At 39.6% G+C, this 256042-nt stretch overlaps 1 protein-coding gene, 1 non-coding gene and 1 pseudogene across 2 annotated transcripts; 1 reads left to right on the top strand and 2 right to left on the bottom strand.

Annotated features, from left to right (window-relative positions):
- Nucleotides 1-28125: 28125 nt before the first annotated feature.
- USP32 (ubiquitin specific peptidase 32) lies at nt 28126-234973 on the top strand. Its single transcript, XM_006065464.4, has 34 exons — nt 28126-28426; nt 92291-92418; nt 137858-137963; nt 141400-141518; nt 145521-145680; nt 174138-174269; nt 176146-176253; nt 178161-178276; nt 178810-178872; nt 180161-180244; nt 185626-185687; nt 188850-188952; nt 192574-192769; nt 194947-195122; nt 195892-196032; nt 200080-200197; nt 203406-203560; nt 204647-204728; nt 205752-205826; nt 206316-206454; nt 206963-207068; nt 208747-208920; nt 209706-209880; nt 210385-210536; nt 211424-211535; nt 212877-213088; nt 217686-217870; nt 219056-219142; nt 220227-220347; nt 226035-226226; nt 228877-229165; nt 230585-231009; nt 231454-231546; nt 232796-234973. Exons 1-34 carry the CDS (start codon nt 28369-28371, stop codon nt 232967-232969), a joined length of 4818 nt encoding a protein of 1605 aa, XP_006065526.2. The 5' UTR covers nt 28126-28368; the 3' UTR covers nt 232970-234973.
- On the bottom strand, nt 97943-100470 carry LOC102394067 (annotated as a pseudogene).
- Nucleotides 131402-131508, bottom strand: LOC112584072. Its single transcript, XR_003108427.1, has one exon. It is a non-coding gene; the product is annotated as a U6 spliceosomal RNA (small nuclear RNA).
- Nucleotides 234974-256042: the final 21069 nt, after the last annotated feature.

Raw genomic sequence — 256042 nt, 5'->3', positions numbered from 1 at the left:
GGGGACAACAGAGGATGAGATGGCTGGATGGCATCACCGACTCGATGGACATGGGTTTGAATAAACTCCGGGAGTTGGTGATGGACAAGGAGGCCTGGCATGCTACGGTTCATGGGGTCACGAAGAATTGAACACAACTGAACTGATGTATAATGGTTTGCATCTGCTAATTCCAAACTCCCAATCTTTCCTTCCTTGGCAAGCACCGATTTGTTCTTTATCTATGCTCGTTTGTCTCATAACTCAGTTCATTTGTGTCATAGTTTAGATTCCACATACAAATAGTATCGTATGGTATTTGTCTTTCTGACTTACTTTGCTTAGTATGATAATCTCTAAGTCCATCCATGTTCCTGCAAATGCCATTATTTTATAAGGAATAAAATTCTTATACTTGCTACAGTGTGAATCTTGAAAGCATTATGCTAAATGAAATGTCAGACACAAAAGAACAAATATTGTATGATTCTACTTATATTTAAAAAAAAAAACAGAAAGTAAAATAAAAGTTACCAGCATCTGAGAGAAAGAAGGAATAGTTAGAATTTCTGTTTGGGCTGATGGAAAAGTTTATTTCAGGCAGTAGATGGTGATAGCTATACAACATTGTGAATATACTTAATGCCACTGAATTGTATACTTGAAATGGTTCAAGTGGTAAGTTTTGTGTAATATATGTCTTACCACAATAAAAAAGTTAATTCTGTAAACATAAAAGTATTAACTTACAATTAAATAAGTTATATTGGAAACAATAATACTCAAAACTCAGCACTTCTTGATTATCTTTACTACATTTTACAACGATCTTTACCCGGGAGGTTTTTATGTCTGGTTGTTTCTATTTGGTTGTTGTTGTGGTTCAGTTGCTAAGTTGCATCTGACTCTTTGCAACCCCATGGACTGCAGCATGCCAGGCTCCCCCGTCCTTCACTGTCTCCTGGAGTTTGCTCAGATTCATGTCCATTGAGTCGATGACGCCATCCAACCAACTCATGCTCTGCTGCCCTCTTCTTTTGCCTTCAATCTCTCCAAGCATCAGGGTCTTTTCAAATGAATCAGCTCTTCCCATCAGGTGGCCAGAGGTGTTGGAGCTTCAACTCCAGCATCAGTCTTTCCAATGAATATTCAGGATTGATTTCCGTTACGATGGACTGGTTGGATTTTAAATAGCTCAACTGGAATTCCATCACCTCCATTAGCTTTGTTCGTAGTGATGCTTCCTTGACTTCCCAATCCAGGATCTCTGGCTTTAGGTGAGTGGTCATACCGTCGTGGTTATCTGGGTCGTAATGTAACTTTTTTGTATAGTTCTTCCATGTATTCTTGCCACCTCTTCTTAATATCTTCTGCTTCTGTTAGGTCCATACCATTTCTGTCCTTTATTGTGCCATCTTTGCATGAAATGTTCCCTTGGTATCTCTAATTTTCTTGAAGAAAGCTCTATTCCTTCCCATTCTATTGTTTTCCTCTATTTCATTGCATTGATCACTGAGGAAGGCTTTCTTAATCTTTCCTTGCTATTCTTTGAAACTCTTCATTCAGATGGGTATATCTTTCCTTTTCTCCTTTGCCTTTAGCTTCTCTTCTTTTCTCAGCTATTTTTAAGGCCTCCTCAGACAACCGTTTTGTCTTTTTGCATTTCTGTTTCTTGGGGATGGTTTTGATCACCTCCTCCTGTACAACATTATGAACCTCCGTCCATAGTTCTTCAGGCACTCTATCAGATCTAATCCCTTGAATCTATCTGTCACGTCTACTGTATAATCACAAGGGATTTGATATAGGTCATACCTGAATGGTTTTCCCTACTTTCTTCAATTTAGGTCTGAATTTTGCAATGAGTTCATGATCTGAGCCACAGTCAGCTCCTGGTCTTATTTTTGCTGACTGTATAGAGTTTCTCCATCTTCAGCTGCAAAGAATATAATCAATCTGATTTCTAGAAAAGAATACCTGGGGAATTTCCTGGAAGTCCAGTGGTTAAGACTCTACACTTCCACTGCCGGTGTTCAATCCCTGGTCAGGAAACTAAGATCCCAAAAGCCTCATGGTGTGGCCAAAAATAAACTGATGAATAAATAGAATAAAATAAAAGAATGCCAGAAGGGAGAGGAAGAAAACAAGGGACACTGCAGAGAGAGAAGCCAGCAAAACAGAAGATGAGAAGCTGGGTCCATGTGGGGTGATTTGGAAGCTGGGGATGAATGGAGATTACACTTCCAGTGGGAAAGGGTGGCCAAAAGGATTGATATGGATTGTATTCGTCGGCTGTAAGTTATGAGCTACAACCCTTCACTAAAACCCTTCATATCTACACTACTCAACAGCCTCAGATGTTTCTTTGAATGAAGGAATCAAAAAGAAGCTAGGCTGTCTTATTTGTATTTATTTGTTTATCTTTTGGCCTTGCTGCATAGCATGTGAGATCTTAGTTCCCTGACCAGGGACAATCTTATGGCTCCTGCATTGGCATGGTGCAGTGTTAACCACTGGAGCTCCAGGGAAGTCCCTAAGCCCCTTATTTTGGGCCCTGCTGACAGTGAGAGATAAAGGGATAGCTCCAAGATAAGGCAAGAAGAGGCAGAGGAACCAGAGATCAAATTGCCAACATTCGTTGGATTGTAGAGAAAGCAAAGGAGTTGCAAAAAAAAAAACCTACTTGTGCTTCATTGACTATGCAAAAGTCTCTAACTGTGTGGATCGTGATAAACTGGAAAATTCTTAAAGAGATGGGAGTACCAGACCACCTTACCTGTCTCCTGAGAAACTTGTATGTGGGTCAAGAAGCCACAGTTAGAACCCTATGTGTATCAACTGACTTGTTCAAAATTGGGAAAGGAGTATGACTAGGCTGTATATTGTCATCCTGTTTATTTTACTTCTATGTAGAGTACAACATGCGAAATGCCTGGCTGGATGAATAACAAGCTGAAATCAACAACTTCAGATATGCAGATGATACCACTGTAATGGTAGAAAGTGAAGAGGAACTACAGAGCCTCTTGAGAGTGAGAGTGAAAAAGCTGACTTGAAACTCAACATTCAAAAAACTAAGATCATGGCATCCAGTCCCATCACTTCATGGCAAATAGAAGGAGGAAAAGTGGAAGCAGTGACAGATTTTCTTTTCTTTGGCTCCCAAATCACTGCAGATGGTGACTGCAGCCATGAAATTAAAAGACGCTTGCTACTTGGAAGGAAAGATATCACAAACCTAGACAGCGTTTTGAAAAACAGAGACATCGCTTTGCCCACAAAGGTCTGTATAGTCAAAGCTATGGTTTTTCCAGTAGTCATGTACGGATGTGAGGCTGCTGCTGCTGCTAAGTTGCTTCAGTCGTGTCCAACTCTGTGCGACCCCATAGACGGCAGCCCACCAGGCTCCCCCGTCCCTGGGGTTCTCCAGGCAAGAATACTGGAGTGGATTGCCATTTCCTTCTCCAATGCATGAAAGTGAAAAGTGAAAGTGAAGTCGCTCAGTCGTGTCTGACTCTTCTCGACCCCATGGACTGCAGCCTACCAGGCTCCTCCACCCATTGGATTTTCGGCAAGAGTACTGGAGTGGGGTGCCATTGCCTTCTCCGACAGATGTGAGGGCTGGACCATAAAGAAGGCTGAGTGCTGAAGAATTGATGCTTTCAAACTGTGGTGCTGGATGAAACTGTTGAGAGTCCTTGGACAGCAAGGAGATCAAACCAGTCAATCCTAAAGGAAATCAACCCTGAATATTCTTTGGAAGGACTGATGTTGAAGCTGAAGCTCCAATACTCTAGCCATCTGATGGGAAGAGCCGACTCACTGGAAAAGACTCTGATGCTGGTAGAGATTACAGGCAAAAGGAGAAGGGAGAAGATGAGGTGGTTAGATAACATCAGTGACTCAATGGATATGAATTTGAGCAAACTGCTAGAGATAGTGGAGGACAAAAGAGCCCGGCATGCTGCAGTCCTTGGGGCTGCAAAGAGTCAGACATGACTTAGCAACTGAACAGCAACAACCAAGATAAGGCTCAAAGGAAATAAATCAATCAGAAGGTACCACCATAGTGACATAAATTCCTGGGAATTTGGAGAAACTTTGAGAAGTACTTTGGACTTCTGTTCTCTACAGATTGAAGATCAGTTTCCTCTAGATTTTAAGGAGCTGGAAGATCTCAGCTATCACTAGATTGCATTCAATTTTGTTAAAAAATTTCGTTATATTTCATTGCTTGACATGTGGACATTAATACATTTTGATTTTTTTCTATAGTTCAAAGGGTTAGACTTTGATTTGGAGTCCTGGGATTAGGAATATTTTGAGTAAATCCATAAAACGTAAGGTCATTATAGTGTTAAATAACCCTGCTCTTTATACAAAATGGATTTTGATACCCATCAAGATCCAAGCTATCCAAAGAGTAAAGTAGGAACAGGGAATGTTAGTAACTTACCAGGAAATGACTGGCAGCACTAAATCAACCCAGTGATGAGAGTTAGTATTGCCAATGATGTCATGTGCTTGGTTGATCAGTCGAGTCAGACTCTTTGTGACTATGGACTGTAGCCCACCAGGCTCCTTTGTCCATGGGATTTTCCAGGCAAGAATACTGGAGTGGGTTGCCATTTCCTCCTCAAGAGGATCTTTCCAACCCAGGGATCAAACCCGAGTCTCCTGCATCTTCTGCATTGCAGGCAGATTCTTTACCACTTGAGCCATCAGGGAAGCTCTCAGTGACGTCATGTGTGGCATCATATCCCAGGTGTGATGTATGATGAGAAGGGCACTTCAACTCCGCAGTATTTTTCAAAAAACCCACAATCCCAGTCTAAGCATGAGAAAAACATCAGACGAAACAAGATCGGGAGACATTCTACAAGGTATCTGGCCAGTCTTCCTCAAGACTGTCAAGGCTGTGAAAATCAAGAAAAGACCAAGAAACTGTCACAGGTTAGAAAGAACCAGGGAAGGGCTTCCCTGGTGGCTCTGTGGTAAAGAATCCTCCTGCCAATGCAGGGGACACAGATTTGAATCCTGATCCGGGAAGATGTCATGTGCTGCAGAGCAACTAAGCCCTTGTGCTGCAGCGACTGAGCCTGTGCTATGACCCGGGAGCCCATGTGCTGTGCCTAATGTGCTGTGCCTACCGAAGCCGGTGTGGCCAAGAGCCTGCGCTCTGCAACAAGAGAAGCCACTGCAACGAGAAGCCTGCAAGCTGTAACTAGAGAGTAGCTCCCACTCTCCAAAACCAGAGAAGGGCTACCTAGCAGTGAAGACCCAGCACAGCCAAAAATAAATAAATTAAAAAAAAGAAAGAACCAGGAGATATGATAACTAACCGTAACGTGGTACTCTTGAGTTAGATCCTAAAACAAAAATTGAGCATTAATGGAAAAACTGGTGAAATCCAAATAATGCCTTGAGTTTAGATAATTATATAACAATGTCTGTTTCCTAGCTTTCACAAATGTATCATGATAATATAAGATATTAACAATGGTGGATTTTGAGTAAGGAGTGTATAGAGGAACCTAGTGGGCTGCTGTCTATGGGGTTGCACAGAGTCGGACACGAATGAAGCGACTTAGCAGCAGCAGCAGCAGCATATAAAGCTACTCTTTATAAAACCGTTGCAACTTCTCTGTAAATCTTAAAGTATTTCCAAATAAAAATTATTTTAAAAAATTTATTGAAGTATTGTTGATTTACAATGTGTTTATTTCTGCTGGACAGTGAAGTGATGCATATTATATATATATATATACACACATTCATTTTTTATATTCTTTTCCATTATGATTTATAACAGGATACTGAATATAGTTCCCAGTGCTGTACAGTAGGCTCTTCTTGTTGAAAGTTTATTTTTAAAAAATCCGAGACCTCTCTGGCAGTCCAATGGCTAAGACTCTGTACTTCCAATGAAGGGAGTAAGAATGGCAAAGAATCATCCCCTGGTCAGGGAACTAAGATCCCATAAGTCGTGTGGCAAGGCCAAAAATAAATAAATAAAAATAGTACTTCCCTGGTGGTTCAGGGGCCAAGATTGTGCTCACAATAAAAGAGGTTCATGTTTGGTCCCTGGTAAGGGAACTAGATCCCACATGCCACAACTAAGACCTGGCTCAGCCTAATAAATAAATATTTAAAAAATAAAATAAGGAAGGGATTTAAGTGACCAGTTCCCCATTTAAAAGAGCATAAAAAATCTGAATTACATAGCCTTGGTCTGACCCAGGGAATCTTATATCCTTAAGTTCAGAGTTTTTCTATTTAAGGAAATAAAATTATATGGTTTATTTGTGCTACCTACCAGAGTATGTTTCAAGGAATCTTTATTTATCTCCATTGACAAAAAATGGGATTCTCCTAGGCCACAGAAAAGAGATGCATTTGGGAACCCGAACTCAGAAAAGACATTCTCACTTAAGCTGTTTCAGTTGGATCAAACCTGGCTTCCTTTCCATGCCTGCACTTGGGATGAATTACCCACGGATGGGTGTTTCATTTGCTCAACTGTAATATATTGAGATGGAGTGCAACTCTGTGCAGAACTCTGTCCTGAGTAGTTGCATAAGAAAGGAAAACAGGGACTTCCCTGGTGGTCTTAAAAAAGATTCTCAAAACAATAACAATTTTTTTTAAGTAAAATTAAAATATTGGAGGAAAAAAAAAAACGGAGGAGCTTTCCTGGTGGCTCGGTGGTAAATAATCCGTCTGCCAATGGAGGAGACGTGGGTTCCTGCTCTGATCCAGGAAGATCCCACGTGGGTGGAGCAACTAAGCCCATGTGCCACAACAACTGAGCCCATGCTCTAGAGCCTGGGAGCAAAGACGAGAGAAGTCACTGCAATGAGAAGCCCACGCACCACAACTAGAGAGCTGTCCCCACTCGCCGCAACTAGAGAAAAGCATGCGCAGCAACGAAGACCCAGCACAGCCAAAAGTAAATACATAAATAACTAAAATTATTTTTTTTTTAAAGGAAAACAGATAACAAGGGAAAGAAGCAAGCACATGCCATTTGGAAGGCATTTATAGGTAGTGGAAAGTATCATAACTTCATACAAATCCATCATCATAGTACAAGTGGGTGACATTCCCATAAGTGCAACAAGTCCCTGTATTTCAGGCTGAATCCAAAGGGTTGGTGAGAAGCAGAGCACAGAGACTGAGAAGTGTTAGGTGGGAATAATTTCCTGAAATAAGTAATTTATAGGCCAAATCTGATGGACTGGCAAAGTGGGATTGGGATTTCTCAGCAGAAGGAATAGCGTGGGCAAAGTTATGAAGATGGTGAAAAAGGAAGAATTGTGCGTGACTGGAGTGGATAAGCCAGATTAGAGAGAAGAGACAAGAATGTTAAGGAGGACAGCCACCCAAACCAAGGGCAGCATCTCCAGTACCATCTACAAGTAGAGAAGTGAGCAAGTTGTAGAAGAGAGATAGGGGACTTCTCTGGTGGTCCAGCAGTGAAGACTCTGTGCTTCCCAAGAAGGAGGCACAGGTTCGATCCCTGCTCTAGGAACTAAGATCCTATATGGTGTGTGGCACAGCTGAAAAACTAAAATAAAAAAAAAGCAGAAGAAGAAGAGAGATGAGATAGGGAAGGGGAGTGGGAAGAGAAAGGGAAAGGAGAGGAAACACTCATAAAGGCCTTGGCAGAGGTATCTGAGTGCATAATTTCTCTACCTGTCGGATAAAAGGGTGAAAGAAAACAAGACGCTGTTTATAGGATTAGCGTATGTACCTTGAATGAAGTAGGGAGTTAATTTATCAGATACATATTGAGTACTTACACTGTGCCAGCCACTATGCTAGACTCTGGGAATGCAGAAGTGAGTTAAACACACCCAGTCTCCACCCTTGGGGAGCTTTACTGTCTAAGGGGAGAGAAAGACGTCAGTTCAGTACTCCCAGAAAGGTGTAATTGTAGTGATAATGAGACGAAGAACAAGGGGACCTGCTGATGAAAAAACCTTCAGATTATGAATTTAGTTTCCCAGGTTCCTTGATGCTGGAAGGGGAAATTTATTTTTTTGGCCACACCACACGGCTTGTGCGATCTTAGTTCCCCAACCAGCGGACTGAACCTGGGCCCTTGGCAGTGAAAGCACCAAGTCTTAACCACTGGACCGCCAGGGAAGTCCCTCAGGACATTTTTTTTAATTAATTAATTAATTTGGCTGTGCCAGGTCTTAGTTGCGGCATGTGGGATCTTTGATCTTTGTTGTGGTGTGCAAGATCTTTCAGTTATGGCACGCAAACTCTTAGCTGGGGATATGGGAACTAGTTCCCTGACCACAGATTAAACCTTGGGCCCCCTGCTTTGGAAGGGTAGAGTCTTAGCCACTGGACCACCAGGGAAGTCCCTCTTCCCAGGAAATTCTTAATAGAGACTAATATTATCATATATCCTGGAAGAAATTTATCCTATATAAAGGCACTACCCATTTAGGTATATATATTTTCTTCATGGGATTTTTTTTTTTTTTCAGTTTAAAATTCAACTTTATTGAAGTAAATTTTATATAAATTATAATCACATAACTGCAATTTATATAATGTGAACTCATTTCAAGTGTAGAGTTCAGTGAGTATCAACAAACACACCCTTATAACCTATAGAGCTACAATCCAGGTATAGAACTTTCCCATCACACCAAAATTGCCTTTTGTCTTTCCCAGCCAACCTTCACTCCCCCTCCTCCTTCAGCCCTCACCCCCAGCCCCAGGCAACTATTGGTCTGCTTTCCATCATCATCAATTTTCTTTACTGCAGTTTCACATGAATAAATCATACAGGATGTACTTTCCATGCCTGGCTTCTTTTGCTCAGCAGAACATTTTTGAGATTCTTCCATATTATCACGTGGATCAAGAGTCCATTCCATTTTATTGCTGAGTTGTATCCTGTTGTATGACTATATCAGTTTAGGGAGAGTTTTGTTTGTTTTCCATATGGCTATCCAGTTGTCCCAGTAATATTTGTTGAAGAGATTCTTGCTTTATCTACTGCTGGAAAACACATTGTCTTAAATTTTAATAGCTTAAAACAATCCTTATTATCTCACACAATTTCTGTGGGGGGAGAATCTAGCAGCTTAGCTTGGTAAGTCTGGCTTAATGTTTCTAATGAAGTTGCAGTCAAGATATCAGCCAGGGCTGTGTCGTCTGAAGACTTGACTGGGGCTGGAGGATTCACTTCCAAGGTGATTCACTTGCATGCTTGTCAACTTAGTCTGGTTGCTAGCAGGAGGCTTCAGTCTCTTACTATCTGCATAAGGCTTTTTGGGTCTCTTCAAGATGACAGTTATGTCAGACCTCTGGACTACAGAACTTTATAGGAATAAGTTTTGTGTTGTTTTAAGCCACCAACTTTGTGTTAATTTATTACCTCCCTGGTGGCTGAGTCAATAAACAATCCGCCTGCTAATGCAGGAGACATAAGAGATGCAGGTTTGAGCCCTGGGTTGGGAAGATCCCATGGAAGAAGAAATGGCAACCCACTTTAGTATTCTTGCCTGGAAAATCCCATGGACAGAGGAGCCTGGCAGACTATAGTTCATGGGATTGCAGAGTCAGACACAACTGAGCGACTAAACCAACACAGATCATATTACTGCAAATAGGAAAGGAATATACTAGGTCATAAAAATCATGTGCCTTCTTTTTGCTGCCATTTTTTTTCTCTCTGATAGCTTGCTTTGGGGGAAGCTAGCTGCCATGTTGAATTTTTCTTTTCAGATATTATATTTTTCACCTTTAGTAGTTTTATTTGATCCTTATATCTTCCATTTCTTTTCTCATTATGTCTGTTTTCCTTTAAATATCCCAATATAATTATCATAGTTTCTTTGACTGAGTTTTCTCCTGGTTCGGCTATACTTTTTCCTGCTTCTTGGTACATACGGTCATTTTTTATCAGATGCTAGGTTGTTACATTCTTGAGTGCCTGAATTTTGTAGTCTTCCCTTGAAGACCATAGGCATCTGTTTTACCAGATGGGTTAGGGTTACTTTCAAATTAGTTTGATGTTTTTGAAAGCTTGTTTTAAAGTTTTGTTAAAGCAAGTCTAGAGTATAGCTTAACCCAGGTCTCCCGCATTGCAGGAAGACGCTTTAACCTCTGAGCCACTAGGGAAGCCTCCCACTATAGAGTTAATACGGATCAATTGGTAATGTTTGACATTTCTGAGGTCTCCCCTGTCTTGAGTAGTCAATGAGGTCTTTCTTTTCTCACTGGTCAGAACATTTCCTAGCTGGGTATGAGCCCTGGGAATTGTTCACTTATATCTCTTTGATTATTCCATGCTCATTCTCCTGGAATTTAACTCTATCATTCTGGACCACATTCATATCCAGCAAAGACTCAAAGCCCTGTGCAGACTTTTGGAGTTCTTTTAATACATTCCTTCTTTCATTTTGCTATTCTGTCTAGCAACATCCATCTACCATAGGGACCATGAACGCCAATCTCTGTCTCCTCAACTCAGTGAGACTGCTGTGTTCTGCCACGTTCAGAATTTATGATCCAGAATGTGCCCTTAGGCATAAAGCCAGGGCAACTGTAGAACTCACTGCATTTGTTCATCTTCTCTCAATGATGTCAGTTCTGGACCGTCTGTTGTCCAATGCCTAAAAATAATTGTTTTCTATATTTTGTTTAGTTTCCTAATTGTTTATGGCAGAAGGGTGAATCCAGTCCCTTTTATGCCATCATGGTCAGAAACAAAGGTCTTCTGTTTCATGGTCATTTTATTAACATAAGCCAGTCTGTGAGAGACTGATCAACATGATAAAATGGAGTTTGTGAACTTAAAAGTTCCTCAACTGAGGTGACTGCACTAAGACTCGTGTCAACTTGGGAAGCCTTTCGTGGGCAGACAGCAAATCTGAGGCGGTGTCATCACACACCCTGATTTCTTATACAAAATGGTTATTTGACAAATGTGTGTCAAATAAATGAATTACTAAATGAAGATAATGACACTTAACCGTAGTCTTTCTAGAACCCAAAAGAATGGCCAGACTTACTTGCTCTATCCTATGAATTGACTAAGTCCTTGGTCTATGAGTCTAACAGTAAGATGTTATCTAAGCATACTCACCATGAGAAATAAGGCTAATTTATCAAAGCACAAATTGTTCAGCATATGTGAGGGGAAAGCTCACCAATGTTATCACAAAAAATAACTCACAAAGTAGCAACATGCTTAACTTCATACTTTATCTTATTTTATAATCCATAGTGTAACTGTAGGTTATGGGCAAGATTTCAGATGTAGGTTTCTGTTTGTTGTTGTTCAGTCACTAAGTCGTGTCCAACTTTGCAACCCCATGGACTGCAGCACTCTGGGATCCCCTGTTCTTCACTATCTCCCAGAGTTTGCTCAAATTCATGTCTGTTGAATCAGTGATGCTATCTAACCATCTCATCCTCTGCCATCCCCTTCTCCTTTTGCCTTAAATCTCTCCCAGCATCAGGGTCTCTTCCAGTGAGTCAGCTCTTCCCATCAGGTGGCCAAAGTATTGGAGCTTCAGCATCAGTCCTTCCAATGAATATTCAGGGATGTTTTCCTTAAGGATTGACTGATTTGATCTCCTTGCAGTCTGAGGGATTCTCAAGAGTCTTCTCTAGCACCACAATTCAAAAGCATCAATTCTTTGGTGCTCAGCCTTCTTTATGGCCCATCTCTCACATCCATATATGACTACTGGAAAAAACCATAGCTTTGACTATACAAACTTTTTGTCAAAGACATGGTTGTGGCTCAGATGGTAAAGAATCTGCAGGCAATGCAGGAGATCTGTGTTTGATCCCTGGGTGGGGAAGATCCCCTGGAGAAGGGAAGGGCAACCCACTTCAGTATTCTCGTTGGAGAATTCCATGAACAGAGGAGCCTGGTGGGCTATGGTTCAGGGGGTCACAAAAAGTCAGACACAACTGAGCAACTAGTTGTTTGGGCAAGTTATTTAAATTTGATTAACTTTTTTTTCTTCTGTAAAATGGAGATAATGATAACATATGCCTCATAGAGCTAGTGTGAAGATTAAATGATTTAACAATGTATATAAATGTTAATCCAGTATCTGACACATATTAGAGCTCAATACATGTTAGCAATCTCTCTATGTCTTTGCTATGATGATAAACATCTGATGTTGGTCCAAGGATTTCAGAATAATCAGTTCTTTTTTTTGGATGTGCCACATGGGTTTCACGATCTTAGTTCTCTGACCAGGGATTGAACCTCATGCAGTGGAAGCATGAAATCCTAACCACTGGACTTCCTGAGAATTCCCAGCTTTATTATTTTTTTTTTTTTTTTAGTTTTTAAATAGTTTTTTCTTTTCTTTTTTGTTTGGCCATGCCACAGAGGTTGCAGGATCTTAGTCCCCCAATTGAACTGGTACTCTCTGCACTTGAAGCATAGACTCTTAACCACTGGACAGCCAGAGAAGTCCCAGCTTTGAATGGTAAAATTGTATACATGGTGGCCATGAATAAATTCATTAAATGGCCTGCATGTGCTTCTTGGAGCTACTAACAGTTCCTAAACTGGGACTTTTCCTAGTGATTACTCTCTGCTTGTTTGGGGATTGTGACACTGGTGAAAAGCACCCAAGTTCTATTTCAGTGTCCTTTTCAAACTGGAAACGTGAGAAAGCTGTTTCTCGCCAGCCACTATTTTTAGAGCTTGTGCTCTGGGTGCACAATGATGGTTCTTCAAGAGAGTTAATCCCCGTATCTTTCTGTTACAAGGAGGCTGAGGTGCACCCTTCAATAATTTCTCTGAGCCACAACTTTCAGGTGCCTGTAGTATGTAGGTAATGCAAAGACCATGGAAAAGGTGAGTTTCAACAAGGCCAAATCTCCCCTCAGATAGGGATCTTTCCAAAAATAACTCTTTAAGGAAATGAGATTTGAGGCATATAGGTAAACGTGTAGTAGGTGATGATAGTAGTGATATGGTGATGATATCTTCTTATAGATACCTGGGCAAAGGGAGAATTAAAGGATCTTTTCTTAATGCCCCAAAATTAATAGGTCAAGTCAGAACTTGCCCCTGGAATGAAATACATCAATATATTAATGCTCAGAACCTATTCTATGTGCATGATATTTTAAAAAACTTTTTATTTGGAATTAATTTCGAGCTTATAGAGAAGTTACAAAAATAAGAATAGCACAAAGGATACTTGTATGATTCATCTATTGTAAACATTTTACTCAGCTCGCCTTATCATTTGCATTCCTCTTTCTCCCCTTCTCTTTACATATATAAATACTTATATACATATATATACACATGAAACATATATGTGCATACACTACATTTATGTGTGTGTGTGTGTGTGTGTGTATATTCCATCTTCAGATATAACACAGTGCCATTTCTGCTGCATTCCATTCATTGAAGCAATCAAATTTATGTTCGGGCTCAAGGAGTGGGGAAACTGTTTCCGAAATATTGTATGTATAAAAATACTTTTTTCCTGAACTTTTTTTTTAATTGCATGGAGTGTTCTTTGCTGCTCGTGGGCTTTCTCTAGTCAGAGAGAGTGGGGCTACTCGTCACTGTGGTGCGCTGGCTTCTCACTGCGCTGGCTTCTCTTGTTGAAGAGCATGGGCTCTAGAGCTTGGGCTTCAGTAGTTGTGCACGGGCTTAACTGCCCCACAGTAGGTAGAATCTTCCTGGACCAGGGTTCGAAACTGTGTCTCCAGAATTGGCAGGCAGACTTCTATCCACTGCGCCACCAGGGAAGTCCTTGAACCATTTAAAAGTAAGTTTCATGTATCATGGTCCCTTTTCCCTAAATAACTTCAGTGTATATTTACAAAGAACGGGTGATCAAGTCAGAAGATACTGCATTAGGGAAAACACATTAAGGAGCCTCATTCACACCTGGATCTGACCTATATGATGCGATTCCAGACTCCAAGCCTGACCCTGATGTCATAATGGCTCTTTTGGAGAAAGGGCTGAAGATATACTGCAATATAGGAGGGAGGTAAATTCGTTTGGCCAGAAGTCACATTGTGGCACAGCAATATTTCCAGAGACTATTTCCCCTCCCTTTAAACCTGGCCAAAACTTTGTGACTGCTTCAGTGATGTGAATGCCTTAGAAGTGACACTGTGCGACTTCCCGGATGGTCTAGTGGTTAAGAATCCGCCTGCCAATGCAGGGGACACTGGTTCAATTCCTGGTCTGGGAAGATCCCGCATGCTCTGCCGCAGCTAAGTCTGTGCACCCCAACTACTGAGCATGCACTCTAGAGCCCTTGAGCTGCAACTACTGAAGCCCTCATACCCTAGAGACCGAATTTTCGCAACAAGAGAAGCCACCGCAATGAGAAGACTGCACACGGCAGCGAAGAGTAACTCTCACTCACTATAACTACAGAAAACCCATACAAAGAAATGAAGACCTAGCATAGCCAAAAAAAAAAAAAAAAAAAAATTAACACTGTGTTATGTTTTAGGCTACATCATGAAAGGCGATATAGCTTAGGGTGATTCCCTTTTTGTCTCTCTCTCTCTGTGTCTCTGCTCACCTTTGGAACCTAGCCACAGCATTGTGAGAAAAGAGGAAACACATTACACGTGTAATCGTTCCAACTGACAGTTCCAGCTATGGTCTCAGCCAACAACCAGCATCAACTGCCAGCATGTGAGTGATCAAACCCTCAGAGGATTCCTACTTCCTAGCTTTCAAGCCACTGCAGCTGACACTAAATGGAACAGAGGTTAGTTATCCCCACTGAACCTTGCCCAAATTGCAGATTCATGAACAAAATAAATGTTGTCATTGTTTCATGCCAGTAAGTTTTGGGGGATAATTTCTTGTGCAGGAGTAATAACCAAAATCATATATAGTAGCACAGGGATACTCACTTGTATAAACAAAGACATATGTACCATAATGTAATTCCAATCAGCACTCTAGTGTTTCAGAAGAATGAAAATGTAAGTTTAAGATCAATGAGGGATGGAATATTGAGGATAGAAAAATTCCTTATATTAGTGTTTGTACAATGCTAAGTTGACCAGAGTTAATAAATGCACACAGAAGCCTACTAACTAGAATTTAACTCTACCTACCTCTGTTTTCATTACATATCCACAGAAACTAGAAGATTTGGGTTAATTTAGCACCCTTTCTCCCCACTCCAGTACTCTTGCCTGGAAAATCCCATGGATGGAGGAGCCTGGTAGGCTGCAGTCCATGGGGTTGCTAAGAGTCGGACACGACTGAGCAACTTCACTTTTACTTTTCACTTTCGTGCATTGGAGAAGGCAATGGCAACCCACTCCAGTGTTCTTGCCTGGAGAATCCCAGGGTCGGAGGAGCCTGGTGGGCTGCCGTCTATGGGGTCGCACAGAGTTGGACACGACTGAAGCGACTTAGCAGCAGCAGCAGCCTTTCTTGCAAGGTTGCCCTAGAGTGCAGAGCATGATCTGAGTACTAATTAAGAGAGTATGTCTGAGTATATTGCAATATGGGAGGGAAATTTGAACCATTTCCCTATGGATTTTCAGGGAACAATTTTTGTATTTATTAGCTACTCTCTTAGATTTTTGCATGAATTAATTGGCATATCAGTATTATTTACTAATGTACACAAAAGTATGGGCCTCAGCAATATCTTCTAAGTTATATCCAGGCTAATGTTCATACATTGGTAGAGATCTACTTTCAACCACTAATTATTATACTTTAGCCCAATTCATTCTTTTAGATCAAATTTTAAGGGTGCCTGTTGTCCCCAGAACCTCCTGTCCATTGCCCATTGACAGCTCAAAGAGATCACAGAAAAATAGATATGTAACAAAACCCAACTAAGCTCCTAAACATTTATAACATAAAATTTACTATTTAAACTATTTTTAAGTGTATATTTCAGTGGCAATAATTTCATTGACTATGTTGTGTGCAGTCATTACTACTATTTCTAAAGTATTTTTCATCACTCCCAAACTCTACTCATTAAGAAATAATTTCTGGAACTTTCCTGGTGGTCCAGTGGTTAGGACTCTGTGTTTCCACTGCAGGGGGCAGGGGTTTGATCCCTGGTCAGGGAACTAAGATCCCACATTCCACAAGCTGAGTGGCATGGCCAAAAAAAAAAAAAAAAAATCTACCTGAAAGCAGTCCTCAAACACTTATAGTTCTTACCAAATGTTAGAAGTGAGAATGTTATCTTGGTTAATAATGGATTTTGATTTTTCAGTCGTTTTAGTAGCTAGAGTTGATTTTGTTGGTACAAAAGGCATTTCTGATGAAGCAAAGCTTCTTTGGAGTTTCACTTTGGAGTTCTTGGCATGCCTCTCCCTTTATTTATTTTAAAATATTTATTTATTTGGCTGTGTCGGGTCTTAGTTGTGGCACTCGGAATCTTCGATCTTCATTTCAGCATGTGCTATCTTTCAGTTGTGGCATGTGAGATCTAGTTCCCTGATCAGGAATTGAACCCCAGCCCCCTGCATTGGGAAGGCAGAGTCCTAGCCATTGGACCACCAGGGAAGTCTCCTCTCCCTTTATTTGCTTCCCTACCTCCATGGCTTCACTTTCTCAGTCTTCTTGCTTGTTCTCCATCTCTGAACTTTTAATGCTGGAAGCCCTCTGGGAGGAGAACATATTCTTGGAGATTTCATCCAGTCTTGAGTCTTTACATGCTATCACTCTCTAATGACTCCTCAGTTTATATCTCCAGCCTGGACTCTTTCTAATGTCAGACAGATATTTAACTCTCTCTTCACTTGGGGTTCCAACAGGCAGCTCAAACATAACAGGTCCAAAGCTGAGCTCCTGATCTTGCCCCACAAACTTGTTCTCCTACTCTCTTTCTCATCTCAGTTCAGTTCAGTTCAGTTGCTCAGTCGTGTCCGACTCTTTGCAACCCCATGAATCGCAGCATGCCAGGCCTCCCCGTCCATCACCAACTCCCGGAGTTCACTCAGACTCACTTCCATCGAGTCAGTGATGCCATCGAGCCATCTCATCCTCTGTCATCCCCTTTTCCTCCTGCCCCCAATCCCTCCCAGCATCAGAGTCTTTTCCAATGAGTCAACTCTTCGCATGAGGTAGCCAAAGTACCGGAGTTTCAGCTTTAGCATCAGTCCTTCCAAAGAAATCCCAGGGCTGATCTCCTTCAGAATGGACTGGTTGGATCTCCTTGCAGTCCAAGGGACTCTCAAGAGTCTTCTGCAACACCACAGTTCAAAAGCATCAATTTTTCAGAGCTCAGCTTTCTTCAAAGTCCAACTCTCACATCCATACATGACAGTGAATGGCAATTCTATCCTTCCAGTTACTAAGGCCAACTTGGGAGTCACCCTTGAATATTCTCTCAGACATCCCAATCCCATCTATCAATAAATCCTGTTGGCTCTTCCTTCAAATTACTATCTTGGGCCCAACATCTCCCAAATTGCCTCTTAACTGGTCTCCTTGTGTTTACCCTTTCATCTCTTCTCTCACCCAAGCCATTTTCAACACAGCAGTCAAAGAGATCCTTTAAAAATGCATGCTTGGAATGTCCCTGGTGGTCCAGTGGGTGAGAATCTGCCTGCCAGCATAGGGGACACAGGTTCAGTCCCTAGTCCAGGAGGATTCCACGTGCTGTAGAGCAACTGAGCCTGTGTGCCCCAATTACTGAGCCCAAGTGCTGCAACTACTGAAGCCTGTGCACGTAGAGCCTGTGCTCTGCAACAGAAGCTACTGCATGAGAAGCCGGTGAATCACATGGAAGCCCCCATTTACTGCAAATAGAGAAAGCCCGTGAGCAGCAGTGAAGACCCAGAGCAATTAAAAAAAAAAAAGCATGCCTAGGACTTCCCTGGTGGTCCAGTAGTTATAACTGGGCACTTTTACTGCTGGGCCCAGGTTCAATCCCTAGTCAGGGAACTAAGATCCCACAAGATGTGCAACATGGACAAAAAAGGAAAAAGAAGAAGAAAATATGCCAAACCTCTTCTTCCTTGAAAAAGCAGCAATAGCATCTTTTTTTTTTTTTTTTGCCTCACCACACTGCATGTGGGATCTCAGTTCTCTGACCAGGCATTGAACCTGTGTGCCCTGTAGTAGAAGTTCAGAGTCTTCACCACTGCAGCACCAGGGAAGGCCCAGCATTCCATTTTGCAAAGAGTAAGAGCTGAAATCTTTAAGCAGGCCCCGCCTCTATCCATTTCCCTCACTGTCACAGTCACGCTTGCTCCTTGCTGGCCCTCACATCTGCCAGAGTGCTCTTGCCTTAGTGTATAGAACAATTTTCCCTTCGATATCCATGAGATTTACTCTGTCATCTCCTTCCGATTTTGGCTCAAATACCATCTTTTTGCTTCTCTCTGACCATTCTATTTTATTTATTTTTCTTTTCTTTTCTTTTTTTTGATGTAGACCATTTTTAAAGCCTTGTTGCATTTGTTACAATATTGCTTATGTTTTATGTTTTGTTTTTTTGGCTACAAGGTGGGATCTTAGCTACTGACCAGGGATGCACCCTCTGCATTCGAATGTCCACCCACTGGACTGCCAGGGAAGTCCCTGGCCATTCTATTTTATTTACTTATGATTGTGCTGGGTCTTTGTTGCTACTTGAGGGCTTTGTCTGGTTGTGGTTCGAGGGCTTTTCATTACCGTGTCGTCTCTTGTTGGGGAGCACTGGCTCTAGAGCGTGCGGCTTCAGGAGTTGCAGCACATGGGTGCAGTAGTTGAGGTTCACACGCTCTGGACCACCAGTTCAGTAGCTGGGCAAGGGCTTAGTTGCTCTGTGACATGTGGCATCTACCTGGACCAGAGATCCAACCATGTCCCCTGCAATAGCAGGTGGATTCTTAACCCCGGGACCACATGGAAGTCCCTCATTCTATTTTAAATTGCAACCTTCATTTCAAGACTTTCTGTCTCCCCTTTTGGCCATAGAGCTTGTTACCAACTGATTGTTATTTTGCTTATTTTGTTTATTGTCTTTTCACACTAAAATGTAAATTTCATAAGAGCTGGAACTTTAATTAAATGTCTTCAATGTGCAATTAAGTGTCTTCAATGCCTAGGACAGTGCCACAGAGCAGGCACTTTAAATTTGTTGAATGAGTGAATGAATGGCTGATTTCTTACTTATCCTTCAAGACTCCCACACCCCAAGACTTCCCTCCCTCTCCACTCTTTCAGTTTGGACTAACGCCGCTCCCTACTTTCAGTTCCCGTAACATACTATATTTATCCTGATCAAAGTGACTTTAAAATATTCAACTTTCGTTCCCTAAGATTTAGCACAGTCCCTTGCACAAGAAAAATGCTTAATGTGAAAATGAATTATTAGCAACATTCATATCAAATGATGGGGCGGTGGGAAAATGTTAGCTAGGCAACAGTGAGGGACTTGTCAACTTCCTGTTTTTCTATACGAATTTCCTTCCTCTTTCAAAGAAATCCAGATTTGATTCTGCCTCCTGCCATGGGGTGAGGGTGGGGGGGCAGTAATTAAACACAATTACCAAAAAAACTTTTGACCAAATACTATTGTATAGCTTTCCAACCCGTTTGGAAGAAAATATTGGGACTTGTTTTTAATGATATTAATTGTTGGATCAGTAACACCAAGCAAAGATTTTAACTAAACCTACAATCACAACTCATGTACTGGTTAGCTAGCTTCACCTCCTAATTCCTTTTAAGACTCCAGTGATTTACTTCATCCTCACTTCCACTGTGAATTCCTATGGAATTTTCAAATTAAACCACAATTGTATATGTGTGTGCTCAGTTGCTAAGTCATGTCCAACTCTTTACAACCCCATAGACTGTCGCCCACCAGGCCCCTCTGTCCATGGAAATTCCCAGGCAAGAATACTGGCGTGGACTGCCATCTTCTCCAGGGGAATCTTCCTGACCTAGGGATCAAACCTGCATCTCCTGCTTGGCAGGTGGATTCTTTACCACTGAGCCACCAGGGAAGCCCTATATCACAATTATTAGCCATTAAATATCTAAATGTAGGCAGGCAGATCCCTGTATCAGAATTTTTAAAGATATATATTTATTTATATATTTGGCTGTACCAGGTCTTAGTTGCAGCACTTGGAATCTTTACTCTTCATTACGGCATATGTAATCTTTAGTTGCAGCATGCAGGATCTTTAGTTCGGGTACGAAAACTCTTAGTTGTGGCATGTGGTATCAAGTACCCTGACCAGGGATTGAACCTGGGCCCCTTGCATTGGGAGTGTGGTGTCTTAGCCCCTGGACCACCAGGGAAGTCCCTCTATACCAGAATTTTTGATAACTAGATTTTATTTTTTTAAGCAGTTCTAGGTTCACAGCAAAATTGAGCAGAAGGTACAGAGACTTCCCACTTGCCCCTGTCCCAAAAATGCATAGCCTCCCCATCAAAATGATAGTTACCAATGGAAAGGAAGCCCCAAGAGATGTCAGACAATTAGACAAATAGCAGACTGGGAGTTCACTAAAAGGTGGGAAATAGAATAGAAGCATTGTGTTAATTGGCCAGGTGAGAAAAAAAAACAAAACTCAGCCTGAACTAAAAACAAAAACAGATTTGAGCTGGCAAGACATTGTATATTTCAAGAGATAATAAGATAATAGAATTTAAGATCTGAAAAAAAGCCTGTTTGAGTTTAAATCACTCATCTACTAGATGAAGAAATCAAAGGTCAGAGGTACCTTTGGTATTTCTCAGATATCTAAGAAAGCATATTAGACTGATAAGCTGGACTTTGGATGACTTGACAAAGCTATTTAGAACCTAGAAATTGAAGTAAGATATATCCTATCTGTTCAGAGCTGGATTCTGTATTATTCTGTTTTCATTGCTGAGTGGAATTCAATTAATGGCTTAATCTCAAACTTGTAGTTTCTATTATGCTGTAAAAGGCTGGCCTAAGAGTACAACGGAGTTGCCATAATATAAAGAATAAGAAGATCAGAAAGACTACAAAGAAGCTGTTTGATTTTTCAGTAGCTAACAAGAAAAAGCAGCCTTTTGGGTGACTGGTGGTCCTTGCATGAGACCTATTTCCTAACCGATATAAATTATTAATGAAAAAAAAAAACACACAAGTACAACTTCATTGCAGTTGGATTGGAGGAAAACAACAGAGGAGCACTATCAAGTGTAAACACTTACAGAGGCTCAGTGAGTAACATGAAATGTTTGCCCAGAGACTGAAAAGAGAACTTCTAGAGTGGGTCTAAGTTAAGGTCCTCACTGAACATTTTCTTTCCCATTCTTAGTTTCAGCTTAGGTATCTGAAGAGTTGGAAGCCCTTAGGGGAAGGCCCTGCAGAAATCTTGACAATTTTAGGCATCTTTTTAAGAATGGTAAGTAGGAAAGAGAAACATCTCTAACTGCTGAGCAGAGAATGATATCTCTTTAGTCATTCTTCAAATATTTTGTCCAGGTTTAAAATGAAAGTGAATTTCATGTCTACAAAAGCAGCGATTCAATTCTTTGTTCCTTGGCTTTGTAATAGGTAAATGATAATAACAAAAATCACCTTAAACTGATATTAATGTTAAAAGGATGAGGGGAAATTGACTTTCTCAGATAATCTTGATTAGAATATTTTTTTTTTAGTTTTTGTTTTTTAAATTAGAATGTAAATTGATCCAACTTTTTTTCATTTTAAGAATTTAAGTGAAATAATACACACACCACCTACCCTTCGGGGACTTCTCTTGTGGCTCAATTGGTAAAGAATCCACTTGCAATGTGGAAGACCTGGCTTTGATCTCTGGGTTGGAAAGATCCCCTGGAAAAGGGAAAAGCTACTGACTCTAGGATTCTGGCCTGGAGAATTCCGTGGACTGTATAGTCCATGGGGTTGCAAAGAGTTGGACATGACTGAGCAACTTTCACTTTCACTTACCCTTTACCATCATCACCAATTTAAGTGCATGTTTCTGAAGAATCAGATATATTCTCCTTCTCACAGAGCACCACCATCCCAAGTTTGTGTCTTGTAAGACCAAAATTCCACAACCATGAAAGTCTCACTCCCCATTCCCTCCCACAGCCCCTGACACTGATGTCCACTTTGGTCCATGAGTTGTCAACCCCAGGATCCCCACTGGAGTGGAATCCTACAGTGCTTGCTGATGGGTTGTTTTGGAGGAGTTGAGTTTCAGTTTGAATCTCTTCCTATTTGCATCTGAAGAATCTGCATTTAGGGAGAGAATGTATGAAGAAGTGGGTGTACAAGGGACTGGGTGTCTGGGGCACAGATGAGCTAGGACCTGACCAGCTGCCTCATGGGCCCTCCTGTCCCATTTCTTGGCTTGCCTCATCTGCTTGCTCTAACTTTTTAGGCAGGCAACCTGGTAACATCTATTAAAACTTAAAGAATAGCAAGGAGAGACAAGAAGGCCTTCTTCAATGAACAATGCATAAAAAATAGAGGAAAACAACAGAAGGGGAAAGACTAGAGCTCTCTTCAGGAAAATTGGAAATATCAAGGGAACATTTCGCCCAAAGATGGGCATAATAAAGGACATAAATGGTAGAGACCTAGTAGATGAAGAAGAAATCAAGAACAGATGGAAAGAATACACAGAGGAACTGTACCAAAAAGATCTTAATGAACTGGATAACTATGATGGTGTGGTCAGTCACCCAGAGCCAGACATTCTGGAGGGGGAAGTCAAGTGGGCAGGCCCACTGCTGTGAACAAAGTTTTTGGATGTAATGGAATTCCAGTAGAGCTATTCAAAACCCTAAAAGATAATGCTATCAAAGTGTTGCACTCATTATGTCAGCAAATCTGGAAGACCCAGCAGTGACCAAGGACTGGACAACATCAATCCTCATTCCAATTCCCAAGAAGGGTATTACTAAAGAATGTTCAAACCATTGGACAATTGCACTCATCTCCCATGATACTAAGGTCATGCTTAAAATCTTTCATGCTAGGTTTCAGCATTATGTGAACCAAGAACTTCCAGATGTCCAAGCTGGGTTTAGAAAAGGCAGAGGAACCAGAGATCTAAAGTCACTGGATGATAGAGAAAGCTAGGGAATTCCAGAAAACATCTACCTCTGTTTCATCAACTATGCTAAAGCCTTTGACTGCGTGGATCATAACAAACTGTGGAAACTCTTATAGCAAACTCTTAAAGAGATGGGAATACCAGACCATCTTACCTGTCTCCTGAGAAACTTGTATGCAGGTCAAGAAGCAACATTTAGAACCCTGTACGGAACAATTAATTGGTTCAGGATTGGGAAAGGAGTATGACAGGGCTGTCTGTTGTCACCCTGTTTATTTAACCAATACACTGAGCACATCATGAGAAATTCCTGGGTGGATGAGTTACAAGCTAGAATCAAGATAGGCAGGAGAAACATCAACAACCTCAGACATGTGGATGATATCACTCTAATGGCAGAAAGGGAAGAGGAACTAAAGAATCTCTTGATAAGGGTGAAAGAGGAGAGTGAGAAAGCTGGATTAAAACTATATATTAAAAAACTAAGATCATGGCATCTGGCCCCATTACTTCATGGCAAATAGAGGGGGAAAAGCTAGAAGTAGTGACAGATTTCCTCTTCTTGGACTCTAAAATCACTGCAGCTGGTGACTGTAGCCATGAAATCAGAAGATGATTCCTTCTTCGCAGGAAAACTATGACAAATCTAGACAGCATGTTGAAAAGCAGAGACGTTACTCTGCTGACAAAGGTCCATATAGTCAAGGCTATGGTCTTCCCAGTGGTCACGTATGGTTGTGAGAGCTGGACCATAAAGAAGGCAGAGCACCAAATAACTGATGCCTTTGAACTGTGGTGCTGGAGAAGACACCTGCGAGTCCCTTGGACAGCAAGGAGATCAAACCAGTCAATCTTAAAGGAAATAAACCCTGAACATTCATTGGAAGGACTGATGCTGAAGCTCCAGTATTTTGGTCACCTGATGCAAACAGCCAACTCATTGGAAAAGTCCCTGATGCTGGGAAAGATTAAGGGCAGAAAAGAGGAGAGGGCATCAGAGGATGAGATGGCTGGATGGGATCACTGATGCAGTGGACATGAACTTGGGAAAACTTTGGAAGATGGTGAGGGACAGGGCAGCCTGGCATGCTGCAGTCCATGGGATCACAAAGAGTCTGCCATGACTGGGTAACTGAACAACAACAACAATTAAAACTTAAAAGGTTCATATTCATTCTCTGCCATTGCATTTCTGGGAATTCCATCTACACATACACTGACACATGTAAAAAGGTATATATTTACTAGGGTGTTTATTGCAACAGTACTTGTAATATTGAAACACTCGAAACAATCTAATGTTCATCAATAGATAATTGGTTAATTATACATTAAATACACAAAATTGGCATCTTTAAAAAGATTAAGATAGAGCTGCATTCTGAGATAAAAAAAGTCTGGAATATTCAGTTGAGTGAAAAAAGAAACTTCAGATCAATATGTAGACTATGAATAATATGTGTAAAAATAAAGGGAGTGTAGATGCAAATGTTATATGCATGAAAAATATGGTGGGTGTAGTCCCAGAAAACTGGTAAGATTACACACTTCTCCTTTGAAACAGTGAGTGTGACCTTTTGCTTTAGATATACTTTTGTACTGATAGAAATTTTTTTTTTACAATGACTGATAGTACTTTCATTGAAAATAGCTTAGGGACTTCTCTGGCAGTCCAATAGTTAAGACTCGGTGCTCCTAATGCAGGGGTCGCAGGTTTGATCCCTGGTTGGTAGGGAAACGAAGATCCTCCAGGCCCGGAAGCATGTGGCCAGGAAAAAATTTTTTTTAAAGGTTAACTGCTTTAAATAGAAGTACAATACAAGTAGGGAATTCCCTGGCTGTCCAGTGGTTAGGATTTGGTGCTTTCACTGCTGTAACCCCAGAGAACTAAGATCTTGCAAGCTGTGAGGAGGAGCCCCCCAAAAATACACACACATACACACACACACACACACACACACACAATCACAATCTCCTACTGTGTTACCACAGGTGACAAGTCCCTAATTCTTTTAATTTTAAAACTTTTATTTGTCTGCACCAGGTTTTAGTTGCAGCATGTGGGATCAGGTTCCTTGACCAGGGATTCAACCCAGGGCCCTTGCATTGGACCACCAGGGAAGTCTAAGTCCCTAAATCTGGAAAATCAATTCTCTTATTGTGCAGTCATATTTCATACAGTGTGGGCCTCACTTTGTGGTAATCCAGTTAAACATAAGTCAGGTGCTGCTCTACCCTTTATTATATTGACCTCCTTGTCTGTGACTTATACTTCTTTGGAAATTACTAGAATGACTCTGCCCTATTTCTGTGCCAATTTTCTGGGAGTATAATCTGAGGAACACTGTCATTTAGATTCCCCAACTGGAAGAATAAATTACATACCAATCTCCCATGCATCTTCCTTTGGTTAACGCTTTCACAGACATATAATCATAGGTAAAGCAATGGTTCCTCAAGCGCCATCTAATGCTTAAAGTCAGGGGGCTGGCCAACTCTTCAGTGGATTAAGTGAAAGATAACGAAACAGAAGAAACTAAATGATTAATACAATTCTTTTCACCATGACAGGTAGACTTTAGATTTTCTACACCATCAAACTTAAGTGCTATATCAATTTTAAGTTATAATAGAGGTTATGTTTAACATCTGACTGCCTGAGACGGTGTAATACAAACCAAAGAAAGAAAAGAAAGTGAAGTCGCTCAGTCGTGTCCGACTCTTTGTGACTCCATAGACTGTAGCCTACCAGGCTCTTCCATCCATGGGATTTTCCAGGAGTGGGTTGCCATTTCCTTCTCCAGGAGATCTTCCCAACCCAGGGATTGAACCCAGGTCTCCCTCATTGTAGGCAGATGCTTTACCGTCTGAGCTACCAGGGAAGCCTAATACAAACCAAAAGGCAGGTTTTAATCCCAGTTTAACAGTCTATGGGGTTGCAGAGTCAGACACAACTGAAGCAACTTAGCAGTAACATTTAAAATTCCCATCAGACATAACTATCTGCTTCACTACCTTCAATAATGTTTAAATGACCTTAAACAACGGAGAAATAGTATTTCCTAGTTTTCTCTCTCAACCCATAATTTTGAGTACTACCTAATCCACCATAAACCCCGTAATGAAGTGAAAATTTTTATGACCCTAGGGGAAGCTGGGCCTAAACCCAAGGAAGAAATCTTAAAGGTTCCTGTGTATTAGTACTGCTCTAAATCTTTCATTATGTAGTTTACAGTCTATTCTTTCCTATTTTATAATAATTTACTATTTCATGAGATAGATTAATTCCAACCCAATCCCACCTTTCAAGTGGGGCAGGTACTAAAAAGAGATAAAACAATTTGCTTCCAGTTCTACTGTAAATCAAGTGGGTAGATAATCACCCAGGGCTGTCCTTTCTACAGCAAGGTCGCCTTTAGGTACTGATTATTTAGGACAGTAATAAAGCCAAGGTATGTTGTAATTAAACTCTTGAGGGTCTTTTCTCCCACAGTTGAGCCCTTTCTTAAGAGTCACTTCCCATTAATAATGATCATCTACTGCAGGCTGAAGATGACTGAGTTGTTTTGTCTGAAAACCTGCGTTTGAGCCGAACTAATCACCTGGAAATTAAAGGCTTTGAAGTACATTCCCAACCCCCTTATTCATGGCCTTTTAGTAGTGAAGCTAATCTGAGGCCTTAAAATTAACTACCTCACAGTGAACTGGAAAGGGCAGCACTGTGACTAATGCCAGGCTGCTGATCTGGTCTGCCAGGAAAGATGAGTAAAGAGTTATTACCTTCTCTCTCTAGCAGGGCATATTATAATGTTGACTTTAGGAACTAAAATCCTTTTGCTGTCCCTGAATTACTATCATCTTAAATCTAATCTAATTCAAATGATTATTTTTCAAACAAATGTGTGTTCGTATCCAGACAAACTGAATTAAAAAAAGTAAGGAACTGAATTTATTCCATTGTAGGCATACACTGTATTTACTTATTCATCTGTCCAGTTGATGCGACACTTGCATTGCTTCTACCTTTTGCTTATTTTGAACAATGTTCTATAAACACGGAGATGTAAGTATCTGTTCCTGTCCTGGTTTTCAATTCTTTTGGGTATATAATCACAACTGAAGTGCTGGATCACATGGTAAACCTGGGAAATTCTGCTACTGTGCTGCAACGTGGACAGATCTTGAGGACACTATGCTAAATGAAATAAACCAATCACAAAAAGGGAAATACTGTGTGATTCTGCTCTTGAGATATTTAAAAATGATTAGCATGGCAAATTTATATTTTAACACAATTTAAAAATAATAAAGAAAAGCGCAAGGAACTCTCTTATCAGTCTAGTAACGCTCACGTTTCTGGTGGGGAGCAACTCTAGCAGATAAGCTAAGCTTTTGCACAACAGCTTCCAAAGGCTATGTACTAGAGGCAGGCGCAGAGCAGGATGCGCCCAGGGGCAAATTGGCTCTGCGTAAGTGAAAGAAAATCCGGCGTCAAAGGCTCGGGGGATGGGATACAGCTAAAAGGAAGATGTTCTAAATTTTGTCACAAGATTCACTTTCCTTAAGAATCACTCCACTAGGATGGAAAATTCTCTAGTGAAACCCTTAAGTCTCCTTTCCTTTCACAACTTACTTCCTAATCAAAAATGTCCTTAACGTCTAGAATGCCTCTTCTGCCCGTTCCTCTCACGAACCGCACCCGTTCCTGTATCTCACAAACCGCACCCCTCGGACCCCGGCTCCCTAAGATTCCATTTCTCTTTCAAGACGGCTCTGGGCCACAGTCAGACCAACCGTCAAGGGTTACGACCCCGCCCAGCGAGTACCACAACTTGTGGGCGGGAGGACGGCCTCAAGCGCCCCGGAAGTCACCACCCCTCAGGCGGGCGGAGGCCCCTGGGCCTTGCGGCTTCGGATTGGCCGGAAGGTGGCGATGATGCGTTACGCGCAGGGTCTGACCCCGCCCCTACGCCCTGCGCGCGGCAAGCGTGAGGCGGGGCGGAGTGGGTGGCCCCTGGCGGCCATTACCCGGAACAATCCCCGGCCTCGGGTCAGGTGACCCTCGGCGGGGCAGGCGGGAGGGAGGGGGCGGGAAGAGGGCGTGAGGAGGGAAGGGAGGGGAGGGGAGGAGAGAGAAGGGCGGAGTAAGAGGGAGGGGAAGGGGGCGGGGTGGGAGCGGGTCACGTGATTCGGCATGGAGGCGGTGGCGGCGGCCGGGAGGAGCCGCCGGGGCAGGAGCCGCACTTGTTAGTGTTGGGGGAGGTGGGGACCGGGGGACGCAGACACCGTCAGCCAGGGACGCCGAGGAGAAGGCGGGAGGGGGGTGGGGGCGAGAGCGGGCTCCGACCCCCGGCCGAGGGGATGAAGGGAGCATGGGCGCCAAGGAGTCACGGATCGGATTCCTCAGCTACGAGGAGGCGCTGAGGAGAGGTGAGGGGGGGGAGGGGTCTGGGCGAGCTGCCGGGGAGGCCGGCGACGGGCCGCCCGGAGGGTGGGTGACCGGGAAGGGGAGGGGAGCTTGAGGGCGTGGGGCGCCTGAGGCGGAAGGGAAAGGAGGCCACGATGGGGATTTTTGCGGGGGAGCAGAGTCGGGTGGGAGCAGTGTTTGGGGATTGAGATCGTGTGGACGGGGGCGAAGCTTTCCCAGAGAGAGGGGTGTCAGGCGCTGGCAGGGCGCTGACGGTGCTCTCTGGTGGCGTTGTTCTGGATGTGTCCAGGGAAGTCCTCCTCCCCTTTTTCCTTGGGTGGCACCAGCCCTTTCCAGCCCCCCTTATCCTTTACTGCCATTTTCTCCTATCACTCGTTCATAAACCCTCCAGCGACATCCTAACCTCGTAACTAACAGCCCTGGCTGGAAGGCAGGGGGAAGGCGGCTGCAATGCTCTCTCTTCGCTAGCAGAAGCCCCTTCCAGTTGTGTGCCGTCTCTGCCGTTTCCAAGGGCTTTTTGCCAGTCTCTTGGGGGGGCTGTCACCATCCACTGCCTGCCACCCCCTCACCCTTTGAGCGGCTGACTTTGATGAGAACGACCTGAAATTGAGTTGTGTTTGAGGTGAGATGAGACTGGACAGCTGGTGTTGCCACAAGACCTTGTCTTCGGTTTCATCGCCTCAGACATTGGTCAGAACCTTTCATTACACTTGATCCCCTGTTCGCCTCCCCTCCCTCCCCATAAAATGGCATTCGGAAATCCAGCATTCTAATATTGTGTTATAGCTCCCTTTAGAGACGGGCCTTCTTGCTGCCGGTTCTAGCCTGCAGCTTATTGGCTCTGATGCACAGTATGTTGTTAGCAGCCCCAACCCCCTACCACTTAATCTGATACCACTGTCCATGATCACTAAAGCACACGCTAACTGGAAGTGTCTATTGCTCAGTTTATGGCCGGAATGTGACTTAATTTTTCATGACTGGGATTTGAGAGAAAGAGTGTGTGTGTGTGTGTGTGTGCGCGCGCGCGCACGCTTGCGCTTGTATTTCTTGGTAAAAAGTAAAAAAAAAAACATTAAGCAGCTTAGATGTTAGGCATTATTGTTAACAGGTTTCTAAGTCAAGAAACCAGCAATGCTCCAGGTGATGGTATTAGTAGCTGAAGAAAAAAACTAGATTTCAAGACAGGCATTCAATATGAGAATTTAGTAGCGAACTCTTGTTCGTATGTTGGAAGGAAAGGGTAAGTTCATTGGGCCATCACCTGAAATTACATACAGAATTTTGATATATTCTTGGGAAATGACCAGAATAACAAAAATACACCTTTTAGGTCTTTTTTCATCCTGTGAAACAGTATACTGATTGTTCTTATGGGCAATCTTGCTTGAACTTTTTTCCTTGCTTCAATATGAGAAATATTGCAAATTCTTGATGTGTTTCCAGCTCTAGTAGGCTAGTCATTTCCGGGATGCTGTTGAGCCTGACAGGTCTGGCCTCAATTAGGCAATGGCTTACATGGCATGAAAGAGGACTTCAGTCAAACTGATTTACAGCTTCAAGGTTTAGAGGTGTTTTAAGTTTGAGGGTGATTTAGCTGACATTAAGGAATTCTGAAATTAAACTTTTATCTAACTCTAGCCACATATAAAGTAAGATTCTACAGTTGTAAATATAAAGGAAATTAACAGTTGGTGTATTTTAAACTGATTTGACTGAAGGTCTTTGTTCAGTTTGTTAGACAGTGTCTGCTTGTTGAATTTTAAAACGTATCTTTGAAAAGGTAGCAAAATATTTGTTAAAATCTTATTAAACTTGTTTGAATTTATGTTTTATCATTTTTGCTGCAGAGGAAAATTAAGGCAAGAAAGAGAAGCAAGCTGTTGATTAAACAGCATTTCTAAATGTAAACCAGGAGCTTTTTTTTTAAAACAACTTTTTATTTTATATTATGGTATAGCCGGTTAACAGTGTTAATTGTGAAAGTGATAGCTTCAGGCGAACAGGGAAAAGACTCAGCCATACAGACGCCTATATCCATTCTCCCCCAAACTCCCCTCCCATCTAGGCTGCCACATAACATTGAGAAGAGATGAGCTTTTTAAATAAATAAAAATAAATAAAGTGGGTAATTCTTTTGATTATGATACTGTTTGTTAAATGTCAGACTTTGATATAGAATTTTTTTAGTAAGCTTGTAGAAGGAATTTATAAAGCTTTTGATAGAGCTAGAAAATAGTTTGAGAACTTTTTTGAGGCATGTGAATAATCTAAATAGGTACTAAAACTTACATTTGTTAGTCTTAGCTGCTTGCTTATATTGTATAAGGTGAATGGGGAGGGTGATAGGACAAATACACAATGTGTGTTATATGAATCATTGTACAAGTAAAAAGCTAACTTGACAAACTACTGAAATACCTACTTGCTTGGCTTTACTTAAAAGTAGTGAGCCCTAAATAATGCCGAACCATAATTAGGTGGTATTAAAAAAAAAAGTCAAGTATGTATTGCCACCTTCAAATATGGAGTTAAGGGCTGTTTATCTTGCAGAATGGGGCCTTGGAAATGCGGTGTTAACGACAGATAACACCTACTGGACCTGAGTGAAAGGGCAGTCTGGTGACTTCTTGTTTACGTTTCAGAAGCTCTCGAAATTAGAAGATTGCTTTTGGATACTATTTCAGCTACACTGTATATCAGCTTAATAAAAATTAATGGTTTCCTTAAAGTATACCTTAATCTTTCTTTTTTCAAAGGAGATGTATTAGTGGTAGCTTTTATTTTTGGCTTGTATCTCTATTTTTCTTAAATAGAACACAAGCTTTCCCTTGAAGGCTTGACTCTAGTTAAATTGCATATATTATCTAAAGTATAATATACTTACTATATTTTATGGATAGTGAAAATTTTAGCAGATAAGTTCTGCATCTCTTTACTTCAGTTCTTTATTGCATTAAGTTTTTGGCCGTGTATTCCTAAAAATGTATTCTAAATGCTTGGAGCATAGCATTAAAAAAAAAAAAAGGAGTTGCAGTTTAGAGCATTTCAGAACTCAGAATATCTTCTCCAGTTTTTTAATTCTTTTTTCATGCTCCTCCTTTCCTTGCATCATTCTGGAAACAGAATTATAAGGCTTTTTTTTTTTTTTTTTAAGTAAGAATTGGCTAAATTAAAATTGTCCTTAAGTGAAGTTGCTCAGTCGTGCCCGACTCTTTGCAACCCCATGGACTGTAGCCTACCAGGCTCCTCTGTCCATGGGATTTTCCAGGCAATAGTACTGGAGTGGATTGCCATTTCCTTCTCCAGGGGATCTTCGAAGCCGGGTCTCCCGCATTGTAGACAGACCCTTTACCATCTGAGCCACCTTAGCTTTTAAATTGTGGTAATACAATACAGTGGGTAAATTTCTTCCAATCCTTTTCTTTGAGTAGAATTTGGCAGTTATATTAGACTAAGCAGCTAGGTGATGTCAGAAAATTTTGTTGTGGATTCACGTTTTGAAGTGTCTCTTTGCTCATACATTCAGCAACTTTTTACTGAGCATTGGCTACTTAGACATTGAAGGAACAGAGATGACTGAGACCCCCTCACTTATAACCTGGGTCAGTGCTCACCACTGAAATATACAGTATATACTTCAAAGTGTATGTAGGACTATCCATGGGAGGTGGAAATAAAATATTAGGAATTCTATTTTAAGATTCTTTTTTTGTGTTTATTTGATAATGGGCATAATAACTTCTAAATGTTTTATGTATTAAATTTATAAATAATTAACACAATATATTAAGTGCTACAGTACTATAGAAGGGAGTGCTGTGGGAGTGCAAAGTGTGTGGGAGTATTTGGTGACCTGGAGGTGCCCTGCCACCATACTCATTTCATAGTGTGTGCTCAATAATTGTTTGTTAAAGAATTTAGCACTTAAAGGTCATTGTGTTTGCTAGTGAAATAATTAAGCATGGAATAGTTGAAGATTGCAAAGCTTCCCATTTTTCTTACCCACCAACCCTTATGTGCTCTAAGACATTGACTCTTCAACCAAAATTTTATCCTCCATGTTTTATAGTATTAATATTAAATTTTCATTAGTATTATACTAACCCTGATGTGATGTTAGCTGGTTTAGTGTAACATATCATTGTGCAAATGGAAATTGAATTTCACAGTTGGTACTTTCTGGGATGCACTGTTCTCTTTTATTAAGACACCAATTTGCCTTCATCGGTATTTGCTAAGTTTACCAGTGAACTCTCTAGCATTAGTGTGGAATGGTAGGTCTAGCCTTTTGCAAGTATGCCTCATCAACTGTTATTATATGTAAAGGAGAAAAACAGAGCAGTTTTTTTTTTTTAAAAATTATTTATTTGGCTGTACCAGGTCTTAGTTGCAGTGTGTGCACTCTAGATCAGTATGTGGGCTCTAGATCCCTGACCAGGAACTGAACCTACCCGCCTTCATTGGGGGCTTCCCTGGTGGCTCAGATGCTGAAGAATCTGCCTGCAAGGTTGGAGACCTGGGTTCAATCACTGGGTTGGGAAGATCCCCTGGAGGAGGGCGTGGCAACCTATTCTGGTATTCTTGCCTGGAGAATCCCCATGGACAGAGGAGCCTGGTGGGCTCCAGTCCATGGGGTCGCACCCCTGCATTGGGAGCATGGAGTCTTAGTCACTGGATTAGTTTGCTTATATGTAGTCACCTAAGTAGTTATAAAGATACTGTTCTTCATAATCTCCAGTTTGACACTCCATATGGAGTGTCAGTGACAAAGAGGAGATAAATACACCAGTGAACCCTGGATTTGGGGGGGATGAGCAGAATGAGGTGACATCACTTGACTGTTAACGGCCTCCCCATTTACCAAACTGGACAGCTGTTGTTTGTTTTTTCTTGTTCATTGTTTGCCTTTGTGCTTGGTTAGTGAGACTTCACAGTGACAGCATTCAGGGTTGCCTTCCAGAAAGATGTGTAAGTTCCTTAGAGTTGGGAATATTGTGACCAGCCTATAGCCAGGTGTTTTCTCAGGAGACAGGGAAGGTTTTTGGCCCTTGATTTTATGATAGGTCACTGGAAGAGTTCGGAATGTGAATATTTTTGTTGCTGTGGCTGTAGAAAATCTGTTTTTGGAGCACTGGAGTTTAATGATGAGAGTTTAAACTCCATTGTTAGCCAGCTGCAGAGGTGGAGAGATTTTTATTTGTGAATTAAAAGTTGGTGGTTTGATAGTGGTACTGAGAAGGCTAAGATGTTCTTTTTTTTTAAATTATATCGTACATTAAAAAAAGATTACATTGGAGTATAGTTGATTTATAATGTTGTGTTAGTTTCCAGTGAACAGCAAAGTGATTCAGTATTCATGTATACATATATCTATTCTTTTTCAGATTCCTATCCCATTTAGATTATTACAGGAAATTGAGTAGAGTTCTCTGTGCTATACAGTAGATCTTTGTTGATGACAGTTCTTTCCAAACCGTTTCCAGAAAGCGCGGCTTCTCTTTTCAGGGCTTGTTTATGCTTCCGTTTTTACCTTTTGGGCTTCATGATATTTGTGTTTAAACTGGGCCACCTACTCAGCCTCTTTCCTTTCTTTTAATAAGAAAGAGCTCTTGGAGGTCGGAGGTAGATAGTTGATTACTGACCCCCAAACCTGACAAAACCGGCTTTATGATATTTACTGTTACAGTCAGAGGCCTTCTGTTAGAAGATCCATCTATTGAAAGATGAAGGCCTTCCCTTGTCACCCATTTTTATTAGGAATTTAATATTAATATAAGGCTCTCTTTATTTTAGAGAAATCCCATGTTTATCACTATCATGTGAACAAGGTTCAGGAAAATTGATGGTGGTTGGAGTATTAGGAGCAAAACTGTGAGGTGTTACAGAGGAAGTTCTCCTTCTGTTTCATTTCTATAAAGTTAGATTGTGTTAACATCTTACCCCTTGCAGAAAAAAGCTTTTAAGGTCTGCTGTGGTGTCTTGCCTTTTCCTCATAACTTGTAAAAGAGTCTAGAGAGATTGCATTGTGAGAAGGACTCTTGTATCAAGCTAGGCCTCTCCTAGTCTTCCATGTGACAGTAAGTGGCACCACTATTCCAACACAGTTCCTAAAGCCAAAAATCGATAGACACCCTCCCTTCCTCTCTTTCACCATCTGACCTATCCTCTTATCCCCAGTTTGAGTCTGTCACCCAGTTTGTTGTCTAGTCCCGTCTGTTAGCGTCTGCTCATCTTCGCCGCCACTTCTCAGTTGCCTTCATCTCTTGCTAGTTCACGTGGTTTCCTAGTTTTACATAGCAGCCAGTGTAATCATAAAATTCAGACGGGATCCTGTCATCCCTTTCCTGTCAACCTGTTTTCCTCTCAGCTTGGAAAAACTGTTTACAAATTTTCCCATGTCTGACTCATTTTTCATACCTGAAGTCCCAGCTCTGATTGCCTCAGATGGGCCTTCTCGTATCCTCTTACCTGATACTTACACTTACATGATACTTACACTTCTGTCAGTGTTGCACTGTTCTGCATAGTTCACAACTTGTGATTGTTATATTTATTGTCAGTCATGATGCTGCATTCCCAGTACCAAGATAAGTTCAGTACCTGGTGTATTTTGTGCTCAGCAAATATTGCATGATTGGGTGAATATATAAATGATGGAGAGGAGATTTGGAGAACCACATAATGTTTGTGGAGGGTGAAGTGTGAAGTGCTGACAGGGATGAGTATGCTGAGCAATATATCCATCCCAGAATTTCTTTTCCTTTCATCAACTTTGAAAAAAATTGCTAAAGGTTTTGAATTGTAGTTAAAAACATGGGATCCTTAAAAGTAATACATAATTTTGTGTGTTTAGTTCAGGTATTTAATCTAATAATGTACATTCCTGAGTAGTCATTGAGAGACTAGAATGGCAGTCAGTATTGTGTTTATGAACACTTAAGAATGTCTTTTAGTAATACGTAGTATTTAGTAATTTTGTTAATGAAGTGATTTTTTGGGAAGAGATTTATTTTCAGTTTATTTTTATACATTGATATTCATATACTTTTCATCCATAATGACAAGTATCATTCTATTGCTGGATATGAGATTAGAGTTGGAAACTTATGCTTCAAGTGTTGTACAGAGTTACTTTGGAAGCCAAGAATAAAATTCACATCAACATATAGAGCATTCTCACTGGTTGTAAATAATCCAAATGATTTTAAACTAAATTTTATGAATAGCTTTTAAAAAAAAAATTAAGCTTGTTTTTCGTACACTCCACAGCTAATGCCTTTCTTTCTCTTAGTCTTTTAGTTCTAATCTTTATCACAATGATATATGCACATAATTTTAAATCAAATGATTTTACAGGGCTTGTTATGGAAACAATAGTACTGTTATTCTCTCTCCCAGCTTTCATCCAGCCATCAGCCAATACTTTGAACACTTTAAATTTATTAATTTGGTCCTTATGTCTTGAAATAAAATGATGAGGACTTGGCTTTTTTTTTTTAACACTGCTACCAGTCCCCAACACACACATATGTACTCCTGTCCTCCCATTTTCTCTTCTTAGTGTGTGTATATTTTAATTTTGTTTAGAGATAGTTGTTAACTGTTTATATATTAGGCCTTTGTAAGTGCTCTTCTCAGCTAAGCTATTTAATATACTATTAATATGATTACTTTCCCTTTCCTGTACACTTTATTTCCTCTTAAATATTTCCTTATTAATTGCTTTTATTTGGTAGGTTTCTGCTTACTGTAATTCAACCCCCAGAGTTGCCACCAAATGTTAAATCTATTCCATATGTTAATAGACCTCAGATGTTCACTCAGTTCACCATATTAGAAAAAAACATTTCCTGGAGCCTTCTGGCCTGCTCCAGTCTGTACGTTTTGCCCTTGCGCTTCCAGCCTAGCTGCTGTCCCGATATCTCCTCTGCTGTCCTGTGTTGGATCCTGTTGTCTGTATACCTCCTTCCCTCTTTCTTGATTTACTTTTCCATTTTGGTGAGGCCACACCACACAGAGTGTGGCATCTTGGTCTCTCAACCAGGGATTGAACCCGTGCCCCCCTGCAGTCAAGGCTTGGAGTCTTAACCACTGGACTGCCAGGGAAGGCCCTAAGCTGGTGCTTCCCTTAAAATTATTATTGTTCTCTAGTCTTTAGTATCCGAGAGGCCTTCTATGTTTTAATCAACTAATTATCTTGAATTTCCTATTGAATAATCCTAACACTTAATCTCCAGTCATATGGGTCTTAATTTAAGGTTCAGGGAAGATTCATTGTAGTAATCAGACTGGGGTGGAAGGAAGACATTGCCCTAGAATGCAGTTTTCATGATCATATATGGTTTAGTGGTAAAGAACCCACCTGCTAATACAGGAGACATAAGAGATGTGAGTTCAATCCCTGGGTCAGGAAGATTCCCCTCAAGAAGAAAATGGCAACTCACTCTAGTATTCTTGCCTGGGAGATCCCATGGACAGGGGAGCCTGACAGACCACAGTCCAAGCAATTGCAGAATCAGACACGACTTAGCAACTAAACGACAACATACCACTACTCAGTTCAGTTCAGTCGCTCAGTCGTGTCCGACTCTTTGTGACCGCATGAATCGCAGCACGCCAGGCCTTCCTGTCCATCACCAGCTCCCGGAGTTCACTCAGACTCAACATCCATCGAGTCAGTGATGCCATCCAGCCATCTCATCCTCTGTCATCCACTTCTCCTCCTGCCCCCAATCCCTCCCAGCATCAGAGTCTTTTCCAATGAGTCAACTCTTCACATGAGGTGGCCAAAGTACTGGAGTTTCAGCTTTAGCATCATTCCTTCCAAAGAACACCCAGGACTGATCTCCTTTAGAATGGACTGGTTGGATCTCCTTGCAGTCCAAGGGACTCTCAAGAGTCTTCTCCAACACCACAGTTCAAAAGCATCAATTCTTTGGCGCTCAGCCTTCTTCACAGTCCAACTCTCACATCCATACATGACCACAGGAAAAACCATAGCCTTGACTAGACGGATCTTTGTTGGCAAAGTAATGTCTCTGCTTTTGAATATGCTATCTAGGTTGGTCATAACTTTCCTGCCAAGGAGTAAGTGTTTTTTAATTTCATGGCTGCAGTCACCATCAGCAGTGATTTTGGAGCCCCAAAAAATAAAGTCTGATGCTGTTTCCACTGTTTCCCCATCTATTTCCCATGAAGTGATGGGACTGGATGCCATGATTTGTTTTCTGAATGTTGAGCTTTAAGCCAACTTTTTCACTCTCCTCTTTCATTTTCATCAAGAGGCTTTTTAGTTCCTCTTCACTTTCTGCCATAAGGGTGGTGTCATCTGCATATCTGAGGTTATTGATATTTCTCCCAGCAATCTTGATTCCAGCTTATGCTTCTTCCAGTCCAGCGTTTCTCAGGATGTACTCTGCATATAAGTTAAACAAGCAGGGTGACAATACACAGCCTTGACGTACTCCTTTTCCTACTTGGAACCAGTCTGTTGTTCCGTGTTCAGTTCTAATTGTTGCTTCCTGACCTGCACATAGGTTTCTCAAGAGGCAGGTCAGGTGGTCTGATATTCCCATCTCTTTCAGAATTTTCCACAGTTTATTGTGACCCACACAGTCAAAGGCTTTGGCATAGTCAATAAAGCAGAAATAGATGTTTTTCTGGAACTCTTGCTTTTTCCATGAGCCAGCAGACGTTGGCAATTTGATCTCTGGTTCCTCTGCCTTTTCTAAAACCAGCTTGAACATCAGGAAGTTCACGGTTCACGTATTGCTGAAGCCTGGCTTGGAGAATTTTGAGCATTACTTTACTAGCGTGTGAGATGAGTGCAATTGTGTGGTAGTTTGAGCATTCTATGACATTGCCTTTCTTTGGGATTGGAATGAAAACTGACCACTAGTACTAAGGTATAAAACTCCACGAGGGTGGGACATGTATGTTTTACTCACTGCTGTATCCCTAGCACTTACACAGGGCCTATCATATATTAGCTACTCAATATAGATTTGTTGTTTCTTTGTTTTTAAGAATTACTTATATATTTTTCATTGCACTGGGTCTTCGATGCTGTGCTGGGCTTTCTCTAGTTGTGACGAGCAGGAGCTACTCTTCATTGTGGTGCACGAGCTTCTCCTTGCAGTGGCTTCTCTTGGGGAGCACAGGCTCTAGGCGCACAGGCTTCGGTAGTTGTAGCACTTGGGCTCAGTAGTTGTGGCACATGGGCTTAGTTGCTCTGTGGCATGTGGAATCTTCCCAGAGGGGAATTGAACCCGTGTGCCCTGCATTGGCAGGCGGATTCTTACCCACTGTACTACCAGGGAAGTCCTCAATACATATTTGTTGAATGAGTGAATTGCATATCAAAGCATTCTTTTCTAAAAACTAGATTGAATTTTTAGAGGAAGATTGGTTTGAATATATGTGTGTGTGTGCCCAGAGGCCTAAAACTCATGTTTTCATATCTATAGTATATTTGTATTTAAATGCATCTTTTACTTTTAAAAAATGGTTAGTTGTATTAGGCATGTTATTATGTCATTTTGGCTCTGCTTTAAAGTTGGTTTTGAAATCTGTTGGTGAGCAGCTGTGGCGGGAAACTGTGATGGGTTTAGAACAGTTGTTGGATTAATAAATCTGGTTTAGAAATTCTTTAGTTTATGTAAGCATCTATAAATGAAGTCTTTCACTGTGTGGAATTTTATAGATCAGAAGTTATTCATTTTGTCAGATGTTGACTCGACCTCTTTAAAGCTGATTATGGAAGGACAAATTGCCTATTCTTTATAAGTTTGGAGGTGTAGTAAGGAGGAATTACCTAATGGTGGATCCATTTTATATTGTCATATCACTGGTACCATCTTAGAGATTCAAACAGAAGTTGATGGGTGATTACCAAGCAAATATATTTAAATTACAAAGAAATAAGACATCATCTGAATGAACACTTGGCAGTGAGTAACATCTCGTAGAAAAATGTTCCATTTTGATTGGAGCATATTTCTTGTTTCAGTAGAGTGTAAAATTAAATGCAACTTCTTTTTCTACAGATCTGCTTTTATAATGCATATGTCTGCGATTTACCCATGGGCCCAGGCCAGAAATCTAGTCATCAGTTGAGACTTTTCCTTTCTTTACTCTGTTCACATTTAATCAGTCACAATGTCCCTTTGATGCTGCCTTATTATCTTCTGTTCCTTTTCCACCTTTAAAGTTGTTGCCTTAGAAAAGACCTTCATCTGTCTCCTGGACTATTAATCTCATACCCTTCCAATCCATTATTTATTTTTCCACCAGTATAGTCTTTCTGAAATTCTCAAGTGCCTTTCAATGAAATGTACCTGTACCCTATGGTTTAAAGTCACTCTGGCATGGCAAGCACTTGTAGTTTCTGTGATTTGGTCCTTGCCTGAATACTCTTTACCTTTGAAAATGCTGCTTCCTAGATGTTGGAATGCTTTCTTATCACTTACATATAGTTAAGTGCACAAGTCTCACTGTACAGCTTGATGAAATTTTAGATGTGTACCCAAGTAACCACCATGTAAAATCTAGAAAAAGAACATTTCCCACACCCCACTAGGCTCCGTCCTGCCCTCTCCCAGTTAACACTACCCCTCAGAGGTAACTAGTGTTTTGACATCTGTCACTGTAGATTAGGTTTGCCTATTTTTGAGTCTCGTGTAAATAGGATCATGTAATATTTGCCTTTTTGTGCACAGTGAACTCATTTGTTAAAAAGTTGAGTGTAAACTCATTTTTAAGGCCAAATTTTAAGGCTTTTCTCTATGAAGTAAATTCTTGAGAAGATTACTAGTGTCTTGAAATTAGGGTCAATGTGTATTATTTTTATTTCTAGAAGCTGACATAGAGGCTGACATGAATTGATGTGCATCTTTCTTCCTGTACTAGCTCCCTCATCAGATCCTCATCCCTCAAAACTGAGCCCAGGTATCAGGTCCTCTCAGAAGCCTTCGCTGATGCTGCTCCTGCTTTCCCTCCTGCTATAATGCCCTTTTACTGTAGTAGTTACTCCACTGCATCACAGCTGCTGGTTTAATTGTCACCTCTACTTTATGTTGAGTTCTGAAATGCTTGAGAATGAGAACTCTGGGATCTAGAAGGTACCTGACAGGGCTTATATTAAAATGTTCACAGAATGAATGGGCCAGCTTAGTGCCTTTTGATTTATGAAGAAAGCTGACAGAATAAAGCTAATAGTAATAATCTGGTAAACTGTATTTTTACAGGATAAATTGTGGTTGTTGCATGACATTTATGCAAATATTTGAATGCTCCAGGAATATAAATATTTAAAATTGAGTTACAAACTGGCTCTGAACTAAAATTATCGGAATCCATGAAGCACTTCATAGAAAATATGAAGGAAAACAGAAACACAACCTTATGTGCAAGGACTAGTAGATTTCTAATTTGTGTTATAATTCGAACCTTTGATTAAGTTTGAGTGCCCACTTTTTACAGATGAGCAAAAAGTTTTAATGGTTCTGAGACACTCATACTTCTCATAAGCTGTAAATACTAGTATGAATAGATACAATGGAAAAGTCATGTCAGAAGTCCATGTAATTTTTAGGAATATTTTCCATATGATTTACACAATTTGATATTACTCCTACTTTAAAAATTTAAACTTCTCCATAATAAGCATTATCTGGGCTAATTGGTTGGTTCTCCTCATTTCAAATTTCTGTCATTTGCCTGGGTGACATTTTCTCTACTTTCATCTATTTTAATAATTTTATATTGTATGAAGTGTTGGACAAGCGTGATGAGGCTGGAGTATGAATGGTTCTCATTCTACTCATCTTTTTGGACTTCTAGACTTTGCCTCGCAGAAGGCGATGGCACCCCACTCCAGTACTGTTGCCTGGGAAATCCCATGGATGGAAGAGCCTGGTAGGCTGCAGTCCATGGGGTCTCGAAGAGTCAGTCAGACACGACTGAGCAACTTCACTTTCATGCATTGGAGAAGGAAATGGCAACCCACTCCAGTGTTCTTGCCTGGAGAATCCCAGGGACGGGGGAGCCTGGTGGGCTGCCATCTGTGGGGTCGCACAGAGTTGGACACGACTGAAGCGACTTAGCAGCAGCAGACTTTGCCTAAATCTTCCTGTCTTCTCTAGAACATTACTGAACTATCCAGAGCTTACTACCCTTGAATTCCTGTGACTCTTAATTTGTATACTTATTATTTCAGTATTTTTACGTATGTATGGTGGTGTTTTGTGTGTATTAATTCAATCTTCCTGCTAGAGTGCAAGTTTCTTGAGGAATATTTTTTCAAAAAAAGTCACTTTGCACAGGTAGATGTTCAGCATTTCTTGGGTTATCTAGTGGCTAAGACAGTAAAGAATCTGCCTGCAGTGTGGGAGACCTGGGTTCGATCCCTGGGTTGGGAAGATTCCCTGGAGGAGGGCATAGCAGCCCATTCCAGTGTTCTTGCCTGGATAATCCCCGCGGACAGAAGAGCCTGGTGGGGTCGCAGAGTCAGAGACGACTCAGTGACTGAGCACACAGCACAAGAGAACCAGATGGTTACAGTCATTGGTGTCTTTACATGATTATGATGTGTTGTACTTTATATAAAACCAATAGTTATTTCTTAGTTTTCTTGTAAGATACACACTTGGCCATCTGTGTTCTGTGGGTTTTGTGTCTACTGATAAGGAGGACTGACTGTATTCATTGTACTGCTCCATTTAATGTAAAGGACTTGAGCATCTGTGGATTTTGGTATTCTGGAACCAGTCCCCCACAGATACCAAGGGACCACTGTACCTTTTAAGTTTCATTTCCGTGTCTTCATCTGAATCTTGAAATAACATGTGGCTCATACCTCAAACTTTGTAGGAATGTAAGTGAAGGTTACAATTATAGGTCCAAGAGAACTATACTGCATAGCGGTTCAGTATGTATTAGAAGAATTTATTAGAAGATAGGCATTTGAAAACCCCACTCCAGTACTCTTGCCTGGAAAATCCCATGGATGGAGGAGCCTGGTAGGCTGCAGTCCATGGGGTCGCAAAGAGTCGGACACGACTGAGCGACTTCACTTTCACTTTTCACTTTCATGCATTGGAGAAGGAAATGGAAACCCACTCCAGTGTTCTTGCCTGAAGAATCCCAGGGACGGGGGGCCTCGTGGGCTGCCGTCTCTGGGGTCGCACAGAGTCGGATATGACTGAAGCGACTTAGCAGCAGCAGCAGCAGCAGGCACTTGAGGAGGTGGCAAGAATACTGTACAAAAAAAGATCTTCATGACCAAGAAGAACTGTACAAAAAAGATCTTCATGACCAAGATAATCACGATGGTGTGATCGCTCACCTAGAGCCAGACATCCTGGAATATGAAGTCAAGTGGGCCTTAGGAAGCATCACTATGAACAAAGCCAGTGGAGGTGATGGAATTCCAGTTGAGCTATTTCAAATCCTGAAAGATGATGCTGTGAAAGTGCTGCACTCAATATGCCAGCAAATTTGGAAAACTCAGCAGCAGCCACAGGACTGGAAAAGGTCAGTTTTCATTCCAGTCCCAAAGAAAGGCAATGCTGAAGAATGCTCAAACTACCACATAATTGTACTCATCTCACACGCTAGTAAAGTAATGCTCAAAATTCTCCAAGCCAGGCTTTAGCAGTTACATGAACCATGAACTTGGAGTTGTTCAAGCTGGTTTTAGAAAAGGCAGAGGAACCAGAGATCAAATTGCCAACATCCACTGGATCATCGAAAAAGCAAGAAAATTCCAGAAAAACATCTATTTCTGCTTTATTGACTATGCCAAACCCTTTGACTGTGTGGATCACAAGAAACTGGAAAATTCTGAAAGAGATGGGCATACCAGACCACCTGACCTGCCTCTTGAGAAACCTATATGCAGGACAGGAAGCAACGGTTAGAACTGCACATGGAACAACAGACTGGTTCCAAATAGGAAAAGGAGTACATCAAGACTGTATATTGTCACCCTGCTTATTTAACTGATATGCAGAGTACATCATGAGAAATGCTGGGCTGGAGGAAGCACAAGCCGGAATTAAGATTGCCGGGAGAAATATCAATAACCTCAGATATGCAGATGACACCACCCTTATGGCAGAAAGTGAAGAGGAACTAAAAAGCTTCTTGATGAAAGTGAAAGAGGAGTGTGAAAAAGTTGGCTTAAAGCTCAACATTCAGAAAATGAAGATCATGGCATCTGGTCCCATCACTTCATGGGAAAGAGATGGGGAAACAGTGGAAACAGTGTCAGACTTTATTTTTTTGGGCTCCAAAATCACTGTAGATGATGATTGCAGCCATGAAATTAAAAGATGCTTACTCCTTGGAAGGAAAGTTATGACCAACCTAGATAGCATATTCAAAAGCAGAGACATTACTTTGCCAGCAAAGGTAGGTCTAGTCAAGGCTATGGTTTTTCCTGTGGTCATGTATGCATGTGAGAGTTGGACTGTGAAGAAAGCTGAGCGCCAAAGAATTGATGCTTTTGAACTGTGGTGTTGGAGAAGACTCTTGAGAGTCCCTTGGACTGCAAGGAGATCCAACCAGTCCATTCTAAAGATCAGTCCTGGGTGTTCTTTGGAAGGAATGATGCTAAAGCTGAAACTCCAATACGTTGGCCACCTGACGCGAAGAGTTGACTCATTGGAAAAGACTCTGATGCTGGGAGGGGTTGGGGCCAGGAGAAGTGGATGACAGAGGATGAGATGGCTGGATGGCATCACTGACTCGATGGACATGAGTTTGAGTGAAGTCCGGGAGTTGGTGATGGACAGGGAGGCTGGCGTGCTGCGATTCATGGGGTCGGACACGACTGAGCGACTGAACTGACTGACTGATGCAAGTGAAAACACTGCAAGTGGATTTTTCAGCCTTTCAAAATTTTCACATTTATTAAGTCCTTCACAATTATTTCCTGATTTAAAAAAGAAAACTGATTTGATGTTTGCACTTCTGTAAAACCCTTTCTAAATGCTGTGTGTGTGTATTCCTAATATTAACAAATAAAATATACTTTTCTCATACATATGAGAGAAAGTGAAATTGTACTCAATTATGATTGCTGATTGTAATAGGAATATAGCTTTATGTCTAGTACTTTCAACTATGTCTTGACCTTATGGTAAGGAACTTCTGAAATGTTTTATGTGAATTTTTGTCTCATCTTCACAGACTTGGGTGTATATGTCATTTTTTTTCTGACTTCAGTGATTTATTATTACTATAGTAAACTACTATAGTACACTGTATATAGTATGAAGTTTACTCTTTGAACCATTTAAAAGTGCCTACTTCACTGCCATTAAGTACATTTCATATTGTGCAACCATCACCAGTATCTATTTCAAGAACTTGTTCATTAACAGAAACTCTATAATTGTTAAATAATAACTCCTCACTTCTGCCACCCCCCCCCAAGCCCCTGATAACCTTTATTCTACTTCTATCTCTGAATTTGTCTGTTCTAGGTACCTCAAGCAAAATCATGCAATATTTATTCTTTCATGTCTAATTTCACTTAGCATAATGTTTTCAAGGTTATGTAGCAGATTTCATTCCTTTTTATGGCTGGATAATATGTATATACTACATTTCATTTATCTATTCATCTGGACATTTGAATTGTTTTTACCTTTTGGTTATTGTAAATGATCCTTCTAGGAACATTGGTATACATATATCTGTCCAAGACCCTGCTTTCAGTTCTTTTGATATATACCTTGGAGTGTTGTTCAGTCGCTAAGTCATGTCCAACCCTTTGTGACCCCATGGAGTGCAGCACGCTAGTCTCCCCTGTCTTCACTGTCTCCTGGAGTTTGCTTAGATTCATATGCATTGAGTCAGTGATGCTATCTAGTCATTTCATCTTCTGCCACCCTCTTCTCCTGTCCTCAGTCTTTCCCTGCATCAGGGTCTTTTCCAGTGAGTCAGCTCTTTGCATCAGGTGGCCAGAGTATTGGAGCTTCAGCTTTAGCATTAGTCCTTCCAGTGAATAGTCAGGGTTGATTTCCTTTAGGGTTGATGAGTTTGATCTTCTTGCTGTCCAGTGGATTCTCAGGAGTCTTCTCCAGCACTGCAATTTGAAAGCATCAATTTTTTGGTGCTCCTCCTTCTTTATGGTCCAACTCTTACATCCGTACATGACTACTGAAAAAAACCATAGTTTTAACTATACGGACTTTGTAGGCAAAGTGATATCTCTGCTTTTTATTTTAATACGCTGTCTAGGTTTGTCATAGCTTTCCTTCCACGGAGCAAGCCTCTTTTAATTTCATGGCTGGAGTCACTGTCCACTCAACGTTTAACAGTTTGATGAACTGCCAAATTGTTTTCCTAAGTGGCTGCACTGTTCTACACTCCCACCAGCGGTGTATGAGATTGCAGTTTTTCCATCACCTTGTCTACACTTGTTATTTGTCTTTTTTCTTCTTCTTCTTTGTTTTTGCTGTTTATTTTTTATTTGGCTCTGTGGGGTTTTAGTTGCAGCACATGGGATCTTTGTTGTGGCCTGCGGGCTTTGTTTGTTGTGGAACGTGGAACTTAGTTCCCCAACCAGAGATCCGACCCGCATCCGCTGCATTGCAGGATGGATTCTCCAGGGAAGTCCCTATTTGCCTTTCTTATTTTAGCCACCCTAGTGGATAGCAGTTTTGATTTGTATTTCCTTAATGGCTAGTGATGGTTGATCATCTTCTTCTGTGCTCCGTCATTGGTGTATTTTCTTGTTTTTGAAATGAGTTGTTCGCTTTTTTGTTGTTGTACAAGTTCTTTATGCTTCCCTGGTGGCTCAGAGGTTAAAGCATCTGCCCGCAATGCGGGAGACCTGGGTTTGATCCCTGGGTCAGGAAGATCCCCTGGAGAAGGAAATGGCAACCCACTCCAGTATTCTTGCCTGGAGAATCCCATGGACAGAGGAGCCTGTGGACTGAAGTCCACGGGGTCACAAAGAGTCGGACATGACTGAGCGACAACAAGTTCTTTATATATTCTAGATATTAATCCCATGTTGGATATATGATTTTCAAATATTTTCTCCCTTTGTGGGGGATGTTTTTCATGCTCTTGATAGTGTCTTTGGTGGTCAAAATTTTGATGTCAGGTATTTAGTTTTGTTTTTAAATGTTATAGAGTGTGTAGAGGATAAAACCATAAAACCCCAAAAGATTGAACCCACAGCTGTAGAAATCCAGAGCAGAAAGAACCCTACTTCCTATATCCAAAAGACTTCCCCAAATAAGAGAATCCTTTGGACATAAATAATATGCACAGGCTGTGGGTAAATTGAAAGCAAACAATATTCATAAAGGCAGTGCTGTCTGAAATGAAAGTACTGGAGAGCCAACTTCATGATCAAATTTAGTCAGGTTGGAAAATTGGAATATTCACTGAGGAACAGTGTAAAGATCAACCTCTATCATTGCAAGTCAGTTCAGTCCCTCAGTCGTGTTTGACTCTCTGTGACCCCATGGACTGCAGCATCCTGGGCTTCCCTGTCCATCACCAACTACTGGAGCTTCCTCAAACTCATGTGCTTTGAGTCGGTAATGCCATCCAACCATCTCATTCTCTGTTATCCCCTTCTCCTCCTGCCTTCAATCTTTCCCAGCATCAGGGTCTTCTCCAATGAGTTAGTTCTTCTCATCAAGTGGCCAAAGTGTTGGAGCTTTAGCATCAGTCCTTCCAATGAATATTCAGGACTGATTTCCTTTAGGAAATTAGGATTGACTGGTTGGATCTCCTTGCAGTCCAAGGGACTCTCAAGAGTCTTCTCCAACACCACAGTTCAAAAGCATCAATTCTTTGGTGCTCAGCCTTCTTTATAGTCCAGCTCTCACATCCATACATGACTACTGGAAAAACCATAGCTTTGACTAGATGGACCTTTGTTGGTAAATGTGCACAAATGATAATTGATAGCCTCACAAGGAATGAGATGTGCCTTGTGTCTTTATCAATTCTAAGGAGGCCTAAAGCCTATGTGTTATATATGCTGCCAGAGTAGAGACCGTTTTATTGTTAAGATGGTACTTAGTGATGCAAATAATGTTTATATGTCTTAAAATCTTATGTTTTTGTAGGCATTCTTTTAAAGAAAGTTTTGCCTTTTTTTTTTTTTTTAACTTTCTACCTGGAAATAGATTGTCAAAAGTTATATCTTAATGGGCATATAGAGATTAATAGATGAGTAATACTGGGTGATAAATACTTGCTATAAGAGATTTATTTTTAGCTTTGTAACCTCACAGATGTAGTTCTTGCCATATCAAAATTTTACTATACCAGTGTTCTTTGTGTGATTTTATTAGAGGTTGTCAGCCACTCATCTAATGATTCTTACTTCACAAGATTTTATCTCTTGGCAGTGGCTTTTTAAAACTTAATATATTGGAGAAAACTTCTTTTCTAGACTTAAGGCTGATATTCTATGTTAGCCTGAATATTTTTCCCCCAGCTTTTGAATGTTGTTTAACTGAGTAACCGGCTTGAATCAATTATTAATACTTTAATGTTATATTTTGGTACAATTACAGTAGAATACTCCAAGGAAGAAGTTAAGTTTTCTTCATTTTAAAAAAGTTGAAAAGATCAGAATATAATTGGCAAAAAAATTGATAGGAAAAATGCAGTGCATATTCTGACCTATTGTTTTTTGATTACATATGTTGGAAGATATGGGTTATTCTTTATTTCCAAATTAATGTGGAAATTAGAAATTTGTTAGAAAAATTAAAAGAGATGAGTCAAAATTAGTATTTACTTTTTTCACCTTCTTCCTGCTGACATTTTGTGCTTAGAATTCACATCTCAATTCTGATTGGCATGTTAGACTTATCTCTGCAGCTTTCTGTCAGATTGCTTCTACCAGTGTTGATGGAATAAGGGTAATCATAACTCTGGCCTTATCCATGGAGTATACTCAGCTGTACTACATTTAAAATAGGAAAAGGAAAAACAGTATTAACCAGAGATAATTTAGTATATGTTATTTATACACTTCATGGGTGTGTGTATATATGTTTGATCCTAGAATGCAGATTCTGGCATTATGCTATATAATCTATGGTGCATTATAGATATTTCTTTAAATGATCAATAATACTGTTCATGTAGTACACTATAACTTAAATTATCAGAATTAGTGTTTTATTGTTTGTAATAAAAAAACTTATCATGAATGGTTTCAAGTTTCCTTCTTGTATAACTTAAAATATGGAGTGGGCCTCTTTTCTTTCGTGAATTGTCATATTCCTTTCTAAATATGGATTAACTTCCAGTACTTTCTCTTTTGTGCTTCCAGTGTTGTGAAAGTACCTCTGAGGTTTCCTTAAAGTTGGGGTTTTTTTTTGCACCTGTGCTGCTTCCTCTGGGACATCTTCATCATTTTCAACACAACCACTGTCCTTATTTGCCTTTCACTGAAAGGGAAAGTGAAGTTGCTCAGTTGTGTCAGACTCTTTGCGACCCCATAGACTGTAGTCTACCAGGCTTCTCCGTCCATGGGATTTTCCAGGTAAGAATACTGGAGTGGTTTGCCATTTCCTTCTCCAGAGGATCTTCCCGACCCAGGGATCAAACCTGGGTCTCCCGCATTGTAGGCAGATGCTTTACTGTCTGAGCCACCAGCTTTTCACTGAGCCTTTCACTAAGTTTCTCTAAATGCATATCTACAATGGCACCCCACTCCAGTACTCTTGCCTGGAAAATCCCATGGACAGAGGAGCCTGGTGGGCTGCAGTCCATGGGGTTGCTAAGAGTCGGACATGACTGAGCGACTTCACTTTCACTTTTCACTTTCATGCATTGGAGAAGGAAATGGAAACCTACTCCAGTGTTCTTGCCTTGAGAATCCCAGGGATGGGGGAGCCTGGTGGGCTGCCGTCTATGGGGTCGCACAGGGTCAGACACGACTGAAGCGACTTAGCACCAGCAGCAGTCTCTTAAAAGATGGTAATATCAATATTTCCGTGGTCAACTGTTTCTTCTAAATCTCCATTTATGTTCAATTTGAATTTAGCATTATTTCTTCATTTGTTTGCTACATTTTTTATCTTTGTTGATGAGTTCCCTCTTTTGATTATTCATTTTCATAAAATATCATGGATTTATTATGCAAGTACCTTTGCTTTCCATGTGAGAACTACATAACAGATGCTAAGTGACCAATTATAGACATATTTTTAGAGAAGTGACATGATTTATCACTGATGATCATGTGCCTGTTTGCATAGAGATTTGTGCACTGAAGAGATAGCAGTGAAGTTTGGACTTTATGCGTTTACAGTTAATATGAATATGATAACTGAAATTTAAGCTATGTTTTGGGGGGACTTGGGTTATTCAGCTAAACTGCAGTAACTGAAATTCTGCATTGTGTGGTAACCATACAAAGCAAGGACTGCCTTTGTATTAGGAAGAATAACTTTAGTTTCTCTACAGTTCATAAATGCTTTGGTGAGGATTTGATTTCTCAAGAAGGGAATAAATGTGTCTATGGTTTGTAGAATAAAAGGCACATGTGTGCTCAGGCACTCAGTTGTGTCCGACTCTTTGCGACCCAATGGACGTAGTCTGCCAGGCTCTTCTGTCATTGGGATTCTCCCTGCAAAAATAATGGAGTGGGTTGTCACTTCCTTCTGCAGCTGATTTCCTGACCCAGGGATGGAACCTGGGTGTCCTGCATTGCAGGTGGATTCTTTACCTACTGAGCCACTAGGGAAGCCAAAGGATATGAGGCTTAACCTATATAACCTCAGTTTTTTCTTACACTTAAAAATTCTACGAGCTTATTGCTTTTAACATAGACAATGTATGATGTGCTTACATTCTGTGGGTAGATTTTTAGATGCTTTTTGTTTCTTACCTACCTTGTGAAATTGATTAACAAAGATAGTGTTATTTCACCCCCAAAATTTATTAATGATTATTTGTTTTAAATTGTTTATAATTAAAATAATTAGGAACAGTTTGTGTCCACCAGTAGATTAGTAAAGTGAATTATATTTACACAATGAATATCATAGGCTCATTAAAACTGATACTGTAGAAGAATATTTAATAACATGGAATGCTGTTCAAAATATGGTTCAGTGAGAAAAGCAGTATAATGTGTGATCTCAGTTTTGTAAAAATGGTATACATGTAAAGGAAAACAAATTTGAAGAATATATTGTAAAATATTAACAGATTATCCCAGTGTTGTGAAGTTGATGGTATTTTTCTTGTCTCCTTGTATGTGTGATTTTCAGAATAGCTTAAGTTGTATTTTCTTATTACCAAAAAATGAGGCAGTATCACGTTTTATGCAACTTCATGAATGACGTGTGTTTCTTTCATATTTAGCTGTAATAAGGAGTTCCATGTCTTTTGATATTCCCGTGGAATTAAAGTCACATTGAAATTTTAAGTATTTATTTGTTTTTGGCTGTGTTGGATCTTAGTTGAGGCGTGTGGGATCTTCGTGGTCATGTGCAGGCTTCTGTCCAGTTGTGGCGTGTGGGCACCAGAGCACAAGTGCTCTTTAGTTGCAGCACGTCGGCTCCCTTGTGTGGCTCCTGGGCTCGGCTGCCCCAGTGCATGTGGGATCTTAGTTGCCCAACCAGAGATCAAACTTGCATCCCCTGAATTGGAAGGTGGATTCTCAGCCACTGGACCACTAGGGAAGTCCCCCATTGTAAATTTTCTGTGACTTTTTTTAAAATTAAATTTTCAGGTTAATGTATAAATACGTTTTGTGTGCTTTCTGGCCATTATGAACATGGAGTTGTGTTTTATGAAGCTTTCAACAGCTTTTATTAATTTATTCCCTTTACCATTTAACAACTTTTCAAAGTTTTTTGTGCTGCAGAAAAATAGAGGCTGTTTGCTGGTATCACAATTAAAAGTGTTTGTGTTGACAGAATATCAGGTTAAGAGCTCTAGGACTTACTGAAAAATATTCAGTTTTTTTCAATATAATTGAAGAAATTTTTCTAAAAATTGTAGTACATTTTCTTCAAAGTTTGGAGAATGATTTGATAGCTGCCTCTTTCATTAGCTTATAAAGAATTGAAGATGTTTTGAGTTTATCATTAAAGTAATCTAGATAAGTTCCTATTAAACATTTGAATACTACTTTGTTAATATGAGTTATATAGAGAAGTTAAAGGTAGATTATTTTTAAAGTGTTCAAGTAGAAAAAATAAAGTTAAATAGTAAGAAATTACATTTCTTTCACAAATCTCTTTTGTGTGTAACTTGTAAGTTCCTTTTGCCTTTCCCCCCTTTTAAAACCTTCATAGTTTGTTAGATTTGACAAAAGCACTTAGATTTCTTATTGAAATAAACAATTGGATGATTAATTCTTTTACTAAATGCCTATGTACTGTTCTAGGCTCTGTTGTGAGTGCTAGTTGTACCAAGATAAGACATGATATGACCTTCAGGGCCTTATGATTCATGTAAGATAAAACAGGATCATGAAGGAGAGTTTGGGGATGAAAGGAAAGAGGACTGAAAGATGATGAGGTGATCAGGTGGCATTGTAAAAAGTAGGGTGGTATCTATTGAGAAGGAGGGAGCATTGTAAAGATAGGCAAACAGGGATGTCATCTAACAACCAATAGCACTTTTGTCAAATGTGTTTGAAAATTAAAAAGCAATACAGTAGAATTACTGAAACCTGGAAAAGAGAGAGAATTTCACTGATGATCCTGTCACCTGGCACAGTCAGTCATTTGCTTTTACTTGTTTTTTTTTCCGATAAATGTTTTATATTATTTTAAGCATAGCTTAAAGCTCAACATTCAGAAAACTAAGATCATGGCATCTGGTCCCATCACTTCATGGCAAATAGATGGGGAAACAGTGGAAACAGTGTCAGACTTTATGTTTTTGGGGCTCCAAAATCACTGCAGATGGTGATTGCAGCCATGAAATTAAAAGACGCTTACTCCTTGGAAGGAAAGTTATGACCAACCTAGACAGCATATTCAAAAGCAGAGACATTACTTTGCCAACAAAGGTCCATCTAGTCAAGGCTATGGTTTTTCCAGTAGTCATGTATGGATGTGAGAGTTGGACTGTGAAGAAAGCTGAGCGCCAAAGAATTGATGCTTTTGAACTGTGGGGTTGGAGAAGACTCTTGAGAGTCCCTTGGACTGCAAGGAGATCCAACCAGTCCATTCTAAAGGAGATCAGCACTGGGTGTTCTTTGGATGGAATGATGCTAAAGCTGAAACTCTAGTACTTTGGCCACCTCATATGAAGAGTTGACTCATTGGAAAAGACTCTGATGCTGGGAGGGATTGGGGGCAGGAGGAGAAGGGGACGAGAGAGGATGAGATGGCTGGATGGCATCACTGACTCGATGGACGTGAGTCTGAGTGTACTCCGGGAGATGGTGATGGACAGGGAGGCCTGGTGTGCTGCGATTCATGGGGTCTCAAAGAGTCGGACACGACTGAGCGACTGAACTGAACTGAATCATAACATGTGCAGTTTTATATTGTCTAGTGTTTTCTGAGATGTCTATTTTTATTAGTGCCATACATGCATATAGCTCAAAGGGGTAAATAGTTTAAGATTTGTTGAATAATAAGCAGTTGCCTTATCTTCATATTTTCTCCTCACAAGAGACTATATTCTAGGCATTATCTGTTGACTTCCCGACTTCTTAGTATGTGAATTTAGCTTTCTTCTCCTCCCTCCCCCTTAACCACTTCCCCATTCACCTCTCCCTATTACTTCATCCTTCCACTACAGTAATATAGTAATTTTGATTAGATAGATATTCAGTGTGTACCTGAGGACCATGTACATAATAATTCACAGCCAACGTTATGTAGTGAGCTATGATTTTTCTATCACAATTTTTTTTCCCCCTTAGTGCTAATAAGGGTGGTTTTATTTGTGTTTGTTTAGTGTTCCTAAGTAAGAATCACTAATTCAACCCTATACTCACCTCTCAAGATTATCAGATGTTATCAGTTTCTTCTAATGTTTTCCTGTAGCCTTCGAACTCACCTCAAACTAGACTGGTTACTCTTTGAACCTAGTCCATAGTTAGGATCCTGGGAATTCCTTCTACCCTTATCCTGGGGCTTCTCCTGTTCTAGATCTTTGTTACTTCTATTCCATATCTTGTGCTTTCTAGATTTTTCCTTGATTTGATTTCCTTGAGGAACTTTTTAAGCATGAGTTTAAGGTAAATTATTAAAATTTGTAAGTCTGAAAATATATATATTTTAACAGTGTAAGACTTTTTATTTTCATAGCTGGCATTAACAAATAGCGTATTGATAAAAACAAAAAGACGCTATACTCCACAAATTCCTCACTGTTACTGTGCCCACATCATTTAAGCTGTGTGGACTCTACTTCCTACTTTTTATTTCATTGTGGATATATGTAAGTCTGAAAACATCTTAATTCTGTTCTCATGCTTAACTGAAAGTTTGTCTGAGTTAGAATTCTAAGTTAGAAATCAATTTTCTTCAGAATTTTGAAAAAGTGTTGCTTCATTTTTACCCTGGCTTCCCATTTGCTGTTGAGATATCCAGTGCCATTCTAATTCTCCAACCTTTGTATTTGTTTCTGTTTCTGGACGGTTACAGGATTTTTATCTAAAATGTTCTGAAATTTCACAATGATGTCCTTTAGTATGGCTCTGTTTTCACCTATTTACCACTAAAAACGGAATCCTTTAATCTGAACAGGAAGTGAAAAAAAATTATCTCATAGATCATTTCCTCTCTTAGATTTTCTTTCTTCTTGCAGCTCTTATTTGGATATTGAATCTCCTGGACTAATCCTCTAATTTTCTTAGCTTTTTCCATCTTTGTCTTTTTACCACTTTGGGGGAGATATCTTTAAATTTACCTTACAGGTTTTCAATTGATCTTTGTTTTTCTGCTCTCATTTTTTAAAATTTTTAAGAGCGCAATTTTTTCATATTGAAAATTTTCATGTGGTAAATTTACATGTGGTGAAATGCACACATCTCAAGTGTACACGTCAATGAGTTTAAAAACATGCATTCATGTTACCTACACTACTTTCAAAATAGATCTTAAATATTTAGTTCAGTGAATTCTGACAAATGCTTTACAATTATGTTATTACCCAATTCAAGATACAGAATATTTCCATCACCCCAGAAAGACCCTTCATGCTTCTTTCCAGTCAATTATTCCCAGCCACCAACTGCTGCTGCTGCTGCTGCTAAGTCGCTTCAGTCGTGTCTTGACTCTGTGCGACCCCATGGACAGCAGCCCACCAGGCTCCTCTGTCCACAGGCTTCTCCAGGCAAGAATACTGGAGTGGGTTGCCATTTCCTTCTCCCCCACCCACCAGAGGCATCCACTTTTCTGATTTCTGTCGCCATGTATTAGTTTTGTTCATTCTTACACTCAATATAAGTGGAATCATATAGTGTGTATCCTTTTGTGTCTGGCTTTTTTTGCTCAAAAAATGTCTGAGAGATGTGATATTCATCCATGTTATTGCTGAGTAGTATTCTCCTATGTGAATTTAGTATTCTTCAGTAGGACATTTGGGTTTCCTCGTTTTGGCTATTATGAATAAAACTGCTATAAACATTTTTGTACAAGACTTTCTGAACATATGCTTTCATATATACCTAGGAGTGGAGTGGAATGGTTGGGACATAGAATTGGTGTTTGTTTACCTTTATTAGAAACCATCAAATAGCTTTTCAAAGTGGTTGTATAATTTTTTCACTTTCACCAGTTTCAGTTGCTGTGCTTCCTTACCAATGCTTGGTATTGTGAGACTTTTAAATTTCAAACATTCAGATTAGTGGGAAGTGGGATGGGGGAGCCTGGTGGGCTGCCGTCTATGGGGTCGCACAGAGTCGGACACGACTGAAGAGACTTAGCAGCAGCAGTATCTCAGTGTTGTTTTAATTTGCATTTCCTTAAAGACTGCTGCTGCTGCTGCTGCTATGTCTCGTCAGTCGTGTGCGACTCTGTGCGACCCCATAGACGGCAGCCCACCAGGCTCCCCCGTCCCTGGGATTCTCCAGGCAAGAACACTGGAGTGGGTTGCCGTTTCCTTCTCCAATGCATGAAAGTAACAAAATTCACAGAACAAAAAAGGGCTCTTAAGGACATACAAATAGCCAACACACACACAAGTAAAAGTATTTAACATTATTAGCCTTTAAGGTCTATTTAACATTATTAGTCCTTAAAGACTAATAATGTTAAATACTTTTACTTGTGTGTGTGTTGGCTATTTGTATGTCTTTAAGAGCCCTTTTTTGTTCTGTGAATTGTGTTTAATAGTGTTGTTTTTTTTCCTTCATCTTTTTCATATTTTATCTTTGAGGATATTAATGATTTTTTTATTAACAGGTTTTTTCCCCTAACTCTATAGACTGTTTCCTTAATTTTTTTCCTGTTTTTCTTTTTTTTTTTTGCTTCTTTCGTATTAGAGGCATTTTGCAGATGCCTAATCATCTTGTTTCTCTTCTTATAATGCTGATTAGAAGTTCTGTATTAGGCTTGTTGCTGAGCATTTTTAATGTGCCAACCCCCAACTCAGTATATTTAGGTCTTTTCTCACTCTAAGTCCCCTCTAGTCTTTTGTCTGGAGGATAAATTTGTGACTGTTAGATTCTGGAAGCTCAGAGGAGGAAGAGGAGAGATGTCTGTACGTTCCCATTCATATATTTATTTAATACCCTTATTTTTAGAATGGCTTACCTAATCTCATTTATCTGATGTCCAGAGAAATGTTTCCTATCTTCTAGACAATCAAGTTTTAGTCTTTTGCCATGGCTGGGGAGGCTTAGTGGCCAGGCTGTGTGAAATGGAGTTGGAGGTCTCTGGAGTATCACAGTTTCTTAAAGAGCTTTGAGCCAATAGCACAGCTGCCTTCTTTATTCTCACCCTTCTATACCGTCTAGAGGTAACCTGGTCCGACTCATTCTGAGCCTTTATAGGATTCTGTCATATAAAAAGCTCACCTCCTATTGTCAGCTTAGGATTCAGCTTTATTACATCTACTAAGTCCTAATATTTTATATATGTCCATCCTTTATAACTTCCAGAATTTTCTTAGCTTTATCTCCTGTGCCGATTTCTTTTTTGGGGGCGTTTATGCATTTAAAGAAAACAGTCCCTTTACTGAGTTTCAGTGGACTCTTATGCAGGGAGTGAAATTAAATATTTCAGTCTAGTGTTCTTTTAATCAAACTCTGTTTTTTGTCACATAGTGTATTGTATGTTAGTTTTTCAAATTGTTACATTTTCATATTTGTAATTATTCTTGGTTGCTTTATATTTGCATTGCCTAAATTGCCTATAATTTACTGTTGCCTTAGTATTAGATATTTAAATTTATTCCAGTTTTTCATTTATTACATTATGGTGAAATGAATGTCTTCATTCATTGAAGCTTCTCCAAATTTAGGATTATTTCCTTAGGATAGAATTCAAGAAATAACATCTTTTGTCTGAATCATTTTCTTTTTTAAAAAATTAATTTTATTGGAGTATAGTTGATTTACAAAGTTGTGTTAATTTCTGCTGTATAGAAAAGTGATTCAATTATATCATACATGTATATATTCTTTTTCATGTTCATTATGTTTGTCATAGTATATTGAATATTGTTTCCTGTGGTATATATATAATAGGACTTTGTTGTTTTGATATCTTTTTCTGAAAGTGATATGAGTGTTGATTTTACTAAAGATTTTGTCAGAATTTGGTATTATAATTTGCGAAAAAATTATTTGCTAATTGAATAGTCTAAAATGGCAACTTATTTTATTTTGTATTTTTTTATTTAGTTGTCAGACTGGAAGCTTTCCTGTCATTTTTGGTAGCTGTATTTACTCATTGTCTTTTTGTCATTTTTCTTACCAACATTTTAAGTTTAAAGAAAATCACTTTGTAGAACCTCTTTATAATAAAGACTTTAAATGTAAATTGTCTGACATGTTTGCTGTATTTTCTCCAGTTGGTTTACCATTTTTTTGATTGCTTTTTGCTATTTTTTAATATGCATAAGTTTAAAATTTGTATATAGTTAAACCTGTGAACTGTATTTTGTACACTTTGGAAGTTTCACATTTTTACTCTTAATAGATGTAAAAAAAAATAATTTGAATTTATGACTTTATATTTTTAGTATTGAGCCTTAAAAAAATTTACCTGAAATTTATTTTAGAGTGAAAGTTATGTGTTTTTTTTTTTTAACTGCTAAGCAACTAATCCAGTATGAGCCAGGGAAACATTTCCGTTTTCTAAAAAGTCTTTAAAAAGAATTTGAATATGTGTGCTGTGTCACTTCAGTCGTGTCCGACTCTGTGTGACCCCAGAGATGGCAGCCCACCAGGCTCCCCCATCCCTGGGATTCTCCAGGCAAGAACACTGGAGTGGGTTGCCATTTCCTTCTCCTTGAATATGTGTAGTAACTCCTATTTTGCCTCATAAATTTCGTCCTGATTATTCCTCCACATAGTCTTGCCACAGAAACTTGCGTATTTTCTCAGAGAAACTTGAATTGCATCATATGTAATCTAGACTTCCTTATTTTAAATTATTTTGTTCTGCTTTGGTTGTTTGGGAAGTGTTTGTACACTTTTGGTTTTGTGTAATAACTTCAGAATGTTGCCATCTTGAGGTTGTTTATAAAGCCATGTATGGTTATCAGGAAATTGCTGACAATTATGAAGTGCTTATTGTGTGCAATAGAGAAAAGAAACTCCTGGGCTTGTTTTATGTTTATTTTTTGATGGCCAGATTCAATTCTTGGTTTTAATAGTTTGTTTTGTTTTATTTTTGTTTCTTTAGCTACGACCTTAGTTTAAAATATATTTTCCTGATAGCCTTTATCCCCTCTACTTATAATGGCCATATAACTGGTAGCCTGTTTCTTTTGGACCAGGGCCTTTTGGTGAAAAGATTTTCTTCTAATAGTAAAGCTCCTTTAGATCTTTATGTCAGGATTTCTTATTAACAATAGAACCTCTCTTTCCCTTGATTGCTAGAAAGAAAAACATAAAAACCCCACTTCATATTGAAATGAAATTTAGTGTTTATATAATTCTGTCAAGTTTAAAAAATTTTTACATTAAAATAAACAACAAGCAGAACTCTATCCAGTAGTGTTGTGCAGCGTGAAATACTTCATTATCTCTAAATACTGTGTTTTTCTAGCAGCAGAAAGGATGAAATTGCGTTTATGAAACAAGGTGAATTTGGTTATATGAAAGTTTTACTTACTGTCAACCCTTGCATTTTCTTTTTATTTGTTTATTGCCTATTAGCTTAATGGTTCTCTGAGATATATGGGTTTCTTTTATTTTTATTTAAAATTAAAAAAAAAAATTTTGGCTGTGTGGGGTCTTGGTTGCTGTGCAAGCTTTTCTCTAGTTTGGGCAAGGTGAGGGGCAGGGCACCTCTCTAGTTGCAATGCACATGGTTCTCATTGCGCTGGCTTCTCTTTTGGAGCAGCGGTTTTAGGGTGCAAAGGCTTCCATAGTTGCTACTCCGGACTCTAGAACACAGGCTCAATAATTGTGACGCGTGGGCTTAGTTGCTCTGCATGTGGGATCTTCCCAGATCGGGGATTGAACCCATGTATCCTGCCATGGCAGACAGATTCTTTAGCACTGAGGCACCAGGGGAGCCTATGGATTTCTTTTAAAACATGGGTTTAAGATGCTTATCCACTTTAATAATAGCAGCATGTTTCTGTTTCTGGGAAAAACATCAGCACCACAATTTTCAAAAATAGAGTCAAATTAGAATATTTTTAGAATTATAAAAATCATGAATCAATAGCAGGCTCTTACCAAATCTCAGTTATATTTTTCCTAAAAATGCAGTGAAATATTCATTTCAGTTTTAAATAAAACTATTACTATTAAAAATATGATCAAATTTCTTCAAAAGGCAGAACTCTTTTTGGTACCCCTGTTCTAATTTTTCCTCTTATATATTTATTCCATGGCATTATTTTGGGTATTTTAATAAATATATAAAATTTTATTTGTAAAAAATGCCTCTCTGAATGAATCCTTCTAGTAATTACTTTGCTTCCTGACGACTTAATAACCACTGCCATGAGGTCACAGTGTAGAGTTATGATAAAAGTAATAAAATTTTTGTACATAACTAGGACAGAAGTTCCTTGGGGAAATATTGAGTGAATGATTACAGGAAAGATAATTCTTTAGTTACAGATTAATTGTCTTGAAAGTTAAATTCAACTTTAAAACAGTCATTTTTAAAGAAAAAAATCATTTATGAAACTAAATTAACTGAATAATTAGAGCTTGGTTGACAAGGAAAGCTGGAAAGTAATACATATTTTCTTCATTTAAACAAAATTAACTTTCACTTGTTGAATTAACTTCCTTTTCATTTTCGTTCAGACCGTAAGTTGGTAATGCTGTTGTCGGTAACTCTACCTGAGTATTTAGTAGACTAGTAATGGCTTTTCCCTCCAGGGCTTGTTGATAACCATTGCTATTAGAAAATCTGAGATAAGAGAAATGGTAAGGGACAATATCTAAACTACTCAAGAAAATTAACTGTCTATGGTATATGAATCCTTCCTATAAAAATTTGAAGCTGTTAGATTTATTATAATTTTAATTAAAAAATTTTCAGATTAAAGCATTTGTTATTACCAGGTTGGTGTGCACCTTCTTATCATAAAGTATGAGTAAAGACTATTGAGAAAATATAAAGCAGAAACTCAGTTTGACAATGTAAATATGTGAATTTCTTTAAAGAATTAAAAATTGTCCCATTTAAATAATTCTTTTCAAAATTGCTTTTGGTATCTGAAGGAATAACATATGAAAGTTTGTCAGTTGTTATATGTTATTATCATTAGTAGTACTGAATATGACATTTTTTCCTGTCTTTTATTAGGCGTAGTAGTTGCCAAGGCATCGATTTATTTTCAACACTGTTTCTTCCTAAATGACAGCAGTGTTGAGAATAGAGGCACTGTATGTGTTCTTTTTCACTAGTTTTCCAGGATAGTTAAAAAGTTAGTTATTTCCACTGTGTATGGAAATTAAAAGAACAGTTCCAAATTTCATTAATTTGTTTTCTTCTAATACATTTTTTAATTTCCAAAGTTCATTAACTTGTTCTCTTCTGAAGTGGTTTTCTTTGTCATGCCTGTCATCAAGGATCTTAGTGAAACATAAAGATAGGTGAATTCTCATAGAATTGTGGGGAATTTTTTATGGTTTCTTAATTGAAAAGTATAAAAAATAACTTTAAACTTGAATATTATGGATTTAATTAGTACTGGTAGTAGACTATAGAATGTCAGGCTTTTAATTCTGTAATTAATTGCTAAAGATGTACCTGTGTTGTTATTTGTGACTTTCTTTACCAATGGGAGTCTAAAATATAAAATTTGACTTACTTGGAAGATGATGTCATTGGAGAACTGAGCTTTCATTTCTTTGCAGACATCTGAGTGAATAGTAAAATTTCTAAAAAGGGGAGATTTAGGATATGCAGTAAGTCCCTTACGTACGAGTCTCCGAGTTGTGAACTTTCAAAGATGCGAAGGTGCATTTGCATATCCAGTCACATTAGTTAGTTCACGTGCCTGGGATTCATCGTCGTGCCTGGGATACATCATCATGGGTGTGCGTCCTCTAGAAGTACTTGTGCTTTTATGTAGTTTACAGTACTGCATAGCCAACAATAGTACAGTATCTTTTTCAAACCCAGATGTCTAGAAGCAAGCATAAAAGCAGCAGTGAGGTAGCTGGTACTGCTAAGAAACACCAGGTGATGTAATGATGAAAGCAAAAATGAAAATGATGGAGAGAGTGGAGTGAGGCGAAAAGATGGAATTGGAGGCCTAGAGAAAGGGCAAAGAGAGACAAGAAGAAGAAATAACTGAAGAACCAAAGGGATTCACAGTGCAGGAGATGCCAAGGGGATTTTCTTTGTTTGAGGAGGCACTGTTAGTTTTGGAGGCACAGGACCTGAACATAGGACAGTATACAAAGATTGCAGCAGCCATTCTGAATGCAATCCCTTGCTACTGTGTCATCTAGATGAGCAAAGAGCTACTACCCAGGTATCACTGGATCATCTTTTCAAGATTGTTTTCAAGGGTCAGTAGAATTGAAATCAGCAAGGATCCAGAACCTGTGCTATTAACTTCAGGTGTGAGTGAAATCGAAGCTTGCCATCTGTCTCCTATTACTGATGATCCTTCAGCTGTGCCATCTCTGATCTCCCCTCCCTCCTCCAGTTCACTGGATGCCAGCCCCTGTATGCCAGCTGTTGTACTTCCCACTGTACTTTTCAAGGTACTGTACTGTGAAATTAAAAATATTTTCTTTAATTTTTGTGTTTGTTTTGTTAATGTACTATTTGTGTGAAATGGGGCTATTATTGGGCCTTCCCAGGTCGGGCAGTGGTAAAGAATCTGCCTGCCAGCGCAGGAGATGCAAGAGACGGTTTTGATCCCTGGGTGGGGAAGATCCCCTGGAGGAGGAAATGACAACCCACTCCAGTATTCTTGCCTGGAAAATTCCATGGACAGAGGATCCTGGCGGGCTATGGTCCAGGGTCTTGGCAAAGGGTCAGGCATGACTGAGTGAATGCACACACACACACATAGGTACAGTACTGTACTATAATATATAGCCTATTGTGTTAGTTGAGTTACTTTGTCAGATTTATGACCAAATTGGACTTGCAGATGTGTAGTCAAAACAAAACTTGTTTGTATGTCGGGAACTTACTGTATTATGTTATAAAAAAAACTTTTCTTAAAGGGAAAGAGAATGAAAGTAGTAAATTTTTTTAATTTTAAATTCATGGATATTAAATGTGACTGGCTTAGCAGGTTTTAGGGGATGGTGATGAAAGAAACATCATTGGTTCCCTTCAGTTCAGTCACTCAGTCATGTCCAGCTCTTTGTGACCCCATGAATTGCAGCATGCCAGGCCTCCCTGTCCATCACCAACTCCCGGAGTTCACCCAAACTCATGTCCATCGAGTCGGTGATGCCATCCAGCCATCTCATCCTCCGTCATCCCCTTCTCCTCCTGCCCCCAATCCCTCCCAGCATCAGAGTCTTTTCCAGTGAGTCAACTCTTTGCATGAGGTGGCCAAAGTATTGGAGTTTCAGCTTTAGCATCAGTCCTTCCAATGAACACCCAGGACTGATCTCCTTTAGAATGGACTGGTTGGATCTCCTTGCAGTCCAAGGGACTCTCAAGAGTCTTCTTCAACACCACAGTTCAAAAGCATCAACTCTTCGGCGCTCAGCTTTCTTCACAGTCCAACTTTCACATCCGTACATGACCACTGGAAAAACCATAGCCTTGACTAGACGGACCTTTGTTGGCAAAGTAATGCTTTGCCATAGCTTTCCTTCCAAGGAGTAAGAATCTTTTAATTTCATGGCTGCAGTCGCCATCTTGGCCCCCCAAAATAAAGTCTGACACTGTTTCTACCGTTTCCCCATCTGTTTGCCATGAAGTGATGGGACCAAATTCCATGATCTTCGTTTTCTGAATGTTGAGCTTTAAGCCAACTTTTTCACTCTCCTCTTTCACTTTCATCAAGAGGCTTTTTAGTTCCTCTTCACATTCTGCCATAAGGGTGGTGTCATCTGCATATCTGAGGTTACTGGTATTTCTCCCAGCCATCTTGATTCCAGCTTGTGCTTCTTCCGGCCCAGCGTTTCTCATATTTCTCTTAGGAAACCTGAAACCAGTGTGTGGGCTGGCCTTCTCTTCCTCCATCCCTCCCTCCTTCCCATTTATCTTTCCTCCCCACCCCCCCTTCTTTCCTTCCTTCCCTTTTTCTTGCCTTTCTGCTTCCTCCTTCCCCTCCCTCCTTGCTTTCAGTCTTTTTCTCTCTCCTCAAAAGAATCAGTACAGAGATATATGTTAGCCTTATCTGACTCAGTTCAGTTCAGTCGCTCAGTCAGGTCCGACTCTTCGCAACCCTATGAACCGCATCACGCCAGGCCTCCCTGTCTATCACCAACTCCCGGAGTTTACCCAAACTCATGTCCATTGAGTCGGTGTCCTTCATTCTTTCTGGAGTTTTTCTTCACTGATCTCTAGTAGCATATTGGGCATCTACTGACCTGGGAGTTCATCTTTCAGTGTCCTATTTTTTTGCCTTTTCATACTGTTAATGGAGTTCTCAAGGCAAGAATACTGAAGTGGTTTGCCATTCCCTTCTCCAGTGGACCACATTCTGTCAGACCTCTCCACCATGACCCATCCGTCTTGGGTGGCCCCACATGGCATGGCTTAGTTTCATTGAGTTAAACAAGCTGTGGTCCGTGCTTATCTGACTAAACTATTGCAAAAATCCTTTTTTTTTTTTTGCCATCCCCAGCAGTTTGTGGAGTCTTAGTTCCTGGACAAGTGATTGAACCCTTGGACCTTGGCAGTGAAAGCTCAGAGTCCTAACCACTGGACTGCTAGGGAATTCCGCCCGCCGGCCACTTATTTGGGAAGAATCTTATGAGATAGTGTCTGTGAAAATGCCTTTAAAGCATAAAATGCTAGGTTAGATACAACGTATATTCTTTTTTTTTTTTTTTTTTTTAAGAGATTAAAGGCACTGATGACAACTTGTCATTACATTTGGTTAGATTTGCAGAGAAATTTGGGCTACTGATTGTCTTTTGACTAAGTTTTTTCATCTCTTGGGGGAAAGGAGAGTACTTGGAATCATATATTTTAGAGTAGTTGAACTGATCAGTGCAGTGTTGCTGATAGCTCAAAAGTTTATGAACCAGGAGAATGATAAATTGTGTGTTTAATTTGAAAAACTGCTGGAAGCAAGTGAATGAACTAGAAAACTTGTCATCAACATATGTTAAATAGTCATTTTATATTATGGAGAATAAAAAAAGCCAAGTGAATACTTAAAGGCATTCTTTCCATGACGTTTTTAAGACTCTCCTGCAGCATTTTAAGTATACAACAGATTTCCTGTGATCAAAAACTAAGTGGTGTCTTTTCTGATTTATGTTCTTATGGGCAGTTTTCAAAGGCACATTCATCCTTAGAAATTATTTGAGATTGTTAAGTGACATATTTGGCATGTTTCAGAATGTGAGCTGCCATTCTTAGTAGAAGAAAACCTGTACAACTTGCCTGTTTCTCCATTTGTGCTCTAAGCTGATGAGTTGTTATTGGTGCATTCATTGATAAAGTAGCTCAGCTGTCCAGCACACATATTCCATTCTGTATTTTTTTTTTCACATTTTTATGCTTGTTAATAGAAACTAATAGCAAGACACAGAATTTTCTCTTCGACTACTGCAATTTTTTATGCAATGCAGCAAAGCTCAGGGATGCTGGGGAAGCAGAAGTAGTGGCAGATGGTTCAACCTGATGGTCTGCAAAGACAGAGTGGTTCCTTTTGATTACAGACACTGGCAGTCTGTGAAGTGAAGATACCGAGCCACAGTCTACTCTACAGCATGCACTAACCGTGTGCGTGGTGGTAAAGCCAAGAACAACTTTGTATGGGCATCGTAGAAGTGCTGCATTCACTTTTCCACACACCCACACGTAGCAACACTGCCTGCATTGTATCTGTGAGTGCTAAGGCTAAATGGCATTGACGTTGCCACTCTGTTTTCTGTGAATTACAGATGATTTAAAACTAGTACATAAAAGCAGGGAACTAGATTTATACCTTCTCAATAACAAGAGAAATGGAGATTTATTTTCTCCATTATTTGAATAGCTAACTGTACAGGATAGATTCTTTTAGAAATTTTTGTTTGAATTATAGAGACTATATAAACAACAGTGAATAAAAGGCTCGGAAAAGTACAATTGTAGGCATGTAATTTGGTAGAGCCATTTGGAAGGAAGTTTGATATTTATTAAATGAAAGAAATGTGAATGACCTAGTTAGCACTTTCTAAAGAAGCATAATATATGTGTATATGTATATATTTTATTAGGAGGCATGATTTTTCATGGCAAATGTTGTATGAAGGAAAAAATGAGAAACAAGATAAATGTCCAACAATAAGTAAATATCTAGACTATCTGTAGCATTGTTGCATAACGGAATACTGTGCAGCACATAAAGGAATGAGCTACATTTCTATGAGTAGTACTTATAAAGGCATGAAAAAAGATCTGAAAGGAGGTGGACCAAACACTGAAGAAGGGGGTGGGATCGAAACTAGTGGGAGGAAGTGACAAGGATTTGGTAGTGGTGAGGCCTTTAGCCTTATCTGTGTGCAGTTTGAATTTAAAAGAAGACTGCTTTTACTTATTACTTGTGTAAAAAAAAGTTAATCAAAAAGCTATCCCAAAGTACTGTCCAATACAACAACCACTTTGTTTTTGTAGAATATCATTCATTGTGTATATATTTTGTATGCTTTTAATAATCTTTGGTCAGTTTATCTTATAAGCATGTTTTCAAGGTTCTATGAAAGGTTTTTTTTTTTTTGCCATCTTTAATGATATTCTTAAATTATTTCTTTAAATGAAACTCTCAGGAATGAACCATATGATCAAAGGATATGAACATTTCCTGCTCTTAAGTATTTCCATATTAATTTACAAAAGGATTTTTACCAGTATATGATGCTACCAGCAAAGGTGAAGTGCACTAACTTCATAACCTCAGCATTCAAATTTCTTCCTAAAAGCATAACATAGAGATTAATAGTATGGACCCTGGAAACTGAGTCCTTGGGTGCAAATCACATTTCTGCCACTCAGCTGCCTGACCTTGGGCAAGTGACTTACCTTTTGTTCTTCAACTTCCTCATCTGTAAAATGGGAATAATAAGTGTGTACTCTGTAGGCAAATTACAAGGATTATATGAAATAATATTTGTAAAACACCTGGAATAGTGTCTCCCATAGAGCACATGTTAGATAAAATTTTTTTAAAAAATAATTTGGAGGCCCCTTGGAGCAAGACTGTGTCATATCCAATTTGTATCTTACCTGACTTGTTTGATATTGTGTGATTCTCTTTCTTCTAAAACTTGTCACTTTTTATCTTGAAGCAAAAAACATACCATGAAAATATATAAATACATAATTTTTAAATACATGGTATCTGTTTTAATGATAAGGAAAAAGGTACATTTATCAGAGTTAAGAGATTGTGAGTCATCATTTGATTTTCTGCCTTTGCACAAGTAAATGTCTAAATTATACCTATTCCACAGCACTTTTAAGAATTCAGTTCAGTTCAGTCGCTCAGTCGTGTCCAACTCTTGGCGACCCCATGAATCGTAGCACGCCAGGCCTCCCTGTCCATCACCAACTCCCGGAGTTCACCCAAACTCATGTCCATCGAGTCCGTGATGCCATCCAGCCATCTCATCCTCTGTCGTCCCCTTCTCTTCCTGCCCCCAATCCCTCCCAGCATCAGAGTCTTTTCCAATGAGTCAGCTTTTTGCATGAGGTGGCCAAAGTACTGGAGTTTCAGCTTTAGCATCAGTCCTTCCAATGAACACCCAGGACTGATCTCCTTTAGAATGGACTGGTTGGACCTCCTTGAAGTCCAAGGGACTCCCAAGAGTCTTCTCCAACACCACAGTTCAAAAGCATCAATTCTTTGGCGCTCAGCTTTCTTCACAGTCCAACTCTCACATCCATACATGACCACTGGAAAAACCGTAGCCTTGACTAGACAGACCTTTGTTGGCAAAGTAATGTCTCTGCTTTTTAATATGGTGTCTGCTGCTGGTGCTGCTAAGTTGCTTCAGTTGTGTCTGACTCTGTGTGACCCCACAGATGGCAGCCCACCAGGCTCTCCCGTCCCTGGGATTCTCTAGGCAAGAACACTGGAGTGGGTTGCCATTTTCTTCTGCGATGCATGAAAGTGAAAAGTGAAAGTGAAGTCACTCAGTCATGTCCGACTCAGCGACCCCACAGACTGCAGCCTAGCAGGCCCCTGCATCCATGGGATTTTCCATGCAAGAGTACTGGAGTGGGTTACCATTGCCTTCTCCGAATATGCTATCTAGGTTGGTCATAACTCCTTCCAAGGAGTAAGCGTCTTTTAATTTTATGGCTGCAGTCACCATCTGCAGTGATTTTGGAGCCTCCAAAAATAAAGTCTGACACTGTTTCCACTGTTTCCCCATCTATTTGCCATGAAGTGATGGGACCAGATGCCATGATCTTAGTTTTCTGAATGTTGAGCTTTAAGCCAACTTTTTCACTCTCCTCTTTCACCTTCATCAAGAGGCTTTTTAGTTCCTCTTCATTTTCTGCCATAAGGGTGGTGTCATATGCATATCTGAGGTTATTGATATTTCTCCCGGCAATCTTGATTCCAGCTTGTGCTTCTTCCAGCCCAGCGTTTCTCATGATGTACTCTGCATATAAATTAAACAAACAGGGTGACAATATACAGCCTTGATGTACTCCTTTTCCTATTTGTAACCAGTCTGTTGTTCCGTGTCCAGTTCTGACTGTTACTTCCTGACCTGCATATAGGTTTCTCAAGAGGCAGGTCAGGTGGTCTGGTATTCCCATCTCTTTCAGAATTTTCCACAGTTTATTGTGATCCACACAGTCAAAGGGTTTGGCATAGTCAATAAAGCAGAAATAGATGTTTTCCTGGAACTCTGTTGCTTTTTCGATGATCCAGCGGATGTTGGCAATTTGATCTCTGGTTCCTCTGCCTTTTCTAACATACTGTATTTCCCACCTGGGTTTCATTTAGTAGGATACTAAATGAAAGAAGAGGAGATACTTCTAGTGATGACAAACATTAGGTGTAAGATAATAAGAAAACGGTTTTATTGAGCCCCATTGTGAGTCAGTATTGTTTTAGATGCTGTGATTCAGTAATAAGTGTAAGGTTATGAATAGAAGAATAGATAGGACATTCATTTGATCATTAAAAGAAATCTGAATCTTTATCCAAAAATTTATTGAACATCGTAGTATTTAAGATTCTTTGATTGGTGTTGGGGTACAGATTAATAAAGTCGTTTCTTTGTTCTCACGAGCAGAGGGGCGATACACAATTAAATCAATGAATACAGTGTAAGTTGTGTTATTTAAAGGGTGAAGCATTGAAAAGTTGATGCTAAGTAAATGGTGATGAGGAATGTCATTCTGTGGGAGGAACACCTAACTTTTTAGGTAGTGGGGCATGGAAGCTTTTAGAATATGCTTCTAGGAAAAGCACAAGAGAGACATTCAGCCCTGTCTTGAAGGCACTGTCTCTAATAGGCAGTGCAAGAATGACAGTGAGTATAATATTGTTAGGGAATGGTAAATACAGTTAACTCTTAATCAACTCAGGTTTGAACTGCACAAGTCCATCTGTACTCAGATTTTTTCTCAGTAGTAAATACATATGTATGATCATGATTGGATGAATCTGAGAATGTGGGACTGAAGATACAGAGGAACCATGTATTCAGAAAAACTGCACATACAGAGAACCGACTATAAGTTTTATACATGAATTTTTCAATTGCATGGAGGGTTGGTACCCCAGCCTCCCCCCAACTTCCACCCCTTTCATTCATTATTCGAGTCAACTGTAATGGAATAGTTGGAGCCGTTGTGTAGCTACTTCTCATTCTAAGTTCTACAGTTAAATTTTTCCAAAAAAAAAAAAAAAAAAGGACTTCCCTGACAGTCCGGTGGTTAGGACTCCGTGCTTCCTCTGCAAGGGGCCCAGGTTTGATCCCTGGTTGGGGAACTAGGATCTCATATGCCAAGCGGCCAAAAAAAAAGATAAAAAATATCTTCTATTTATTGCATGCTAAAACATCTTAGATCCTTTTCGTCTAAGACAAGGATTCTCATCATCAGTATTCTAGTCTTGGCTAGTTTATCCAAATTCAATATAGAATAAACTCTTTCTGTAAAAATTAGTTTCATTTAAAATCTAATTTTTAGATGTAAAAACTCTTGCTTGGGGTTTGTATTCTTGATGTACAGAGTAACTTTACTTTTATTAACCCTTTACTGGTTTTCTGATTCTTTGAATTCTGCATTATCTGCATTTTTCTAGTACTGTTTCTCAGTTGTGAGGTTCTGACCTATAACTGATTTTTTTCTGATTGCTCCCTATATATTTTATATATTCAAGTAACCATTAAATTACAAGCTACCCTGGTGGCTTAGACACTAAAAAATCTGCCTGCAATGCAGGAGACCTGGGTTCGATCCCTGGGTCGGGAAGATCCCTTGGAGAATGACATGGCAACCCACTCCAGTATTGTTGCCTAGAGAGTATCCATGGATAGAGGAGCGTGGTGGGCTCCATGCAGTCCTTGGGGTCACAAAGAGTTCGGCATGACTGAACAACTAAGCACAGCATAGCACAACCATTAAATTATCTTTTATATGCTCTCCTGATTATATTAGATATCCAGATTTAGTTCAGAAGTTTTACTTTTATGCTAGGTTAATGTATCTTGTACTTACCTTTGCAATGTGTTCATGCCAGACATAATTTATTTACCACTCGTTTGCTTTTTACCATTTTCGTGTGTCATGTTTGTAGAGATTTCTTTGTTTCTGTTGCGGGATTTCTGCTTTATTACTTGTGCTTTTATGTTTAGTTAACTGTTTATATTTTACCATTCTTTTCCTCTCTGTTAGATACTTTGAGAACTTTGAAAGAACGGTTATTTTGACTTTTCCTTAAAAATGCAGTATTTCTGTGTTTTAGAGTCAAACAAAATACTGTGAATGCTTAGAGGGATTTGTGAAAATTTATCTTGGTAGACATGTTCACTATAAGAAATTAGATTTGTACTATTGAATGATTTAAATGAGGTTAAGAGAAACATACTGGATTAACTGAGCAATTGAAATGTGTTTTTTAAAAAATTATTTTTTTAGTTAAACTTTTTTTTGTCTGTGCTGCGTCTTCATTGCTGCTCCTGGGTTTTCTCTAGTTGCAGTGCGCAGGCTTCTCATTGCTGTGACTTCTGTTGCAGAGCAGGGCTCCTGGGTGCAGGCTCAGTAATTGCGGCACGTGGGCTTAGTGGCCCTGTGGCATGTGGACTCTTTCCTTACCAGGGATTGAACCTGTGTCCCCTGCATCAGCAGGCAGATTCTTAACCACTGGACCACCAGGAAAGCCCGAAATGTATTTTGTATATGTGTATATGTACATATATATATACACACACACATAAAAGAGAGGGTGAGCTAGTTTTAAAGTACTCTACACTTTGAGTTCTGTAAGTTTATTTGGAATTTAAAATTTATTTCTCCATAGAAACAGTGTTAGAAATGATGATTAGATTCATAGGGTGGTGATTTACAGAAATTTAAGTCCCTGTGTATCTGAGATATTGTATATTTGCAATAAAAAAGTAATAGAAACAATTCTGTGGGGATACTAGATGAACTACAGTAACAATAAAGTTGAAAAAGTTATTTTAAAATATATCTAAATGCTAATATTTGAATATGTGGAATACTGGTCTCTGCTAAGTCAGTGAGTGCTTTTCAGATGCAGCCTCAGAGTGTTTATCAGCTGCATTAGTCACAAAGAAGGTTAAGAGTATTCTTAGGGAACTTTTGTCTATTTGTAAATAGCTGGGGAGTTGTCAGTAAGTCAGGTGTTTGTATTTGTAGGAATGTTCCTATGCATTTGTGTTAGATTTTTCACATGGGTAGAATCTATTCTTTTTTTAAGTCAGCCTTCTTTTGCTCAATATAACAACAACTTCATCCATGTTGTTAACTTGGTTCAGTAGCTTTTGCCTCTTATGTGCTGAATAGTATTCTGTAATCTTAATGTATAATGATTTTTTGTTAACCTGTTCAGTGAACATTTGGGTCATTTCCAGTTTTTTGCTGTTACCAGTGAAGTTACTATGAACGTTTTGTACAAGTCCTTTGGGATCGTATAGTTTTATTTCTCTTAGGTAAATACTTAGGAGTGAAATTGCTGGGTCATAGGATAGGTATGTGTTAGTAAGAAACAGCTAAACTTTTTCCTAAGCAAGGTATGCCGTTTTATTATATTCCACTGCTGCTGCTGCAGCTAAGTCACTTCAGTCGTGTCCAATTCTGTGTGACCCCATAGACGGCAGCCCACCAGGCTCCTCCATCCCTGGGCTTTTCCAGGCAAGAACACTGGAGTGGGTTGCCATTTCCTTCTCCAAACTAGCAGTGAGTAAAAGTTTCACTTCCTCTGTATCCTTGTCAACATTTGGTGTTCTTAGCCTTTGAAGTTTTAGCCATTTTAATAGTTGTGTAATAGTGTCTCATCAATGGTTTTTTTCTTGAGGAAGTTTTTTTGTTTTTTTTTTTTAAGGTGGACCATTTCAACAGTCTTTATGGAGTTCGTTACAATATTGTTTCTGATTTATGTTTTGTTTTTTTTGCCCCGAAGCATGTGGGATCTTAGCACCCTGGCTAGGGATGGAACCCGCACCTCCTGACTCCTGGAAGGGGAGTCTTAACTGCTGGGCTGCCAGGGAAGCCCCTCATCAATGGTTCTAATTTACATTTCTATCTTCTTTTATGAAATGCTCATTTAAGTGTTTTTTCCTGTCTTTCAGTTGGGCTCTCTGTCTTTCTAATGTTTGCGTTAATGGAAGGTAATAGAAGGAGTCTGATACTTAGAGATGAAGTTGTAGATGTTCAGAAGCAATGTAGTTAATAACTCTTAAACCAGGCAGTGATTTTTCTGTATTGATGAGAGGGCTAGGGATTGGACCTTCAATGATCTCATTTGCTTTTTGTGTTTTGATGGGTAGAATTCAGAGTAAGTAGAAAGCTTATTAATTTAGATTGTAATAATAGAATTTAAACTATGGGTTCCCAGGTAGAGCCATAGCCATATCTGCCACAGCAACAGTTTGTGTGAGCGTTGTTACGACTCCTACGAGCCATTAGTTTTTTTGAGGGTAATATTTCTTAGAGATCAAAGTCAGTACTTAACAATACTAACATTGTCCTTGATTACCCAAATCAGTCTTTTTTTGGCCTCCTGTCTTTTTAGAAGAATAAATACATAATCATTAAAATTATTATTTTTACTTTATTTAGAGTTAATTTCCTGTGTCAAAATGAATGTCTGCTTAAAAGGAATTGATGCTTTATATTAGAAACTCTAGTTTATGGAACAAATGTTAGGCAAGATTCAGAATTTCTAACTTTGTGCCACTTGATTAAAGATTATGAATATGATGAATATGAATATGGATTGTGATTTTAATCCTTCAACTTAGCTTTTCCCCTTCTTATCAGAGGAGAAACTCTTATGTACCATTTGACCCTAGATATATTCTGAAACTTTTTAATTAAAAAAAATTTTTTTTAATTTTAATGTATTATTTTCATCTGTGCTGGGTCTTCATTGCTGCGTGGGGTTTTCTCTAGTTGTGGCGAGTGGGGGGTACTCTCCAGCTGCAGTGCGAGGGCTTCTTGTTGCAGTGGCTTCTCTTGTTTCAGAGCACGGGCGCTAAGGTACCTGGACTTCGTAGTTGTGGTGCACAGACTTAGTTGCCGCGTGGCAGGTGGAATCTTCCTGGATCAGGGTTCAAACCCATGTTTCCTGCATTGGCAGGCAGAATCTTAACCACTGGACCACAAGGGAAGTCCATGTTCTGAAACTCTTGTTTTCTGAAGTCACTAGTGGCAAAAAAAAAAAATGCTGTTCGTAGGCTGTCTCTTAAATCTGAGACATTCAGGTTGGCCTTTATTATCTACTTGAAGTGACTTTGCAGTAGTTTTTGTTTTAAGTAGTCTGCCAGAGGCTTTTGGTAGGTAAATTCACTTTTAGATCAACCACACTAAGCATATTAAAAAAAAAAATGTATTGGGATGTAGCCGATTAACAATGTTGTGATAGTTTAGGTGAACCATGCAAAGGGGACTCAGCCATACATATATACATGTATCAAGGACATTTATAAATTAATATCGGTTGTGATTTTCTTTCTACTTTGGGCATTTTCCTTCTGTATTTGGATATTCTTATTCTAGTTTGGCAGAGAAAAGCATATTTCCTAGTGTTTGTTTACTTCTGTGGTTATCTTCTGGTTCAGATGTTGTTAAATTTTCATCCATGCCTTTGGAACCAAATTGTTAAATAGCAACTCCTATCTTTTAGCAAAAATCTGAATGCATGATAGGCTTTGGCTGTATAAGAAAGATGAAGAAATAGATTGCTTGGTCCCTGCTTTAAAGAGACTTAAAATCTACTTGGAGAGATAAGACTTAACCATAACCTTTGAAAAAAAATTGTGATTTAAGGCAGTGTATAATAGGAGTATAGAGTACCAATATTGTGAAATATTTTATAAGCATGTAATGAGTAGTAGTGAAGTACTGAACTTTTAAAAAAAGCTTACCTTTACAAAAGTGGATTAAATTTCATATGCTTTACATATATGTATATGATTTAAATGGAAGTTAAAAAGAGTGTAGTTTCAGCTAGAGTTCAGAGAATGCACATGGAAATGAAAATATCCATCTTGGGTCATTGCAGAAAAAGGTTGATGACTGCTGGTATAGACAAAAGAATTATAAAAGTTTAGAGATAAGCAATGTTCTGTTTTTTTATACTGATTTTTAAGGGGAGGGCAATCACAAATATAGACATTTATTTTCCTTTCAAAGACTGTGTTCTAATCCCTTCATCTGATCCTGTAGAAGCATTTAAGTAGTTTTTCTATCTAAACTAGAAAGGAGGATTTGGCCTGTTTATTATTGGTGATATGACTATTGTATTGGTCTGCTTGGGGTGGCATTCCAGGGGATCTTCTTGATCCAGGGATTGGCAGGTGGATTCTTTACCACTGAGCCACCTGGGAAGCCTATCTCCTGCTATATTCCCATCTTTATTCCTGGCTTCTGCTGAAGTAGTTGCTGAAGTTTGGGGCTCGTGGACATAACTAAATTCCTTATCAAATAGATATTAGCGTTCTCTTCAGATCAAGCCTTTATCATTTTTTTGCAGTATGGATAGGCTGAGAATTTTCCAAACCTTAAAGTTCTGGGTCCTTTTTGTTCAACAATTCCTTCCATTTATCTCTTTCCTTACATTTTACTAAAAACAAGTAAGAGGAAAACAAGTCTTCAACATTTTGCTTAGAAATCTCCTCACCCAAATAACCAGTTTCATCACTTCAAAGTTCTGTATTCTGTAGAACACTAGAACATGACCACAAGTTCAGGCAAGTTTTTTGTCACATTTTAATAAGAATCAGAGGCTTCCCTGGTGGCTCAGTGGTAAAGAATCCGCCTGCTAATGCAGAAGTGGGTTTGATCCCCTAGGTCAGATCAGGAAGATCCCCTGGAGAGGGAAATGGCAACCCACTCCAGTATCCTTGCTTAGAAAATCCCATGGTCAGAGGAGCCTGGTGGGCTATAGTCCATGGGGTCGCAAAGGAGTTGGACATGACTTAGCGACTAAACAACAACAATAAGGGTCACCTCTCCTCCGGTTTCTTTTTCCTCATTTCTATCTGATACCTTTTTACCCAACTGAACTTGGGTTCATTTGCCCACCACTCAGCAAAGCAGTCTCCTGACGCCAGGTAGTGGTGAAAAAATGCATGGCCTTTCTTTGCAGAGCACCATGCAAGGAGAGTGCACAGCTAATGCTCAAAAGACCTGAACTCCCCCTGTGGCTTTCAGGCAAGGGTTTTAAAAGGCAACAATTAGGGATTGGGGTCATGGAGTGCATGAATCAGCTAGTGGACATCCTTCTGATTGGTTGGTGGTGATATTCAGGAATCTTAATCATCAATTTTCTGGTTTCAGTCAGTTTGGGGTCTTTGTGCTTGTGGTCAGCTTGTAGTTACCACCCTCCACTGGGTAGTCATCTTAGTTTCTGTAGAACAGCTCAATGATACATGTCAGACTGTTCTCTGTATCCCTCCAGTGACTTAGTTTTGTGACTCCGTTCAAGCTATTACTTTTCTTGCTTGACTGCTTTTCCTTTTCCTTTTCCTTTTCCTGTCAGCATTTTCCACTTCTTTAATTGTTAACTACTTGAGTCTCCTCTTTGGCCAAAACAGAGAGGGACACAGAGGGGCTAGTACCCAGGAAGATTCTGTGAGGTCCCACTTGGTGTCAGTCTCCTTCTTTTCTTTGATGCTCCTTGGTCACAAGGGGCAGGGGTGGTACAAGAAAGGAAATAAAGTTTTTTTTAATTAATTTATTTATTTTAATTGGAGGCTAATTAATTTATAATATTATAGTGGTTTTTGCCATACATTGACATGAATCAGCCACGGGTGTACATGTGTTCCCCATCCTGAACCCCCCTCCCACTTCACTCCCACCCATCCCATTCCTCAGGGTCATCCCACTGCAGCAGCCCTGAGTGCCCTGTCTCATGCATTGAACCTGGACTGGCAGTCTATTCCACATATGATAATATACAATGCTATTCTTTCAAATCATCCCACCCTCGCCTTCTCCCACAGAGTCCAAAAGTCTGTTCTTTACATCTGTGTCTCTTTTGCTGTCTCGTATATAGGGCCATCTTTACCATCTTTCTAAATTCCATAGATACATATTAATATACTGTATTGGTGTTTTTCTTTCTGACTTACTTCACTCTGTATAATAGGCTCCATCCAGTTTCATCCACTTCATCAGAACTGATTCAAATGCATTCTTTTTAATAGCTGAATATTCCATTGTGTATATGTACCATAGCTTTCTTATCCATTCTTCTGCTGATGGACATCTAGGTTGCTTCCATGTCCTAGCTATAGTAAACAGTGCTGCGATGAACATTGGGGTGTATCTCTTTCGTTTCTGGTTTCCTCGGTGTGTATCCCCAGCAGTGGGATTGCTGGGTTGTATGGCAGTTCTGTTTCCTGTTTTTTAAGGAATCTCCACACTGTTCTCCATAGTGGCTGTACTAGTTTGCATTCCCACCAACAGTATAAGATGGTTTCCTTTTCTCCACACCCTCTCCTGCATTTATTGTTTGTAGACTTTTTGGATAGCAGCCAGGAATGAAGTTTTGGGTAGAGAGGTTAATCATAAACTCTGCAAGGGGAACTTGGTTTCAGTGGGACTTGGTTTCAGTCTCACCAGAATGGCATTAAGCATTCATATTCCTAACCAACATTCTGTTAATAATGCATTCTTTAAGATGTTGGAGACTTTCTCTGTAGCCCTCTTCTTTCTGAGCTTGCCCTAGAATTGCCTTTGATGTCCATACTTTTGCCAACAGTTCCTTAACAGCAGTCTAAGCCTTTTCTATCAAGTATCTCAAAACTCCTCCAGCCTCTACCCATTGTTGTTGTTCAGTCGCTAAGTCGTGCCCAACTCTTTGAGACTCCATGGACTGCAGCACACCAGACTCCTCTGTCCTTCACTGTTTCCTGGAGTTTGCTCAAATTCATATCTGTTGAATGGGTGATGCTGTCTAACCATCTCATCCTCTGCTGCCCCCTTCTCCTTTTGCCTTCAGTCTTTCCCAGCATCAGGGTCCTTACCAGTGAGTCAGCTCTTTGCATCAGGTGGCAAAGTATTGGAGCTTCAGTTTCAGCATCAGTCTTTCCAGTGAATATTCAGGGTTGATTTCTTTTAGGATCTGCTTCTGCATTTGTATACATTTGTTACAGTAGCAGCTCACTTCTCAGTACCAAATTCTGTACCTATTAAACAGCTTGGGCTGCCATAACACAGGGCTTCCCTGGTGCCACAGCAGTAGTGAACCTGCCTCCCAATGTAGGAGATGTAGGCTCAATCCCTGGGTCAGAAAAATCCCCTGGCATAGGAAATGGCAACCCACTCTGGTATTCTTGCCTGGGGAACTCCAAGGACAGAGGAGACTGGCATCTCAAAAGACTCAGACTCGACTGAGTGACTAAACAATACCACCACCATAACAAATACCATAGACTGGTTGGCTTAAAAAACAAATTTATTTTGTCTCAGTTCTGGAGATTGAAAGTCTACAAAAGTTTAGATTCTAGGAGAGTTTGGTTTCTGGTAAGGACTATTCTTGGCTTGCAGATGGCTGCCTTCTTTCTGAGCTCCTCACATGGCCTACTATGTATGTGGGAAGGTCCTAGAGACACTGTGAGTCATGTTTCTTCTTATGTGGACATTAATCTGATTGGCCCCACCCTTATAATCTCATTTAACAGGAATTACTTCTTAACTTAAATAGCAGAGACATTACTTTACCAACAAAGGTCCGTCTAGTCAAAGCTATGATTTTTCCAGTAGTCATGTATGGATGTGAGGGTTGGACTGTAAAGAAAGCTGAGTGCCAAAGAATTGATGCTTTTGAACTGTGGTGTTGGAGAAGACTCTTGAGAGTCTCTTGGACTGCAAGGAGATCAACCAGTCCATCCTAAAGGAGATCAGTCCAGAATATTCATTGGAAGAACTGATGCTGAAGCTGAAACACCAATCGTTTGGCCACCTCATTCGAAGAACTGACTCATTTGAAAAGACCCTAATGCTGGGGAAGATTGAAGGCAGGAGGAGAAGGGGATGACAGAGGATGAGATGGCTGGATGGCATCACCAACTCAACGGACATGAGTTTGAGTGAACTCCGGGAGTTGGGGATGGACAGGGAGGCCTGGAGTGCAGCAGTCTGTGGGATCTCAGAGTCAGACACAGCTGAACGACTGAACTGAACTGACTTCTTAACTCCAAATGCAGTCACGCTGGGGGTTAGAGCTTCAGCATATGAATGTGTAGTGACACATACATTTGATCCATAACAGAAATGTAATTATGGTTGACCTTTGATTAACTTTAGGGGTTCAGGGTGCTGACCCACCACCCTAGTTAAATTTGGGTATAGTTAAATATGGGTTACCAATGAAATGTATGTTGATTTTCGATGCCTCTTTGTCTAATATTTTCTCTTTAACCTTTCTATTTTCACTTAATTAACTTTCTTATTTCATTTGCCTTCATTTCTTCAGTCTTGTTCTACTTCTACTTCCTGCATCATTTCTTTCTTAGGCCAGCAAACTGATGGTGGGAATTTTGGTAAATATTTTTCCATAACGCTGGAGATCTCAAATCAGGGCCCAGTGGCCTTTCTTCTCTGTTATCAGAAGATGACATAAAATGAGGAGGGATGGATTTGTATGAGGGCTAATGTATATCTCTTTGCCTTTCTTTTTCAGATTTTTCAGATGTTTAGAGCATGGGTCCCCAAACCTCCAGCATCTAAGGCCTTGTGATCTGATTTGGGGTCCATACGTGGAATGTGTTGCGTTCATATGAACAGTGAACACTTAGTATAGAAGTCTTAAATCAGATTTAATTTTTCATTAGCCTCCGGGTGTGCATTCCAAATTTTAAAAGTTTACACTTTATTATACTTCTTTCACAGTCTTACCAGAATAACTCCTGAAAACATAAAACTCATTAGCATATTTATCACCCTAGATATTCCTTCCACTTCTTTTCCCATACTTTTCTTTCACATTTCCCACAATTTGCATTCCAGCCTCTCAAACTGTTCTGCAAATCAGTCATCTTCAACCTTTCTGGAACCAGGGACCTGTTTCGTGGAAGACCGGGGGTGGGGGTGGAGATGGTTTGGGGATGATTCAGGTGACTTACTCTGCACTTTATGTCTATTGTTATTACATCCGCTCCACCTCAGATCACCAGGCCTTAGATCCTGGAGACTGGGGACCCCCGCTCTAAACATTCCTAACATCCTCTGACCTCTGTGCTCACTCCCTTCCTGATACTTGACTGTTCTTCCTGTTTCTCTGTCTTGGGCTCATTCTTAATTTTCTAGCGTGAGAATGGCCCCCTTTTATGAAACTTCCTAGATTCCTCTGTAACCTTCTGTACTGCCATATCACTTGCTTATACCATTTAGGCTATTTATTATATTCTACTTTGTGTTATTAGAATGTTACTTATGTATTCATTTATTTAGCAAACATTTGAATCCCTGGGTTCTACTTACAGACTTCAGTTTATTGTTTTGGGTTGGAGCCTGGGCATCAGAATTCTTTCAATGCACCTCAGGTGATTCCAGGAATAAGAATTTATGGAATAAAGATAAAACACAGTGCCCACAGACAGAGTTCAGAGCTGTGGTGGCTTGATGGTGAGATGCTGGTGGAGTGCCTAGGGAAGGCGCGTGGCAGTGCCCCTCTCAGTGCTTGCGGTGCATGATGCCTCTCTAATAGTCCTTTGCAAAACAAATGCTGAAAGCTGTTTTCTCTTGTCACCTTTTTTTCATAAAAACAAACATCCTCAGATTTCTTTTGGTTAACGAAAAGAGGTGCTAATGCAGGTTTCTCATTAAAAGTGAAGTGGTATAAAGTGAACTTTTGGAAACTGGGGGATACCTGTGTATGTGTGTATGCATGCATGCAAAGTTGCTTCACTTGTGTCCGACTGTTTGCTACCCTGTGGACTGTAGCCTGCTTGGACCCAATGGCTTCTCTGTCCATGGGATTCTCCAGGCAAGAGTACTGGAGTCAGTTATTACCATGCCTTCCTTCAGGGGATCTTCCCGACCCAGGGATCAAACCCATGTCTCTTATGTCTCCTGCATTAGCAGGCGAGTTCTTTACCACTAGCTCTTCCTGGGAAGCCCTGCCTGTATATAATTAGTTGAAATACATAGTTTTGTTTAGCTGTCCTGATATTTTATGTAGCTGTATGGGCCATTCAGAATATGCTTGGATTACTATGTAACTGGAAACAGCTAGACAAACAACAGTGAAATGTTTTTTCTGCTTTTGTTTATATTCTTGTTGTTGTTATTCAGTCGTTCAGTCATGTCCGACTCTTTGTGACCCCATGGACTGCAGCACGCCAGCCTTCCCTGTCCTTCACCATCTCCTGGAGTTTGCCCAAATTCATGACAACTGAGTCTGTGATGCCATCCAACCATCTCATCATCTGTTGTCCTCTTCTCCTCTTGACTTCAGTCTTTCCCAGGATCATGGTCTTTTCCAGTAAGTCGGCTCTTAGCAAGTGGCCAAGGTATTGGAGCTTCAGCTTCAACATTAGTCTTTCCAGTGAATATTCAGGATTTATTTCCTTTAGGATTGACTGGTTTGATCTCCAAGGGACTCTCAAGAGTCTCCTCCAACACCACAGTTCAAAAGCGTCAATTCTTTGGCACTCAGCTTTCTTTATGATCCAACTCTGACATCCATACATGACCACTGGAAAAACCATAGCTTTGACTAGATGGACCTTTGTTGGCAAAGTAATGTCTCTGCTTTTTGATACGCTGTGTAGGTTTGTCATAGCTTTTCTTCCAAGGAGCAAGTATCTTTTAATTTCATGGCTGCAGTCATCATCTGCAGTGATTTTGGAGCCCCCAAAAATAAAGTCTATTGTTGTTTCCATTGTTTCCCCATCTGTTTGCCATGAAGTGATGGGACCGGATGCATGTTCTTAGTTTTTTGAATGTTGAGTTTTAGCCAGCTTTTTCACTTGCCTCTTTCACCTTCATCAAGAGGCTCTTTAGTTCCTCTTTGCTCTCTACCGTAAGGATGGTGTCATCTGCATATCTGAAGTTACTGATATTTCTCTCGGCAATCTCGATTCCAGCTTGTGCTTCATCCAACCCAGCAGTTCTCATGATGTACTCTGCATATAAATAAATAAGGTGACAGTATACAGCCTTGACGCACACCTTTCCCAATTTTGAACCTGTCTGCTGTTCCATGTCTGGTTCTAACTGTTGCTTCTTGACCTGCCTGCAGGTTTGTCAGGCAGCAGGTAAGGTGGTCTGGTATTCCCATCTCTTTGAGAATTTTACACAATATGTTGTGATCTACACAGTCAAAGGCCTTATATTTTAAAAATCTATTTAAAAACACCCTCTGCTACTGCTGCTAAGTCATTTCAGTCGTGTCCGACTCTGTGTGACCCCATAGACGGCAGCCCACCAGGCTCCTCCGTCCCTGGGATTCTCCAGGCAAGAACACTGGAGTGGGTTGCCATTTCCTTTTCCAATGCATGAAAGTGAAAAGTGAAAGTGAAGAAGGGTATTTGGGAGGGGGAAATTCCAGAAAGTTCCAAAAAACCACAAAACTTCAATTTACCAGCCCTGTTACATGCAGACAACTATTTATATATTGATAGCATCTAACCCTAACCCCGGTTGGATCCAGGGATTCCCTCGGGAGGACGGCATTGGCGATTAAAAGGATAGATAAAAGGAGAAAGACACAGAGGCTTGACCTGACTGGTTTACGTGGGAAACTAATAAAGTTCGTGACACTGAACTTCTTCTGACTAAGGAGGCCGCAGGCGCTCTCTCGAATCGCGGAAGGTGCCCCACCTTAGGCACCTTCTCAAGTGGGTCTTAGAAGCCCAGGCAAATAAGTAGTCTCAGAGAGCCCCCACGCTCCAATCATTCATCCTGAAGGAAGAACATAGAAGAAAAGGAGAGAAAAGGAAACAAGAAAGAACGACACAGGGAGACCAAGTCTGATGAGCGAGGCCCACAACTTTATTTTCCAAAGTAGCTTTTATACCTTAAATTGTGCATAGAGGATAATAGGGGGTGTAGAGTCATGCAAGGTCAGCAGTCTTTGACTCTTATCGAAGCCAGGCTTTCTTTCTGCAAACTTATCATATGCAAAGGCTTTAGGTGATTTACATCATCTTCTGGCCAGGAGGCCTGTTAACATTTTATGACCCTTTCTTCAGAAAAACTTATTTTTCTTTAAAGGAGATTATTCTAAAGTCAGGTGCCACCCTCCGAAAGCATTAGATAAAATTGCATTCCTATAGGGCAAAAGTGTGGTGGGCTATAACAAGGAAAGACTTAACTCAAGGGTCCAAGGTTACAAACATTAAAGCTACTACTTACATTTCTATATAGCAACTATATTAATCAATACACTCCCAGGGACACAGTAGGTAAGGGATATGGAAACTTGGCAGCAAGCATTAGCTCAACAAAGAAATCCTCTACTAGTTCTATTCTTACAATTTTAACTCTCTGAGAAGCTCTGCATTATTAGAATATCTTGAGCTTCCCGTGCCTCTTGTGGTTGGGAGGCTGTGAACAATCACATGGGTAGCTGCAGGAGTCCGAACAAACCTGTCAGGCAAGCTAGAAAGTCACCAGAGGGGTTTGAATTGAAACACTCCTATTAAGCCCAGGAGACTTATTAACTAGAGCTCTAAGTTGATTTTTTTTCAGAGAAAGGTGGTTGGGGATAGCCCCCGTTAATGTCAGAATTCTGAGTTGGTGAAAGTCATGAAATAGTAAAACAGACAGATTCTGGTTTGGGGTAGACGCTCAGGCAGATCCAGGGGGGCCCTTGAGCCCTGACTCGCCTTGCCCGTCAGGGCTCTCCCGCATGACCTTGTCATGGGTGGGAACTCCCGTGCTGGCTCCCAGCAGCAGTTTACCTCACATTTACATTGTATTAGGTATTATGAGGAATTGTTTAGTTGCTAAGTCGTGTCCAACTCTTTGCAACCCCATGGACTGTAACCAGCCAGGCTCTTCTGTCTATGGGATTTCCCAGGCAAGAATACTGGAGTGATTTGCCATTTCCTTCTCTAGGGGATATTTCAGTTTCCTGTGTTGATAGGCAGATTCTTTACCACTGAGCCACCAGGGCAGCCCATTAGAAAGGATATGGAGATGATTTAAAAATACAGAGTATAAAAAAAAATCTAAAGGAGGACTTCTTTAGATCATATGCAAATACTACATCATTTTATATAAGAGATTTTGTTCCTCCCTGGATTTTGGTGAGTGGAGTGGCAGTGCTTGTCCTGGAACTGATTCCCTGAGGATACTAAGAGGTGACTTGGGTGCCTTCTTTACAATTAATGAATGACAATAACTTTCTCTATGCTTGTCTGTCATACCTGCAGAAATTGCCTCCTTTTTCTTGGTATTTCTCCTCCTTGCTTTTTCTTTTCCTTCCGTTCCTTTGTTCCAGGGTTAGGTGGGTCTGCTGGGGTACTAATATTAGTCTGCAGGTAAGGAGGAAAAAGGAGAGGGGCAGAAAAAAATTGTTCTTTTTTGAACTTTTACCTCCTCCCTCTGGACCTCATTTGTCACAACTTTCTTCCAGAGTTAGGAGTGGAAAGGGAACAGGGCTGCTCTCATTGCTGCTGGAAATCTCCTCGTCTCCTCCTAGACTGGCATTATTGGACATCCATTCTTTTCCTGCATTTAAGTCTTTATTATACACACACACACACACACACACACACACACACGTAAGTGACAGTGTTAGATTCAAATATATGTATGTTTTGTTTGTGCTCATAACCAGTTGACCAGAGGTTTCCAAACTTGGCAGCTGGTGGGCCATATTAAGACTGCATATTGGTTAATTTTTTTTTAATTAACTGCTAACACTTTTAAAGTAGAGAGATGTCACAAAAATTTTACATTCTTGGGTTCCTCATTGTTACATTGCAGCCTATGCCTGGAACTTAGTAGCAGCTTCATGCTGGGGAAGGAATATGTGTTTTCTAGGGTTCCACAGGCCCTACCTGCCCCACTTCATCATTTATATTACCAGTATTTCTGTTTTTGAACTTTGCATCATTAGTCTTTACTACCACCAGTAATTCCTTTTATTCTTGAACTTGTGTTCCAGAGCAGAGGAGCTACAGAATATTTTATTCATACAACTTTTTTTCCCAGTGTCGAATCTGAGAATAGTCAGGTACAAAGGAGATGGCTCATGTTTCTGGCCTTTTGCGTTGGAATTACACATGTATGTTCATTTATTTGGACAGTATTTATTGATAGTGATGGGAGAGAATCAAATGAAATTCGGTTCAGAAATAGTGGAGAGTATTAAAGAAGCACAAGTTTCTTGTTAGTGCCCACCACCCTGACTATGTAGTCTGTCACTGGGATATAGACTGCCTGGATGACTTCAGCGTCCTCCCCTTAGCTCACACAGTATACTGTTGCTTTCATCCTGTGCTGAAAACCAAGTAATGAGAGAGAGTGGGAAAGTCTTAGATGAGAATGTGTTCAGGAAACACAGATTTGTGGTTACGTTTAAACCAGATCCAGCCACATCAGTCACTGTTACACCAGTTGATACAAGCTGTAAATCTTACTTCTCTATTCCCAAGTGGCACAGTGGTAAAGAATCCACCTGCCAATGCAGGAGATGCAAGAGACGCAGGTTTGATCCCTAGGTGGAAAAGATTTCCTGGAGTAGGAAATGGCAACCCATTCCAGTATTGTTGCCTGGAAAATTCCATGAGCAAAGGAACCTGGTGGGTTAAAGTCCATGGTGTCGCAAAGAGTCGGACACGACTGAGTGACTGAGCATGCATGCATATAAATCCTACTTAGCTCAGAAGACAAGTATTTTCTCTTATAAACATAACTGGTGATTCACGTCAGTTCATTCACTCAGTCGTGTCAGACTCTTTGCGACCCCATGAATCGCAGCATGCCAGGCCTCCCTGTCCATCACCAACTCCCGGAGTTCACTGAGACTCACGTCCATCGAGTCAGTGATGCCATCCAGCCATCTCATCCTCTGTCGTCCCCTTCTTCTCCTGCCCCCAATCCCTCCCAGCATCAGGGTCTTTTCCAGTGAGTCAACTCTTCACATGAGGTGGCCAAAGTATTGGAGTTTCAGCTTAGGTTGTTTATATTGATAAGTTGCTATATTAGGTTTATTATAGGTCCTCTAGGTCTTGAGGATGTCATGCTATGGATGCCCAAATGTGAGAAGAAATCACAATAAGGAGATCTTGATATGAAATATATATATATATGCACATAGTCACTAGAATCACAACTAGCTATCTGCTTTGTTCTTAGTTGTACTTAGTAATGTAGTTTGGGAGCACTCTTTCCCGTTTTTAGGTGTTCTTCCTTGTGCACAACTATGTCTTTTATGTTTACTGTATTTCATTGCTTATTCATGAGTCTGTCTCTTGGCTGAGTTCCTCGAAGGCAAAGTTGGCTTATTAGTTTTGTGTTCCTCATGGCCTAGCACAGTTTTTGGGCATGTGATCAGTAAGGGCCCAGTAACCTTTAATTAATGATTGGTTGACTGATTGCATTTCAGAGGGTCTTACTGGAGGGATTCTGTTTCTGAGATAAACACCATAATCTTTATTTTATTTCTACTTCAGTATTTGCCTTTTCTGTGTAATTGCTTTTATCAATACTTTCGTGCTCTAATCATTAAGTGACTATCAAGTACTTTATTTTTCTTACCATATCTTGTGTTTGAGTGTGAGTTGCTAATTCTCACTAATTGAGTATTTTGAAAACTGAGATGTCTTGAAATCAAGGCTTTTTGTTGAATGAGGTTTGTGTTCAATTCTCTTGAAATTTTGTTTTGATATGAGAAGAGCAAACTTTCTCCCTTATTCCCTTGTCTTTTATTCATACTTGCTGTTTGAGCGACTTTCACTTTCACTTTTCCTGTTTGAGAAAGAATTTTAGTTTTGTTCCTATAGTTTTCAATAAGATTCTAGTTGGTTTCTTAACTCTCATGAGTGTTATAGGTGTAGTTGAAATGTTTCTACAGTTTCTTAGATTAAGCAAAACCTAAAGTAAAACCAGTCCTTGAGATTTATTTATTTGGCTGAGCTGGTTCTTCAGTAGCAGCATGTGGAATCCAGTTCCCTGATCAGGGATTGAACCCCGAGCCCCCTGCATTGGGAGCAAAGAGTCCTAGCCACTGGACCACCATGGAAGTCCCAAGATTTATTTTTTTGAAGGTGAAATACCCCTTTAAGATATTATCATTGTGGTCAGATGCATTAGTTTACTGTCAGACTTTCCACTTTTGGAGTGGAAATGGAGTCCTTTCTTCATTTCTAATCTGGTCTTGTTCTCTGTGCTTACTGCATAGCTGTCCTCCTCAGATACCTTAATCATCCTGGAAATTTCCTTTACCTCTCTCCTGTTGCAGTCCGTCCAGCTCTCACATCCATACGTGACTACTGGAAAAACAGCTTTGACTAGATGGACTTTTGTTGGCAAAGTAATGTCTCTGCTTTTTAATATGCTGTCTAGGTTGGTCATAGCTTTTCTTCCAAGGAGCAAGCATCTTTTAATTTTGTGGCTGCAGTCACCATCTGCCTTGATTTTGGAGCCCCCAAAAATAAAGTCTCACTTTTTCCATTGTTTCCCCATCTATTTGCCATGAAGTGCTGGGACCAAATGCCATGACCTTAGTTTTCTGAATGTTGAGTTTTAAGCCAACTTTTCCACTCTCCTCTTTTACTTTCATCTAGAGGCTCTTTAGTTCTTTGCTTTCTGCCATAAGGGTGGTGTCATCTGCATATCTGAGGTTATTGATATTTCTCCTGGCAATCTTGATTCCAGTTTGTGCTTCATCCAGCCTGGTATTTCGTATGATATATTCTGCATATAAATTAAATAAGCAGAGTGACAATATACAGCTTTGATGTACTCCTATAAAGAAAGCTGAGTGCCAAAGAATTGATGCTTTTGAACTGTGGTGTTAGAGAAGACTCTTAAGAGTCCCTTGGGCAGCATGGAGATCCAACCAGTCCATTCTAAAGGAAATCAGTCCTGAATAGTCATTGGAAGGACTGATGCCGAAGCTGAAACTGCAATACTTTGGCCACCTGATGTGAAGAACTAACTCATTGGAAAAGACCCTGATGCTGGGAACAATTGAAGGTCGGGGGAGAAGGGGCTGACAGAGGATGAGATGGTTGGATGGCATCACCAACTCGATAGACATGAGTTTGAGTAAGCTCTGGGAGTTGGTGGTGGACAGAGAAGCCTGGTGTGCGGCAGTCCATGGGGTCACAAAGAGTCGGACACAACTAGTGACTGAACTGAAGTGCTACAGTCAGTGTTTCCTGGATCTGTCTTCTTTTCTTTGTTTACCCCCTCATTTTGTTGTAGGACAGTCTCCTGTAACTTTCTGGAAAAGGTACAAGAGAGCATCGTACTTTTTCCTTGTTAAATTTTTATAGTACCCTATTGTTATTTGGATGTAATTTTCTTATTCTCCTTTTCTGAAAATATTTGAAGGTTTTCACTTTTTTTCATCCTTCATTATTATTTCTACTTACCCCTCTTTTCCCCTGTTTGTCTTGGTAATTTTCTTATTGAAATCTTCCTCAATATTTGGTGTTCTTTGACTGTTCATTTTTTTTTTCAGTCTATGCTATTGATACATAATTTATATACAATAAAATGCATAGATTTTAAGAATTCAGTAAGTGAACAGTTGTTCACTTTTGTAGCCACCACCCCAATCAAATATATAAAACATTTCCACACCTCAGAATAGTTCCCTCCTGTCTCTCTGCAGGTGTCTGTTTCCTACAACTCCAGTCACATTCTCCCTACTTCACTACCTGTCAACCACTGTCTTGGACACCATAACTGGTTTTGTGACTTTTATATATAATGTAGTCATATGGTATATGCTCTTCTGTGTCTGGCTTATTTTGCTCAGTGTAGTTTTTGAGATTCATTTATGTTGATGCATGGATCAGTAGTTTCTTCATGTTTACTGCAGAATACTATTCCATTGTATGACTATACTGCATTTACTTCATCACCTGTTCCTTTATCAAGGGGTTATTGTTTCTAGTTTTTTTTTCCTATTGTTAATAAAGCTCCTATGTACATTTCTGAGCAGTATTTTCTTGTGTAATTAACAAGGAGTGGAATTAATTGGGTTATAAGGTTAAGTATATGCTTAACTGTATCGTGTCGTGAAGTCGCTCAGTCGTGTCCGACTCTTTGTGACCAGGCTCCTCCCTCCATGGGATTCTCCAGGCAAGAGTACTGGAATGGGTTGCCATTTCCTTCTCTAGGGAATCTTCCCATCCCAGGGATGGAACCCGGGTCTCCTGCATTCCATGCAGATGCTTTAACCTCTGAGCCACCAGGGAAGCAACTGTATAATGACTATCAAACTGACTTTTTATTTTAAATAGTTTATGCATTAAAAGATTGATTGGAAGACATATGTTTGAGTATATCCCTTGTTGTGGTTGCTAGATGGCATCCAGTGTTGCTGGATGGCATCACTGACTCGATGGATGTGAGTCTGAGTGAACTCCTGGAGTTGGTGATGGACAGGGAGGCCTGGCGTGCTGCGATTCATGGGGTCGCAAAGAGTCGGACACGACTGAGCGACTGAACTGAACTGAACTGATATCCCTTGTTGACTTGTGGATTTTCCTTTTGGGAACCCAGCCATTTTTAAAAGGGGAATGGCGGCATCCCCCTCACTCCATGTCAGTAACAATAGGTCTTTGTTCTAAGATCATTTACTCTCTTCAGAGAAGAATGCTCATTGATTCTGCCCAGGGAGAGAACAGGGGGAGGGAGGGCAGCACGATGCAGATGCTCACTTAATCTTCACCTTTTTTCATACCTCATTGTCCTTCCTGTAGCTGTCAGCTAAACCTGTTGTGGTCGAGTATGGAGCCTTTCTGTCTCAGTGTCTCAGAGAATGTGTCTTTGGTTTCTTGATATATATCTACATCTGAAAGTGGTATGCGGTGGCTAGATGGTAGATTGGTGCCTGACTCTTGTGTTTTAAAGGACCTGAGATTAGTCTAAGCACTTCTCTTGTAACTTTCAACCAATTTCTCTTCCATCCCGCTTTTTACCGCTACCCTCCCTTTTTTGTGTGTGGTAACTAGTACAGTGAATTCCGGAGCCTTTTTTGGGTGCTCTAGACAGGTTAAGTTAGTTTACTTTCTTGTCCACATTTCTCAGTTGGTTTCGATTGCTTAGGTTTCAATTTTCATGGGTCTGCTTAAGTGAGTCACCACTCGTCCAGACACTAATGTTCCCCAGAAAAAGATTGACTCTCATAGTTCCTCAGTTCTTCTTTCTCCTGTTTTCTTTGTCCTTGTGAGTTTGTGTCCTTTTTTTATTCTTGCTGCAATTTTAGTGAAGTCTGTAGAGAGAAAGGAGGTAAAGAAAAATCCCACGTGTTGAACTTACTAGTTTTTCCAGAAATTGCCTCTTCTTTCTAAATTAATATTATGTTTTCCTACCTTAAATTTTCTAGGCTTGATTCTCTTTTGTTTTCCATCCTGCCTAAATTTTTATTTTGAACGTTTTCAAGGTTTCACTTGTATAGTGAACACTTTTAGGTATTCCTTGTCTGCAGGTTGGAGACAAGGAATTGTCAGATTTTATTTTTTAATAAAAATACTGTTTATTTTCAGTAAGTATGGATCTCTGGCAGTATTTTAGTGTCTGATAGTCTGTTTTGTGCCTATACAATAGCTTATTCAGTCTGTCTGCTTTTGTTGTTGTTTAGTCACTCTGTCGTGTCTGACTCTTTTGGCTATCATAGACTGTAGCCCACCAAGTTTCCCTGTCCATGAGATTTCCCAGGCAAGAATACTGGAATGGGTTGCCATTTCCTTGTCCAGCGGATCTTCCTAACCCAGGGATTGAACCTGCGTCTCTTGCTTTGGCAGGCGGATTCTTTACCACTGAGCCACCAGGGAAGCCCTGTTTGCTTTTACAAATGCTTTAAAAAGTTTATGTGTATGTCTTCTCATGTTATAAGTGAATAGATTCATGAGTCATCAGTCATCATTGCTTTTTTTAAACATATCACCAAGCATTCCTTCAAATATCTGTAACCAACAGTGTATAGATTCTCACAGTGATTGATTTTTCTTGTCTCCTCCTCTGGACTACGAGCATCCTAATTTGTTAGTAAAGCCATTAATGAAAAGTAGGCATACTGAAGAAATAAGTATTCCAGTAGCTGAAGGAATTTCTCCTCCATAACTGTAATTTATAAAATTATCTTTGTTTTGTTTTTTCACTTTTGCATTCTAAAAAGGGGGAAAAAATCAGTAAATTGGGATGTTAATATTATGAATTCATTTTTTTTTAATGAATTAAGCATTTAGTAGTTATACTTTTCTGTAGCTGCTTATTTGTGTATTAGTTCTTATTGTTTTATCATTGACCTACAGGTTGTAGAATTTGTGAACTTTCCCTCCCTACCACAGACTTCTTGACTATGTGCCAGGCACTCTTCAGTCTTTATCTTGCTGGCCCTTTCTGCCTTCCTTGAGTGTGTAGACCAGCCCCTTCTTCTTGACCTTTGGAAACTGCTTTTGTTTTTCCCAAGTATTCCTTGTCAGTCTTGTTTGAATATTTTTTTCTTTCTCAGCAGGTACTGGAAGCATTGCTTTCATCCAGTTTTGTCTCTATGTCATTTGTGCTCTTTATTCATGACTTTAATTGCCAGCTACATGCTCATGACTTTCATCAAACCTTGCCTAAACTTTACACTCATAATTGTAAAAACTCAGTGGGTTTCCTGAAGGTTGCTCATTTTCAGTATGTCCTTATCATTTCAGTTCAGTTCAGTCGCTTAGTCGTGTCTGACTCTTTGCGACCCCATGAATCCCAGCATGCCAGGCCTCCCTGTCCATCACCAGCTCCCGGAGTCCACCCAAACTCATGTCCATTGAGTCGGTGATGCCATCCAACCACCTCATCTTCTGTCATCCCCTTCTCCTCCTGCCCTCAATCTTTCCCAGCATCAGGGTCTTTTCCAATGAGTCAGTTCTTCACATCAGGTGGCCAAAGTATTGGAGTTTCAGCTTCAGCTTCAGTCCTTCCAGTGGACACCCAGGACTGATCTCCTTTAGGATGGACTGGTTGGATCTCCTTGCAGTCCAGGGGACTCTCAAGAGTCTTCTCCAACACCACAGTTCAAAAGCACAAATTCTTCAGCACTCAGCTTTCTTTACAGTTCAACTCTCACATCCATACATGACTAATCATTTAATTTATTATTTATCATTTTTCCTTCCTCACTTTTTTTTCTTACATTCCCTTTCTATATGCTAAGACCATCCTTCAAAGTTTCTCAGGGTAGAATCCTGAATGTTATTCTACATTGCTTCTACTCTTCAGTTAAGTTTCAAATTCTGTTGACTTTTCTTCTAAATAGTTCCCAATAGCTCCTCCTTTTTCTTCTCATAGTAGCAGTCCACCTTTTGCTTCCACATTTTGCTTACCACAGAACTGGTAAACTACCTGAATTTTATCTGACTGTGTTCTGTTTCCTATCTGCCTGGAGTTCATACCTGAATTGTGTCTGACTGAATCCCTTCCTTACTGTGTCAGAACAGAATTGCTATGACTTGGTCAATGACTGCCTTAGGTTTATCTTTTACTACTCCCAGCCTTGTTCATTTTGTTCTGGTAACTTTATACATCCTGCTCTGTATACTTTGAAACAAACTATCATATCTGCCTGGCATGCCCTTGTCCATTTCTCTTGGGTTAGCCTTTAAATTTCCATCCAGCCTTCCATCCAGAAGTCTTATCTTTCTTCTCTAGCACGGGCTAGAGGCACCATTTGTGTACCTTCACTGACCGCATAGTACTAAAGAATAGTTTTCTCTCCTTGTAGCCAGAGATTGTTCTATTCAGTGAAAGGCTTCAATGCCTAAAATAAAGTAATGGCTCAGTAATTTTTTTGTTAGTGGATGTCTAAAAATTATAGTTTATTAGAATCATCTATTTATAGGTTACTTTCTTTGTTGAGGATGATACAGTTTAAGCTAAACTTGGGAGCATGGATAAATAGGTGCTCAAAGAGTACAAATAATATAATTTTTATTCCAGAGGAGTACATTGCTGCTGAAAAGGTATTAATGTCAGAGCCTAATGCCATTCAGCTTACCTGCTAATTGTTACCTCTTCTTTACCCCTGCCTAGAATTTGTATGCATAATTTAATGTTCTGCCAATTGAAGATAGTGGGTCAAGAATTTTCATATTTATTTTTAAGATTAAATTTGAAAATATTAGAATTATAAAAAATATCTTTGGATTTATTTTACTTATTTGGGAAGAGAAGTAGTATTTGCTAGTTTTTGTTAGGAAATGGGTTGAAAAAAAAGTAAAGATTTTGAGAGACATCTTTTCTCCTCAGGTTTCTTACCTGTCTTCTGTTTCTGAATTGCAGTTACAGATGTCGAGCTGAAACGACTGAAAGATGCCTTCAAGAGGACTTGTGGACTCTCGTATTACATGGGCCAGCACTGCTTCATCAGGGAAGTGCTTGGAGATGGAGTGCCTCCAAAAGTTGCCGAGGTAATCTTCATGCTCTAAGTTTTCCTTTGAGATAGTTATCCACCAGTCTGAATTCTTGAGGGTTCTCCTGGTCTTGACCAATTTAATCTTCCCTACAGTTATTTTTCTTGCTGAGTAGGTAAATAGGTGTTGTTTTAGATATCAATATGGCTGTGTTGTTAGAGGCCAAATGGGAGAACTGCAGGCGTGCAGCTCTGCTTCTGTGTACTTCCAATCTTTAAGAGCCGCAGATCATAATCATGGGACCATTTATATGACTGGCTTCTTATTCTTATGAACTTTGTCACTCTGACATGTCCTTTTTATGTTGGGAGTGTTTTTATAAACTTTGAGTTTTAAACCTTTCCATATAGTAAGACCTAATTAAATTAATTCTGTAAAATTATTTTGTATATGAAACTTGTAAAGTCTTATTTAGATTCCGTGAAAAATTTTTAGGTAGAGATACAGTGAGCTAAGTTGGTATAAATATTCCCTTTCTAACATTAAATTCACTGCCTTATACAGTGAATAAAGTATATATACAGTTATGTAATATGTCATTTGAAAGGTGAAATGAGAATACAATTAATAAAACTGAAAATTATAGGAAGAATTTTAAGCTTAGTGTATTTCACAAACCTTAATTCACTGTCCCAATTAGTGACAGTTGCAATTTCTAACCTGTGCTATGTGCTTTTGAGTTTATGGTTTATAATATAGAAAGTACACTTACTGCTTTTTTATGTGTGTTTTACTTTTTTTCTTGGTGGGGATATATGGTGTATTAATTTTATCATGTATTCTTGTGTAGAATTATTATGTACTTTCTTGCTGTCTTTATTTTGGATTTATGACAATTTTTTCCTAATACTGTTTATTGGGACCTTTTTTTCAGTATGAATTCTGTTCATACTGAACAAAATCCTCCTGTTTTGTCTTAAATGCTAATATAAAAATTTGGAATTTAGAATTTCTCATTTTAGGATATAATTAGCAATTTAACACGGAGAGGGCAATGGCACCCCACTCCAGTACTCTTGCCTGGAAAATCCCATGGATGGAGGAGCCTGGTAGGCTGCAGTCCATGGGGTCGCTAAGAGTCAGACACGACTGAGTGACTTCACTTTCACTTTTCACTTTCCTGCATTGGAGAAGGAAATGGCAACCCACTCCAGTGCTCTTGCCTGGAGAATCCCAGGGATGTGGGAGCCTGGTGGGCTGCCGTCTGTGGGGTCGCACAGAGTCGGACATGATTGAAGCGACTTAGCAGCAGCAGCAATTTAACAAATTAATATAAGTTGCCAATTAGAGGAAGGGATTTAAACTGAATCCATAGTAATTAAAACAACATTCTTCCAAATTCAAATATATACTAACTTAAGCCTTTCTTTTTCTTCAGCTTCTTCCTTAGGTCGAAATTGTCAGACTGTAAATTCGTGGTGCCAAGGAAAGTTAGAATATCTGATTTATTTCTTTGGATCATGTATAAAGATTTACATGTGTCCATCTACATATTTATAAATAGATGTCCATTCAGGTCCTTGTCCAGTTTTTAATTGGGTTATTTGTCTTTTTAATACTTGAGTTGTAAGAGTTCTTTATGTATTCTAGATCCTGGTCCCTTATAAGATACATGGTTTGCAAAAATATTCACTCGTCACGTAATTCACTCTCTTGATGGGCTTACCCATTCTTCCTTTCATTCCTTGTTTCGTCTGGGATACTAAGGTCACAAAGATTTACTCTTCTGTTTCCCTGTAACAATTTTAGCTTTTACTTTTAGGTCTCGTCTGTTTTGTGCTAATTTTTGTGGATGGTGCGACGAGTCCAACTTCGTTCTTTTGCAAATAGCTTTTTAGTTGTCCTGTTACCCAGTCCAAGCTCCTATTGCTCATTGCATTACAGGTCAGTAAATGAAGAGATGTGTTTGTTGTTGGTGCCAGAAATAGCGACTTTTTCGAAAAGCCAGCAGATCAGGAAGATAGATGGTCAACTAGTGTCCCAGAGAGCCGCCTTATACCTGAATTAGAAGTTAGGCTTTTATACTAAAAGGGGAGAGAGGGTGTGGCAGGTTGTTGCAAACTTTTCGGTACCTTTGTTCTTACAGCTGTCCAGGCAGGTCTGATCACAATGTTCCTAGACCTCCTATGAGATAACAATTATTCTCCATTCTACTTTTTATCTCTATATGAGTGAGCCTTGAGAATGGGCTCTCCTGTATGTTTCAGGCTATAACATTCTTTTAGAAAAGGTGCAGAGCCTGCATGACTAAGCAGAGGCAGCAGAGCACAAGGGTGAGAGTTAAAGGAATGGATTCAGTATGGAGTCAAAGTTTCTTCCCGTCAGTTACAGTTGTAGCACTGTTTGTTGAAAAGATTATTCTTTCCCATTGAATTTTCTTATCACTGTTGTTGAAAATCAGTTGACCATAAGCATACGGTTTTATTTCTGAATTCTCAGTTCTATTCCATTGATTTCTGTCTGTCCTTGCATCAATATTGCATTATCTCGATTACGCTAGCTTTGTAGCAAGTTTTTAAATCAGAAAGTGTCATCTCCTCAGCTTTATTCTTTTTCAAGTTGTATCTGTTCTGGGTCCCTTGCATTTACATATGAATTTTAGTATCAGCTTTTCAATTTCTGCAAAAGAGGCTGCTGAGATTTTGATAAGGGTTGCATTGACTCGAGTACAGCCATTTTAACAATATGTTAAATCTTCTGATTCATGAAATTAGAATGCCTTTCTATTGATTTAGGTTTTTAATTTATTTCAGTGATGTTTTATAGTTTTCAATGTACAAGTCAAATGTCCATCAATAGAACAAAATGTGGTATATCTGTAGAAAGGAATATTGTTAATAAAAAAGGAGTGAAGTTTTCTGTTACATTCATGGATAAACCTTTAAAACATTCCAAGTCAAAGATGCCAAACACAAAGACCACATAATTTTTTGTTCCATTTGCATGAAATGGCCAGGATAGCCAACTCTATAGAAATAGGAAATTAATGGCACTTTCGTTAAAATTTTAGCCTATTTTTTGTCTTACTTTCTTGCATAGTAGTTGCCTCTTCCCCCTGTTGTTGTGGAGGAATCTGTCCTTCTTGAAATGTCAAATACAGGTTTCCCTGTTAGCTCAGCTCTCTGATATGCTCAAGAAATATAAGATGATAGTTAAACGGTTTTTTCTTGTTTTTTGGTTAGGAGTGACACTCTTTCAGGCTTTCTACAGCTAATGTGAAAATGGAACTCCCTGGAGCGTTGTTTATATGTGAATATTTTGTAAATTTCATTTTACCCAAAACTATTTCAGGAGTCTCTGTCCTTTGGACTATGTGTTAAAAATTATCACTGGCTAGAAAAACTAAAGTAATTGTTTTACAAGAACGATCTTAATTTTAAATTGTAAAATCTACAGTGATAGTTTCAAATTTCAATTTCTTTGCAGCTTACACATTCTTGTGTGTACATTCTACCACAGTATTAAACACAAAAAGAATTTTATAAATGCTTTTAGTGATGATGGTGGTGAGCTTCATTTATTCTATTATTTACTGACCTAGGCTTATTTTAAGTGAGAAGTACTTTAGCACGTGAGTATTGATTAGTACATATAACATAGTGTAAGTTTTAAAGTACTATAAGGAATTAAGTACTTCTGTCTTTGATCTCTGGTGTTTTTTCATGGAACGGTGTCTGTGTAGTGTCTCATACAGTAATCTCAAAGAATGAGTGACCCCCATTAAGCTTAGTTCTGGAACAGTTTCAGCATTTGTATAAAATGAGCCTTTTGCTTATTTCAGGCGTCTCTCCAAGGCAGGCAGGTTAATAGATAGATGTCATCAACTTTTGTGTGTATTTGGGAAAAGGAATGAATTCATGAGTATGTTTCATCTTTGCAGAGTACATAGTTATTTGCTAAAGAGGAAATAGTACATTTGAAGTAGAATGGAAGTATAAATCTGGGCAGATAGTTTTGAAATTTGAATTTAGATAATAGTGGGTAGGCAGACTCATAGAATGGAAGATCTGTATTCTCTAGTTGCAGGGAAATGAGGGGATTTCTAAACAAAGTGATTAGTTGCAAAGCTAAGGAAATAATCATTCCACTGTATATAGTCATTGTGAGATCTTTCTTAAAATCCTCTGGAGAGTTTGGGCCTTGAATCTAGGTGAAGAGGGTCACCTACTCCTGGTGAGATTGTGAAAATAATGATTTGAGGCAATAGTCGTGTTTTAACACCAGTATCAGATCCCAGCGATTGAACCTGGGTCTCCCACATTGCAGGCAGATGCTTTACTGTCTGAGCCACCAGGGAAGCCCCCCTTTATAAGAAAAGCCACAGAACCCCTGTAAGCTGCCAATTGTGGATGGAGAAAGAACTTTATTCCCTAGTTAATCAGAGCTTTTCTTTACAGTAGTAGTAATAACATAATATCAAGAGCAAGGAAAGATAGTTTTGGAATCTTCATGCAGAAGGATGCTGAAACCATACTCTTGTTTGAACATTAAATCTTTTCCAAATTAGAGGAAAATGCACATTTTAAGCAAAAACAATCACAGACCCTGGAGTGTTTTTAGCATAGTGATCAACATGTGCAGACAAGCAACTGATTAGTAGTATATTTTTCCATTAGTATTGATAAATTTATGCTGAAGTATTTGTATTGCATTTAGATGGCCCTTGGGATTCGAGACATGCATTTACTAGACAGTCTAGGTTTAGGGGGACTACCCATAGAATACAGGTTTGTGATTTTTTTTTTGTTTGTTTTGATGTTTGTTGATCAGTATTATTGATTGCATTCCTTTATGTTGGATTTACAAGCATCATGGGTAACAACTTTCTTGACAACTCCAGTCATTGACTGTTATCTCTTGATGCTATTGATCATTGACTATTATAAAAGACTAAAGTAATATATCAACCAGAGAAAAGCAGCTAATGTTTTCATTTGTTACATTAAATCCTAATCTTGACCTTATGGCTAACAGGAGAAAACTAAGCCGGCTACTGATTTAAAATCTTTCCTTGGAACTAGAATCTATAAAATATCCACTGGTCTTTATCTTAACTGCATCACTTAAAAAAATTTATTAATTTGGTTGTGTTGGTTGTGGCATGTGGAATCTTCGATCTTTGTTGTGGCACACAGACTCTTAGTTGTGACATGTGGGATCTAGTTCCTCTCCCAGGGATTGAACTTGGTCGCTCGCACTGGGAGGTGGAGTCTTAGCCACTGGACCACCAAGGAAGTCCAACGGAATCACTTTTGTTCATAGTGTAATATTCATGCTAGTTCTTAAATTTTATTTTATTTTTAAAAAATATTTCTCTTTATATGACTGGTCAAAAAAGATTCCAAAGGGTCTGTTAGATGAAGATAGTGAGAGAATATATCACTCCCTTCTTGTAAAATTATATATAGACTTTTTTAAAAAGTACATTATTGTCTTGATGGTTCTTAACTGCCAAGTTTTATCCTAGAACAATTTTTTCCTTTGTCTGTAGATACCACTTACTGAACAATGGGGTACACATTTAGTTGGCAGTTCTATAGTTCAGATGGATTTCTGGTTTCACATCAGGCAGTGCGTAAAAGCTCATTGATTACACTTACACTTCCCATGGACTTGATGTAGCTTGCATTCAGTTCTTTTATCTTCTTCAGTGTTTCCACTTGTGTTTCTCCTGAGATGTTACTTCTGACAGCCCATTATTTTAGCGTGTTTCTGTCGAAACTGCCGATTTTGCATTCTGTACTGGTCAATAGCTGCCATCTCTTCTTACTTGGCTTGGTGCAATCATTTTGGTTTTTCTCTTCTTGGCTTCCTTGAGTTTGTCCTTGTCCCTTTTCTCTGCCTGGAGGAGCTGGTGGATTCCCTGTGACTGGCTGGTCCTGGTGGCAGCTTCCAGTCAGGCAGCTTCTGTGACTCTAGGAAGTGATGGATCTGTTCATCCTTTGAGGAATCACTGCACAGCTCACACTGTTGTGTCAACAGTGAGTTCTAAGCACAGCTGCCTGTTACAAATGGCTTGACGGAGTGAGCTATCCTAGAGCAGTTTTTCAACAGTTTCATAAACTGTTGGAAAACAAAGTTTATAGTAGAAGAGCTGACATGTTATTAAGCATAATGGGACTAGGGAACTCCTTGTATAAAACATTGTGTCAAATACATTATATAAATTATGAATATCTAAGTGGTATGCCAGATGTCAAAGAAGTTACTCACTTACATTGGTACTAAAAATTACTCTTACAGAAAATAACTTATGCATAATCACTTGTTTTGAATCCAGGGTATATTAAGTGAGCTATTGACATGACTAGTGAAGTAGATTATGAAAATAATTGGTATCTTTTTCAAGTCAGTCTTGATAAGACACATCTATCCAATAACATATTCCTTAATTGGTATTATAAGATAAAATAAGGTTGATTTAATGGATAGTTGAGAGTGTTAAAAACCTCTGCCTAAATTTAGCTGATAAAATTCAGCCAAGTTTGACTATAGAAGCTGGAAATTTTATATAAAATGAATTCTAAATGATGGGAAAAATAACAACCCAAGTTTTCTAAACTTGGGTGAACGTAGAAGGAAAGCATATTCATTGTTATCCTTTTCCCCCTTTCTGCTTGCCTATGGAATAAATACAGCTGTGTTTTATTGAGTGCCTCCTAATAAATTTCTGTTTGTAACAGAAATGGAATGGTTTTATGTTTGCCTTGTATATGGTAGTTACTATCTTTTAGACTATCATCTTTGAGTAGTGAGTTATTATATTCTGTATTTATATTAAAATGTAAGAAGGGTTATAAAATACAGTTGAACTTTCTATATTTCCATATTTTTGTCATTAAGTGGTAAATATGAGTATCTTTTCTTAATGTACTTCTAAATGTAATTTCTTGATGCTTTATATTTTATGAGTAGCTGCCTGAAAATATGAAGAGAAAAGAATTTGTGTTCAGAGTCGTTTATGCTTATAGCTTTAAGGTATACTTTTTTGTCCCTGGGTCTCTCTCAAGTCATAGGAACATCCTGAAGCACCTTTCTGAGAATCTGAGGTGTTGTCCCAAATACTCGATTATAAAAAATGATGGACATAATTGTTAACTGTGTAATGGTTAACTTTTTCATACTATATATATGTTGTGGTTTTGAATACAAATATATACAGTTCATATGTTGTAGTTTCAAAAATATATAACATTTTATAGTTATCTAAAATTGTGATTTTTAGGGTTAACTTTGCAATTAAGGAACATTTCACTCAATTTTGAGACTTTCACAGGTGTATTCTCAGGAAATAAATGGCCTGAAGAAACAACAGTATATCCTCCTATATTCACACAAACTAATACAGGATAGCAAGTTACTTATTGGAAAATGTTTATGTATGATGGCTTAAAAGAAAGTCCTTGTATAGTCTATCCTTTTTTTTACAGTATTGTTTTTAGTAAGAGTCTCATTTATTCCCATTATTTAAAATAGTTATTTGTTGTAAAATGATTTTTTGTGAATATATAAAAGGTTTTTGAAATGAATTCAAAATCATAGTGTGTAATAAATGGGTTATAATATGCACACTAGCATGTTACCACTGTATTTTCTCCCATGTTAATTACCTTTTCTCAGCAATGTACATTTAATAACTAATTCATGGGAATATATTTTAAATAAGTCTTGTCCTATATTTTTAGCTGTTAGAGCTAAATTATTGAAGTCTTTAATTTATTCTTACTTTTCCTGAGAGTTTGATACTAGTAAAATGTATTTCTTCATTAGGCAGTCTTTGACATTCTTCCTTTTAAAACAGAAGTATATTGAAAATGCTCATTCTGCTCATTATAAATGTATGTTGTTTTTTCCGAGAGTATTCTTTTTTTTTAGACTATTGATTCCTTTTTTAAAAAAAATATTTATTTATTTTTGATTGCACCGAGTCTTTTTTGCTGGGTGTGGACTTTGCCTCGTTGTGGCAGACTGGCGCTGCTCTCGGTTGTGGTGCACGGGCTTCTCACTGTGGTGGCTTTTCTTGTTACAGAGCGCGGGCTGCAGGGGCATGGGCTTTGGTAGTGGTGCAGGCAGGCTCAGTGGTTGTGGCTTGCGGCTCTGGGGCATGTGGGCTTCAGTAGTTGTGGCACAGGGGCTTAGTTACTCAGCGGCATGTGGAATCTTCCTGGACCAGGGATCAAATCTGTGTCCCCTTGCATTGGCAGGCAGATTATTATCCACTGCACCTCCAGGGAAGTCCACAAGGAATTTTTTTTTAACTACTTTGTAAAATTATATTCAATGACTTAACAGTAAAAAGGAAAATTATTGTACACTCAACAGTATGAGTGAATCTCACAATAATTATGCTAAATAAAAACATAATTGGTAAAAACAGAGCACATGCTATGATTCCATTCATATAAAATTCTTTAAAATACAGAGTCTGTCATGAAATGAAGCTTACCTAGAGACTGGGTACTGATGCTGGTACAGGAGGAAAGAGAGGGAAGGATAATTCCTCAGGGATAAGAAACTTCTGAGGTGATAGGAATGTTTGAAACTTTTCTTGATTATGGTGATGATTTCATTGATATGGCATGACATATGACAAAACGGATAAATTGTAAACATAAAATATGTGAGGGTAATTGTACCTCAGTTATTCCTCAAAAACTTTGTAAAACATTTGATTGGATGTACTTTTTGAGCTTTTCAGGAAGAATATTTAATCTACTTGGAAAAGTGAGCCAGAAATATAAAAATTGATTATTGACAGATGTATGATTTCCTTTTCAGTCTTTGTTAGGATATTTGGGTTTTAGTTCTAACTTTATTATGTACTTCATGATCTTTTACTAGTCACTTAAGTTCTGAGGCAAAAGAACCTCTAAACCTTTCATCAGAATCATTGTAGGAATATATAGGTTTATGACCAGCATGACTATAATTATAAGAGTTTGAAGTGCAGTTAAATTGTGATGTTCTTCTGTTGACTTTGAGATCTGCCTGAATTGGAGGAGAGAAGGTTGTGGGCTAGGTTAGTCTGGGAAAGTTGGAGCAGTGAAAGGAAGGAATTCTCAATGATAAATTTGGAGTTCTACCTTTTTCTCCTGATTTAAAATCATGGGTTAAATTAAACTTTTAGAAAACAAAAGTTACAGCAAGGCAATTCTAGAATGAGATCATTGATCATAAAAGGTCTAGGATAATTAGCTTCTAAGAAAAGTATGGATAATAAAGTAGATAAGGACAGACATGGGGAGCCAGTGTGAAGACAGGGATCCAGTCTTACCATCATGGATCAAGATGTGGAACAGCAAAGAAGAAAGCTAGGCAAGAAGTCTCCCTAGACAGAATTCAGGAATACTTAACTCCAGGGAGAACAATTTTCACTTGAAACTTAGTAGTTGAATTTGTAGCATATTAACAGGTTTCTTTCTTCAACCATCAGTGGGTTTACGGAAAATTCCATTTCTTCCTTCAGATGGGAATAGATAAGTTATAAAGGACAAATATTTGCTTTAAAGGAAGCTAGTGAGTAGAAGGGGAGTTACAACCCAGAACTTCAAAGACAATATTTAATTATATTAAGTCAGGGCCAAGCTAATTGAGAGGGTACACCAATAATTTACCTCACTGATGTCTAGTGACAGTGTAGTTTATACTGAGTTTCTTTTCTAGTTGTGTATTTGAATAGACTTCAGTAGGCAAGATACCTTCAGAGATGAGAAAGGAGGGTATAAACTGAATCTCAGGACTTACCATCCAGTGTGGTGGCAGCAGGAATTTACTTAAGACAGAGGTAATAGTCTGGTTTGTTTAGTCATTCCTGGGAGTAGTTTATTGGTCTGACAGTCTATGAGATATAAAATAAGTAATGTACAGAGGTATTCTGAATGTTTTGTTTAGGCAAGGCTCCTTTGCTTTTGGACTTGAGGAAAAGAGAGAAGACAATGAATGTTCTATTCTCTATATTTGAAAAGAATATTTATTAGTAACTTACTTCCTGACTCTTACATAAACATTTAATGGCATGGATTCATGACTAGCATATAACAGTTTCGTGGGATATATATTTGACACAGGTCTGGGATAATTCTTAACGTGAAAAATAGTGAATTGTAGGACAAATATTAATGAAATAAATATACCAAGAATATGGAGCAACTAACATGTTTTAATTTTTTCTGAAAATAATACTTAATGTTTTCTCTTTAATAATAAATTTCAAAATGTATTCTTTAACAATAAAGTAAGTTGACAGGATAGTAATCTATATAAAGAAAATTAATATCTGTATCTTAGGATATCCTGTGAAAATAACCAGACTTGTGTCACAATACTTGGCTGCATATGTTTGGGGAGATAGGACTTACAAAGTATTCTATATTCTGTGCATGAACTTTTCATCTTTAGGATAATTTCAAGGAGAGAGGCATCTTACAGAATATCTCATACTGAGATCCAAGAATACCATGTGACTTACCACAAGTATTAAGTCTCAGCAGAATGAGAAAATAAACCATGATTTCAAATATGGATCTTAAATCAAGTTATAAGGGTAGATGGGCTGACATACAGGCTTTATTATTGATAATAAACCGCCTTCTCCCACCTAAAATCCACAGTGACTAAATATATTGATTTTTTCTTTTATGTAAAAGAATTTCAAAGGTAGGTATTCTAGGGCTTGACTGGCAGCTGCCCTTTATCGTTAGGGTTGTTGTTGTTGATTAGTTGCTAAGTTAATTTGGAAATCAACCCTGAGTATTCATTGGAAGGGCTGATGCTGAAGCTGAAGCTCTAATACTTTGGCTACCCAATGCAAAGAGCCAACTCATTGGAAAAGACCCTGATGCTGGGAAAGATTGAAGGCAGAAGGAGAAGACTCTTTGCCACCACATGGACTTTAGCCTGTCAGGCTCCTCTGTCCTTGGGATTTCCCAGGCAAGAATACTGGAGTGGGTTGCTATTTCCTTCTCTGGGGGAATCTTCCTGACCCACCTCAATCTCCTGCTTGGCAGGCAGGTTTTTTACTGCTGAGCCACCAGAGAAAACTATATTATTAGCGACCCAGCCATATTTGATCAGTCTTTTTGGAAGTCCATCTGTTGACTTTCAGTTTTATCTCATTGGTTCTCCCAAGTTGCAAGAGATGCTAGAAAATGTAAAAATTGTAAGTTTGAACAAGTATGATAGTATCTTAGAAAAAATTAGGGTTCTATTACAAGAAAGAAAAGAAAATAGAATTATGTAGATAACTAATGGTTTCTGCGATGTGCTGTATCGTACGGGGTGTATTATGATCCAGGATAAACAGCAACAGGAATATACTTAAATACATTGGACAGTTGAATATTTTATTTAATAAAACTGCCTTTAAAAAATGTATGCAATAAATGTTTTAGTTATACTATTTATATTGAATTATAGTGCTCTTCTGTTAATTGCTCTATACTTCATGTTTTATAATCCTATGAACTCTTATTTATGATCTAAATTATTATTTTTATCATAGTGATATATACATATAGTTAAAGTAGAATCAGAGGTTTAAAAACAGGAATCCTTGTCCCCACCTATTTAAATCTCATCATGGTTCCAGAAGCAACCACTTTCCAGTAATAGTTTCTTCTATACATACCTCCATTTTCTAAATACTGTTCTTTACTCCTCACTCTTAATTTTAGATTTTATCCTTTGCTTTCCAATGATGGTGGTGGTTGTTCAGTTGCTCAGTCGTGTCTGACTCTTTGTGACCCCATGGACTGCAGCATGTCAGGCTTCCCTGTCCTTCACCATCTCCTGGAGTTTGCTCCAACTCATGTCCATTGAGTTGGTGATGCCATACAATTATCTCATCCTCTGTCTTCCCCTTCTCCTTCTGCCTTCAGTCTTTCCCAGCATCAGGGTCTTTTCCAATGAGTTGGCTCTTCGCATCAGGTAGCCAAAGTATTGGAGCTTCAGCTACAGCATCAGTCCTTCCAGTGAATATTCAGTGTTGATTTCCTTTAGAATTGACTGGTTTGATCTCCTTGCAGTCCAGGGAACTCTCAAGAGTCTTCTTCAACACCATAGTTCAAAGGCATCAATTCTTTGACACTCAGCCTTTTTTATTGCCCTGCTCTCACATCTGTACATGAGTACTGGAAAAACCATAGCTTTGACTAGATGGACCTTTGTCAGCAAAGTAATGTCTCTGCTTTTTAATACGCTATCTAGGTTTGTCATAGCTTTTCTTCCAAGGAGCAAATGTCTTTTAATTTCATGGCTGCAGACACCATCTGCAGTGATTTTGGAACCCAAGAAAATAAAGTCTGTCACTGTTTCGGTTGTTTCCCCATCTATTTGCCACAAAGTGATGGGACCAAGTGCCATGATCTTCGTTTTTTGGATGTTGAGTTTTAAGCCAGCTTTTTTTACTCTCTTCTTTCACCTTCATCAAGAGGCTCTTTAATTCCTCTTCGCTTTCTGCCCTAGGGGTGGTGTCATCTGCATATGTGGGGTTATTGATATTTCTCCCCACTCTGCCGGGTCTTAGTTGCAGCATGTGGGATCTAACTCCCAGATCAAACCTGGGCCCCCTGCATTGGGAGTGCACAGTCTTAGCTATTGGACCACCAGGAAAGTTCCTTTCCAATGGCAGAAGATATTTAACATCCTTGCACACTCCATACCATGTCATCCCAATGCTATTGTATCATAACCTTTGATTAAATTGCTATTTGTTACTTATAGCATTATGACTGTGTAAATATTCTCTGCAACATGTTGTAGTATTATTTAATTTTTTATTAATTTTTTTGTTTTTTTCCTGGAATTGTAACCATTTCCTTCTTTTTTAAAAAAATTGAGGTATAGTTTATTTACCATGTTTTATAATGTTCAACAGAGCAATTCACAATTTTTAAAGATTATGCTCCATTTATAGCTGCTATAAAATATTGCCTATATTTTTATTTGCTTAGTTTTCATACCCGTGGCTAAATTGTTCTACACCTTCCAACAAACAGCTTTTTAGTTTAATTTTCTGTGAGACAGTAGTTAACTTTGTACACTGATCTTCTAAATGTATTTTTAGCTTAAGTATTTTAGTTGTGGTAGATTCATATATACATGTCATATCCATCTATTTATACCGGGCTTCTTTGTTTCCTCTAATATTCCATGGATTTTTGTGCTTTTTAGAATTCCTTGTCCTAACCATGAATGAAAAAAAAATTTGATGCAAGATTTAATTAGTGACGTTACCTTACTGGCTATTGAAGTAATGTGGGACATTGCGATAAAATATAGGAGGTGAATTGAGGGTGAATTTTAATCACATCATTTGCATGTTGTTAAATTACCATTAATGACAACAGTGGGAATATACTAGATATAAAATTCCATCTGTACAAAGCAGCTGACCTCAGAGGAAGGAGAAATCAGGCTTAGGAATTGTTTAATTTTATTTTTTCCCCTCATGAAAGAAGCTGAAATAGCCTTTAAAATCAGGTTAGCAGCATCTCTGAAAATGTTTTTGTTTTTTTCTAGATTCTGGCTAGAGTTTAGCTCTTCAAATAGTTTATTAATCTAAAAATCAGTTTATAATTTGTGCTGTTCATAGAAATTAGTAGTAGGCAAAATAGTTTTATGTATGGGTGGCAAATTTAATAGTATTCTATCTTTGAAGAATAATTTTTTCATAAGTTTCTGAATGACAGAAGCAGTAAAGGCATTTTGACAGTTGTACAGAAAACTATACTGGCATATCATACCTCATGTTAAGACTCATCCTGAACTATTTTTCCCATCTTTGCTTTTTCTTGTAGTTACATTTTATTTTCAGAAACTTTAGGAATCAAAAGACTTACAGGAGCAGTCTTCAGAAAAGTGTATTAAACCAACTTTGCTATGTATGCCCCTTCTTTGCTTTAAATGAAATAGTAGTTTTCTTTTCCTGGCAGCTTTTTCCTTAACAGTTTCCTAATTATTGAGATACAATATATGCTCTTTAATTCACCCATTTAAAGAATATAGTCAGTGGTTTTTAGTTGGTTCTCAGAGTTGTGCAACCATCACCACAGTCAGTTTTATCACCCTAAAAGAAACCTTTTTTCCTCCATCCCCTCCTGTGCCAGCCCTCAACTAACGAATATGCTAGCTACCTTCCATCTCTATAGACTTAGCTATTTTGGACATTTCATATAAGTAGAATCACATCATATATGGTCTTTAGTGACTGGCTTCTTTGACTTAGCATCTATCTTGCAGCATGTATCACTTCTTCATTCCCTTTTATAGAATAATATTCTATTATGTGGCTATATCACATTTTGCTTACTGTTTATGGATAGATATTCGAGTTATTTTCACTTTGGGGCTATTATAAATAATGATGCTATGAACATTCATGTGCATTTGTGTGGACATGTGTTTTCATTACTCTTGAGTATATACATTGGATGAAATATCTGTATCTTTATGATAACTCTGTGTTTAACCTTTTGAAGAACTGCCAGATTGTTCTGCAAAGTCGCTGCACCATTTTACATTACCATCGACAGTGTGTGAGGGTCCAGTATTTCTCTACATCCTTGCCAACCTTGTTATTTGTTGTTTTAGTTGGTAAGTGTGTCCAGATCTTTTTGCAACCCATTGGACTGTAGCCTGCCAGGCTTCTCTGTCCATGGGATTTCCCAGGCAAGAATATTGGAGTGGGTTGCCATTTCCTTCTCCAGGGAATCTTTCCAACCAAAGATGGAACCTGTGTCTCTTGTGTCTCCTGCATTAGCAGGTAGATTCTTTACCATTGAGCCACCTGGGAAGCCCAACCTTGTTATTAACTGTATTTGATTATAGTCATCCCAGTGTGTGTGAAGTAGTATGTCATTGTGGTTTTGATTTGCATTTTGTTAAATAGTGGTATCCTGAAATAAAGTTTTTATTTTCTTAAAGAAGAGTGTTTGAAAAGAGTAACTGTTCAGGTATCCTGACTAAATATATTAGTGGATGTAAAATGTATAGTAAAGGTTTTTACATTCTGTGGTATACATATATGTGACAGTTTGTATTTGGCTTAATTGGCTCAAGCCATTTCAAAACACTGAAGAATTTGAGGTTTTCTGTATTTCAGCAATAGATACTTTTGAAAATTTAAGTCATTCATCAAATTAAAATTTGAAAATTTTAATAGTCATTCATCAAATTTAATGTTGATATAAAGGACTTAATCTATATTTTATATGGTAGCTTTATAAATTCTAGGTCTAGAAATCAGGGACTGTCTCCTCTTTTTTGAACCCCAAGTCAGTTCATTTTTGATGTTTTCCAGTCTTGATCCCTTTTCTGAATGTCTCCTTTTTAAAATCCATTTTTTATAATATTTATCTGTTAATTTTGTATAAATTTTCTGAAAATTTATAGAGAACCAAGATAAAGTGCTTTTAAATCACTTATATATTTTCTTGGTTTGTAGTATAATACTTACTAAATTCATTTCTCCAAGGACAATTTTTTAGATACACAAACAAATGTTATTTAGTTCTACAGAGCTACTGGAGAATTCCATGGACTGTATAGTTCATGGGGTCGCAAAGAGTCAGACACAACTGAGTGACTTTCACTTTCACAGAGCTGCCTACTCATCTCACTTTAAAGAAACAGCATGTTGAATCTCAAGATGTTAATATATTAAACACATCTTGTACAACAGTGGACTTTTCTTGTACCTAGTAGTCACATTTTACTTTTTTTTTCTTCTCATAAGGACTTATATTTTGATATTATTTATTTTTGTTCATTAACTAATGGTGCCAGCTATAGGCCCTTTATCAAAAAGGGGTGGAGAAGACTCTTGAGAGTCCCTTGGATTGCAAGGAGGTCCAGCCAGTCCATTCTAAAGGAGATCAGTCCTGGGTGTTCATTGGAAGGACTGATGCTAAAGCTGAAACTCCAATCCTTTAGCCACCTCATGTGAAGAATTGACTCAATGGAAAAGACCCTGATGCTGGGAGGGATTGAGGGCAGGAGGAAAAGGGAACAACAGAGGATGAGATGGCGGGATAGCATCACCGACTCGATGGACATGAGTTTGAGTGAACTCTGGGAGTTGGTGATGGACAGGGAGGCCTGGCATGCTGCGATTCATGGGTTGCAGAGAGTCGGACATGACTGAGCGACTGAATGAACTGAACTGAAAGTTGTGACAAAGTTGAATACAGTGTCTCAGAGTTGTGAAGAAAGTCATCTCATTAAAATAACACTGAGGTGTTAATGAATAATATAGTTGGTCTTCAAGGAGTTGTTACTGTTAAAAGATGAACTTGTTTTCCCAGATTTCTAATCAGTAGATCTAGGTAAATGAATTCTTTTTTTTTATTTTTTTGGTTGTTGTATTCTTCAATTCTAAAATTTCCATTTGGTTTCTATGTTGAGACTTTTCATCTTTTCGTTCAAAAGTGTTCTCATTTCTTTGGGAGAAATGGCTCCTCCAAAATCTTTGGTAAGTCTGATATCTGTCTCGTGTAATTGTTGATGCCTACTGATTGTAGTTTCCTAATTGAATTGAAACTTTACTGGTTCTTAATATAATGAGTAATTTTGGGTTATATTCTAGATGTTTTAAAAATATATATTATTAAAATTTTTGGCTGTGCCATGAAGCTTGTGGGATCTCAGTTCCCCTTCCAGAGATCAAATCCGGGCTACAGTAATGATCATGCCAACTCATAACCACTAGAACCACCAGGGAACTCCCTCTAGACATTTTTAGTATTATGAAATGCTGAATCTCTTCAAATACTATGGAGATGTTGCTACAGTCGGCCCTCCAGATCTCCTAGGTCTCTCAAGTGAGGATTCAACCAACTATGGATAAAAAAAAAAACTTGGAAAAAAATTCTAGAAGGTTCTGAGAAAGCAAAACTTGAATTTGCCACAGGCTAGCAACTATTTTATATAGCACTTACATTGTATTTGCAACTATTTTTACACAGAATTTACACTGTACTAGGTATTATAAGTGGAGGAGCCTGGTAGGCTGCAGTCCATGGGGTCGCGAAGAGTCGGACACGACTGAGCGACTTCACTTTTACTTTTCTCTTTCATGCATTGGAGAAGGAAATGGCAACCCACTCCAGTGTTCTTGCCTGGAGAATCCCAGGGACAGCAGAGCCTGGTGGGCTGCCGTCTATGGGGTCGCACAGAGTCGGACACGACTGAAGCGACTTAGCAGCAGCAGCAGGTATTATAAGTAATCTAGAGATGATTTTAAAGTATAGAGAGAATTTCATAGGTTATAGGCAAATACTCCTCCTTACTTATTTATTTATTTGGCTATGTTGGGTCTTGGTTGTGGTGCACAGACTCTTTAGTTATGTTGCATGAGCTCAGTAGTTGCGGCAGTTAGGCTTAGTTGCTCCATGGCACGTGGGATCTTAGTTCCCTGACCAGAGATTGAACCCACAGACTCTTAACCACTGGACCACCAGGGAAGTCCCACTGCTCCATTATAAATAAGGGACTTGAGCATCCATGGATTTGGGCATCTGCCAGGAGCTTGAAACCAGTCCTCCGTGGACACCAAGGGACAACTGTATGTTTGTTTTTATCATGCTGTGGGTATTGATGGGTTCAGGCTGTAAGTTCCAACCAGTCTTCTTTTGGTTGTGTCAGTGAAGGTTTCACAGCCTTTGCAGTGCTGTTTGGATCTGTACTGCATGTGCAGGCCACCCAGTGGACAGTCTGGAACCTGGGTGTTGATCTGTCTTCAATTTGTAGTTCTGTTTAGGGTCAGATCCATGCTGGTTAGGGCCACATCCATGCATGTGCAGTTTGGAGACCCAGGAGTTCAAAACATCTTTCAAACCCAGGAGTTCAAAAACATCTTTCCTGAGCTGCTTCCTCCTCTCAATATCCATAATACTTTTCCTTTCCCTGAGCTCCCATTTCTAGTCCTCCTATCAGAGCCAAGCCAGAGAGGACAAGAGAGAGGAAAAAACCAATAATGAGAGTTTGTCTCACCTGCTTGGGACTGGAGCTCCTCTAATTGGAGAGTACGATAGGCTGAATCATGGACCCCCAAATCTCCAGGTGCTAGTTCCTGGAGTCTGCATGTGGCATGTCTGTGGAATTGTGGTAATAAATGGGCATGTTCTAAAATGCCAGGTTTATTACCTTATCTGAAAATATTTTTATTTATTTAATTGAATAAATCTTCCTTGACTACTGGAAATAAGTTTACATAATTATTCTTGGTTGTTTCTCAGTTAGAGATTTTCAACAGTGATTATTCTCTGAAAATTTATTGTGTGGGTGGCATTGTGCTAATGATGATATTGAAGGTATTTATAACCTGTCCTCTTTGGTTTTGTAATAAGTATTCTAGTTGCCCTTGTGATTTAATTACATAAAATTGGCTGTTTACACAGTGTTTACCACATCCTCATATAAATTGTTGACTTGAGTCTTGATTTTCCCATTTCTCATAGAGTTATGTAGTATTTACCTATACCTACTAGTTACGTGGCGTGGTGTTTAGGTCAGTATAAGCTACCAAAGGCGTAAGTTTCAGAAGATCGTGATCTGAGCATTCCTGGCTCTTAGGTGGAGGGACAGGTCAAGCTAATAACAGTATAATACTGAAGTTTGCTCATTTTTTGTTCAGTGAGAGATACTGACTATGAAGGTAGTTCTCAGAAGAGCTGTCCTTACTGCAAATTTTACATTTAAGAAATAAGATTGATAGGAACTGCCTGCTGATCCAGTGGCTAAGACTCCATGCCCCCCATGCAGGGGACCTGGGTGTGATCTCTGGTCTGGGAACTAGCTGCAACCAAGAGTTCTAATGCCGCAACCAGAGCCTGCATGCCACAATGGAAGACCTGGCACAGCACCTCCCCAAAAAAATTCTCTAAAAAAAATAAATAGAAAAAATAAATAAATAAATAAATAGGGATGATACAGATCAGATCAGATCAGTCGCTCAGTCGTGTCCGACTCTTTGTGACCCCATGAATTGCAGCACGCCAGGCCTCCCTAACCATCACCAGCTCCCGGAGTTCACTCAGACTCACGTCCATCGAGTCGGTGATGCCATCCAGCCATCTCATCCTCTGTCGTCCCCTTCTCCTCCTGCCCTCAATCCCTCCCAGCATCAGAGTCTTTTCCAATGAGTCAACTCTTCACATGAGGTGGCCAAAGTACTGGAGTTTCAGCTTTAGCATCATTCCTTCCAAAGAAATCCCAGGGCTGATCTCCTTTAGAATGGACTGGTTGGATCTCCTTGCAGTCCAAGGGACTCTCAAGAGTCTTCTCCAACACCACAGTTCAAAAGCATCAATTCTTCGGTGCTCAGACTTCTTCACAGTCCAACTCTCACATCCATACATGACCACAGGAAAAACCATAGCCTTGACTAGACGAACCTTTGTTGGCAAAGGAATGTCTCTGCTTTTGAATATGCTATCTAGGTTGGTCATAACTTTCCTTCCAAGGAGTAAGCGTCTTTTAATTTCATGGCTGCAGTCACCATCTGCAATGATTTTGGAGCCCAGAAAAATAAAGTCTGACACTATTTCCACTGTTTCCCCATCTATTTCCCATGAAGTGGTGGGACCGGATGCCATGATCTTCATATTCTGAATGTTGAGCTTTAAGCCAACTTTTTCATTCTTCACTTTCACTTTCATCAAGAGGCTTTTTAGTTCCTCTTCACTTTCTGCCATAAGGGTGGTGTCATCTGCATATCTGAGGTTATTGATATTTCTCCCGGCAATCTTGATTCCAGCTTGTGTATCTTCCAGTCCAGTGTTTCTCATGATGTACTCTGCATATAAGTTAAATAAACAGGGTGACAATATACAGCCTTGACATACTCCTTTTCCTATTTGGAACCAGTCTGTTGTTCCATGTCCAGTTCTAACTGTTGCTTCCTGACCTGCATACAAATTTCTCAAGAGGCAGTTCAAGTGGTCTGGTATTCCCATCTCTTTCAGAATTTTCCACGGTTTATTGTGATCCACAGAGTCAAAGGCTTTGGCATAGTCAATAAAACAGAAATAGATGTTTTTCTGGAACTCTCTTGCTTTTTCCATGATCCAGCAATTTGATCTCTGGTTCCTCTGCCTTTTCTAAAACCAGCTTGAATATCAGGAAGTTCACGATTCACATATTGCTGAAGCCTGGCTTGGAGAATTTTAAGCATTACTTTACTAGCGTGTGAGATGAGTGCAGTTGTGTGGTAGTTTGAGCATTCTTTGGCATTGCCTTTCTTTGGGATTGGAATGAAAACTGACCTTTTCCAGTCCTGTGGCCACTGCTGAGTTTTCCAAATTTGCTGGCATATTGAGTGCAGTACTTTCACAGCATCATCTTTCAGGATTTGGAATAGCTCAACTGGAATTCCATCACCTCCACTAGCTTTGTTCGTAGTGATGCTTTCTAAGGCCCACTTGACTTCACATTCCAGGATGTCTGGCTCTAGGTCAGTGATCACATCATCGTGATCATCTGGGTCGTGAACATCTTTTTTGTACAGTTCTTCAGTGTATTCTTGCCATCTCTTCTTAATATCTTCTGCTTTTGTTATGTCCATACCATTTCTGTCCTTTATCTAGCTCATCTTTGCATGAAATGTTCCTTTGGTATCTCTGATTTTCTGGAAGAGATCCCTAGTCTTTCTCATTCTGATGTTTTCCTCTATTTCTTTGCATTGATCGCTGAAGAAGGCTTTCTTATCTCTTATTGCTATTCTTTGGAACTCTGCATTCAGATGTTTATATCTTTCCTTTTCTTCTTTGCTTTTCACTTCTCTTCTTTTCACAGCTATTTGTAAGGCCTCCACAGACAGCCATTTTGGTTTTTTGCATTTCTTTTCCATGGGGATGGTCTTGATCCCTGTCTCCTGTACATTGTCACGAACCTCATTCCATAGCTCATCAGGCACTCTATCTATCAGATCTAGGCCCTTAAATCTATTTCTCACTTCCATTGTATAATCATAAAGGATTTGATTTAGGTCATACCTGAATGGTCTAGTGGTTTTCCCTACTTTCTTCAATTTAAGTCTGAATTTGGCAATAAGGAGTTCATGGTCTGAGCAGTCAGCTCCTGGTCTTGTTTTTGCTGACTGTATAGAGTTTCTCCATCTTTGGCTGCAAAGAATATAATCAATCCGATTTCGGTGTTGACCATCTGGTGATGTCCATGTATACAGCACTGGATCAAATAATTTTGCCATTTCAAAGGACTTTTAAAAAATCTACAAGAGTAAGTTCCAAGACAAAATGAAGATGTAGACTGAGGAAGCAAAAGGCACATGGAACAGAAGAGGTATATGTCAGTTTCTGATTAAAGTTCAACAAAATGTTGGTGCCAAGAAAGATCAGTTAAGTTGTTCCTTCTTTACTGTCTCTCCATTTGATACCTGGCACATAGATAATATTTGTTATGTGGGGTATAATTTTATTACTTTTTTGGCTTTATAAATAATTTCTTTCTTTCTTTCTTTTTGGCTGTGCTGTGCAGCATGTGGGATCTTAGTTCCTAACCAGGGATCGAACCCATGCCCCTTGTGTAGGGGGCACAGAATTTGAACCACTGGACAGTGAGGGAAGTCTCAGTTTGCTTCTTCTTTTTAATTGGGAAAGTGTTATATTATTTTTTGTTTTCAAATACATTCATGTTGTAAATGTGTCGATCTATGCGGAATTTTTTTCTGTGGTCACTTGCCCTTTAGGAGAAAAACTAGCCATTATAGCTAATAGTAGAGAGAAAATATTATGTAGAATACATTTAACAGAAAATTTTTCTTAAAAATTCTTTCTGTGATACATTTACTCACATATTAAGATCTGTTCATCCTAAACTTTTTAACTGAAATTTTTAATAAGATAAATACCAATTCACATGCACTTAATAACAAAGAAAAGAGCACTTAATAACAACAATAAAAATATATTTTGCCAGTTTTTCACGAAGATAACATTTTCCAGATGCAAAAAAACCACAACCAGGTATTGTCACTGGTATTATCCACTGATCTCATTTCACTTTCCGTGTGTGTGTGTGTGTGTGTGTTTAATTCTGTATAGTTTTATAACTGTGTGGGTGCATGTATCTACCACCACAATCAAGATACTAGATAGTTGGTGAAGTCATCAAAGCTTCATAGCTTGATAACCTGTGGGTTTTCTGTTGGTAGAAGTCGCAGCATGGAACCACATGCAGTATGATTTACCACAGTCCATTTATCAGTCTTCCAGCAAAGTTCCTTTGGTTTCTGGTTCTGATTGGTTGGGGGCACTTCTCATGATACCCTTTAGTTCCTAAGAGTTGAAGTCCCTCATTCAAGTATGTTTGGGGTCCTTTCATTTGTCCAAGAGAGCCCTGAAAAAGGGTCAGCAGCTTAATTGTACTGGTACTTTGAAAGCACTGTATTGAATGTTTTTGGACTGAAAAATAGTCCCCATTACTGATTTTCATTGTCTCTTTTTTCCCCTTACTAGGATCAGCAATATTTTTTTCAGTCACCCATAGGAACCACATTAAGCCCTCACCAGCCTGTTTATTTGGAGGATAATAGGGCATTTATTTCATGTCCTTGAATCCCAAAGAGATATGACTTGGGCTTACCATTAGCCTTTTCTCTACTAGGTCACTTAGAGCATCATGCTATAATGACCAAGGTGGTTCATTTTATCCTTCTATGGATAATTTCAGCTGAATCCCAAACTGGCAATATCAGAGTTATATATGATAACGTGGTTTGCAAACATTACAGGAGGTACAAATAAAAGTAATTTGTTTATTTGAAACCAAACCTTTCCCTCAGAGATACTATATGACTGTGAGAGACTTTGGTGGTGGTTTATTAATATTATATGCTGCTTTGCAAATATATCTTTTAGTATTATACTTTGAACAACCACATAATTCTGTTAATGGGGATATTAACTTTGAATACTTGGTAAAAATTGTGTTTGCCTAGTAAATTTACAATTTTTCATTTAACTTACACATTTGTATATATTATGTTTTTCATGATGCAAGTACTGATGTTACTACCATTTTATGAATGAGAAAAAGATACCGAGTCTTAAGGATGTTGGGTTAGTTGCCCCAGTATTAAACCTAATGAGGAGATCCAGGATTCAGGTCCAGGTATCCAAATCCTTATTAGCTACTGTTCTGTGTTGCCTCCCATAATGATGATAATAACTAAAATTCATGGAGTTACTTACTATGTACCTGGCTTAGAATAATTATTTTATGTAAATTATCTCATTTAATTTTCACCATACCATGTGGCTGGTGTTATTATTAATAGCACCATGGAGGTAGTTAGTCCCATTATCTAGACTAGCAAATTGAAGTTACATAATTTATTTGACCATACAACTCCTAATTAGAAGAGCTAGGATTTGACCCCAGATCTTTTTGGTTCCAGAGTTGGTAACAATTATGTTTCACTGAAAACTTACCTGCAGTTGCAAGAACCTACGTTTGTCATGTTAATTCTTTTACCCTCATAAGATGCACGACACTGCCTTCTGTTGAAAAACCGTCTTCTCTGGTGACCATGGCTTCATTTTTTACGTGATTTATATCCCTGTCAGTGTGATATGGCCAGAGAGGACAATTAGAAAATATATCTTTTTTTTCTTGTTCTCTTTCTGTACTTTTAAACAAATGATACATTCTCATGGTTCAAAATTTATAAAAGAACAGACGATGAAAAAAATCTCCTTTCCACCTGGTCCCCTAAGGCACCTCATCTCCCTTCCCAGAAGGAAGAATATTTCTTACCAGGACTTTTTTCCCTTGGCCTTAGTGTGCAGCTTGTGGAATCTTAGCTACCTGACCCAGCCCCTGGCAGTGAACCGAGGCCCCTGACAGTGGAAGCGTGGAGTCCTAACCACTGGACCAACCGCCAGCGAATTCCCTCTTACTAATTTTTGATGTATCCTTTTAAGAGTTAAGATATATCTTAAAAGTATGAGTTGGGATATTTACTCTATTTTTAAAAAATTGCCATCACAGCAGTTTCTTTAAATTTCCCAAACAGTTTGTTATCCTGGAATTTACAGAATCTAACTCTTGGTATTTTTTGTTTGTTTTGGTAAGAACACTTAAGTTCTCTTAATGAATTTGAATTAGTAGCATATAATGTATTAATAGTATTATCAACTATATTCATGTTGTACATTAGGTTCTCAGACATCCTCCTTCATCTTACAGCTGAGAAGTTTGTGCCTTTCTCCCTTCCTGTCCTTGTTTCCCCCAAGCCTTGGTAACTACTTTTCCACTCAGTTTCTAAGAGCTTGACCTTTTTTTTACCCCTTGAAAGATTCCACATGTCAGTGACACCAAAAGTTTTCTTTCCCTTTGTGGTTTATTACTTGTAGTATAGTGCCCTCAAGCTTTATTCATGTTGCTGCAAATGGCAGGATTTTCTTCTTTCTTGTAGCTGAATAATGCTGCTGCTGCTGCTAAGTCGCTTCAGTCGTGTCCGAATCTGTGTGACCCCATTGTAAATGTATGTGTGCTTGGTCGCATCTGACTCTGTGACCCCATGGACTGTAGTCTGCCAGACTCTTCTGTCCATGGGATTTTTCAGATAATCATACTGGAGTGGGTTGCCATTTTCTTCTTAAGGGGAAACCACATCTTTATTCATTTATCCATTGATGGATACTTAAGTTGTTTCCATATCTTGGCTATTGTGAATAATATTTGCTGCATTGAAAGTGGGAGTACATATATGTCTTTGACATCCTGTTTTTGTTTCCTTGGATATATTCCCAGAAATGGGATTGCGGATTATATGGTAATCCTATTTTTAATTTTTTGAGGAACCACCATATTGTTTTCCATAATGACTGCACCAATTTACATTCCTGCCAATAGTACCCTGGGGCTCCATTTTCTCTACAGCCTCACCACTTTATTTTTTTTCCCAGTTTTATCAAGATACAAATTGACATACAGCATTGAAGTTTAAGGTGTACAGCATAATGATTTGACTTACATATTTCCTGAAATGTTGCCACAGTAAATTTAAACATCTGTCATTCTATATAGATATAAAAAAGAAAAGAATTTTTTACTCATGAGAAGACCTCTTTTAATTTGCTCTCTTGATAACTGTCATGTACACCATGCAACAGTGTCTCATCTTTTTAATGATAGCTATTCCAACAGATGTGAGGTGATATTTTCTTGTGATTTGATTTGTATTTTCCTAATGACTAGTGATGTACCTAATGTACCTGTTGGTCATTTGTATGTCTTTGGAAAAATGTCTATATTCAGTTCCTCTGTCCTTATCCAAACCCAGTTTCTTTTTTGTTTTGTTTCTTTTGGCTATTGAGTTCTTTATATATTTTGGATATTAACCCCTTATCGTACACATGACTTGCAAATATTTTTCCCATTGCTTCATTGCCTTTTCATTTTGTTGTTGATCTCCTTTGCTGTGCATAAACTTTGTAGTTTGATGTAGTTATTTATTTTTGTCTTTGTTGCCTGGAATGAATGTGTGTTTGGGTTTGTGTGGTGTTTCTCAAATTTGCCTGATGATAAGATATCCCAGAATGTTATTTATTTGTTGAATGCATATTTTTGGCTACTGAGGGAAATAGGAATATAAGAATATCTTGGCACAAAGACATGTCAGTTCTTAAAACTGGCATTTTAGAGCCCACATATTCTTAAATGTAGCTACAAGGGAGCAGTTGCATATGACAGCGCCTTGCTGGTTCTCTTAGTTTGGCTGTTGACTTCCCTCCAGGTTTATTTTTACCAGTAACCAGTGTACGTATGGGCAGAAAGAGTGCTGTATGCTCAATTACTTCTCTTTTTAAAAATTTATTTGATTAACGTATAGTTGCTTTATATCGCTGTTATTAGTTTCTAGTATACAGTAAAGTGATTCAGTTCAGTTCAGTCGCTCAGTTGTGTCCTGCTCTTTGCGACCCCATCATCGCAGCACGCCAGGCCTCCCTGTCCATCACCAACTCCCAGAGTTCACTCAAACTCACGTCCATCGAGTCAGTGATGCCATCCAGCCAATCTCATCCTCTGTCGTTCCCTTCTCCTCCTGCCCCCAGTCCCTCCCAGCATCAGAGTCTTTTCCAATGAGTCTACTCTTCACATGAGGTGGCCAAAGTACTGGAGTTTCAGCTTTAGCATCATTAAGTTACACTTATATTAGGTTGGTGCAAAAGTAATTGCGGTTTTGCATTAACTTTGCCATTTGATATTGAAATACATTCTTAAATAGATGTGGTTTCATGATACATTACTTTAATGCACATTTTTTGCTTTATGTTTTTTGCTAATGAATTATTACTTGCTGTTTATTTTACGTTTATTTGGGGCTAGGGATTTGTTGATCTCCTTTGCTGTGCATAAACTTTGTAGTTTGATGTAGTTATTTATTTTTGTCTTTGTTGCCTGGAATGAATGTATGTTTGGGTTTGTGTGGTGTTTCTCAAATTTGCCTGATGATAAGATATCCCAGAATGTTATTTATTTGTTGAATGCATATTTTTGATGTTAGACAACAAGCAAATTCGAGCGATTTTGTTACTCAAGTTCAAAATGGGTCGTAAAGCAGCAGAGACACCTTTCATCAACAAAGTGTTTGGCCCAGGAGCTGCTAATGAATGTACAGTGCAGCGATGGTTCAAGAAGTTTTGCAAAGAAGATGAGAGCCTTAAAGATGAGAAGTATAGTGGCTGGCCATCAGAATCGACAACAACCAACTGAGAGCATAACATCAATAAGCTGATGATCTTAAAACTTACATGAGAAGTTGCTCAAGAACTCAACATTGATCATTCTAAGATCAACTTGCATTTGAAGCTAATTGGAAAGGTGAAAAAGCTCGATAAGTGGGTGCCTCATGAGCTGACCACAAATCAAAAAAAAATTGTTTTGAAGTGTCATCCTCTCTTATTCTACACAACAAGGAACCATTTCGTGATCAGATTGTGATGTGCGATAAAAAGTGGATTTTATGCAGCTACCAGTGATGACTGACTCAGCGCTTAGACTGAGAAGAAGCTCCAGAGCACTTCCCAGAGTCAAACTTGCTCCCAAAAAAAGGCTCATGGTCACTGTTTGGTGGTCTGCTGGCTGTTGGCTGTCTGATCCACTACGGCTTTCTGAATCCCAGCGAAACCATTACATCTGTGAAGTATGCTCAGCACATCGATGAGATACACCAAAAACTGCAGCGTCTGCCGCTGGCATTCTTCTCCACGACAATGCCTGACTGCATGTTACAATGCTTCAAAAGCTGAACGAATTGGGCTATGAAGATTTGCCTCATCCTCCATATTTACCTGACATCTCACTAACTGATTACTATTTCTTCAAGCATCTCAACAACTTTTTGCAGGAAAAATGCTTCCACAACTAACAGTACGCAGAAAATGCTTTCCAATAGTTTGTCAAATTCCAAAACAAGGATTTTTATGCTACAAGAATAAACAAACTTATTTCTCCTTGACAGAAATGTGTTGACTGTAATGGTTCCTATTTTGATTAATGAAGACGTGTTTGAGCCTAGTTATAATGATTTCAGATTCAGGGTCCGAAACTGCCATTACTTTTCACCAATCTTAGTTTCATGCACATTACTTCTTGACTTGAACTGATTCCTGGATGAGAATAAGACATGGAAAGGGATAACCAAACATGTTAGTATCTTGCTTGATTGATCAATCTTCAGAGGAATGGTAGTCTAGGTTCTGGAAATGTGATTTTAGATAGATGTATTATCAAGGACATTTCTGGCATGGAGGGACTTGATTATTTCCTCTGTGGCTACTCCAGCTGCTCATTTTTTCTTTAGCTTTCTTTTGTCTGATTAATAATCTCAGCAGTGGGACTTCCTTGGTGGTCCAGTGGTTAAAAATTCACCTTGCATGAAAAGACAGCCTTCAGAATGGGAGAAAATAATAGCAAATAAAGCAACAGACAAACAACTAATCTCAAAAATACACAAGCAACTCCTACAGCTCAATTCCAGAAAAATAAATGACCCAATCAAAAAATGGGCCAAAGAACTAAATAGACATTTCTCCAAAGAAGACATACAGATGGCTAACAAACACATGAAAAGATGATCAACATCACTCATTATCAGAGAAATGCAAATCAAAACCCAATGAGGTACCATTTCACGCCAGTCAGAATGGCTGCGATCCAAAAGTCTACAAGCAATAAATGCTGGAGAGGGTGTGGAGAAAAGGGAACCCACTTACACTGTTGGTGGGAATGCAAACTAGTACAGCCACTATGGAGAACAGTGTGGAGATTCCTTAAAAAACTGGAAATAGAACTGCCTTATGATCCAGCAGTCCCACTGCTGGGCATACACACTGAGGAAACCAGAAGGGAAAGAGACACGTGTACCCCAATGTTCATCGCAGCACTGTTTATAATAGCCAGGACATGGAAGCAACCTAGATGTCCATCAGCAGATGAATGGATAAGAGAGCTGTGGTACATATACACAATGGAGTATTACTCAGCCATTAAAAAGAATACATTTGAATCAGTTCTAATGAGGTGGATGAAACTGGAGCCTATTATACAGAGTGAAGTAAGCCAGAAAGAAAAACACCAATACAGTGTACTAATGTGTGTATATGGAATTTAGAAAGATGGTAACGATAACCCTGTATACAAGACAGCAAAAGAGATGCTGATGTATAGAACAGTCTTTTGGACTCTGTGGGAGAGTGAGAGGGTGGGATGATTTGGGAGAATGGCATTGAAATATGTATAATATCATATATGAAACGAGTTACCAGTCCAGATTCGATGCACGATACTAGATGCTTGGGGCTGATGCACTGGGACGACCCAGCGGGATGGTATGAGGAGGGAGGAAGGAGGAGGGTTCAGGATGGGGAACACATGTATGCCCGTGGCAGATTCATTTCGATATATGGCAGAACCAATACAATATTGTAAAGTTTAAAAATAAAATAAAATTTTTAAAAAAGAAGAAAAAAAAAGAAATTATTGTGGAATCTGGAAAACCAAAACAAAAAAAAAAAAAAAAAAAAAAAATGGGCCAAAGAACTAAATAGACATTTCTCCAAAGAAGACATACAGATGGCTAACAAACACATGAAAAGATGATCAACATCACTCATTATCAGAGAAATGCAAATCAAAACCCAATGAGGTACCATTTCACGCCAGTCAGAATGGCTGCGATCCAAAAGTCTACAAGCAATAAATGCTGGAGAGGGTGTGGAGAAAAGGGAACCCACTTACACTGTTGGTGGGAATGCAAACTAGTACAGCCACTATGGAGAACAGTGTGGAGATTCCTTAAAAAACTGGAAATAGAACTGCCTTATGATCCAGCAGTCCCACTGCTGGGCATACACACTGAGGAAACCAGAAGGGAAAGAGACACGTGTACCCCAATGTTCATCGCAGCACTGTTTATAATAGCCAGGACATGGAAGCAACCTAGGTGTCCATCAGCAGATGAATGGATAAGAAAGCTGTGGTACATATACACAATGGAGTTATTACTCAGCCATTAAAAAGAAGAGATTTGAATCAGTTCTAATGAGGTGGATGAAACTGGAGCCTGTTATACAGAGCGAAGTAGGCCAGAAAGAAAAACACGAATACAGTATACTAACGCATATATATGGAATTTAGAAAGATGGTAACAGTAACCCTGTATATGAGACAGCAAAAGAGACACTGATGTATAGAACAGTCTTTTGGACTCTGTGGGAGAGTGAGAGGGTGGGATGATTTGGGAGAATGGCATTGAAATATGTATAATATAATGTATGAAACGAGTCGCCAGTCCAGGTTCGATGCACGATACTGGATGCTTGGGGCTGGTGCACTGGGACGACCCATAGGGATGGTATGGGGAGGGAGGAGGGTTCAGGATGGGAAACACATGTATACCTGTGGCAGATTCATTTTGATATATGGCAAAACCAATACAATATTGTAAAGTTAAATAAAATAAAATTAAAAAAAAACTCACCTTGCAATGCCAAGGACACTGGTTCAATCCCTGGTCCAGGAAGACCCCACATGCTGTGGGGCAACTAAGCCTGTGCACCACAGCTACTGAGCCCAGGGGCTGCAACTACCGAAGCCTGCACACCCTGGAGCCGGTGCTCTGCAACAAGAGAAGCCACTGCAGTGAGAAGCCCATGTACCTACAGAGTAGCACTCCACTCCCAGCAACTAGAGAAAGCCCACGACAGCAGCAAAGAACAAATGCAGCCAAAAATAAATAAAAACTAAAAGAAAATAAAATCTGAGCAGTGGGGACTGCATAGGGCCAGGATAAAGAGGAGAAATGGACTGAGACATTCATATTGTCTTTTTATTTCCTTTTCACCACATAGTGTATGATATGTGTAAATAATGACTGCATTCTTATACTTAGCCCCTAAGCTTATTTAGTTCATAATACAGATGAAATGAATACATTCACAGTTGTATACTTTTAAAGTGTTCTTTAAATTATTGTTACTTACTCAGTATTTTAACCACATTATAATTTATGTAGAATTCATGGGGTTAACCAGGGAAATCTGATCATTGGTTGGTTGTAAAGGAAAATGCATTCTGAATTCTAAGCAGTTCTTTCTATAAGGTGTAGTCTGTGAGTGGGGAATGATTTCCTTGTTTCTTAATAATTAAATAACTTAATAACTAATTGCTTGAGTTATTTTAAGGGCTGCTTATATGTGAAATGATACACATGGCTTTTTGTGTGTGGCTTATTTCCTTTGTGTAATGTTTTCAGCATTCATCCACGTTGTAGTATGTGTTAGAACATCATTTCTTTTGATGGCTGGATAATATTCCATTGTAACTGATAACTTATTTATTTTTTAATTAGTTCTTGGCTGTGCTGGGTCTTCATTGCAATGCATTAGCTTTCTCTGGTTGCAGTGAGCAGGAGCTACTCTCTAGACACAGTGCTCGGGCTTCTCATTTTGGTGACTTCTCTTGTTGCGGAGCCTGGGCTGTAGGCACTCAGGCTCAGTAGTTGTGGTACACAGCCTTAGTTGCCCCGTGGCATGTGTGATCTTCCCGGACCAGGGATTGATCACATGTCCCCTGCATTGGCAGGTAGATGTCAACCACTAGACCACCAGGGAAGTGCGATAACTTAGTAATAGTCAGTTTTATCTCAAACATCCTTCTCTGTTTAACATTTCTCTTATGTTGTTAAAGTTTTTGTGTCTTGCTAAGTGTTAGATGTTGTAAACTGATGTGACACATCACCTTGAAAATGTAAAATATCATGAATTGAGTGAAATTTTTGATTTTCATTTACCCCCTTTAAATTTGGGGGCATTGAAACAGATCTGTATATTCACCTGACCTAGTCCCAGCCTCATTTTCTGGTTCTAGAGATAGGGACAGAGGTAGAAGTCACTGGGGATTTTGGCATGTTATCATGAGTCCGTAGTTTTTGCTGTCACCATTAGAACCCCCATTGGAAATCTACTGCTACTCAGAGATGGAATTCAACTATTTGAATTGCAAAGTGGGAACCTGAGCAAGTCCTTTTCCACTACTACTCCTTAACCATAGTTGATATGCATAGTGGTTAATCCCATGCTGTTTGTTCTCTAGATGGAATTAGATTAGTGAACAGTAGGAGAATATTTAATTCTTTAATCACTACCATGTAGCATCGGAGAAGGCGATGGCACCCCACTCCAGTACTCTAGCCTGGAAAATCCCATGGACGGAGGAGTCTGGTAGGCTGCAGTCCATGGGGTTGCTAAGAGTCGGACATGACTGAGCAACTTCACTTTGACTTTTCACTTTCATGCATTGGAGAAGGAAATGGCAACCCACTCCAGTGTTCTTGCCTCGAGAATCCCAGGGACAGGGACGGGGGAGCCTGGTGGGCTGCCATCTATGGGGTCACACAGAGTCGGACACGACTGAAGCGACTTAGCAGCAGCAGCAGCACGTAGCATAAAATTGTATTAGCTTAAGCAAAAAGGTCATAGCTTTGTTGGCTAAAATTTCCAAGCTTGATTTTGTTCTTCTATCCTCACATATAATTCTGACTTTTTAAAAAATTCTGAACACATTACATTTAATCTTGCTGCATTTAGCCTTGTGTTCCTGCCTAAGATGATGTTAATTCTATATTCTATTGCCTGTTTTATTAGTCATTCCTCCCAGCTTTTGTCTTTAATGAAATTAATACACATGCCTTCTATGTCATAATCCAAATCACTGATTTGTTGTTGTTCAGTCGCTAAGTCATGTCCAGCTCTTTGCGATCCCAAGGACTACAGCTCACCAGGCTCCCCTGTCCTTCACCGTCTCCCAGAGTTTGCTCAAATTCATGTCTGTTGAGTCAGTATTGCTATCTAACCATCTCATCCTCTGCTGCCCACTTCTCGTTTTGCCTTCAGGCTTTTCCAGCATCAGGGTCTTTTCCAGTGAATCGGCTCTTCGCATCAGGTGGCCACAATATTGGAGCTTCAGCTTTATCATCAGTCCTTCCAGTGAATATTCAGGCTTGATTTCCTTTAATATTGACTGGTTTGATCACCTTGCAGTTCAAGGGACTCTCAAGAGTCATCTCCCAACAAAAAGTGTTTAATAGTTGGCAGGTTGGCACTTCTTTAGACCTATTTTTTCCAAAAAAGATGTAGAATTTTTAATCACTCTTTTATATTTGAGTTTCAATGAGATTTGCGTGACCCTAACTAATTATTCAGTCCACAATTTATTATCTAAAATATGTTGTTATTGATATGAGACCTTGTCATAAAGTTTCCTAAATAAAGTCAGCATGTTCATCTTAATTATTATTAGTTAATTTAATCACTGTACCATTTTAATTTTCTGGAACATGATCTTTGTCATAACGTGGACTGTAATTAACTTTTTGTAACTTCTAGGCTAGCTTTATAGCTGGGCATATGAAGAAATTGGTCTACTTCTTATGTGATCTCTTAAAGGGAAAGGTATATTTTTTAAAATTATACTTTACAGCTTTTTTTCTTCTCTCTTTCTTTTTCTTTTTGTCTGCACTCAGTCTTCATTGTATGTCCTCTGGAGGGAACGACAGAGGATGATGGTTGGATGGCGTCACCAACTCGATGGACATGAGTTTGAGCAAGCTTAAAAAGTGAAGCAGTTTTTTTTGGTCACACAGTGCTGCTTGCTGGATCTTAGTTCCCCACCACAGATCAAACCCGGGCCCCCTCCAGTGGAATCTTGGAGTCCTAACCACTGGACCTTAAGGGAATTCTCATAAAAATTCACTTTTATAGAGATTTGAATTGAATCCTTTTTCAAAATAAGTGTAGAAAAATATGAGAATTGATATATTCAGTTATTATTAGAAGATTGTTTCATTCACTTGAAAATAGTTGCTTCTTATATTATTGGTAAAACAAAGAATATGTCAAGTTGACCTTTTGCCAGTGCTATAGACTGTTTATTTTTCCAAATTAAACATTCATCTCATCATTGCAGGAGAATCTGAAGCATAAGATTAATTCAAGTCTAAAATTGATTTTTCTAAGATTTCTGTATAAGATTCAAAATCATTTGAAGTAAAAACAAGTGGTATCTGTATAAATTTGATCTAAAAGGACCTACTTAAGGAGAAAAAAAATGATCCATTATCATTATCTTTGAAAATGTGTTTTTCTAATATCATTTATATAAAGAGGAATGCTGCTGCTGCTAAGTCACTTCAGTGGTGTCCAACTCTGTGTGACCCCATAGACGGCAACCCACCAGGCTCCCCTGTCCCAGGGATTCTTCAGGCAAGAACACTGGAGTGGGTTGCCGTTTGCTTCTCCAATAAAGAGGAATATTCAGCACTCACTAGTGCTGAATAGCAGTAACTAGTCACAAAGAATCCCTGCCTCTTGTATAACTTACATTTTTCTCAGGAGAGACAGATCATAAGCAAAACATACAAAGTGAAAAATTGCCAGTCTTTTAAAACTTTGTGTAATTTCAGCTTTCCTTTAAGACAGTATAAACAGAAGGATATATGTCATTAGTTCTTTTGAGCCTAAGCAGCCAGAGAATCACTTAAGTTTCCTGAAATAATGGGTTATAAGTAATACAAGGCTTCCCCGATGGCTCAGGTGGTAAAAAATCCACCTGCAGTGTAGGAGATGCAGGAGATGTGGGTTTGAGCCTTGGGTTGGGAAGATCCTCTGAAGGTAATGCAACTGACTCCAACATTCTTACCTGGAAAATCCTATGGATAGAAGAGCCTGGTGGGCTACAGTCCATAGGGTTCAAAGGAGTCCAACATAACTGAGCATACAAGAAGATAGAAATCTTAGACTACAGCTATGTCTGGTTTCAACACTGAAATGAGTTCACATTCAGAAGAAGGGAATGGACTTTAGGAACTTCAAAATTGTCTAGGATCTTATGTATTTTAATTATTAGTATGTCCCATGAATCTACTCCTAATTTCTTATAGCTGTAGTGTTTTAATGGAAAGTAGGTTGGCACAATGGGACTCTAGCTGCCAACAAACCTGGATAGTGGGGTGAAATGTCTATTTTCTTAAGTGCACTCAATAATTCAAAAAATATTTGTTGTCTGTAATGTATGAAGCACTAAAAGATTTATTGCAATCTTTAAGATCTAGCAGAAGCATAAAGAAATAAAGCAGACTGAAGCATTTTGTTTTTTGAATATGCAACTGCGTTTTGTTTTTGTTTTTGTTTTTTTTTAATAGCTGCTTTGGGTCTTCGTTGCTGTACAGGCTTTTCTCTGGTTGCCTGAGAGCAGATGCTACTCTTTGTTGCGGTGCTTGGTTTTCTCATTGCCCTGGCTTCTCCTGTTGCAGAGCACGGGCGTGCAGGCCTCAGTAATTTTGACACATGGGCTCACTGGCAGTGGCTCTTGGACTCCAGAGCACCGTCTCAGTGGTTGTGGCACTGGGTTTAGTTGCCCTGTGGCATGTGAGATCTTCCTGGCATGCATTCATGGTTAGTCACTCATTCATGTCCATCCATGTTGTAGCAGATTGCAAAATTTCATTCTATTTTATGGCTGAGTAGCATTCCATTGTATATATGTAGGTATATACACACACCCCACATCTTTATCCATTCATCTGTTAATGCATACTTAGGTTGCTTCCATATCTTGGCTATTGTAAATAATGCTATGAACATTATTAGGATACGTGTATCTTTTTGAATTAGTGGCTTTGCTTGGCAATGTCAAATCTTTGGCACTTAACATATCAGAAAGAGCTCTGTAAATCAGTACTGGAGTAATGGAGGGCATGCTCGGTTACTCATGCAATTAGGTACTTGGCTCAAAAGTGGTGTCATTTCTCTATATAACCTTTTAGCCAGAAGTTGATATATAGCCCTGTTCATCTGCAGGGAGCATGGGGGAAATGTCTCCATGCCTTATGTCCCCAAGGAAAGGGAAACTGTGTTTGTGAGAGCATCAGAATTCTCTTTTACAAATATCTAGGTCCAGTATTCTCATGCTTTATGTTCTCAGAGCATAAAAAAGAAAGTTTTTATTTATTTGGCTGTGCCAGATTTTAGTTGCGGCACACGGGCTCTTCCATCTTCGTTGCAGCATTTGTTTTCTTTTAATTGCAGCATGCGGGATCTTTATTTGTGGCATGCGAACCCTTAGTTGTGGCATATGGGATCTAGTTCCCTAACCAGGGATCGACTCGGGCCGCCTGCATTGGGAGCACCCGAGTCTTAGCCACTGGCTGCTGCTGCTGCTAAGTCGCTTCAGCCGTGTCTGACTCTGTGCAGCCCTGTAGACGGCAGCCCACCAGGCTCCCCCGTCCCTGGGATTCTCCAGGCAAGAACACTGGAGTGGGTTACCATTTCCTTCTCCAGTGCATGAGAGTGAAAAGTGAAAGTGAAGTCGCTCAGTCGTGTCCGACTCTTCACGACCCCATGGACTGTAGCCCACCAGGCTCCTCTGTCCATGGGATTTTCCAGGTAAGAGTACTGGAGTGGGGTGCCATTGCCTTCTCCACTTAGCCACTGGACCACCAGGGAAATCCCTAGATTTCCTTTGGAAGTTATCATTTAGAATTATCTTCTTGTTATCCTATTTCTCTGTTACCTTAGTTCAATAATGTCCTCTAGAAAGGAACATTGAAACATTGTTAATATGAAACATTTAATCTGTATCAAATGCAGTGATTAACTTAGTTGGAGATGAAATGGAAAAAAGATTGTATATATGTGGGACTATTAGTATACATTCTTCTGGGTTTTACTTTCCTAGATCTGTCCACTGAAAAGTTTTTTTTTTTTTTTTGAAAAGTTTGAGAGACAGTCAATAATACCCAAGCAGCAAGCACCCTTAGTATCGTGATTGTGATCTCTAAATAGAACTTCCCACTTTAAAGAACCAGGCTGCTTGGGAAAATATCTGATTCTAGGTTTGGGTCAGGAAATTTATAAAGTGAGCTTAGAATATCTTGTTGTACCAGAAAGGAAGGAAAGTGTCAGACAGTACTTAGAGTCATAAAAAATGGCTTCAGGAGCCAATTTGAAGAACAGTCTGCCTCTACAAAGGGATAGGGAAATTGATCATGGCTAAACTAAGGTGTGAGTGTAAGGAGATTGAAACATATCAAATATATTTTAAAAACTACCCCTTTTAAGGGGATTGAGGGAGAATGGAGATGTGTATATGTGTGGCTGAGTTCCTTTGCTGTTCATCTGAAATTGTCACAACATTGTTAATCAGCTATACCCCAACAAAATAAAAAGTGCAAAAGAAAAAAAATATACCCCTTTTGGATACAGGTTTCGAAGACCACTCCCAGATTCATGATTCACAGGAAGGGCTCCTACGACTGAGCATAGTCATACTCAACTATTCTGATTCAGTATCACAAAAGGATAGAAAGCAAAATTAGCAAAGAGAAAAGGAATATGGGACAAAATCTGGAGGAGACCAGGTGTAAGCTTCACCCATTCCTCTTCCGGAGGGGATATACTTAGTTTCTCTAGCAGTAAGTTGTGACAACAGGTGTGAAATGTTATCATCAGGGACGCTCTTTAGAGAGACACGCATTGCTTAGGGCTTTTATTGAAGCTGGTCACCTGGACACCTTCTAACTTATCACAGGCCAAAATTCCAAACTTCCAAAAGAAAGCAGATGTTGAGCATAAACCACATTGTTTTCATAAACAGTTTAAGCAGTTAACCGCATTTAACATTTAGGGAACAGTTAGATTCAGGAAGTCTCCCCAAAATCCAAGTTCACAGATACCAGTCAAGGACCAAACTTGAAAGCGGATTTAAGGATAACAGTCTCAAGTAGTCTATATTTTCTTTTTTCTGCACAGATACCTCTGAAAGATGCTGGGAAACCAACTCATATTTTAAAAACTGGTTAATGAAGGAAAAGAAGTGCATCTCAGGGTAACCAAAAAGAGAGATAAGCAGTCATTATGTGCCTCCTGATGAAAATGCAATAGCACCAACTGGGAGATGGTTCTTGCCAAAAAATATAATTTAAACGTGATCAGTTTTCTGGGTCTAACTACCTATTTACAGGAAATACAGAGGACAGACAATAAAGGTCTGTCCCAAGACCTGTTCCCAAGGTCTACATTGTCAAAATGTAGACCTTGGGAAACTCCCTAGGACAAATGTCTTTGTTTCTTCAGCAAATAAATTGTGTTGAAAAAGAGAGGGAGAGAGAAAGAAAACCTACAGATCCAGAGAGTTAAGAGACTAGCAATCAATTATATATTTTAGATCTTAAGTTGAAAAAAAAAAATGAGATAGTTGGAGAAATTTGAATACTAACTAGATATTTGATGCTACTGAGGAATTTTTGTAGTATTTGTCTCAGTCCATTTTTAGGCTGCTATAACGATACCATGTTCTGGGTAGCTTATAAACAGAATTTTATTTCCCATATAGTTCTGGAGGCTGAGAATTTCAGGATTATGGTGCCTGCAGATTTGGTATCTGGTGAGGGCCCACTTCCTGGTCATAGATGGCCATCTTTTTGCTGTGTCCTCCTGTGGCTAAAGAGGTAAAGGAGCTTTCCTAGGTCTCCCATTTATAAGAGTACTGACCCCCTGAGTACCGCAGCTACTGAGCCCACATGCTACAACTACCGAAGCTCGTGCATACCAGAGCCCATGCTCTGCTACAGGAGAGGCCGCCGCAACGAGAAGCCGTGCACTGCAACTGGAGAGTAGCCTCTGTTTGCTGAAACAAGAGAAAGCCTGCTCATCAACGAAGACCCGGGGCAACCAAAAATAAACAAATTTTCAAAAAAAGACCACCTGTCCCATTTATAAGTGCTTCGCCCTCATTACCTCATCACCTCCTGAAAGTCCCATTACTGGGTTTCAACATAGGAATTTGGGAAGAGAGGGATTTTTTTTAGTTTTGATAATGATATTATGTGTTATATTTTAAAAATATCTTGTGGAGAGAGACAATATTTTCATATCAAATTAAGAATAAACTATAATAAGTTTTTAAATTTTATTTAGCTACTTATTTAAAAAAATTTTTTTGTAATGGAAATATAGTTGATTTACAATGTTGTGTTAATTTTTGGTATATAGCTCAGTGATTCTATACACACACACTATTTTATATTCTTTTATAGGACATTGAATATAGTTCCCTGTGCTCTACAGTAAGACTTTGTTGTTTATCCATTCTATGTATATAATAGCTTGCATCTGCTAATTCAGAACTGCCAATCCATCCCTTCTCCCTTCCCACCATTGACAACCGCAAGTCTGTTTCCTGTTTCTGTGAGTCTGTTTGTTTCATAAATAAGTCCATTTGTGTCGTATTTTTTATTTTTTAAAATCTGTTCTTTGGCCACACTGTGCAGCTTGTGGGATCTTAGTTCCTCAACCAAGGACTGAACTTGGGTCCTCAGCATTCAAAGCACAGAGTCCTAATCACTGGGCTGTCAGGGAATTTCTTGTGTCATATTTTAAATTCCACTTATAAGTGATACCATAGTATGAAACCCATCATGAATTTGCATGTCATCCTTGCTAAGGGGCCATTCTAATCTCCTCTATATCATTCCAGTTTTAGTATGTGTGCTGCTGAAGTGAGCACTGCAGGTTGTTTTTGTTTTTATTCAAGCACACAGTTAAGAATTTGTTGTTGTTTAGACATTTCTAGAAAAATCAATTTTTCATTAACAAATTTAGATCAGCTAAATTTGATGTAAGAAGACTAGATTTGATAGTTCAGAAACTTTTGATATGAACAAAAACCAGCTGACAATCAAATATCTATTAAAAATTTTAATGGAAAAGTTTGATTCTCTTGAAAATTATATAAAATGAATGAAAATTTGAAGATATTAATTTGGTTCTTTTGACTGAATCAAAATCGTTTAAAAAATGTAATAGTGTCTACTCAGGAAAAGTTGTATTCAAGGGCAAAACCATGAGCTCATCAATGCTGAATTAATTCTTACTGATAAACAGAATGGAGTCAGGCTGCAGTCTGCCTTCTGCCCTAAGAGTAGCCTTTCTCACACAGGGGCTGCTCTTCCACCTGAGTTCTAGAATGAGAAGACATGTGACACCAAGCCTCAGAGGACTGAAACTAAGGCTCAGGTAGTTAAGTGATTTGCCCAAGATTACATAGCTGGTAAATTAGTAAAGCCTGGTTTCAGCTCAGGAATCCCTGACCCCAAAAGCAGTGCTCTGAAACAATATGCATCCCTTAGAAACAATATGCATCCCTTACTGCTGTCCCCTAGGAACAGTGGCGTATCCTTGTACTTCATGTCCAAAAGATGCTAAAAGGAGAAGGATGAGGATCGTAGAACGTCAGTTGAAACGTGACACAGTCTTTCCTTTACACTGGACACCTACGTACGTCTGCCTTTTAACCTTCTAACTATATGGAGAGGGTTAGGTTCTTTGTATATTATAAGTCTTTCTCTTTTAAAATGCAGACTAATTCCCCAGTCTTCTCAACTAATCATATTATTTACCGGATGATATCACTGTCTGAAAAGAGGCTAGTGAGATCATTACCGTAAGCATCAATTTTACACATTAGTGTAACAGTATGCCAAAGTCTCAATCCAGATGTTAATGGCTACGAAATGTTTAAGAAAATATGTTTTTTATTCTTCTTCATTTCTAATAGCTACAGAAAATTATTAGAGGGATTTTAAAATAAAGTTTTTATAACAGATTATAGTAATAAGTTAACACTCACGTGCCTTTTAAAAAGTAGCAACAAAATATCCTTGTTTATCCTGTACAGCCTCTTTCAGTGGATCCTAAGAACAGTGTAATGAGCATGGCACTTAACATTTCATTAATGTTAAAGTATTGTCAGTTATAAGGTGACTGTTGATATAAAAATAACTTCTGCAGAGTGAAAGAAAGATAATTACACATTTAATGTTAGATGCATAATGATTTCTGGAACATTAATAAAAGGTGGAAAATACATTCATCTTAAATCAGGGGATGTGGTAATTTTCTTGGGCCTGCTTTCATCATCTGTTAGATGAACTTTTGAACTTTGTGGTTTTAGAAAGTTATTGCTGTTCTTATATTTTGGGCATGAGGGACCACTATATTCATTCCAGCATTCCAACCAGATGTATTCAAAACAAAATCTACAATTTACAGATACTTGCAAAACTGAAAAATCATATCTTACTCAGACTTTCTTGGTTAAGTTTACTTTTATGACTTTGCTCTCTTTGTATAAAAGCCAGTGAAGTGACCACATTATCAAGTTAAAGTGGAAAGAAAGGGATGCCAAAAAGTGGAAAGAAAGGGATGCCAAAAACATAGTGTCTGTAGATTGGGTTTGTGAATACTTTGAAATTTCTTTTGTTTAGTCTTCAGTATATTTGATCAAAATGGTATACATCTTGCTGGTGATGTTTTTCATTTTATATGCTAAAGAATGTGTATAATTGTGCTGTGGAACAGTGAAAGGGTTAAGAGTTCAGTGTTAGGAACCTTGGTTTCAATCTTGATCCTGCTGCTTCATTGGTGTATGACTTGGGAAAGGTTATTTCAGTCTACTTGGGCTCTAGTTTTTCTCAGCCATAAAATAGGGACACCAGTAATATCTTCCCCATGGAATTATCTTGAGGTTTAATACTGGTGAAGCAAAGCACTTGGATTAATACTAGACTTCCCTGGTGGCTCAAGTGGTAAGGAATCTGCCTACAGTGGGGGAGACCGGGTTCGATCCCTGGGTCAGGAAGATCCCTTGGAGAAAGGAACGGCAACCCACTCCAGTATTATTGCCTGGAGAATCCCATGGACAGGAGAGCCTTGCGGGCTACAGTCCATGGGGTCACAGAGAGTCAGACACGACTGAGCAACTAACACAATAATATATAATTTAAAATTATTAGCTATTGTTTTTATAAATTTATTAATGGAGTTGATGTTGGGTTAAACACTATGTGCTGTGATTAATTTCTCACTGGCATTGTGAAGACTGAGCTACAACATGGAATAACATTTTAGAATACAGTAGTAAACTTCCAATTCCTCTGTCCCATGTTCTGTTGTCAAGTGTTTTACATATGCTATAAACACATTAGGATTTTACTGTTATTCCTTCCCTAGTAGCTCAGCTGATAAGGAATCCACCTGTGATGCAGGAGACTCAGATTCGATTCCTGGGTCAGGAAGATCCGCTGGAGAAGGGATAGGCTACCCACCAGAGTATTCTTGGGCTTCCCTGGTGGCCCAGATGGTAAAGAATCCGTCTGCAATGAGGGAGACCTGGGTTCGATCCCTGGGTTGGAAAGATGCCCTGGAGAAGGGAACAGCTACCCACTCCAGTGTTCTGGCCTGGAGAATTCCATAGACTTTATAGTCCATGGGGTGGCAAAGTGTCGGATACGACTGAGCAACTTTCACTTTCTTTATTCCATTAGCCAGCCAATTATCTTTTAGACCAGTGAAAAATAAGGAAATTTCATATTTGATTTATTCTATTTCCTACTCTTTTTTTTCTTTGTGTTGATAGAGTTATTTTGTTTGATATCTTATTTCCTTCAGCCTGAAGTGCTTTCTTTTACCCTTTTATGTAGTATACGTTTGCTTCTCTGTTTTTATTTTCCTGAAAAACTCTACTTTTTCTTTTTAAAAGGTATTTTCATTGGGAATAGGATTCTCAGGTTGTTTTTTTTTTTTTTTTTTCTTTTCTTTAATTGCTTTAAAATTGTCATTCCACTGTTGTCTGGTTTATGTAGTTTTTGATGAGAAATGTTTTTCTCAATGTAATGCATTTTTTTTCCTCTGGCTGCCTTAAAGGTTTTCTTTTTACCTTTTGCTTTGAATAGTTTGGATACGATTTGTCTAGCTGGTTTTGGGGAGTTAAAAGTGATTGTCCTACCTGTTCTCTGAACAACTTATATCTGTGGTTTTGTGTCGATTAGTTTTGGAAAATTCTCAACCTTTTATCTTTTCAGCTATTCTGTTCCATTCTCTTTTACTTCTCAGATTTCAGTTGCATGTGTGTTAAATCATTTTGTATTTTCTCACAGCCTTTGGATTTCCTGTTTTGTCCCCTCCCATCCCCACATATTTTCCCCTCTGTGTTTCGTTTGGATAATCTCTAACTTGAGCCTATTGAGTTTGCTGTTGAGCCATTCCAGAGCTTTATAAAACTCTATTTCTATGTTTTTCCTTTGTCAGTCTGTGAGGTTTTGGGTTTTTCTCTGCTTCCTTGTGTGACTTATAATTTGTGGTGGGAAGATAGATGCTTTATATAGGACAGTAGAGACTGAGCTAAACAGTGTTTGTGCCTGGCTGAGTCTTAGCACAAGTAGTTGAGTCAGTCTAGACTTGAGTTGAGCTGGGTTTTTAGTGTGTTGTTATGACTACCCGCAGTGGACACTACAGGCTTCAAATTCCACACTAAGGTTACCTCTTTTAGATTAGAGGCCCGTTTGCCAGGGGAGATTTGTAATGTCTGCTCTACCTTTAACTTTTGATCTTATTTTCTCCTTGGTACTGTACCTCGGAGAAGCTCTCTCCACATTCTTCCCTCTCCTTCAGTGGTAGACTGCTGTAATTGATTGCTCAGCACTTGCTAACACAGTGGTGGAGGTGGCGAGGGGCACCAGGTGGGGGACTTTCTGTTGTCCTATTGCTGTCTCAGTTTTAGGCGGTCCTTACGTCTCTGCAACTTGGAGGGTGAGACTTTCTCACTGATTCTGCCTCTTGCCAAATGGTAGGGGACCTTTAAAGGTCTGTGGCTATGATGTTTTCCTGACCCTCCCTTAGAGATAGAGGATACCTTCTTCTTGGGCTTCCCTGGTGACTCAGACAGTAAACAATTTGCCTGCAATGCTGGAGATCCAGGTTTGATCCCTGGGGTGTGAAACTCCCCTGGAGAAGGAAATGGAAACCCACTCCGGTATTCTGGCCTGGGAAATCTCATGGACCGAGGAGCCTGGTGGGCTACAGTTCATGGGGTCACAAAAGAGTTGGACACGAATTATGCAGGGGCCTGCATGACCCCTGGTTATGCAGGGGCCAACTTGAAATAGTTACTCTACAAAGTAGATGTGTTATATTCTTTTTATGTTTTGTGTATTCTGATTTGGAAACATGTCCCTGTGCTAGTTTCTGCTGAGCATGCTATCAGTGGCACTGTAGGCACACAGTTTCTAGCATCAGCTGTCATAGTGTTATTAAATATATTTATAAATATCATTTAATGAATATGTATTTTCATATGTTGACTCTTTAATTTGAATTATCTTTAATCATGTATTTTAATGACAAATTCTTCTTGGCAGATACTAGGTCATGTTTTTTTCTTTTTTAAACCACATAGCACTTCTAACCCCAAATGTGTGGAGTTTTTTCCCCACATCAATCAGTTCTCTAACTCTCTGGGCACCAGCTGGGTATCCTATAAATCAATTCATTTCTGATACTAACTACCCAGAGTTAGTGCAGACATCCAGGTCTGCCCCCCGCTTCAGAAGATGCCAGTTTCAGGTCCCCAACTTCTTCTACTTCTCACCAATCAGATGTAAGTCAGGGGTTCCCATGTATCCCTCCTGGGATTCAGTAATTTGCTAGAAAGGGCCCGCAGAACTCAGGAAAGCATTTTATTTACTGTTACCAGTTTACTATAAAGGATACAACTCACAAACAGCCAGATGGAAAGAGATGCATGGGATGGCGGATAGCGTGGGGGCGGGGGAACAGTTCGGAAGGAGATGGTGCACAGTACTTCCATGTCCTGGTGTTCCACCCTTCTTGTACCATGATATGTTCACCAACATACCCATAGTTTAGGGCTGCTTCTGGAAGTTCCATTACATAGGCGTGTTGGTGGTTAGCTCCATTTTCAGCCCTTTGCTCCTTCCCTGACTCTGGAAAGTGGGGCTGAAAGTTCTAACCCTCTAATCACGTCATTAGTTCCTCTGACTGCCAGCTCCCATTCTAAAGTTTTGTAAGCTAACCCTAACCTGCCAAGGGTTACCCTATTAGCATAAATTCAGGTGTGGCTTAAAGAGGCTTATTATCAGTAACAAAAGATGCTCCTTTCATCTGTGGTGGTGGGGGTAGTGGTTTAGTTGCTAAGTCAAGTCCAGCTGTTGTGACCCCATGCCAGGCTCCTCTGTCCATGGGATTCTCCAGGCAAGAATACTGGTGTGGGTTGCCATTTCCTTCTCCACCTTTCATCTGTATCACTCTGGGAATTCCAAAGATTTTAGAATCTCTTGCGTTGTTTTTTTTTGGAACCTGGCAGAAGACCAAAATACATTTGTTATATGACAGTATCACACTAGGCTCTCAACACAGAACTGTTGAGTGAATGAATTTATGTGACTGCTGTTACTGTCACTTTCTTATGAATAGCTTTTCTTCTTTATTTCTGATTGTTATAATATTCAATTTTAAGAGTATAAAAATGTCTTTTTTTTCTTTTTTTTTACTTAAAAGTTGAATATATTTAATGTACAGCATTGTATAAATTTAAGGTGTACAGCATGTTAATTAGGTGCATTTATATATTGTAGTATAATCACCATCGTATTTTTGAACACCCACTTACAGAATGTTGATTTTTCAAATCAAAATGATATGTAGACATTTAACAGAAGTTTAAGGAGGTTCTCTGGTCAAAATTCTGATCACATGGGACTATTGAAGGGGAAGAGCTTATCTCTTTGGACTTTGATGAGGACTCCCAAGAGAAAGAAAATTCAGTGAGTCAGCCAGTGATACATATACTTTAGGATGGATACAGTATATTCTTGATTGAGTGTGATAACAAGGTATAAAGGAGGAAGAAGAGGGAGAAATTTAACATCATTGTGCTGAAGTTTACCAGGACCTTGTTTGGAGATGGAGATAAGATTTATTAAAGGTGAGGTTACCAGCCTCAAATTCCTCAACAACTGAAATGTCTAAGGTTGGCTTTACCATTTATTTTCTCCTAGGTGATTTACTGTTCTTTTGGTGGAACATCCAAAGGACTGCACTTCAATAACTTAATAGTTGGACTTGTCCTTCTTACAAGAGGCAGAGATGAAGAGAAAGCAAAATGTAAGTACTTTTATTATCTCAAAAAGTTAAAACACCACATTTATGTACAGAATTATCTACCTCAAAATTTTGATGACTGTCAAAGGATTTGAATTGATGTTTCTTCAAAGAAGATATACAAATAGCCAATAAGCACTTGAAAAAATGTTAAACATAAGTAGTTATTTGGGAAATGTAAATTAAAATTACAATGAGATACCACTTAAGTGTAAGATAGATAATGCAGCCACTTTGGAAAACTAACTGGCAGTTTCTCAAATTGTTAAACATTGAGTTTTCAATTTCATTCCTAGATATATACCCAAGGAAACTGAAACCATATATTCATTTAAAAAAAAGTTCATAACAGCACATTCGTAATGGTTACAAAATGGAAACAATCCTAATGCCCATCAACTGATGCATTTATCATAAAGTGTAATATAACCAGCAATAGAATATTGCTTGACAGTAAGAAGGAATAAAGTACTCTGAAAGAGCAGAAAAAACTTCCTTTCTAGGTTCTTTGGCTGATTTAATAATTAAGTTGATGTTAGACAGATTAAGAGGAGAAAACCAAACACTTTTCACACGTACGTATTTGTTGCAGTCGTTCGTCGTGGCTTTTCTCCCAAAGTGCAAGTGTCTTTTCCTTTTGTGACTGCAGTCACCGTCCACAGTGATTTTGGAGCCCAAGAAAATAAAGTCGTCCCTGTTTCCACTGTTTCCACATCTATTTACCATGAAGCTATGCAACCAGATGCTATGATCTTAGTTTTTTGAATGTTGAGTTTTAAAAATCAGCTTTTTCACTCTCCTTTGTCACTCTCATCAAGAGGCTCTTTAGTTCCTCTTCACTTTCTGTGCCGTTAGAGTGATATCATCTACATATCTGAGGTGGTTGATATTTTTCCTGGCAATCCTTAGTTCCAGCTTGTGATTCATCCAGCCTGGCATTTCGCATGATATACTCTGCATATAATTTAAATAAACAGGGTGACAACATACAGCCTTGACATACTCCTTTCCCAGTTTTGAACCAATCCATTGTTCCATGTCTGGTTCTAACTGTTGCTTCTTGATCTGCATACAGATTTCTCAGGAGACAGGTAAGGTGGTCTGGTATTCCCATCTCTTTTAAGAATTTTCCACAGTTTGTTTTGATGCACACAGACAGTCAAGGGCTTTGGCATAGTCAGTGAAGCAGAAGTAGATGTTTTTCTGGAATTCTCTTGCTTTTTCTATGATCCAGTGGATGTTGGCAATTTGAACTCTGGTTCCTCTGTCTTTTCTAAATCTGACTTGTACATCTCGGAGTTCTCAGTTCATATATTGTTGAAGCCTAGCTTGAAGGATTTTGAGCATTACCTTGCTATCAAGTGAAATGAGTGCAATTGTCCACGACAAACCTAGACAGTGTATTAAAAAGCAGAGACATCACTTTGCCAACAACAATCCTTATAGTCAAAGCTCTGGTTTTTCCAGTAGTCATGCACATATGTCATAGTTGGACCATAAAGAAGGCTGAGCGCCAAAGAATTGATGCTTTCGAACTGTGGTGCTGGAGAAGACTCTTGAGAGTCCCTTAGACTGCAAGGAGATCAAACCAGTCAATCCTAAAGGAAATCAGCCCTGATTGTTCATCGTAAGGACTGATGCTAAAGTTGCAGCTCCAATACTTTGTCTACCTGATGTGAAGAACCAACTCATTGGAAGAGATCCTGCAGCTGGGGAAGATTGAGGGCAAGAGGAGAAGGGGGCGGCAGATGAGATGGTTAGATAACATCACTGACTCAATGAACCTAAGTTTGAGCAAACTCCAGGAGATAGTAAAGGACAGGGAAGCCTGGCTTGCTACAGTCCATGGTGTCACAAAGAGTTGGACTCAACAATGAACAACAAATTTGTGTTGTTTTTTAGTTGCTGAGTTGTGATCCACATAGTCAAAGGCTTTAGTGTAGTCATTGAAGCAGAAGTACATATTTTTCTGGAATTCCCTTGCTTTCTCCATGATCCAGCAAATGTTGGCAATTTGATCTCTGATTGCTCTGCCTTTTCTAAACCTAGCGTGTACATCTGGAAATTCTTGGTTCACGTACTGCTGAAGCCCAACTTGAAGGATTTGAGCATTACCTTGCTAGAGTGTGATATGAGCACAATTGTACAGGAGAAGTCCAAAATTAAGATATTAGCAGAGTTTTGTTCCCTCTGAAATCTACAGGGAAGAATCCTTCCTTTTTCCTAACTTCTGGTGGTAGCCCTCAATGCTTGGTGTTCCTTGACTTGCCAGTTGCTTCCCTCCAATCTCTCACTATCTCATCTCATGGTTTCTTTCCAGTGTTTCTGTCTTTTGTTCTTATAATCAGTCATATTGAGTTAGGACCCAACCTAATAACCTCATCTTAATTTGATTTATCTGCAGAGACCCTTTTTCAAATAAAGTCACATTCATGAGTACTGGGGTTAAGACTTCCAACTTTTTTTTTGAGGGGGGAGATATAATTTAATCCATAACAGATGGTCAGAGCCTTCCAGCAAATATTCCCCCCCTAACAGAATCAGCCATGGCATGTGGGTGGGCAGGCAAGGAACCCAGTGGGCCTTCAGAGGAATAGAATGTCTCTTCTTTTATCACCTATGTTTCCAAATAAATTCAAATTCTCAGGTACTTGGAGATTAGGATTTCAGCATATCTTTTGGGCGGATGCAGTTCAACCCTTAACAGCAGTATTTCAAACATAATATGTACTTCTACCCAACTTTATTATTTCTTACCATTGTGTCATATTTGTCCCAGATCTTGTTGTTGTTTTTTTTTTCTTCAAAATTAAAGATCATGGCCAAGCCAAATAAATGGTATACTATACAGATTTTTCAGTTTGCTTTTTGTACTGAAGATTATTGATATTTACCATGTTGGAACATTAGTTCCTTTATTTTAATTGCTATATAGTGTTTCATTGTGTGTGTGTCTCAGGTTACCTATTTTTTTGTTGGTAGACATTTATCTTCCCCCCCCCTAAATTTCGCTATTACAAAGATTGCTTTGGCATATGTTGTACCTCATGCAGATATGTATGAGAGTTTTTTACAAGTGGAGGTGGAGTTGCCTAGGAGTTGAACTTCTAGCATAAATCTTCATCTTTACATTTTGGCAAGATACTCTCAAAGATGTTACAGTAATATATATTCATTAACAGTATTTAAGAGTTCCAGTTTATCCTAGTTTATTGCTAACACTTTGTATTGTCACACTTAAACAGTTTTTGCAAATTTTGTATGTGAAAAGATACCACATTGCTGTTGTAATTAGCATTGGGTTTTTTTTTTAAGGGATAAATTGTATATTTATAAAATGCTCGGTCACTCAATACTTGTTACCTTTCTCTTTCCTCCCTACATCCACCAGGGTACTTTTAATCTATGTTAAAATTAATTCATTATTTCTTTTTCCTAGACATTTTTAGTCTTTTTGCAAGTGAATCCGGGAGCTATGTTATACGGGAAGAAATGGAAAGAATGCTTCATGTGGTGGATGGTAAAGTCCCAGATACACTCAGGAAGTGTTTCTCAGAGGTACATTTAAAGATTTACATTGCATCCCTGTGGACAGAGTATTAAATCTTAGTTGTACGAGTTTAGCTGTGATGAATAGACGTTTATGTGCAGCATATTCTTGACATTTTTGTATTTAATGGTTGAAGTTTTTTAGCGATCTAGACTCAAAGGTCCATGACACTTACTGCTGCTGTGTTTGTGAATCTGAAAATTCCCAGTTCTGCTGTAAAGGCAACTATCTCTACTTATGGCGTAATGAAACATACTCCCTCACTCTCACACCAGCACGCACACACACTCACACGTGATCCTGCAGACACCTGAGCATTGATTAAGTTGTGGTGCTCTTCATTGCTTTTCGTCATGAGCACGTAGAAATAGCACTCATTGGCCTTGAGCTGTAGGTGACCTCTGTGATCCATCAATGCCTATTTTATCTTAAATGCATTTTATAATTTATTTTTTTAATTGGTTTGCATAGTGAAATATTTGGGTTTTAAAAATTGGTCATTTTCCTGTTTTCATAAATAATATATTTTCATTGTAAAAAAACTTTAACAACAGATAATGTGTATCTTTTAACAGAGAAAATTTTTCTTTAATTTCTTTTCAGAGGTCTGCTCACATGGGAAGTCCCAAGAGGTGGCAAAATAAAGCTCTTCTACAAGTTTTTGATCCTTTCCTGCAGCATTCAGTGCTGTGTAATTTCTTGTGGCCATTTGATCCACTTCCATTTCACAGATATTAGAGTCTTTCATTGCTATTGGTTTTATTCAGAGTTTTTATTCAGTTAGTTTAGTCACCTTCCTAACTATATAAGCACTGATTATTAATACTCCAGCCATGTGCATATATCTGGTTCTAATATCTATTTTAAATGGACTCTGGCTTTAGCTTTTCATCACTCTGGCTTTAAGTTTCCCCTGTGTTAATAACACCTGGAGATTTCCCTTTCTTGCTTTTCAGCTTGGCTAAGTAGTTTTTGGTAGTAGTTATGGTGTTACATTTTACTCAGCAGTTCTACATGTTTGGTGCTAAAAGGATTGTCTTCCTGCATTTTTGGTTGTCTTATTGACTGAAAGTTGCTGTGATAGTATTTCAGTACCTTAAGACAAACTAGATCATGTTTTTTGTTTTTCCTCTCTAAAATTTGCTGGCCAGATTTTATTAGAAAAAAAAAAGAGTTATCTAATCTTTGCAAGCCTGATAAATTGGATTTTTCACAGAAATATCAAGTGGTTTGCTTATTTTAGGGGAGAATGTATTTTTTTTCATTTTAATAAGGTTTATGCAGACATTCCTGTTTTATAGACGGGATTTAATTTGGTTAGCCACCCAGTTCTCTTAAAATTTAGACACAATAGCAGGTACACAAACTAAGATAATAATTAGTGCTGTACAGAAAAATTAAGTAGACTACAGGAGGTAGGTGGTGATAGGGAGGCGATATCTAGGTGTAGGTATTTTGTTATGGGATGGTTAGGAACAGCTTATAAGAGAAAGGGACATTAGAACAAAGAATTTTAAGGAAATGAGTATGGTAGTAAATGGCTAGGAAAGTCTTATATGAAGAATAAGGTCTTTGGAAGAGAGGAGATCAAAGAAATGAGAGGCCAAGGTTTGGGGATACTCATGTATATAGCTGTTTACATCATTAGGTACTTATGGTTGTGTAAAGTAAAAAAAGACTGTGAATGGGCTAATTTTACCTAATTCAACTATTTGATGTATTTACCTACATAATTTTTGAGTAAGGTATGTGATGTGATCCACACTCTTGCTTTTTGAGTTACTATGTTTCCAGTAACTTGAGATGAAGGAAATCCACATAGGAGTTACATTGATTTTTTTCTTATTGAATTTTTTTGGTTGTTGATTCTCATGGTGGGAATTCATACTTTATATTGCTCTTCAAAGATGTATCAATTTCAGAAGTTTGTTTGTTTTTAATTGCCATTTATAGTACTGGGAGTTTTTTTCTAGACTACTTTTGTGACAGTTTATAAAAGATATCCATTTTGCTTCCTTATTTAGAGCCATGACTCAAGAACATAGAAAATCATGTTTGACAGATGGGATTTTAGTACTGCCAGTTATATGGAGTGTTGCTAATGGGCAAGCAGATTAGAGAGGTCGCTTTGTATTTCACTAAGTTGCCAGGCAGTATATATAGTGTGTAATTCAGGCACAGAGACTTTGGAGCCTGGACTGCTTGGGTTCAGTTCTATCTCTGCCACTGTATAACCTTGAACATACAGCTTTCAGAGCTTCAGTTTTCTCGTGTGTAAAATGGGGATAACAGTATCTCCTATTATTGCTTGAGGATTAAATGAGTATAAAAATACTCAGAATTGTGCTTAGGGCATTGTAAATACACATTAAATATTAACTGTATGTGAAGTTGTTAGAAGCACCTATTATCACAGGCAGTTTTTTCTTAGTGGTACATGAAGGTGCATCTTATAATAACATCTTAGCTTCATAAAACCGTTAAAACCACCATGTTCACTGGATATAAGATGCTTTTGATTAATAAGATGTGCTTTTATGTATTACTATAAAGAACAAAAAAACTACCAGTTACAATTAAAGGGTATTATTGATTTTAAGACTTATCCCAATGTCAAAGATGTTAATGTGTAAAAATGTGCCTCAGCTTGTGGAATTTATACTGCAAACCCTCTTTGTAGACCAAATGTGGGTAGAGAAAGAAAATGGGTCTGATCCTCTAAACATGCAGCGATGTCCTCATGTCCCTGCAGCAAGTCTGAGTGCCATAGTCCTCCATTTAGAAAGCTAAGACTTCCAGTGTTGTCTTATTTATTTGTTTATTGGCTGCGCTGGGTATTCGTTGCTGTGTGTGGACTGAATTGCCTCCAGTGAGGGCTCTCCTTTGTTGTGCTGCATCAGTTTCTCGCTGTGGTGGAACACAGATTCTAGGCCCACGGGCTTCAGTAGTTGCAGCACGCAGGCTCAGTAGTTACGGCCCATGGGCTTAGTTGCTCCTCGGCAGGTGGGATCTTAGTTTGCTAACCAGGGATCCAACCTGTGTCCCTTGCATTGGCAGGTGTATTCTTAACTGCTGGACCACCAGGGAAGTCCCTCCAATGTTGTCTTGATTGCTTGAATTGTACTGTTAAATATTCTGAAACCATGAAGCTAAGCATATTACTGTACTTAATAGGATGCTACTAACAATATAGAAATTATTTCTACCGTAACTCTTTTAGGTTATAAGTTATTTGTATCACTTAATAGCTCCATCAGGATTATAACTACTAGGCTCCTGAGTGTCATTCTTCATTGTATTTCTATGTGGGTTGCTTCTGCCTTTTTCTCATAGAAATATCTGGCCCATACTCTGTCTTCCAGTCAAAGAGATTGACTTGCACAGCCATATGATGTTTTTTCTCAGCCTGGAAACTTTTTTTCTCCACAGATTTAGCAACTCAAGTACTTGGAAAGAAAGCAAAGAAATAGAAACCTCCTTGCTTCTTTTTTGTATTTTAGTTGACTTGTGAATGTACGTTTTCAGTGATGACTTTTGGAAGGGGACTCCTGGATAGTTTTTAATTTGCCAATGAAATTTAAAAGATTATTCATATTCCATACACATTGATTAAAATGTGCTGATTCTAACCAATGGAAGTGTTGAAGCAGGATAAAGCAAATGAAAAATGGCTTTTATTAAGCATTGAAAGAAATGCAGTTTACACTGATTGCAAGATGTACCTTAGCAACTAAAATGTGACTTAGTGGAAGTTCACTGCTTTAATGAATTGATAAAATAATTTGCAATTAGCATATAGGTTTTATGCAAATAGAAGTTCTGAAATAGTTATATTTGAAAAGTTTTTTTTCCAAATACATATATAGCCTATAATGATATTTAGATTATTCTTCCTTTATAGATAGTAGAAGGGAGTAAACGTCAATTAAATGCAAATTTTAAATTGTGTAAGTTCCAAGTAAGGTACCTTAAAGTTTAACTAAACCTGTGTTTTCTTGTTTTAATTTTAGGGTGAAAAGGTAAACTATGAAAAGTTTAGAAATTGGCTTCTTCTAAACAAAGATGCTTTTACCTTCTCTCGTTGGCTACTGTCTGGAGGTGTATATGTGACCCTCACTGATGATAGTGATACTCCCACTTTCTACCAAACTCTGGCTGGAGTCACACATTGTAAGTAATGGCATTTTATTGTGCTCTGTTCACTTTTTAACACAATTGCCTGGTAATAAGAGAATATGCCTATTATCAGTGTGGCTTTTTTTTTCTTCCAAAGTGTAATAACATGGAATGCTGGAGGCTTGAGTACATAACTGAAAAAGATAAACTTTTTTTTGTCTACTCACTGAATACTTTCGTACTCCAAATGTGTAAGTTTTTTCCCCCCACACCAAGCAATTCTCCAGTGCTCTATGGACACCAACTGCGTGTCCTACACTTTAGTTCAGTTCTGACACTGTCTGCTGGGATTAGTGCAGACCCACCCCACAGGTTTAGGTCTCAGTCCCAAAAGACTGCCCCTCTGCCCTCCCCGCTTCAGATGCCAAGTCCAGATTGTGACCTGTGCTTCCGACTGACCACCTATAAATGAGACTTCCCATGACCCTCTCCTTGGGTTTGGTAATTTACTAGAACTTCAGGAAACATTTACCTTAACTGATTTATTATATAATAAAAACTGTATTAAAGGAGACAGATGAACAGCTGGGTGAACAGATATGTAGGACAGAATCTGGAAGGGTCCCAAACCCAGGAGCTTCTGTCCACATGGAGCTGTGTTGCCCCCTTCTTGGCATGTAGATGTGTCTAGGTGCTCTCCAGACCCTGTGCTTTGGGATTTTTGTGCAGGCTTTGTTACATAAGCATTATCAGTTATTAACTGTATTTCTAAATCTTTTCTTCTTTCCAGAGAATGGGGGGTTGGGGGATGGGGTTGAAAGTTCCAAGTTTCTTGTATGGCTTGGTCTTTCTAGTGACCAGCCCCTTTGCAGGAACCTACCGAGAGTTACTTCAGGCATCAGAACAAAAGATTCCTGTCACCCAGAAAATTCTGAGGGATTTAGGAGCTCTGCATCAGACATTCCTGTCACTCAGGAAATTAAAGAAATGTCCTCAAAGAGAAAATATTAGCAAGAACTGGGATCGATATCACTTATTTCACAGCAGCCCTCTACTAATTGTTCTTAACCAAACTATGTTAGTTCCTAGGGCTGCTGTAACAAATTAACACAATCCATAAACTGAAAAAACAGAAATCTACTCTCTTACAGTTCTGGAAGCTGAAACCAAAGTGTTAATAGAGCCATGTTCCCTCTGAAGATCCCAGGGAAGCATCTTTCCTTGCCACTCCCAGCTTCTCGTGAACCTGGGCTTTGCTTGACTTGTGGCAGCATAATTCTAGTTTCTGCCTCTGTTTTCATATAGCCTTCTGTGTGTGTGTGTGTGTGTGTGTGTGTGTGTGTGTGTGTGTGTCCTCTCCCCTTCTTTTAAAGACACCACTCATTGGATTTAGGGCCCAGTCTAAGTTTAGGATGATTTTAACTCTAGAGCCCTAATTCATTACACCTGCAAAGACCCTATTTCTAAGTGATGTCACATTCTGTGATTCCAGGTGATAATGAACTTTTGAGGGATGCTGTTTAGTCCACCACAGCACAGGCCTAAATGTTAACTTCTTCTGTTCTTTTCTGTGGTTACAGAATGGACGTACTCTGGGCTTTTGCTTATGCTGCTTCTTAAGACCAGAAGGAATGCCTTTCCCTTTTATTCTCCCTGCAAACGCTAGTCATCCTTGAAGATTTAAGTCACATGCTGCTTGCTTTCCATGAAATGTTTTCTTGCCTTCCTGTGAGAAATCATCTCTCCTTCCTCTGAACTCTCATAACACTTTATTTTGTACTCTTCTTGGATGAACTTACCACTTTCATCTTTGTATTATAATTATTTATAATATTTTATTTATTTGTACATGTCATTTTTCTTAAATCATAGAGAGTCTGTATTATTCTTTTATTCACTCTCAGTGTCAAGCCTTAAATAAGTATTTGTTGACCGAGTAGAGGACCTTGGGTATCAAGCACTGTTTGTATTTATTTTTTCTTGTAATTTATGAGTTGGCTACTAATTATTCACCAGCTGCTTTCCCTCTCATTTTTATTCCATTGTTACCAAAAATTCTGACACATAAATCCTGGCATGAATAGGCAATTAATTTGATGCTCCTACTTTTTCAGCACTACCATCTTTATTTTGAGAGGAAAGCCTTTTTTAAAAAATCGTTTTGCATAAAAAATTAGGAAATCTTTTTATACTTTAAGCTCTATCATTATCAGTCATATGGATGTTCTGCTGAACTCTTGCTTTCATTTGTAATTGTATGGTAAATTATTTTTCTATTATTGGCTAAGGGTGTGATTACTTTCCTTGAGTGACTCACGTTATAGAAAAAATTGTTCTGGCACTTAATAAAATGGTAAACAAGACTTTGAAAAAAGTATTTATTTTTGGTTGCTCTGCATCTTTGTTGCTGTGATCAGGCTTTCTCTGGTTGCAGCATGTGGGCTCTAGGGCTCTCAGGCTCCAGCAGTTGTAGCACACGGTCTTAGTTGCTCAGCATGTGGAATCTTCCCGAACCAGGGATGGAACCCGGGTCCCCTGGATTGGCAGGCGAATTCTTATCCACTGTACCACCAGGGAAGTCCCATAAACAAAACTTTACTTCACGACTTTTGCGGTAGCATATTGCAGTAGTGGAGAGAGATTGGTCTTACCTCCAGATATTATAAGGAAAGCAACTTACAGCCAAGGAGCAAGGTGAGGTGATCAGTGGAAGGAAAATTACTAAGAGAAATCATCAAGGATAGGGGAATTCTTACTAAAAGCCGGCCAAAGACTTATTCATTAAATATGGGGTATGAGGAACTTGATCAGGTATCAAAGGTAGGGGATGATACAGCAGGATTCTTTGCTAAGATTCAGCTGGGCAGGCCAAAGACAGAATAAGGGACCAACTTCTGAGCCTAGTAGAAAAGAGGGCTCAAAGGAGTGGGACTAAATTTTAGTCAAGGTGAGAGTCTCTGTCGGCTGCTTCAAATTGAATTAGTTCTGACACACTTTGCAAATGCAAACGCTGCTTCAGTTCAGTTCAGTTCAGTTCAGTCGCTCAGTCGTGTCCGACTCTTTGCGACTCCATGAATCGCAGCACACCAAGCCTCCCTGTCCATCACCAACTCCCAGAGTTTACCCAAACTCATGTCCATCGAGTCGGTGATGCCATCCAGCCATCTCATCCTTTGTGTCCCCTTCTCCTCCTGCCCCCAGTCCCTCCGAAAAACAGGGTCTTTTCCAATGAGTGAACTCTTTGCATGAGGTGGCCAAAGTATTAGAGTTTCAGCTTCAGCATCAGTCCTTCCAATGAACACCCAGGACTGATCTCCTTTAGAATGGACTGGTTGGATTTCCTTGCAATCGAAGGGACTCTCAAGAGTCTTCTCCAACACCACAGTTCAAAAGCATCAATTCTTCGGTGCTCAGCTTTCTTCACAGTCCAACTCTCACATCCATACATGACCACTGGAAAAACCATAGCCTTTGTTGGCAAAGTAATGTCTCTACTTTTTAATATGCTATCTAGGTTGGTCATAATTTTCCTTCCAAGGAGTAAGCGTCTTTTAATTTCATGGCTACAGTCACCATCTGCAGTGATTTTGGAGCCCCCCAAAATAAAGTCTGACACTGTTTCCACTGTTTCCCCATCTATTTCCCATGAAGTGATGGGACCAGATGCCATGATCTTCGTTTTCTGAATGTTGAGCTTTAAACCGAGTTTTTCACTCTCCTCTTTCACTTCCATCAAGAGGCTTTTTAGTACCTCTTCACTTTCTGCCATAAGGGTGGTGTCATCTGCATATCTGAGGTTATTGATATTTCTCCCGGCAATCTTGATTCCAGCTTGTGCTTCTTCCAGTCCAGCGTTTCTCATGATGTACTCTGCATATAAGTTAAATAAGCTGCTTATTGTTTGTTTTTCAAAGGCACTGTATCAAAGATTACAGGCTTGTATAAATTTAATCAGTCAAAATAATTATCAAAATATTAAAAATGTTATCCCATTATATGACTCCATTTTAATTTGAAAATGATCTTTTCAGTTTAATTTTTTATCAGTTGGGAAGATTTTGAGATTTTTAATGGTATCTAAAAGTACCTGCAAGGAGATCCAACCAGTCCATCCTAAAGGAGATCAGTCCTGGGTGTTCATTGGAAGGACTGATGCTGAAGCTGAAACTCCAATACTTTGGCCACCTCATGCAAAGAGTTGACTCATTGGAAAAGACCCTGACACTGGGAGGGATTGGGGGCAGGAGGAGAAGGGGACGACAGAGGATGAGATGGCTGGATGGCATCACCAACTCGATGGACATGAGTTTGAGTGAACTCCGAGAGTTGGTGATGGACAGGGAGACCTGGCATGCTGTGATTCATGGGGTCGCAAAGAGTTGGACACGACTGAGCAACTGAACTGAACTGACTGAAAAGTACATGACCTTTGTCTTGTTAAAAAATATTTTATCTTGATTTTATGCATTGTTTCATCTGCAATAATGACCTAATTTCTAAACTGAGTGGCTTTCTCCTAGGCTCATTGTACCTACTAATATCTCTGCAGCATTTTAGCACTATTGAGGGTTTTCTTGAAATTCTCTTCTCTCTTGATTTTGAAACATTGTAGTTTTAAGTTATTTCTCATTGATCAGCCTTTAGTTCTATTCTATTCTTGACTGGCACGCATGCTTTTGCTTCATTACAGCCATTTCTTTTGCTTCATTTATCCTTCATGTCTTTGCAGATGATACCTAGATGAAGTTTACTGATCTTGAGGTATCAAACTGTATATTTAATAAATGCCTCCTGGATATATATTCTAACATCTTAATTTCATATATAACACCTTTCCTTTCTTTAGTCCATTTGTAGGTCAAAAAAAGCAAACATCCTATTCTTCCTCCTATGATTTTTTTTTACTCTTTTTGTAAATTGAAGTATAGTTTTTGCTTTTGTTGTTTAGTTGCCAAATTGTGTCCAACTCTTTTTGTGACCCCATGGACTGTAGCCTGCCAGACTCCTCTGTCCATGGAATTCTTCAGGCAAGAATACTGGAGTGGGGAGCCATTCCCTTCTCCAGGGGATCTTCCCGACCCAGGGACTGAGCCTGGGTTTCCTGCATTGAAGACAGATTCTTTACTGTCTGAGCCACCAGGGAAGCCCTTAAATCTTTATAACTAGGCTCAAACACATTTTATTAATCAAAATAGGAAACAATACAGTCAACTTATTTTTACCAACAAGAAATAAGTTTGTTTATTCCTCTAGTATAAAATCCTTGCTTCAGGATTCGATGAACTCTTGGAAAGCATTTTCTGGATCCTGCTGGTTGTGAAAGCATTTTCACTGCAAAACAAGTTGTTGAGATACTTGAAGAAGTGGTAGTCAGTTGGCTGAACATCAGGTGAATGTGGCAGAAGAGGCAAAACTTAGTAGTCCAATTCGTTCACCTTCTGAATTATTGGTTGTGTGATAGGCGGTCAAGTGTTGTTGTGGAGAACAGTCGGGCTCTTTCTGTTGACCAAAGCTGGCTGCAGGCACTGCAGTTTTAGGTGCATCTCATCGATCTGCTGAGTATGCTGCTGCTAAGTCGCTTCAGTCGTGTCTGACTCTGTGCGACCCCATAGACGGCAGCCCACCAGGCTCCCCCGTCCCTGGGATTCTCCAGGCAAGAACACTGGAGTGGCTTGCCATTTCCTTCTCCAGTGCATGAAAGTGAAAAGTCAAAGTGAAGTAGCTCAGTCGTGTCCGCCTCTCTGCGACCCCATGGACTGCAGCCCACCAGGCAGGATTCAGAATGCTGTGGTTGAGCAGACTGATTTCAGACATGCACAGCAGTAAATGGCAGCTTAACAGTAAGCAGCAGTGAGCAATAGCTGGAAGCAAGGTCTTAATTTCCCAGACTGGAGTCCTAACCACTGGACCACAGGGGCCAGCAGTGAAGGCTGGAGTCCCTTCCTAGTCCTTGCCTGACTAGTTAAAAATGAATTCAGGCAAGGAGGCAGAAAGTAAAGAGTAAAGTAAGAAGTTTTTGTCTTCCTTCAGGCCAGTCATCTTGCTTTGTTCCCATCCCCCCGCTAATTTGTATCAGGACTCTCCTCTGGGGTGCACATGCACCCCTTTAGCCAAGATGAATCTTGAAGCAAAGACTTCTGGGAGGAGCAAGACTCACTGTGGCCTGGAATTATCCTCTGACTTTTGACCCCAAGGAGCCTTTGTGGAAATGTATAGTGTCTCCCTTATCCTAAAAAGGAAGAAGCGGAGATCCTTCAGTCATTTACTCAGAAAGTGTTTTGCCTCTGTCCTTGCCATAATTATTTCCTCTCCATAATTATATTTCTTCAAGATGTTTACAAGAGAAAAAGACTGGCTGTTTACCTCGTTTCTGTTGTTACTTCCATTTCGGAGGGCAATTGTAAATTCCTCAACTGGAGCCCACGTAGCTCTTGTCTCAGGAAATGCTGACAGGGGGCCGGCTGATTGTAAATGTCCAGCTTGGAACCCATCTGTCTACTATCTCAAGATGGGCAGCAGACCACCAAACAGTGACCATGACCTTTTTTTGATGCAAGTTTGGCTTTGAAAAGTGCTTTGGAGCTTCTTCTCAGTCCAGCCACTGAGCTGGTCATCACCAGTTTTTGTAGAAAATCCACTTTTCGTCACCCGTCACAATCCAATTGAGAAATGGTTCATTTTTGTTGAGTGGCATAAGAGAAGACAATATTTCAGAATGACAATTTTTTTGATTTGCTGTCAGTTAATGAGGCACTCACTCAGCAAGCTTTTTCACCTTTCCAATTTGTTTCAAATGCCAAACGAGTGTAGAGTGGTCGACAGTGAGTTCTTCAGCAACTTCTTGGGTAGTTGTAAGAGGATCAGGTTTGATGATTGCTCTCAATTGGTCATTGTCAACTTCCGATGGCCGGCCACTATGCTCCTCATCTTCAAGGCTCTCGTCTCATTTGCAAAACTTCTTAAACCACCACTGCACTGTATGGAAGTATTTCTTTGGAGGGAATGATGCTAAAGCTGAAACTCCAATACTTTGGCCACCTCATGCGAAGAGTTGACTCACTGGAAAAGACTCTGATGCTGGGAGGGATTGGGGGCAGGAGGAGAAGGGGACGGCAGAGGATGAGATGGCTGGATGGCATCACTGACTCGATGGACATGAGTTTGAGTGAACTCTGGGAGTTAGTGATGGACAGGGAGGCCTGGCGTGCTGCGATTCACGGGTTCGCAAAGAGTCGGACACGACTGAGCGACTGAACTGAACTGCACTGTATGGCGTTAGCAGTTCCTGGGCCAAATGGATTGTTGACATTGCGAGTTGTTTCCACTGCTTTAGGACCCATTTTGAACTGGAATAACAAAATTGCTTGAATTTGCTTTTTGTCTAACATATACCTAGTCTAAAATAAATATAAAATACACATCAAGTTGTAAGTCATTAGCAAAAAAAAAATAAAGTGAGAAATGTGTATTAAAATGCTATGTAACATAACCACATTTATTTAAGGATGTATTCCAGTATCAAATGGCAAATTTCACCAATGCAAAAACTGGAATTACATTTGCACCAACCTAATAATTCTAGTAATCCAATTTGAAGTTACCTTTGACTTTTCTTTATCAAGCTTCATATTAAATCCTATCAATCTTAACCATATTTCTTGCATCTTTCTTTGCCACTGTCATCATTATGATAGTTTTTCTTACTTATCTGACCTGACTATGGTTTGATAATAGGAGTAATGAAAGACACATTTCTGTTTTTGTTTACTTAGTTTGCATAAAAGCAAAAACAAACCATTCTTACTTCCCTGCTTTGAAACCTTTGAGAAATCTTCATATTCTTAGTTTATTATTCTTATTCTCATTTCTCCTCACTTACGTTCTCAGCTTCAACTGAAGAGCACTGGTCAGTATTCCATGACCGCACCATGAACTTTCATGGCTACCCTATCTACCATCACTCCTAATATTCCTTCATATAAGAATACATTCCATCTTTCAGTTCCTGACAGGTAAAATGCTTTGTCATCAATCCTAACTCAAATGTCATATCCCTTTTGTCATGCTTTCTCCATTTTTCTGCAGTTGGAATTAATCACTTTTTCTCTTTACATTCCTGCACACTTTACTTTTGAATTAAAGTATTTAAGATGCTTTTTGCCTTACTGTAAAGTCAGTTGAAAATGGCTTTGTTTTTCAACAGAAGTTACAAGTCTCTTGAGGACAAGGCTTATATTCTATTCATCTTTGGGTTTTTCTTAGTTCAGTGATCTACAATGCATGTTGTTGGACTGAACTGTGTTGGAAAATTTTCAACAACCAAAAGTCTGCATTCTGAGTATTGATTTAAACGTTTGAATTCCCCAGGGGAGAGCAGGAGGAATATGTTGTTTTAGGATTGTAGGACTAAACCTACAGGAGGGAGAAGGACCAAGATAAATCATCATGTTTGAATAAAGTTTAACAACTTCATAGTATGTAAGTGTTCATATAAAGACCTACCATATTTTTAGAGTGAAAATGAATTGTATATGTCAATTTAAAGAACTGCTTAAGATTGCAAAATAGTTGTTCTTAGATCTTCCCTTTAAAACTTTTGGTTAGAAAAATTATGTGAGCTACGGAAAATTGGTTAGCAGTAACTTGAGGCGCACAGAGATCAGTCTACTTTAAATATTATAGGGAAAAAGAAGATATGTGTATACATATAACTGATTCACTTGGCTGTACAGTAGAAACTAACTGAACATTGTAAAGCAACTATACTCCAATAAATATTAATTTAAAAAATAAATAAATAAAATGTCAAAAAAAAACCACCCCAAACACTACATGGAATAAGCTGTCTGAACTAATTATTTTATCTCCTTCTATAATGTACCTGTTGGTTTCCTTGGTGGCTATAGAAGTAAGTTGGCAGTGTGTCATAAAAACCTGAAGAAATAACTTATGCTTTTAATTTTCTCGCTTATTTATAATATTTTTAATTGCTGACCTCTTAGCTGAATTTTGTTGTGTCCTTATTTCTTGTAAGAAGGATATACCAAAATAATCAACTATTCAACCACTATTTTGTAGTTAATGGCCTTTATCTTGAGCATTAGAATTATTTGAAGAGCGTGTTAAAAGTGCAGGTTACTGGTTCTGTCTTCAAAGATTTTTTATCTGTGGGCCGTAGGGCTCTGTACTTTTAACTCTGGGTAATTCTGATATGGATGGATCATGAACTGCATTTTGGGAAATAATTTGTTATTGTTGTTCAGTCACTCAGTTGTGTCCCAACTATTTGCAACCCCATGGACTACAGCCTCCTAGAGCTTGCTCAAACTCATGTCTATTGAATCAGTGATCCCATCCAATCATCTTGTCCTCTTTCGTCCCTTTCTCCTGCCTTCAGTCTCTCCCAGCATCAGGGTCTTTTCCAGTGAGTCGGTTCTTTGCCTCAGGTGGCCAAAGTATCGGAGCTTCAGCTTCAGTCTCAGTTCTTCCAATGAATATTCAGGGTTGATTTCCTTTAGGATGGATTGGTTTGACCTCCTTGCTGTCCAAGGGACTCTAAAGAGTCTTCTACAGCACCACAGTTCAAAAGCATCAGTTCTTTGGCATGCTCAGCCTTCTTTATGGTCCAACTCTCACATTCATTCATACATGACTACTGGAAAAACTGTAGCTTTGACTATGCGGACCTTTGTTGGCAAAGTAACGTCTCTGCTTTTTAATATGCCGTCTAGGTTTGTCATTGCTTTTCGTCCAAGGCGCAGTGAAAGTGAAACTCGCTCAGTTGTGTCTGACTCTTTGTGACCCATGCACAGTCCATGGAATTCTCTAGGCCAGAATACTGGAGTGCGTAACCTTTCACCTCTCCAGGGGATCTTCCCAACCCAGGCCAGGGATTGAACCCAGGTCTTCCACATTGCAGGTGGATTCTTTCCCAGCTGAGCCACAAGGGAAACCCAAGAATACTGGAGAGGGTAGCCTTTCCCTTCCTCCAGTGGATCTTCCCAACACAGGAATTGAACTGGGGTCTCCTGCACTGCAGGTGGATTGTTTACCAACAAAGCTATCAGGGAAGCCAGAATACTGGAGTGAGTAGCCATTCCCTTCTCCAAGGGATCTTCCCAGCCTAGGAATCAAACCCAGATCTCCTGCATTGCAGGCAGATTCTTTACCAGCTGAGCCACCAGGGAAGCCCTCCAAAGAGCAAGTGTCTTTTAATTTCAGAGCTGCAGTCACCATCTGCAATGATTTTGGAGGCCAAAAAAAGTCATCACTGTTTCCTTTGTTTTCCCATCTATTTGCTGTGAAGTGCTGGGACCAGATGCCATGATCTTCGTTTTCTGAATGTTGAGCTTTAAGCCAACTTTTTCACTCTCCTCTTTCACTTTCATCAAGAGGCTCTTTAGTTCTTCTTCGCTTACTGCCATAAGGGTGGTGTCATCTGCATTTGTGAGGTTATTGATATTTCTCCTGGCAGTCTTGATTCCAGCTTGTGATTCATCCAGCCAGGCATTATGCATGATGTACTCTGCATATAAGTTAAATAAACAGGGTAATAATATACATACTCCCTTCTCAATTTGGAACCAGTCTATTGTTCCATGTTCAGTCCTAACTGTTGTTTCTTGATCTGCATACAGGTTTCACAGGAGGCAGGTGGTATGGTATTTCCATCTCTTTCAGAATTTTTTCACCATTTGTTGTGATGCACACAGTCAAAAGTTTAGCATAGTCAATGAAGCAGAAGTAGAGGTTTTTCTGGAATTTCCTTGCTTTGTCTATGATCCAGTAGATGTTGGCAATTAGATCTCTGGTTCCTCTGCCTTTTCTAAATTCAGCTTGTACATCTGAAAGTTCTCAATTGATGTACTGTTGAAGCCTAGCTTGAAGGATTCTGAGCATTACTTGCTAGCATTTGATTTAAGTGCAATCGTATGGTAGTTGGAACATTCTTTGGCTTTGCCCTTCTTTAAGATTGGCATGAAAAGTGACCTTTTACAGTCCTGTGGCCACTGCTGAGGTTTCCAAATTTGCTGGCATATTGAGTGTAGCACTTTAACAGCACCATCTTTTAAGATTTGAAATAGCTCAGCTGAAATTCCATCACCTCCACTAGCTTTGTTCCTAGTGATACTTCCTAAGGGCCACTTGACTTCACACTCTGTGATGTCTGGCTCTAGGTGAGTGATCATATACCATCATGGTTATATTCAGGTCATTAAGATCTTTTTTGTATAGTTATTCTTCTGTGTATTCTTGCCATCTCATCTTACTATCTTCTGCTTCTGTTAGATCCATACAGTTTCTGTCCTTTATTGTGCCTGTCTTTGCATGAAACATTCTCTTATCTCTGATTTTGTTGAAGAGATCTCTAGTCTTTCTCATTCCATTGTTTTCCTCTATCTCTTTGTAGAGTTCAGTGAGCCACTTATTTAGTTTGCAGACCTCTTAACTTCTTACTTTGTCTATGGAAAACAGGGGTAATGATACAACTTACATCATAGATTTGTGGTAAAGAGGGCAGGGAAGGAAAAGTATTATCCTGTACTCATCTTGGGTTCATTGGGTGGGGCCCTTTAAATTAGACTAACAAAAGACAGAAAACAAGAGAAAAACATAAGCTTACTTATTACTTACTAAGTTACTTACGCACTGGAACATTTAGTGATGAATAACTCAAAGGGGTGGTTAGAGCTTGAGCTTACATAGCATCTTAGCACAGAACGATAATTTGTGGAGAAGTGACAAAACAAAGGAAAAGAACTTTGAGCTGCTAGGAGTGGCACATTGTGGGAAAACAAATACATGGAGAAACTATTGCCTGATGTATGTGTGTCAGTCACTCAGACGTGTTCAACTCTTTGCGACCGCATGGTCTGTCCATGGAATTCTCTAGTCAAGAATACTGGAATGGGTTGCCATTTCCTTTTCCAGAAGATCTTCCTGACTCAGGGATCGAACCTGGGTTTCCTGCATTCCTGGGAATCCTGCTGATTCTTTACTGTCTGAGCTACTGGAGAAGACTTTGGTTGATTTGGCTGGTTAATAAGATTTGTTATGTAGATTCTTTCTTCTGGTGCCATCTCCAGGTTGATAAGGATCTAGAGTTTTCTCTGGTGATTAACATCTATCCTTCCTGGTAGAAGAGTTATTATTGTTCACTTGCTCAGTTATATCTGACTCCTTGCAACCCCATGGACTGCACACTCCAGGCTTACCTGTCTGTCCTTGACCATCTCCTGGAGCTTGCTCAAACTCATGTCCATTGAGTTGGTGATGCCATCCAGACATCTTGTCCTCTGTTGTCCCCTTCTCCTCCTGCCTTCAATCTTTCCCAGCATCAGGGTCTTTTATAATGCGTCAGTTCTTCGCATCAGGTGGCCAAAGTATTGAAGCTTCAGCACCAGTCTTTCCAATGAATATTCAGGGTTGATTTCCTTTAGGATGGACTGGTTTGATCTCCTTGCTGTCCAGGAACTCTCAAGAGTCTTCTTCAGCACCACAGTTCAAAAGGATTGATTATTCAGTGCTCAACCTCCTTTATCTTACAGCTGTCACATCCATACATGACTACTGGAAAAACCATAGCTTTCACTATACGGATCTTTGTTGGCAAAGTAATATCTCTGCTTTTAATACACTTCCTAGGTTTGTCATAGCTTTTCTTCCAAGGGGCAAGCATCTTTTAATTTCATGGCTGCACTCACCATCTGCAGTGATTTTGGAGGCCAAGAAAGTAAAGTCTGTCACTGTTTTCATTGTTTCCCCATCTGTTTGCCATGAAGTAATGGGACTGGATGCCATGGTCTTAGTTTTTTCAATGTTGAGTTTTAAGCCAGCTTTTTTACTCTCCTCTTTCACTTTTTTTTTTTTTTTTAGTTTCTTTTTTTTATTTTATAAATTTATTTATTTTAATTGGAGGTTAGTTACTTTACAATATTGTATTGGTTTTGCCATACATAAATCCGCCACGGGTGTACACGTGTTCCCCATCCTGAACCCCCTTCCCACCTCCCTCCCCATACCATCCCTCCGGGTCCCAGTGCACCAGCCCCAAGCATCCAGTATCATGCATCGAACGTGGACTGCAATTCGTTTCATATATGATATTATACATGTTTCAATGCCATTCTCCCAAATCATCCCACCCTCTCCCTCTCCCATAGAGTCCAAAAGACTGTTCTATACATCTGTGTCTCCTTTGCTGTCTCGTATACAGGGTTATTGTTACCATCTTTCTAAATTCCATATATATGCGTTAGTATACTGTATTGGTGTTTTTCTTTCTGGCTTACTTCACTCTGTATAATAGGCTCCAGTTTCATCCACCTCATTAGAACTGATTGAAATGTATTCTTTTTAATGGCTGAGTAATAACTCCATTGTGTATATGTACCACAGCTTTCTTATCCATTCATCTGCTGATGGACATCTAGGTTGCTTCCATGTCCTGGCTATTATAAATAGTGCTGCGATGAACACTGGGGTACAAGTGTCTCTTTCGATTCTGGTTTCCTTGGTGTGTATGCCCAGCAGTGGGATTGCTGGGTCAAAATCCCATGGACGGAGGAGCCTGGTAGGCTGCAGTCCATGGGGTCGCTAAGAGTCGGGCGCGACTGAGCGACTTCACTTTCACTTTTCACTTTCATGCATTGGAGAAGGAAATGGCAACCCACTCCGGTGTTCTTGCCTGGAGAATCCCAGAGACAGAGAAGCCTAGTGGGCTACTGTCTATGGGGCCGTCCAGAGTCGGACACGACTGAAGCGACTTAGCAGCAGCAAGGCAGTTCTATTTCCAGTTTTTTAAGGAATCTCCACACGTTCTCCATAGTGGCTGTACTAGTTTGCATTCCCACCAACAGTGTAAGAGGGTTCCCTTTTCTCCACACCCTCTCCAGCATTTATTGCTTGTAGACTTTTGGATCGCAGCCATTCTGACTGGCATGAAATGGTACCTCATAGTGGTTTTGATTTGCATTTCTCTGATAATGAGTGATGCTGAGCATCTTTTCATGTGTTTGTTAGCCATCTGTATGTCTTCTTTGGAGAAATGTCTATTTAGTTCTTTGGCCCATTTTTTGATTGGGTCGTTTGTTTTTCTGGAATTGAGCTGTAGGAGTTGCTTGTATATTTTTGAGATTTGTTGTTTGTCAGTTGCTTCATTTGCTATTCTTTTCTCCCATTCTGAAGGCTGTCTTTTCATCTTGCTTATAGTTTCCTTTGTTGTGCAGAAGTTTTTAATTTTAATTAGGTCCCATTTGTTTATTTTTGCTTTTATTTCCAATATTCTGGGAGGTGGGTCATAGAGGATCCTGCTGTGATTTATGTTAGAGAGTGTTTTGCCTATGTTCTCCTCTAAGAGTTTTATAGTTTCTGGTCTAACATTTAGATCTTTAATCCATTTTTAAGAGGATCTTTAGTTCCTCTTCACTTTCTGCCATAAGGGTGATGTCATCTGCATATCTGAGGTTATTGATACTTTCCCAGCAATCTAGATTTCAACTTCTGCTTCATCCAGCCCATGATTTTGCGTGATGTATGTACTGTGCCTATAAGTTAAATAAGCAGGGTGACAATATACAATACTCCTTTCCCAGTTTGTAACCAGTCCATTGTTGCATATCTGTTTCTAATAGTTGCTTCTTGACCTGCATACATGCTTCTCAGGAGACAAGTGAGATGGTCTGGTACTCCCATCTCTTTAAGAATTTGCCACAGTTTGTTGTGATGCACACAGTCAAAGACTTCTGCATAAGTCAGTGAAGCAGAAGTAGTTGTTTTTCTGGAATTCTCTTGCCTTTTTTTATGATCCATCGTATTTTGGCAATTTGATCTCTGATTCCTCTGCTTATTCTAAATCCTGCTTGAACATCTGGAAATTCTTGGTTCACGTACTGTTGAAGCCTAGCATGGAGAATTTTGAGCATTACTTTGCTAGCGTGTGAAATGAGTACAATTATGCGGTAGCTTGAACATTCTTTGACACTGTCTTTCTTTGGGATTGGAATGAAAACTGACCTTTTCCAGTCCTGTGGTCACTGCTGGATTTTCCAAATTTGCTGTTATATTGATTGCAGCACTTTAACAGCATCATCTCTTAGGATTTGAAATGGCTCAGCTGGAATACCATCATTCCACTAGCTTTGTTCGTAGTAATGCTTCCTGAGGCCCACTTGACTTGACCTTCCAGAATATGTAGGTGTGTGATCATAATATCATGTTTATCTGAGTCATTGAGATCTTTTTTGTCTAGTTCTTCTGTGTATTCTTGCCACCTCTTCTTAATATCTTCTGCTAGGCCATACTGTTTCTGTCCTTTATTGTACCCATCTTTGCATGAAATATTCCCTTGATATCTCTGGTTTTCTTGAAGAGATCTCTAGTCTTTCCCATTATATTGTTTTCCTCTATTTCTTTGCATTGGTCCCTGAGGAAGGCTTTCTTATCTTTCCTTGCTATTCTTTGGAACTCTGCATTTAGATGGGTAGGTCTTTCTTTTTCTCCTTTGCCTTTAGCTTCTCTTCTTTTCTCAGCTATTTGTGAGGCCTCCTCAGAGAACCATTTTGCCTTTTTTGCATTTCTGTTTCTCGGGGATGGTTTTGATCACTACCCCCTGTACAGTGTTACGAGCCTTTGTCCATAGTTCCTCAGGCACTCTATCAGTTCTAATCCCTTGAATCTATTTGTCACTTCCACTGTATAATCATAAGGAACTTGATTTAGGTCATACTGTTATAGCCTAGTAGTTTTCCCTACTTTCTTCAATTTAAGTCGAATTTTGCGATAAGGAGTTCATGATCTGAGCCACAGTCAGCTCCCAGTCTTGTTTTTGCTAACTGTATAGAGCTTCTCCATCTTTGGCTGCAAAGAATATAATCAGTCTGATTTTGGTGTTGACTATCTGGCGATATCCATGTGTCGAGTTGTCTCTTTGTGTTGTTGGAAAGGGTGTTTGCTATGATCAGTGCGTTCTCTTGGGAAAACTTTGTTAGCCTTTGCCCTGCTTCATTTTGTACTCCAAGGCCAAACTTGAACTCCAGGTATCTCTTGACTTCCTACTTTTGCATTCCAGTCCCCTGTGATGAAAAGGACATCTTTTTTTGGTGTTAGTTCTAGAAGGTCTTATAGGTCATCATTGAACTGTTCAACCTCAGCTTCTTCCGCATTAGTGGTTGGGGCATAAACTTGAATTACTGTGAATTACTTGAATTACTGTGATACTGATTTGGCTCACAGTATTTGGAAATACTGTGATTTCCATTTGGCTTGGAAATGAACAGAGATCATTCCATCATTTTTGAGATTGCACCCAAGTAGTGCATTTCAGATTCCTGTTGACTATGATGGCTACTGCATTTCTTCTAAGGGATTCTTGCCCACAGTAATAGATATAAGGGTCATCTGAAGTAAATTCACCCATTGCTGTCCATTTTAGTTCACTGATTCCTAAAATGTCAGTGTTCACTATTACCATCTCCTCTTTGACCACTTCCAATTTACCTTGATTCATGGACCTAACATTCCAGATTCCTATGCAATGTTGTTCTTTATAGCATCAGACTTTACTTTCACCACCAGACGTCCACAACTGGATGTTGTTTCCATTTTGGCTCAGCCTATTCATGCTGTCTGGAGTTATTTCTCCACTCTTCTCCAGTAGCATATTGGTCACCTACTGACCTGGGGAGTTCATCTTTCAGTGAGGCCAAACTATGATGGGGTAATAACGACCTCCTTCAGAGGACTTACGCCAGCATGCCGCAGCTCCAAGGACTGTTGTAGTCAGTGCCTCTGACCTCGAGACAGGCTACTCTCGACACACACTTCCGCCGGAGATTCCTGGACACTCACTTGCAAGTCTGACCCTGTCTCTTGTGGGTTCACTGCTCCTTTCTCCTGTGTTCTTGTGCACACAGCGTTTTGTTTGTGCCCTCCTAGAATGCTTCCCCCGTCCTGTGGAAGTTCTGTAATCAAATCCCACTGTCCTTCAAAGTCAGATTCCCTGGGGGTTCTCTGTCCTTTTACTGGATCCCTAGGTTGGGAAATCTGCTGTGGGCACAGAACTTTTCCAAGAGGGCGGGAACTTCTTTGTTAGAATTGTTCTCCAGTTTGTTTGTCATCTGCTTGGCAGCTCTACAGTGAAGCTAATGGTGACCTCCTCCAAGAGGACATATGCCATATGCCGTGCCTCCCAGGTCTGCTGCAGCCAGAGCCCCTGTCCTCGAAGCAGAACACTGCTCATACATGCCTCCAAGGCAGGTCTGGCTCAGTCTTGTGCAGGTCACTGCTCCTTTCCCTGTGTCCTGGGAGAGGGATCGGGAAGCCATCTTTTCAAATTAGGCCAGTAGGGGGAACTAGAGGGCTTTTCTTATATCTGCTGCTTCTCATTTGCCTTCAACTCAAAATAATCCTTATACTGAAGCAGCATTTCCGGTAGCATATGGTGCTACATGAAATGTTACCTTTTTTAAAGGACTCAGCATTGTGCCTGGTATAGAATAGGCGCTTTACAATGAATATGCATCCTCTCTTTTTTTTTTGGAGGTGCCGCAAGGCATGTGAGATCTTAGTTCCCTGACCAGGGATTGAACCTGTGCCCCCTGCATTGGAAGCACAGAGTCCTAACAAGTGGACCACCAAGGGATTCCCTTCGGAGAAGGCAATGGCACCCCACTCCAGTACTCTTGCCTGGAAAATCCCTTGGATGGAGGAGCCTGGTAGGCTGCAGTCCATGGGGTTGCTAAGAGTCAGGCACGACTGAGCGACTTCACTTTCACTTTTCACTTTCATGCATTGGAGAAGGAAATGGCAACCCAATCCAGTGTTCTTGCCTGGAGAATCCCAGGGACAGAGGAGCCTGATGGGCTGTCGTCCATGGGGTCACACAGAGTCGGACATGACTGAAGCGACTTAGCAGTAAGGGAGTCCCTTCATCCTCTTGTATTAGTAAACACTTGGCTAGGAAATGTCAGTAAGCTTCATCCCACTTTCTCAGAGAGTAATTGTTTGGGGAACAAGCAATTTTCTAGAAATTGTTTTGGGAACAAGCAATTTTCTAACAGAGGACTGTAGATCACTACAAAAATTAACTCATCCATGTCAATAGGAAGAAAATATTTTCCTTACTAATTTGCTTTCCTTTACTTTACAGTTTATAAAAATAAAGGTATAACATACAACTCAATTGCTCCTGGCTTCAGCAAATAACTGCTTTCTTAGTGGACTTTCCTATGAAAGCATTATCATAAAATCAGAATTACTGCTAAATTTCTTATAGAAATCCTGACATGGGCAGGTTTATATTCTGATGACTGTGATTTATTGTATTAGTTATAAATTCTAAGCTTCTAGCTAAGCAGTTCACTGTGGACCACATTGCAGGGTTTTCCACTCAAAAATATTTGGTACATTAAACTTTTGAAATAATATATTAGGAATGTGGAAAATTGGGATAAAAATAGAGAATGTTATTAACTTGTCATTTATAAGTAGACATTTATTTTAAAGCATCAGTGACTGCATTTAAATTTGTGTAATAAGCCAAGGTATCTAGGAAACAAAAAGGAGTTATAAGTTTTCACTTGTAAATAACATTTATGTTAGAGTACAGATGTATTTACTTTTTCACATATGAGTATAAAGTAAAACTTGAAGTCCAGTAAGTTGAACATACTGCCATTTTTAATCAAATTTTTTGTCTTTTATGTATACCACAGATGAAACTGGGTCACTGTTTATTTATATTATTACACACTGAATACTGTATATTCAGTACAGAGTTTAGAATAATTAACTAATTTGATCTATACAAGATTTTAAATTTTGTCATGGCCAGTAGTTTTTAGAACTTAAGATTCCAATCTATTGTTACTTTACCTTTTATTTAAATTTAAGAAATTGAATTAGAACTTTTTGGATTTTTGGCAATGCCACCCACAGTGCAGAATTTCAGTTCCCCAACCAGGGACTCAGTGAAAGCACTGAGCCCTAACTATTGGACTGCCAGGGAATTTCATGAATTAGAACTTCAGCCAAAAGGTTAAATTGTTAAACAGATTTTTATCAACAACAGATTTTTATGATATGTTTTTATTTTGTAATTTGCTACTTAAATACCTAAGATTAGATTTCCTAAAAAGATCTTTTTTGTCAAATGTTAATATATATACAGTGTTTTATTGACAAATTAATTTTTATACATTTTGATGATATTCCAAATTGGAGAACATGTATAGATAACATAAACGTTTTCTATATAGTTTAAATATTTGAAATAGTTTGGTACAGATTTTATTGTTGTTGTCATCATTATTATTGATATCTGAAAGAAGATTCTACTTTCTAAAACTAATCATTTGGTTTTTTCCTTTTAGTACCCTTTCCTCACCCATTTTGTTCATCATTATTTAGCATCACATAGTGTTGAACTTTGGAGACACAGACTATAAACTCAAAATGTAATTTGTTTTAATCAACTTTTTACAAATTTAGTGTATTGAATCCCCTACTATTGTACATGCATAGTCCTAGCTAAACACAGTTTGGAAGTCTGCTTGAGTTTGAAGGCTCATCTTTTAGATGCTTTGGAATGTCTACATTCTAACTGAACTGTCTACTAATTCTAGGTTGAATTGACATTTTTAACATTCCTTTTTTTTTTTTGGCAGGGGGTGGGGAGGTGTCACTCACTGGAAAGTAAAGTTCTTTCTTGTTTTTTGTCTTTTATCATGGATCCAGAGCATAAATCCTTCTTATAGGTTCTCCTTTTGCTTTTTTTTTAATTATAGCAGAATATAACGGTTATTCTTTGTTTTTGCTTGTCTGTCCTATTATTAGGTTGGTGCAAATGTAACTGCAGTTTCAGACCATGAATTTTAAATCGTTATAACTAGGTTCAAACACATCTTTATTAATCAAAATAGGACCCATTACAGTCAACACATTTTTGCCAACAAGAACGAAGTTTGTTTATTTCTGTAGCGTAAGAATCTGTACTTTGGGATTCTAGGAACTCTTGGAAAGTGTTTTCTGCCTCCTGCTGGTTGTGGAAGCATTTTACCTGCAAAAAGCTGTCGAGATGCTTGAAGAAGTGATAGTTGGCAAGAGGTCATGTGAATATGGCAGATGAGGCAAAACTTCATAGCCCAGTTCATTCAACTTTTGAGCATTGGTTGTATGATGTGCTGTCGGTCCTTGTTGTGGAGAATTGGTCCCATTCTGTTGACCAGTACCAGCTGTAGTCATCGCAGTTTTCTCATCAATTTGCTGAGCAGACTTTTCAGATGTAATGTTTCGCCGGAATTCAGAAAGCTGAAGTGTATCAGACAGGCAGCAGACCACCAAACAGTGACCATGACCTTTTTTTCATTCAAATTTGGCTTTGCCAAGTGCTTTGGAGCTTCTCAGTCCAGCCAGTGAGGTGGTCATCGCTGGTTGTCATATAAAATCCACTTTTTGTCGCACATCACAGTCCTATCGAGAAATGGTTTATTTTGTTGGGTAAAATAGAAGAAGACAACACTTCAAAATGATGATTTTTAAAATTTGCTGTCAGTTTATGCAGCACACATTTATCGAGCTTTTTTATCTTTCCAATTTGCTTCAAATGCCAAATGACTATGGAGTGGTCAATGTTGAGTTCTTCAGCAACTTCTCATGTAGTTGTAAGAGGATCAGGTTTGATGATTGTTCTCAAATGGTTGTTGTCAACTTCTGATGGCTGGCCATTACACTCCTCATCTTCAAGGCTCTTGTCTCCTTTGCAAAACTTCTTGAACCACCACTGCCCTGTACGTTCATTAGCAGGTCCTGGACCAAATGCATTGTTGATGTTGCAAGTTATCTCTGCTGCTGTATGACCTATTTTGAATGTGAATAAGAAAATCACTCAAATTTGCTTTTTGTCTGACATCATTTCCCTAGTATAAAATAAATATAAAATACACATCAAGTAATAAGTCATTAGCAAAAAAAAGTGAAGTGAGAAATACACATTAAAATGATGTATAAAATAGCCACATTTGTTTAAGAATATATTCCAGTATCAAATGGCAAAGTACGACATTGCAAAACTGCAATTACTTTTGCACCAACCTAATACTACCTGTTTTCCATAGAGATTTTTACACGTGTTTTTGCCTTTGTTTGTAATATCCTTCTGCTGCACTCATTTTTCCTTTCTGGTCAACCCTTAGATGTTCTGTGTGTACCTCTTTTTAATATCAAGACTTCCAGGGCCTATCTATCTGCTAATGTGCTCTGTTAAACTGTGAAAACTGTGTCTCTGTTCCTTCGTTGTACTTTCCACACTAGATTAAAATGACCCATTTTCTCTTCTACTAGAATCTAAATACAATTATTTTGTTCACAGTCATGTCTAATTTTTAGCACAATGTCAGACACATAAAATGTCTTTATGAATGTTTGCCAAATATTAAATGATCTTGACTATTGCTCCTGTTCTTCCCCCCCCCCCCCCCCAAAAAAATGCTTAGAAAGAAAGAAAGTGAAGTCGCTCAGTCATGTCTGACTCTTTGCGACCCCGTGGACTGTAGCCTACCAGGCTTCTCCGTCCATGGGATTCTCCAAGCAAGAGTACTGGAGTGGGATGCCGTTGCCTTCTCCAGGGGATCTTCCCAACCCAGGGATCAAAACTGGGTCTCCTGCATTGGAGGCAGACATTTTAACCTCTGAGCCACCAGGGAAGCCCCCAAAAAAACGCTTAGGAAGGTTCCAATTTACCACATACAGACTGAGCACTTACTAAAGGAAGCACTGTGCTCCTTGTACATTGTCTCACTTAAGCCTGTACCACCTCTGAAGTTAATTTTATATCCATTCCAAAAATGAGGAAACCACAGCTATGAAGAGTTAAAGAAACTTTTCTCAAGATCAAATAGCTAAGAGGTGCTGAAATTGGGATATTAGAACCCAGAGTGCATATTATTATCCCTTTAGGATTTGAAGACAGTTTATTGACACACAGTTATTTTGCTTCTTTAATCTTTTATGAGTGGTCTGTGATTGCAGGTAAAAGGAGGTGGCCATGTAGTTGTGGTTGCGGTGAGCCATCTTTCTCAGACTTGCTTTGGACAGCCTTGCAGGCTCACTTTTCCAATTTCCTTTTTTTTCCCCCTTGGGATACCTTCAAATGATTATTATTTTGAATTTCTCTTTAATAATTAATTTCATTGGATCCAGCAAGATCATTTACCAGCAGTGAAATAGGTGATTAGAAGAACTATGATTTTTAAGGACTGCGTTTTAAATTGAGAATTTTTTTCCTTAATGATGATCATATTTTCATAGAGTTCAGGTATATTATTTAGAAGAAAATATGTGTGCTAATTCTTTGTGTAAATATGTGTTTCAAATAGTAGAATCTAGATCCTGAGGTAATTTATAAATATTTGGGGATAATTTTAGGGCCATTGAACTCTCTTTCATTGTTTTTCTTTTCTTATCTGAGTCAAATTTATATAGTTTCTATTTTAGCATTTATTACCTCAACTAAAATATACATATATTACCTTGCCACATTTTAGTTTGCAATATTAAGACCTTCTTTGTGTAAGAAAAAAGTACTTGAGTGGTTCTTCGGCCATCAACTGCCTAGTAAATCTTCATGTCCCTTCTTCAATATCCTCTTCATTATCTTCTTATCTGGTTGTAATGATGTAAGGCTTAAGTAGATTACAGAAGGTCATTTCTTTTGAGAACAGGTTGCTTTCTCAGAAATGTTGCAGAACTGTGTTACTCTTTGAAAATACTTCTTATTTTCCTGGGCCTTGTTTTTTGTTTTTAAATGAGAATCCAATTCCGGCATTAAAAAGCGCTTTCTGCAGCTGGAGCCTTCCGGTAAGGTGGGACTTGATTAGGATGGCTCAAAGGGCAGGCCAACAACTATTTAGACTGTTGGGAATATGTTTTGCTACTGTTGTGAACCAGAAAAAATTATACCCATAGGTGGGTGATAAATTCATTCCTGTTTAGCAAATAAAATAGAAGTTTTGGTATTGATTTATGAATTGCAAATAGAGTAACTACTGCAATTATTACCTCTAACTTCTTTAAGTGAAAATAAAGTTAGTTGTTTTTATTCTCAGCAGTTCAGCTGACAACTCATAGAAGTTTCATATAATTTTAAAAATCAATTCCAGTTACAAAGTAATTGAACCTTTGCAAAGGTTAATTCATCAAGAGGTTACAATATAGTAATGAATGTAGTATGGAAGTAATATATTTGTTATTTGGTTAAATAAGAAAAAATATATGATAGTTATATTGTATGTACCTGAGACATATACCTTGTATGAAAATTGTATCTTTTTTTGTGTCATCTTTTTTGATGATTTTGGGCTTCCCTGATAGCTCAGTTGGTAAAAAAAAAAATCCGCCTGCAATGCAGGAGACCTCTGTTCAGTTCCTGGGTCAGGAAGATCCCCTGGAGAAGGGAAAGGCTACCTACTCCAGTATTCTGGCCTGAAGAATTCCATGGACCATATAGTCCATGGAGTCACAGAGTCGAACACGACTGAGTGACTTTCACTCACTTTTGATGATTTTTCTGTAAAATCTTAAAAATGAATTTATCCCATTGATTATTTAAAATTGAACTAGGGGAAGTTCCCTGGTGGTTAGGATTCGGCACTTTCATTGTTGCTGCCTGGGTTCAGTCCCTGGTTGGGGAATTGAGATTCTATATCCTGCAAGCCACGAGGCATAGCAAAAAAAAAACCCCTCTGAACTAGGATTTTGTGTAATGTGAAAAATCATACAATGGTATAGATGATAGAATGAAATTATTAGATATAATCTTCCCAAACAGCCCAGGTGACGATCAAGTACATTTATGATTATAGTTAAATGAAGCCAGAGAACTGTTTCCTTTTCCTTTTTTTGATTACCTACATTTTAAATATTTTTCACGCAGCAAAATATACCACTAGTTTAATAAAAATAAGTAATACAAATTTTTAAATCAATTTAGTGTTGTTAGTATTTTCATTTTTTAACTTCATAAAATACATTATCTTATATCCTTATCACTCAGTTACTTATTACTTTTAGTAAATAATAAGTGATTAGTTTCCTTTACTTCAAGAAGTGGGAAGTGGAATGTGACTACTTTCTGACTTAATCACTCAGTAGTGTCACTACTACGGACTTAGTCACTCAGTAGTGTCCGACTCTTTGCAACCCCGTGGACTGTAGCCTGACTGTTTCCTCTGTCCATGGGATTTTCTAGGCAAGAATACTGGAGTGGGTTGCCATTTCCTTCTCCAGAGGAGCTTCCAGAGCCAGGGATCAAACCTAGGTCTCCCGCTTTGCAGGCAGATTCTTCACTGTCTGAGCTACCAGGGAAGCCCTTACTTCAAGTGTAGGGTAACTTCATTGTTGCTCCTGGACTCCTTCTCCATAGGTTTTAAGAGTATATGTTCTAGGATAGGCAAGGCAAGAACTTTCCAGGAGAGCATTCATCTTTGTAAATTGTGGGGACTAATTACATGTCTCAAAGCCTTTTTTGTTTGCAGCTATGGCAGGCATATAGTTATTCCCATGAACTTTTCTTTCTACTTAAGAATAAATTAGAAGAGTGTCTTTCTGAAAATCTCACTTCTTCCATTTACTGATCTATAAGAGGATGTGTACAAAATTTTGTTCTCCCAGCAAAGGATTTTTATTTTTTGTTTTCAAAAAAAAGTCATTCTCTTTTAGCTCTTTAGACATAGTGAACATCAGAGTAGAGTAGGGGATAGGAAGGAAAGACAGAGAAACATTAGCTTTCTGTCCTGGGAGCCCCTTGAAAGTCAAGCCAAAGGAGTAGTTTTTTTCTTAAAATTTTATGTAAGTTGGTGGAATATGTTTTCATTTATTAACCAATTTTTATGACTATGATATTTGTATAAATACAGTACAATACATACGTTGATTTGACTATCTCTTAGATATCTTGCTGATAAGGACAAGTTTTTACCTGAAATTTTTTCTTAAAACTCCTAAGAAATAGTGTAAGAATGAATGCTTTGAAGTCACTGGAAATTTAAAATACATTGTTCTTGTCTTCCCAGGTATCTTGTAAGATATTGTCCATTAAAAAATATTTATGGAGTGCTCAAAATGTACCAGGTATTATTCGAAGTTTTAGAACATAGCAAAGAATAAAATAGACCCAAAAACCTGCCTACAAGGAGTATATGTTCTAGTTGGAGGAGACAGCAATAAACAAAACAAATGAGTCGTAGAGAGCAAAGTAAATGAAGGAAAGGGGTGGAGGAATGTCATTGGATGGGATGGACTTTGGAAAATCTTGAGAATGTGACATAAGAGAAAAGATCTGAAGGAGTTGTGGAAATAGCCATGCAGGTATCTTGGTAAATAGGGTTAAAAAGTTTTGAAGCAGAGAAGTAGCATGATTCTGTTTAAATTGTTCTTTTCAAATGACGTTTTATTCTTAGTGAAAAGTTCTCCCCATTTTTATGAATTGTATGTCTTATACTTGTTAATCTATTGTAGTCTTTATGTTTTTTAACTGCATGTATTGATTTAAACACACTTCTCTTCTTAGCTGCCCACCAGGCTATTCCTAACTCAACAGTCAAAAGTGGTGTTTGTTGGTTGGATCATGGCACTCCTCTGCTTCAGACCCTCCAGTGGTTCACAGTTTGACTTAAAATCAGAATCCTTCCAGTGGCCTGTATAATCTGACCACCGTTTTCTTGGTGACTTTATCTCCTACTACTCTCTCCTTACTATTATTATTATTCCCTCTGCTTACTAACTTCACTTTAGCCACTCGTGTTCTTTCTCTTCCTTGAGCTTTCGAGGCATGCTCTATCTCAAAGCCTCTATCCTTGTTCCTTCTGTCTAAAGTGTTTTTTCTCCATGATTGGACCCCTTGCCTCCTTGAGATTTCTGCCCATGTTATCCTCACATTGTCAGGAGATAACCATCTCCAGCCAGTAGTTCTGTCCTGTGGAAATTTTGCTGAGACTGAGGCTAGGCAGTTTCATGGGCTGGCAGTTTCAATGGCTCACAGTTTTGAAGTCTCAGAATCTTGAAGGTTGCAGTCTGAAGACTCTGTGGTCCTCAGATGCTGTCATTTATGGAGTTGGAGTCTTGTGGTTGTGCAATTTCAATTCAGGGATGCCAAACATATTTTTAAAAGGCAGTAAATATTTCAGACTTGTGGGCTGTATGGCTCTTCATTACAATTATTCAACTCTGCCATTGTAACATATTAGCAACCATAAACTCTGTATGTAAATGTTATTGTGTGCTAATAAAACATTATTTATACAAACATGCATGTGGCACCCCACTCCAGTACTCCTGCCTGGAAAATCCCATGGACGGAGGAGCCTGGAAGGCTGCAGTCCATGGGGTCGCGAAGAGTTGGACACGACTGAGCGACTTCACCTTCACCTTTCACTTTTATGCATTGGAGAAGGAAATGGCAACCCACTCCAGTGTTCTTGCCTGGAGAATCCCAGGGACGGGGGAGCCTGGTGGGCTGCCGTCTATGGGGTCACACAGAGTCGGACACGACTGAAGTGACTTAGCAGCAGCAGCATGCAACCAATGAGGCTAGAATTTGTAGACCTCCAGATTAAAAAACTGGTAGTTTCTGGGCTCTCTGGAATAGAAACATGAGCTCACCTTCAGAACATTTGAACTAGAAGTGTACTTCGTCTAACCAAAGCTGTAGCTAAACGCCCACCCACAATCTGTTATGATTAATGATGTCAGATGGACGTCAGGAGCCGAGCATTTCTTGTTTTCATCATTCCTTTGTATAGATAGTGGTTTCCATCTGGTATCATTAATCTGAAGAACATCTTTTTATATTCCTTTTGGTATAGTTCTGCTGTTGATGAATTCTCTCAGCTTTTGTTTGTCAAAAAAATGCTTTATTTTATCTTTATTTTTGAAGGAGTTTTCATAGGTTTTAGAGTTTGAGATTAACAGGGTTTTAGTTTTTTTTCTCCTTTTTGATCCTCTTCCCCTCCTCGTGCCCCCATTGTCTTCTAGCTGCCTTGTTTCTGAAGAGAAATCATTGTTTAATTCCCATGGTTATAATGTATTTTTTCTCCCTTCTCATGCTGCTTTAGAGATTTTTTTTCTTTATCAGCAACTTGGTTACATCTTACCTTGGTTTGGTTTTCTTTGAATTTTTCTTACACAGGGTTCATTGAACTTCTGGATTATGGGATTATAGTTTCTATCAAATTTGAAAAATTTTCAGCTGTTAAGTGTTTTAAACATTTTCTGCCCACTCTTTCCTAGGACCCCAATAATATATATGCTGTGCTTTTAAAACTTTTTTATTTTTGGCTGTGCTGAATTTCGCTGCTGCGCAGGCTCTTCTCTAGTTTTGAGGGCTACTCTCTAGTTGCAGTGAGAGGGCTTCTCATTGTGGTGGCTTCTCTTGTGGAGCATGGGCTCTAGAGTGAGCAGGATTCTGTAGCTGCAGAGCACAGGCTCTGGAGGACACGATCAGCAGTCATGGTACATGTGCTTAGTTGCCTCACGGCGTGTGGGATCTTCCTGCACCAAGGATCAAACCTGGTCTCCTGCATTGGCAGGTGGACTATTTTACCACTGAGCCACCAGGGAAGCCTTGCTGTACTTTTGATATTGCCTTACAGGTCACTGAGATTCTAATAATTTTTTCAGTCTTTGTTCCTTGGAAGGAAAAAAACCACACATATAGAATGTAACCATAATTAGAGCTTATCTGTGACTTTTTTTTAAAAGAAAATGCATTTTCTGGTGAACGAGGAGAAAAAGCTGTTCATGTTTTCATGATGCCCCTATTACTTATCACACTGTATATTCTAATTTACTTTCTTTCTCATTTATTGATTTCATAATTTGAGTTTTTTTAATATATATCTTTTAACTTTTTATTATATATTGGGAATTAGCCAATTAATAATGTGTTGTGATAGTTTCAGGTGAACATCGAAGGGAACTTCATTACTTTTAACATCTTTTATCCTGTTCCTTTTCGTTTCTTTAATAAGTATCGAATGTGTAAGTAGTTACCATATCAACAGGATGAATCAGACATGGAATCCTTCTGTTAGGATGTTTACAGTATAGCCAGGAGAGAAAAGGAAAAAAAAAAAAAATATATATATATATATATATATATATATAAAATCATCAAATCCAGGATAGAGATTGAATATTAGCAAAAATGAGTACAGATAAAAATTTTGTGGGAAACCAGAATGAAACATCTCAGTTGTTTACTATTTACATGTTGGACTTAAAACAGCCTACTGGGAAAAAAATTCCATTTTAAAACCCGTTTTATGTTAATTTGACTTACTTTTCAATTCATTTTAGGTATAATGTGTTTGTTTTTCAGAGTTTTGTTTTAGGTAGTTGTTAGCAGTATAACTGAGAAATTAAAATATATCCTTAGAAGTTGCATTTTCAGCATGAGCTAACTAACTGCCTAGAAGACAAGACTGAGGTTTTATGATCTTGTTTGATTTGACTCTCAGTGGAGGAATCAGACATCATTGATCTGGAGAAACGCTATTGGTTGCTGAAGGCTCAGTCCCGAACTGGACGATTCGATTTAGAGACATTTGGCCCATTGGTTTCACCACCAATTCGTCCATCTCTAAGTGAAGGTAGGAATCATTCTGTTTATATGACGTTCCTTGCTAAACACACATGAAACCAGCTTTTATTTCTAACCAGTACATCTTAACTCTAAAAGCCCATAATGTTATAGGTTTGCAGGTTTCTTGCAAATAGTTCGGTGGGGAGGAAAATTAAATTGGGAATTAAGATTATAGTCTTGAGCGTCCTATTCTACTTATGTAACCTTTCATAAGTCACTTTAGCTCCCTCATCTGTACATATGTGCTAATTAGTCGTTCAGTCATGTTCGACTCTTTGACCCCATGGACTGTAGCCTGCCAGGCTCCTCTGTCCATGGGATTCTCTAGGCAAGAATACTGGCGGGGGATGCCATGCTGTCCTCCAGGGAATTTTCCCAACACAGGGTCCAAACTAGGTTTTCTTGTGGCTCCTCATTGGCAAGCAGGTTCTTTACCACTAGGGCCACCTGGGAAGCCTCCCTCTCACCTGTATGTTCTCATATGTAAAATGTTTTGACCATGACAGTGGTTATAAAACTGTACTCCTATGGGTGCCTCAGAAACTCACTCCTATAGTCCAGGGATTAGGGAGGTGGCCACTGAGCAGGGAAAGCGCTGGACTTCCACATACAGCCCCACCTCTTCCTCAGCTCAAGAACCTCCACAATTTTTCTTTCACATAAGAAAGTTCACTGGGGAATTCCCTGACGGTCCAGCAGTTAGGACTGCTCGATTTCACTGCCAAGGGCATAGGTTCAGTTTCTGGTTGAGAAGTAGGATCCTGTGTGTGGCACAGCAAAAATTAAAAAAAAGAAGAAAAAGGTGCCACTGTTGTATCGCTCCTTCCCCCTCCCAAAAAAAGATTAGGAAACCACTGGACTGGTCCATATCTACAGTTCTCACTTAGCCCTAAATTTCTTATTGCTATCACTTAAAAAGATGGAAATGTAAACAGTAGTTGTCGGGTGATATCACAAAAACCACATATGGAGTCTGAATACTTGGGTTTTCTTTCTGGTCCAGACCTTGTTAAACTTTCTTTTGGCAAGTTGTTTAACTCCTCCTTAGCTATGATTTTCCTACTCTTTAAACTGAGGGCACAGAAGTAGAGTCTTGTAGACTATCTGTGTTCTTCACATTCCCTGTGTATTTCAGAAATACTTGTTAGGGGAGCCAGAAGATATAGGACATCACCTACTTCAGAGGTGCAGTTGTGTTTTTAACCTTTGTAGAATTAGAGAGTGATAAGTCATTTTATTTGAAAACAAAATTATTTCATTTCTATGTCATATAAAAAGTTTGAAAACCACAGATTATATTATAAATTCCCTTTTATTTCTGAAATTTAAAATATTTATATTATTAAGTAGCACAAAGAAGACTGCAATACAGAATTTCTTTCTCTTGTACTGTATTACTTTTTTTTTGCCTCATGAAAGAGCTTAATGGAGCTTATTAATAACAGCACAGTATATCTTTGATATGCAGTTCAACTTTCCTTCTTTTTTCCTATTTCTTCTCATTCTTTCCAAATAAGGATAGTTGTGGTCTCTGGCTTTTTTTTTTTTTTTTTTTTTTTTGGTTCTTAATTTTTTTAATTTGTTTCTATTTTTTACATATTGTAGTCATTTTTAGCTATAGGATTTGATATAAGATAGAGACAGGCAGGCAAACAGAACCAAACACTAAATGATAGTAATTTATTTTGCAGTCTGTTAAAAAGTTAAGTTTTATAATTATATCAGGAAAAAAAAAACCTTCCTGAGACAGTGGGAGCTACTGATGAACTTTTATTTTTAATTCAGTAGTTTATGGGAAAAAGTCATGCCTCCTTTCATAAACATGTCATTAGCATTAGGAAATTTGTTGATTCTGATTTATGTTGTCTTTTCCTATTTTACAGGTTTATTTAATGCTTTTGATGAAAATCGTGACAATCACATAGATTTTAAGGAGATATCCTGTGGGTTATCAGCCTGTTGCAGAGGACCTCTGGCTGAAAGACAAAAATGTGAGTGTGTTAAACATTGTCACAAAATTTGCAAACAATACCGAGAAAAATATCAGCATTCATTCATGTAGAAATCATCTGTGGATTAAGGCTTAAATTTTCACTACTTTGGCAAATATCTATGCTGAAGTTCTAGTGAGGTCACTGTAAGGATTTAGTCTTTTTTTTTTTTTTTTTTTTACTGTGGAGTGATTTGGAATCTTTGTCATTAGTAATGGGGTTGATTTTCCAGATGAAGGTGCAGTTCATAATAAATGAACTACATCGATCATGATATCTCTGAAAATGTTAAGCACTTAGAAAATATTTTCTGGTAGTCTATATAGAAAATTTTGTATCTTACATGACTTGAATTATAATTTATTTTCTGTCACTTCTATACATTAATATTTTATTAACAAAATGAAATTTATGATCAAAACACAATTTTATTAAATACTAAAAGCCTTTTAAACCTACTAAAAATGTTATGCCATAATTTATAAGCATTAGTATATTGCTTTAATAAATCTTAACCATATTTGAGAAAATGTAAGTTTACATTTAATTGGAATCTAATTCTAATATATTTACAAAAGTCATTATCTCTGTGTCTTTCAAAAATACAGTTTCACAAATGTTGCCTATTTTGGATATGCTACTTGTTAGATTTCTTTTCTCTTCTTTGATATGGTATACTATTATTCCAACATGACTTTATGATAGATTGTTTCCATTAAAGTTCAAATACTAAATAAAGAGACTGACATCTTTGCTTCTCAGTTGAGGTTTATTATTGCCTTAAAATTTTTTAAAAATTGTTTTTTGCTAGTGCAAGTTAATAAGCTAGAGTGATTCATTTGATGTTAATTAGCAAATGTTAGTATTTCTAATTGTTCAGTTCAGTCGCTCAGTTGTGTCGGACTCTTTGCAACCCCATGAATCGCGGCACACCAGGCCTCCCTGTCCATCACCAACTCCCGGAATTTACCCAAACTCATGTCTATCGAGTCGGTGATGCAATCCAGCCATCTCATCCTCTGTCATCCCCTTCTCCTCCTGCCCCCAATCCCTCCCAGCATCAGAGTCTTTTCCAATGAGTCAGCTCTTCTCATCAGGTGGCCAAAGTATTGGAGTTTCAGCCTCAGCATCAGTCCTTCCAATAAACACCCAGGACTGATCTCCTTTAGGATGGACTGGTTGGATCTCCTTGCAGTCCAAGGGACTCTCAAGAGTCTTCTCCAACACCACAGTTCAAAAGCATCAGTTCTTTGGCGCTCAACTTTCTTTATAGTCCAACTCTCACATCCATACATGACTACTGGAAAAACCGTAGCCTTGACCAGACGGACCTTTGTTGGCAAAGTAATGTCTCTGCTTTTCAATATGCTATCTAGGTTGGTCATAACTGCCCTTCCAAGGAGTAAGCGTCCTTTAATTTCATGGCTCCAGTCACCATCTGCAGTGATTTTGGAGCCCCCAAAAATAAAGTCTGACACTGTTTCCAGTTTCTCCATCTATTTCCCATGCAGTGATGGGACCAGATGCCATGATCTTAGTTTTCTGAATGTTGAGCTTTAAGCCAACTTTTTCACTCTCCTCTTTCACTTTCATCAAGAGGCTTTTTACTGTAGTAAATTGGATCTTATTAATATTTTTCAGTTTATAAGGAATTTAGCTCTAGATTTAGAGGAAGGATAAGGTTCTCCAGCCTGGCTAATGATTTGGAGAGAGAGACTTAGAAATGTGTGCAGGAAGCCCTACAAGTTTAGAGGACTTCCATGACATAGTCTGCTCCAGATGAAAACTTAATCCAGAATGTACTTGCTTGAGAAACTTAGTAATTTTACTAGGGCAGCTTCTAGTAATATGTATTGTACTTCAAAGTATAAAAGTGATTTCCCTCCAAAAGAGTTTCTTTTGTTTAGTTTGTTTCAAGGTGTTTGATGTTGACCGTGATGGAGTTCTCTCCAGGGTTGAGCTGAGAAACATGGTTCTTGCACTCTTAGAGGTCTGGAAGGACAACCGCACCGATGATATACCGGTAAATTCTGCTTGTATATACATTTTGGTGCATGTAAACTTCACACCAACAGGAAAATGGAGTGAATAAAATTTTTAAAGAGATCAAGAATAAAGGATTTGCTTTGACTTCTAGTTGCTGTATTATGCTACTCAAAATATCTGTAGTTAAAAGTACAAAATTGGGAAGAGAATTTGCCTTAGAAAATTTAATAAACTGAATGTATTGTAAATATTTGACCAAAATATCATATACTTTTGTTATTGTTTGGTCACTAAGTTGTGTTTGACTCTTTTGCAACCCCATGGACTGTAGCCTGGCTAGGCTCCTGTGTCCCTAGGATTTCCCAGGCACCAATACTGGAGTGGGTTGTCATTTCCTTCTCCATAGGATCTTCCCAACCAAGGGACTGAACTCATGTCTTCTGCATTGGCAGGCAGGTTCTTTACCTCTGAGCCACCAGGGAAGCCCAACATCATATACTTAGTCACTGACTAATAAAAATGATAATCTGCTTTTTTTCTAATTACTTCTTTGGGTTTCTGTTTTTACAGGAATTACACATGGATCTATGTGACATTGTAGAAGGCATATTGAATGCACATGACACCACAAAGGTGAGTCCACCTGGGACTGACTTTTTTCTAAAAATATCTCATACTTTGAATTGGTATATGTAGCTGGTATATATATATTTAAATCTCTTCTACGTTGTCTCAACCAAGTGCTTATTTGGACCAGTGGTTACAGTCCCTCCAAGTTGTCGCTAAAGACAGCCTATTCCGTATTTCCAATTTTAGTATATGTGCTGTCGAAGCAAGCAAAGCCTATTCCACCTTTAAACAACTCCGCTGAAGTGTTATATACATTAAAACATTTATATTTTATAAGGTAGGCATGTTATAAAAATTAAGTAAACACAGCCCATGCCATCTACAGTTTGTAATCTGTATTTCTCCCATTTTAATAAATTATAGAAAGGCTAACCTTGTACTGAGCAAAGGAAACGCTGGTAAAATGAAAACACATTGTATGATTCCATTTATATGAAGTTTGAGAATAGAGACAAAACCAGCAAATGGTAATAGGTGTTATAACAGTGGTTTTGCAGATGAGTGATTCAACTGGGAAGGGCCATAAGGAGATGATGGAATGACTACCTTAATCTGGATACATACATTGTTTTACAAAATTTCTAAAGTAATACTGGTAAAGGTCTCTTCTGAGTTCTTTAATAGCATCCAGAATAACCATGTAATAGAAATAAGCGTGTACTTTACAAATAAATTCTTGAACTTAGTTTGACAACATTTATTAGTTAGGGATATTATAATAGGTTTTCTCCTGTAGCTTGCTGTGATTTTCATACAGAATGTATGAAAAATGTAATTTTTAGTACACTTTGAAACCAAAAAAGAGTAACATTAAATTATATTTTAGGGAAATGTAATATAGATACTCATTTTTTATTTTTATTAAGTTCTTCTCAATCTCTAAGAACTCTGATGAAGTTGCTAGATATTTCTAAGAAGGGGGTCTTAGAAAATTGTTAGGATTTTATAAACACTTTGACCACTTGAGTTTGTATTTGTGTCAACCTAGGGCCTTTTGTAGGTTCCATAGGTAACGTATGAACCAGAAGATAATGTGAATTATTTCCCAGGTGTTGTTGAAAGAAGAAGATGGTTGGTGATAAATTATCCTCATTGCCATTGACTACTTTAACGAAAACTTTTAAACTTTCCTGGCTGGCCTATTTCTCAGATGAACAGATAGCACCTGCCTTAAATTGTTGGATTTCTTTCAGACAAATAATCATTAGAAGTTTAATAAACCAGATTTTACTCAAATAAAAATGAGGGCATTCTTAATATGAGATCTTTTAAAATACTCTTTCTCTTTCAGATGGGTCATCTTACTCTAGAAGACTATCAAATCTGGAGTGTGAAAAATGTTCTTGCCAATGAATTTTTGAATCTACTTTTCCAGGTATGTTTAAGGTAAATGATAAGTACAGAGGGCAGTGATACCAGTAATTCTTCATCTTTTCCATTACATAGTAGTTACTGCCATCTAAGCTACAAAACCATATAGTATAAAAAAAAAAACTATATTATCCTGTATACTACCTGAAAGATGGTGAGATAAAGCATGAATGCCTACTAAAGTTTCTCAAAGTCATGAGAAGTTAGGAAAGTGGAATATAGCTGATTATGTTTAATCTTAAAACTCATGACAGAGCAGAATGTAGACACAGAGAATAATTTAAATTGTGAAAGCCATTATAATTGCTATTTTTCTTCAAAGACCCCTCCTAATAAGGCCCTGGAACAGAAATGGTTCATAAATAGGCACCTGTAAAATTTTTCACAAAATATTCAATCTTTCCAGTTAAGAGATTATCTTAGATGCAAATTCTAATTCTTTATAAGGTCCAAAAAAGATGAAAGGAGAAAGAAGAAAGAATAGCTGCTAGGAATGAGCAGCCAGATTTTAACTGTTTTCCCAGTTAAAATAGGTCTCTTGATCCCATTTTAAAAAATAGTTTATGGTTTCCATTTTTCATAGTTTTTCATAAGTATGTAAGTTGACTTAATAGTGATATTTTAGATTCTCCTTATTTTCCTTTCCTTGTAAAAGCACCCTGTGAAAGTCAGAAAAGTTTGGTATCTTTGTCTTTATCATGATCTTCCATTATAAATAAAGAGGTCTATGACATAACTGTTAGAATAAATGGAAATCGAACTCTTCCTAATGGGTAATTACTAACTAATGTATATTTAAAGCATATGCAATCTGATACACTTATAATAGCCATTTAAATCACTCAGCTACTCCACTATCAGTTTTCAACAGGAATTTAAGTTGATGGCTTTGGAAAATAAAAAATGTACAAAAGTAATATAAATCACTACTGTAAACAGAAATGACTTACTTGATAATATGAAAATTGATGAGCTCTTTTTTTTAATCTCACTTAAAATAATATTCTCAAATTTTAAGTCATAATTAATTATATAAACATTTTGACCACTTGAGTTTGTATTTGCGTCATCCTGTAGCTCTCAGGTAGCAAAGCATTTTGAATTTTTGTATTGCCTTGACTATTTTCTCATGCTTATCAGGGACTTGCTGTGACAGTATTTTCCTGTGATTCTAATTTATAAATACACGAATGCTTGAGATTTGTTTTTGTATGTCAGTGTTTCCAGCATTATATTAAACAGTTGAAAGATTTTTTTCATCAAGTACCCATTTACCCATCATCTACCTTTTACCGTGCTCACTTTATCCCATATTTAGACATGCTTTTAAAACTTTATGTTCACTTAATATATGTGTAAACAGATTGCCCTGAATTATCCCCATGGGTCCAGTCTAATCACACGAGTCCTTAGAAGTGGAAAACTTTTCCCAGCTATGGTCAGAGAAAAAGAGATGCCATTAAGAGCAGGGCTAGAGAGGTACAGATCTGCTAGCTTTGAAGATAGAGAAAGAGCCATGAGCATAGTATCATGGGTGAATTTTAGACACTGGAAAATGGAAGGAAGCCTATTCTTCCTTTGACCTCCAGAAAGGAATACCACCCTGTTGCCATCTTGATTTTAGCCTGGAGAGATCTGTACCTTACTTTTGACCTGCATAACTGTAAGATAATAAATTTGCATTGTTTTAAGCTATAAATTTTGTGATAATTTATTACAACAGTAATAAAAATCCAGTACAGAGGGAGATAACCCATATTTATGGATTGGAAGGCTCAATGTGTTAAAGGTATCAGTTCCCCTTCAGTTGATTTAAAGATTTGTGCACTCAAAATCAGAATCCCCAGAAGCTCATTTTTGTCACTGAGATTTTATAGAACGTGACCAGAGGATTCTAAGTACACAGAGAAGTACAAGGGTCAAAAATATAGCAAAGAAGAAATGCAGAAACAATGGATTTATATTACCAGATATTAGAACTTTTTATAAAATAGCAACAGTGTTACAATAGTGTGATGTCTGCATAAAGTTAGATCAACCAATGGAACAACACTGAGTGTTCTTACACAGACCTACATAGGTGTGATCACTTGATTTATAACAAAGAAGACATTGCATTGCGGATGAGAAGGGACGGTCTTTTCAGTAAGTGGTACTGGATTAATTAGTATTCTTATGGGAAAAACTATGCATCATTATTCACCCCATTACATGAAAAATAATTTTAGACCCTGTTACACAAAGTGAAGTAAGTGAAAGAAAAACAAATATTGTATATTAACGCATATATATGGAATCTAGAAAAACAGCACTGATGAACCTGTTTGCAGGGAACCAATAGACATGCGGATGTAGAGAACAGAATTGTGCCACACAGGGGAAGGAGAGGGTAGGATGAATTGAGAAAGTAACATTGACATATATACACTGTCAAGTATAAAATAGATGGCTGGTAGGAGGCTTCGGTAGAGCACAGGGAGCCCACCCAGCCTGGTACTCTGTGATGACCTATAAGGGTGGGATGGGAGCGGGAAGGGAGGCTTAGGATGGAAGGGTTGTATGTGTAATTATGACTGATTTGGGCTTCCCTGGTGGCTCAGACAGTGAAGAATCTGCCTGCAACGCAGGAGACTCAGGTTCGATCCCTGAGTCAGAAAGATTCCCTGGAGAAGGGAATGGCTACCCACTCCAGTATTCTTGCCTGGAGAATTCCATGGACAGAGGAGCCTGGCGGGCTACAGTCTGTGGGGCTGCAAAGAGTCAGACACAACTGAGCAACTAATGTGGCTGGTTCACACTGTTGTACAGTGGAGGCCAGTGCAGCACTGTAAAGCAGTTATCCTGCAGTTAAAAATAAACAAAATTTTTAAAAGTAATTTTAGGTAGATTATAAATCTAATAAATTTGGAAAGTAAAGAATAAATAAAGTGTCTAGAAAATAACATAGATATTGAATGACTTTGAGGTTGCAGAGAGTTCTTAAACAGCGCAGGGCATGCCAAGCACAAAAAAAGTTTTAAGTTGGACTTCAGTAAAATTAAGAATTCTTTTTTTAAAGAGATGCCATTAAGAAAACGATAAGAATTTATTTGCTTTACTTGTGTCCAGCTAAAGACTTATGTATAGAGCATGTGTGTGCTAGTCACTCAGTCATGTTCAACTCTTTTTGACCCCCTGGACTGTAGTCCTCCAGGTTCCTCTGTCCATGGAACTCTCCAGACAAGAATACTGGAGTGGGTTGCCATGCCCTTCTCCAGGGGAATCTTCCTGACCCAGGGATCAAACCAATGTCTGTTACATCCCCTGCATTGACAGGCGTGTTCTTTACCACTAGCGCCACCTGGAAGCCCATCTAGGGCATACAAAGAACAAAAATCAATGGGAAACAAGGCAGAAGCTTAATATTAAAATGTACAAAAAACTTGAATGGGTGCTTCACAAAAGAGAATATCCACATAGCTAATAATTATGAAAGGGGGCTAACTTCTTTAGTCATAATGAAAATACATATTAAAATTGTACTTGGAATACCATTAGACATCCACTAGAATGGTTAGCCTTGAAGTGATAATAAAGCATTGTTGAAGATAAGAAAGTGTAACTTTAACATTGCCAGAAGGAATATAAATTCTTACAAGTATGCTGTTTTTATATATACTCTATAGAAACTTGTATATCTGAACACCAAAAGACATAGAATAAGTTCTTCTAATCACTTCTTATTACAGCCCCAAACATAAAATGACCTAACTCTACCTGTCAACAATAAATACATAAAAGTAAATGGTAAAAAAAAAAAAATAAAATAAATGGTGGTACTTGCATACACATGGTTTAGTTTAAAGCATAAAAATAAATATATTACTTCTACACACAACCACATCAAGGAATCTTACACAATATGGAATGGAAAATACTGGACCAGAAAAACAGACAAAAAGCAATCCATGGTGTAGAATTCAGGGTAGTGAATACATCAAAGGGTACTTAGTGTCTTGGAAGGAACTCAAAGTGGAACTTTGGGGGAGGTAGCGATGTTCTGTTTCTTGACTAGATGAAGGTCATGTGAAACTAACACAACAGTATAAATCAACTATACTTCAATTTAAAAACCTTTAAAAAGTATTGTCTCAACAATAAAACAATGAACTATTGATAAATGGATGCGTCTCATAAACCTAATTTGTGTTACTGTTTTGTTTACCTCAAAAGGTAAACAAAATTATAAACAGGCAGGCTGATATATTTACAGGGAGCTGTACTAATATCTATAACTTACTTTGAAATACATGCAACAATTAAGGTGGATTAATAGATGAATTGAGGGACGGATAGATGAAGTATATAATATTAATGTTAGAATTAGGTAATGAGTATGAGGTGTTCAGTGTAAAATTCTTTCAACTTTTCTGTGTTTTTGAAATTTTTCATGATAAAATGGTGGGGGGGTGGGGAATAAATAATGATTTAGAGAAGGCAAATAAATTGAGGAGAAAATGAGCCTTAAAAAGCATGCTTAGAACTTCCGTGGTGGTCCAGTGGTTAAGAACCCGCCTGCCAGTGCCGGAGACGCAGGTCCGCTCCCTGGTCTGGGAAGATCCCACGTGCTGTGGGGCAGCTAAGCTGCGGGCCACCGCTGCTGCTTCTGCATGCCACAGCTGCTGAAGCCCAGTCACCCCCGAGGCCATGCTCCACAACAAGGGAAGTCTCACCCACAGGAGAAGCCTGTGCACTGCAAAAGAGAGGCGGCCTCGCTCGCCGCAGCTAGAAAAAGCCCGGGCAGCAACAAAGACCCGGCATACCAAAAATTTAAAAAAAAAAAAATTCTTTTTTTTTAAAGCATATGTAGCGCTAGTAGCATTAATGTTCTTCTTGCTGCTGCTGAGTCACTTCAGTCATGTCCGACTCTGTGCAACCCCATAGACGGCGCTGTTTAAGTTGAAATGCTACCTTTATCCTTCATTTCCGGTATCCTTTTCATCTCCCCTTTACCTTTCTACCCAAGTGCCATAGTATGCTCTTCAGATTTCAGGAAAGAAGATAATATTCTCTGTGTGAGATAATTAAGGTATATAGTATTAATGAAACATTCTAAAAAGTAGTTTTTTCCTTCCTTTCTTTCTCCTTTTCTTCCTTTCTCTCTCTCTTTTTCCCTCTTATCATAGAGCTTTGGAAATTGCTTCCATTGAAATGATTTATTTCTTTAAAAAAAAAAACAAAACACAAACTTTAAAGTTCAGATTTGCTCAAATGGATCATTGGTAATTCATAAGCCAAAAGCTATTGCTAGTTTAGGTTCCCGTCTAGAAGTGGATCTTATATAGAGAATGTGAAATGGTCCAGTCATTGGCACCAATGAAGTTTAATTTACCATTTTATTTCTAGGTATGCCACATAGTTCTGGGGTTAAGACCAGCTACTCCAGAAGAGGAAGGACAAATTATTAGGTAAGTTTATAGATACAGTCTGTGTATATTTTCATTAAATAGTTAAAATTTCTGACATCTGAAATATATCGTTACTGTGATGACTTGGTATATTGTATGTGTTCTGAAAGAATTCCCGCTCTGAGTTAATTAAGGCACCCATCACCGTCATATATCTTATAATGAAAATTTGTACCTTTTTACCAGTCTCTCTCCCAGCTTCTGGCAGCCTCTTTTCTATTCTGTTTCTGAATTCAACTTTTTTTTGGATACCATGCAATATTTGTCTTTCTCTGTCCGGCTTATTTCATTTAGAATGATACCCTCAAGCTTCCTCTGTGTGTTTTTGTAAAGACATGATTTCCTATTTTGAAAGGCTGAGTAAAATTCCATTTTATATATTCATAAACAGCACATTTTCTTCATCTTTTCATCCACTTTTGGACACTTCGATTGTTTCCATGCCTTGGCTATTGTGAGTAATGTTGCAGTGAATGTGAGAGTAGAGCTGTCTCTTCAAGCTGATGAAGCGATCCATATCAAGACACATTACCATTAGGTTGTCAAAACCCAGAGACAGAGCTTTTAAAGCAGTAACAGCGTTAAGATACCTGTGTGTATCCTTCATAAATTTAAAGCACTGAAAGAAAAAGAACACTGTAGCCAAGAATTCTATATCCCGAAAAAATATTTCTTCAAGAGTGATTTGGATTTTGAAATGAATTCTTATATAGAACAGAAGCAGTAGAAGAAAGAATAGGTAAATTTGGCTTCATGTAAATTAAAAACTTGTTCTTCAAAGGGCATTGTCAAGAAACTGAAAAGAAAATCTACGGACTGAGACATAATATTTGTAAATCATAGATCTGACAAGAATCAAGTAACTAGAATATATAAAGAACTCCTACAACTCATCAACCAAAATATAACTCAATTTTAACACGGGCAAGGGACTTCAATGCACATTTCTCCAGAGATGATTTACACAAATGATATACACATGGTTGTCCAACAGTTGAAAAGATGCTCAAAATCGTTTGTCATTAGGGAAATGCAACTCAAAACCACATGAAATTCCACTTTCATGTACCTACTAGGATGTTTGTAATTTTGATGTAGAGAATTTGGGATTCTCATTGCGTCACTGAGAATTTGGGATTCTCATTTGTAAAATGGTGTAACTGCTATAGAAAACAAGTTAGTATTTCCTCAAAATTGCAATTATCACATAACTCAGTAATTCCCTTCTAGGTATTTATCTAAAAAAATTGAAAATAGACACTAAAATGCTTGTACCCAGATCTTCCTATTAGCACTGTTCACAATAGCCATAAGGTGGGAACAGCCCAAATATCAATCAGTAAAGTGAATGGATAAACAAAATGTATATATATGCCATGAAATATCACTCAGCCATAAAAAGAAATGATGTACTGATACATGATATGACATGGATGAACCTCGCAAATGAAAGAAGCTAGACACAAGAGGTGACGTATTATACGATTCCATTTATATGAAATATCCAAAAGAGGTAAAACTAAACTATCAGTACAGGAAGCAGATTGGGGATTGTTAAGGGCTAGGGGAAAGAAGTAACAGAAAATAACTGCTTAGCTGTGGTGTATGAAATTGTTTTGGAAAAGTTCGCATAACATAAAATTAACCATTGTAAAGCATATATAATATTCAGTGGCATTTAATACAGTCAGAATGTGCAGAGACCACATTATGTTATATGAATTTCTTCTCAATAAGAATAGTGTTTTTAAAAATCACATTGTGACACCACTTCACACCCACTAGATTTGTGACAGAAAAGACAGACAATAACAAGTGTTAGTGAGAATGTGGAGCAACCACAACCCTCATACAAGAGTGATGGGGAAGTTAAATGGTGCAGCTGCTTTGGAAAACAGTTTGCCAGTTGCAAATTATCAGGTATTAGATAGATAAGCAAAACATACACCAACACCCTGTGGAAAATTACTCAATAATAATAAAAAAAACACACAAAGTAATAGTATCCGCTCCAACATAGATGAACTTCAAAACATTATGCTAAGTAAAAGAGGTCCAATGCAGGAGACCATGTGTTATAACATTCCATTTATTTATTTAATTCCCTTGCCCATTTTAAAATTGTGAAATGTTCAGAAATGGCAACCCACTTCAGTATTCTCGCCCAGGAAATCCCATGGACAGAGGAGCCTGACTGGTACAGTCCATGGGGTCTCAAAAGAGTCGGACAGGATTTAACAACTATACAACAATATGTCTAATATAGAAAGAACTCTTAAAAATCAAAGTTAAAAAAATACCCCAAAAAAATGTGTAGAAAAAAAGGACAAAAGACATGAATAAACAATTCACAAAAAAGCTATATAATGGCCCATCGTCATATGAAAGAATCAAATTGACCTTATAATAAGAGAAGTACAAACCAAAGCTACCCTGAGACATCATTTGTCTCTTTTGCACATTGACAAAAAATAATTTTGACAAGCCACTCTGATGGCAGTACTGGGAGAACAGGCATTGTTAAACCTTGCTATCAGGAGTGTGTGACTCAGACAATAAAGAATCCACTTGCAATCCAAGAGATCTGAGTTAGATCCCTGGGAAGATCCGCTAGAGAAGGGAACGGCTATCCACTCCCATTATTTTTACCTGGAGAATTCCATGGATAGAGGAGCCTGGTGTGGTCCACAGTTCATGGGGTCGCAGAGAGTCAGGCATAACTGTATGACTTTTTAAGAGATAGAAAATAAACTAATGGTGTCATGAGGCTGAGGGCAGTAATTTGACTAAAAAAATGACTAAAAATAAAGCGTAAGATGTCTTCTGGGGGTATATGAAATAGTCTAAAATTGGATTGTGGTAATGGTTGCACATGTCTGTAAATTTACCAAAATCATTGAGTTCTACACTAAATTCAGATAACTTGTATGTTATTAAATTATTCCTCAGTGAAGCTGTTTTTGAAACATCAGTTGGAGGCTTAATAGTGGTATTATGACTCCTGAAATTGGCTTATCAGTGTTTCACTAATTTAATATGTGGCCATTTCCCAAGTATATCTGTTTCATGCTTTTCCTTTGAAAAGTTTCTAATGATAACTTGTGAGTGTATGGTCCTCTGTTTTACACACCGTTTGATGTACTGAATTTCTTTTGTATGTAGAGGATGGTTAGAACGAGAAAGCAGGTATGGTCTGCAACCAGGACACAATTGGTTTATCATCTCTATGCAGTGGTGGCAGCAGTGGAAAGAATATGTCAAATATGTAAGTAAGATCCCTATTTATCTACATTTAAAATAAGATTTTTAGCTCCATCAGACTTTGTGTGACTACTGGACAGTAATAAAATGCTCCAACCTAGAAAAAGATTTGAAGGTGAAAGAAATGATGCTTGCTAAGGACCAACCTGCTTTTCTAAAAAGCAAGTTCCAGAGCAAGTAATAGATTCACTAAGAAATCAAGTACTATATACTTAGTATTTATAGCACATTATGAAAACAAAAGTATGAGACTGTAATTCTCACTTGGACAGTGGTTAGCAATTCTGATTGCATAGCAGAATCACATAGAAAGCTTTAAAAAAAAATTCCTGAGCAAATAAATTTATAAAGCATAATTGGAGAAAGGGATTGAATTAATTTAAATAAGTCATTTTTGTATACTGAAAATTTTCCTTTGAAATCTAATTTAAATGAAATGCATTTTGCTGTCAGAAAAGCTGTGAGAAGATCAATATATCTTTAATGATTTGCCAAGAAGTCTACAAACTGAAGTCCAAACATATGATTAATAATTTAAATACTCAGGCCTAATTCACAGGCCATAGGTCAGTGTGATTCTATTGTTCTGTTGTCCATACAATTATGACTTATTTAGTTAATAGTTGAATTTAAAATACTAATGGCTCCAAATCCATACTTAAGGTAGGTTGCCAGTTTTTTTTTAATCATTTGTATACTGTATACTATATCACCATTTTTTTGCCATATAATTTCCATACTATTATTTTCTTAGTTATATTTATATAAATAATTTTATCATTTTACGTAAATAAATATATCTTAATATATCATATTTTAAATCTTATTTATGTCACTATCTTAAATAGAAAATCAGTGTCACATTCCAGAAGTAGAAGATCAATATAAAAATAAATTTAATGGAAATAAAGTATATTAAATTCCAAGTAGTATTGCCTTTTGAAGACCGATACTGAGGCCTGTTCTCTGTTAAAAAGAGAAATTATCAAGTATTAGATTGGCATATCAAATATTCAGTTAGCACATTAACACCAAACTGAGACCCTTTCCTCAAAATAATCAAAGGACTGGAAGAGAATTGAATAGGGAATAATTTTTTCACTGTGAAGTAGAGTTATTTAAAACCCAACATAATCTGCTACCTTTCATATATTTTATGAAAGTTAATAATTAATAGAAGATACTAACATTTGGATCTGTAATAAAGACTATGAATCTGTGTGCTTCTGAATTATTTGAAGTTTTAACAATAAAGCTATTTAACTTTTTTTAGTTCAATAGAGTTAATTGGTATGTAGAAAGAAATCTAGGTTTTATTCTCATTCTTCTTGCCACTTTTTTGATTAAATCACTGTAATTTCTTCAGAACTGGCTTTTGAAGAATCTACAAATTAATAGTGTTCACCTGGCTTACAGAGGTTAAAACGTCTGCCTCCAATGGGGGAAACCTGGGTTCGATCCCTGGATTGGGAAGATCCCCTGGAGAAGGAAATGGCAACCCACTCCAGTATTCTTGCCTGAAGAATCCCATGGACAGAGGAGCTTGGTAGGCTACAGTCCACGGGGTCGCAAAGAGTCGGACACGACTGAGTGACTTCACAGGGATGCTATAATTGTATAAAAAGAATCTAAAGCTTCCACTGTGCTATTGCTATGCTGTGACTTGGAGTTTATGTTTTAAATTTGATGTTTTTCTTAAGTTTCAGTTAGTTACTTTCTAAGTGGTGCCTTCAAGCCCTCCATCCGGATATTCATAAGTTTCATCTACTAAAATTTATGTTGCTGTTTACTGAATACCACTTTACTTCCTCTAGCCATGCTGTCTGTCTCCTCAGATGCCTCTGGGACCTTGTTCTACTGGTTAGCACCTTTAGTCTTTACCTTCACTTAAAAATATCCTGATCTTTTAAAAGGACTCACAGATACGTATTCTCATAGCACCTTCCTTTCTTCTCCTCGATCTTAGTTCTCTCTGTTTTTCTGTGTGTTTTTTGTTCACTGATTTTTTTTTTTCCTCACAAATAAGCTTAGTAGGAAATAGTTCTGTGCAAGCTGCCTCTGCTTCTAGGGCTCTGTGTGTGTGTTCAGTCACTCATACGTGCCTGACTCTTTCTGACCCCATGTACTGCATGTAGTCAGCCAGACTCCTCTTCCATGGAATTTTTCAGGCAAGGATACTGGAGTGAGTTGCCATTTTCCTCCTCCAGGGTATCTTCCTAACCGACAGAGGGATTGAATCTGCATCTCCTGCGTTGGCAGGCAGATTCTTTACTAGTGCCACCTGGGAAGCTGCCTCTCCTGATTTTTCTCTGGTCATCCAGACTCAGTATCCTTCCTAGATTCTTCTGCCATCAATCCTATAAATACTGTTCTCTCCTTATTCTACATATGCCATATTCTTGGTTTCCAGAAATCTATATAGTCCCCAATCTATATCTCATCTCATACTCTGTCCTGAGCAGTAGACTCACATGTCCACAGAATCTCAAACCAGAATAAGCTCATTCCCAAAACAATCCCATTCACTTATACACCTTATCTTATGAAGATGTCAACTCCCATCTAGTCGTCCAAGTCAGCATCTCATGTTCTACTTTGGAATTATCTGTGCCCTTCTTTCATACACGATTAATTGCCACTTTTTTTTTTTTTTTTCCCCTCCTGAATCCATGCTCTCTCTCCATCTCCTTATTTCTGGTTCTAGCTTTATGGTTGAGTATCTCAGCATCTCTTGTCTAAATTATTATAGAAGTCTTCTAACTTGTGTCTCAATTTTCACTTTCTGCCTGCTTTTTGCGCAGTATAGAGTTATTTTTAAAACAAAAACTGAATTATGCTATCCCCTATTTAGAAGCCTCTCACAGAAAAATCCTGTCAATATAATGTTAAGTGAAAGAAAAAGAAGCAATATGCTGTATTTAAAATGTGTTTTCTGACAACAACCAGAAGGATAGTTTATATTTACTAAATGCCAGGCAATTTACATGTGTCACTCATGAAATCTTCATATAACTCTGAGATACGAATATCCTAGTTTTTACCTATAAAGAAACTGAGGCTTGTAAGTTTACTTTATGAAAGGCTGCATAGCTGGTAAGTCAGTACCCTGCCCCTAATTCTAACCGTATCCCCCACATTTATTTTTTATAGATATGTGTATATGTTCAGTCACAAAAAATAAAGGAAACACATCAAAATGTCAACTATAGTTAATGCTAAGTGATGGAATCTGAGTACTTGTAATGTTTAGTTTCTTCATGTTTTTCTATATTTCCTATAATAACAATGTAATCTTTAATAATAAAAGAATAAATACTATTTAGCTTTTTAATATCGATAAAAACCTTCCATGATTTTCAACTTTCAACAGAATAAAGTCTAAATTACTTTATGTGGCACAGGGTCGCTTGCAGTCTGTTCCCCTTCTACCTTACCAGTTTTACTTATATACACTATTCTTCTTTGAAGAAATTAAAACTCAGTTATACATCCAAATGTTTTAAGTGCCATAGCCAGCCACAGGAGAATTAGAAACAGTAGACAGTTGGGGGATTCATTTTTGAAGGCTGCATAATTGTCAGAGTATTGAATTTTACCTCTTAATTTCTGACTTCATGGTTTTTAGGATGCCAGCCCTGTGGTGATTGAGCCATCATCTGTGCTGAATGGAGGAAAATACTTATTTGGAACAACAGTACATCCTATAGAGCAGAGTGAAGATAGAATTGGAGGAGGCAGCCCAAGTTATGTGAACACCACCGAAGAAAAATTTTCAGACAACGTTTCTAGTGCATCTGAAGCCTCAGAAACTGCTGGCAGTGGTCAGTACAACTTATTTTCCGTGAGGTTTAGGCAGGGTCATTTCTTAAAGTGGTACACTTTGTCAGAGAGTATGCTTGGTGGGATATGGGCATCAGGCTTCCATTCACAGAAACAGGTTTTGAATGAAATAGTCAATTAACAGATTCTTGAATGTATTAGTAGCTTTACAAAGAGGAACTCTTGTATATTCTACATCATTAATCTCTCAATTTGAAAATATTTTCACAGTTTTCATTGATAAGGTCAATCTTTCCATATTGTTATTAAATCATTTTGTCAATAAATTTAGATTAGAGAAGCCATTTTTGAAGAAAATCTAAATTTTTATCTCCAGAACTCTAACCATAGCTCACCTTCATTGGATCAAATGCATCCTCATATTAGATTCAGACATTCCAGGCTGGAATTTGGGAGCTATTCTGTCAACATATTTAGAAAGAATTGATAATGTTGCCCATAATCCCCTTTGGTTGTTGATACCTACCTAAAACTTAGTAGTTTTACACTTATCTGGAAGGCACTTTGCTATATTTTGGCCCAAATGAATTTAGTTGATTCCTGTTATTCTCCAGGACTCTCAGTCTTATTCTGTTGTTTCACCTTTGAGATTTTTCTTCTCCCTTTTCTGTGGAGCAAGAAGGCAAATTGAACAGAGCTAGCATTTTCTCTACTGGAGAAGGCAATGGCACCCCACTCCAGTACTCTTGCCTGGAAAATCCCATGGACACAGGAGCCTGGTGGGCTGTAGTCCATGGGGTCGCAGAGAGTCAGACACAACTGAGCGACTTCACTTTCACTTTTCACTTCCATGCATTGGAGAAGGAAATGGCAACCCAATCCAGTGTTCTTGCCTGGAGAATCCCAGGGACAGGGGAGCCTGGTGGGCTGCCGTCTATGGGGTCGCACAGAGTCAGACATTACTGAAGCGACTTAGCAGCAGTAGCAGCAGCAGCATTTTCTTTACAGAACTCCTTGTAGAATCTCAGTTCGGTTTAGTCGCTCAGTCGTGTCTGACTCTTTGCAACCCCATGGAATGCAGCATGCCAGACTTCCCTGTCCATCACCAACCCCCAGAGCTTGCTCAAGCTCATGTCCCTGGAGTCAGTGATGCCATCCAATCATCACATCCTCTGTTGTCCCCCTCTCCTCCTGCCTCCAGTCTTTCCCAGCATCAGGGTCGTTTCCAATGAGACAGTTCTTTGCATAAGATGGCCAAAGTATTAAAGCTTCAGCTTCAGCATGAGTCCTTCCAGTGAGTATTCAGGACTGATTTCCTTTAGGATTGACTGGTTTGATCTCCTTGCCATCCAAGGGACTCTCAAGAGCTTTCTCCACACCACAGTTGAAAAGCATCAGTTCTTCGGTGCTCTCTTTCCCCATCTGATGTTATTACAGAGATCACTCAGCAGTCCTAAAAGTGCTGTCTTTGATCAGCGTTTCACTGTTTCTTGACCCTCCCTCAGGTCCTTTTTGATATATGCTCACTCTGCACACAGCTCACCTCTGTGCTGTCCACATGCGGAGCAGCACCACAAGTAGAAGGTTAAAAGTGGTTGATGACTAGAATGTTTACCAGAGATTACATGTGGTTGAGAGTTGAAATACCTTAAGATGCCATTCAGGTTCACAGCTCTTCAGTCAGACTTATCAATCATTTTCCTGTATATATTTTTCTGTTGTAACATCCATGCCTTCCTTTCAAATAGATTTATTAGGGAACAGTTTCTTCTGTCCTAGCATTCTCCATTCTCCTGTTGGCATTCTTGTTTTTGCGCCTGCTCTTTGGTTTAGAGACTTGTTATCACCCTTATCTACTAAGAACCTTTGTGGGCAGAAGAGAATTAAGGAAAGGTATGGGAGAGTCCAGCTACTTGGCTATATTTCTTCCTTTCCTGTCAGAGGACATAGAATTCTTGTGAATTATTAGATATTCTAGGAATCTGGCCAAATGTTCATTTGATAATAGCTTTTAAAACTTTTATTCTACCTAGTGTTATTCTAGGTATTTTCCAGAAAGGAATACCTCTGTGTCTTCTACACAATTACAGAATCTAACACTGTACTGACATGTCCACAGAATAATAGCATTAACCTAATACATGGACATTGAGTTCATATCTTCAAGCCTATTTTATGTATAATAAAACAGAGATTCCATCTTCTTTGTCCTTTACAGGTTTTATGTATTCTGCCACACCAGGAACAGACCTGTGCTTTGCTCGACAACATAACACTTCTGACAATAACAACCAGTGTTTACTAGGAGCCAATGGGACTATTTTGTTGCACCTCAATCCTCAGAAGCCAGGGGCTATTGATAACCAGCCACTAGTAACTCAAGAACCAGTAAAGGTAAGTAATTTGACATCTCTTTCAAGTTGCTAATAAATTTCATTCTAAAGAGTTCAGCACATAGAAAATGTTTGTGATTCATTTTATTAACCTGTTGTAGATAGAAATGTTTCTGTGAGAGTATTTTATGACTTACTACTTGCATAGACTCAGTTTAGTGATCCTTGGAAATGTTATTTTTCTTACTTAGAACAGCTGCTATGAAAATGTAGTTTCACATGTATGTGAAAAAAGCTTTTTTAAAAAATAATAGTACTTTTTACTGTTGGAAAGAAGTCTATGAAAGCCATCCTTAATATTTTCAAATGTTCCAGTGATTTTCTTTCAAGTGATTTACCATGAGTTTCCTTTCTTAAATAGTTTATTTTGAAAGTTCAAAATAAAAACCTGTTAGAAAATTCTTTTTTTTTTCTAGTAATGTGAAACTGAGTAGTGACATGTGTTTATTTTCCTGTGTCTGCTGTTGCTGCTAAGTCCCTTCATTCGTGTCCGACTCTGTGCAACCCCAGAGACGGCAGCCCACCAGACTCCCCTGTCCCTGGGATTCTCCAGGCAAGAACACTGGAGTGGCAACTAGGTTTTGTTAAAATACAAGAGACTAATTTTAAATCCAACATTTGGGGGAATTCCCTGACAGTCCAGTGGTTAGGACTCCGAGCTTTCACTGCTGTGGGCCTGGGTTCCATCCCTGGTCAGGAAACTTAAGATCCCATAAGACAAGAGGTGGGGCCAAAAAAAAAGTCAACATTTACATTCCATTCTTTCTAAGGCTACATCATTAACACTAGAAGGAGGACGATTAAAACGAACCCCACAGCTGATCCATGGAAGAGATTATGAGATGGTTCCAGAACCTGTATGGAGAGCACTTTATCATTGGTATGGAGCAAACCTGGCCCTACCTAGACCTGTAAGTACAGCCAGTATTGCCTTATATAAGCAGCATTTATAATAGGGCCTTCTATTAATTCACTATGTGAACCTCACTACCCACAAATTAGCTCTTAACCATGATAGAGCTTTCAATACCTGTTCAAATTAGTTGAATAAATTTTAGGTTCTTTTATGTTCATTCACTCATTTACTCATACATTTATTGAGCACTGTATTAGGTTCTAACCACAAAATGATATTCCTTTGGGAATGGGCAACTTACATAAAGCGAAGGAAATAATCACTGGACTAAATAGAGTCAAGGAATTATGAGGCTAGGCAATTACATAAGTCATCCACATAAACACAAACATTAGATAATGCAGAACTTAGACTGGAGCAGAAGTCTGAGAGCCAGTGCCAAGAAGTTCAGTGAATATAGAAACAGTGGTGCAGATGTTATTTCTAAAATTGTTATTCCCATTAGCCACACAGGCATCCACTTAGCTGTTCTGGATTTTGTGGTTTGTCTTTTTGAAGGAGGAACATAACAAGATCACAGTAGATGATAATAAGAATTCAAAGCCGGTGAATTCTGATCGTGACCATTAATAGAATGAGTCATTTAGAGCATAAGTGAAATGCTCTGAAGTAATTTAAAGGGCTTGGAGTGTATAATATGAAAATATTAGTTAACTCTACAGGATCATTTTGCTTATACAGTAAACAGCAGTATTCATTGCCTTAAATACTCTTTACATTATTGATGCAGTAAAATACTTTATAAGCAGATTCTTTTGCCATATCAAAAAACACTCTCCCTTATATAATGTCCAAACTAGAACTTTTTTATACCAGGAAGGTTTTACATAGATAAGATATAGTAAGTTAGATCACTTCCAAAGAGTAAAACTCTGCTGTATATCCGTAGTCTATACTTTTATAATGATTTTGTTATTAATAATTATGTTTACAAAAATTATGTTTAAATCTTAATCAGGAATTTACGGTTTGTATTTGTTGGCTCCAAAAGGTTTTTACTATATTTATCAACAGAACTCCTAGGTAGTTACATGTAAATATGAATATACATAGATGTATATGCATACATATTCTTTATTTATTGGGGTTTGGGGTAGTCCTTGAATTAATCACTTAATTTCTAGGACTTCCCTGTTCTATCTAATATTCTGTACCTGTAAGGGAATCATTGTGATAATTGGATAGATGTTTGATGGATAGATGGATAGATAGATGCAGTTTGATATTTTAGAGTCTGCCTGAATTCACACTGAGTTCAGTTCAGTTCAGTTGCTCAGTCGTGTCCAACTCTTTGCTACCCCATGGACTGCAGTACACCAGGCTTCCCTGTCTTTCACCAACTTCTGGAGCTTACTCAAACTCATGTCCATTGAGTTGGTGATGTCATCCAACCATCTCATCCTCTGTCGTCCCTTCTCCTGCCTTCCAGTCTTTCCCAGCATCAGGGTCTTTTCCAGTGAGTCCGTTCTTCGCATCAGGAAGCTTCAGGACTGGTTTCCTTTAGGATTTATTGGCTTGATATCCTTGCAGTCCAAGGGACTCTCAAGAGTCTTCTCCAACACCACAGTTCAAAAGCATCAGTGTTTTAATCTCTAAATCTTAGTTTCCTCTTCTGTAAAATGGAGTTAGCAATAGTATCTACCTTGTTAGACTTGTTTTGATAAGTAAGTAATGCGTATGATTAGCACAGCACCTGAGTTACAGTGATGGTCAGTAGCAAATTTTGCCTGTTGCTGCTGTCATCATCATTATAATTATTAAATGAGTTTTTTCAAAGCCTCACAAAAGGTCATGCTTTTTAACATTGATAGCAGATAAATATTAGTTAAGCTACCATTTTACTGCATTAAAGCTTCATTTGCTGGTTTGACAATATTTTTTCACCTCTAAATATAATAATTTGCCTGATTTCAGGAAAAATTGCTATAAAAACACTTAAAGTATGGTGTTCCACGTTAAAGAATACTAAATATATTTGCCACAGCAAGGTTAAAAATCAATACTTTCATTGCCATGTTTACATAAATCACACCATTTTTTTAAAAAATAACTTTAATTCTTGTGAACAAGCTCATTGACAAATTGAGCAAAGTAAAAAAGAACAAAGAAAATAAAAACCATATCCTACTCCTTAAGAAGTAATTACTATTAACATTTCAGTGTACGTCTTCCCAAACATTCCTCTGTGCCTATTCATATACAAATTAGCATAAATAATTTTATGAAATTGAATCAAATTATGCTTGCTGTCATGTAATCTTTTCAATCTAAGATAGATGTTATTGATATCTTTCTAGGTTAATAACATAATTTATTAACCAATCACCATGGATAGACAATTAGTTTGCATCTAGATTTTCGTTGTTTAAAATGATTTTCTGGTGAATATTCTCTTCTCCAACGTGTGATGATTTCTTTAAGATAAATTTCTGTAAATGGAATTGCATTTATTGTCATCCAGTTGTAGTTCAATTAGTTCATAGACAAGAATAATTAAAATGTAAATAAATATGTATATATGTTTGATTATGCATGAATGTATAAGAATTCGTTGATCTGTAATTTGCTCACATATTCACTTATCTTGAAAAGTATTCTACACATTATAAAAGTTACTTCATTATCAGTTCAGATTCTGCCAAAAGTATGTTTTCTCTGTAGCCTGATAACTACAGGTACAGAATTATTGATCTTTCCCCAAATCACAGTTAAACTGAAGTCCTAAGAAAATTTGACTGTTGGCTTTGTAGCTCTCAGTGACTCTAGAAGAAATGGAGAGACTTTTGTTTTTCTCCATTGGTCTTACTGTTGGGGAGAGCTCCTTTTACTGCTTATTATTTAAATAGTAGTTGATAAAGCTTACAAGTGGAGCTTTTGTAGTATACTGTAGCATATCAGAACATGCAGAATACTTTAAAGAAATAGTCCTAAAGGTTTGGTTTGTATCATTGTTTTTATCTGGCTCTTTACTGCCCCCTCTTGATATGAAAAAAATGCTCCATTGCAGAATACATTGATTTTTAAAGCAAAAGAAAATGAAAGCCCAATTACTTGAGGTTGTTAAAAATTCTGTAAGATTTTATGTTTTAGAGAGTTGAGGACTTCCCTGGTGGCCCAGTGGTTGAGAATCCACCTGCCAATGCAGAGGACATGGGTTCAGTCCCTGTCCTGATGAACTATAATCCATGTGCCACACTACTAAGCCTGTGTTGTGGAGCCTGTGAGGGCTGTTTTAACCATGTGACTTTCAGTTTAGTACATCCAATTTAGTTGTTTTAATCATAGACAAAAAAATATATGAACAGTCCAGTTAAAGAAAACATAGATAGTAAATTTTAACATGGAAACATTTTTGTTCTCACTACTAATACAAGAAATAAAATTTAAAGTACATTTAAAATATTCTTTATATGTATTAAAGAAATTAAAGTCATGTCCAGTGATAAGGTTTTGTGACAGTAATACATTCATATAATTCTGGGAATATTGTAAATTGCTGCATTTTGGGTGGCCATATAAGTTATGCAGTTAATGACATGAATGCATGTGTGCTCAGTGATTTTAATCTTGTCCGACTTTCGTGACCCTATGGACTATCCCTCCAGGCTTCTCTCTCCTTGGGACTCCCCAGGCAAGATTGATGAATAATCCTGTACTTTTTACTTGTGACTCCATTCCTAAGAATTTGTCCTCTAAAAGAACATCATTTTTCTATATGAGATATGTAAAAGTGAAAAGACTTATTGTGTGAAAGTACTAGAATTGTAGATAATATTTAAGATTTTCCCCTTAATATTGATACTACTTGCTTTTAAATGAAGGGGGAGAAAATACCTACCAGGAATCCTAATCCTGGAAAATGGACTTAGATGCGGGAGCCTGAGGGCCTATAAACCCATGTCATGTAAACTGGTGACTTTCTGACCTATAGGCAGTGAAGCTTTTGAACATTTCATTTTGGAAGTAAATCTCAGAAATTAGGTAAAAAATGGCAGGTTTTATTTCTTTTATAGTGATCACTTCATACATTTTAAAACAACAGGTGATCAAAAATAGCAAGACAGAAATCCCAGAACTGGAATTGTTTCCTCGCTATCTTCTCTTCCTGAGACAGCAGCCTGCCACTCGGACACAACAGTCTAACATCTGGGTGAATATGGGTATGATGAGCCTGAGAGTGTTTCCTCAGCATTTACCAAGAGGTAACTTAAGAATGCAGCAAGAATACCGTGCATTTCCTTGAAAAAAATAAAAATGAAAACCAATTTGCTCCAAGCCTGGTGCCACTATTACTAATACACATTTTCATCTGTTTTCATACAGAATCAGAAAATCTCTTATGGGCCTTAGATCTACGGTCATGCGCAAGACTAGCTGGGGTAGAGGCAAAGTCCCAGCAGCAAACTGAAAAGGGTTGTTTCCTTTTCTGGCTTGCAAACATACAAAGATAATAAGCAGAAATGAATTTTATATACTTTGTTTCTTTGAGAACAAGCCATTGTAAATTATGTGCTTGACCTCAGTTAGAGTCTGCCAGCCAGTGACTGTTCTTTTCAACTCCACTCAGATTTCTAAGAAGTAATTTCTTCAGCAGTATCCTCTAATCGTGTGTGTGTTTTGAGTTTTTTGTTTTGGGAGGTTTTTGTAATAAAACATGATACATTTCTCATGCTAGGCCCAAGGAGCCTTTATAACAGATAATACAAAGGAAAAGATCTGTTTTTAAAAATGAAAGTGAACATTTTCTTCAAAAACATCAAGCCTATCAAAATGATATATAAATAAGTTTTCATTTTAATGTGATAGATGCAAAAAGTTCCCTTTTGATTTCTCTCTGAGGTTAAATTTTACCAATGGGCCAGGCTTGCTCTATGCTTTTGCATTACAAATATTTGAAATAGTTCTTCAGCAAAAATAATGAGTTCATCCATTTACACAAAATCTCCGATTATGTTAACAATGCCATAATGTTATTATAATCGCTATAACTTATGCAAAAACCACCTATGAACCCAAACCAACCCTGTAAGTATCATCTCTTCTTTGAAATTTAGTAGGATTAGTTTTATTTCATCATTAAAGATTATATTCAGATAATATATGGAAATTCTTACATGTACTGTTTGGTAAGAATTATACTAAAGCAGTGCCCTCAAACTTTGTCTTTAGGTAACACATTATAATCAAAAAACAGTGAAATAAGAATCTCTCTGAAACACTCTTGATTTAATTTTCCATTGAGTAATATCAATAGTATTTGCCTTTCTTTCATGGCACCCATAGTACATATCTTTTTCAATTCTCTTTGAAAGATAACATGAGAGGCAAGATGTGTTGTTGCGCTTTTAGTAAGTATTCTTTATAACTCTTGTGCTGATCCTAGATTTTTGCTGCTTCTGTAAATTCCACTAGATTTGTTGGTGCTATTCAAAAGTATGAAATTATGTATAATAAGTGGCTGCCTGCTTAATGAGCTATGCTACAAAAACTGTCTAGAATTCAAATAAATTTCTTATATGGCTTAGGACAATAGAAATTGACTTGGACACTAGCAAATGCTTCTGAATCCTACAACTGTATAGTCATTATGCTCCAAATTTGTTCTTAATTTGAAATTTTATTTCTTACTAATTAGTTATGAAATCAATCATTAATCATTTTGAAGTTTATAAAAACATGCTTTCTTGCTGTAATCTTATAACTAATCCTCTGATGTGTATTTAGAGAAATTTGCCCTTTTGTTTTCTTCTAGGATTATCCTTTGCTTGCTGATAGTAAATGATTTGCTTTGCTAGAATTTAAAAGTTAATCGTTGTTGGGTTTTGTTCTCCATACATAGTTTTCATCTTTCTTTCTAATTTATCACAGCTATTTACTGGGCTCTTTTATTCCTTTTCGGCTTCCCTGGTTTCTCAGACAGTAAAGAATCTGCCTGAAATGCAAGAAACCTGAGCTCAGTTCCTGGGTTGGGAAGATCCCCTGGAGGAGGGCATGGCAACCCACTCCAGTATTCTTGTCTGGAGAATCCCAATGGACAAAGGAGCCTGGCAGGGCCATAGTCCACGGGGTCACAGAGTCGGACACGACTGAGTGATTAAGCACACAATTTATTCCTTTTGAAGTAACAGATTTCCAAACCTTACTACAGTTATCAATGACTTAATGGTAGCCTTTTTAATAGACAAAGCTACAGAAGTCATTGTTAAATGATTTTTCAGCCTATTTTAGGTGAGTTAATTCTTGGAAGCTCTGAAAAAGTAGATGATGCCAGTGCTTTTCTCCTCTGTTTAGTAAGTAAATACTCAAAGCACATTTAATGGGAGGGAAAAAAGCTAAGTCACCATTGAATGGGTAGAAAATTACCTGGAGTGTATAATTGTACCCTTGATAGATTATATTGATACATTGAGTGTATTTTTGTTTTGGGTTGCTCAGTGAACTAAATATAACCTCCCATAGGCAGAGATGACCATTTTAAGCTTCAGCTTTTGTCTAGATTTTTGGCTGAATAGTTACCCAGGGTTTAGCAGACGGTTTTAGCAACCTGTTTTTGATTTCCATAATCTCTTGTCATTTTATCCCCCTTTTCTTTTGAAATATATGGCTAGACTTGATACATTCTTCCTTTAGTCTTTACTCTTTCCCTTTATTGCCTCTTTCTGTTTGCACTTTGAGCCCTTCAAGAATTCAAGGTCATGTCTACTGTCCTTATTGGGTAGACGGGCCTTATGGTTCTCCCTGGTACCTTTCAATAGGGCAGTTTCTTTTTTGTCATGGGACATTTTTGGCTTATTTTAAAGCTCTGTTGGCCATGAAATATCTGTGCCTACTTAGAATTCTAAGTAAAAGTTTCTTGAGTAATTGTGCCACAGTGGACCAGGTAATTGGGCCACTTAATGAGAGTGAGGGATTAGCAATGCAAATACAGTTTATTTTAAGAAAGTAGATCAGGTGAATCCAATTATCCTTCTGTGGTGTTCAAATCCAGTCCCATTTCCCAGTGTAAGACTCTTCCCCATTCTTTAACACTGAGTTTTGATTTTGCTATTGAGTATGACCCAGCTGAGGGCCAAAAAATCAGTGCCCATTGATATTTGCCACTCTTCTTGGATTCCAGATACTGCCAGTTATTTGCGTATCTGATTTTGTTGTTCTTCCTTTCAAAGTTAAGGCTTACCCTAAGACGCTTAGGTCTCCTATCTTCATTTTACAGCTTCTTAAAATTTCTTAATTTATAAAATTATTAAATCTGTAATTCTTATTTCTCATTATTATTTCCTAAAATAGTATGGTCCCCATTACTAAAAGGGGTGCTTTCTCTTTTTTTAACATCTGCCTTTTTCCTTACTGTGATTACTATGACCATAGGAAATGTCCCTTCTCCGAATGCACCATTAAAGCGGGTCTTAGCCTATACAGGCTGTTTTAGTCGAATGCAGACCATCAAGGAAATTCATGAATATCTATCTCAGAGGCTGCGCATCAAAGAGGAAGATATGCGCCTGTGGCTATACAACAGTGAGGTAAGAGGCATGTCAGTCAAGGAAAGTCCTCCTTGTTAGATCCATGTTTCATAAGTATGGAGGGTTTGTCTACATTAATTGTTCATGGACAGTACAATCTTATAAACTTATTATTATAAAGTAACAATAAATACATCTTTTTAAGAAATAGTTTATTTCAGATTTGTCTTAAAGTAAGGTACACACATATTGAAATTCAAACAATACGAAAGTATGTGGTGAAAATTCTTCCCATCCTCTGACCTCTGTCTTCCATTCTCCTTAGAGGCAGTGCTTTTAATTATTTATGTATTCTTCCTAACACATGCAATATGTTTTTATTTTACTCTGAAATTGGATGGTAAGTAGTTTTAACCAGCTCTTTATCCCCTAGTTCCTTCTTTCTTACATCCTTCTTTGGTCACCATTGAGAACTGAGAAGCAGTATAGTAAAGAAAGTTGAGAGCACAGCTCCTGGAGCCTCACTGCCAAGGATTAAGTCCTGACTCTCTCCTGTTAGTTAACTAACCAAGGACAAGTCCCTTAACTCTCTGTCACAGTTTTTCCATGAGTAAATGGGGAAAATAATAATATTTCCCTTAGGATAGTTGTAAGAATTAGATGAGTTAATTTTCCGAGCACTTTAGACAGGGTGAGTGTCAACAAAATGTATAATTCTGTTGCATGGCATTTGGTTTTACATTTTCATTTCCTAGTTAGTGATCAAGGTCCATCTTGAATACAAGCACATTTACTCAGTTTAGTATATACTTACTATATGTTAATCAAAACTTCTTTTCTGTAAGCTGTTTAGAAAATCTAAACCTCAGTGGATTTTGGTATGTGTGATCAGTCTTTCCTGGTCTCCCCAAAATCAGATATAATTTTTTTTAGAAATATAAAATATGTGTTTACAGAGTATAGATTCTTTCCCTTATTTTGCCACCAAAATTATAAGTACTTTTGAATAACTGTAATATGCTAAATGTCTGTACATGAGTTATGTACATGTACCTTCAAGGAATTTTTTAAATTGTCATTTTTATTTCAGCATTTGTTTCAAAGTTAGTAATTAAATTAACAAAACATTTCCTCCTCCATACACAGAATTACCTCACTCTTCTGGATGATGAGGATCACAGATTGGAATATTTGAAAATCCAGGATGAGCAGCACCTGGTAATTGAAGGTACAAGATGGAAGCATACATCTGTATTAGATTTTTAGGGGAAGAATGAAAGGTTTAATTACTCACCGATAATCTACTTCATGGGGCTTCCCAGATGGTGCAGTGGTAAAGAATCCTCCTGCCAGTGCAGGAGATGCAGGTTTGATCCCTGGGTCGAGAAGATCCCCTGGAGCAGGAAATGGCAACCTACTCCTACTTTGTTCTTGCCTGGAAAATTCCATGATGTTGCAAAGAGTCGAAGACGACTGAGCAACTGAGCATGACAAGCCTCCTTTATAGGTTTTTCCAACTGGTATTTGATCAGTTTTCTTCATAGTAAAGAAAACCCATTAAACCTTTATGTAATCCTTTTGTAATGGAATACTATTTAGATTGCTTTAAGAGGAAAAACATGTCTACATTCATTATCTAGCAAGGGTGGAAACAGTTGTAAAAACAAGTGAATTCAGTTATAAGTTTACAGTTTATTAAAATTTTCAAGCTCCCTCCTTGAGTTTGAATGAGGAGATTAACATTCTTGCATTGTTAGTGATGCAGGCTTTTCATTAGTCCTCAACACTGATCAAGAAAGCTTAGCTCGAGTAACATACATTTACATACTGGCATGTATAAGTCATTGAAAACTTAGTGTGTCTTTTCTCAAGATTCATGAAACATTCCTAGCTGCCTTTGTATTAAAATGAATACTCCGGCAGTTTCACAATTTAAGAAAGAATTGTAAAAAAGAAAGAAGAAAGAATTGTGATAGTTCCAGTGTTTTAGGCTTAAGAATTTTAATTCCTTCTATTGAAGGTTGAGTATAATTTTACTTCAGGTATGCAATTGAGGGATTAGTTTACTAATTAATTCTAATCACTGACTATAAAGCCCCCTATCTAAAGAATTGGAATGGTTTCAGAGCCAATTACAAAAAAAAATTTTTTTTCAGTTTCTGGTTTAGAAATAAGTTTTTGTTTTTAAACAGTACACTTGAGTGGGTGTGATTTGATTGGATAAGAGATTAACACATTATTGTCTTTCTAGTTCGCAACAAAGATATGAGTTGGCCTGAAGAAATGTCCTTTATAGCAAACAGTAGTAAAATAGATAGACACAAGGGTAAGTTTCCACTGTATTTATTTTTAAACAGATGATCTTAAAAGTATTATTTTATGTTTTCTTCTTTCAGCTGTTGAAGTGTTAACAAATTGTAGCTTTCTAGCTCAATAGTGATTAAGCCTCGTCTTATTTTTCTTTTTCCTGAAGCATCACATTTCTTTCTAACCTTGCAATTAAATTATTTAGTCATTTTAAAAGATACAATTCTAGGAGAGAATTGTTTGAACTCTAAAAAACCATCAGAGCAATTGAAGAGAATCATTGCTACTTCCAGAGTACAAATGAGCATAGATCCAGTAGATTATCATGATTGCCAGTGAGGCTCCGTGAAAAACTTCTACTTTAACATTGCAAGACCCAACAGAAAATTATTATCTCCATCTAACTGATTAGAAAAATTATAAAAATCATTGCATTGAATACAAATAACTGTTTGGTCTATGACATCTTGCTGCAGCTAGGCTTCTGTTCTCATATTGTTTGTTCCAGTTCCGACAGAAAAGGGGGCCACAGGTCTGAGTAACCTGGGAAATACATGCTTCATGAATTCAAGTATCCAGTGTGTTAGTAACACGCAGCCACTGACACAGTATTTTATCTCAGGGAGACATCTTTATGAACTCAACAGGTAATCTTCCTTGAGTCATTGGCTCTTAACTTTTGTAATTTTGATATGAACCCAATATTACCTAAATCTGTTCTTTATTCACTCTGAGGGAGAAAATTCTTCATCTTATTTGCCCTGTTAAGCATGAAGTAAGCTTCCCTAGTGGCTCAGTGGTAAAGAATCCGCCTGCCAGTACATGAGACATGGGTTGGTAAAGAACCCACCTGCTAATGCAGGAGACATGGGTTCAATCCCTGGGTCAGGAAGATCCCCTGGAAAAGGAAATGGCAACCCACTCCTGTATTCTTGCCTGAGAATTTCATGGCAGAGGAGCCTGGTGGGCTACAATCCATGGGGTTGCAAAGAGTCGGACACGACTGAAGCAACTGAAGGACAAGGACCACATGTTGCTTCTCTTGTTTTGAAAATGTGTTTTGATGTGAGAAAACAGATACTAGGCATTTCTGTGTTCACATGATTGTGATTTATAAGAATCATTAAGCAATACATTTTCCTCCCAAACTTGTAGGACAAATCCCATTGGTATGAAGGGGCATATGGCTAAATGCTATGGGGATTTAGTACAGGAGCTTTGGAGTGGAACTCAGAAGAATGTCGCCCCATTAAAGCTTCGGGTAAGCATGTTAAAATAATATAAAGGTATTAAGTCTTAAGCAGCTGTTTAAGTAATTTTCTTTGCTTTTTGTACTTATCTTTTAATTTTAGCTTAATGTTTTTGGGTCTTTCATAAGACATAAACTTTTACTTGTTCAAATATAAGCAAAATACTCTTATAGGCATAGTAGATATAAAAAGTTCAGAAGTACAGTCTAAATTTAGAAATTTCATTCATTTTACTAATTTATCAAGTATTTTACTTGTATATATAGTAAACTTTTCTTTTTTCGACCTTCATTATTATGAGTATTCTAACTGCAAGGTAGCCCTGAGTCTAATTAATGATACTCAGTACATTTTTAACATCACTAAGATAATTAGTTCTATCCATAGAGAAAAAAAAAAAGTAGCAGAACGACTGTAATTAATGAATATAAATTTTACATTAATATTGTTTATAGTGAATTTTAGTAAAGTTTGGATTATTTTTTATCTTTATTTAAAAGTAAGTTGAGAACTTCCCTGGTGGTCGAGTAGCTTATTAGACTCCTTGCTTCCAATGCAGGGGGCCTGGGTTTGATCCCTGGTCAGGGAACTAGATCCCACATGTCACAATGAAGATTGATCTGTGTGCTATAGCTAAGACCTGGTGAAGCCAAATAAATAAATAATTTTTTTTAAGGCAAGGCAAAAGCTTTTTAGGTTAAAAATTAAATAATCATAGTAGCTAAAAATTTGGTTACTTATCACTTAGCAGCCACTATCTGATTACTTTATGTGTATTAACTCATTTAATCTTCTAAATGGCCCCATAATATAAAGCAGTGTTACAATCCCCATTTTATGGCTCAGGAAACTAAGGCTAATAGCAGTTAAGTAGCCTATCCAAGGTTGCAAGCTAGTTAGTAAGTCCTCACAGTTGAACACTGGGCTATTCTGCCTCTAATAATAAAAGTTAGGATACAACAACACCAGAAAAGCTAACTGTAAAAGAAAACAGGGAATCTTCCAATGTGACCAAATGCTATTTTAATATTTTCATATTGTATCTTAAATAGCAGTGGCAACCCACTCCAGTGTTCCTTCCTGGAGAATCCTAGGGACGGGAGCCTGGTGGGCTGCCATCTATGGGGGTCACACAGAGTTGGACACGACTGAAGTGACTTAGCAGCATGTACCTAAAGAACTGTTTGCCTATATTGATACTAAACCAGGACACAGGACTGGCCATAATACTTTTTTTAGTGGGCTGGGGAGAGCATCATTTGATATAAAGATTAGAAAGATTTCCTGATTACCCAAAATATGTTTGCTGAAATAGACTAAGTTCTATATTGTTTGGGCTTCCCTGGTAGCTCAGCTGGTAAAGAATCCATCTGCAGTGCAGGGGACCCCAGTTCGATTCCTGGGTCGGAAAGATCTGCTAGAGAAGGGATAGGCTACCCACTCCAGTATTCTTGGGCTTCCTTGGTGGCTCAGCTGGTAAAGAATCCGCCTGCAATGTGGGAGACCTGGATTCGATCCCTGGGTTGGGAAGATCCCCTGGAGAAGGGAATGGCTGCCCACTCCAGTATTCTGGCCTGGAGAATCCCGTGGACTGTATAGTTTACTTATTCTCTGATTGAATTATGGGTATGGTCAGTCTCAATTTTATGGGATAGCAAATAACGAATTTGATTCCTTTTACATTTATAGTGGACCATAGCAAAATATGCTCCCAGGTTTAATGGGTTCCAGCAACAAGACTCCCAAGAACTTCTGGCTTTTCTCTTGGATGGTCTGCATGAAGATCTCAACCGAGTCCATGAGAAGCCATATGTGGAACTGAAGGACAGTGATGGCAGACCAGACTGGGAAGTAGCTGCAGAGGTTTGTCACTTTTGAGTTTCTAATGTAAGCACAGATAAAATATTCTGGCCCCAAATAAGTTTTGCGCAACTTAAATACTAACTAAACTGTTCTGTGATCAGAATTTTACTGTGAAAATGAAGGAATTTTATAATTCTCTGCTTATTTCTTGTGCCATAATCCCAAAACAAAGTATCGTTAATGAACATAGAAAAACATTTCCTTTTCACATCACACATTTTGGGGAGAGGATGTAGGAATAATTATTCAGTAGAACTTTAGGAGTCCCCATAATTGCTAAAGTAATGTGTATAGTGACTAATAGGCATATTTTATGTGCCTTTAATGGACAAAGAACTCACCATTGTTACCATGGTAAAAAGAAAAAGAAAGTAGGATTTTTCATCTGAATTTAGTATTTTCTATATTGAGCAAAAAGAAACACATTCTAAGGAATTTCCTGGAAGTCCAGTGGCAGAGTCCATGCTCTCATTGCAGGGGGCCCAGGTTGGATCCCTGGTTAGGGAACTAAGATCTGAGCGCTGCATGGTGTGGCCAGAAAAAAAAAGAATTACATTCTATTCAATCACTGGTTTTCTTTACTTTCTCAGTGGGCAATATATTTAAAATTACATACCTGACTTGTAAATCTGTAGGCAGAAAGCTTATTTTTGAAGGAAAAATTAAGGATTATAATCTTGACATTAAATCTAATATATTTAACCATTGCCTTGAATTTTTGGAGAAAAGCTTATCTTTTGAATTTGGAGGGGATAAAAAAGTTCTCTAATCTTTTTTCTTGCTAGGCCTGGGATAATCATCTAAGGAGAAATAGATCAATTGTTGTGGATTTGTTCCATGGGCAACTAAGGTCCCAAGTCAAATGCAAGACATGTGGACATATAAGTGTCCGATTTGACCCTTTCAATTTTTTGTCTTTGCCACTACCAATGGACAGTTACATGCACTTAGAAATAACAGGTAGGTCACAAAGTTCTGAAATATTATTTAATTCCTTAGTCTTTTAACCTTGTATTCAGTCAGCTTGAATTTGTAAGTTTAGTCATTTGTTTATAGTGAGTTCTCATAAAGATTGGTAGTCAGCATGTTATAGTTTTTTAAAAATTTTATTGAAGTATAATTGATTTACAATGTTCTATAATGATAACAAGTCTGGTTTCAGGCATGATTTGAGGTTTGAAAGACTTGAACATGCGTCCATTTTTGTGCTCATTGAGTTCTCTTAATTTTAAATGTGCCAGAAGCTCTCTTGAAAAATCTTGCAAAGCCGCTCACACTTCTTTATCGAGTGAACATACAAAAATAATGATTTCACTTAATATTATTTTAAACACCACCTGTTGTAGTGTGTACATATAAAAATTCTAGACAAATGTTTACTAGTTGCAAGTCTCACATACACACAGGTATAAAGCTTTCAGTGAAACCTGAATTTTACTAATAAAAATCTTTTCTCTTTACTAGTTATTAAGCTGGATGGTACTACCCCTGTACGATATGGACTAAGACTGAATATGGATGAAAAGTACACAGGTTTAAAAAAACAGCTGAGTGATCTCTGTGGACTTAAATCAGAACAAATCCTTCTTGCCGAAGTACATGGTTCCAACATAAAGGTGATATTAACTATTCTCTCTGGGAAACCCTTGATTCCTTCAAAAATCACAGTTTTCTCAATTAATTATTGTGTTAAATGACCAAGGGAGATAATAAAACACAATAAAAACTGGAAAAAAATTGTAAAGCTTTTCATTCTAGAAGAAACTAAAAGAGTTGTCCACCAGAATAAAAGAGTAAAATGATGGTGATGTTTTTAAAGAAGAGAAACATGTAAGCCCAGAGCCCCCTGTACGGAGTGATCTAGCTATGTCAGTACAGCCTGAATTTACCCCAAGGACCACCACTGCTTTGTTTTACATCTCTTATGTGTTACTACTGTTCCTAGAATTCTTTAAGTATTTTGTGTATTTATGAATGTGTGTTCTTAATACTTATTTATAAATATATATACCTGGCCTTTAAACACACTAAGAGGGTAAAAACAAAGTGATGCAAATCACTTCTTCCTCCATACCAGCTGGAGAAAGAAGCAATTCAATAAATAAGTTGCCCTAAATTGAGTTCCTACCATTGGTATTATTTATATTCATCTTCAGGATTTTTAAACAAGTTCCCACCTCCTTAACATTTTTTTCATGTGTGATGCAGAGGTGAGATCTCTTGGGATTTGGGGTTTAGATTCTTGAAATGAAGGAAAAAACTTAAGTCAGTTATACACATCATACTACCTTCCTATGAAAGAGGATAACGGTTTCTCCAGTAAGGTTAGTTTTCATTCAGTTTATCAAACCTGCATCTTTTAGTTATTTTAGAAAATTTATTCAGACATCTTGTTTGCTTTACTGATAAAAGACTCTAAGACATTTGCTTCAAATATATCAGAGATGATTTTCCATTTTGTCTGAAACATCTCCCCCTTCTCCTCTTGCTTCTTTTTCTGTAGAATTTCCCTCAGGACAACCAGAAAGTACGGCTCTCAGTGAGTGGATTTTTGTGTGCATTTGAAATTCCCATCCCTGGATCTCCAATTTCAGCTTCTAGTCCAATACAGACAGGTAAGAGAGAACTAGAGCTCTTTCTCATGATTTTAGCTTTGAATAATAGTCTAAGGGTTGTCATTCTTTTTTGGTTTTTGTTTAGGCTAAAAATATTAGAGAGAAAAAAAATTGCAGCCAAAGAATTTTGGCACCTGTAGGAAACCGTAGTGAACATCTTAAATTCTTCATTTTATTGATGAGGAACCTAAAATTCAGAGAACCTAAGTTGGATAGGTAGTTCTTAGCTAAATCTACCACTGGAGTTCAGATCTTTTAACTCTCTTATCTAATACTAACATGGCAACAGCCGGTATGAGAGAAATGTGCTTTAGAAAACAGAATAGTGAATTTGTCTAAAAAAGAAGTTTGTTTATACTCTGATATTTATATGGTCATTCATATAATTTAATATAGTCATCCAGTTAGTCTTCTTGGCCATCGTCTCTTCTTTTTATTGTTGATAATTAGATTTCCCAGCTGTCAAAGGCTTTAGAGAGAAGGGGACTCCTCTCATAGGTGCTCAGTAGATAGTACTGATGGTGGGTTGGTGGATGATTTATTATTGCTTTTTTTGTTTGTTTATATCATTTATATCACTGTCCTATAGAACCCTCTGCAATGATGAAAACTTTCTTTAATCTTTGCCATCCAATAGAGTATCCAGTGGAGAAGGCAATGGCACCCGACTCCAGTGTTCTTGCCTGGAGAATCCCAGGGACGGCGGAGCCTGGTGGGCTGCCGTCTATGGGGTCGCACAGAGTCGGACATGACTAAAGCGACTTAGCAGCAGCAGAGTATCCAATAGTCACACCAACTGTTTAGCATTTGAACTGTGGCTAGTAAAACTAAGAAAATGCATTTGTAATTTAAAAAGCATTGTCTTTCCTCAGTTATAACAAATGTGTCATTGTGGTGGGGGAGGGTGCTAATGGGGGAGACTGTGCTTGTGTCGGGGCAGGGAGCAGATGGGAGTTCTCTGCAGGTGTTTTTAAAAATAAAGTGTTTGTAAAATATCTGGCTAGAGACTACATGGAGAAATGAATTTTTTGAGGATAAGAAAAAGAAAAGCAGAACTATTTTCATGCCATAACATAGGACTGATAAAGATTGTTGTAAAAATTTCACTTACTCTTTCTAGCAGTTACTCTTGTTTAGTCATTTAATCGAAAGTATTAGTAATGAAAGTAAAATGTAAAATGAAAATCTTCCAGTTAATCTAGAATTATTTGACATATGATTACTTCCAGTCCTAAGTTAAAATAGACTGTCAGTGGTCTGGGTCCCAGCAATGTTTGAGAAAAGAGCAAAAGATAAAGGTACCACAAACATATGATGCTGTGCTTACCTTTGAATTTGTAGATTTCTCCTCCTCCCCATCTACAAACGGAATGTTCACCCTGACCGCCAACGGTGACCTGCCTCGACCAATATTCATTCCCAATGGAATGCCAAACACTGTTGTGCCATGTGGAACTGAGAAAAACTTCACAAATGGAATGGTGAATGGTCATATGCCATCTCTTCCTGACAGTTCCTTTACAGGCTACATCATTGCAGTCCACCGGAAAATGGTTAGTTCAATGTTAGGCAAATTACTGCTGGTCTTGCCAGTGCTGTTTATGAAACAGCAGTTTCTGCCTTGGCAACATCTTCAGTGTGTGCACTTTCAGTGTGTTGTGTATGCTGTTCTAAGTGGTTACAGCCAGGATCTAGTATCACATCTGATGGCCTACATAGGAAATGATACTCCTCACTCACATTAAGCAGCAACAAGACAGCTGGTGCATCAGAATACTGCTGTCTCTAGAAAGTTTGTGACTCCTATATGTTCATGTCAGCGTGTACATCTTCGTTACCATATAAGTGTGGCTGCCTTAGATAAGCTTTTGTTTGTTTTGGAGGGAGAAACAAGAAGATTGCTAGGCAAGACAAGTTGTTTCCTAGGACTGCTGTAGCAAATTGGCACAAACTTAGTGGCTTAAAACAATAGAAATTAATTCTTTGACAGTTCTGAAGACCAGAAGTCTGAAATCAAGGCATCAACATGGTTGTGCCCCTCTACAGGTTTTAGGAGAGAATCCTTCTTGCCTCTTCCAACTTGTAAATACCTGAAAATAAACTTTACAAAAAATATACAAGGTACCTATGTAGAAAACAATAAAATATTATTGCTAGAAATTAAAGAAGACTCAATTTGAAGGAATAGACTATGTCCATGGGATGACAACCCACTCAAATAGTCTTGCCTGGAGAATCCCATGGACAGAGGAGCCTGGAGGGCTACAGTCCATAGGGTCACAAAGAGTTGGACATGACTGAAGCATCAGAGCATGCACTCATGGATTAGAAGACTCGATATTTCAAAAATAACAATTCTCCACAAACAGATCTATAGATTCAATGCACAGTCCTAATAAAAATGCAAACTCTGTATGTTATGTGTGTATGTGTATAACTTCATAAGCTGATTCTAATATATGGAAGCACAAAGCACTAAAATAACCAAAGCAGTCTTAAAGAACAAAGAATGAGGAATTGAGCTATCAGATATCATGATTTTATTAATGCTTCCCTGGTGGCTCAGACGGTAAAGCGTCTGTCTGCAATTCGGGAGACCCAGGTTCAATCCCTGGGTTGGGAAGATCACCTGGAGAAGGAAATGGCACCCCACTCCAGTACTCATGCCTGGAGAATCCCACGGACGGAGGAGCCTGGTAGGCTACAGTCCATGGGGTCGCAAAGAGTGATTTTATTAAGCAATGATATTTGAGACATTGTGATACTCGTATGAGAAAAGGCAAATAGACCAATGAAATAAAATAGCCCCCAAACAGGTTCACACATGTATGGGCACTTGATTTATAACAAAGATGGCATTACAGAGCTGTAAAAGACAACTCACTTGGTAAATGGTGCTGGGATAATGGGGTATCCATATGAAATTTGACATACCTAGATCTCACCACATAAAAATCAGTTGCAGGTGGACTGTAGAGTTAAATATGAAGGCAAAACAAAGGTGAATATGTTCATGACCTTGGTTTAGGGGGAAAACTTCTTCAGTAGGGCACAGAAAGCACTAAATATAAGAGGAAAGATTGTTAAATTGGACATCATTAAAACTAAGAACTTCAGTTTCATTAGAAGACATCACTAAAAGAATTAAAGGCAAGCCGTGGAGTAGAAGATGTTTGTAACTCATATTACCAACAAGAGCTCTCATACACTGCTGATGAGTGCACATTAATACAGCTAATTGGAAAACTAAGTTTTCTAACTGAAGATAAATAATTCCACCATTCTATTTTGTGTTTTTAAAAATGTCCATTAGTAGTAGAAAGGGTAAGGCAGTTGAGTCATAGTCATAGAATATTATGCAGCATTGAAAATGAATGAATTTATACTTATTCCCAACATAAAAGAATCTCATAAAAATAATGCAGGAAAGAAGTCAGAAACAAAAAGAAATGAAATAATATATTTATAAATAAAACGTTAAACACAGGGAAGATGAAATTTACTGTTTATTATGCATAGCGTATAAAACAAAGAAAAGCAAAGATATAATTACCAGAATTCAGAAAAACTGTTACCTCTAGGAGGAAGCTCAAGGAAAGCTTTGGAGTGCTGACTGAATTGCTTCTTGACCTGATTGGTGATTACACAGCTAATTACTTTGTGATAATTCTTTGAAATGTACATTTTCCCTTTGAATTAGTAACTCCCAAGTTAAAGTGATTTTTCTGACCATGTAGATGATGGTCTGTGGATCATTTTCCAGACAGGGTTGTTTGAGTAAACATCCTAGAGAATTAAGGGATATATTTGTGTCTTAGAATTTTGTTTAAGTGCAACTCAAATCTTGTTTAAGCACAGTCCCATCAGCTAAGATCATTGGAGTGATTCGTGCATTTCCCCATGTCTTTAAACAAAGCATTATCAGATTAAATACTAAGAACTCGGATGTATTTTTAAAAAATCTTTCTTACAAAACAGCTCCCTTCATCTATCATGCATGTTATATAAAGTGGTTGGTAAGTGCTTAAAGCATTATATACAGCGTTTTTTGTAATTATTGGACCATAAAGTGTGCTCTACATTTTTACCTTTTAACCAGTTCCCTGTTTCCAGTTTACTTCATAATCTAATAGCTGCTTTGGGGAGTGCCTAAAATCGATGTGAGAGTTGGACTGTGAAGAAAGCTGAGTGCTGAAGAATTGATGCTTTTGAACTGTGGTGTTGGAGAAGACTCTTGAGAGTCCCTTGGACTGCAAGGAGATCCAACCAGTCCATCCTAAAGGAGACCAGTCCTGAATGTTTATTGGAAGGACTGATGCTGAAGCTGAAACTCCAATACTTTGGCCACCTCATGCGAAGAGTTGACTCATTGGAAAAGACCCTGATGCTGGGAGGGATTGAGGGCAGGAGAAGGGGACGACAGAGGATGAGATGGCTGGATGGCAGCACGGACTCGATGGACATGAGTCTGAGTGAACTCCGGGAGTTGGTGATGGACAGGGAGGCCTGGCGGGCTGCGATTCATGGGGTCGCAAAGAGTCGGACATGACTGATCGACTGAACTGAAAATCGATTTTACCATCTATCCCAAGCCAACTCCCTTTCTTTTTATGTGAAAGGCAATGCCATCCTTCCATGTTAAAGGCTCAAGGCTAGAGATACTCTTAGATTTTTTCCCCCTTTTCTTCTGAAACTCTAGTATATCATGCCTTTTAATTTCTTCTTTCAAAATACTACTTGAATTTACCATTTTCCTTCATTTTCGTTGCCACCTTCTTCTTTCAGACGCTTTGATCTCATGATTGAATTACTTTGAAAATAGTTTGTCTTCTACTCCCTTCTACCAGAAAGAAAAAGAAGAGGAATAAGGCAAGGTAACATAAGCAAGAATATCAGAGAATAAAGGGAGAAATAATAGTGTTGTGTTGACACAACTACTAAAGGGAAGTCAACTTCAAAAGAGGAAAGAAAGAAGTGGCTACATGGACTAGAGACATCGAAAAGAATGAAAAGTGAAGAGTTTGGCCAAGTAACCAAGTAAAGAAATAGGGCAAGAATTTAGCACAGTTAGGTCAAGTGAGATTTTTCAGATTAAAGAAGCTGTTAGGATAGAACCAAAGAAAGATTCCTGTACAGTAAAGCTGGGAGCATTATCCCATGAAGAACTGAGCAGGTATGGGAGGTATAGGCCACAGGGCCCTGGAAGAAGTTACCTCCAAGAGGAAGAAAATCATATGAGTTTAGAAAAGAAATAACACTGAGAAGGGTAGAGGAAAGAGATAGTTGCTTAAATCTGATATATTTAGTAACATAAGTCATCTACTGAGAGTTGGAGTGGAAGAAAGGTATAAGTTTAAGGAGAGAAAAACTGATCAAAGTTTTTTGATTTTTAAAAAATAGTTCTTCTGAACTATGTCTCCTTTCTATAGGTCTGATAATAATATAACCACCAATACATGAAATGGGGTCTTAAAATCATGTATTTAGATAATAATCTTAAGTGAATAACAGCAAAATAAAATACTTGGGGATCTGAAATAAGAGTCTTCCACTTAGAAACTAGTGAGTTTATAAGTTGTTGGCTTAGCTTCTCTACTACATAAAGTTCAAATTTAAAGAATTAAATGTCCAAGTGCTCAGCAGATTTTTTTTTAATACTGTAACTAACTCCCAGCAGCTTTTCTATTATACTAAACTTTTGTTTTAAGTCACCATTTCCAGGCTAATTCTGTGCAGTATCTCGCATGTTAAGAAGTGATAAAAATCTCCTTTAACATACTCAGAGCAAACATCTCAAAAGTTTACCTTTTATTCCATCATATAATTAAAATATGATTTAAAAATTTTTATATATGATTCATTGTGTGTGAGAAATGTTTATCAGAGAAAACTGTGTAACTTGAAAATATTAAATGCTGAAAACCCAAGTTTGATAGAGGGCAACTCTGAAATTGGCACCCCTTCAGTGTCTCCACTTTGAATAACCATTCTCTTCACATTTTAATAAAAGATAGTTCTGTAAATAAAGAGAAGTGTGATAGTGACTGATTTGAAAATGGTAGTGATGCTTGTTCGGGGCAGTCCTAGAAGAAAAAAGAGAGGAATCAGAGGCCTCTTCTCAGCTCACTCTTCTCTTGTTTGTACTTATAGATGAGGACAGAACTGTATTTCCTGTCATCTCAGAAGAATCGCCCCAGCCTTTTTGGAATGCCTCTGATTGTTCCATGTACTGTGCATACCCGGAAGAAAGACCTGTATGATGCGGTTTGGATTCAAGTGTCACGATTAGCCAGCCCACTCCCACCTCAGGAAGCTAGTAATCATGCTCAGGATTGGTGAGTCTCTGGGCATCTTCCTAGATGTACAGTTTCCAAATGTAGAAAAAGGAGAATTTATGTTAATTCTGGGTGATTTATAGGACTCACTACAATTCAACCATTTGTTTTGGTTTTCTGAGTAGGAGAGACACTACACTTTACTTTCATCACCTAGACATTCCAGAGTCCTGTAATCCTTATAATCTCTGATCTCTTACCTAAATCTCTCTGGCAAATATTGTAAGTAAAGAAATTTTTTAGAAGAGAATTGTTGTATAGTTCTCTGCCGGAGTGTTACCTGGCTGTTTTATCTCTTTATCTTTCTTTGCATTCCTTACTTACTGTTGACCTGGTTATCACTGACATGATACTGGACAACATGGGCTATCCATAATCATTCAGTCAACGAGTTAGACAGAAAGATGGGAACTGCTGTGACAGGCATAATACTCATCTTGCGCTTACAATGGGTGCCATTACAACCATGAGTCCTTATCATAGTTTCATTACCTTTAGCAGTCATGTGATAGCCACTACAAATTGCCGAATGATCCATAAAGTATATTGCTCTTATGTTATATTCTTTGTGTTGCTTCTTATTGGGGCAAGGATGAATAGTTTTTTGTTGTTTTTTTTTTTTAAAGTCGGAGAACTCATAAAGCTATCTTGCAGTTAAAACATTATTCTAAATATGTTATATAGCTTATAGCTTTAGATAGTTAGGGCAAGGAAAAAGGGATGTCTGTCATGTACCACATCAGGGATTCTGATTAAAGAAACTTCTAAATATATAGTCAGTCAACTCCTCTAAAACCGTTGTGACCTTTTACTCTCCTGTGTTGTATCTGTGTTCTTGTCATAGAAGGAGTCTGGTTTAATGTGAATTAAATCTTCTGATAGAATTAGGGCCGAAAGATAACTAGCATTTGATCTCATGATTAGCTTATTTTATGAAATTTCCGTGGACCACATGGACTGTGTCAGAGGCATCTGGCAGTCTGCTGTGTGTCCCCTCTACAAGCAGGGAGCCCTGAGCACAGCTGTGCAGGGCTGAAGTGAACGGGTTAGGATAACCAACATGGAGCTGTCAGTGTGAGCATACTGCTCTAACAGATGCCCCTTTTTAGGGTTACTTCAGAGAAGATGAAAGAGACTCCAGGTAAGAAATGTTTCTTACACTCTTTGATTTATGTTCTGTTTCAGTGATGACAGTATGGGTTATCAGTATCCATTCACTCTACGAGTTGTGCAGAAAGATGGGAACTCCTGTGCTTGGTGCCCATGGTACAGGTAAAGTCACCTTCTGCAAAAGAAAAATGTTAGAATTGCAGCTTCAGATATTATACCTTTTTCATAAGCTTTCCAGTTTTTAGATGTAATAAGTAGTAATGGGAAGCTTGAAATAAACTTAGGAGTTCTTCATTCATCTCTTCCCTGTGAGGTCTATAGCTAAGTTTTGCTCTTGAGACTTAGATGATTTTGTTAACTCGACAATCCTCATCAGATTTGATGATCAACATTTTTTATGTTGATAAACATTTAAATGTTTATGATCAACATTTATTATTCTAGACCTTCTGCTCCTTAGTTATAAATCAGTTTAGCAGTTCTGAGTTCAGTAAAACATATTCTATTTACTAGACCTTACTGGAAGTCTATTTTTGGTTTTAAGAAAAGTTATAGAGATTGATTAGTCATTAGTGTTCCAGCTTGGAAAATGCCTGAGTACTGAAGTCAGCTATCAGAGCACTGTAGTAGCCTTCACAAACTTGAGACGTGTAGGCAGTGAAGCCATGGCCTTTGTCATGGTTCCTACCCACTCATAAAATTTTATATGTATTTAATGTGCCATTTGACAAACAAGGAAATAGGCATTGTTATGCCCCATAAGTTGTCCTAACTTCAAGCATTAAGTAACTAAATTTAGAATTTCATGAGAGGTAAATTATCTCAAATATCCACTTCCCTTATCATTTATTTGCCATGAAGTTTCACATATTCATGTGGATTAACAATTGGTTATCAAATGCCTTGAAAAACTAAAGATTTGAGAAGTGTTAAGTGTGATTCACTGAACTACTAATAATTACTAATACATATTCATGCATTTATCAGTCTGAAGTTAGAAGCCCATGACGAATTGTGATGCCAAGAAGGAAAGTAGAGAAGTAGAAAAAGAATATTTTATGTTTTGGCCATGACTTGCAGGATCTTAGTTCCCCAGCCAGAGATGGAACCCCTGGGACATGTTAGTGTAAGCACCAAGTCCTAATCACTGGACCACCAGGGAATTCCCAGGGAGAATAATTTTGATAAAGAAAATTTGGACTCATTAATTATTCTTTCCTCAGTAGATTGTTTTTCCCCCCTTTAGATTTTGCAGAGGCTGCAAAATTGATTGTGGGGAAGACAGGGCTTTCATTGGAAATGCCTGTATTGCTGTGGATTGGGACCCCACAGCCCTTCACCTCCGCTATCAAACATCACAGGAAAGGGTAAGTACTCCAAGTCACCATAAGATGGCAGTTTTTATATGTAAATAAAAATATATACATTTTTATATGTAAAATATATGTAAAATTTCCCCCAGCTTAACTGTATCATGCCGTTTCTATTTTCAGACAGTTTAAATAATAACCAGACAAATATTCATTGATATTCTCTGTGGCACTTAGATATATTAGCATGATTATGTGGTTTCAGTTTTCCCACTTGTAGAGATAATTGTGGGGCTTCACAGATGGCACTAGTGGTAAAGAATCCGCCTGCCCGTGCAGGAGACACAAGGGACTCTGGTCCGATTCTGGGGTCAGGAAGATCCCCTGGAGTGGGAAATGGCAACCGACTCCTGTATTCTTGCCTGGAAAAATTCCATGGACAAAGGATCCTCATGGGCTACAGTTTATGGTGTCAAAAAGAGTTGGACACGACTGAGCATTCCCCCCCCACCCCCACACACACACACACACTAACAAAACACGAGTTAATTGTATTGTTGTTGTTGTTCAGTCACTCAGTCATGTCCAACTCTTTGCGACCCCATGGACTGCAGCATGCCAGGCTTCCCTGTCCTTCACAATCTTCCCAAGCTTGCTCAAACTCATGTCCGTTGAGTCAGTGAGGCCATCCAACCATCTCATCCTCTGTCCTCCCCTTCTCCTCCTGCCTTCAATTTTTCCCAGCATCAGGGTGTTTTCTAATGAGTCAGCTCTTTGCCTCACGTGGCCAAAATACTGGAGCTTCAGCTTCAGCATTAGTCCTTCCAATGAATATTCAGAACTGATTTCCTTTAGGATTGACTGGTTGGATCTCCTTGCAGTCCAAGGGACTCTCAAGAGTCTTCTCCAACACCACAGTTCAAAAGCATCAACTCTTCGGTGCTCAGCCTTCTTATAGTCCCAACTCTCACATCCATACATGACTACTGGAAAAACCATAGCTTTGACTAGATGGACCTTTGTTGGCAAAGTAAGGTCTCTGCTTTTATATGCTGTCTACTTTTGTCATAGCTTTTCCAAGTAGCAAGCGTCTTTTAATTTCATGGCTGCAGTCACTGTCTGCAGTGATTTTGGAGCCCAAGAAAATAAAGAAAATGTTAAAAGTAAGTAAATCTTGAAACCAAAGTTTGGGCATAAGTAAGAAGATATATTCTCTGGCCAGGGCATGTCAAGCATGCCAATCTCTCTGCCTGTTTATTAATTATTATTGAAGTTTCAGCATTTGGTAACCACTATTACTTAGCTCAAATGCATTCCAGGGCTGTAGCTGCCACCTTTAATAGACATAGTGGTCAGAAAAATTAGAGAAAGGATTGACTGTTTCAAAATGGGGCACCTAAGAGTACATCTCCTTGCCTGTTCTTCACACTTAGCATTCCTCTACTGCCACTCTCAGGCCAGAGCAGTTCTTCAATTTTGAAAATAAAACTTCCAAGAGAATACTAACTCCACTAACTGCATATGCAAAAATATTTGAAGGGAAGATTGACTAGATGGCTTGTGTTTAGAGATAGGAAGAATCCGATGGAGAAGTAAAAGCAACAGAATCAAAGGCAATGTTTTAGTCACATGAAGAAATGTAGTGGATTTTGCATTTATATGACTCTTGATGGAAATTTCCTTCACTGTTTCTTAATACATTCCCTTTAGATAAGGTAGCAATGAAAATTAAATTTTCTCTTTCTTTTTTTTTGAAGTATAGTTGACTTACAGTGTAGTGTTCTGGTGTACAGCAAAGTGATTGACTTATACATATATACATTCTTTCCCATTATGGTTTATAATCAGGGTACTGACTACAGTGCCCTGTGCTATGCAGTAGGACCTTGTCATTTATCCATTCTATATAAAATAGTTGGCATCTGCTAACCAACCAGTCCATTCTAAGGGAGATCAGTCCTGGGTGTTCTTTGGAAGGAATGATTCTAAAGCTGAAACTCCAGTACTTTGGCCACCTCATGCGAAGAATTGACTCATTGGAAAAAACTCTGATGCTGGGAGGGATTGGGGGCAGGAGGAGAAGGGGACCACAGAGGATGAGATGGCTGGATGGCATCACCGACTCGATGGACGTGAGTTTGAGTGAACTCCGGGAGTTGGTGATGGACAGGGAGGCCTGGCGTGCTGCAGTTCATGGGGTCGCAAAGAGTTGGACACGACTGAGCTACTGAACTGAACTGATTCTCAAACCACCATTCAACCTTTCCCCACCCCCTTGGCAACCACAGTCTGTTCCCTATGGACTTTTCTGTCTTTCTGTGCTGTTGAGGAGTGGGGGAACTCCCGATTCCAGACCAGATTCCCTGTTTGGAACCCTAACTATGTCCCCACACACCCTCAGGCTCTCACTAACCAAGAATTCTTTATGGATAGTTGCCAAATGAAAGGAAGCTGCAGAGAAATTGATGTTTTGGCAGATTTTGCTCATTGGAGCAAGATTAATTCAGTAACCTCCACCACACTTCCTTTGAAGAGGGAAAATTTTAGCAACTGAAAGATTCTTAAATCTTTGTTAGCGCAGAATCTGACAGGACATTACTGTGACAAGATAACTCCTGTCAAAGATGAAAAACTATTTGGCTGTAAATCTCCTTCCCTTTTTAAGAAGCCCAGTGTGCAATCTGAAAAACTCTAGAGGACATCCTACTTACAGGAAGAAGGACCTGTGTGACCTGTTAAATCTCACCCCACTTCCATTTTCAGTGATGCTTTTAGGGTACCATGGAAACCAAGCTGCTGTTGAGATATCCTTCCTTTCTGGGGAATGGGGCCACATGACTAATATCTTCCTACATGTGGATTCTGCATGTGCTTGGAGAGTCACGTAGACAAAAGAGATATCTTGGTTCAAAATTGAGATTATTCATGTGGCCTTGTAAAATATATGTTTTATGTTTTTTATTCTAGTAATTTCCCTTTTAAGAGTTTATCCTAGGGAAATACTCTGATTTGCTGACAAATTTCATCATAGCATTTGTTAGAGTAGTTAAAAAAAACCTGAAGCAACTTGTATTTTTCTCACATTAGAGGAGTGGTTAAATAAAGCATGGTATAGTGATTGGATAAAATACTGTGCAATCACTGAAAATGAGGATTACCAGAAGTTTTTACACCAACATATATGGAAAGATGCTAATAATATCATGTGAAGTTTTTTATAAAGTAAGATATAAAATTGCATATCCTGAAAAATATATAAAAAGGGCTGAAGAAAATCTGCCAATATTTTGACAGTTTGCCTTTATAAGGTTTCCTGCCTTTTAACATTTTTCACTGCTTTCCAAAATTTCTACATGAATGTTTTATTTGATAAGGGGGGGGAAAAAATAGGCAATTGCTCTTATTCTTTTAATTTTTTCCCTGTTTGAACCTCATATTCATTAATAGAAAATTAAACTAGGTAACTTCTTAGATCTTCTCTTTTTCTAATAGTCTTATAATGTATGAAAGCTATTACTTCATTACTTTATGTTTTGGACTAAGGATGAGCTTTCAGGCAACTTAGAGAAAAATAAAGGAAGAGGGTGCCAATAAATAATTTAGACTATTTGAATAATTATAGAGAATCTGGAGCTAGATCCCAAGGGGAAATTTTATTAATAAAAATTACTGTCATCTGCAGATATGTTTTTTCATCCATTTTCTCATTCCTTCCTGTCTCTATCCAGCTGTCTAGCCTGTGTGTTGTATAGAAAATATAGTCAGTAAAAGTCAACATTCTTTACCTGCTTACTGTAATTTGTGGTTGGCCATAAAGCATCCCTGGTAGAGATAATATAGATAATGTTTAACTGGCTGTGAGAAAAGAGACAGTACTATATTTGACCTACCTCTTTTTCTTTTTTCCCCTAAACTTTAAACTTTTTATTTTGTATTGAGATATAGTCAATTAAGAGTGTTGTGGTAGTCTCGGGTGAACAGCGAAGGGACTCAGTCATACATATACATACATCCATTCTCCCCCAAACCCTCCTCCCATCCAGGCTGGCCTGTAACATTGAGTGGAATTCCCTGTGCTATACAATAGGTCCTTGTTGGTTATCCATTTTAAATATATCAGTGTGTACATGACCTTCCGGACATACCTCTTTTTCTACTCTGATTCTAACCACCATGATACAGCATGTTTCTTTTTGAAGCATGTCAGTGTTCCCTGGGGAAAGTGTCAGAAGTCAGTGACTCACGGTCAATCCAGATTTCCCTTTCTGAAAGGGTTTTCCTTGAAATTCCCCGTTTTCAAATAAATTCTTTAGAAATGATTGGTGATGCAGTGCTAAACTCTTCATTGCATGATCAACCCCAACCTTGATAGTTTATACAAACATTTGACAGCCTCTGACTCAGCCATCTCATGCAGGGACAAAGTCACACCTGAAAGCTGTTCTAAACTGAGAGCTCAGGAAGGAAAGCTGGAGGGAAATTGCCTTAGGCAAAGAGAACCATTTCACCTCTGGAAGGGAGGAGTAACAAGTAGGGTGAAGGGACCTGAGTATGACCTTTGCCAAAAAGAGACATTCATTGTTGTGCTTGTCCGGGCTCCACCCTGGGATGTGATCCCTGTGTGTGGTCTCACGGTTGTTCATAGTCATGCAATGTGTGCCTCACCCGCTGTGGTTCCTAATTGCTTTCTAAGTGGCAGCCAAGAATGGCAGAGGGAAAATTTCTTTCTGTTGCATCCTAGGCCCCTCAGTGTCTCCTTCCTCCTGATCCCACGCCACCTCCTTCCTCATGTTGGCCTCTTCCTTGCTTCAATAGCACCACAGAGGTGTGGGCAGGTCTTAGGAAAATCAGGTTGTTTTGAGTCTGCTATTCCTTTTGTTAACCATGTCATATAAAAAGGCACCAAGAGGCAAGAGACAGGTAATGATACACATGCTGTTTTTTTTATATTCATAATTTTGTTGATTTATTTATTTTGGCTATGCTGTGTCTTCATTGCTATTCAGGCTTTTCTCTAGTTGCGGTGCTCGGGCTTATGGCGGAGGCTTCTCTTGTTGCAGAGCACAGGAGTTAGGGCGTGAGGGCTTCAGTAGTCACAGCTCCCAGGGTTTTGAGCACAGGCTCAATAGTTGTGGCGCATGGGCTTATTTGCTCTTCAGCATACACATGGTGTTTTGTTAACTCTGTGTTATGACTTGGCATCAACATGCAAATGATTGTGGCTCTGGGTTTTAACGCCCTGGTGACTGTCCTCTCAAGGTGAGTTTTTCTGTACCCTTTCTTATTTAATCCAGATCTGGCCTCTGTGTTCCAGCGATATTATTTCTCCTAGCCTCTGTAGAGCCTACAGCATACTAATAATGTCCCCTGTCCCTGTTAAAAAAATAAATGTCCTAACCTCAACACCCTTGACTTGAAAGCCAGCCTGCATATAAGCTGTTTTCGGATTTCAAAATTGTAAAATAAACAGGCAATTCCTTGTTGGTTTTGTTTTTGTCATTTAGTAGCATGCAGAAATTTTTCCCAAAAAGTTATGGTCACTTAAGTAGAAATTTGATCAAAGATGTTATTGATGTGATATCTGGGAATAAATGTGCAAATGCTCTATTTACTCAGACTCTGGTTTGGTTGTATTTTAAAGTAAAGTAAATGAGATTGAGTCACCAAGAGGATGATGCAGAGCAGGTGACCATTCTAAACTCCCTCCTACCCCTTCTCCCGTTCCTCATTTCCTCCACCTGCAGGTTGTAGATGAGCACGAGAGTGTGGAACAGAGTCGGCGTGCACAAGCTGAGCCCATCAACCTGGACAGCTGTCTCCGAGCTTTCACCAGCGAGGAGGAGCTGGGGGAGAACGAGATGTACTACTGCTCCAAGTGTAAGACCCACTGCTTGGCAACCAAGAAGCTAGATCTCTGGAGGCTTCCCCCGATCCTGGTATGTTACAACCCCACCTCTGAGAGAGTAGCAGTCTAGCTTGAAGGAAAGAGGCTGTGAACAAATAAGAATTTTTGAGAATAATCTTTCTTGCCACAGTGTTTAAAATGCTTTTGCTGGGAATTCCCTGGCAGTCCTGTGTTTTGGACTCGGCAGTTTCATTGGCAATTCAGTCCCTGGTCAGGGAACTAAGATCCCACAAGCCACGCAGTTCAACCAACTATTTACATACATAAAACACTTTTGCTGGTGTACGCAGACCTGAATTGTCCTACAGACATTTACTAGTTTTGTATCCTAAAGAGGGTACAGCCTCCAAGGGAAGAGAAGTCATATGGACCAGTAACTGCAGTTGAGTGAGACATGTGAGAAGTGCCCCAAGTGGTAAAGCCTGGTGAAGTTGAACTTCAGGAGAAGGTGAAAGCACTTCTAGCTCTAGGGAGAGAGGAAGCTTGAGGCTTGCGCTTTACAGACTATAGAAGAGCAGAGGAGCCTGAGCCTCCGGTCCCGCTGTGCTTGGTCACATAGGCGCAGACACCGCTGAATTAAATGTGTGTGCACCAAATACATGGGGGCTAATATGTTCTTTCTGATTTGATGCACTCTGCCTTCTCCATCCATGGATTAGAGACTCTCCTGTTGATTGTCAAGAGTTGGAGTGTCAGTTCTTCCTATTCATTTAAGAAAGCTTTTTTCCATAAGGGAGGAAATCATATTGATAACCAGACCTTGTGTCTATTTTTTTATTCATATCTTCTTCCTACCACTCTGTGAGACTGAATGTAGACAAGAACAACTCCCCAGGGAAGGAAGCACAAGAAGTTACTAACAGGGATTGGCTAGCTCCAGGGATAGCTTCCCTGGTAGCTCAGCTGGTAAAGAATCCACCTGAAAATGCAGGAGACCCCAGTTCAATTCCTGGGTCAGGAAGATCCCTGGAGAAGGGATAGGCTACCCACTTAAATATTCATGGATTTCCCTGGTGGATCAGCTGGTAAAGAATCCGCCTGCAATTCTGGAGACCTGGGTTTGATCCCTGGGTTGGGAAGATCCCCTGGAGGAGGGCATGGCAACCCACTCCACTATTCTTGCCTGGAGAATCCCCGTGGACAGAGAGGAGCCTGGCAGGCTACAGTCCATGGGGTCACAAAGAGTTGGAGACAACTGAGCGACTAAGCACAGCACAGGGATGGGAAGCTGAGCATAGGGACAGGCTTGAGAACAAGTAGGTGGGAAGGGGTAAGGTATATTTTTTTTGATTGAGGTATGGAGTTAACATGGAGTTAAATTCATAGATTTAAAATATCTAGTTTGATGAATTTTGACAATTACTTATACTCATATGACCATCACATAAAACATATCACGTATCATGAAGTATCAGCATTTATAAAACTGTGTTTTTGAGACAGGAGACTCAGGTTCAATCCCTGAGTTGGGAACATCCCCTGAAGAAGGAAATGGAAACCCACTCCAGTATTCTTGCCTAGGAAATCCCACAGACAGAGGAATCACTCTGGCAGGCTCCAGTTCAGTCCATGGAATCACAAAGAGTCAGACATGACTTAGCAACTGAACACAAAGAATAATGAGGAGTAAATGTTATGTTGATAGCTCGATGGGCTTTTGTTACATACACATACCAGTGTGGCCCTTAGAGAGGGATTCTCTGTAAATAGTAAATAGTTAAGCATTTAGGGTAGAGGTAGCCACCCAAATATCTGTGCCCACAGTCAGTTCAGTTCAGTCACTCAGTCATGTCTGACTTTTTGTGACCCCATGGACTGCAGAACGCCAGGCTTCCCTGTCCATCACCAACTCCCGGAGCTTACGCAAACTCATGTCCATTGAGTCGGTGTTGCCATCCAACTATCTCATCCTCTGTTGTCCCCTTCTCCCGCCCTCAATCTTTCCCAGCATCAGGGTCTTTTCCAATGAGTCAGGTCTTCACATCAGGGGGCCAAAGTATTGGAGTTTCAGCTTCAGCATCAATCCTTCCAATGAATATTCAGAACTGATTTCCTTTAGGATGGACTGGTTGGATCTCCTTGCAGTCCAAGGAACTCTCAAGAGTATGCTCACGATAGGGAGCATAATAACACTGTGTTTAAGCCTGAAGAAATTCATTGCTTTTGAAAAGAAAGAGAGAAGCCAGAAAGGAGAAGAAAGATTCTTATGCTCTTCAGGACAGTGAAACCCCCTGATCTCAGCCAACAGAAATGTTAAGAAAGGAGAGGCCTCCTGTTGGAGGCTGGGTAACTTTCATCTGTTAAAAACGCCTCCACTTTTCTTCAAATGATTCAGTCTATAGTATTCTAGCCTCGTGTATTTGTGAATGGATGATATTGGAGAGAGGTAAAGGTCAGTGTGAGTCACAAGCCCAGAGGACATGGAAGAAGAGGCTCCTTTGATGTTGAAGACATTTAGGAGAGAGTTTGGATGTACACCGATTATGAAATTAGGGGGATGACCGTTTTAGCCACATAGCTAAAGGGCAGTGGCCTCTTAACTAGGTTACATAAGAACATATATTCTTTGGTGGGGGGAAAGACATATTTTTGGAACATATACATATGTTTTAGACTTTTTTTTAGTGTGTAATTTGTGTCTTCAGAACACGTTAATACAACTGTTTTCTCTTCTTCTCCAGATTATTCATCTCAAAAGATTTCAGTTTGTAAATGGTCGATGGATAAAATCACAGAAAATTGTTAAATTTCCTCGTGAAAGTTTTGACCCTAGTGCTTTTCTGGTGCCGAGGGACCCAGCTCTCTGTCAGCGTAAACCACTCACACCCCAAGGGGATGACCTCTCTGAGCCCAGGATCCTGACAGGAGAGGTGAAGAAAGCAGATGCTCAGAACTCCGCTGGGGAAGATGTCGTGCTCCTGAGTAAGAGCCCGTCCTCACTGAGTGCCAACATCGTCAGTAGTCCTAAAGGTGAGGAACCCAAAGCTCACTCCAGAGGGGGCCCTTCCTGGGCCCTCTAGGCTGCATGTTTCCCTCCGTCTTCCACTCTAGAGCAACAGCTTGGTTGTACCAGGATCCTTCTGGACTCAGACCTATCTACATTTGAGCTGTGTGAGTTTTAGCAAGAGAACAGCCTCACTAAATCTCTTTTCTCATTCATAAAAAGAAGAAAATACTCAGTTCACAGAGTGAGAAATCGATACATCAAGAATCCAGCACTATAGAGACTCCCTGGTGGCCCAGGGGTTAAGAGTCCGCTTGCAGCGCAAGGGCCCAGGGTTCAGTGCCTGGTGGGGGAACTAAGCTCCCACCTGCTGCAGGACGACTAAGCCCAAGCACCTCCACTGCTGAGCCCGGGCACTGCAAGGAAGGTCCCTCATGCCGTAACCAGGACCCAGTGCAGCCAAATAAATAAATAGTATTAATAAAATGGAGAGTAAAGCACTTGACATAGCGCCTGGCATTTGGTGATTATGAATGATAGTTGTCATCCTTGTTTGCTTATATCAGAGGTTCTCAAAGTAAAATTTGGGGAAACCCCTAGAGGGTGCCTGAGACCCTTTCTGAAGATCAGAGCTGTTTTCATAAAAATACTAAGTATTTGGGAATTCCCTGGCAGTCTGGTAGTTAGGACTCAGCGCTTTCACTGCTGTAGCCCCAAGTTCAGTCCCTGGTAAGGAAACTGAAGATGCCACAAGCCATATGGTACAGCCAAAAAAAAAACCAAAAGCTAAATATTTGCCTTTCCACTCTCATTCTCTCACAGGTTGACTTAGAGCCAACATATATGTGATATTGTCCATGAAATATATGTCTTGTGTTTCTCAAATTCCTCAGTTTTAACTTCTAATATGGTAAATAAATACATGGTAAATATTGATAAATGAAACTCACAAAAACAAAAGTTCTCAAGATTCTCAGCAATTTTTGAGGGTATATAAGGGAGTCAGGAGCTGTTTGAGACCTGCTCCTTTGCAGGATTGTTGTGAGAGGTAGAGATAGTAAAGTTTCCGATGTCACGCCTTGCAGGAGTAAGTGCTTGATAATTTGTGGTCATATTTTTTAATCTAAAGAAGAATGCATATTTGTCAAACCCCTTCATCTAATACTATTTTGAATTGAATCTGCCCTAAATCATCTTTCTGCTCTTTTTCTAAGTCCATACTTAACTGTACTGCACATTTTCAGGATACTGCTGCCTTGAGAGGGTTGGCATTGAGGAAGACAAGAATGTAACTTATCGGCCACATAATAGGAGTAAAGCCTAGCCAGTCAGGATGCCCCTGGCTTTACCTTTTTGTGTACGCTTGTGCAGTTGACTGCAGAGTTAGCTTTTGGTGGCTGGTTTAACTTGTGACATTTGGATTTATCTTTTATTCCCTTTCACAGGTTCACCATCTACATCAAGAAAAAGTGGTACCAGCTGTCCCTCCAGCAAAAACAGCAGCCCTAACAGCAGCCCTAGGACTTTAGGGAGAAGTAAAGGGAGGCTCCGCCTACCCCAAATCGGCAGCAAAAACAAATTGTCAAGTAGTAAGGAGAACTTGGATGCCAGCAAAGAGAACGGGGCTGGGCACGTTTGTGACCTGTCTGATGCCTTGAGCCGAGGGCACGTGCTAGGGGGCAGCCAGCCTGAGCTGGTCACCCCGCAGGACCACGAAGTAGCTTTGGCCAATGGATTCCTTTATGAGCACGAGGCATGTGGCAATGGCTACAGCAATGGTCAGCTTGAAAACCACAGTGAAGAAGACAGTACTGACGACCAAAGAGAAGATACTCATGTTAAACCTATTTATAACCTATATGCAATTTCGGTAAGTGGTTTCTTGTATGATTTTTGGAATGATCTACCTTTTCAGTGGTTGGTTTGTTCATCTTCATTCATTCATTATTTTTTCAGAGCCTGCTCATTTGCAAGGCATTGAGCTTGGTGATAGACTAAGTTAGCAGTAAATATCTTGGCCTTTTGGGTAGAATCCAAGATGCTCACAGTTTAATAAAGGGAACAGTCATGTAGTATTCTAGGTGGAGTCACAGGCTTAAGCCATTCAGAAGTGTGTGTTTCTGAGGGAGTTTTGCTTTCCAAAAATAATTACAAAAATAGAATGGTAAGATTCAAAGTTTTAAAATTTTCAGTTTTCCTTCTTGGTTTGTTTTTGGAAGAAGAAAAACACTTTTCCTTGGATTGGATCCTGGTACTTGCCCTGGCCTGAGTATTGTCAACTACTAATACACCTCCACTTTCTTCTCTCTTACAGTGCCATTCAGGAATTCTGGGCGGGGGCCATTACGTCACTTATGCCAAAAACCCAAATAGCAAGTGGTACTGTTACAATGACAGCAGCTGTAAGGTAAATGTCCCCGATCTTTTACAAAAGAAACAGAAATTCAACAGATCTAGAAGACATTTGTTGAAATAATGGATTTTCTCCAGCATTATTGTTTAGTCACTAAGTCATGTCCTACTCTTTGCAACCCCATAGACTGTAGCACACCAGACTCCTCTGTCCATGGGATTCTCCAGGCAAGAATGCTGGAGTGGGTTGCTATTTTCTTCTCCAAGGGATCTTCCTGGACCAGGGATCAAACCTGTGTCTCCTGCATTAGCAGGCAGATTCTTTACCACTGAGCTACTAGGGAAGCCCTTTCTCCTGAATAGAAAGTAGTTGTTTCTGTTAGAATCCATATATAGATGCCTTCAATATAAAGGAATAAAAGTGACATGCAGGGAATTCCCTGGAAGTCCAGTGGCTGAGACTTGTCAGACCCTGGGTTCCATCCCTGGTCAGGGAACTAAGATCCCACAAGCCACACAGCATGCCCCTTCACCCCAAAAAAGTGATATGCAGAGCAGAAAATGAAAACAGTGAAAAAATAGAAGGTATTGATTAATAAGAAAAAGTTCTTATCTTTTGAGCTATTAGAATTTAAAGAAAGTGAAGTCGCTCAGTCGTGTCCAACTCTTTGCGATCCCGTGGACTGTAGCCCGCCAGGCTCCTCTGTCCATGGGATTCTCCAGGCAAGAATACTGGAGTGGGTTGCCATTTCCTTCTCCAGGGGATCTTCCCGACCCAGGGATCAAACCCGGGTCTCTCGCATTGCAGGCAGACGCTTTACCCTCTGAGCCACCAGGGAATCCCATTAGAAGTTAATGTGTTATTTTGTTTTCTATCATTCTTTTGACTTGTCTATGGCCTGTATATTTTCCCAAAACCAAACATTGAAAATAATGGTTCTTATTTTAGGGGCAGGTATGAGAAAGCCAAAATGTTAAGCTGATTGGAAGCAATCCGTTTTAGTCATGAAAGAGGGTTGGTCCTCCCTTCCCTGGTGAGGATTTAGAGTCAGCGTGTGTGCTGTGTGCTTAGTCGCTCAGTTGTGTCTGACTCTTTGCGACTCCATGAACTGGGGCCCGCCAGGCACGTCTGTCCATGGGGATTCTCCAGGCAAGAATACTGGAGTGAGTTGCATTCCCTCCTCCAGGGGATCTTCCCCACCAGGGATTTAACCCAGATTTCCCGCATTGCAGGCAGATTATTTACTGTCTGAGCCACCAGGGAAGCCCAGCTTTTTTGTTAAAAACTTTTCTTGCTCCTCCAGGAACTTCACCCTGATGAAATTGACACCGACTCTGCCTACATTCTTTTCTATGAGCAGCAGGGGATAGACTATGCACAATTTCTGCCAAAGATCGATGGCAAAAAGATGGCAGACACAAGCAGCATGGACGAAGACTTCGAGTCTGATTACAAAAAGTACTGTGTGTTACAGTGAAGCTACCACTCTGGCTGCTAGGTAGACTGGTGATGAGGGAGATGACTCCCTGTAGCTGACATTTGGCAAAAGCATCGCTGAAAGGCAAGCTCAATGTGTACTTATTTTATCCTGTGACCCTGAAGCACAAAATTAAAAAAAAAACTCTAATTAAAATAGCAGTTAACATACCAGTAGTAATAATTTTGTTTGAAAGTGTTTCACGTAAGCTCCCTGGTAGAGAGCTTTCAGGCAGAGCCCACCATGAGCCTGTAAACAAAAGGGTTTGGCACCAGCCACCTGGGACCAAATAAGAACTAAATTGTGCTTGTCCAGACACGAACAACCCTGTAGCGAATATAGTTTACCAATAATCATAACAGAATATTACGAATCTCCTTAGAGTCAAAGTAAAACAAAAAATTGTAGTGTTGTCTGGGGACGACATGATATGCTACCTCCTTTTTCCTGAAGTTTTATTCCATTGTAGCGACTGACACGATGGAGAAAGCGAGATCATGAAGGCGTGTGAAGGATTCTTACAGCATGGACACAGATTTTTCAATTAACTTTTTAAACCATTTTCCCACTCTTTCTATATCTTCATTGCTTTTTGTTTCTGTTGTTGTGTCATTGTAGTAGAGACATATATAAGTGGTCAGTCTGAAAGGGAGGCTCTCTTAAGAGCTGCGTGCCTTCTCCCCAGGGCCTTGGTTGGGAGACCCTGTAGGAAAAAAAAAAAAAAACATCGTGGGAGATCCAGCTAAAATAGCCCTCCAGATAGAGGCAGCTTGCACTGAGGGTGCTTCAAGTGCCCTCAAAAACGTTCCCCCTGTGCTGAGGGTGGGAGGGGAGTGGCGGCCGACACGGACACCATCCTTCCATGCACTGTTGTGCGGTGTCTGAGAGGGGACAGGGCCACAAAGCTAGATGGTGTTTTGCAGTTAGTGGTTGTTTGTTCTTTGTTTCTTTGTTTTGCACTTTAAAAAAAGAATACGTGCAAATGAACTTTTCAGAACTTGTTCATATTTGATGGCTGTAAGGGCTATAAATTAACTTGATGGGGGTATTTTCCCCTATCATATTAAATTTAAAAACAAAATACATCCCAAACGTTGATAATGTATAAGTATTTTTAATGTAGTTGGGGGATTTAGGAAGTAAACTTTTTGTTTGCATCTCCATTTGCTTTTTTTTTAAACAGTACTGGTCATCAAAAGTTATGTTTCTTTGCTTACTTCATTTTATCCTCCAATAATTCAAGACTGGAACAAAAATATAAATGTTATTTATTTCAGGCAACACTTTTTTTCTGTGTTGTTTCTAAATATATATTCAAGGTAAATATTTCACTTTTTTTATTCATCTGGACCCTGGAAGTTGATTCTCATTAATTGTCAGATTCCATTACCCTTCCTTCCTCATAGATAGTAGGTACCAATGTAATTAAGCGTTTGTGCTTTGATACCTAAGGTCGATTACTAACCAATTCTCAGAGCATTTAGAAAGGTAAATGGCTGAGTTGAAAGCCTATTCAGAAGAAGACTATAATTGCAAGTAGGAAGGGTTGGCCTAAATGCTATAATATAATGAAGTCAGACAAAATGCAGACTTTAGAGTTTCATGATTTTCAGTGTATAAAATCTGTCCATTCCTAACTGGACAAGTCCCATGAAAAAGTGGAAGATTTTAAATAATTTCCTTACAGATGTTTTATTTAAGCAGGTAGCACAATCTACTAATGTTGTTTGATCTGTGTTGTTACATTGGTTGTAATTAATTTTTTTAATTCATGACTAGCAGAAAATTTATTAAATTAACTAACTACATTCACCTTGTAAATTACTGTATAAAACTTGTTGACAATGCACTGACTTTAGAAAGATGTTAATGTACATAGAGTGTAAATAAAATAGTGTTGATGTACTGAAATATGAACTGTATAAAAAAGTATTGGTAATTGTATATGGAGTGTACCTGTTTCTCTGTAACTATTATCCAAACAAATTAAATACTGTGGATGCATCTATGTGCTCTTTTTCCTCTATACAAGTAAACACAAAAATGTCAAATTCTTTAGCCTTCCTCTCTGTGACCCTGTTTTAATTCTCCTATTTGAATACCTACCTGACGTACAGAGTTGGAGGTTCCATCTCTGAGAGAATGGAAGGTGTGTTGAATGTAGAACAAGGTACTTGCAGTGACCAGATAAATTTGCTTCACATCCCTGTTAGGAAATTTTTTGGAAGACATTGAAAGTGTTTAGGAGAAGAGTAGCTTGCTCATTTGAAACTGAGAATTGAAGAAGGAGTTTTTGCAATAGTTTTCATGCAGATTAAGGAATTAAGTGAAGAAGAGATGCACTTCTTACACGATGCCTGGAGATGATCCTTAGTTTATAGAGGACACTGAGAAACCAGGGATATATCCCAGGTTGTCGTTCCAAGAGGTCTCCAGGGAGTCCATTGACAGTGTTAAGAAGAGTTGAAGATTTAGAGTTACGGAACCTTCACATTCAGTCCTGTTTATTTACCTTTAAAATCATAATACCTGCCTCTTGGGCTCATTTTTAGGAAATGAGGTATACAAATGCCTGACACAGTTTCTTGATAAGTGCTCAGTGAAGGTGAACTCCTACCCCCATGAGATTCAGTCCTATTTGACAAGCAGATTTATGTATTCGCTTATTACACTGACGCTCAAAGAATTTCATATCTCTCTGCCTACATTCTCCAAAACCCAGGAACAAAACATTAAAAATGTATAGAATGAAACATGTTGAATCAGCAGCAGTAGGAGCTTGTTTAAGGAAACAAACAGAAAAGGGATCCAAAATGAAGCACCACTTCTAAAGTTCAGTCTGTGTCTCTGGCTTTTTAAATGACCACCTTGAATATCTTCATCCTTGTATCTCAAGCATTGTTCCTGGCACACAGGAAGTCAGTTATATATAAAATAATGTTTTAATGAAAAAATAAGAATAGGGAACAACTTTGGAAAGAAACAGCATAGAAAGGTGGATGGGTGTTTGACTTCTAGTTCTGAATGGCCCTGTAAATTGAGAGTGGTCATCAGCCTCCGAGCCGCTCTGGCTAAGGCAATTCAACATGGAATCTCTCTTCCACTTGGTGGCATTGCTCACTTTGTTGTATATACCATTGAACAGGAGCAAGTGGATGCGTTGGCTTATTTTCCCTAACTGTTCTAAAGGTTAAATAAGAATTTTAATAGGCTATAGCCAGAACGTGCAGCTTAGGGAACAAAGATCCCAGCTTTCCTTGATGACGTATCACCAGGTAGGTTCCTTAGTATTGAAATCACGAGGTCAGAAATGTACCTACCTCGTGATGAGAGACCCATACAAGATGGTGCAATAAAAGGAGGCTGCCAGGCTTCCCTAGTGGTCTAATGGTTAAGAATCCACCTGCCAAGGCAAGGGACATGGGTTTGATCCCTGGTTCGGGAAGATCCCACATGCTTCAGAGCAACTAAGCCCTCGTGCCTGGAGCCCATGCTCCACAACAAGAAAAGTCACCACAATGAGAAGCCCGCACACCTTGATGAAGAATAGCCCCCGCTCACCTCAACTAGAGAAAGCCCTCAAGCTGCCACAGGGCAGCCAAAAATTAATCTTTAAAAAACAAATGAGAAAAACACTGCCTTTAGATTTCGTAGCAGTGGAAAGCAAGGTCATAAATACTGCAGTGGTTGCCCCTTCAGAGGCCCATAGGGGCTGGGTTGGGAGCAGAGTGTCAGAGAAGCTGGTCCCACTGTGGAGAAGGAAAGTGGGGACTGGTGAGTTCTAAGGCACCCATCCCACCTGAAGGCTGCATTTGTTGCCATGCAGGAATGCGGGCCCCAGCGTTTCCAAACCTCTTCCACCCCAAAGAGAAGCCAGAAACCCAGGTATTTATACAGAACATCCAATTTAGAAATGTTGGCAGGGCCTTGTTTTGTTTTGTTAATTTTTAAACATTGTACTGTCTAAATAAAAGTTATTTGCAAGCCAGATACTAGCCACTGGTTTTATGCCCTCTGGTGAGTAGAAAGGCTTGGAGTCCATTATCAGGGTCAGATTCTGCCTCTTGCCATATTACAACTATGCACTAAAACAAGTTATTAATTTTTGCTTTTTTATTCCAAGTGTGTTTATGTCTTCTCTCTTTTATTCTTTTTTTAACTTGTCTCTTATTTTGGAGTACAGCCAATTAACAATGTTGTGATGGTTTCAGGTCGACAGCAGAGGGACTCAACCACACATAAACATATATCCATTCTCCAACAGACTGGTTCCAAATTGGGAAACAAGTACGTCAAGGCTGTATAGTGTCACCCTGCTTATTTAACTTACATGCAGAGTACGTCATGCGAAATGCCGGACATCCAGCACAAGCTGGAATCAGATTGCAGGGAGAAATATCAATAACCTCAGATATGCAGATGACACCACCCTTAGGCCAGAAAGTGAAGAGAAACTGAAGAGCCTCTTGATGAAAGTGAAAGAGGGGAGAAAAACCTGGCTTAAAAGTCAACATTAGGAAAACAAAGATCATGGCATCCAGTCTCATCACTTGATTGCAAATAGATGGGGAAACAGTGGACACAGTGACAGGCTTTATTTTCTTGGGCTCCAAAATCACTGCAGATGGTGACTGCAGCCATGAAATTAAAAGACGCTTGCTCCTTGGAAGAAAAGCTATAACAAACCTAGACAGCATATTAAAAAGCAGAGACAGTACTTTGACAACTAATGTCCATCTAGTCAAAGCTATGGTTTTTCCAGTAGTCATGTATGGATGCGAGAGTTGGACCATAAAGAAGGCTAAACACCGAAGAATTGATGCCTTTGAACTGTGATGTTGGAGAAGACTCGTGAGAGTCCCTTAGATTGCAAGATCAAACCAGTCAATCCTAAAGGAAATTAACCCTGAATATTCATCGGAAGGACTGATGCTGAAGCTGAAGCTCCAATACTTTGACCACCTGATGCAAAAAGCCAACTCATTAGAAGAGACCCTGATGCTGGGAAAGATTGAAGGCAGGAGGAGAAGGGGCGACAGAGGATGAGATAGTTGGATGGCATCACCAACTCAATGGACATGAGTTTGAGCAAACTTCAGGAGTTGGTGATGGACAGGGAAGCCTGGCGGGCAGTCCATGGGGTCGAAAGGAGTCGGACATGACTGAGCGACTGAAATAAACTCAATCTCCCCCCAAACTCCCCTCTCATTCAAGCTGCCACATAACCTTGAGCAGAGTTCCATGTCCTATAACAGTAAGTCCTAAAGTCCTTCACACCCTCAGATTTCTCATGCCCAATGAGAATACCACTTCAAAATGTTATTAGAAGGAATAAATAATGAATGTAAATAGGCACAGGCCCTGACACCTATTGGGTACCCAAATCACAGTATTCTTTCCCCACTTAGAGCAGCAGAACACAGGTATACCATAATACTGGGATCAAACTCACTACCAGTCAAGAAGCATACGACATAGGAGTGCATGTACAGAGCTCTGCACTCGGTTCTCTAGGGGCAGCTGTTCCTAATCTGTCAATTCAAGAGCACCATCAAAATCAGCTAGGAGTTGGGCCTCCCTGGTGGCTCAGTGGTAAAGAATCCCCCTGCCAATTCAAGAGACGGATTCAATCCCTGGTCTAGGAAGATCCCACATGTGGCAGAGCAACTAACTCCATGCACTACAATTACTGAGCCTGTGCTCTAGAGCCCAAATGCCACACGCCCTAGAGCCTGTGCTCTGCAACAAGAGAAGCCCCGGTGATGAGAAGGCTGTGCCCCGCAACTAGAGTGCAGCACTCTTCTCCAAAGCTAGAGACAAGCCTGCCCAGCAACAAAGACCCAGCACAGCCAAAAAGAAAAAGAAAAAAAAAGAAAATCAACTAGGAGTTTGTTAAACGTGCTGTTTCCAGAGTTCCACCCACGTTGTCATGTAATATCTGTGCTCTCTGCCTGTTGACACCCAGATTTATGTGATCATCTCCTTCCACGCAGTCCAAATCTCCGCATTTTAGTAAGTTCTCAGGAGAGATTCTTTTGCAGCTGGTTGGCATTGCCCTGCAGACTGGTCATTTGTGGAAACCACCTCTTCAGAGAATGACTCAACTTCCAGTCTAATTGGGGAAGGATGGTATGCTCGTGCACACAAGTAAGGGGGATTGGTAGATATAATTGTCCTGGATGAAGTGCTGACTGAGGACGGTAGACAGTAGCTGTTGGCAGAGTACTTAAGGAAAATCATATAGGAAGGGGGAGTGAGCTATGCCATGAAGCAAAACCAGGATTTTCCCTTTTTTTTTTTCCAACTTTTTATTTTGTATTGGGATATAGCTGATTATACCCCAATTATAAGGAAGCCTTCCTCAGCAATCAATGCAAATAAAAGGAGGAAAATGATAGCATGGGAAAGGCTAGAGATCTCTTCAAGAAAATTAGAGATACCAAGGTAATATTTCATGCAAAGATGGGCACAATAAAGGACAGAAACAGTATGGACCTAATAGAAGCAGAAGATATTAAGAAGAGGTGGCAAAAATACACAGAAGAACTGTACAAAAGAGATCTTCATGACCCAGATAACCACGATGGTGTGATCACTCACCTATAGCCAGATATCCTAGAATGTGAAGTCAAGTGGGCCTTAGGAAGCATCACTACGAACAGAGCTAGTGGAGGTGATGGAATTCCAGTTGAGCTATTTCAAATCCTAAAAGATGATGCTGTAAAAGTGCTGCACTCAATATGCCAGCAAATCTGGAAAACCCAGCAGTGGCCACAGGACTGGAAAAGGTCAGTTTTCATCCCAGTCCCAAAGAAAGGCAATGCCAAAGAATGCTCAAACTACTGTACAATTGCACTCATCTCACACACTAGCAGAAAAACATCTATTTCTGCTTTATTGACTATGCCAAAGCCTTTGACTATGTGCATCACAATAAACTGTGGAAAATTCTGAAAGAGATGGGACTACCAGACCACCTGACCTGTCTCTTGAGAAACCTGTATATAGGTCAGCAAGCAACAGTTAGAACTGGACATGGAACAACAGACTGGTTCCAAATAGGAAAAGGAGTACATCAAGGCTGTATATTGTTACCCTACTTATTTAACTTATATGCAGAGTACATCATGAGAAACGCTGGGCTGGAAAAAACACAAGCTGGAATCAAGATTGCCAGGAGAAATATCAATAACCTCAGATATGCAGATGACACCACCCTTATGGCAGAAAATGAAGAACTAAAGAGCCTCTTGATGAAAGTGAAAGGGGAGAGTGAAAAAGTTGGCTTAAAGCTCAACATTCAGAAAACTTGAGATCATGGCATCCAGTCCCATCACTTGATTGCAAATAGATGAGGAAACAGTGGCTGACTTTATTTTTCTGGGCTCCAAAATCACTGCAGATGGTGATTGCAGCCCTGAAATTAAAGGACGCTTATTCCTTGGCAGGAAAGTTATGACCAACCTAGACAGCATATTAAAAAGCAGAGACATCGCTTTGTCAACAAAGGTCTGTCTAGTCAAGGCTATGGTTTTTCCTGTGGTCATGTATGGATGTGAGAGTTGGACTATAAGGAAAGCTGAGCACCAGAGAATTGATGCTTTTGAACTGTGGTGTTGGAGAAGACTCTTGAGAGTCCCTTGGACTGCAAGGAGATCCAACCAGTCCAACCTAAAGGAGATCAGTCCTGGGTGTTCACTGGAAGGACTGATGTTGAAGCTGAAATACTTTGGCCACCTGATGCGAAAAGCTGCCTCATTTGAAAAGACCCTGATGCTGGGAAAGATTGAGGGCAGGAGGAGAAGGGGACGACAGAGGATGAGATGGTTGGATGGCATCACCAACTCAATGGACATGGGTTTGGGTGGATTCCGTGAGTTGGTGATGGACAGGGAGGCCTGGCATGCTGTGGCTCATGGGGTCACAAAAAGTCAGACATGACTGAGTGACTGAACTGAGTGAAGGTGCATGGGAAGCATAGTAGATGATAACAATCAGGAGAAACCGTGTTGTAAAGGCCTGCTTATTTAACTTATATGCAGAGTACATCATGAGAAACGCTGGGCTGGAAGAAGTACAAGCTGGAATCAAGATTGCCGGGAGAAATATCAATAACCTCAGATATGCAGATGACACCACCCTTATGGCAGAAAGTGAAGAGGAATTAAAAAGCCTCTTGATGAAAGTGAAAGAAGAGAGTGAAAAAGTTGGCTTAAAGCTCAACATTCAGAAAACGAAGATCATGGCATCTGTTCCCATCACTTCGTGGGAAATAGATGGGGAAACAGTGGAAACAGTGTCAGACTTTATCTTTTTGGGCTCCAAAATCACTGCAGATGGTGACTGCAGCCATGAAATTAAAAGACACTTACTCCTTGGAAGAAAAGTTATGACCAACCTAGATAGCATATTCAAAAGCAGAGACATTACTTTGCCAACAAAGGTCCGTCTAGTCAAGGCTATGGTTTTTCCAGTGGTCAGGTATGGATGTGAGAGTTGGACTGTGAAGAAAGCTGAATGCTGAAGAATTGATGCTTTTGAACTGTGGTGTTGAAGAAGACTCTTGAGAGTCCCTTGGACTGCAAGGAGATCCAACCAGTCCATTCTAAAGGAGATCAGCCCTGGGATTTCTTTGGAAGGAATGATGCTAAAGCTGAATCTCCAGTACTTTGGCCACCTCATGTGAAGAGTTGACTCATTGGAAAAGACTCTGATGCTGGGAGGGATTGGGGGCAGGAGGAGAAGGGGATGACAGAGAATGAGATGGCTGGATGGCATCACCGACTCGATGGACGTGAGTCTGAGTGAACTCGGGAGTTGGTGATGGACAGGGAGGCCTGGCGTGCTGTGATTCATGGGGTTGCAGAGTCGGACACGACTGAGCGACTGAACTGAACTGAAGTGAAAGGACTTGGAGGGTCAGACCAGTTCTTATGGAAGTGTTTCACATTGCCAAATATGCTGGTGTGGTTGCAAAACATGGTTTTCACTACATACACATCAATCTGAGATCGTTTAAACAAATTTGTACTTGCTGTAACAACTTTCTCTTTCAAATACACAATCGACTTCTGCTGAAAATTCTCTTGGTGCTGAACTTTGGACTTTACCTCAAGCCCAAGAGGAATGCAGATGGAAACCAGGCTTCAAGAATTTCACAAAGGGGAAAAAAAAGGAACCAGGCAGGAGGTGGAGGGAAACTTAGGAGAATCGTGGAAAGGGAGAAGGAATGCATGCCAGAGGAAAGAGCCTGCTCAGTGTGGCTGGGAGAACAGAGGCAAGGAGGATCGAGAGGTGGGGAGGGGGCGCTGGTGGCCGCACCTAAAACCTTTGGGGGCATGCATCTGCAGTTCTTCATAGAAGGATCCTCCGCCCTGGTGCCTAAGCCCAGTCCTCACTGGGGTTATAGAGAGGAGGCCTTCATGTTGAACCTTGGCGGGGAGTGTCCCCAGGATGGATCAGGAGACACCTGTCATCAGCAGGGCAGCTCTGGCCCCTAGTCCAGGCCCATCGCCTTCACTGACACCACAGAAAACAACGTTGCTCTGCTTCCTACAGGACTGTGTGACTCAGGTGGGTCCCTCAACTCCTCTGGCCTCAGTATCTTTGTGAATCATGAAGGGTCTGCCCGAGGTCAGTAGTTCTTTAGCTTTTATTTTGAAACAACACTGGGGCAGAACCCTTCCAGCCAACTGCATTTTACCTGCAGGCCTATATATCGCTAAAATAGGTGAGGTTGGAGGTGCTCAGGTAGAAGTGACGGTCGAGGATAGGGTACGGCTTGAGCAGCTTTTGAGAGCTCTGGATCAGGTGTTCCGCAAGGCCTCTTGGATACTAAAGCATTCAGGAAGTCCATCACGGGGAATTCCCTGGCAGTCCAGGGACTGGTTTGTTCACTGCCTCAGCCCTGGGTTCAATCCCTGGTCAGGGAACTGTGCAAGCCAGACTGCACAGCCAGAAAAAGGAAAGGAAGAAATAAAACCGATCATGATGCAGTGCTGATCCTCAGAGAATGGTCCCCAGAAACAGTGCTGTCAAACCCAAGTTCTGGGGCCTGGCACTGAGGCTAAACAAACCAAAACATTGGAGTTTGGAGCAGAGAGAGAGAGCAGTTGCTCAGTTGTGTCTGAGTCTTTGCAACCCCGTGGACTGCAGCACACCAGGCCTCCCTGTCCATCAGCAACTCCTGGAGCTTACTCAAACTCATGTCCATCGAGTCAGTGATGCCATCCAACCATCTCATCTTTTGTCGTCCCCTTCTCCTCCCGCCTTCAACCTTTCCCAGCATCAGGGTCTTTTCCAATGAGTCAGTTCTTTGCATCAGGTGGCCAAAGTATTGGAGTTTCAGCTTCAGCATCAGTCCTTCCAATAAATATTTAGGCCTGATTTCCTTTTGGAGCAGAGAAAGTTTTATTGATAGGGTGCCGACCGAGAAGATGGAAGGGTAGGTTTGTCTCAGATCCACTTTACTAGCCGGCCTGGGCCTAAGGTTTTTAGGGATAAAAAGGAGGGGGTTTCAGGGTGAGTGATCATCTTGTATCAGTCCTCTGATTGGTGCCTGGTGAGGTAGCATGGTGAAGTTTCACAAGAAAACACCAACCACCTGGTTCCAAGCAGCCGGGGTCTTCGTGCTTATGGTCAGCATGTAGTCACCTTCCTCCACCAGTTGTGGGTCTTAGTTTTTGCAGAACAGCTCCAAGGTATGAGTCAGATTTTCATGTATAATTGTGACTCTGTGTATGTGCTCAGTTGTGTCTGACTCTGCAACCCCTGGACTGAAGCCGCCACGCTCCTCTGCCCATGGGATTCTCCAGGCAAGAATACTGGAGCGGGTTGCCATTTCCTGCTCCAGGGGATCTTCCTGACCCAGGGATCTAACCTGAGTCTCCTGCATCGGCAGGCGGATTCTTTACCACTGAGCTACCTGGGGATCCCATGTGTGATTAGGACTCTGTTTTATAGCTGAACTATCATTTCCTGATCGCTTTTCCTTTGCTTCTGTGTTCCCTCACTTCCCTAATTAGTAACCGCTTGAATGTGCTCTTAAGAACTCAGGGAAGGCCTGAGACCACAGCCTTTTTCTATTGGGTTGGCCAAAAATTTCGTTTGGGTTTTTCTGTTACCTCAACTTTTTGGCCAAGCCAACACAAACAAGAAATGAGGGGGTGGTGGGGGCTGGAGGCATGGAGAATTCCCTGGCAGACCAGTGGTTAGGACTCTGAGCTTTCACTGAGGGCCTGGGTTCAATCCCTGGTTGGGGAACTAAGGTGCCACAAGCCGCATGGCACAACCGAAAAAGAAAAAGAAACAGGGTGCTTTTGCACCCATGAGGGCCCCATAGGGTCCTGCTTGATTTCAACAGGAGAGCATTCTCATTTGTCTGCTGGAAATGACCGTGCCAGCAGAGTGGGCCTTTCCAAAGCCATTTTGCTTCTCTTGGTACATCTGGGCAGGGAGAGACAGCCAGCCAACCAGGGTGAAGGCCAGTCAGCTTTCCTCCCCTGCAGAGACCACTGGAGCAGGCTGGGGCAGGGCACCTATCGGGAGCCAGCCCCAGGGCCTCGGCCTCTCGTGCCACCTGGAGAACGTCCCAGCTACCACTCCCTGTTTGCAGAGCTCCCGGTGGCTTGGAACTGCAAATAAACATCCTCTCACTTTGGGAGAGATGGGAAAGGGTGAGGACAGTTTATCACTCATCCATCAAATGTTTATTGAGTTCCTGCATGCGTGCATGCTCAGTCACTCAGTCGTGTCCCACTCTCTGCAACCCCATGGACTGTAGCCTACTGGGCTCCTCTGTCCATGGGATTCTCCAGGCAATAATACTGGAGTGGGTTGCCATTTCCTACTCTAAGCAATGTTCCTGACCCAGGGATTGAATCTGAGTCTCTTGCGTCTCCTGCATTGACAGGCAGATTCTTTACCACTGTGCCACCTGGGAAGCCCTATTAAGTACTTACTCTGTGGCATAAAAGATAGTCCTCTGCTTGGAATCAGGACAGAAGTTGAGGAAAGCACTTAGCCATGGAATGGACATGTACTGTTTGCCAGACCCCAAGCTATGCCCGTTTCATTCATTATTTATTGCTCACCACAGCCCTGTTAGGGATGCACTATCACCTCTTTTTATAAATGAGGAACCACAATCAGTGAGATTACAGTATCATGACAATCACTGAATGAGAAACTGTCCATGAACTGCTTTCACAGCCGATAACACTTATGCAAATGCAAAGTATTATTGTTCTATAAGGAGGTAAGGAGAGGAAGTAGGTGTCCTGTAAGCAACCCCTCTTCCTGGAAGATGGAAAACTCTCAGGAGCAAACAGCCATGCAGTGACTCTTGAGGGACACCGACGTCCCAGCTTTGTCCTCATCACCTCTGGTGGCCCAGGGACTTTAGGAACCAGACAGATGGAGGAAGGGGTGTAGAAGGGGAGGTGGGACCAGGGAGGGGGAAAGGATGGACTCTGGGGCGGGTCAAGGCCACCAGCTCCAAACTGGACTTCGGAGTGTCTGATAGGATCTTATCAGGGATTTAGCAGGGATGTGATGGTGTCAGAGGCAGGATGGGAAAGACCAGGATTGAGAGATCTGGTTTCAGGAAGGCAGCCGCCAGCCACGGAAGCCACAAGAATCCCATGTTCCCCGCGGGCCCCCTTCCAGATGGGCTACCTGAGAGGCCAACCCACCAAGGACAATGCTTCCTCCTCCCTTCAGCTGAGGCCTTTTCCTTCCTGGCCTTTCCTGGGAAGAGAGGGAAAACAATCGAGCCTGACCGTTTACACCCAGGTATTTGCACCCACAAGCCTGGGCTTCTAAACCAAACACCACATGTCCATCTGGCCACCACCGTGGGCCAATCGTGCAGCAGGCAGACTCTGCGGGTGCCTTCCATTCAATTCTGACTGCCGAGTCCCAGCGCGGCAGCCCACTGTCTTTCTTTCCAGGGTTTATGGGCCCAACTTTGATTTTCTCATCTCTCCACTATAATGATAAAGACACGTCAAGCCTCAATCCAGAACTCACATATATCAGGACTTCCCTGGTGGTCCAGTGGCTAAAACTCCATGCTCCCAATTCAGGGAGCCTGGGTTTGATCCCTGGTCAGGGAACTGGATCCCACATGCCACAACTAAGACCCAGCACAGCCAAATAAGTTAAAAAAAAAAAAAAAATATATATATATATATATATACACACACACACACAAAACTCATATACATCGAGAGAGAGAAAGAGAAGTGGAAAGAGAAATCATGGCTAATTTGGACCCTGGGGACGTAAGCAGTGTAAATTTGGAGGGAAATCTCAATGCCCTAGCTGATTAGGAAAGAACTGTTAAAACCCGGGATCTGCTGTGCTGCCCAAGGAACATTCTGGAAGTGGCAGCGTGGTCACAGTGCCTGGAAAATGCTTGGACGAAATGTTTCATCTAATGCTGTTTGCAGGTTAGTTTGTTGAGGAAACCATTTCCTTGTTTAGACCACAGAGCAGCCTCCTCCCATTCCCTGGAACTTGAACTGTCATCAAATTCCACATGGCAGCCTCTGTGACCTGGCTTCTGGGCTGGCTGTGGCTGGCCTGGCCAAAGAGGCCTTGGGCTCAATGACGTTCACACTCTGAATATGCAGGTTGCATTGGATCTTACTTTTCTTTTACATTTTATTTATTTTTTTGGTCTCACTGAGTCTTCATTGATGATCACGGGCTTTTTCTAGTTGCGGTGAGTGGGGGCTGCTCTTCAGCGTGGTGTGTGGGCTTCTCATCACAGTGGCTTCTTTTGTGGCAGAGCACAGGCTCTAGGCACATGGGTTTCAGCAGTTGCCGCACAAGGAAGGGCTCAGTAGTTGTGGTTCCTGGACTCTAATGCACAGGCTCAGTAGATGTGGTGCATGGGCTTAGTTGCTCCAGGGCATGTGGCATCTTCCCAGACCAAGGATTCAAACTGTGAGGCCTGCATTGGCAGGCAGATTCTTTCTCACTGCGCCACCAGGGAAGTCCTGGATCTTACCCTTACCGCTGTTTCCCACTCTCTGTCTACATACTGGTAGCAGCCTTCTGAGGGTATCTAGATGTGACTCGAACAAGTCCTTTTAGTGACTTCCCTGGTGTTCCAGCGGCTAAGACTCCTCGCTCCCAATGCAGGGGGCCCAGGTTTGGTCCCTGGTCAGGGAACTAGATTCTGCATGCTGCAACTAAAGATTCTACACGCCACAACTGAAAAGATACCACGTGCTACAGCTAAGACCCAGTGAAGCCAAATAAATAAATATTGAAAACAAAACAGGGACTCCCCCGGTTGTCCAGTGGCTAAGACTGAGCTCTCAATGGTGGGACCCTGGGTTTGCTCCCTCTTCGGGGAACTAGATCCCATAAACAAATAAAAACTAGGTATTTCAAAACACAGCAAAACAAAGCTAGTGCTTTCAGCCGCCACGTGGTATCCACTGAGCAAGACCTCTTGATTTTTCAGGTACTGCTCATCCAACACCACGACAGCCTCTCCCAGGCCTCCCCTCACAGACGGGGGTGCCAGGATCAGAGTCCCCCACTGGTCCCTTCTATGTCACTAGATCCTTCCCAAAGCAGAGCTGTTGCCCCCTGCATTCGTGTTTGGGTGTGTCTCACTGAAAACGCGAGGAGCTGTAGGAACTGTAGACATTCTTTATTCACAGCAGCAGGGCCGACACGCTGTATTCTCTCCTGGCTGACCCAGCGGACACAGCCCTGTGTGCCCAAGACTTTTCAGGTGGTGTTTGTGTAGGCAGGGTGCCCCTGAGCAGGGCTACAAATGATCTCAGCAAAGTCACCATTTACAGAATATGGGAGGAGAGTGAGAGAACATGGGGTGAGAGACTGACCACCTCCATCTTGGCTGACTGTTATTGCCCTCCAGGGTCAAAGCGCTCTTCCGGTTTTTCTAGGCTACTTCCGTTCCCGTTATGACCCCAGTGTGAATCTCAGAGGCTTACTGATAGATGCCACACTGAACTCCGAGTCCCTCCGAATCCTACAACTCAGAGGCTTCACTTGGACCCAGCAAGTCACACCCACTTGTCACACCCAACGCCTCTCCCCTAAGAGAGGTTCCTCCCAGGAAACCGCTGGGGAGACCAGGACCCTCCCACCACCCTCCAACCAGCCCCAATGTGACTCAACACGCGACTGCATGTGAAGTCAGAGCTTAAATTAGACTGAAACCCCAATTTGACCTGCAGCCTCATGGAGCCTGGCCAGGCCTGCAGGACGGAGAGGCAGAGCATCTGAGGGGCTACAAATTGGGAACCGGTTTCACTGGGAAACAGTGAAACCCTCAATGCTGGGGAACAGCAGAAGCCAGGGATCAAGCACCTCTATGCCTGGGGCCCACATATGGAAACAGCTGCTCAAACTATAACAAAACCAGGCTGATTGTGTCAGTCACTGAAGGAAAGTCTGCATAAATAGAGCTCGGAAGACCAGGCTTATCTCTCAGGATTGCCCAATGGGCAAAGTAAATATTTAGTCCCAGCCCTGGAATGGTGCCTGCTAATTCCGTGCTGTGCTATCATTTTTCCCTTTATTCACTCACCCTGCCAACATTTGCTGCCAGTCCCACCCTGAATGGCCAACCCTGGCCTGGCACCACCATCCTCCAATGGCTCAGATGGGATCCTCCCGTCGTCTTTCCGTAGGGCATGTTGTTGGAGAAGGTGGGCAGCAGAGACTAGGAAGGCTTCACTTTTAAGATGGCTTTTGGTTGCTGTGTGAACCTCATGAGATGCAAGCCACAAACGGGAGGGACAGGAAGAGCCTGCCAGAGCTAGGGAACAGCACGTGTCCCCAAGTCTCTGGCCAGACTGGTTGTTTCCACACTCAAGCTTCCCTCTAGTGAGGATGCCCCAGAAGCACTGAGTTCAAGCAAGGACTGTAGGGTTTATGTGATATCTTTCGGAAACCCATGAATGGACTTTTGGGCCAACTCAATAGATGGGGTGGCCACTCACTGGCTGGAAACGGTGAGCTTCTCTACTCACCGAGCCTCAGTTTCCTTCAGAAAAGTGATGGTAAGAGGGGGCACTTGAGGATCCAATTGTCTGGGTCCAAATCCTACTAGCCAGCCCTGGGTCCCTGTCTTTCACCTTTTTATCTGAAAGTGGAGAACATACCCATCTCAGAAGCTAAGCATTGAGATAGTTCCTCAAATCCTTCCATCTGCATAAACATTGGCTGCTTTGATTATACTGTTGTTATTTGTGCACAGTTGGGAGCAGCAATCCCTGCCCCAGGGTCCTTCCCAGCAGATTGAGAGCCTACTGCATGCTCTGTACTATTTGGACGTTTGATGGCCCCAGAAAACCCAAGCAATTGCATGTGCAGGATGTTTACTAAGGTTCGCCTTGAGGAGCAACACCTCGGGGTGGGAGGGGACAGAGCCAGGGATCCTAGAGAGAAAAGTGGGGTGGTCATGCAGGCGCAATGCTGGCCTCGACAGGCCACCGTGGAAAGCTCCTTGCGGGTCACCCTAAATGGGGCCCGCCCTTTATCCCCCCCCTCCCCACCCTCCCCGCCCTTGACCGGTCAATGGCTGGGGATCTGCAGAGAGGAGTGTGACCTTGAGCAAAGAGGCCTGTCCTCCCTGGAGAGGCCAAAGGCTAAAGATGTCTGAACTCCGACAGCACCCAGAGCTGGGACACGCAGGTCCTAGAAGGGGCCATCCCAAGCCACGCATCACAGTGTCCCCATGAGCAGGAAACAAAACAGATGAAAAACCCCACTGTCCTGAAGCAGTTGTTCTAGTGGGAGTTGAAGTTCTAAAGGTTGCTGTCAGGATGAAATGAGATAATAGGTGTAAAGTACCTTTCAAAGGGCTTTGCATAACAGAACAGGCTTGCAGACAGGGATAACGACAGACAGATAAACAGATGGGGAGATTGCCAGGTGAAAGGACGGCAAGGAAGAGCCTCTAATGTGAATGGATGGGACTCAGAGTGTCTGGATCCTTCTCTGCCTGCACCCCCGGCTGTGACGTGGACGGGCGTTCCAGGCCCAATGGGGTCCTGCGCTTCTTAAGCCTTTCCTCAGTTTGTAAATAAAACCCTGGCATCAGGTCCCGCTAGACCCCACCAGAGCCGGCAGCCTGGCGCGGCCTGAGGGCTCCCTTCCGCCAGAGGTGGCTGGAATGATGGGCGGGAGCCTGGCTGCAGGAAGGGAGTCCTGGCACGCGCTCTAGAGGGGGGCTCCGGCGGAGACCAGGGAGATAAAGAGATTTCCCTGGCACCGGCCTCTCCCCAGGGGGAGGAAATCGACCAGCAGAAAGGCCTGCTCCAACGCCCTCCAGGGCTGAGCCAGCTGCCCTCCCCTCAAGAGCCGGATGAAACAGTCAGGTCTTCAGGGAGGGGAAGCCCACTGATCAATCTGCTCCCAGTTACCAGGGCTGTGGGCCCCTGGAGACAGAAGGAAGCTGGCAAGGAGACGGAAGGGAGGTGGTGTCAGCCTCTTTGTCCCTCTTTTTTTTTTTTTTTTTTTTTTCCCTTTCTGTCTTGTCCCTCTTTTGTTCACCCTTTTCTCTTGGCCTCAGTTTCCCAGGTGGGACGAGGGAAGGGCCATCAGACCAAGTAAATCCAAATATGTGACACCCAGAGCAACATAAACACAGATAAACAACAGCAATGATATAAGAGTGAAGTGACGTAAAAGTCACTCAGTTGTGTCCGACTCTTTGTGACCCCATGGACTACAGTCCATGGAATTCTCCAGATCAGAATACTGGAGTGGGTAGCTGCTTTCTTCTCCAGGGGATCTTCCCAACCCAGGGATCAAACCCTGGTCTCCCGCACTGCAGGTGGATTCTTTACCAGCTGAGCTGCCAGGGAAGCCCAATGTAAGGGTGCCCCATGCAACTTGGGAGGGAAAGGCTAAAATGTATTTGTTGTTTATCTGAAATTCACATCTGTCCGGCAACCTTAGGTGGGTGCAGACCTTGTGCTGGGGGAGGCCTGTAGCAAATCCGGATAGGAGAGGCACCATGGCAGACAGCAGGGCCAGAGCCTGAGCTGAAGAGAGAGATGTGTCAAAGGGCGGGCGTGTGGGCAAGTTCATAGCTCCTCGGGGAAGGACCAGAGGAAGGTGAAATGGGAAGCCAGTGCCCAGGCCCTCTCAGTCCCTCAGCAGGGAAGCAGACTGCCCTCTGACCTCACCCGACAAGGCAGGGACAGGAAGGAGAGCTTCGGGGCAGCCTGGACCTCCACTGGCCCCCTGGCTCCTCCTGATGATGGACTGAGTGCCCTAGTGACCCTGGCAATGCTGGGCAAAGGTGGGCTGGGAGGTCTGACTCGATGAACTTTTCTGTGGATGAGTGAGATGGGGTGAGGGCTGGGGGATGCCCCTGAGTGTCTGAGCAGGGAGGCAGACACCGTGTGTGTGTGTGTGTGTGTGTGGTGTGAGGTGGAGGAGATCCTCCCTTAGGTAGGAGCAGCATGGGTCCCCCACCACACACCAGCTTCTGACCGCAGAGGTGACCCAGTGCTCCTGTTCTTGGAATTCCAACTTGTGCCTGCCGTTCCCTACCTCCATCCCTGGAAGCAGCCAGTTTTCCCCCAACTGTAGGCCTTACCCATCCTTCAGTGCTCTCTCTCTCTAATAATAATAAACATAATAAACATAATAGAGACTTCCCTCATGGTCCAGTGGCTGGGCCCCCACTCTCCTAATGCAGGGGGCCTGGGTTGGACAGTCAGGCAGTAGATGCCACAAGCCACAACTAAGACTTTGCATGCTGCAAGTAAATAAAGAAGAACACACACACACACACACGATAATAACTACAAACTATTTAATACAGCCTCTTGTTATGGTATCTTGTTTCATCTTTAGAGCAACCCTAAGCGGTAAATGAGCTTCCCTGGTGGCTCAGTGGTAAAGAATTTGCCTACCGATGCAAGAGACAAGGGTTCCGTCCCTGGCTCAGGAAGATCCCCTGGAGGGCATGGCAACCCACTCCAGTATTCTTGCCTGGAAAATCCCATGGACTGAGGAGCCTGGCAGGCTGCAGTCCATGGGGTCGCAAAGAGTAAGATGTATTGACTTAACAATTAAAACAACCACCACAAAGGGATAAATACCGTCCTTATCCCCATTTTACAGATGAGCAAACAGGCTCAGATGCTGACTTAAATGACCAAAGTCACCTCACAGAGCTAGTCAGCAGGAGAGGGGAACCAAACCCAGGTCTGTGTGGCTCCGGGGTGCCTGCTTTGTAGGGTCTGTACCTGTGGTTTGTAGGCCCTCGGCCCAGGAGTCTTGGGGGAAAGGCTCAGATGGGGCTGTTTCTCCCTGAATCATCCATCCCTGGTACAGAGGAAATAATAGCATTTGTTGAAAGAAAAATCTTGTTCCCGAACGTACCCTGTCTGTTCCCTGGCCCCGGCGCTTCACCCCGCCCTCCAGGCTCTGCAGGGCCACACGTGTTGTGGGAGTCCGGTCTCAGCTGGGACGAGGGCTCTGAGGAAGGAACTGGCTTGTGACTTGTCTGTCCCATGGCTCCCTCCAAAGGAAGCCCCTCCCTGGGCGCAGGCGGGCCAGGAACATGTCCTTGGTCCCCAGAGGAGATAATGCCTTTGTCCCAGTTGAGATAAACAAACAGAGCTGCTAGAACTCGTGTAATGTAAGGTGCAGGAGAGCCCCACCCGCAGTCACGGGCCTGGCCTCCCTCCCAAGGTCACCAGCAGAAGCCTGAGGACAGCTTCCATCCCACCCAACTTGGATCGAAGGGCCACGCTCAGCCCACTTTGCAGGGGGATACACTGAGGCCCCGAGCAGGGAAACCACTCAGCTCCATTCCTGCGAGGTTACCAGCTTTCTGGCTTCTTCCCACCCCTCACCAACAGGGGAGCCCGGGCCTCGGGGCCAGCACAGTGTTTCTGCAATGAGGCCTCCGTGCAGGCAGGCCTGGAGTTCTTTGAAAGGGCAGCCTTCACCTACATCCCTTTCCACCTCCACCACCCTTGACTCGGGGCCCCTGTAGACCCCTGGACCCTCCTCTTCCCCCCCACCACTTCCCTTACCCCCTCCCAACACTATCCGAACAGAGCCTCAGGAAGCAGGGCCAGCAAGTGTGCAAACGGAGAGCCAAGATGGGGAAGTTTATTTTCTAAGAATCATCTAAATACATGGGGAGTATTTTTAGCCCCTGGCTCCCTCCCAGATGCCAAATCTAAACAGGGGCCCGAGAGACAGCGCGTCAGGGACACCGAGCGGCGCGTGGAGACTGGGTGGGACAGGGTGCTGTAGGACCCCGCCCTGTCCAGGCCCAGAGGTTGGATGACCGTCGGGGAGAAGGCTGGCCATGGAGCCAAGGATGCAGAGAATGACCACAGCCTCTGACAGGTGCCCTAACCCCGCCGTGTGCCTCAGCACCCTCAGCCCACGTGCGACCGCAGTACAGCCTTAGAGGATTGTCCTGGAGCCCACGGTGGCTCCAGCAGTCATTCACTGAACATGCTGGGAGCCAGGGAACTAGAAGTCAGGTGGTGGCCCAACCCTTCAGCCATGGAGCCTTCCCCAGGCTTAGCCAGCTGCAATGCAGTGTGTGTGTGTGTGTGTGTGTGTGTGTACACATTGTAATGCCCAATACAAGGACTCAGAAGCAATGAAAGTAGAGCTAGGGGCTCCTCGTCGCGCCCCCTCATCTCTGGGGGAGCTGTGTCAGGAGCCAGGCCAGACTGGAAGGACTGATGCCAAAGCTGAAGCTCCAGTATTTTGACCGCCTGATGCAAAAAGCCGATTCACTGGAAAAGACCCTGATGCTGGGAAAAATTGAGGGTGGGAGAAGGGGCGACACAGGATGAGATGGTTGGATGGCATCACCAACTCAATGGATAAGAGTTTGAGCAAGCTCTGGGAGATAGTGAAGGACAGGAGCCTGACGTGCTGCAATCCATGGGCACAAGGAGCTCCAAACCCATTCTCCTGAGATGGGCTCTGCAGGGGTGGGGGCCACTCTCAGGAACACACTGGCCCCTCTACCCCAGCCTCTGGGATGTGGGACCAGTCCCGGGGGTGGGGCCACCTGAGTGACCGGCCCACAGTGACCTTGCTGTGAGTGGAGCGTGGACGGCACCTGCTCTGGCCGCCAGGCGCAGGCCCTGGACAAGCCGTGCCTGTTCCGGGCTCCACTGGTCAGGTTCATTACTGCGGGGTCAGAGGGGTGGCGGGGGGTGGGGGGGGGGCGGTGGTGGTGGGGGTGCGGTTGTGCACCTTCAGCCTTGGGGGTGGTGGTTGGAGAGGCCTAGGCTCCCCTAGTCTCTGGCAGAGATCTGGGACTTACTGGTTCTGCTGCAGTGTTATTAGTTACCAAATGTTGCCTGGAGGGCAGTGATGGGGGTGGGGGGCGCTGGAGGGGAGAGGCAGTTCAGACTTCCAAGAGAGAGAGCGCTGAGCCTGGGAGGGACGAGGAGAAGGAGGGCATAGCTGAGATCTCAGATGCCCCCAGGCTGTATGGGAACCAAAGAGAACAGGTTTCAGTCCATACACCCCCTGCTGACACAAGCTGCCTGCTGTTGCCATAGTGACGGCAATACCCACCCCTCCACACCACCCCACGGCTGGCTGTGTGGTCACCAGTGAAGGGAGAGGGTGCTTATTCTTGGCCACAAAGGAGAAAAGGGACAGGGAGGCTGCTATGGAGGTGGGGAGGGGGCATACCCTTCTCTGTCCCCCAGGCCTAGCTGGGGGTAGTCAGGGCCTCGGAGGGTTTCGAAGCCCGAGAAGGCTTAGAGGTCACCTCCTCCAACCAGCTCCGCTCCAGAGGCCAGCAGCAAGCCAGGGCTTGAGTATCGGGTGCTGGAATCCCGTGTGTGCCAGCCGAGCTCCACGTCTTCCGTAGGTGTCACCCCCAGACCAGAAGCCTGTTCCCAAGTCTGTTCCCAAGATCTCAGGTGGCCTCGCCCTTCAGTGGTGGTTTGAAGTGGGGCTTGGCTTCCCAGCCGGAGGTTGAGACCGGGGGGGGGGGGGGGGGGGGGGCAGTGAAAGCTCCAGATCCCGGCCACTAGGCCAGTGGTCAGGGAAGGGCCCTGGGCCTTGAACTTCGCAGAAAAGAATTCCCACAAAGACGGAAAGTAGTGAAGCCAGTAAAGTATTTATTAGGAGGCAAAAGTGTACAGTACATGTGGATAGACACACAGGCAGCCTCAGAGGGAGAGTCCCTGAGTCGCGCCCTCATGACAATTTAAATCACTCACAAGGGGCATTTCTTCCGGGTTTCTTTTGGCCGATCTTTTGGATTGACCTGGTTCACAGTCCATCTTTGATGTAGCTCAGGACCCTCCCATGTGTACACAAGCATCTTAGCCCAGATGGATTCTACCGCAAAGGACTATGGGTAGAGTATCCCTTGACGTCACTCTGCTTTGACCTCCAAGGAGCCTTTCTGCAATTATGTGGTCGGGGAGGTCTCCTGACTTGGAGAATGAGAGATGTGGTCTGGGGAGGTCCCAGCTTCCTGCCTTAATTGTCCTGCTCTTCTTGTCTTGGAGATTCGGTCCACAGGGAATGAATCCACAGTCACTTTACCCCAGGGGGGGCCCATCTACCTTCCACCTCACCTGCACCAACTGACCAGGCCCTGACCCTGGCCCCAGGGCCCCTCTTCACCCAGTAAAGCCCGTTTTTGGCCTCTTCCTCTCATCTCACATTCCTCCAAAATCCACTCTCAAAATCTATCTCACGCTCTTCCAAAAGTCCAGCTCTGCCCTGGGGCCCCTCAATCCCTGGTTCCCGGGGCCTGGCCTGACTTGGGACCTGCCTCTGGGGTCCCAGAAAAGACCTTATTTCTTTCTCCCTGTTTTGTGGACCCTCCTCTCCACACCTGCTACCTCCTAGTCTTAATCCCTCCTTGGATTCCAGGAAGAGAAAAAAACCATTAGAAACTGCCAGGGAGGGAGGGGAGCCTTTATTGACAGCTCAAGGGCCAAAGACCCTGGGGTTCATGTGTGACCCCTCAGCTCCTGGACACTGCAGCAGGCTCCTAACTGCCCCCACCCCTCCCCCCTGCACCAGACACATTTGGGCCTCTCCCTCTCCTGCCCGTTC

This window comes from Bubalus bubalis, chromosome 3 (genome assembly GCF_019923935.1).
Source record: "Bubalus bubalis isolate 160015118507 breed Murrah chromosome 3, NDDB_SH_1, whole genome shotgun sequence".
Classification (NCBI taxonomy): Eukaryota; Metazoa; Chordata; class Mammalia; order Artiodactyla; family Bovidae; genus Bubalus; species Bubalus bubalis.
The sequence above is the reverse complement of the archived record's forward strand: the minus strand, read 5'-3'. Positions and strand labels throughout refer to the sequence as shown.

What these genes read in the sequence shown, in the direction of transcription:
- USP32 (XM_006065464.4), top strand. Translation starts at nt 28,369, where the DNA reads ATGGGCGCCAAGGAGTCACGGATCGGATTCCTCAGCTACGAGGAGGCG. An exon ending in AGTAATCATGCTCAGGATTG is followed by an intron (nt 217,871 to 219,055) that starts GTGAGTCTCTGG and finishes GTTCTGTTTCAG; the next exon opens with TGATGACAGTATGGGTTATC. An exon ending in GCTTGGTGCCCATGGTACAG is followed by an intron (nt 219,143 to 220,226) that starts GTAAAGTCACCT and finishes TCCCCCCTTTAG; the next exon opens with ATTTTGCAGAGGCTGCAAAA.